Source organism: Mesoplodon mirus (assembly GCF_964341445.2).
Source record: "Mesoplodon mirus genome assembly, chromosome: 18".
NCBI classification, from domain to species: domain Eukaryota; kingdom Metazoa; phylum Chordata; class Mammalia; order Artiodactyla; family Ziphiidae; genus Mesoplodon; species Mesoplodon mirus.
Window position 1 is genome coordinate 45,920,365 of NC_138994.1, and position 288,358 is coordinate 46,208,722.

A 288,358-nucleotide genomic window follows, 5' to 3' on the forward strand; every position below is an offset into this window, starting at 1 on the left:
GACTAGGACACTGCAGTGTAATTCTTGTCTCCAAGCAGACTGCAGTAGCTCCGCTTCTGTCAAGTGCTGAGACCATGGAGGGAGTGAGACCGGGCTCTGGGCCGGCCGGGCTGTTTCCTCTTAGTATCGGGATCAGTATTATCTGGGCTGGTCACTGGCCACCAGTTTCCCGTGCAGCACCATGGGGACCCAGACTATCCCAGCGGGAGACAGGAGGTCTTCCTGGTGTGTGTTGGATTTGGGGTTTTAGATTGGGCAGTCAGAGTCTGCGGCTGGAGGCTGTCATGGAATCATAGGGAGGGGGATTTTTCACTGTCCTTGAGCCTCGAGGCCACTGCAGCCACTGGACAGGGACCATTCTTGGGTCTCAAAGACTCTTCTCGGCCCCTCCGAGCCTTTCAAAGCCCTCTGATCTACAGCATGCAAGAGACCCAAACTCTGATTGTTGCAAGTGGGGCACTGAGGCAGAGGAGCTGCAGAAGAGGAATAGCTAGATTTGTGATCACCTTTCAGTTCTTATTAGGACAGATTTAACTTTATTCTCTTTCTTTTAATGGCTTAAAAGCCTTTCCAGCATGCGCCCTACAGCTACTCTCTCCCTTATCGCTTTTCTCCTTATCAGTTCAATTCAAAATGACAGACGTTTATAGGTTATTTTCTGACTAGTGAAACTGGCACTGCCTGAGGTCTTTGGATGGTACAGACAGACTTTGAATCCTAGTCCTGTTGTTCACGAGTGGCAGTAAGTTTACAAGGGTCTGTACTGCAGGGCCAAATGTGATAAGCCTTCACAGAGCTCGGGAGTACTAGGCATTCATGCCGTAGGCAGATGATGAGGGCTTCCTGCAAGAAGTGGAACTTGAGCTGGGCTTTGAAGGGTGATGTTCCCCGAAAAGATTTATTCATGCTCTAACCCCCATACCTGTGAATGTGACCTTATTTGGAAATTGGGTCTTTGCAGGTGTGATCAAGTTATGATTTGGGATCATGTTGAATTAGGTTGGGTCCCCATCCAGTCACTGGTGTCCTCTTGGGAAATTTGGACACAGACACAGACGGGGAGGATGCTCTGTGACACCAGAGGCAGAGATTGGAGTGATGGGCTACAAGCCAAGGAATGCTGATGATTATTGCAGCTACCAGAAGCTGGAAAGAGGCAAGGCTCTAGGCCTCCCCTAGAGCCTTCAGAGGGAGCATGGCCCTGCTGCTACCCTGATTTCAGACATATAGCCTCCAGAAGCACGAGAGAATAAATGTCTGTCGGTTTAAGCTACCCCGTTTGTAGTAATTTATTATGACAGCCCCAGGAAACCAATATAGATGGGTAGGACTTTGAAATGGAGGAAAGGACTATGTGTAGACAGAGCCACTATGAGTGAATGTAACAACTTTGGAAAGCCTATGATGTCCTTGGGGAATAATCAGTAATTTGATATGGCCGGGGCAAAGGAGGTAGAGAAGAGGAAAGAGCCAAATTTAGTGGGAGGTAATGGAAATACAGACTGGCACCCAGAATACCTGGCTAAGGAGTTTGGCCTTTATCTTGTATGGGATGGGAAGCCATTAGCTTTTTTTTTTTTTTTAATTTTTGGCTGTGTTGGGTCTTCGTTGCCACGCACGGGCCTTCTCTAGTCGTGGCGAGCGGGGACTACTCTTCGTTGCCGTGTATGGGCTTCTCACTGCAGTGGCTTCTCTTGTTGAGGAGCATGGGCTCTAGGCATGCGGGCTTCAGTAGTTGTGGCACACGGGCTTCAGTAGTTATGGCTCGCGGGCTCTAGAGCTCAGGCTCAGTAGTTGTGGCGCACGGGCTTAGTTGCTCCGCGGCTTGTGGGATCTTCCCGGACCAGGGCTTGAACCCATGTCCCCTGCATTAGCAGATGGATTCTTAACCACTGCACCACCAGGGAAGCTGCATTAGCATTTTTGATCAGAGTCTGAACTGTGCTTGAGATAAATTACTTTCATTAATCAAGGGTAAGAAATTGCCTTCCCATTATGGCTTTGGGTTTCTTCTTGTCCTTCTCACTGGTTTTGGCCCCAGTGATGTTAGATGATGCTGGGCTTAGTGCCACAGAATGGATGACTCAAAAGTAGGGATATGCAGAAAAGGCATTTGAAAAAATTCAATGTCCATTTATGATAAAAACTCTCAACAAGGTGGGTAAAGAGGGAACCTACCTCAACATAATTCAGTGCAATCCCTAGAAAAATTCCAATGGTATTTTTCAAAGAAAAGAGCAAATAATCCTATATGGAACCACACACACACACACACACACACACACACACACACACACACACACACACACCAAACCCAAACAGCCAAAGCAATCTTGAGAAAGTAGAACAAAGTTAGAGGCATCATGCTTCCTGATTTCAAACCACATTCAAAGTGATAGTAATTAAAACAGTATGGCATTGGCATACAAACAGATACATAGATCAATGGAACAGAATAGGGAGCCCAGAAATAAACCCAAACATATATGGTCAGTTAATTTATGACACAGGAGCTAAAAATATACAGTGGAGAAAGAATAGTGTCTTCAATAAATGGTGCTGAGAAAACTGGACAGCCACATATGAAAGAATGAAACTCCAGCACTATCTTATACCATACACAAAAATTAACTCAAAAATGGATTAAAGACTTGAATGTAAGACCTGAAACCATAAAACTCCTAGAAGAAGACATAGGTGGTAATCTCTTGCACATAGATCTTGACAATTATTTTTTTAATCTGATACCAAAAGCAAAAGCAATGAAAGTAAAAATAAATAAGTGGGACTACATCATTCTAAAAAGCTTTGGCACAGCAAAGGAAACAATCAACAAAATGAAAAGGCAACCTGCTGAATGGGAGAAAATATTTGCAAATCATATACTGATAAGGAACTAATATCCAAAATATGTAAATAACTCATACAACTCAATAGCAAAAAACAAACAAACAATTAAAAAATGGGAAGAGGATCTGAATAGACATTTTTCCAAAGAAGTCATGCAGATGGCCAACAGGTACATGAAAAGATGCTCAACATCATTAATCATCAAGGAAATACAAATCAAAACCACAATGAGATATCACCTCACACCTGTCAAAGTGGCTATTTTCAAAAAGACAAGAAATAATAAGTATTGACAAGGATGTGGAAAAAAGAGAACCCTTGTGCACTGTTGGTGGGAATGTAAATTGATACAGCCACTGTGGAAACCAGTATGGAGTTTCCTCAAAATATTAAAAATAGAACTATTTATATGATCCAGCAATTCCACTTCTGGGTATTTATCAAGAGGAAATGAAAACACTAAGTCGAAAATATATCTGCACCCCCCAGATACTTGCGGCATTGTTTACAATAGCCAAGATATGGAAACAACCTAAGTAAACAACTCAATGGGTGAATGGATAAAAAAAATTGTGGTGTGTATATATCTAATGAAATATCATTCAGCCATAAAAAAGAAGAATGAAATCTTGCCATCTGACACAACATGGATGGACGCTGAGGGCATTGTGCTAAGTGAAATAAGACAGAAAAAGGCAGACACGGTATGATCGCTCTTATATGTGGAATCTAAAAACAAACAAAACCCACAAACTCATAGTTACAGAGAACAGATTGGTGGTTTGGGGTGGAGGTGCCCAGAAGGATGGGGTGGGAAGAAAGAAAAAAAGAAATACTGGGGATAGTTTGACTGATTTATCACTAAACTGTGCTTTCCATAGTTGATGAGCGCACAATATTTGCTGAATGAAGTGAATGAATTGGCTAGTCAACTTTTGGTTTAGGAAACAACAACCATCCAAAAAACAAAAAAAAAAACCCTCTATTATATACTTTATATTAAATATGGGGAGTGAGATTGAATGCTGCAAAAATAACCTAAAAAAAACCTATTTAAAAACAAAAGATAAGAACAGGGTCTAATTTGCGTTTGCATCCTTAGCGCATAGACTAGGTAACACGTGTTATTCAGGACTTTAGCTGTAAGTAATAGAAAACATTTTGCTTAAATAACCAGGGAATTCATTGGCTCACAAAATGGGGAAAAAATGAGAAGGTGTATTAGTTTCCTAGGGCTGCTGTGATATTGTGATTTATAACACGAAGTATATATTTGGTCTCCATCCCAGTTCCTGGCCCAGAGCTCCTAAAACCCTTGGAATTTCCTAAGCGAGGAGAGCTATAAAAGGTGTCTTGTTACGTTAATGAGGTGACTTTTGGAAAGCCCCGAAGTCATCTAAGGATGGGGGCTGGTTGACAGGGGAACCAACTGTGTGACTAGAAGTTTGGAACTTTCCATCCCACCCCTGACCTCCAAGGAGGAGAGAGGAGCTAGAGATTGAGTCCCGTCACCAATGGCTGATGATTTAATCACTCATGCCTACATAATGAAACCTCCATAACATCCCGGAAGGACGGTGTTTGGAAAGCTGGGTTGGTGAACACGTGAAGGTTCTGGTAGTGTGGCTGCCTAGAGAGGGCATGGAAGCTCTGAGCCCTTTCCCCACTTGCTTTGTGCGTCTCTTCCTTCTGGCTGTTCCTGAGTTATGTCCTTTTATAATAAACCAGTAATCTAGGAGGTAAAATGTTTAAGTTCTCTGAGCCACTCTAGCAAATAAATCTAACTCAAGGAGGGAGTCATTGGAACCTCTGGCCTATAGCCAGTTGGTTAGAAGCTCAGGTGACAGCCTGGACTTAAAATTGGTATCCGAAGTTGGGGTGGGGACAGTCTTGTAGGACTGAGCCCTCAACCTGTGGAATCTGATGCTTTCTCCAGGTAGACAGTGTCAGAATTGAGTTGAATTGTAGGACACCTTGCTGGTGTCAGAGAATTGCTTGGTGTGGGGAAGCCCTCACGCATCAGGGGTCAGAAGTATTGTGAGTTTGCAGAAGTGTGAGAGTAAAGGAGAAACATAGGAATAGTGTAGGTTTCCTTCTCAGCTGCCCTAAGAACCTACCACAATCTGGGTGGCATAGAACAACAGAAACATTCCCTCACAGTTCTGGAGGTTAGAAGTCTGAAGTCAAGGTATCAGCAAGGTTACTTCCTTCTGGAAGCTCTCTCCCTCTCTGGAGGCTCTAGGGGAAATTCTGTTCCATTCTTTTCTCAGCTTCTGGTGTCACCAGCAATCCTTGGCTTGTAGACACATCACTCCAATCTCTGCCTCCATCATCACATGGCATCCTCCCTATGTATCTGTCTCTAGATCTCTTCTCCTCTTCCTGTAAGGATTCCCATCTTCTTACAAGGACACCCATACAACCTCATCTTAACTTGATTATATTTGCAAAGAAACTATGTCCAAATTAAGTCACATTCAGAGGTGCCAGGGGTTAGGACTTCAACATTTCTTTTTTCTGTTTTTAAGAAATTGTTTAACTATTATCATTTTTTAAATTTTTATTTATTTATTTGGTTGCACCAGGTCTTAGTTGCGGCCGGTGAGCTCCTTAGTTATGGCTCCCCGTCTCCTTAGTTGCGGCACACATGTGGGATCTAGTTCCCTGGCCAGGGATCGAACCCGGGCCCCGTGCATTGGGAGCTTGGAGTCTTAACCACTGCGCCAGCAGGGAAGTCCCAGGATTTCAACATTTCTTTTTGGAGGACACTGTTCCACCCACAACAGAGATATAGCTGGCTTCAGGTATGGCTGGCTTCAGGAGCTCAAGCAGTATCATCAGGGCTCTGTCCCTTTACTGTTCAGATGGGCTTTCTGCCTAATGGCCAACAGCAGACCAAGGCTGTAAATATGCGGTGGTGGTACAGGTGGGCTTGGGCCGGGAAGTGGTGTTAAACAGCTCCTGTGTTTCATACTCATGGATGCTGAGAGGGATAGGGAACCAGGAAAGATGACAGTTAGGCGTGATTGGTGAGGAAGGGCAAATCAGAGACAAATGGAAGGTGGTTTGGATAAGGACCAGAGATGGGGGAGGGGACAGAGCTAGTGAGCTTTCATGGGCCTGGATACCCTGTTACCTGGTTGGCACAGATCTCCTTGTTTGTTTGTTGGTTTTTTGGCTGCACCACACGGCTTGCAGGATCTTAGTACCCCGACCAGGGATCAAACCCAGGCCCCTGGCAGTGGAGGCGTGGAGTCCTAACCACTGGACCGCCAGGGAATTCCCAGCACAGTTCTCTTTAAAAGCGTCCAGTAAAGAGCAGGTACCTAACACTAAGCTTGAGGAAAAGCACTCCTTTTCCATGGAGATTGGTCGCTTCTCCCAGGATGGGTGGGGTGGAATCTGTTGTCTTCCCTCTCCAGCTTCCATTCTGCATTCCTTGGTTAACAGCCCCGTCATTTTCCTTTAGGATAATTCCCTCCACCACCGCCTCCAGCTCTAGCTCCTGGGGTCTCTTGAAAACCCAGGACTGGACAATCAGGACAGTCCATCCCTTTGGCTAGAGCCAAAGTGATTGGCTCAGGGAAAGGCCTGCTCTGTGCCTAGTGAGTTCTCATCCCTAAGCTTTTTCTGGAACTATTGGGAAAAAAGAAGCACCCTTTTTGGTGGAGGGTGTGAAATTGGTAGGGTGTAAGTGTGAAGCTGCTAGGGACCATCTGTGCCACCAGCTGGCGAAGGCTGCCTCTGAAAGAAACCAAGACAGAAGAAAACAGCTGAGAAATGGAGAAGAGGACCTGAGGCCCGGTGACGTGGTTCTAGCAAATGTATCGGAGCCATTCACCCATTTATCCTCCTGTTTGTCCAACACATATTTATTAAGGATCTACCAAGAGCTGAGTTCTTTGCTAGTTTCAGTAATAAGTAAACAAGACTTCATGAACTCTGCCTCCCAGGAGTCCCTGGTCTGTGAGGAAGTTAAAGACATGGTTTTACATTATAATGTTAAAAAGGCAGAAAAGGGTACATTTTATGAGAGCCCCAGATCAAATGATGTGGAAATTCAGGAGAGAGATTATTTCCACTAGGGAAATTGACATTCTTGGATGTCTTTGGAAGGCAAGGAGGATGTGGACATACATGGATGAGACGAAGGGCGTTCCAGGAGGAGGAACTGTATGAACAAAATAAAAATTATGGGGTGTCGAGGGGGTGGACCAAAGCTTGAATTTGGCTGGAACATAAGAAATAGGAGGAATAGGAGAACTTGGAAAGTTGAGTTCAAAGAGCGATCTTAGGGGCTTCCCTGGTGGCGCAGTGGTTGAGAGTCCGCCTGCCGATGCAGGGGACACAGGTTCGTGCCCCGGTCCGGGAAGATCCTACATGCCGCGGAGCGGCTGGGCCTGTGAGCCATAGCTGCTGAGCCTGTGCGTCCAGAGCCTGTGCTCCGCAATGGGAGAGGCCACAGCAGTGAGAGGCCCGCGTACCGCAAAAAAAAAAAAAAAAAGAGCGATCTTAGAAGGCCAATGGGGACAGGCTAAAGAGATTGGGCCATATTCTGCTGACAATAACTTTCTTTTTTTTTTTAAACAGGACTCCTACAGCTTCTTCAAGAAAACCAACTGAGTGGTGTGGAGCATGGTTGGAATGGCAGGAGACTGAATGTAGGAGTCAGTTTTCCAGGTAAGAAGTTATAAGATCCCAAGCAAGGTAATGTTGCGGTAATGTATTGCTGCATTAACAAATCACCCTGAAACTTAATGGCTTCAAGTGACAACAATGGTATCACATCTTACAATCCTGGAGATCAGGAATTTGGACTCAGCTACAATTGTGTGGACCAGCCCAGGGCTCAGCTGAATAATTCTTCTGGACCCAACTGCAGTCACTCAACGGTATTCAGCTGGTAGGCTGAGGCAGTCTAGAAGGTCCAAGAGAGCACTGCTCATATGTCTGGCTCCTTGGCAGAAATGGCTGGAAGGCTGATCTCAGTTGGGCCTTTCTCTCTCTCCAAGTAGTCTCTCAGGGCCTGTCCAGCAGCCCAGGGCTATAAGCGTGAGAGTTTTAAGAGACAGGAAGTGGAAATTGCCAGCCTCTTAAATCCTGGGCCTGGGGAGTGGCACTCCATCACTTCTACCATATGCTATAGGTTCAAGTAGTCACAGAATCCACCAAGGTTCAAGGGTTGAGGACATACACCCCACATCTCAATGGGAGCATTGTCCAAGAATGGTGGCTCTCTTTAAACCACCATGGGTAGTAACAGTGGGAATGAGAGGATGACAGGTCGAAGCTAAATTATAGAGGGAGAAGTCAGAGGACTTGGCAAGTGCTTAGAATCATTCACTGATGAAATATTTACTGAGCATCTACTATGTGTCAGGCAGCGTTGCAGACACTGAGGACACGGCAGTGGACAAGACAGATCTCTGTCCCCTTGGAGCTCATATGCTAGTGGTCTGGAGAGTGAAAGATGGTTTCCAGTGTGTGGACCTGGCAGCATGGAGGTGCCACTATCAGACAGAGGAAACCCAGGGGGGCCAATTTGATTGAGTTTGATAGTATAACCGAAAAACTATATTCTTAATTCTCCCAGCACTTCAGCTGTAATCATAATAGCAGTAAAAGCCCTCTGACTCCAAGCTGTTGAGGAAATCCAGGATTTTGCCTCCAACCTCAGGCAGCGCCTATAAGATTACGAAGAGAAAGACCGGCACTTTAACAGCCTCGTAGATGTCCTGCCTTCCTCCAGCAGGAAGAGCCTTGGAATCACACAGATCCTCTGCCAATTATACTCCAGTAACAAGGAGGGCGCTAATGTTGGATGGAATTCACACTCTGACCCACTCAGCTTACTTCCCGCATGAATTTTTTTTCGGGAGGACTTTTCCATTGACCCACATTTTAAAGAAACAGAAGTCTCTGGCCTTAGGAAACTATTTTGGGGCCTTTGGGAACTCAGATTGGTTTTATTTCAAAGAGACTCAAATGCCCATGATACATTATTGAATTTTTTTTAAAAAGCAAATTGAAGAGTAATAGGTATAACATTCATGGAAAAAACTATTTTATACATGCACAGCGAAAGGCTTGGAAGGATACTGTATCAGTTAGGATGGGTGAGGTTGTGTCCCAGTGCTAAATCACTGTAAAAATCTCAGTGTCTGCCACGATAAAGGTTTGCTTATGTACACCAGGGTGTCATGGGCTGGTTGTGGCTTTGTTGTCTTCACTCTGGGATCGAACCTTCTGGAACATCGTGGCAGAAGAGAAAACCATGTTCTGGCTCTTAAAGAATTTCTGTTCTTTGGTCCAGCAAGTTCCATGGCTAAGCCTGAGCACAACAGGGTGAGGAAGCATACTCCTGCCTTGGAGTAGCATACTGACAATATCTGAGCAGTAACACAAAATCTTTTTTTTTTAATATTTATCTATTTATTTATTTTGGTTGTGTTGGGTCTTAGCTGCGGCACGCGGGATCTTCGTCGCGGCATGCAGACTTCTTAGTTGCGGCATGCGTGTGGGATCTAGTTCCCTGACCAGGGATCGAACCCGGGCCCCCTGCATTGGGAGCGCAGAGTCTTACCCACTGGACCACCAGGGAAGTCCTAGTAATACAAAATCTTAGCACAGAATCTACTGAAACATTGGTAGTGATTAATGCTGAGGTCAAGGGCCAGGGGTTAAGGAGATTTTATCTTTCACCTTCTACACTCCTGTATTATTTTAATGTTTTTCAAAAAGCATGCACTATTTTTGTAATTAAAACCACATTTTAATCTTACTTATTTTTAAGTTTTTATTATGGAAAATTCAAACATAAGCAAAAGAGAAGAGTTTGAGGACACCCCCAACCATGACCTGTCACCCAGCTTCCAACCATTAACTCATAGACAGTCTTGTTTCAACAGTAATGCTACTCACTCCTCCCAGATTATTTTGAATGACTCCCAACATCATATTATTTTGTTTTGAATATATCAGCATGTATCTCTAGATAGGGATTCTTTAAAAAAACCCAAAAAACTATAATATCATTATCACAACAAAAAATTAACAATAATTCCTTAATATTATCAAACATCTAATGAGTATTCACATCCCCCAATTGTTCTATCTGTATATAATTTTTTAAACAGTTTGTTTGAATCAAATTCCAAATCAGGTCCATATATTGTTTGCTGATACATGTTTTGTCTCTTGATCTTGATCCACAGTTCTCTCTTCCACTCTCTTTCTCCCTTCTTTTTAATTTCTTTGCAATTACTGTTGAAGAAATCAAGTTGTTTGTCCTTTAAAATTTCCTGCAATCTGAGTTTTTCAGATTGCTTTCCTATGGCTATGTTTAACATGTTTCTCTGTCCTCTGTATTTCTGATAAATTAGTAGTGAGATCTAGAAGCTCAGTCAGAGTTAGGTTTGATTTCTTTTTTTTTTTTTGGACAGCTCAGAGGTTGCATTCTATACTTCCACCAGGAGAACCATGTCAGGTTGGTTTTGTTTTTATTATGTTAGTATCCACTGATGATTATTGTCTAGATCCAATATTTGCAGGGGGTTGTAAAGCAATGACATTCCAATTCTACTATTCCTTTGTCATTTATTAACTGTCATTTATTAAGGGAAAAAACTTTTCCCTAGTCAATTCTTTGTCTATCCTGCAGTTACAGTTTATATAGGAAAGGCAAGATAAATGCTTGATTTTTTTTTAACGTCTATTTACTTGTTTTCTAAGTCATGAGATTGTTCCCTTGCCCTCTTCAAAGATAGCCCATGAATTTGTTTTTTTGTTTTAATCATTGTGAGCTCATGTATTTAAACATATCTAACATGTTTCAATTCATTACCATTGTTATCATTATGATACTCAAGCTGTGGCTCCTGTATTTGGCCAGAGGGAGCCTCTTCAGATTAGCTCCTATGTCCTTTTGTCATAACTTAGTAGTTTTTGATATTTTGTTTCCTTGCTTTCTGTTATGATAAGATATTCCAAGCTCGTCTTGTATATTTCCTGTCTCAGACCTGGACTCAGCCATTTCCCTGAGGAGCCTATTTTTGATAGCATTTGTAGACCACAGTATAGAGCCACCAGGGGTGCTCATTGCTCTAGGGGTGCCCACTGTTTCTAGGCTTCCTCCGTGGGCAGAGCTAGGAAATACTTTTTTTTTTTTTTTTTTTTTTTTTTGCTGTACGCGGGCCTCTCACTGTTGTGGCCTCTCCCGTTGTGGAGCACAGGCTCCGGACACGCAGGCTCCGGACACGCAGGCTCAGCAGCCATGGCTCACGGGCCCAGCCACTCCACAGCATGTGGGATCTTCCCGGACCGGGGCACGAACCCGTGTCCGCTGCATCAGCAGGCGGACTCTCAACCACTGCGCCACCAGGGAAGCCCGGAAATACTTTTTTTAATGACAGAATATTTTCATCAATTCTTGCTTAAATTCCAGTTCAAATGCAGTACTGCAAAGTGTTTACTTAACCTCATTTATCTTACATATATACCTGCTTTCTCCTATACTGAAACGCCTGGTTCCTGACAATATAACAGAATTACTCATCAGGTTTAACCCACAGAGTACACGTAACAGTGTCAGAATAGCAATATCAACCCTATCACGAGCAATATGGTTACTGAAGATGGTTCAAGATTTCTTCCCCGCTCCCGCCTCGTTCCTTCCTTCCTTCCTTCAAACAGTTCTCTTTGTCCTTAGGATTATCCCACTAGGAATGTGCACTCAAGTTTCTATGCTTTCAGGTCCCTTGGAATACTTTTGGGCTGTGTGGTTATGGCTCAAATTGGATAAAGAGTTGGGTTCTTTTTTTTTTTTTCCACTTACTTTAGATTTTCAGTGAAGACCTTTTTTTAAAATTATTTATTTATTTATTTGTTTGCTTGGTGCTTTTTTTTTTTTTTTTTTGGCTGCGTTGGGTCTTCGTTGCTGCACGGGCTTTCTCTAGTTGGGGTGAGCGGGGGCTACTCTTTGTTGCGGTGCGCAGGCTTCTCACTGTGGTGGCTTCTCTTGTGGAGCACGGGCTCTAGGCGCACGGGCTTCAGTAACTGTGGCAAGTGGGCTCAGTAGTTGTGGCCTGCAGGCTCTTGAGCGTAGGCTCAGTAGTTGTGGCACACGGGCTTAGTTGCTCCGCGGCATGTGGGATCTTCCCAGACCAGGGCTCGAACCCATGTCCCTTGCATTGGCAGGCATATTCTTAACCACTGAGCCACCAGGGAAGCCCCAAGACCCTTTTTTTTTTTTTTTTTTTTTTTTTTTGCGTTGTGGAGCACAGGCTCCGGACACGCAGGTTCAGCAGCCATGGCTCACGGGCCCAGCCGCTCCGCGGCATGTGGGATCTTCCCAGACCAGGGCACGAACCCGTGTCCCCTGCATCGGCAGGCGGACTCTCAACCACTGCACCACCAGGGAAGCCCCAAGACCATTTTTTTAAACTTTAATTTTGTTTTAGTTATATAAAATATTTACATGGTTCCAAAGTCATGTCTACCAAACAAGATATATTTAGAGAAGTCCAGCTTCTATCCTTGGGACTCTACTCTATTTCCTTTCTCTCCCTATAGATACTTAAAAAAAGTAATAAAGTATGGCTTAACTTTTGTGATAAAAAAAAACCCAATACATTCTTTCTTATATTCTGTACATACTTTTCTCCACCTTGCTCTTTTCATTGGAGATGACTCCAAAGCAGAACTTTCCTTATAATTTGGTAAAAGGATTCCCACCCTGGGTCCCTGCTCCAGAATCTGTGTTTTAGGGGGCTCCATGTATCACAAACACAAACAATACACTCGTTAAAGAGTGTACAAATGCAATAGACTCTTACATAATAAAACAGGGTTCCCCGGTAATGCAGAGTGTACCTGTTTCCCCACCAACCTTGCCAAGAGTGTGTTGTAAAACTTTTGAGTTTGGGCCAATCTGATAGGTTGGAAATGATATCTGTGTAGTTTTCATTTATGTTGTTCTTATTATGAGTGAGTTTGGGCATTTTTTCATATGATTAAGGTCTGTTTTCATTTCTTTTTTCTGTGAATTATTTATTCATATCTCTAGCTCATTTTCCTGTAGTGTTACTGGTTATTTTCTTCTCCATTTTTAGAAGCTCCTAATATACTAGGAATGTGAATCTTTTGTCTGTGAACAACTACAGACTTTCTCTGTAGTAGACTCTGGATTAGATTTGGTGGGGCGGTTCAACAAAATATAAGGCGTCATCCATGCCCTGACAGGAGCTTACAAGATTAAATAACTACAAGGGATATAAGTAATTTTATGAAACAGTAAGAAAAGAGAGACCTCGAAGGAAAAGGATGAGTGACAACCAATTGGCCACGGTACTGGGCAGTGACTAAATGCCGTGAAGGTCAGAAGAGCCCAGTGCCTTGTGCTTTCCTACTCAAAGCCCTAAGCATCCCCTGCCTGGACCCACACTTTTCCCAGCAGGAGCTGGCGTTGGTCTGGCACACAGATTCCTTGGCTGTGTTTCTTTGACAATTATAACTGAGGAATTCAGCTTATTTTGGGTGAAATCCCTGGAAGTCCAAGTTCAGATCTCAGTCTGGGCAATGCAGCCACATTTTCCAATGAGTAACTCCTTCCAATATAACTCCTGGCAAACGACCCTATCAGTCGCGGAGAGAATGTGCCGTCACGGTGCGGTAAATAGTAAGACCACTGTGTGGGGCTTGACTCATCTGTCAGAGAAGGGGTATTTTGAAACCTTGACCTCATTTGCAAACATGTGTTTGCACATACCTTTCGTCAGATGCAAATTTTCCATTCCCAGTTTAGCTCTTCCAGATTTTCCCCGAAATGAAAGATGTGGCCATGAAGAGAGAGAAACTTTTAATAGGTCTTGACTCCAGGTATGTTCTGGGGAGCTCATTTGTCTCTAGGCCAACTTCCTGTTGACTCAGCAGCCAGGACGAGGGAGACAGAGGAGCAAAGTACCAGAATAGCAGCTGCCATTTACTAAGCGGTTACCTGTGTGCCAGGCACCGTGCTTATCACTTTATGTACAGCAGCTCCTGAACTCATGCCATGACCCTGACAAGTAGGAAGGACTTGACTTCATCCAAGGTCAAGTCACTACTGAGCTGGGATTTGAACTCAGGCTGTGTCTCCAAAACATCTCTGTTTAATCATTACGCTGGATGTTATCAAGATATTACCTGCTTGGTCTTGAGCCAAGAGCCTCTGGCCCGTCAGTTCCCCAACTGGAAAAAGTATTGGGCATTTTCACAGGCTGTCAGGCATTGCAGGGAAGAGAAGGTAACTGGATGTCTCCATGATTTGTGAATAGATGCTTTGGGGGAAGAATGGGCATCCCTTTACTTAAATCTCCCTCAGGCTTCTAGACCTATCTCCCCATTATCTTGATACCCTGTGCCATCCTCTCCCCTCTTCTGTCCAAGCTGAGAACCAGCCCTATTTCCATGAGTTCTTCCCCACTCCTCCCCCACTCCCTGCCTAAACTCACGAGCATCTTCTGAATTCTACAACCCTTTCTGAGATGCTCTGTATTATTTTTCTCTGCACACAGTAGGAGTGCTGCACACAGTAGGCGCACCACAAAATTGTCGCGGCTGAAAATGACGACACACAGAAAATCCTGTATGGAGAGTGGACAGGTGACTTAGGGCTGAGTCCTCGCTCTGCAGTGATTTGCTCTGTGCTATTGGGCAAGTCCCTGACTCGGTGTCTCATCTGTGAAATGATGACTAGGCAGCTTCTACAGGCTCTTCCATCCATAAAGGTCTAGATTCTGTGATTCCCACACGTCTGTCTGAAGGGCAGATGCAGGTCTGGAGCTCCTTTGAGAAAGCTGGGTTCCTGGGCAGTTCCTCTGCCTCCCGCCAGCCAACTCTCAAATACCTGGTATGGAAAATAGTGTTATTATTATTATCAGTGGGCTCACACCCATCAGTGTTTTCAATAGAAGGAAATTGGGGGCCTCCCTGGTGGCGCAGTGGTTGAGAGTCCGCCTGCCGATGCAGGGGATACGGGTTCGTGCCCCGGTCTGGGAGGATCCCATATGCCGCGGAGCGGCTGGGCCCGTGAGCCATGGCCGCTGGGCCTGCGCATCCGGAGCCTGTGCTCCGCAACGGGAGAGGCCACAACAGTGAGAGGCCCGCATACCGCAAAAAAAAAAAAAAAAAAAAAGAAGGAAATTGGGAAATCTTTCATGAGAACATTCAAGGGCAGAGCAGGAACCACCCTTTCCGAATATGCCAAAAATGCTGCACAACTATGAAACTTTAGTCTAAAATTGAGGAGAACAGGGGCCTTTGCTTGAGCTCCCCAGTGGTGTTTCTCACACTAAAGAGCTTCAACAAGGCTCCCTGACACAAGTCCTCCTGGGAGGACTTGTCCAGGTGGATTTGTGGAGAAAGGGGCCTCCAATGGAAATATAATAGCATAAGCAAAGGGGAGAAGATGGCCAGAAAAAAAAAAGCAAGACAGATGGAGGAGGCCAAGGAGAGGTGATTATTAGGAGAAACAGCTGTAATGAAGGAGCAGGAGACAGGAATTTGAGAAGGTAGGTTGAGATCATATTAAGCAAGATTGTGAAAATCAAGCTGAGGATTTTTTTTTTTCTTTTCTGGCTGTGCTGCGCAGCTTATGGGATCTTAGTTCCCCAACCAGGGATTGAACCCTGGCCCTCGGCAGTGAAAGCACGGAGTCATAACCACTGGACAGCCAGGGAATTCCCTGAGGAATTTCTTATTTTTTCTAGGATTTCATTTCCTTTCCCTTAGAATCTAGCCCTTTCAGTAGAAATCATATCAACAAAAATAATTTTTGAATTTTATGTTATTGGAGAATTTCAAAGATATGCAAAAGTAGAGAGACCAGTAATGCAATGGAATGAATGTTATTTTGGGGGGACCAAAATCCATACGTTGAAATCCTAACCCCTAATGTGATGGTGTTAGGAGGTGGGGCCTCTGGGAGATGAGTAGGTCATGAGGGTGGAGTCCTCATGAATGGGATTAGTGCCCTTGTACAAGAGACCCTGGAGAGCTCCTTCCCTCTTCTGCCACATAAGAACACAGTCAGAAGACAGCCATCTATAAACCAGGAATCGGGCCCTCATCAGACTCTGAATGTGCCAGCACCTTGATCTTGGACTTCCCAGCCTCCAGAACTGTGGGAAATGAATTTCTGTTGTTTATAAGCTATCGATTATATGGACTTCTTTTATAGCAGCCTGACTGACTAAGACAAGTGATAATAAACGCCCCTGTACCCATCACCCAACTTCAACAATTCATGGCCAAACTCCTTTCATCTGTACCCTCTCCACTTCCCCTCTTCTATGCCATTTTAAAATAAATCCCATGGACTTCCCTGGAAGTCCAGTGGTTAAGACTCCATGCTTCCAGTACAGAGGGCATGGGTTCGATCCGTGGTCTGGGAACTAAGACCCTGTATGCCGTGCGGTGTGGGGCGGGGTGGGGGACATATATATATATATATGTGTGTGTATATATATATGTGTATATTAAATCCCAGACACTGTATTCTTTCATCTGTAAATATTTCAGTGTAAATTTCAAAAATAAAAGGACTCTTTAGTGTCACATAACCACAATACCATAACCACACATAAAAAAATTAGCAATAATTCATAATTATCCAATATTCAGTCAACATTCAAATTTCTATTTGTTTCATAAATTTTATTTTATACACACACACACACATATTATTATAATTTGTTTTATTGCTTGAATGAGGATCCAAAAAAGGTTTCATTGCAATTGGTTGATGTGTTTTTTTAAATCTCTTTTAATCTACAGCAGAGCCTCATCTTTTTGTTGTTGTCTATTTATTTATTTATTTATTTATTTTTTGCGGTACGCGGGCCTCTCACTGTTGTGGCTGCTCCCGTTGCAGAGCACAGGCTCCGGACGCACAGGCTCAGCGGCCATGGCTCACAGGCCCAGCCGCTCCGCGGCATGCGGGGTTTTCCCGGAGCGGGGCACAAACCCGTGTCCTCTGCGTCGGCACGCAGACTCTCTGCCACTGTGCCACCAGGGAAGCCCTGTTGTTGTTTATTTTTTCCTTGCAATTTATTTGTTGAAGAAAGGAGATTGTTTGTCCTGTGGTGTTTCCCACAGTCTGGATTTTGCTGATTACATTCCTCTGATACGTTTTAACATGTTCCTCTGTCCTCTGTAGTTTCTGTAAATTGGTAGTTGGGTCCAGAGACTTGATCTGATCCCAGTTTGAGCACTTAAGGATAGCTAGATTCTATGACAAGACTTTCTAGGATTCAAATGCTGGGCCAAGCCTTTGCAAATATTATCATATTTAATCCTTAAAATAATCCCGTGGAATCTGTGCTATCATCATCATCATCACCATTATACAGATGAAAACACTGAGGCTTTGAGAGATTGTATCACTTGGCCAAGGTCACATAGTTGTAAGTGGTAGAGCCAATTTAATTGATTGCTGAGTCCAGACGTTTATCTGCGGTGCCATACTACCTACTGTGAGAGGCCCTGTGTGACACTGAGATGCACTTCGAATACTGAGATTATCCCTTCACATTTCTCTTGCTTAGATGTACAGAGAAAATGCTCCTAAGTGTAGAGGTACCTGTATGTCTATCAGAGAGGACCTTTATAGGTAAGCTATTTGTGAGGTCTATGTGTGTATATATAACTTCCAGTTAGCATTGTTTGTCTACCTTTTTCTTTAATCTTTCGGCCGCACTGCATGGCATGTGGGATCTTAGTTTCCTGACCACACCCCCTGCATTGGCAGTGCGGAGTCTTAATCACTGGACTGCTGGGGAAGTCCCCACCTCATATATATATATATACATTTTTTAAACATTTTGGGAGGGATTTATTTATTTATTTATTAGAAATTTATTTATTTTTATTTTTGGCTGCATTGGGTCTTCGTTGCTGTGCGCCAGCTTTCTCTAGTTGCCACGAGCGGGGGCCACTCTTCCTTGTGGTGCACAGGCTTCTCATTGCGGTGGCTTCCCTTGTTGCGGAGCACGGGCTCTAGGTGTGTGGACCTCAGTAGCTACGGCACGCAGGCTCAGCAGTTGTGGCGCACTGGGCCTAGTCGCTCCACAGCATGTGGGATCTTCCCGGGCTCGAACCCGCGTCCCCTGCATTGGCAGGCGGACTCTCAACCACTGTGCCACCAGGGAAGCCCCCCACTTCATATTTTTAATTTAGTTTTTATAAGAACTTTGATAGCCATAAATGATTTTTTTCTACAGGTTATGCATTCTTCATTTAAAACTCCAAGCCAGGGACAATACTCTTAATATACATCTAGAGAAAATAATGGAAGAACACTATAAGCTTCCTGAAAGGCTGTGTATAAGTCCTTTCAAAAGGGTAATGATACTGCTCATGAATATCATAGTAATGACAAAGAGGAACGCTGCTGACTGCTAATTTGTGCCAAGACCCTTACAAGTGTTACCTCACTGTATCTAAGCCTCATAGCCACCCTACTAAGTAGGTATTGTTACCCCTGTTTTGCACAAGAGTAAATCAAGGCACAGAGAGGTTAAGGACATACCCACTATCAGGCAGGATTTTTTTTGGGCTGCACTGTGAGACTTGTGGGATCTTAGTTCCCTGACCAGGTATCGAACCCAGGCCCTCGGCAGTGAAAGCATGGAGTCCTAACCACTGGACCACCAGGGAATTCCCAGGCAGGATGTTTTACTTTAAAAAAATAATTAATTAATTAATTAATTAATTATTTGGTTGCACCGGGTCTTAGTTGTGGCAGGTGGGCTCCTTAGTTGTGGCATGCGAACTCTTAGTTGCGACATGCATGTGGGATCTAGTTCCCTGGCCAGGGATCGAACCTGGGGCCCCTGCAGTGGGAGCACGGAGTGTTAACCACTGTGCCAACAGGGAAGTCCCCCAGGCAGGATGTTTTAAACCAGGGGTCCCCAACCCCCAGGCCGCGGACCGGTACCAGTCCTGTTAGGAACCTGTTAGGAACCCAGCCGCACAGCAGGAGGCGAGCAAAGCTTCATCTGCCGCTCCCCATCTCTCCCCATCGCTTGCATTACCACCTGAACTATCCCCCACCCTGCTCCCCCATGGAAAAATTGTTTTCCACGAAACCGGTCCCTGGTGTCGAAAAGGTTGGGGACCACAATTTTAAACAACAACAAAAAAAGCCTTTGATAAAATATATCTTTCAAGAATAGACTGATTTGGATTTTTAAAACAATCTCCAATGAGATGCCCACACACTTTTTTTTTTTTTTTTTTCCTGAAGAGTCATACCCAATTTTAGCAAATCCAGGGCAATTTCTTGATTTTCTCTTCACCTAGTGAGTAGGACCAATGCAAACCAGGCCTGGCTCCTTAAGGCCGAGGTGGCAATAATGCTGCGTCATGTAACAGCAATCAGGCTTGATTTCAAACTGCGGTTCTCTGCACCAAAATGTGACTCCCCCTCTTCCCACCAGGTCTGATCCACCAGGGACCACAGGTACTCTGAGACCAATGACCCTGTTTTCATCTCTAACCATTGACCAGACTTCAGACTTCTCCAGTGACCTGTTCCTCTTTCCCTCAAGACAACCTGGACCCTCTAGGAAACTTGCTTATTGTTTGTTATTTGCCAACATTCACACCAGCAGCTGTTATCACTTTGCTAATAACATTTCCCTTTCTTTTTGCTTCCTGGTCTTTTCCCTGCTGCCTCGTCCTCTCACCTCTCTTTTCATTTGTTCCTTAAATATTTACTGATGGAAATTACACTGGAAGTTTGGGAATCCCCAGACATGTATAGGGTTCAATGTCAGCTTCCAGGAACCTCCAGGATTACTTCTCACCTTCTTTTCTGCAGCAAGTATTCCGTTCTTTAGTCAAATGCTGTTACTTCCCACCGTCTCCTGGTATCACTTTTCCCTGCCCATGCTTCGGTTCCTTGCATCCTTGCCCTTGCAGCCCATTATCCTCCACCGTTGCAGTCCTGATAGGGATTCAGGCTCAGCTGAAATGACACCTGGAAAGCGGGAAGGGCTCTCCTCATGCATTCATCCACCCATCCATCCATTCTTCCATCTTTCCATCTTTCTATTCAACAAGGATTTATTAAGCATCTGTTCTGTATCAAGCACTGAGCTAGTTCCTGGGGATACAGCTGAAAACATTGACTTTGCCTGCAAGGAGTTTACACTCTAGCACTGTGGGGTCCACTGTGGTAGCCACCAGCCACATGTAGCTCTTGAGCACTTAAAATGTGGCCAGCCTGAAATGAGATGTGCTGTAGGTCCAAAACACACATCAGATTTTGAACACTTAGCACAAGAAAAAGAATGCGAAATAGCCTATTAGTGATTTTTTTTACATGTTGAAATGTAATATTCTTTTTATATCGTGTTAATATGTTATTAAAATTAATTTCAATTATTTTGCTTTACTTTTAAAATGTAGCCCCTAGAAAGTTTAAACTTAGATATGTGGCTTGCATTGGTGGCTCCCATTCTGTTTCTCTCGGACAGCACTCATTTCGAAGGAGGATACAGGGATGGAGATAAAAAAACTTACAAAGGGGCCTCCCTGGTGGCGCAGTGGTTGAGAGTCCGCCTGCCGATGCAGGGGATGCGGGTTCGTGCCCCGGTCTGGGAGGATCCCATGTGCCGCGGAGCGGCTGGGCCCGTGAGCCATGGCCGCTGGGCCTGCGCGTCCGGAGCCTGTGCTCCGCAACGGGGGAGGCCACAACGGTGAGAGGCCCGCATACCGCAAAAAAAAAAAAACTTACAAGGAGTTTTTATAGGTGCTTTGATAAATGTGTGTATAGGATTATTTTTATTCAAGAGGCCATGAGAAAGTGGAGGAAGGGAATCAACTTATACTCTGCTAGGCACTTGCAGATATCCTCATGCACGTTTGAGGCACTTTAACATCTTCATATGTTGGCTTGGCACTTTAAATATCTGTTAATCTTTGCAATTGCCATCACCACAACCTGACCACATCTTTTCCAGGCTGCTTAGACCAAGTCACCATCATCTCTCAGATGGACTGTTTGTGGCAGCAACCTCTTAACTGGCCTACACTGACCCCCACTTTAATCCATTCTCTATATTATGACCAGAGGGATGCTTCCAAAACCCAAACCTGGTCATTTTACTCTTCAGTTGAAAACTCTCCTATAGTTACCTCGCTGTCCTCCAGATGAAATCTAAATTCTGCCTCATGGTTCACACGTACGATCCGGCCCCTGCCTACCTCCTCAGTCCCTTATTTCACACTCCTCCACGCTTGTTCACTTTGCAGTAGCTTTGCTCTGAAATTCTTTCTGAGCTTGGAAAGCCCTGTACTCTCTCTTCTATGTATTATTTTTCTCTGAAAGTATTTTCTTCCTCGGTTTGTCTGGTTAATGCCTTATTTTTCAGATTATATTTTCAAAATGACTTTCTCTAAGAAGACTTTCTGGAACTTCCCCCACCCCCACTCCTGCCACCATTCTGGGTTAGGTGTCCCTTATGTGTCCCTGGATCTTGCTGTACTTCCCATAATGTAGTACTTATCATGCCATATTGCATTCTTTTTTTTTTTTTTTTTTTTTTTTCTGGCTGCATTGGGTCTTTGTTGCTGCACACGGGCTTTCTCTAGTTGCTGCGAGTGAGGGCTACTCTTCATTGCGGTGCGTGGGCTTCTCACTGCAGTGGCTTCTCTTGTTGCAGAGCATGGGCTCTAGGCACGTGGGCTTCAGTAGTTGTGGCTCGCGGGCTCAGTAGTTGTGGCATATGGGCTTAGTTGCTCCGCGGCATGTGGGATCTTCCCGGACTAGGGCTCGAACCAGTGTTCCCTGCACTGGCAGGCAGATTCTTAATGCCTGCGCCACCAGGGAAGCCCCATATCGCATTCTTGCAATCTTTCTGGATCAGAGTCCTCTATGAGAATCTACTAAAAACTGTACAGCTTCTCCCCAGGGCGGGGGAGGAAAAAAGAACAATACGTTTTGCATACAATTTCAGAGGTTTTATAAAACCCCTAAAACTCTTTAGGTTTCCACAGACTCCAGATTAAAAACCCCTGCTCTCTTCCTAGACGCAAAAGACAGTAAGCATTTCTCACAGGTACAAGTTGCTCTAAGACATTAGGATGCAAGGACTATCGTGCTTTTGTTTTTCTAAATCACATTAAATCTGAGTTAGCCTTATCCTGACTGGCTGGTGAGAAGTCTTAAATTAGTCATTTTCAGGAAACTTCTGTTTTTTTTCTTTTCCTCAAAAAACTCCAGAGCTTAAGGGGCCCAAGAAAATTCTGGAAGGTTCCTTCTTTCTCAGATCATTAGAAGTTTTCTGTTTGTTTGTTTTTAACTGTTCTTCCTTCTGTTTCAAAATGCCACAGTTGAGCACCGATCCTTCCTGTCAGTCAGGAATTATTTCCCCAGGGTGGGCTGTGAGGGCTCAGTACAGTAGCCTCTGCCCTGAAGTCCTGCCACTTCCAGGAATCTTGTTGAAACGGGGCCCCTTCTATTGGACACCCCAGATCTCCTACTCCTTCACCACTGTCAGGGAAATAGCTCTTTAACTCAAAAATACCACCCTTTCTCATATCTCTCTGGAATGATCTGACGTGAAATCCCTTGACAGGCATGACAGAGACTGAAAATGCAAATAGATGCCTAAAAAGACCAGGAAAAGAATGTCAATGAATAAAGCAGGTTGGCTTCAAGAGACAACAGGGAGTAGTGGTGACTGAGGCATGCTCTAGAACACAAGCTTTGTCTAAAAATGAGCAGCAGCTAAGGCATCAGCGAATTGGCACTGAATTTCCAGATCTTCTGTGTTTTCAAGGGAAGCCAGAAATCTGGATTTTCTTGAGAGAACTCTTTTTTCTATATTTTTAAAACATTACTTATTAAGGTATATTTTAAAAATCATGTAATTCACAGTATAATATTCAGTGACTTTTTAGTAACTTTATCCAGTTGTGTAACCATCACCATAAATCAATTTTAGAACATTTTCATCATCACAATAAGATCCCACATGTATATTTACTGTCCTCCCCACCCTGCCCTTACCTCAGGCAACTACTATTGTACTTTCTGTCTCTATAGCTTTGCCTTTTGGGGAGATTTCATGTAAATGGAATCATACAATATGCGATCTCTCTGTCTGACTTCTTTCACTGAACATAATGTTTTCAGGGTTCATCTGTGTTGCTTTCATGAATCTGTAGTTTGTTCCTTTTCATTGCTGAATAGTATTCCATGGTATGGGTACACCACATTTTGTCTACCCATTCACCAGTTGATGGACATTCCATTTTTTTCTGCTATTATGAATAATGCTGCTATAAACATTTGTGTGCAAGTTTTTGTATCCATATGTATCTTACTTTTTTGTTGTTTTTTGGTAGATACTGAAGGATAGAATTGTGAGTTACATGGTACATTCATGTTTAACTTTTAAGAAACTGGCAAACTATTTTCCAGAGTGACTACACCATTTTCCTGCCAGAAAATGACTGAGGGTTCCTGTTTCTCTACATCCTCGCCAACATTTGTTATTGTCTGCCTTTTTGATTATAGTCATCTTAGTGGGTGTGAAGTGGTATGTCATTATGGTTTCGATTTGCATTTCCCTAATGGCTAATGATGTTGGATAGCTCTTGACTTTTAAGTGTTGGAATTCACTCAAATTTATATAAAAAAATGCTTCATATCAGCGCTGTACAGATGGAACAAAACAGCTTAGAACAAAACAGGTTCATGGCCTGGAACTGCCCTGAGGGAATGAGTTTGGACTTGTGACCTAGACTCTGCAAAACAGTGGTCTGTAACCTTTTTCTTTTGGGGGTAAAAGCAGCCTAGACTGCCAGCAAAAATTACTATGGAGAGAGGACAAAGATTTCTCACTCTTTTGTAATGAAATTGTAGATTAAAAAAAAGGGACAATTTTCAATCTATATATTCATAATGCCATTTTTTCCCCCAGTTAATCATCCTGTTACATATTTGTTGAATGAGTCCTTCAGGTGTGTATTTGTATCCTTTTTTTTTTTAAATTAATTTATTTATTTTTGGCTGCCTTCAGTCTTCCTTGCTGTGGGCGGGCTTTCTGTAGTTGCGGTGAGCGGTGGCTACTCTTCGTTGCGGTGCGCAGGCTTCTCACTGCAGTGGATTCTCTTGTTGTGGAGCATGGACTCTAGGCGCGCAGGCTTCAGTAGTTGTGGCACACGGGCTTAGTTGCTCTGCGGCATGCGGGATCTTCCCGGAGCAGGGATTGAACCCGTGTCCCCTGCATTGGCAGGTGGATTCTTAACCACTGAGCCACCAGGGAAGTCCTGTATCCTCTTTTTAGAGATGAGGTTAAGGAATTTGTCAAAGATTAAAGCTCTAGTAAGTGGCAGAGATGGATTCAAAGCTCCTAAATCCCGCGTTTTCCTGATCAAAATGGCAAGAGGTTCAGGGATGGAGCTACATGGGGTGAGAGTGGAGTCAGAATTCTGAGCCTGGCTGGCTAGATGACTGAGGTGGAGGAGGACATGATGGGGGAGCAAGGGAGAGGAAAGAATCAAGGAGGTTTCAAGGCTGGTTTCATTAACAGACAAAGGGAAGTTGGGAAGAAAGAGTTTGGGTGGAGGGATGAAGTGGAAGTGGGAAGAAAATAGGTTTGGGGCCTCCTGCTTTTGCAGTTGTCCTCCCATCCAGATAGGGACCTCTGGCAGACAGTTGAAAATGTAGGGCCCAAGGGCTGCATAGATGCCATGGCTAGAGATGCATTTGGGGACAGTTTCTATATTTTTTTGGCCACACCACACAGCTTGCGGGATCTAAGTTACCCGGACCAGGGATCGAACCCGGGCCTCTGCAGTGAAAGCGCCAGAGTCCTAACCACTGGACTGCCAGGGAATTCCTGGGGACAGTCTCTTGATTATTGATTTCTCTTCAAGACTGACATCTTTGCGATGTTGAATTCTGGTGAGCTTCCTGCCCTCCTCTTCTGATGGTCCACTGAGTTTGTTTTAAAATTATGGGAAACCACAGGCTTGGTGGCTGATGGGGCTGTTTGTTTGTGAATGCTCTAAGCATTCAGAAATGACTTAAGTGGCTGGCAAAGCTGAGACTCAGGCGTTATAGATGGAGTGTTTGGTGTTCTCTAAAAAGTTTTTTTTTTTTTTTTAATTCAGAAGAGGAATACTGTTCACATGCTATGTACAGTTAACTTGTACTCCATGTGCAGGCTGCATTAAGGAGGACAGACTTCATGGAGCCAAGTCACAAGACACCTGGACAGGGGGCAGCTTACTCCAGGAGACTGATGGGGGTGGGGGACAAGATGCACTAGGACAAAGGACAGTACAGGACCTGATTCGGACTTCCCCAGGAGGGACTCTGCACTCAGCTGCCTTGAAATCTTCTCTGAATTGCACCACCTCCTCCTTATCGTTTCCTGCCTTGTTTTGTTTTTTGCTTTATTCACATTTTACCAGACCGGAAGTTTCCTAGGCCTAGCCACTTACATCATAAATAATAAAATGCACCCATATTCAACATGAAATAACTACATCTTGCTGTAAAATTTTTTTGAAAAGATTTGGATAAACTTCAGTTTTTGTAAGAATAAATCATTTTGTGACTTGTGACTTAAACTTTATTATATTTATATATAATTAATTAAGGGTCATGTTGCAGTTGACTAGATATTGCAGACGTTTCATTAAATATTGATTAGCTTTGATTTTTTTGGTTCCCTTTCCTTATTTGGGAGCTTTTTTTTCCTTCTTCTTCAGGTCTCAAACGTTTTCTAAGGCCTTTGAAAAGTTAATAGGCCCTGGAGGATAAGACAGCTCTACAGAACCTCCTCATAGCCCCTCTCAAGTAGAGAGCTCTGTTGAATGAATGAATGAATGAATGAATGAACGAACGAATGAATGAGGTTAAGTCCTTTTCCCAAGTCTTCTCTCCAAGGGGGGTTCGCTTCTCAATCCTCTGGAATCTCAGCCCAGCCAGGAGTCTGGGTAGGGAGGCGTCTCCCCTTTCAAACATCAAAACTGCAGCAGCGGAGGAAGCTGTCCGGCGGCCGCCGCTCAGCGGGCCTGGGCAGGGTCAGCCAGGGCCCGGGCCGGGTCAGCCCGGAGCCGGGGGTCGCGACAGTGGCGGGAGCGCAGACCGCCGACTGAAGCCGGGGCCCCAGCTTCAGGGCCGGAGCGCATGGGCAGAGCAGTAGCCCGAGACTTGCCTCCCCTCCCCCACTGCAGGTGAGCCGCCGAGCCGCGGCCCCCACCCCCGCCAGCTGCCCCGGGAGTGACGTAAGGCCTCTGGACCGCGCTCCGGCCCCGCCCCTGCAGGCAGCGCCCGCGGCCCGAGGCCCGCGACTCCGCGGTGGAAGCCGGTCCCGCTGCGGGACACGCCGGCTGCGACAGGCAGAGGAGGCGGCGAGGCACTTGACTGGGCTGCCCCTGCAGCCCGACGCCAGGGCGAGGCGCGTCCAGGCGGAGCTCGGGGCTCCGGCCGTGGCACACCTGCCCCGCCGTCCGCACGGCCGAGGCCGCTGCGGGGTCCGCACCCTCTGCCCCGCGGAATCGCGGGGCGCCCAGCCAGCCGCAGCTGTCCATCTCCGCCCGAGCCAGCCAATCGCCCGCGACTGCCCCGGCCGCACCTCCCGGAATCTCTGACGGGCGTGCGGCTCAGCCTATGAGATGGGGGTCTCGGCGGCCTGGGCTGGGAGCGGGAGCCAATGAGCATCATTTCAGGTGGGTGGAGGGAGCGGACCTCGGGAAGGTAGCTTCTTTCGGGTTGCTAACGTTTTCCCTTGGAGATGGGCGCGCAAACGGACCAGTGGGTCTGGGGGCGGTGGTGACGGGCGTGGAGCTGGCCCAATGAGGGTGGGAGGGGGTGGGGCAGCCCGGAGTAGCAGTGCTAAAGGAGCCCGGCGGAGGCAGCGGTGGGTTTTGGACTGAGGCGCCGGATCTGTGGTCGCGGCTGGGGACGTGCGCCGGCGCCACCATCTTCGGCTGAAGGTGAGAGGTGCGGCTTCCCGGGTCCGAGTGCGGCGGCCGGGGACCGAGGGACGGTTTGTGGGGGAGGAAAGGATCTCCGGCTGGGGGCCCGGGCGGCTCTGTAGGGGAGGAACGGAGCCGAAGCGGGAGCTGGGGAAGACTGAAGGGGTTCTGGGCGGAGGGTTTGTGCTGCAGGGGCCGTAGATTCGTGCAAGGAAGGACCTTGGGGGTGGTTAACGGGACCCCGGTGGGTGGAGAGACCCCTGGAGGGGCGGGGAATGAGGTCCTTGAGAGTGAGACCCCTGCAGGTATTAGGGCCTGGGTGTGCGGGAGGACGACCCCTGGGGGGCTGGGGATGGAGATCTGCGAGTGGGCATGTGCTGACCTGGTACTAGGCGTGCGGGATCCGTGGGGCGCGGGGTTGGGGGTGCCTCGTGCCCTGGTGGGTGTCCCCGGGGGTCCCGCGAGCCTGTGCTTGCCTCTCGGGAGGGGAGGGAGTCCTGGGGCGGGCTGGAAAGCGCCATCCGGGTTGGGGGTGGGGGAGCGCTGGACGGGGAGGGCCACTGGGTGGGTTAGGCCGGGTCCGGCATCCCGAGTGCGGTGAGGGGTTCGCCGAGGGCTCGGAAGGCGGGCGGCGCGCCGTGACCTGCGGGGTGAAGGGACCGGAGGGCAGGGCTGCGCACGGCCCGGGAGGCGTGCGGCGGCGGGTGAGGGTCTCAGCAGCCAGCCGCCGGCTTGGGGAGGGTCGGGCTCCGCTGGTCCCGGGGGAGCTGGGCGGGAGAGCGGGGGGGCGTCTTCCCAGGCGCTCTGGGGACGGCGGGGGCCGGGGGTGGACGCCCGGCCAGGCCCGGGCGGTTTGGGGGGGCGAGGCGGGAAATGTGGCGGGGGCGCGCTGCAGCAGGGCGGTCGGGGGGGGAGGGTCAGCCCTCGCCTCGGGATCCCTTTATTGTGTAAGTGATCTGGGCATGGCTCGGCGCGGAGTCTCTTCCTGGCCTTCTGCAGTGGGGGTCACACCCTGATCCCATAAAATCGGCCTGGAATGGGGTCGGAGGGAAGTTGAAGGCGCGGAGTCCCGGCGTCCGCGGGGGCTTTGTGGGCCTGCGGTGGGCGGATGCGGCCCGGGGACCGGCGAGGCCCCCAGCCTGGCCTGCCTGGTAACTAGGGCCTTGGGAAGGAGGTTGGCGACTCTGGTCTGAGCTCGGCTGGTGAGTTTTGGGTAACGTGGCCTCTGCCTATGACCGTTATCTCTGTTCCTTGGGGCCTCTGCAGTTCCCTTCGAGATCACTGCGGTGGAGGGAAGGGGGTGGGGTGGGGTAGGGGAAAGCAGGCAGGGTAGATCCCGACTGCAAATGAAACAAAGACTGCTGTTTTCGCTGAATAATATAATACCAAATATAATACTTCGGCTTTGCTGAGATTTTTGTTTTTTAACATTGAAGCTGAGGATTCTTTGAGTCAGGCTTAATTATTCTTGATAGTATCTCACTCTGGAAAACTTTAATGTATTTATTGTTTCATTTCCTTCATCAATCCACCTTTATTAATTACTCTTTCAGTTCCATGCTTTTGATGTTTAAGTATGCCCTGTCTGTCACGGACTCTGGAAAAGTGGCCATTTTATGCAGCTCCTTACTTCTGCATCTTAAATTCAGTTCTTCCTCGTCCTTATCTGGAGAAAGCATATGGTGTAATTGTGTGATATAGCACTAGCTTTTGCTGCAAAGGGATGTGACCCGAGAGGTTGGCTTTTTATTTGGGCTCCTTAGGGAAATCATTTCAATGAAGACAGGCTGGATGGAAGGTGAGATGGAGGAAATTTTGAAGGGCACGTTGTATGGTGAAAGACTATAGGCTTCAGCGGATGATGTACTTACTTGTCATATAGGAAGAGTAAAAATTCCTGGTGTCGGCTCCACGTTTCAGAAACATTTAATACGGTGTAAAGATACTCACAGAGGTGGCTTGGGCCATGAATAGCGATAGTGTCCTTTTGCACTTAGTTTGTATTTCTGCTCATTTGGTTGAACAGAATTCTGATAAATGAACAGACTTGCAGGTCTCTGTAATGTAAGTGACCTCTGTGGTAGCGTTACACAAATTGGGACAATTCTGTTTTAGTTTATCGGTCTTAGAGAGATGCGCTATCATATGGATCCCTTATCCATCATTTTTGTTTAGCTTTTTATATGCAAGATATTCATAAAACTGTTTTCCTGTGCCTGTACCTATAGTAGGTGCTGGGAGGCAGTCGAGAAGTTTCCTGGGTGATATTTCATTGAGAGTCTAAAATGGCCTTGGAGATGGAGCCCAGGGGTGTGTGTGTCTAAAAGCAAATGAAGGGGATGGGGCTTTGGCTCTGTAGGGAGCTAATTTGTGCACAGATAAATGATTCACCTGTAATTAGGCAGTTATTTCAGATGACACCAAGAACCTTCAGATTCTGTCTGTTGCAAAGATGCTCCTATTTATTCCTTTTTTCCCCCAATATAGGTATTTTTTTTCTATAAAATGCAAAGCCTTTGCTAGATTGTGCTAGTGCGTTCATTGGCCAAGCCTGTATTCTTTTTTTTTTTTTTTTTCTGGCGGCTTGTGGGATCTTAGTTCCCAGACCAGGGATCGAACCCCGGCCCCCGGCAGTGGAAGCGCAAAGTCCTGACCACTGGACCGCCAGGGAACTCCCTGAGCCTGTGCTCTTGAAGCCACGATTGATAATTGATCGAGAGGCAGTATGTAGTGTAGTACATGCCCTTCAGAGTTTTCTCCTTCTCACCTTCCATCCTTGTAGCATGTGCTCCGGAGCTGAACTGAGTTTACTCCCAGCCCTGCTCCGCGTTAGCTCTGTGACCTCCAGCCAGTTATTGGCTTTCTCTGAACCTTGGGTTCCTCATCTGTAAAATGGAGATATTAATAGTACTTACCACGTAGGGCTGTTGTGAGGATTAAGAGTTAATACATACATAAACTGCTTGGAATAGTGCCTGGCCATGATTAGTGGTATATAACAACAGTATCTGCTGTTTTCAAAATTCTAGTATTATCCTTTCCGAAAGGCAAAGCATGTGGGAGAGGTTTCCCTATTAAATACCAGCATTATCAAGATTAGGTACCCAATGTACAATGGAATGAAAAAAATACAACATATTTGGCAACCACAAGTGAAGAGTTAAGATGAACAAAACATCTTCACTGGCCTCAGGGACTCTGTCAACTAAACAAGGGTTTGAGCACCTACTACCTGAGTCCTCTGGTACAAAGGCGAGGGAGGGTAAGAAGAATGCCAGGAGAGCGGTACAAAATGTTAGGAGAAGGAGAAGGATTAAATTGCCAGGTTGACCTGAAGAGAGCTTCTGAAAGGGTGGCGTTGGGTTAGGATTTGAAGGAATGGTTAGCTTTTGGTGGTGGAGGAGAAGCTGAAGCTTACAGTGAGGGTCGGGACCATTCATGTAGTATTGACCAATAGGTATATAGAGGCCCTCCTGTGGACCAGGGGGTAAGCTCACCGTATGGCAAAGACAGGAAACCATCCTCATAGTGTTTAGTTAGTTGTAGAAAACTCTGGAAAAGTAAAAATTAAAAGTAGTTTGTGATCCCACTACCCAGTGAAGACCCAATGACTATTTGTTTCTTTTAAAACAAAAAGAAAAAAAAGTGTTTATGTAATCCCCCCCCCCACAAAATCAGGAGCATATTGTAATCACACTATTGTGATCTATTGTGGGTTTTTTCCCTTATATTAAATGATAGGTGGTTCCCCACCTAGAAAAAGTACATACTGATAAATTTAAAATGTGTTGATTTGATCAAATAATTTATAAATCTGTGATTTACTTAAAAAAAAAAAGAAAAAAGACCTGCCCTAGAAATGACCTGTTAAGTTACTGTGATTTATAGTCATTTGCTAAATCTAAGCATATAATTACATGTCTAATGTAAAAGTAAAGAAATGTGTGCATACATACAGGCAGCAAGGCAGTTTCTGAAGTGTTGTATGGGGTATACAGTTTATACCTAATAAGAATAAGAGTAACTTGTTATCGTATTTTGTTCTCGTTGGATATTTTCCCTTTTAAGAGACTGTCCTTACTAAGGCAGAGTGTGTGTCCTATTATCTGTATCCACATTCATCCAGGATGATTCCCATTTCAGAGCCATCCTCTTCCTAGCAGTGGGTAGTGAGTGTATGTATAGGTTGGGAAGACAGAAAACTTGTTAATAATCTTATCAGTGCAGTCCGGAGAGGTGATGGGTTTTTGAAGCCGTTCTTCAGAATGTACATGTGTGCATGAATATTTTCTCTATTGCCCTCTCCCACATGGATGCCTAAGAAGGCAACTGCAAGTATAGTTAGAGAGCATATTAGCAATTCTATCGGTAGAAGTCTTAATGTTACATGTTTTGTGATTTTTTGTTTGTTTTATTCTGTTTTGTGATTTTTGTTTTATCCAAGTGTATACTCCTTAAAACGTTAGCATATCCTTTAAATCAGGTTATGAATTCGTCTAAAACATTGGTTTTCAACCTTTTTTTCTACTCCTACATACCTGGTAGTAACAGTGGTTCACCATGGCAACCAGAGAACTGTGGAGGAATGGTTCTCAAAGTGTGGTCCAGCATTATCTGCAGCATCTGGGAGTTTTTGTTAGAAATGCAAATTATCAGGTCCTCCACCCCAGACCTACTGAATCAGAAATTCTGGGAATGGGGCCCAGCGATCTGTATTTTAATAAGCCCTTTAGGTGTTGCTGATGCCCTTGCCAAAGTTTGAGAACCATGCTCCAGGGCATGAGTGTTTGTAATCCTTTGCCTTGTAACAACCAGTTTCTGAAGAATCTTAGCTATTTGATTCTAGTACCTTCTTACTGGGACTGAAAGGGCTAGTATCTTGTACCCACTATCAGTGTTTAGTGTTTTAGGACAAAGATAAATAGATCCCTTTAAGAATCTGAAGAAAGTTATACGTGTTCTCCTCAGAAAAGCACAGATATACAAAAAAGTTGTACAACGTTTTTAGACCATTTCAGTGATTTCATGGAGCTTGAACTTTGTCTACAGCCTCGAGGTTAAGAACCTCTTAACAACTTTGGATGACTTTATGATTTCCCTTGCAGCCTTCCATTCTCTTGCCTACCAAGAATCCCCATCATTTTGGGGAGAGGGAAAAGTTGGGAGGGTTTGATGGTTACTCACTTGCCTTCTTGCATTGATTTGGATGAGATTTGTAACAACCTGGAATTTGGAGTAATAACAGAAGTATTTAATGATGGTGTGGGATTCCAGAAAGATGTTGTCAGGCAGGAATGATGAGTCACATCAGAAAGGTGAGTGACGAATGTAAATCCTGTCCTGTGATCCAAAAAGTCAGTCCCACAAGTATAAGAGGAGAAATAGCTTCAAGGACCGTGAGTGGAGCTTTCGCTGACAGTTCCTTGTGAACCAACCGTAAATGAGCACAGTAAATCACTTAGGTCTTGAGATACTGTTCCTTGTAAAAGTCACAGAAGCAGTACTTTCCCCAGTGTGGCCTAAGGCTGTGAACAGTTCCTTTTCTTCTGCACTGGTCAGACTGTGTCTGGAATATTCTGTTTGCTTCCAGTCCCCACACTCTAAAGGGGCATGGAGTCTGTTTAGAGGCGAGAGACCAGAGTGGAGGAGTGAGTCCTGATGAAGGACGGGATGCAGGAGAGGAACCAGCGGGGAGCAGCTGCGGGCCTGGGAGTGGAGACCTGAACAGCCCCCATCACATACTTGAAAGGCTGGGTGTGATGCCAACTTACGCTCATCCCCTGTGGTCTCGTGATCACACTGAGGCCACATGGGCCATAGCGAAGCTGCAGGGGGCTGGCTTGGGGTAATTGTAAGGAAGAACGTTGAGTCTGTTGTCTGAAGGTAGGATGGGAGGCACATTCTAGACCTGAGGGTCGGTCTGCTGGCAGCCACCATGCGTTTCTGTGGCTATCAATACATCCTGGTGGTCCAGCAGCACTCCATGGGCCTTTTGTCATGAAACTTTGTTTTCTTTTTCTTCCTTTTCCTTTCTCTTCTTAAGTCCCTTTTAATTTGTGGTGAGGGTGAAACAGGAGATGGAGAGGGAAAAAAGGGTGAAACTGGAACTTTGCTTTTCCTTCCTGCTTGTTTTCCAGCCGTCAGTGACAGGCTACATCTTGAGTGGTCCTCAGACGACCAGAGTCATCATTTGTGGTCACGCCTGAAATTTACCTTGGAAACCCAGTTAGTACGGCCATGGAGAGGGCTACCCCAGCTCCTTCACTCAAAGTTCACGCTTTCTGTTTACCAAAGCGTTTGTTTTAAGTTTCTTAGAAGAGTAAAATTTGTGAACCATAGTATATTTTGAAATATCTGACTTTGTCCTCCTCCTCCTCTTCTCGCAGAGGCAATCGCTCTTGGATCCTCCTGTTCACAATGGCACAGAGAACTGGACTTGAAGATCCAGAGAGGTATCTCTTTGTGGACAGGGCGGTCATCTACAACCCTGCCACTCAGGCTGATTGGACGGCTAAAAAGCTAGTGTGGATTCCATCAGAACGCCATGGTTTCGAGGCAGCTAGTATCAAAGAAGAGCGGGGAGATGAAGTTATGGTGGAGTTGGCGGAGAATGGAAAGAAAGCAATGGTCAACAAAGATGATATTCAGAAGATGAACCCACCTAAGTTTTCCAAGGTGGAGGATATGGCAGAATTGACGTGCTTGAATGAAGCTTCTGTTTTGCATAATCTGAAGGATCGTTACTATTCAGGACTTATCTATGTAAGTATGCCCTCTGAATAATCATGTGCAGTGGTGACCGGGAATTCATGGAAATTATACATACTGTCCTAATCAACGTGGAATACCCACATACTCTCTGTCTAACATGTCTGTTTCTATTAAAGGTAGAAAGATTGTCCCTTGCTTACCCAAGTCTTGCTTTGCTTTAAATCTTAACACAGAATTTTAAATAATCCAATCTGCAATTAAATAGACTAAAATGGTATTTGAGACTTTTGTGTAGTGGTGCTCTGGAGCCTAATAAGAGGGGGGAGAGCGTGTGGCAGAAAGATAAGGGAATTTAATATGGTAATAAGAGTTGCATTAGTGGTAGGATACAGACGGCAGATTGGTAGGAAATCCAGTGTATATCCAGGGGGTATAAAGGGGCGGGGCTGCAAGCTTAGAGGTTTCAGCAAGGAGCAAGATCAAGGTCATTGGGTACAGGGAAGTCGGAACGCTGAATGCTGAGGTTTTTAAGAGGAAACAGTTCAGGGTGTGATTGAGGCTGGGGTTGTCCTGTGGTTAGCAGTTGACACATGTGTCACAGTTGCTGTGTTGTGACGATATAGAAGTTCCCGAAAGTAATGAGGGATCGGGTTGAGAGGAAAATGCAAGCCAGATACTGAAAGAATCTCTAATGCCAAAAGAGGCTTGAAGGGATGGTGGACACGGGTGGCAATGATTTAAAGAAGGCAGGATAATTAGCAGCAACATGGATGGACCTAGAGATTATCATACTGAGTGAAGTAGGTCAGAAAGAGAAAGACAAATATCATATGATATCACTTATATGTGGAATCTAAAATATGACACAAATGAATTTATCTACAAAACAGAAACAGACTCCCATACATAGAGAACAGACTTGTGGTTGCCAAGGGGAGGGGGCGGGGAGGGATAGATTGGGAGTATGGGATTAGTAGATGCAAACTATTATATATAAGATGGATAAACAACAAGGTTCTACTGTAGAGCACAGGGAACTATATTCAATATCCTGTGATAAACCATAATGGAAAAGAATATGAAAAAGAATGTGTGTGTGTATAACTGAATCACTTTGCTATACAGTAGAAATTAACACATTGTAAATCAACTATACTTCAATAAAATAAATTTTAAAAAATAAAGAAGGCAGGGTAGATAGAATGTAGATTTAGAATGAAGAGAAGTAGAGGGAAAGGTTGACACTGTAATGGTCTGAATTTGGAAAAGAAAAGTTGAATTTTATGCAAAGAGTGTGGTACTAACGTCCATGTATAATTCAGAACTTCAGCAAAGCAGAAGTCGTTTTCCCATAGAATTAGTTTATTTAGTGGATGTTTACTGAGCACCTACTATGTTCTAGGTGCTGGAGAGAGTGTGGTGAACAGGCCAGGCCAAATCTCTGCCTTTGTGGTACATCCTGTATGGAAATAAAACAGGGCTGTGGGATGGCTTTCCCTAGCGGGTCAGGGAAGGGCTCTTTGAGAAGGTAGCATCTGAGCTGGAATCTGACTGATAGGAGGGAGCTAGCTGTGGGAACATCTGAGAATGAGTAGTTCATTCATGACCTTTGCCAGAGTAGTCTGAATCAAGCCTGGTGGTCTCTTTTATTTTATTTTTCCTCTGAGTTAGGATGCAAAGTAAGGGTAAGAGGCACCAGGGTCGGGAAGGTGGCTTGAGAATGCGTAAGGTTTGGAAAGGGGAGGAAGCCAAGGATAAGAAAACAATTGGAGATCAGCTTGGTGCTTTGTGACCACCTGTAGGGGTAGGATAGGGAGGGTGGGAGGGAGGGAGACGCAAGAGAGAAGGGATATGGGAACAGATACATATGTATAACTGATTCACTTTGTTATAAAGAAGAAACTAATAAAAAAAAAAAGAAAACAATTGGAGAGCAGCATTGGGAATCCAGCTGAGACTGAATAACAGAATGTGTAAGGTGGCCACATTTTTGTCTGGAGAGAAAGGAGTGGAGAGAGGGAGTGAGAAAACTGGGAAATAAAGAGATTGTGGTCAGATCATTATGTTGACATCTGAGATTTGAGAGGTGGATCAATTTTGGATGATACTTGGTTCGGTGAATTGCGAAGGGCTGGAAATGCAGGGACATAACCAAAAAGCTGTGGAGTGCTGTGCTCTGGAAAGGAGCCTGTCTGCCCCCTGACCCCACCTTGCCCTCCAGGGCTGCTGCAGGGAGGAGAGAGGAGGGAAAGAGAAAGGGGAAGGAAGTTGTGGGTAAAAGGGAAGGAGGAGGGAAAAGACAATTTAGTTTATTTGTAGCCATTTCTCATGATAATTCTAAGACTTTGCAAGTATCTTTTATTGAGTTTGTTTGATTTTTTTCCAGCTTAATTCAGGGACAACAGGAGTGAATTTCTGGGTTTCTTTTCAAAGCATGGCCCCCTGGGCTTTACAGAAGGAGAATCCGAGTTTTTTCTTTTTTCAAAATTTATTTATGTATTTATTTTAGCCTACGTTGGGTCTTCGTTGCTTCCTGTGGGCTTTCTCTAGTTGCAATGAGTGGAGGCTACTCTTCATTGTGGTGCGCGGGCCTCTCATTGCAGTGGCTTCTCTCGTTGCGGAGCATGGGCTCTAGGCACGTGGCCTTCAGTAGCTGCAGCACGTGGGCTCAGTAGTTGTGGCTCACAGGCTCTAGAGCGCAGGCTCAGTAGTTGTGACGCATGGGCTTAGTTGCTCCGCTGCATGTGGGATCTTTCCGGACCAGGGCTCAAACCTGTGTCCCCTGCACTGGCAGGCAGATTCTTAACCACTGCGCCACCAGGGAAGTCCCTGAGTTTTTTCTTGAAGTACTAAGGTCACAGCAGAGGTGAGGGTTTGGGAGGATCACACCTTCAATTAGTAGGGTGGAGAAAGGGTTCCTATGGAAGATTCACGTTGGAGCCCTTGACTCTAAAGAAACCTACTAAGAGAGTGGGGCTGTGGACGGCCGTGGCTGCTGAACATTGAGTGAAGGGTGTAGTATTGGGCTTTGGAATTTACCCAGCACTTGAAATTGATCAATTGAGGTACCATGGTATAGACACTATAATAACTTGGATAGGACCTTTGGGACATATTTCTTTTTTTTTTTTAATAAATTTTTATTTATTTATTTATTTATTTTTGGCTGTGTTGGGTCTTTGTTGCTGCACACGGGCTTTCTCTAGTTGCGGCAAGCGGGGGCTACTCTTTGTCGCGGTGCACCGGCTTCTCATTATGGTGGCTTGTCTTGTTGTGGCTCGCGGGCTCTATAGCGTAGACTCAGTAGTTGTGGCTCAGAGGCTCCAGAGCGCAGGCTCAGTAGTCATGGCTCACGGACCCAGCTGCTCCACAGCATGTGGGATCTTCCTGGACCAGGGCTTGAACCTGTGTCCCCTGCATTGGCAGGTGGATTCTTAGCCACTGCACCACCAGGGAGGTCCATTGGGACATATTTCTATAGATAAGACATAACATGTTCATTTAGGTAAGTTACTAACAGGTTTGGTTATGTTATTTCCTTCTATTTTCTTTGGATTTAATCTCCCCAACTTCTACCTTCTCAGGTCATTAATTTTCATCTTCTTAATAAAACTACTTAAAAACTGCATATGGGGCCTCCCTGGTGGCGCAGTGGTTGAGAGTCCGCCTGCCGATGCAGGGGACACGGGTTCGTGCCCCGGTCTGGGAGGATCCCATATGCCGCGGAGCGGCTGGGCCCGTGAGCCATGGCCGCTGGGCCTGTGCATCCGGAGCCTGTGCTCCGCAACGGGGGAGGCCACAACAGTGAGAGGCCCGCATACCGCAAAAAAAAAAAAAAAAAAAAAAAAAAAAAAAAAAGCTGCATATGTCTTCTCTACTACATTTTAGCTTACTTCACACATTTTGACATGTAGTATTTTTAGTGTTCAGTTCTAAATATTTTCTAACTTCTATTATTTCTTATTTAACCTATGAACCATTTAAAAGTATACTTTTAAAATTCCTAAATGTTTTTTAAGTTATCTTTGTGTTATTGATTTTTAAGTTAATTGCATTAATATAGTTCATATAATACCACTCCTTGTTTTTGTGAGACTTGCTTCATGTAGCATATTGTCAGTTTTTATGAGTGTTCTGTATGTTGGTTAAGAATGTGTTTTCTGTTGAGTGTGGAGTTCTATATGTGGCCATTAGACTAAGTTTTTTTTTTTTTTTTTTTCTTTTTGCGGTATGCGGGCCTCTCACTGTTGTGGCCTCTCCCGTTGCGGAGCACAGGCTCCGGACGCGCAGGCTCAGCGGCCATGGCTCACGGGCCCAGCCACTCCGTGGCATATGGGATCCTCCCAGACCGGGGCACGAACCCGTATCCCCTGCATCGGCAGGCGGACTCTCAACCACTGCGCCACCAGGGAGGCCCATGAATGCATCTCTTAATACATACCTTTTTGTGTCAGTATTGTTGCTCAGCATTACAATTCTAAGATTCACCCATATTACCTGTGTCGATGTAATTCAGTTGTTCTCAGAGGTGCTCTAGAGACTCCTAGGGTTTCTTTAAGACCCTTTCATGGGATCCTTGAGGTCAAAACTCTTTTCATGATTACTGAAGACTTTATTTGCCCTTTTATTGTTGACATTGGTACTGATGGTGTAAAAGCAATGGTGAGGAAAACTGCTGACACCTTATCGTGGGTAAAAGCAGCGACCCCAAACTGTACTGGTGGTCATACTAATCCAGTTTCACTCCAGAATGTCTTTGGTAAAGTAGGAGGAATGATTGAATTTATTTCAGCTCTTGAGAACACATCTTTTTTTTTTTTTGCGGTACGTGGGCCTCTCCCTGTTGTGGCCTCTCCCGTTGCGGAGCACAGGCTCCGGACGCGCAGGCTCAGCGGCCATGGCTCACGGGCCCAGCCGCTCCGTGGCATGTGGGATCTTCCCGGACCGGGGCACGAACCCGTGTCCCCTGCATCGGCAGGCGGACTCCCAACCACTGCGCCACCAGGGAAGCCCGAGAACACATCTTTTAATATTCTGTGTGATAAAATGATAAGTATGCATAAAGCGCTTCTGCTGCATATTGAACCAGGATGGTTGCTTTGAAAAAAAGCACGTGTGTAACTATTTGAGTTGCAAACTAAACTTGCTCCTTTTTTTAATAGAATACCTTTTATTTGATAGAATGGCTGATAGATAAGCTTTGATTAATTCACACTGGGGTATTTGGCAGACATTTTCTTGAAAATGAACAAAGTGAGCCTGTCATTTTAAAGGAAACAATTGAATGTATTTGTTGACAATGATAAAATTTGAGTTTTCACATGAAAATTAGAATTTGTATCTGCCACTGTGAACTTGACAGCTTGTCAACACTTAAAACCTTCCTGATGAGATCGAAGGCAATATTAATGAATGTGATTTTTTTTTTAAATGTCATATAGTGTGAAATGTCATCATTTGGAAGACTTGAACAATTCATTGAACCAGAGTTTTCCAAATGATGTGTACATGATGTTACAAAATCATGCCTGGGTAAAAGATTCATTCACCTGTGCAAGCTTAGCCAATGGATTTGATGTATGTAACAGAGTATGAAAAGTTCATTGACAGGGTGTCAGATGCTACATTGAATCTAATCTTTAAGAAATTCTTACTTGTCGAGTTTTGGTGTAGTATCGAAGAGGAATATCTATAATTACATGAAAAGGCTGTTAAACTACTCCTCCCTTTTCCAGTTAAATATCAGTGTAAGGCTAATTTCATCTGTTTCAGTCAAAACAACATCACAATAGACTGAATGCTGAAACAGAGTGTTGAGTGTTTTCTATTAAGAAAATTGAGTGTTTTCTATTAAGCCAGACAATAAAAGATTTGCAGATATAAAACCGTACCACTCTTCTCACTTTTATTTTGGAAAACAAAAGGTTATTTTTCATAAGAAATGTTATTTATTGTTATTTTTAAATGAATAAATACACATTTAAAAGCTATGTATGTACGTATATTTGTATAAAAATATGTAAAACAAAAGATCTTTAGGATCTTTAACAATTTCTAAGAGTGGTAAAGGGCCCTGAACTATAAAAGTTTGAGTATTTTGTTCCTTTTTATGGAATGTAATGTTCCATTGTAAGATTTCTGACCCAATTTATTTATCCTCTCAACTGTCTTTGGACATTTTTTTTTCCAGTTTGTGGCTATTATCATACAAACAGTGCTTCAGTGAACAGTTCCGGACATGTCCTGGTGCACATAAGCGTGGCTATATAACTATAAGGTATATAACTAGGAGTGGAATTTCTGGGTGATATAGGACATGCATATCTTTAACTCATCTTCAGCTTTTCTAGAGAATGCCTGTTAGTCAGATTCCAGCAGGAAAAAGAAGGCCCTCTAACTAGGTATTCTGTGAATTTAATAAGGGGACGATTTACAAACATGTGAAGAGAGTTTAGAAAACAGATGCAGAAATGTTGCAGTATCCCAGCACTGGTGATGGCCGAGAGCCCTGGACCCATCTTCATCTTTAAAGGAACAAAGAGCTGTACCTCAGCTGGGAGAGGATGCCGTGTGGAGAGGGCTTCCTGGTAGGAATTGTGGCCGCCTTTAGAGGGAAGCGGACAACTAGCAGGGAGGGGCCTGGGGGATAAACATCCTGACTTCATTCTCCCCCTACCCTCAATCTCCCGCTGCCTAACTCAGTTTGAAGCCAGAGGAGAAGGGAATTTGGTGATATATTTCTTAAGGTCAGCCTCAGTTCCATTTGGAATTTAATTTTGTGTATGGTATAAGGTAGGGGCAAGGTTAATTTTTTTTCCCCAAATGGCTATTCAGTTGACCCAGTGCCACCTGTTGAAACATACCCTCTCTCCACTGCTCTGAAGTGCTACCTTTGTTGTAAATCAGATGCTCATAAATGTGTACTTGACTACCTGTTCTGTTTCATGGGTCTGTGTGCCTATCCTTGGGCTGATACCACATTGTCTTGATAATTACAGCTTTACACTATGGCTTGGTATCCCGTATGGTAAGTTCTCTCATTTGTGTTCTTTTTTTTTTTTCTTTTTGCGGTACGCGGGCCTCTCACTGTCGTGGCCTCTCCCCCTGCGGAGCACAGGCTCCGGACGCGCAGGCTCAGCGGCCATGGCTCACGGGCCCAGCTGCTCCGCGGCATGTGGGATCTTCCCGGACCGGGGCACGAACCCGTGTCCCCTGCATCGGCAGGCGGACTCTCAACCACTGCGCCACCAGGGAAGCCCCTTCATTTGTGTTCTTTAAGATTGTTCTGGTTGTTAGGTCCTTTGCATTTCAGTATAATTTCAGAACCCACTTGTCAGTTTTTCATACACACACACACACACACACACACACACACAACCTTATTGGCATTTCTATTGGGTTTTTTGCTGATTCTGTAGTTCATTTTGGAGGAGAAATGAGATCTTTACAATATCTGTTCATCTAGTTCATTTATTTAGTTCTTAATTTTTCTCAATATGTTTTAGGGTTTTTTTGGTAGAGGCCGTGTATATCCTTTGTTGGATTTATTTTTTGTAGGATTTATTTTTAGGTGTTTGATTTTTTTAATGCTATTTAAGTGGTGTTTTAAGCGGTGTTTTAGTTTTTATTTTTTAAATAAATTTATTTTTGGCTGTGTTGGGTCTTCGTTGCCGTGCTCGGGCTTTCTCTAGCTGCAGTGAGCGGGGGCTACTCTTCCTGGCGGTGCGCGGGCTTCTCATTGCAGTGGCTTCTCTTGTTGCGGAGCACGGGCTCTAGGCTCGCAGGCTCAGTAGTTGTGGCACACGGGCTTAGTTGCTCCACGGCATGTGGGATCTTCTGGGACCAGGGCTGGAACCTGTGTCCCCTGCATTGGCAGGCGGATTCTCTACCACTGCGCCACCAGGGGCGCCCTAAGTGTTGTTTTTAAATTGTTAATATTAGGTAGAAATACAGTTGCCATGTTTTTTTACAGTTAACTTTTGTATATTGACTTTATATTCACCAACCTTACTAAGTTTATTTATTGATTATAATAGTTGAGCTGAGGATTCTTTTGGATGTTGTGTTGAACACACTCATGGTGTCTGCAGATAATGACATTTTTATTGTTTCCTTTGTAATTCTTGTACATTACTTTATTGCATTGTCTAAGAAGTGTAAATGTTTGTTGAATAGTAGTGGTTATTGGAGACATCTTTGTATCATTCCCGATGTCAGAGGGAAAGTTTTCAATATTTCACTATTAAGAAAGACTTGTTTTGTTTTGAATATTTTTAAATTAGATTCAGGGAAGTTTCCTTTTGTTCCTAGTTTTTAATCCTGCATGGATGAATTTTTAAAAATACTGATTGGTTGTTAATTTATCACATGTTTTTCCAGTTTCTGATCAGGTGATAGTGTGATTTTTCTGGTTATTTTGTTATTGTAGTGAATTATATACTATATTTTTTAGTGTTAAGACTAACCTGGCAAGGACCAAGTATTCTTTTTATGTATTACTGGATTCCTAGATTTTGTTTGCTGATATTTTGTTTAGAGTTTTTGCATCTATATTCATACATGAGATTGACTTAAAAATTTCCTTTCTTATGATGTCCTTGTCATATTTTGCTATCAAGATTATGCTGGCTTTATAAAATGAATCATGGAATTTTTTTTTTTTTTGACAGTTTTGCTTTATTTATTTATTTATTTATGGCTGTGTTGGGTCTTCGTTTCTGTGCGAGGGCTTTCTCTAGTTGTGGCAAGCGGGGGGCACTCTTCATCGCGGTGCGCGGGCCTCTCACTGTCGCGGCCTGTCTTGTTGCGGAGCACAGGCTCCAGACGCGCAGGCTCAGTAGCCGTGGCTCACGGGCCCAGTTGCTCTGCGGCATGTGGGATCTTCCCGGACCAGGACTCAAACCCGTGTCCCCTGCATTGGCAGGCAGACTCTCAACCACTGCGCCACCAGGGAAGCCCCATGGAATATTTTATCTTTGTATTTTCTCTGGAAGAGTTTGGATAAGATTGATGTTATTTCATTTTAAAATAATGATATAGTTTCCTTTGTGGGGAAGTTTTTCTTTCATAGATATAGAATTTTTCAGATTAAAAATTTTGGGTATCAGTTTTGATATTGAGTTTTTCTGGAAATTTGTCTATTTCATGTAAATTTTCAAATTTATTGGCATAGTGTTGTTCAAAATACCCTCTTTTTTCCTGTAGGATTTGTAGTGATGTTCTCTCTCACTCCTGATACAGATAATCTGCTCTACCCTTCTTAAAATGAGCTTCACCAGAGGTTTATCAATTTTACTAATCTCAATCATGTCTTAATTACTTGAGCATATTATTGTCCAAGTGTAATAATACAAGGCAATAAAAGTAGACTCACAGGGAACCCACATATTATCTTGGATTTTAGTCACAACTGTTGCCTTACGTGCCACTTACTGTATATAAAATTGTGAAGTTAATTTGAGGCTCTGCATGATATCAAGCTAGTTCTAGAGTTTTGCTCTGGGCAGGCAGTTAGATGAAGGGGATCGAGCACGTGTAGATCAGTCAGGGATTTACATCCTTCCCAACTGGGCTTTGGGCTGGTCTATTTCTGGTATACTCTAAACTCTCAGGGTGTAGCAGTTAGGGTCCTAGCTGAACGCCTGGGGTATTTACCCTCCTCCGGAGTAGCTTTTTTTTTTTTTTTTTTTTTTTAAACCAAGGTCTGTTGTGCTGTTGAATTTCCCATAGTCTGGATTTTGTTGATTGCATACCTGTGGTGCCTTCTGTAAACTGGTAGTTGGATGCAGCGCCTTGGTCTGATTCAGATTCAGGACGCACAGGATGCCAGCTGTCTCTCAGTTTACAATGTTGAGATGGATCAGTGACTCAGTTTGGGCTTCGTCGGCCTGATTTGTGCTTTAGGAATGTCTACCTTCACCTAAGGGTTTTAGAGCCAGTGGTGGGCACTGTCCTGATCCATCATTTCATTAGGAAGCAAAATGGTGATAGTCTAATGTCATCATTCCTTCTGTTATTATTAGCTTGATGAATTTTTTTTTAACTCAATGTGTATTACAGCACCTCCCCGCCCCAACCAGGCACAGACAGTTTTCTTCAAGTTTATTTTTGATTACTGTTCTTTTTACAGAATTTTGACCTTTTTTCCTCCCTAAGGAGCAATGATTAATATTTTACTTATCCTTTCTTTGCTCTCCATGTTCATCTTTCCTCTATGTCTTTTTTTTTTTTTTTTTTTTGCAGTATGCGGGCCTCTCACTTTTGTGGCCTCTCCCGTTGCGGAGCACAGGCTCCGGACACGCAGACCCCGCGGCCATGGCTCACGGGCCCAGCCGCTCTGCGGCATGTGGGATCCTCCTGGACCCGGGCACGAACCCGTGTTCCTTGCATCGGCAGGTGGACTCTCAAGCACTGCGCCACCAAGGAAGCCCTTCTCTATGTATTTTTAAAATTGGTTTTATCTTTGTACCTTCTTTTATTATTTACCTTTGTTTTATCTTTCTTTAAGAGTCCATGTTGTATTACATTCTGTTGCAGCCATAAATCTGTTCCCTAAAGTTTTCTTTTAGCTTATTTTGTAGAGAATGTCCAGAGGTCATTTCTCTCTCTGAATATTCTGGAAGATGATCTTTTCCTTATTACATAGGGTTGTTGTCTTTTAAATACACATGTGAATTTTATCTAGGTGTGGTGTTTGCAAATGGTGTGAGTGACCTATTCTTTCTTCTCTTCCTTTCCTTTCTGGGCGGTGGTCTGATTTCTTCTGAGAGCTGCGGTCGGGGTGTAGGTTGGAGTGATGCTCCCAGTTCAATCCCCTGTTCCTAATAAGAGACTGTTGTATCTGCTCTATTGCACTGATATCTATACTTGCCTCTGTTTCCTGGTTCTCTAATCCTTCAAAGCTATGAAGTAATAATGTATATGCATATCCCTGTTTTCTTAGACTGAGGCCTTCCCTAAAGGATAGCAACATTACCCAATACTGGATAGGAGATGGGCATTCCGGGCAGAGTGATCAGGATATGTAGAAGCCTGGAGGCATAAAGCAGCACAGACTGTTAGGAAAATTTCAAGGTTGTTTTGGTGCTAATATATATATTTTTTTACATCTTTATTGGAGTATAATTGCTTTACAATGGTGTGTTAGTTTCTGCTTTATAACAAAGTGAATCAGTTATACATATACATATGTTCCCATATCTCTTCCCTCTTGCATCTCCCTCCCTCCCACCCTCCCTATCCCACCCCTCTAGGTGGTCACAAAGGTGCTAGTATTTTTGTATAATAACTGTTACTTGGTGTCTTAAAGCCTTTGCAAACTTCTTCAAGGCTTTGCAGTTCTTCAAAATGTTCTCATGGCTTTAGGATTCCAGTGTTTCCAACTGTTCAGTAGGCATTCGTGCTCCCAGGCTCCCTTATTGTAATGAATCTCCTTTTAACGTGCCACAATCTCAGTGTTAAAAGGGGATTCAGTATCTTTCCCCACAAATCAAATGATTTTTCCCGTCCACTCGTTGCTTTTCCATCTCTAAAGCTTGACAACCTTGGAGTCATCTTTAACTTGACGACCTTGGAGTCATCTTTACCTTGAGCCTTGAATGGTTTTCTCTCTTCAGAGTCCTGACTGCTGTTGAATCTCCAGCCCGCTTTCTTCATGACTCATCCCTGCTCCGTTTTCGTTTTCGTCTTGTTTTTCTCTCCTGTAGGCCTGTTACTGTGCCTGGAGAGGTCTCTACCTCCTGCTTCCCACCTCTTGCCCCTTCGGTCTCTTTTCCACATGGATGCCAGGTTTATGCTGTTTCAGGAATGCCTCTTTCCTTCCATCACTCTTCTCTCCTGAACCTCTGATACCTGATCCCCCGGAGTGGACAAAATCTGCCTGTCTGGGCTCTTTTCTCTCACCTTCCACAGAACAAACTGTTGTCAGCTAGGCTGCGCTTCACTCTGCCGTGGATATACCCTGCCACCAAGTTTTACATTCTTACTATTTTATTTTTAAAATTTTTTAAATATTTATTGATTTGGCTGCTCCAGGTCTTAGTTGCGGCATGTAGGACCTTTGTTGCGGCATGTGGGCTCTAGTTCCCTGACCAGGGATCGAACCTGGGCCCCTGTATTGGGAGCACTTAACCACTGGAGCACCAGGGAAGCCCCACATTCGTACTATTTTAATAGGAATTCCTTTATCCCTCCTTTTGACCTAATAGTCTTTAAAAGAGACCCTCTAGGTCTGGACTTAGTACCTAGTTGTACGGTTTCTGACAAGATGGCCATGACCTTCAGTGGGGTTTGTCGTGTGTTCCGCTCCAGAGTTTCTCTGTTTAAAAGACTTGTTCATCTTTCTTTTTTTGTATCACTCTCTTTTTGGTGCCTTATATTATGTCTTGTTTGCTTTGTGTATCTTTATTGTCTTCATCCCCTAGAGCGTGTAAGAAGGTGCTTAGTATCTTCTGCATGTATTCAAATGCTTAATAATGACATTTACTTTGAACTTAAGGCCTCCAGAGAAATTAACAACACATCGCCCTCCTTCCATATGACTTGGGGAAGACAAAAGTGGTACAGTACTGGTTCAGTGCAGGAGCTCAACATTTGAGCTAATTTTCAAGATTAGAAGCTTAGCTTTTTAAGCACTTCAATTTACTATTTCCACTTAAACCTCTATTACTGCTCCTCTTTGGCAAGCATAGGATACTGATGATTATTCAACCTTGTTTTTTGATGACTTACTCATATTTGTGAGATTTACTCATCTCTGTAATCTTAGTCCTCAGAAAAGTCCCCAACACATGATAGACACACATGTTGGAATGATTTCTGATTACAAATGTCATCATTAGGATCTGTTACCATGCCGTACATGCTATGGGATGTTAAACTGAATTGGCGTATTTTAACTTCCTTGGAGGTTTTGGGTTTTTTTGTTTTGTTTTGTTCTGTTTTGGCAGTCTGTAATTATTTTCCTCTTAGAAAAGAAAGTGAAATGCAGAATTTGTAGCTTCATGATCGACTTTTATCTCATTTTTGAAGAAAAAGTGGAAGTTGTATATATAACAGTTCATTGAGATGTGTAGTTACGATTTGTCAAATTTCCTGTGTATAAATTAAACTCAAAAAAAAAATTAAAATGTTGAGATTGCCTCTCCTTAGTTTTCTCACCCTTAATAAAATCTGTTTTTATTGTCTCTCGTTACCTTTTTGTCCTGTGGGTGGCAGAGAGAGGCTGGCCTAGTTAGACTAGAGACTCGCTTGGTAGAAGGTGCCAGGCTGCTGGGTGGGTGGCCTGAGAGCCAGCCAAGGTTCCTGGAGGTGTGATGCGGGACATGAGAAAGCCAACGGTTTCAGGCCCAGCGGTCACCCAGGGAGGGGCAAGTAATTACTGTGGCCTCAGGCAAACAGTAATCAGTTCAGAAATCAGGCAAACAGCCCAAATCAGTGAGCTCAGAGCAGGGCCCTTGCTTGCCTTTGTCTTATTCCCAAGCGCTAATCTAGGTAGGAAGTGCATTCCACATCGGGAGGGAAGCAAAGATAAAGGAGAACAGCTGCTGAGGTAGTTCTGATCACTTAAACTTTTTTTGGCCGCCTTTCTCCTTTCAGCATCATTCACTGCAGCGTTCAGAATAGAGTGGGCTCGGCAGTGCCTCCTGGTGGCCACTGCCAGGGCTTTCAGCCTTTCTGAACACAGCTTGTTGGTTAGAAGCCCCTCGGTACTCCCTGGGGAGCTGAGCACCAGTGGTCCTCGGCCTTTTCTAGGATCCTCTTGCCTTTAGATTTAGAATCACCCGAGGTAAAGGGTCTGCTTCCCGGTGCAGCTGAGGTGCCTTCAGCCCCGCCAGGACTGGAGCATCTGGCAGCAATCCTAACCGCTCTTGATTTTCCATAATTCCCAGAGTCAGTTCTCAGAAATCATTCCATGTGAATTAAAAAAACCCCAAAGGCAAAAGTGCTCCTAGTATTAATTCTGAGTAATGATTACCCTACTGATGAGGAAGGCTTTTATCTTCTAGACTAGTGGTTCTTAAAATTTTTTGAGGGCCCCCAAAGAGCTTTTGTTTATATTTCATGATATTTACTGTGTTTAGAAAGTAAAACACAAATTTTAAATATTTATCAACTCATTTAAAAATAAACCTATAACAAGTTGACATAAATTGTTTTTATGAAAAAAAACCCTATATTTTCCAAAGCAAAAAAAAATTAGAAGAGTAAAAATGTTTTACACTTAAGAAAAAAACCCTTTAATAATAACCTTTCCAGATAATTGTGGATATTCTCCTTTGATACTGTACCCAAACTTGGCCACCGGTATTTCCTTAAAGATGAGTTGCAACGTGGAATCTGAAACTACCTTAATGAACTTTTCATACCTCGCACACTCATGAGAGAATGAGTGTGAAAAAGCAAATGACATGTTGTTTGAATAATGACCCGTGGCTTCATGAAGCCATGAAGCATATATTACTATTTCCATTTGACAGATGAGGGAATTGAATCTAGGAAGTACCACTTAATAGGCTCTCTGTGGGAGAACTACTTGTGGTTTGGATTGCCCATTATGGGTGAGATTTAATTTTAGGGATAGACTAATTGTGCAAATGATAAAGGTCCCCTGTTCAAATTACTGTGTGGTTTGTCTCCTGATTGGATCCTATGGATATATGCAGTTTTTTTTTTAACACTGTATTTTATTTTTATCTATTCTAGACCTATTCTGGACTCTTCTGTGTAGTCATAAATCCTTACAAGAATCTTCCCATTTACTCTGAGAATATTATTGAAATGTACAGAGGGAAGAAACGTCACGAGATGCCTCCACACATCTACGCCATATCTGAATCTGCTTACAGATGCATGCTTCAAGGTAACTGGAAATGTTAGAATACTACTCAGAATTTCTTAAATGTAATTTGGTTTTTTTTAGACTGTCTCAATCTTTTCTACAGAGGGCTTTACTTTTTTTTTAAGATTAAAAAGAAAAGTGATAGATGTTTATTGTAGAAAAATTATGAATTCTTAAGATTAGACTAGGCAATATGGCCATTTTCTATAGGCATCCGGTAAGTGTGCTTGGTGGTTCATAAATACTTCACGTTAATTTTTCTGTTAAGAAGCATCTAGTTTTTATATATGTTTGATCTCTCCACCACAAGACAGTATAATCAAAGCTCTACTGCATTAGTTTTTAAAACCAACAGGAAGAATAATAGAAAAGGTAGATGCATCATTGGGGAAAGAAAGATTATAAAATATTTTTTATTTAAATGCATGAAAAAGGACACAACAAAAGTTAAACAGCATGTGTGGAGTTGGTGGATTTTGATTGTTTTCTTTTTGGGTTTTGAATGAAATATAAATTTGAAGAGTCCTTAATTGCAATTATGGCTTCAGACACAATGATTTATGGAGGAATTTTTTTTGAAAACTAGAATGGAGCAGTTTTGAATGCATTTAACGTTATTGTGTAACAAGACTGCATTTTTTTTCCTTTTAAATTTTAAAAAATTTTAATTTTCTTGAAGTATAGTTTGATGTACAATGTCGTGTTAATTTCTGGTGTACAACAAGGCGATTCAGTTATACATATACCTGTTCTTTTTCTTTTTTCTTTTTCTTTTTTTTTTTTTATTTTGGTCACGCCACGTGGCTTGTGGAATCTCAGTTCCCTGACCAGGGATTGAACCTGGGCCCCGGCAGTGACCTGACCCCGGTGGCCCCTAACTACTAGACCACCAGGGAACTCCTTTATATATTCTTTTTCCTATTCTTTTCCATTATGGTTTATCACAGGATATTGAATATAGCTCTCTGTGATATGCAGTAGGACCTGTCAACAAGACTGCATTTAAACGTGGGACTTCCTAGTACTATGTGAAATCTTCTATAGTAACTCTCCCTCTCTCTCCTTTTATTTTTTTTAAAAATGAATTCTGTAAACTAAAATAAAATCTACGAGGTCTTCAGGAAGCAGAGTATGTTGCATCCACCTGTCATCAAATCTCAGGTCCTGGAAAGGCTGCCTGGGTGCTGGGTCTAAAGGGTAGTGTGAGGGAGTTAATATGCATTTCCTACTCAGGTATCATTCGGATGCTTCTTATATACCTGGTCCTCGGAGGCAAACAGGAAGTGCTTTAGGACTAGAATAGTGGCATAGATGGGTAAGAAGAGGTTCAGAATCCAAAATGAGCTTAGACTTAAAAAAGATTCAATTTAATAACCCTTTCTTAGGTTCAGAGCCAAGAATGTTAAGAAATGGCCACGACTGTGATAAATTGCAGTCAGGTGATGGAGAAGGGAAATCATCAGCTTTTTGTTTTGTGTCTCATTCTGTGTCTCCATTAAGGAGAATGATCTTTACGTGCAGAAAAGTATTTGTATGAATGAGCAAGCTGCCTTATATGGGAGAAGAAATTGGCCAAAGTACACTCCTCCTCTGATTGAATGCATATTTTCTCTTCTAAACAAATACATTCTCACAACTGAGATTACTGAACCCCTGTTCTTTGAAGTATTGTATAGAACAGGAGTTTCCAGAAGGCTGGGATGGTCTCACATTATATAATTCTAATTTTTAAAAAGAGGAAGAAGCTCCCCTTTATATTAAGCTCAAGAGCTCCCACTCTTGAGCTTACTATACCTGCCAGGAAAGATTCTAGAATCTCCTGTTAATAGTCTAGAAACAGCATGAAAATATTCCTCACATTACTTTACACTGAGTAGGAAGGGAAATATAGTAGACAGTGTTATCAGAGAATTAGGACTTCTCCATGGCGTTCCATGGTCCCTGTGATCTCCTCGTGGTTGGATGCTGCCAAGTTGTGCCTGAGATGCTGATTAATGATAGAGGTTGGCCAGGCGTCAGGGTGTGCACCAAGGGGTTTGTGCCCTTTCCAACATTCTAATCAATATACTTGAAGACGTAGGATGCATGCCTGTAAAATTTATAGATGACATGAAACTGGGAGGAAAAAGAAATACACTTGATGAAAAGGAACAGAGTTTTTAAAAGCTCTTGACAGGTTGAATGGTGAATTGACTCTAGTTAAGAGGGATAAATGTTAATGCCCCACTACTGGGTTTCCAAACCAACTATATGAATACAGAATGAGGAGGATGTGGCTTACCAGTATATGGTATGATTAATATCATCACTAATGCTAGAATGAACCTGTATTGAATATTATTATGTGCCAGGCACTGGGCTAAATGCTTTATGTGTATTATTTAATCCACAACAATCCTATAAAGTAAATAGAATTGCCATCCCTATTTTGCTGAGGCACAAAAAGTTAAATAACTTGACCAAGAAAATGTAAATAGTAAGAGGTATGAACGAGGATTCAAAACCAAGACAATGTGACACATTCTTATCCACAATCATAAACTGCCACTTGAAAGTTAAAAAAATTAGTTGATAGTTTTGATTACGTAGTAATTTAAAACAGGCAATTAAAAACAAAAAAAACCCACTCTAACCAATTCCACTGTATTTTGTTCTATAAGTAGGGAGCTACCTGCTGATAAAGGATACAACACAGTCGGGTGGGACGTCTGCTAGAGCAGTCAGACAACAGTCAACAACATGCAACTGCTCATGAAGCTCAGACCAGCTACCAATGCTCATCCATCTAGGTTTTCAATTACAGACGTGAGCAAATAGCTAAACGTCAGTGGGCCTATGAAGAGGACCTGTAGCTTGACAGGGGACCATGTGGAGGATTCAGAGCAGATGGTCCTACTGAACAGAGTTTGGTTTTTTAACACAAAAAACAGAAGAGAGCTGCATTTTTTTTCTTAACTTTAGATTCTAGGGGATATTGCATCAATAAAATGCAGAAGGACTTCCCTGTTGGTCCAGTGGTTAAGACTCCGTGCTCCCAGTGCAGGGGGCATAGGTTCGATCCCTGGTTAGAGAATGATGATCACAACATGCCGCATGGCGCAGCCCCCCCAAAAAACAACCAGTGGGACTTAAAAAAAAAAAATGCAGTGTCTGCCTGGCACATAGTAGTTGTTCAAGAAATATTGATTGACTGCATGCATGAAAGTAGAGTCATTGGACATAAACTTGCTTGCAAAAATCACCAACTCTGAAAGCGTGGGATAGCAGAATTGACATAATTGGACTAAAGCAATGAATTAGCAGACCGACTCAAGTAGTTCTTCCAGAATACACAACAAAAAGAAACTGATGGAAATTATGGCAGAAAGAGTAGGAAACATGGTATATACTCTACATATGTGTAGACATGGTATAGACTCTCAGGGGCCATGAGAGAAGTGATATTTTTGAAAAAGTTTACCAGAACTGAAGAAGGACTTGAGTCTTGACACTGAGAGGGTTCACTAAGCCCCAGGCAGGAATCTTTTTTTTTTTTTTTTTTTTTGGCAGTACTCGGGCCTCTCACTGTTGTGGCCTCTCCCGTTGCGGAGCACAGGCTCCGGACGCGCAGGCTCAGCGGCCATGGCTCACGGGCCCAGCTGCTCCGCGGCATGTGGGATCTTCCCGGACCGGGGCACGAACCCGCGTTGCCTGCATCGGCAGGTGGACTCTCAACCACTGCGCCACCAGGGAACCCCAGGCAGGAATCCTGAAAGGAGACACATGCCTGGTCTAACACAGCGTGGTGTGGATAGGTCAACATCAGGTGATCTCGGTGGAGAGGGCGTCAGCGGGCTCAGACTTCTCATTCGCAGTCCTGCATGTTAGAAACTGAACGCAGCACACTGAGAGACCTGTGCCCGGTAGGTAATCATGTGAGGGGACCTAAGGCTATTACTATTCCAGGCTCCCCCAGCACCCCGTGCGCTCCTCCTCCTCTGCCCTTCCCCGTGGCTGTCCACTCCAGCCAGCTTCCACTCAGTAGCAGCCAACACTGCCTCCCACCTTCTGTTGACCTAGACAGATGTAAAGGCAAATTTTGCTGTTAACAGTAGTTGCAGGGGCCCCCATGCATATCTAAGACCTGAGATTCTACCTTCTTCCTGGAGTCTTAGAATGAAATCCACATCTCCTTGTTCTTTTGTTTCCCAGTCACATCTTCGTTTCCGCAATGCTCTCTTTTCATTTCTGCCTCAGGTAACTCCCACTCTGTGATGTGCAAACTTCCCTATGTGTTCAATGTCTTCTTCAAGTGTTTTCTTTTCCTCCGGGCTTTAACTGAAACTTGGCTTTCCCCTGAGTATGGGCCCTCCACTCCGATCCTATGCGCTAGGAGATGGGGTCAGTGTCCTTACTCGCAATGCATCTGCTGGACTATTAACAAATACTCTTTCTCCTTGAAAACACCGCCCCTCCTCTGCCTGCCCCTCATTGCTTGTAGCAGCTTTCTTCTGGGTTCCCCTCCTCCCTCCTCCTCCCCTCCCGCCTTAGTGCATCTGACCCCCAACACGTGGTTGTTTCCTCCCTGCCTCAAGCCCTGCCATAACCCTGTGTTACTTCCTAGTTTTTCGTGAACAGCCAGCCCCCGGTCTCTTAATCTTCTCTTAATCTTCTTCTCTTCTGACTTACGCTGCTGACACCCTGGACTGTGCCACCTTCTGAAATGATCTTATTTTTCAAATATTTCAGAAATTCTATTGCAAAATCCTTCCGTCCTGGCAGTTCAGTCAGCAAGTCTCCTGACCGTGTTCTTTGACTCCGTTTAGATCTTGGGTCCAAACGCTGTTCTCCTTTTCCCCTGTGGATTATCAGTACTGCCTTGACTTTCTTCCTTGTGTAGTTTAGATTTTATAGTCTGTCATTTCAGCGTCTTCTGACAGTATCCTACGCCCCCTGTCCCTTTGTTCTTTTGTTAACTTACTTGGCAAAATTCTCACCCTAGGTCAATCAAGATATATATATTTTTTAAGGCTCTTACTTGGGTTGCTGATGCCTCTGGAATCTGCTGTTCATACAGCTGAACAGATCAATACTCCTGTTAATTTCGTGACCAGGAGCCCAGACTCCAGGCAGAACACTGCTTGCTAATCCTTCCCTGATTGTCTATTAAGATTATAACCTCACTCTCCCTAATGATTGTCTCAAGCCCCTGCCCGCTTCAGCTCCCGAGGTCCCTGCGTCCCCTTCTCCTCCCCAGCTGGTGGCTTCTTCCCCTGATCCATGGAGAAATTAGAAGCCACCAGAGAGGAGCTGCCGCAGCTTCCTGAGCCAGATTTACAAACCGTCCTGTCCTGCGCCCACTCCTGTGAAGGCAGTCCTCCCAGCTCCTTCACCTCTGATGCCCGTCCCATCTCTCCTAGGAATCCGTCTCAGGAAGCTCACAGTGTTGACTGTCTTCTGCTTCCCTTTTTAGAGGCTCCTATTGTTAGCATTGAATGTGCTGAAGTTTTCCCCGTCACTTTAAAAAAGAAAATTCTCTCTTCCATCCTCTCCTTCCTTTCACAGCCGGGTTTCTTGAAAGCATCTGCTGGTTGGTAGGTAGATATGGTTGGTGGTAGGAACTTGTGAAAGCGCTCCTGTTTTCTCAGGGAAAGACGAAGCAGGGTCCCAGCTGAGGGTGAGGAGGAGGGAGCAGAGATGGGAGATTTAAGAGAGGAACGGAGGGAGCAGAGATGGGAGATTTAAGAGAGGAACAGTGTGACATAATTCTCTAGAAGACTCAGATAATACTTACATTTATACTGTTGACATTGTGTCACATATTTAAAACAACAGCTATTGGAAATACAGGGGAAATGTGACCCACAATTATAGAGGGAGCTTTAATGTGTTTCTCTCAGAATTTGAGATAAGTAGGGAAAAGAAAGAATATAAAGAGTGTGATCAACACAATTTAGCAAGCTTGATTGGAAAATGTGTATACTGTACTACTGCCCATCAAGCAGAAAGAACATTTACAACCTTGGCTTGTAATTTTGATGCTAAGTCACCAGTAAAAATCTCAGATCAGGCCACATTCTCTGACCACAGTGCAGTAAGACAAGGTATTAACAGATTTCCACCTGGGTTTGTTCTGTAGGAGTGTTGTTTAATGAGTTCTTCTTACTGTTTTTGCTGTTAGCCATTCATCTATATGGCTTTTTTGGTAAAAGAAGAAATCAAAACCGCTATTACAGATTCTTTAGAAGTTAACCACAACAAAATATCACATGTAAAAAATTGATGGCTTAAGGCAAAAACTGCTTTAAGAAAGAATTCATAGCTATAAATATTTTTATTAGTAAACAAAAATTTATATACAAGCCTTTTTACTCACAAGATAGATGAAAGACAACTTTATGATAATTTATTAAGCTGTATTGTCTCATGAACTTTTCTGTGTGTCATTTCACACACACAAAAGAAGTTCTTTAAAAGTACAGCCTGGATGTTAACTTAAGACTTCTTGTGGTGATCATTTTGCAGTATATACAAATATTGAATCATTGTGTTGTACACCTGAAACTAATATAACGTTACATGTCAGTTATACCTCAATTTTTTAAAAAGTACAGCATGAAATGAACCTAAAGAAGAGGAAAAACATAAAATTGTTAAGTAAAACTTGAACTGGTTCCACAAAAAGACCGTAAAATAGACAAACAATTTGGCAAGTGTGACTAAGAGAGAACCACCAGAAAGAATAAAGGTTTTATAACACTATGAACAGAGACAGAACTGACTCAAAATAAGGTGGAAAACTTAGAACAATGCCAGTGGGAGAAATGGTAAAGATTGTCAGAGGTTTTACCTTTATGTCTCAAAGACACAAGGCCCAGATAATTTTAGTGGTGAAGTCTATCAAATCTCAAGGACTAGATAATTCCTGTGTTATCTAAATGGTTTTAGACCATTAAACAATGCAGAATAGTCTGGATAACATCAAGATCAGAAACTGTCAAAGAACTTTGAATGCTTAAATTACTTTCTACTTTTTGTTAAAAAGTAATATGTGAAGATAGTTGAAACAAGCAAACACACCGTACAGCAAGGCTTACATTATTGAAAAAGAAACAAGAGATACCTGTCCTACCCCTGCCCATTCTGGATTTCCTCTTTAGAGGAAATCATATTTTAATCTGTTTCTTCTTGTGTATGTATATATTTCAAAGTAACAGGCTTGTGATATTCTTTCTTTCTTTTTTTTTTTTTTTAACTTCTGGTGTTTTCTATAGACTTCCTATTATGAAAGAAGAGTTTTTAACTGCCCACCCCCATCTTCCTGACAGGAGTCAAATCAACATTTTTTGGCATTTTAGTATTCAGCATTTAAACTATTTCTCCTATGATCACGTTTCCTTTCTTACACAATTTGCTGTTTTCCCTGGGGTTAGTAATTTAATTTTCCTATTTTGGGGGAACAGACTAGTTCTGCAATTACTACATTGATTTGACAGAACTACAAGTCTTCTTTCAATACGTAGACATGTATCACATAATTTATCAGTGTCTTTCCTCCCTTGGAGACATACCTCTGGGGACCCTTTATCCTCCAGTCTGTACTTAGTGGTCTTCAGACTTGTCTTCGCCTACACTCTGGAAATTCCTTGCTTCTTTCTGTGGACTGCTGGATCAAAGGGTATGTGTGTTTTAAGGGTATGTGTGTTTTGTGTGTGTGTGTATTTTATTTTTGGCCTCGCCTTGCGGCATTCAGGAGCTTAGTTCCCCGACGAGGGATCAAACCCGTGCCCCCTGCAGTGGAAGCACGGAGTCCTAACCACTGGACCACCAGGGAATTCCTCCTTGCTTCTTTCCGTGGTTGTATTTCTTAATTTATGGATCCCATATGCTGTTATTTTGAATGGAGAATAACCTCCAGTAGCTTCCTGAGAAACACTGGAAATAACCAATTGTTCTACGAATAAGTAATTACTTAAAAGGATGGCTCACTTACATAGTGGAATCCTGAGCAGCAGTCTTGAAACGATGTCTGACACACCAAGGGATGTCCTAGTATAATAAGCACATATACTACCCCTCTCTTGTTTTAAGAATAAGTCTTTTAAGACTAGGATTGATATACATCAAAATGTGAACCTTTAAAATGTAGGTTAAAGTATTCTTTTTGAAAAATGTTGAAACTGGATACAAGTTTCTTACATTCGGAGAAAGGAAAGCAAGGAAAACAAACCGTCGTTTAAAAGGAACATCAAGGAAGGCTTCAAAAGGTCAGAAAACAGGTTAACACCAAATACAGCGGTAAATATAAACACTTTTAACCCCCTATAAATAACAGAGCCTAATATAATCATATGCCCCTTATAAGAGAGACATCTCAAAGTAGAAAAATAATAGCAGTGCAATGATGGGCATTTCCTCGGCCAAATGGGTACAAAAAGGGAGCACCAATTAAAGTCATCTCAAGTCTAAAGTAGACGCCACAGCAGAAACAGGGACAAAGAGCATTATTTTATGCCAGGAAAAGGAATGTTTTATAATGAATTACAGTTGCCTTGAATCTATGTATTGAATCTTATAATGTGGGAATACAGGCAGTGGGAGACAGTAACCCTCCTTACCCTGAGAAGCTGTCAAATGTAGGAAAACCCTTCTAGTGATTGTGTTAGAGAACTGTTATCTCATTGAAGATACAGGAAAATAAAGACAATATCATAGTGATAAGTGCTGTGAAGAAAACTAAGAGGGTACAGGCATCAGAGTGAAAGGGTTAGTGAGGGGATGAAACAGTGATTTCACTGGGTGATAAGTTTAAAGATGTACTTATTCTTTAGCCAGAAATATATATGGTAGCAGTGAACAAAAATAGGCAGAACCTGAATAAGAAATTGCAGAACTTTTTAAAAGTCTTAAATGTAGAGGCACAGCATGTTGCTGAATGGGAAAACTAAATACATACGATTTTAGTAGGTATTGTTTGCATACAGTAATGTTCAGCCTTTTTAGTGCATAGTTTTTTGACTTTTGACAAATGCATATAGTTGTGTAACTACAATCAAGATATAGAACAGTTCTATCTTCCCCCCAAATTTCTACACTTTCCTTATAGTAATTCCCTCCCCTCTAGTCCATGGCAACCACTGATTTTTTTTTTCCTTTGTCACTATAGTTTTGCCTTTTCCAGAACATCATGTAATCATACACAAATTAGCCTTATGAGGGTGGCTTCTTTCACTAACACAGTACATTTGAGTGTCATCCACCAATACTTCACTCCTTTTTAGTTCTGAGTAGTATTCCATTGGATGCATGTTCCACAGTTTATTTATTCACTTACCATTCGAAGGGCATTTAGATGGTTTCCAGTTCTTGGCAGTAAAGACACTAGAAACATTTGTATACAGGTTTTTTGAGTGTAAGTTTTAATTTCATTTGGCTCAATACCTAGGAGTAGGATTGCTCGGTCACATGGTAGGTATATGTTTAACTTTATAAGAAATTACCGAACTTTTTCCAAATGGCTGTGCCATTTTTCAACCTTACTAGCAATGGATTAGAGTTCCAGTTCTGCATCCTGTCAGCACTTGGTATTGTCAGTTTTTTATTAAATTGTAGTCTCTCTGATAAGTGTGTGGTGATATTTCATTGTGGTCTTAAATTGCATTTCCCTAGTGACTAATGATATTAAGCATCTTTTGATGTGCTTATGCCACCTGTATGTCTTCTTTGGTGAAGTGTCCAAATCTTTTGACCATTTAAAAAAATTGGGTGGTTTGTTTTCTTATTACTCATTTTTGAGAATTCTTTGTCCTTTTTAGTTACAAGTCCTTTATTGGGTAAGTGATTTGCAATTTTTTCCCACTCAATCTGTGATCCATCTTGAGTTAATTTTCATGTACGGTGCAAGGTATGGATTGAAGATCATCATTTTGCATGTGGATATCCAGTTGATCTTGGCACCATTTGTTGAGAAGACAATTTTTTTCTCCAGTGAATTGCCTTTGTCAGGATTCTCAATTCCTTTGATCTGTATGTCTGTCCTTTTGCAGATATCATACTGTCTTGGTTACAATAGCCATATAGTAAATCTTGAAATCAAATAGTGTATCTTCCACCATCATTCTTTAAAAATTATTTTCTCTATTCTAGTTGCTTTGTCTTTCAATATAAATTATAGAAATTAGCTTGTCATTTTCTAAAAAAGGTCCCACTCTTCACATTTTGATTGGATTGCATTGACTCTATAGAACAATTGGAACAGAATTGACAATAGTTTTGAGTCTTCCAATCCATGAGCATGGTTTATCTCTATTTATGTAGATCTTTAACTTATTTCATCAGTATTTTATAGTCTTTAGTATATAGATCTTGCACATACTTTGTTAGATTTATATCTAAGTATAACATATCCCTTAGTATAACTAAGCATTTCCTGTTTTTAGTAGTGTTAAATGGAACTTTAAAATTTTTAGTTTCCAATTGTTCACTATTAATATATAGAAATATTATTTTTAAAATATATATTGACATATTTTGCAACCTTGCAAAAGTCCCTTATTCTGAAAGGTTTTTTGGTGGATTCTTTGGGATTATCTCTATAGACAATTATGTCCTCTACAAATAGAGACATTGTTATTTCCTCCTTTTCAAGTCTCTGCTTTTAATTATTTTTCTTCTTTGTGATGTTGAATAGGTGTGAGAACAGACATCCTTGTCTTATTCCTGGTCTCAGGGGGACAGCATTCAGTTTTTCACCATTAAGGATGATGTTAACTGTCTGCAGGTGTTTTGTAGATGCCCTTTATCAAGTTGTTGAAGTTCCCTTTTATTCCTAGTTTGCTGAGTTTTTTGGTTTTGTTTTTGTTTTTGCTCATGAATGGATGTTGTTTTATTGTATGTCTTTTCTACATCTATTTAGGTTATTGTTTCTTCTTGAGTGAACTTTAGTAGTTTATGTCTTTTAAAGAAATTACCATTCATCCTAGTTGTCAATTTTTTTGGCAGAAAGTGGTTCCTAATGTTTCCTTATTATCCTTTCAGTATTTCTGGGATCTATAGTGGTTTTCCCTTTCTTATTACAGATATTGGTAATTACAGATATTGTGTCTTATACCTGATCATTTTGTCTAGAGATTTATCAATTTCATCGATCTCAAAGAACCAGCATTTGGTGACTTTTTTTTTCCTGTTTCCCATTTCATTGATTTCTGTTCCTTATCATTTTTTCTTCTACTTATTTTGCGTTTAATTTGTGCTTTTCTAGTTTTTTAAGGTAGGAGCTGAGGTGACTGATTTGAAACCTTTTTCACTGCTGAAAATATGATTTAATTCAACATGGATTTAGAGTACCTCCGTATGTGTTTTTTGACAGGTGCTTTGGAAAATAACTGAGCTATCAAATGAGTCTCTACTCTTAGAAGGCTAGTTGCATTTTTGAGCATGAAGTTATTTCCCTTAAATGTCACTATAAGGCTGTCTCTGGTTATATTTATAGGTTTTTAGAGTATAAAGTTCATTGTAAACTATGAAGTGGAGTTCTATAGACGTTGCTCAGACCAGGAGAATTTGGGGTGTGAGAGTTCATGTTTAGAGTGAATAATATGCAAAAACTTGGTAAAATCCTAGTTTTATAGGTGAAGAACCCGAGACCAGGAAGGAATCAATGCCTCATTTATAGATCTGTGGGTAGTTTGTGGTGGGGCTGGAACTAGGACAGAAGATTCCAGTTCCTGGTGTCTTGCCAGTGCCCGGCCCGGCTCCTTGTACTGGGTTCTCTCAGTGGACGGATGGCTGACTGTTAATTCTGGGAATAAAGAAGCAAGACAGTCTGTGACCTCAGGTAGCACATGCTGGGGGGGCGGGCTGTTGGCAGTATCGTTTGTCTAACTCCAGAATACTGGTCAAAAGAAGGAAACAGGGAGGAGCCTGAGGAAGAGGGTCTGGGGAGGCTCCTCAGAGGAGATACAGCTGAGCTGAGCACAAAGGGCAGGTGGAGGTAATCCAAGTGGTCATGGATCCGGGAAGGACATGCCAAAGAAAGGAGATGGCGCATCCCTGGGAACGGGAACCCATAAAAGGGCAGACATCAACTATGTTGCCCATGGCAGCCAGAAAGAAGGAGAAAACAGTGGTTAGGAGCTATTATTAGGAATTAAATTAGACTCAAGGGGCCGGGCAGTAATATGCTCTTACTATAACTCAGTTTATACACAGTATATGAATGGATTTGTTTCTTTTAATAATATTATATGAAAAGAGTATGACATAGTGAAGGAACTCTTCATTTCTCTTTGATGGAGGTTATCTGTGCCTGAACTACTGTGAGACCTTCATTGGGCACATGATGGCTTTTCTGATGGAAAAGCAAGCACAGCCTCGGGAGCGACGGAAATGCTACCTGGGCCGGGCCCTCGTGACCGCAGTTCCTTTTGAGGCAGTGACAGTCTTGGTCGGGAGTGTTGAGGACACAGGCACTGGAGGCAGACAGGCCTGGGTTCTCACCTGCATCCTTGTCCCCCAGTAGCTATGTGACTGGAGGATTAACTTCCTCAAAGAACATTTTCGTCTGTAAAATAGAGATAATGAAGCTCATAAGTGATTGGAAGTCATACAACCTACACAGGTGGTTTTGTCCTTGGACTACATACACATGGGTTTGCATTTCACCTTTTCAGTTGAAAAAGTGAGCTGAATATGAATACTTAAATCATTCATCACTATAAAATCATGTTAGATTTTTTTCATCATACGTACTTTTGTTATTTTTGGTGTATCTCACATTGTGACTTGAGACAGTGGTTAAACCTCATATAGATGTTTATCCTCCTTCAATCTTCTTTTCCACTCAGTGTTTGATACTTTTTGGGTTTTTTTCTCCTTTAAGGTCAAATTAATAATGAGTCCTCTCTGGTGGTGGGTTTTCTTGAAAGGCAGTGGTTTCCAAACCTGGCCCTGCATCAGAATCACCTGGGGAACCTACTTAAAAAGAGGTTTTTCAATCCCTCCCCCTGAAGGTGGAGCTCTGCAGAGTTCATTTTTATAAAACTTCCCAGTTGACTCTGATGGGCAGCCGGGCTGGAGAGTCCAGGTTGATGAGACATGTACAGTCATCTGAGCCTGGATTGTTATCTACCCCAGAGATTCTGGCATTAGAATGATGAACTTGACTGGACTTAGGACTGTATAATATATAAGAGTGTTGGGAAGAGTTAACTTGACCTGAGAACAGCAGAGTTACTAGTATTTTAGAGGCTGTCACTGCAACTTTATTATTATATCAAAAATTTTAAAAACCAGGCAAATGGTCACTTTCTTTTTTTTTTGTTTGTTTTGTTTTGTTTTGTAGATCGTGAGGACCAGTCAATTCTTTGCACGTAAGTAAATGTTGAACATTCAGACTTCTTTTCGATTCTGTTGGAAAGTAAAAGCCATTATTTTTTTGTATGGGGGAAGGGGGAAGGGAGAGCAGTCACTTAAGAGGTTGACGTAAACCTCGCAGTTGTTGTTTTAAGACTACAGTATATAAGTTGCTTAAATTTGGTGTTACTCTTTGGTTGTCAAACTGGGCTTTTCACACATTTCATAACGTTAATCTGTGAAACTTACATCTTTAGTTTGTTTGTCCAAGTGTTGACCTCTTGGACATTTTGGGAATTTACCCGTACCACCCAGGAAGCATTGTTATCACGTGCCTGTGTGCTGTGTGTGACGTGCTGGAGAGTCAGGATTGAACAGAAACCATGTCAGGAAGCTCGGTCAGATTCGCACGTTAGGAAGGTCACGCTGGCTACGGTGGGGAGGATGCACGGGGAAGCGTGAACACGTAAAGACCAGGTGGGAGGCTGTTGAGTTAGCTCCGCGAGGGATGGAACTGATTTCAGGTGGAGAGGTGGTCGTGGAGCCAGAGGAAAGTGGGTGGATCTCGGGTGGAGTTTAGTTTAGGAGACAGGCCCAGCGGGACTCGGTGATTTACATGCTTGAGAAAGGGGAGCTCAGAGAGGCTGGAGTTGTGCCAGTTTCAGGATGTAGGGAGTTCAGTGGAGGAACAGGTTCGGGGTGGAAGGCAAGGCGTTTGGTGGAGGACACTGACTTTGAGGTGCCTGTGGCTCTCCAGAGTGGAGCTGTCACTAGGCCGTTGGCCCCGTGAACGTGGAGTCAGAGCTGTGCCCGGAATGCAGAGCCGGCGGCCTGGGTGACGGCAGCCACGCGGTGAGGTCACCTCAGAGTGTGGGATCCCCGGGAGGGGCGACCTTCAAGGGCGGGGGAAGAGGGTGAGACGCCGCAGAGACGCTCAAACCGTGGGCCACAGAATGGGTCAGCAAGTCAGACGCCCTTGAGATTGAGTGAAATATACAGAACCATGGGTGTGGGATTTAGTGCTAGAGCAGGAGGCTGGTGGTGGTTGACTGAGGTGCACTGGGGGTGGGGAGGGAGGTTGAAGCCAGATGGCAGTTGAGGAATGACGGGTGTGTGTGTGTGTGTGTGTGTGTGTGTGTGTGTGTGTGTGTGTGTGTGTGTGTGTGTGTGTGTGTGTGTGTGTGTGTGTGTGTGTGTGTGTGTGTGTGTGTGTGTGTGTGTGTGTGTGTGTGAAAAAGTTTTTAAAAAATCAAAAAGCCAAGTGTAGGCCTGCTACTTCCACAGGGTTTGAGAAAGTGAAAATTGCAGCAGTGGATTAGTGATGAGAAATCGACTTTTGTTGTTTTTGATGGTGTGTTTAATGTGGGAGAGGTTAAATGCTGTAGAGGGAGATGGGGGCAGGGCAGAGAGAACTGAGGGGCACGGAGGGCACGGGGTGGGTGTCGGGCCGGGACCTGGGGGCACGCGAGGCCTCTAGAGTGACAGGGAGGCTGGGAGTTGAGAAAGTTCCCATCTCGTGGCTTCTTCCCATGAAGAGAAACCTTGGTGTTAATAAGATGGAGGAGGGAAGAAGCAGAAATAGCTGACACTAGTCTCCCTGTTGTGTAACTTTTCTTCCAGCATTGTTTAGCCTCTGAGTTATACGAATCAGTATAAATTTATTTATTTTTAAAATTATTTTATTTATTTTTGGCTGTGTTGGGTCTTCATTGCTGCCCACGGGCTTTCTCTAGTTGCGGCGAGCGGGGGCTACTCCTCGTTGTGGTGCGCAGGCTTCTCATTGCGGTGGCTTCTCTTGTTGCGGAGCACGGGCTCTAGGCACGTGGGCTTCAGTAGTTGTGGCTCGCGGGCTCTAGAGCGCAGGCTCAGTAGTTGTGGAGCACGGCCTTAGCTGCTCCGCGGCATGTAGGCTCTTCCTGGACCAGGGCACGAACCCGTGTCCCCTGCATTGGCAGGCGGATTCTTAACCACTGCCATCAGGGAAGCCCCTGAATTAGCTTTTCTTAAACCACAAACCACCCTGACACTTAATGACTTAAAGCAGTTTTCCCAGCAGTTGGGTTGGGCTCAACTAGGCCTTTTTAATGAGCGGGGCCAGGCTGAGCTGTCTCACCTGGGATGGGGGGTGGGGAAGGGGGGAGTTGCTGGCTGGCTGGCCCGGCTGCCTTGGTTGTAGGTCCTTTAATTCTCCAGCAGGCCAGCCCTGGTTTTAACATGGTGACAGGTGCCAAGAGCAGCAGGAGAGCGAGCTCCAGTGCATAAGGGTTGTGCACACTTGCTGCACTTGCTGCCGCCCCATTCCCAAGCCAGATGTGTGGCCAAGGCCAAGGTCAGTGTGTGAAACACTAGCCAAGGGGGTAGGTACAGCAGGATGTGAAACAGTTGGGGCCGTTGCTGTGGACCATCCCCCACAAGGGTGTTGGAATGGAACTAGATTCAATCCAACAAAAGCGGGGACAGTTTTTGTAAGTGGGTGCAGATGGGAGTCACTGAAATGAGAGAACTGAGGACATTAGCCAGAGAAACTGTCACGATGGACCCTGCCTGGGATATGGGCAAACGAGGGGGGATTGATAGGGAGGAAGGAGTTGGGTCAGAGAACTAGAGGACAGGTCTCCCTGGGGACACCGGGGCAGAAGGAGCAGGGAGCGTGGGCAGTGTGGCCACAGGTGATGAGATGGGAGCACCTCGGTGTGGCCACAGGAGTGGGCAGCTGAAGCAGAGCGGGAGCAGGAGGTCATCAGGGTTGAAGGTCATCGGGGTTGAAGGTCTTCGGGGTCGAAGGTATCAAGGAGCCAAGGGGCCTGGGTTGGGGGTGTGTCACTCACATGAGGAGAGGAGAGGCTTCACCACACACACACACACATACATGAGTGATAGTGTGAGGATGGTGGCCTCCAGTAAGCCCTTCAAAAAGCTAAACTATTTCACTTAGAGGAATGACCTTTATTCCAAGATAAGACCCTTTCCTTTTTTTTTTTCCTTTTCTTCTTTTTTGAAACGGGAATGGAGGTTTTTGTTTGTTTTTAATGATCTTACTAGACAAAATAAATCCAAGTGTCAGACCAACCGTTATGGCTGTATGTGACCTCAGAGAGGCGGGGGCGAGGGGTAGAGGCTTTATAACAAGAGGGTCTGGAAGCGACATGAGGGAGAGTGAGAAGGATGCCCCTGACTTTCTTCCTGATCGTGTACGTGTGCAGGTGTGTGACGTGGAGCAGGGCCGGCGGAGGAGGGAGTGCTCAGTGAGGACACTGAGAACGTGGGTGACTTTGCACACTGTGGAGTGGGGGGCCCAGAGAGTACAGAGGAAAAGAGGGGGGCGGGGGCAGGAAATAATGGGGTTTGGGATCAGGAGAAAGAAAACATAACATGAGAGCAGAGGAAGGACATTTGAGGCAGTGAGCAAGGCTGGCAGGGGTGTGAGTCTGAAGGCTCCCCTTCAGAGTTCGTCTCTGGGCCCTGGTGCATTGGGGAAGGGGCGGGGGGGACTTGGGCCTTTGGGAGGCAGCAGCCTTGGCTGGTCCTGGCTTCTAGGGGGTTTCTAGCTCAGGTGGGCAGCCATGCAGCCAGGTGAGTTTCTAGACCCTCATCCTTGTCACAATCCCTCAGGACTTCTTAAAGAATCAGTGAACCTTCCAGGCATAGGGGACAGCGGTGAGAAATGGTGTCAGGCAATTCCACGTGATTTGGTCTTACGTGGAGCACAGGGTGTGAAGTAGGGAATAAATGCCAGTTTAAACTCAACATGCCTAAAAATTAACCTTTATTCTTACACAGACAAGATGCGTCTCCCAATAGCTTTCTTTCTGACATCAACGCTGTGTGTTTCCAGACTCAAGGTTTAAATCTTGCCCTGTGTTTGGACTCCCTGCTCTCTTTCATATCCCTATTTCTGGTTGTCACCTTGTTTCATATTTCTCCTGTCTTGTCCTAGCCCTACCCAGCAACTACTATCTGGCCCATCTTGGTGGACCCTGGCTGACTTCCTTGCCTTTTAGCCTCTTTTTCCCTCCAGGGAGGAAATATGCCCATCGATACAGCCAGTTCCAGCCCACACTGATTTCCCCTCATCAGGCCCTTTTTTTTTTTTTTTATAAACGGCAATTCATTACCTGTTTAGGTCGTGTGGGTCTTGTTTTATAACTAGACAGTAAGGTAGGAACTGTGACTTACCTTCATTGCTTTTTAATTAACCCCTGAGAACCTGGCACACTGTTCTGAACATACTTAGGAAATGGATAAAACTGCAAACAAAAGAATGCATAAAAATGCAAACAAAAGAATGCATCTCTTAAGTAGGAATCAAGGAAATAGGCTTAAGTACAGATTAGGAAGTTATAGAAACTAGTGAATACTGTATGTGTCTTCAAAGGGTAAAACCTTTCTGATAGCATTTTATAAAGGCATTTTATTTTGAAACTTCAAACCTACACAAAAATAGAATAGTTGGTGACCCCCATATACCCATCCCCTACTTCAGTGATTTTTTACATTTTCTTCATTTTTTTCCTTTTTTTAACCTTTGCTCATGCATTTCCCCAAGTTTTTATTTTAAAAAATTCAAACCTGAATTTTACTGAAAAGTTGAAAGAATGGTACTTTAAGTGCCCGTATACCCTTCACTTAAATGTCAGTTCTCTTTGTACACACACAGCACTTTTTTCTTTTTTTAAACCATTTGCAAGTTTGCAGGCATCCCGACACTTTACCCCTAGGTACACAGCAGGCGTTTCCTAAGAGCAAGGCATTCCCACATAACCACAGACCATTGTCACACTTGAGAAGATTGACAATGATTCAGTAATGTCATCTCATGTACAATCCATATTTGAATTTCTATAACAGTCCTCAGCATGTTTCTAATAACTTTTAAATCCTGTCAGGCTCTCATGCCTTGCATTCCTTACATCTCTTCATTTTAATTCTATATTCTAGAATAGTCTGTTCACTTTTTTGCTTTACTTACTTATTTATTTAATTCCATTGGCTGTATTCATTCTTCCAAAAAGTCAGTTATTTAGAACGTGATCTGCAAATGTCTTTTTTTTTTTTTTTTTTTCTTTTTGTGGTACGCGGGCCTCTCACTGTTGTGGTCTCTCCCGTTGCGGAGCACAGGCTCCGGACGCGCAGGCTCAGCAGCCATGGCTCACGGGCCCAGCCGCTCTGCGGCATGTGGGATCTTCCCGGACTGGGGCACGAACCCGTGTCCCCTGCATCGGCAGGCGGACTCTCAACCACTGTGCCACCAGGGAAGCCCTGCAAATGTCTTTTTAAAACTGTTTCAAAGCACTTCTGACCCTGACTTCCTACACTGCTCTACATGGGCCTGCTCAGCAGACACCAGCCACAAGCTCTGGGGTTCCCAGGCCACCTGTACTTCTGATGAAATAAATAACTACACGTTTGGGGCTTGCCACTACCCGCTCAGATTCGATACTTTGCTAGAATGACAAGTCAGAGCCAGGCAAAAGAAGAGACACAGAGGGTGAGGTCTGGGGATTCCCAAACGCACAGCTGCCATATACTCTGGTCACTTCCCTTCCCAGTGCATCAGTGTACATTACCAACCAAGAAGCTTATCTAAGCTTCTAAGTCCAGAGTTTTTATTGGGCTTCATTATGTAGGCGTGATTGATTGAATCAGGGTCCACTCCCTCTCCCCTCCCAAGAGATGAGGCTCATGTCACATGGTTTAAAGCCCAAATGTCTAATCACCCGTTTGGGCTCTCAGCTTGGCCAGTCCCCATCCTGGAGCTATTGAAGTGCCCACCATGAATAACAAAGACATTCCAGGTACTTAGAGGCTCCCTCCCAGGAATCAGGAACAAAGACCAGCAATTCTTTATTATACAGCACTGGTGAATATAAAGTCGCCACGAGAATCTAGTCACTGAAGCTCCATGAAATGAGCGTAATAAGTGAGCTACCTTCTTCTGCTCAGGAGCGAGAGAGGAATAGAACTTGTGTGCCACCTGTCTGCAGTGTCACAGTAACAGTGAGCCTGCATGCAATATGCAGGGGACCAGGTGCAGGACATGGACCTCTCCTCTTTGGGTGGTTTGGGAGCTTGGGTGACCATTTTGGATAAGGACTGTTTGGAATGTCTGGAAGCAGGAAACACTTGGGGGAGGGGCTGACTGCTGTTTGACAGACCAAAGGTCAGTGAGCACTGATTTACTCTTGTCACCAAAAGTGCCCATTACCGGCATGCAATTAGATGGTCATTGTCATTTTAGACTGACATTTGCATCCATGGATAGGCTTGGATTTATGAGGTAAGTCTCCTAGCAGCTGGTTATCTCTTTGTGGACACAAAGTAGCAGTCATCCAGTACCATGTTTGTTTTCTTTCTTTTTTTTAAAATTGAATTTTCTGAACATTTTATTATAAATATTTTCAAACATAAAGCAAAGTTGAAAGAATTTTGCAGTCAGGACCCATGTATCTATCACCTAGATTCTACCATTAATATTTTACTATACTTGCTTTATTATATATATATATTTTGTTGTTGTTGTTGTTTTTTTGCGGTATGCGGGCCTCTCACTGTTGTGGCCTCTCCCGTTGCGGAGCACAGGCTCCGGACGCGCAGGCTCAGCGGCCATGGCTCACGGGCCCAGCCGCTGTGCGGCATGTGGGATCTTCCCGGACCGGGACACGAACCTGTGTCCCCTGCATCGGCAGGCGGACTCTCAACTACTACGCCACCAGGGAAGCCCCCGCCTTATTATATATTGATCTGTTCATTGCTGTATCCATCTTTCAATCCATTTTATTGTTTGTGTTGGGAGGAAAACTTTTCCAGCTTGGATCCTGTGGTTGGGTGTCTGCAAATTGACAACGGACAGATTAACAGGAGGAAAGACGAGGTGTATTCACGCATGCGTGTGGGAGTGCTCAGTGATGAGTAACTTGCTGAAAACCAGAAATAAAAGGCTTAAATACTAAATTTAACAAGAGGAGGAGTGCTATAGGAGGATTAGGGCTTCTGGGGGAAAGTATGGAAGGTTCTACCGGGCTTTATGATGCCAGTGGACAGCTGAATTTGCACTTCCTGGTGCTAAGGGTCAGACTTCTCCCAATCCGGAAACTCCCTGGGATGGGGGTCCGTGGCAGCTGTATTTTCAGGAGGCTTTGCTTAAGGTGAGATGGCATTCCTTTCTGTGGCCGCTGATTGCTTAGATTGTTTAGATTGTTTTCAGTTTAAACTGAAAACCACTTTGATGGGCTGTTCATCTCTTCATCTGATGCATTTGTAAATGTCAGCACACTTCCCCCTAAATACTTCATACATAACGTAACTAAAGTCCAATATTTACATCTTTATCTTTTGAGATAAAATTTACATATAGTGAAATGCACAGATCTTAAGTATAAGTGCTGAGTTATTTGTGTAGTGTAAACCCCTATCAAGATAGAGAACATTGCCTTTATGATCACCCCAGAAAGTTCCCTCCTGCCTCCAGCCAATTCCTACCCTCACTTCTTTTAGCCTCACCATATTTTAATTCTTAGTAATTCTATAATAATCTACCAGTTATTAATAACAAATAGCTTTTCATGCTTATATCTATTACAATCTACATTGTGACTTGAGAAATATGAAAATGTTAAACAAGGTATCCCAGACTTAAGAAAATATGATATGTTCCCTGGTGCCTTTGAGGATCCACCAAATAAAGAACTCTAGGAGTATGTAACCGGGGTCTTCTTAAGTTTAGTACACAGCTGAGCTAATTAAGATTTCTGTATGAGAAAAACTAGTCAGTTTTATTTAGTAGTTACTTTGTATTAAGTACCTATGTTTGCAAGGGTATCACAAAGAGAAAATACAATTGGAAGCACCATTTTTAAAAAAAACCAGTACTTAAGTAGTTTGACAGCTCCTGTTTAAGCTCTACTTTTTTAGTCATTTACTCTCTAATTTACTTTTCCCCCAGAAGGATGAACTTGTAAATTACCCTCTGGCCTCATGTGCATACAGCTCCCCAACTAGCCTTTATTTCTGCAGACTCAGGCCAGGCAGTGTGAGCTCTCCCACTTATGACCAAGCAGGTGGCTTAGATCCTTTATTCTAGTATCCCCGCAAGGACTTCCTTGATCATGGGAGAGCACCCAATGTAATTGGAGGTGAAATCCTGTTAAGAGTGTAATCCTCATGTTGACTTTCCTTCTCATTATAATTAAAATGCACAGTCACCCTTGGTGAAGAAGTTACTCTGTTCTCTAAGCCCCCTTTTAAAGAATACTCTGCTTACATTTTATGACTCTAACTGCTGGTTAACTCTAGTTTTTCTCCTTTTACGTGTGTTTGTATATAATGTAACAATTGTATTATAAAACAATGGTTGCTTCATATCAGTCTTCTATCAGGATGTGACAATAGATTATTTTTGTTGTTAAGGAATTTTATGTCCTATACAAATATTACATTGTGGTAATGATAAGCCATCCTGGATTTCAAACAGTTAGTTGATTCTTGCTATAAGTAACCTACCTTAAAAGTTTTAAGTTAACCAAATGGATAGAATTGATTAAATAGCTAAGGCAACCTTGAAATAGACCCCATAAATGTAGTCATCTGATCTTGACAAAGGATCAAAGGCAATACAATGGAGCAAAGATTGTCTCTTTAACAAATGGTGCTGGAACAACTGGACATCCACATGCAAAAAGAAAAAAAAGAATCTAGACACAGATCTTATACCCTTCACAAAAATGAACTCAAAATGAATCAGAGACCTAAGTGTAAAATGAAAAACCGTAAAACTTCTAGAAGATAACATAAGAGAAAACCCAGATGACCTTGGGTATGGTAATGCCTTTTGTGATACAAAACCAAAGACATCTATGAAAGAAATAATTGATAAACTAGACTTCATTAAAATTAAAAACTTCTGGGCTTCCCTGGTGGCGCAGTGGTTGAGAGTCCGCCTGCTGATGCAGGGGACGCAGGTTCGTGCCCTGGTCCGGGAGGATCCCGCATGCCGCGGAGCGGCTGTGCCCATGAGCCATGGCCGCTAAGCCTGCGCGTCCGGAGCCTGTGCTCCACAGCAGGAGAGGCCACAGCAGTGAGAGGCCCGCGTACAGAAAAAAAAAAAAAAAATTAAAAACTTCTGCTCTGCAAAAGACAATGTCAAGAGATCAAGAAGATAAGCCACAGACTGGGAGAAAATATTTGCGACAGACACAACTGCTAAAGGACTGTTATCCAAAATATGCAGAGAACTCTTAAAAGACTCAACTGTAGGAAAACAACCCAATTTAAAAATGGTCCAAAGACCTTAGCAGACACCAAAGAAGACACACAGGTGGCAAAGGAGCACCTGAAAAGATGTTCCACATCATGTCACCACTACACACCTGCTAGACTGGCCAAAATCTGGAACACTGTCAGCATCAAATGCTGCTGAAGATGTGAAGCAACAGGAACTCTCACTAGCTGCTGGTGGGAATGCAGAATGGTGCAGCCACTTTTGAAGACAGTTTGGCGGTTTCCTACAAAACTAAACATACTCTTACGATACGATCCAGCAATCAGACTCCTTGGTATTTTCCCAAAGTATTAAAAACTTATATCTACACCAAAACCTGCACTTGAAAGTTTATAGCAGCTTTGTTCGTAATTGTCAAAACTCGGGAGCGGGCCTCCCTGGTGGCGCAGTGGTTGAGAGTCCGCCTGCCGATGCAGGGGATACGGGTTCGTGCCCCGGTCTGGGAGGATCCCATATGCCGCGGAGCGGCTGGGCCCGTGAGCCATGGCCGCTGGGCCTGCGCATCCGGAGCCTGTGCTCCGCAACGGGGGAGGCCACAACAGTGAGAGGCCCGCATACCGCAAAAAAAAAAAAAAAAAAAAAAAAAAAAAAAAAAAAACTCGGGAGCAACCAGGATGTCCTTCAGTCGGTGAATGGATAAATAAACTGTGGTACATCCAGACAACAGAGTATTATTCAGTGCTAAAAAGAAATGAGCTATCAAGCTATGAAAAGACGTGGAGGAGCCTTAAGTGCACATTACTAAGTGAAAGAAGCCACTCTGAGAAGGCTGCATACTGTATGATTCCAGCTAGATGACATTCTGGAAAAGGCAAAACTATGAAGATAATAAGTATCAATAGGGCTTCCCTGGTGGCGCAGTGGTTGAGAAGTCCGCCTGCCGATTCAGGGGACACGGGTTCGTGCCCTGGTCCAGGAAGATCCCACATGCCGCGGAGCGGCTGGGCCCGTGAGCCATGGCCGCTGAGCCTGCGCGTCCGGAGCCTGTGCTCCGCAACGGGAGAGGCCACAACGGTGAGAGGCCCGCGTACCGCAAAAAAAAAAAAAAAAAAAAGGTATCAATAGATCGGTGGTTGCTAGGGGAGTGGGGGGCGGAGGGGAGTTGAATAGGCAGACCACAGAGGATTTTTAAGGAAGTGAAAATATTCTGTGTGATACTATAATAGTAGATACAAGGCATTATACATTTGTCCAGACCCCACAGAACACCCAGAGTGAATCCTAATGTAAACTATGAACTTAGGGCTCATCCTACGTAAATGTACCATTCTGGTGGCTGATGTTGATCACAGAGGAGGCTGTGTGGGTGCAGGGGTTACAAGGGAAATCTCTGTACCTTCCTCTCAGTTGTGCTGTAAACCTAAAATTGCTCTAAAAAAATAGTCTTAAAAAAATAGTGAAGGCAACAAAAAGTGTGTTGTAGTTAAAATACCGTTGTGTTGGGCCTCCCTGGTGGTGCAGTGGTTGAGAGTCCGCCTGCCGATGCAGGGGATACGGGTTCGTGCCCCGGTCTGGGAGGATCCCATATGCCGCGGAGCGGCTGGGCCCGTGAGCCATGGCCGCTGAGCCTGCGCGTCCGGAGCCTGTGCTCCGCAACGGGAGAGGCCACAACAGTGAGAGGCCCGCGTACAGCAAAAAAAAAAAAAAAAAAAAAAAAAAAAACCGTTGTGTTGTTGGATAGGTTTTTTGGTTTTGTCCCAGCTCTCCCATGACCCTAGGTCAGACAGTGAGCTTCTCTAGACCTCAGTTTGCTTTTCTAATGACTCTTTGCTTTATGTGTCCTCATGTCTTAAAATGTGGGGGTTTTTAGATTATTGTGGCTGCATCTCAATGATAGCTATATTATGGGGAACGAGTATGCAAATCAATTTGTAAATAGAAGTTTAAAATGTTCCAGGCAAATGTTCCAGAAAAAGGAACTAACATCTTTGCAAATGTTATCTCCATGAATCTTTGCAATGCCCCTGTTATCTCCATTTACATACCACGGCTTGACACTAGCTGGTATTAGTGTTTAATAGAAGACTTGAACCCAAGTGTATCTTGATCTTCCTAGTAAGCTGCTTTCTAATAGAACAGAGTTTTGAAACTGTAGGAAGTCATTGAGTAATGCCATTTATATATATGTATGTTTATATGTTTTATGTAAAATATGTGTTGTTTTTCAAATTGAGGTTATCTAAAGCAAGAACTTCAGGCAAAGGGTGTTTTTGAAGCTAGACTGAATTTGATGTTACACATATCCAGAGAGAATAAAAACAAAACCAATTAAGATCTGGGAAAGGAGGGTTCTCTTCGGGGAAATACCCACAGTCCAGAAGGGATTCAGAGAAAGATCTCGGAACTGATCATGCATTAACTATCTGCATCACTGCTTCTCACCACTGTTGTTTTTTATGTTATTGTTTGGATTGCACATTGCTTTGAGAAGCCAGTGAAAGCCACAGATCTCTCTAGAAAACACAGATACCTTCAGGTTAGAAACTCCTGATCTTTTACATCCGTATGTGCTGCAACAGACAACAGGGCACCCCACCCAGCAGGCTGCTTGCTCTGTTCTCGCGTTAATCTTGCACTTGTGCCCCAGAGACCAGCAATGAAACAAGCAGTCCTTTACAGTATAGAACTACTGCATTGGTAGATCTTGTCTTGTTGGTGGAAATGAGGTCAGATTCTCTTTGTCTTCTTCACTCTTTGAGGGCTTGACCTGTTGTTACCTTTGAGGATTCTCCTAATTTTCTTCAAGAGGAGTCTGCTGAGCTTTCTTTGTGGTTCCCTTGACTGTTTACTTTTTTTTTTTTTAATATATTTATTTATTTTTGGCTGCATTGGGTCTTCGTTGCTGCACGGAGGCTTTCTCTAGTTGTAGTGAGCGGGCACTACTCTTTGTTGCTGAGTGCGGGCTTCTCATTGCGGTGGCTTGTTGCTGAGCACGGGCTGTAGGTGCGTGGGCTTCGGTAGTTTGTGGCTCACGGGCTTAGTTGCTCCGCGACATGTGGGATCTTCCTGGACCAGGGATCGAACCCGTGTCCCCTGCATTGGCAGGCGGATTCTTAACCACTGCGCCCCCAGGGAAGCTCTGCCCATTTACTTTTGTTCAAGCTGCTTTATTTCCCCCTTTTCCATCTGGGACAGATGTGCCATTTCCCCTTAAAAAACCTTTCTTCTAAGAATTATATTCCTTTGATCCTGCCACGTCTTTCATAGTCAGATCCGAGGTTATCACCTTTTTACTTCTGTCAATTTCTTTATCATCACTGTTGACCATTGTCATAGTTGTCACCACTACTGACATTTATGGAGAAACTTCTGGCTGGGTGCCATGCTATGCTGTTTACATGCATTATCTCAGTCCTCTGAAGTAACCGGATCTCATTTTAAAGGAGTATAAACTGAGGCTCAGGGAGCCCAGTAACTTGCCCAAAGCCCCATAAGCTAGGAAGTGGTAGATGGGATTTGAATCTAAGTAGGTCACCAGGACACCATGGCCCACTTCTTAACCACTTTACTAATACTATGGAGAGTTTAGTAATTCAAATGCCCTCCTATATGGCGGATGAACAGCTGAGTGGACAATAATGGGTAATGTTTAGTGACTACTAATTATAAGCTTTAGATGGACTGTATTTTTTTCCTTCACAATAACCTTACGTGTCAGAAGCTATTAGCCCCATTTTGAGGTGAGAGTATAAAGCTGTCTCCCCTCTTGGGACCTCAACTGTAAGGTATTGGAATACATCTGTCTTTGAAGCAATATTTTCTATTAGCAGAGGTACCTTAGACCTGAAATATGGAAAATGTAGCAGAGTTCATAGGTGGTTGTCAAGTACAGCCAAGGAAGTGTGACAGATGGCGGCAAAAAATGCTTTCAGGACACACTGAAGCATGTCCAGTTGAGAGGGGTTAGCTGAGAAACCTCAGAGGCAAACCAAGCTGACGAGGACCAATCACAGCTGTTTTCAAGACAAGTCATCACCAGGCTATATGAGGCTCATTTCTTAATGTAATGAAAAATTATCTGTTTGAAACCAACAACCAACATCATGCTTAGCTTGAAACACTAGGTGTTTTGAATAAAGTTAAGAACAAAACAAAGAAAACCGACATCATAGCTCTTACCAAATTACACATGAATATAATCCAGATTCTTTCCCATGGCTCCAGGGTACATCACATCCACCCCCTCCCACCTCGCCGCTGTCTGCCTTGCTAGTTATTTATCTAAATCCTGCACTCCGGCCGCCAGTTCCTGGGATATACCAAGCTTTTTTCTGCTTTGAGGCCTTTGTTTGCATTTGTCTTTCCATCCCCCTGGATGCTCTGCCCCAGGCCCTCTCTTGCCTGGTCCTGCTCACCTTTCAGGAGGCTCCGCCCCGCCATGGCATCTCCAGGGAGTTGTCCTTTGCTTTTCTGCCTTTTCCCTTTCAGTCCCCTCCTTGTTTCCTTTGTCGCCTCCCTCACATGTAATTATCCCATTTGTTTTTCTTGTTTACTTTAAGTCTCTGCTCATCTTGAGCTGCACAAGGACCCTGTCCACAGCTCTATCTCTAGCACTTAAAAGGATGCCCGACACATAGAAGATGATTTGCAAATATGTGTTGAGTAAATGAATGAACGAAAATCATTATCTGTGTACCAATGGTAGCCAGGTAGAAAATATAATGGTGGTGAAATTAATAACAGGAAAAAAAATTATCAAGTAGAGCCTAGAAATAAATTTGTAGGATGTATATTCATTTATTCAACAGAATTCAGCAAGTACCTGCTATGCTAGGCACTGTGACTTAAAAGATGAATAAGACAAACATGGTCCTTGCCTGTTTTGAACTTAGAGAAATACAGAATTTAACTGAGACAGATGAAGCCATCATTTCTCTTAAAAATAGCAAGTGTATTATTTAACTCAAAATTCTGTCTGACTATTTTTATGGGGGTGGCGGGCAGGAGGAGATGGGAGAGGGATATAGCAGAACAAAATTATTTGAAGTTTATATGAAAAAAATTAACCTCAGAGACTACTTGATTTATTTTTTAAAGACAGTGGTGGGTGCTCTGGTTAGTCATACTTCCAAACTACTGCAGTGTGGTACTGGCTTTGGAATAAGTCATAAGTGTAAGGTAAAGATAACATTTCAGATCGCTGGGTAATCAATGTCTTGGTCAACCATTGATGTTGGGATGTGGACTGAATCATTTGAGGGGAAAATGAGATTCAATCTTGACCTCAGACCATACATTTTTTTTTTTTCAAATTACTTAAAGACTTAGTTGTAAAAAGTGAAACCATCAAAGTCTTGGAAGAAAATATAGATGGTTTTAATAATATAGATGATATAGAAATGAAAATATAGATGGATATAATGTTAGTGCAGGAAAGGCCTTTCTAAGCCTGAATAGCAGGCAGAAACCTTAATAGAAGGTTTGGTGGATTGGAGTACCTAAGACTAGACTTAGATGGCAAAACAAAGAAGGGGACAGTTTTTAATACAACAGTAGATGGTGGTTAATAAACTTAATATGTAAAATATTCTTAGACACCAGTAAGTGGGTTGTATCTAGAATCATCAAATCTTGGAGCGGGAAAGGGTCTAATCCTATTCCTACATTTTACCAATGATGATGTCCATTTCCAGAGAAGTTAATTTCCTTACTCAAAGCCATACAACTAGGTGATCAATAGGATCCTTTTGCCCAACCCCTCGGGTGTTTGGGTGCAGAGATTTAGGGAGGTAATGCAACCAGGAAACCTAAAGAACTCATGTTAGGGACAGTTCAGATAGTACAATTCCAAGTACAATTTCAAGAAAGGGTCAGAGTTCGAAAAAATAGATTTTCAAGCCTTAAATAAAAGAGGCATAGAGGATCACTAGTTGGCCGTGTGTATAATAACATTTTTGAGTTCCTGGGACGTTTTTGTTGTTGTTTTTTAGAAAATTAATTTAATTATATATTACAGTTTTTTATTTTAATCCAAATTGAGATTTTCATTCATTGTCCAGGTAGAATTGAGATTTTATTCATTGTCCAGGTAGGTTTGCTTTGCTCGGGTCTTGGGGAACCTCAAGTATTTGATCAGAGAGGCCATAATTCAAGTATCACACTGTATGCTAGCAGCTTGCCTGAATTTCAAGCTTAGTACTGAGTAGAAGTAAAAAGCAACCTTTGAAATGTGCCAGCCTCATTTGAAAATAGAAATCATAGGAAGGGATAGCATTTGTCCCAGTTCATAACAAAATTCGTAGTATTCCTTCATTTTCTCTACAAATTACGTCCTAGCTGTGTGTCAACACTGCACAAGGTTACGTGGATTAAAAAGAAACTACACAAACATACAAATCAGCAAACGCATGGGGCCTTATCCTTACCTCGGGGGAGGCTGGTGATCACTGTGAAGATTTGTGTATGAGGTTTGTACAAGGTGCCACGTGGGTCTAGGGGAGAGAACCACCGTCAGCCTGGTCTGAGGGATGAGCCAAGAAGGCGTCTAGTGGTCTTGAAGGTGCTGTCAGTAATCAGCGGACATCCCAGAGTTCATTCAGCTCCTTCAGATTAAATTACCTTAATTTAACTGTTTTAGGAATTCTGTTTCCAGTGCTGGATATGTTTCTGGTGCTGAGGCATTGCTTCACAAACTTCACAAACTAGTAAACTTCACTTCTCTGGCAGAGCGCCCAATTCCAAGGGGGAAAAAAAATTTGTTGTGAGCATTTTCCTCTGTCCCCTTACCGGCATCTACCAAAAAAATATTTGGGTTAATTTATGCCATTTAAAAATAATAATTTTCCAACTACTGGTGATAGGTTTTTTTCCTTCTTCTTCCCTACTTATTCTCTTTTTATTTTCTACTAATTCTTGTTCCAGCTCAGTTTAATTTTGTCGATTATAGTTTGGGAATGTGTGTGCTGTGCTTTTTGTGAAGCAGCCTATGTTAATATTTCTTCCAGGGGTGAATCGGGTGCCGGGAAGACAGAAAATACTAAGAAAGTCATTCAGTACCTTGCTCATGTCGCTTCTTCACACAAAGGACGAAAGGACCATAATATTCCTGTAAGTGTTTGTTCTCCTGTTGTCTTTTAAAACCCTTAGATTTATTCTTTTGTAATTTCAGAAACAAGAATAAGGAAGCAAGGGTACTCAGTATGCTTCTGTAATTGACAGCTCCCTTGTCTCCGCCACTCACCCCCCCCAACCCCCCCACCCCCACCCCCACCCCCACCCCTCGCCCAGCAAGGAGGGAGCTAGGGCATCAGGAAATTGTTAGTAACTAGCGATTCCACCAGGGCAAACTGGAATTACGGTTGTAACTCGAAGCCTAATTTCTTACAAAGCTGTGGTGGGGATAGTTAAACATCGATGAGCAGTGCTTACGAAGATTTCTTCGTTTCCACCAAAAGAAGATCCTCAGATATTTTCAGCGCTTCTTCATGAACTTACAGAGCTTACCACCCACAGCAGCCTGAGGGGAGGATAGAAATTTGGGGAGAATTGATGATAGAAAAGGGGTGAGAATATAAACGTCAGTTATCCTTAATCTGTAGATATGAGAAGTAGTGGTTAACACTCCCTGAGAGATGCCAGGCAAAACAGCTTTCACAGTTCTAAACCGCACATTGACTTGGTGCTTTGGATGTGGCTTACCGCTAGGAAAAGACCCAAACTTGCTAACGTTTGCATTTATCTGTTTGTAACGAGCAGCAGGAATCACCTAAACCAGTGAAACACCAGGCAAGTGCTTTTCTTTATGCTTCTTAGTCTTGAGTGTTTGCACTAATTTCTGTCTTTGGATTGAGTCTCTACTAGAAACAAATACCATTAGTTCTGAGCAAAATCTCCTATGAACAAAATATTTAGTTGTGAAATTGTGTCGCTTTGAGGCTTATTCTTTCCTGAGAAGCAGCATGCCATTTTGCTTTACCTTTGTTTTATAGAGGAATTTTAATATTTATTTACCCTTTCATCATGTGACATTGAATCATATGTTTATGAAGCATGTAAACTTAGGGTTTCATGTGTCAATTACCAGGTGGAATTACTTTAATACTTCTTAAACAGGTGGAAACCTAACTTTATTGCCACACATTAAATTTTGAATTTGGGGCTGCAGCTTTAAAAGTTGCAACTTAAAAAATTTCTAATCTGTTAACATTGTAGGGCCTGGTAAGTGTTTTAACCCAAAAGCCTCATTGTATTTAATACATAAATTTAGAATTTTCTTTATCCAGGGCAAGTAGCAGAGGAATGTGATTCTCCCTAATTATCAGATGCCCGCCTTTTAGCTCCGCAGAGCATAGCAATGAACAAACCATGGACCGGAGCATTTCCTGCTACTTGGCAAGAGAGGGAGGGCAGAGCTGAGCCAGATGCCTTGGATAGAATGGGACGTCTGTACTTGGACATCCCATTCCCTCGCACTAGAACGGTTCTGGTTTGTCTGTCTTCCACAAGCATAGTGGTGCAAAGCTAGCATAGAGCAAGAAATGATAGTGTTATGAAAACAATCTCTTAATATAAAGAAATGATCAGAAACATCTAAAGGAATAGTCCCAGATACTAAGATTTTCAGATATCTTTTTTAGAATTCTTAAGAAATTCTCAGACACTAAAGCTGTACTATACCTATGAAGGCCCAGGATGTCCTTTTGCTTTTAGCTGTAGACCAGACCAGTGATACACATTGGGAGGATGAATGAAATAATCATTATCCTATATGATATTTAAAGGCTTCTTTGCCAGTTAAAGAAGGGATCTCTAGACCAGCAACCAGCTTTTCTTTGTGTTTTAGAGTACATGCTAAATAACCTTTTAATATGTACTTAGATCACTAGCAAAATAGTGTTAAATAGTTAACGTACAGATTTAGTTTTTCCAAATCCTCTGTGGATTACATAAATCATTATTGTTAACATTTTGTTTCGATGTCATCTTAAACTACAGAGTGGGTCCCTGTTGTGTGTGAGTAGCATGCCTACCCCTAGATTTTATTTTGGGTCAAATCAACCCCTGTAAGCAGGTATCCTCCGAGAAGGCGAGGCGACAGCTTCTCTGGGCCGTGCTGCACTGTCATTACTGATTTGCATGTCTTGTTGCATGTTCTCACTCTGCGCAGAATCTTCCCTGCTGCTTTCCCCAAGGTTATGTTAAAACTAGTCAAGTAGTAGCTATGCCATGTTTTTAGAAACATGAGAAGACTGCTGGTTCTCAATTACTTTTTCTTCCCCAGCACACCTGAGGAATATGAGATACTCCTGAGCATAGGGACTGGTCACACCCTGGGGAGGGTTGAATCAAGAACTTACTTCTCTCCCCACACCCCCTCCCCTTCCCGGGCACCCATAGGCATGACTTCCTCACCCCATTTTGAGGATGACTACCGTAAAGTAATGGTTATACTTTGCAAAGGCAGTGTTTCTCTTGGTTTAATATCACTGGTTTCCAAATTTATGTTGAACTTTATTGGCAAAACTTAGATTCCCAGGAACAATTTGTGTCAATTGCTAGCATTTTATCACTAAACAGCAGTATAAATTGTAAAAACAAAGTGGAAGGCATTTGTAGGCTCCTGATTTTGTGAGTCTTTGTCTCTTTGCTCATTCTTTTTTTTAAATAACTTTATTAAGATTTAAATTCATGTCCCATAAAATTCACTCCTTTAAAGTGTACAGGTCAGTGTTTTGGGTTTTTTTTTTCAGTGTTTTCCCAGAGTTATGCAATTATTACTACAATCAATTTTAGAACATTTTCATCACCCCAAAAAGAAACCGTATACCTATTAGGAATCACCTTCCATGTTCTCCCAGCCCCTGGAAATCACTCATCTACTTCCTGTCTCTCTGCATCTGCCTATTCTGGGTATTTTATATGAACGGAATCATATAATATGTGGTTCTCACTGTGCATGTTTTCAAGGTTCATCCGTGCTGGAGCATGTGTAAATGCTCCATTCCTTTTTGTGGCCAAATAATAATCTGTTATATTAAATTTGTCACGTTCTGTTTATCCCTTCACCAGTTGATGGCCATTTGGATTGTTTCCGCTTTGGCACCAATATGAATAGTGCTGCAATATATAAGTTTTCACGTAGCCATCCATTTTCAGTTCTCTTGGGTGTATGCCTAGGAGTGGAATTGCTGGATTGTGGTAATTTTCTGTTTAACATTTTGAGGAACTGCCAAACTTTTCCATAGAGGCTGCACCACTTTACATTCCGTGCAATGTTTGAGGGTGCCAGTTTCTCCATATCCTGGGCAACACTTGTCATTGTCTTTTTATTAAGGCCATCCTAGCGGTGTGAAGTGATCGATTTTTTTATGTTTACCTTATAACTTCATCTTCATTATAGAAATATGAACAAATGTAAGAAATACATTTTCAAAATTAAGGTCACAATATTTAAGAAGTGAAACGTTTACCTATCAACTCTTACTTACCATAACAAAATGAGTCCTGGTTTGGCTTAATGCCCCAGCCAACAGCAAGTACAGCTCCAGTGCCCATATTCCGCTCATCGTAGGTCACTGTTACAGACCCTCGATGTCTGGCACAGTGTTCAGGGCCACTCCAAAGCCTGGACATGGTACGATTTCAGAGCAGATTTGAGGACGACTAATTTCTTAAACTGGACCATCCCCTGGGAATGACTCCTTCAAGCCAGCCCACCTCCCCACTGACTCCTGAGTCATCCACCTCTAGATGGCAGCTTCCGGATGACTCTGTATCTACTGGTCTAAACTGCTTTGAACTAAGACAAAAAGGTGATAGATAGCGAGTAACAAGCACAGAAATTAGAGCCTGCCGCTCGAGATTAGAGTCTGGTGCTAAACATGGCGATTGACTGCTGCCGCCAGCTTCCAACCCTACTCTCTGGTCAGTGGGACGCCTGCAGCTTTGCCCATCAGGCCTACAAGGTGCAGCAAGAGTCCAGCCCGAGTCCCCTTGCTGGCTGAACTGGAGTTTTGAAAGGTGTATATATACATATATATATCTTTTTTTTTAACCAATTTAAAACTCATCCTATATCTATCATATAGCAAGTGTATATAATAAATTATGTAATAAACACAAGGGTATAGTTTTCATCACGATTGGTAAACCTTTAAAGCATCATATAATTCTAAATACTTAGAACTTTAAAAATAATTTAAATAGCTAATGCTGATTTCTTTTCCCCACATTCCCAAGTGACATTTCTCATTACTATATAGAATAGAAAAGGGACATAGCCCATCCAAGTTCCAGCAGAAAGGTTAGCACTTAGTCACTGTCCCCTGATGGTTTGTAAATGGCTTCATAATTTGGTTGAGAGCTGTTAGCCCTGTTTATCTAAATGTGAAATTATTCAATGCAGAAATGATAAATTTTAGTGGTGATTTCCTAAAGATCATTTTTTTGTGTTTTTAATATTAGCTCTGTGTCAAGCTCTTTGTGATTTATTTATGAGCTTTTGAGATCTTTACTTGGTCTCCGTGATGTCAAAAATCCATTGGAAGAAAAGTACCACCACATTCCTGTTAATGTAGTGGCCTCCAAAGTAGGGACCCAAGCCTGCGGTTACCACAGTGATTATGAGGACCCTTAACCCAAATCTTACTTCCACCTCTGGCTCACCACCATCGCCTCCCCAAATACTACTAGAATGTCTTCGGACCGCTGATTACCCATCCATTCAGCAAACATTCATGGAGCATCATTTTGGCGTGATACTGACTAACCTCATACAGGGTATACAGCCGGTGCCTTTAAGCCAAGAGAAGAATGGAATCAGGATCAGTGGATCACATGCACACATGTGCGTGTACACACACATGCGTGCATACACACGTGAAGGAGAAAAGAAAAGAATCTATAAACTTGACCCAAAGAATTCTTGAAGCCATGTCTAGGGAATATTAAAATGAGGTATACAATATTTGTTTTACCTCCAAGTTAGGAAAATATTTTAAAGATAGATTATTATTGAAAGTATTTTTATTATGATTTGGTAGGATAGTGTGTAATTTTAAGGAATCTGTATTCTAACTCCTTGATCCAACCGTAGGAGTGTCAGGTAAGGCAGTGCCCCACTTATCAAGTCCGGGTTTTTCTGACAGTTTCTACGCCCTGATCACACAGATTGAGTTAGGTTAAGGGATTCTAGAGCCCAAATCATTATTGTGGCGCCAGTGCACCAAGAGCTTTGCGAGATGTTAGCAGAGACTCAGTGATGGCTGTGACCGCTAACCTCCAGGGGAAAAGCACTTCTACGTCACAGCACAATGGCTGCTATTCTTAGTGATGACTCTCAGCCATTAACATTGGTTCAGGACACCATGTTTTAGAAACTTTGATAGCATGTAGTGTTTAGAAAATTTACATCAGAAGTAGTCTGGCGTCTTGAAGTCCATAAACGGGAAGATCCCCTGTACAGGGAGCATATTATCTAAAGCCAGGAATGTGAGTTGATGCCACGTCATGACATTCACATGGCAGGACTGGTTCCTGACTGGTTTCAGTCGAACACAATAGTAGACTCTAGATAAAACCTGGGAAAATAATCCAGACAATCGGACAATCCAGGTAAATGCTCTAGAGTAGACGTGTAACACTGCAGCGCCTCACTGTGTGTCACGGGCTTCAGGAACATTTCCTACCCTTTCATTGGAGTGAACCACACCACCTAAACATCCAGCCACACCTGGGTTAGATGCCGAGACTGCATGTGTGGCATAGATTTGTTCCTGATTTTAGAGTCGATGATAGTGTAATATGTCACAGAGCAAGTGGCCATTAATTTTAAAATCTTATGTGAGCTTCCTTGTACTCTTTTTTTTGCTTAGAGAATCACAGTAGCTAGCAGTTTTTCTTTCTTGAGGTCTAGTATACTGCGGGTATTTTAAAATACAGGGGTAAGATCTGTGTTTGGAAAGAGTAGATTTATTTAAGTCCTACAGTGTAATTCTGAAATTACATTCCAGGGATCCAGAAATGCCTCATGCTTCCCCATGCAGCCTTCTGTTGTGTTTCGTGATTAAAGCATATATTAATATACTTACGTATTTTGTTTGTAAAATCTGTTTTACAGCTTAATTTGCATATAAGTAATGACCATTATACCAAATACAGTATACTTAGCTTTTTAAATATGTGCAAGAATTCAGTAGCATCGCCATCTTTGTCATCTCTGAAACTGGAGATGAGGACATTGCCCTGTCTACATCGTTAAGATATTATGTGAAACCCTTGGAAAAATGGCAAGTCTTATTACCAGTACAGTGGAAATTATTAGGATTTGCTGCCTTAAATCTTTGGAACCAGGCAAAGTAGAAATAAGCAGAAGTATAAGTATTAATATGTCCTCAATTGAAGTATCATGCTAAATTTCATTTCATGAAAACCAGTTTGCTTTATTTTAAAAATTCTCCACTTAATTTATGTGCCCCGTCCTTAAATTTACCATCACTGTGCAGTGTGACATTTTCTTCTCCTTGTGAGCACATGATAGATGCTAATTTTTTCCTTTAGCAGAGCCCATAAGACCAAGATAAGAATCCAACAACAAAGCTTGCTGGATAGCAAATAAAATGAAAACACTGAGCAAAAGAGGCAGTGTTTGGTTTTGCTTTGTTTTTTTTCCCTGAGGACTGGAGTAGACATGTTAGATTAACATATATTTGCTTTTATTTTTGTGTGTGTGTGTGTGTGTGTGTGTGTGTGTGTGTGTGTGTGTGTGTGATGTCTTTTAGGGGGAACTTGAACGGCAGCTTTTGCAAGCAAATCCAATCCTGGAATCATTTGGAAACGCAAAGACTGTGAAAAATGATAACTCATCTCGTTTTGTAAGTTTAAAAGCACCAGAAACTTTTCATTCCTCAGACTTCTAGTTGAATGTCTACTATGATTAAGCAAATCAAGTACTTTCCTTCCTAACAGATGTAGTATGGAACAGGGCTGTCCAATAGAAATACAATGCAAGTCACGTGTAATTAACATTTTCCTAGTAGTCACATTTTAAAAAGCAAAACAAATGGGAAAAAACAAATGGGAAAGTAATTTTAATCATATGTTTATTATATATAGTTATGTATATAGATAGTTATGTATTATTCTGTGGATGTATAATTGTATAACCTCTCTGAACTTATTTCTTCGTTTTTGATTGGGGATGATATATAATTACGAGGTTGGCGTGGAGATTAAATGAGATGCGTGCTGAATGCTTAATACAGAACCAGGCACGGTAAACACTCAACAAGCAAAGTTGGAATTGGATGTGGTAAATTGTTCTTTTCATACATTACCATTTCTATGGGATGTGGACCTCACAATGATTTGTCCCTCACATTTTGTCTCCTCAAAAATTTCCTCTCAGCCGTTCGACTCTCTTAATTCGCTGAAAGCTTTACTTTCTTCCTCAGCCCGACCGGCTTGCACACCTAGTCTGGGGATGTTATCCTGAGTGACAGCCGGCTCAGGGTGACTTACAGGACACGGCCCTCCCCTTTCCAGCTGCTTAGAGTCGACACTTGAATAGCAAATCATTCAACTTCTGTTATTTCTACTTAAGTCATTCGAGTTAATTCTCTGTTTTTCCTCCCTCCTCTGATATTAGACGTCTTGGTTAAAGTTAAGAAGGGCAGAATCAGAGACTCCAATTCTAACAATCCCTTGATGGGCAGTTTCTGGAAATCGGGTTCACTGTGACATTCTTTACTCTGGGTCCGCACGTTAATCTCCTGATGATGAGGTTTCTGTGATTAGGAGATGCCACCAGATCACAGGGGACCCAGGAAATACAAAGGTAGCTAGATAACCCTCTGTATGCCTTTGCCCGGGCTGCCAAAACAGAGCACCACAGACTGGGTGGCTTAAACAATAGACATGTATTTTCTCACAGTTGGAGGAAGTCTGGGATCAAGGTGTTGGCAGGGTTGGTTTCTTCCGAGCCCTCCCTCCTTGGCTTGTGGATGGCCGTCTCCTGTGAATTCACGTTCCCTTCCCTCTGCATGTTTGTGTCTGGCCTTCTCTCATAAGACCCCAGTCATATTGGATCCGGCCCACCCTAGTGACTCATTTTAGCTTAATTACATCTGTGAAGACCTTTTCTTTAAACATAGTCATGCTCTGAGCTACTAGGGGTCAGGACTTCAACATATGGATTTGGGGGTGGGGGATGATTCAGCCCGTAACACCCTCAGAGGTAGTTTAAGTGCAAGAGACTTTCCAAGTTATGTAACAAGTATGGGACTATTTGCTTGGAATACTGTTTATTCCCAGTAAGATAAAATCTGAAGATTTGCTTAATCCAAGTTCATTTAGTAATTATTTTAGCTTTTTCTGTACAAGTGGGATAACAAATGTGCCCGTGTCAGTAGGAAGCATGGCTGTGACTTCTGGCTCTGGGGAAACTGAGCTGCTTTTTGAGTTTCTGTCATTCTGTGGGTCATCAGCACTGAGCTGGAGCCACAATTAAATCTGAAATTCTTCCTCCTGAAAGCCCTGTGTTTAGTGGCTGTGTCATGGGATGGGAGACCCAGTGAGCTACCAGCTTTGGTATGTGAATCTCCGTGACGATTTTCAAGGACTTCTTAGTGGAAAATGTTTTATTTTACCACATAAATCAAGTTACCAGTCTATTCTGATTTCTACCTCCCCCCCAAACCACACTCTAAATTCAAGAAAAACACTTTTGTACCCATTAGTCTCATTTTTGCCTAGAAAAGATAAATTGCTACTAACCAGTCATGTGTGTCCTTTGGTAAAGAATGTAGCGATTCTGTTACTAAGTGGTAAAGATTCATCTACTGAGGTTTTTGTGTTTGGGACAGATAGACCTGTTGCTATGTAACAAATTCCCCTAAGACCTAGTGACATAAAACGTTGATCGTCTCAGCGTTTCTGAGTGCTGGTTCTGGCCCGTGGTCTCCCATGAGGTCGTCATTACTGTGTGATTGGCTAGCGCCGAGGCATCTGAAGGCCTGCTGAGGCTGGAGGAGCTTCCCAGCTTACTTGGGTAGCTTTTGGCAAGAAGCCTCAGTTCCACACCTCAGTGGTCTCTCTGCAGGGACGCTTGCTCACGACATGGCAGCCAGCATCCCCCAGAGCAGGTGACCCGAGTCCCAGAAGGTAGGGGTTATTGAGGCCATCTTGGAAATTGGCTACCAGAGATCATTAGATTTCCATATTGACATATGTAGGTTATAATCTGTAATTTGCATTACTCTAGATCAGTGGTTCTCAATTTGGGGTCCCCTGGGGATCCCACATTTGACATCTCATGGGTGGAGGCCAGGGATGTTGCTAAACATCCTACAATGTACAGGACAGGCCCCACAACAGAATTATCCCCAAATGTCAGTTATATGGAGATTGAGAAACTCGGCTCTAGTTTGTTCCTTTAACTTGCAGTCTAAATTAAGCTGATCACTTTTTGAAATTCATTTGCAGAGCAATTACTATACTTAAGTCTCCTTAATGCTTGTTATTGACACATCCTGTTCCAAAGGTTGATAAAATAATTCTGGTGGGAACTTCTTTTACATTCTACTGGTGGGAAGAATTTCTTAGATTGTTTCCTAGTAAGATTGATTCTAGCAAGAATCACCCATTCAGTGTGAATTCTCAACAAACCCTGATTCAGCTGAGGTTCCACCTTCCAAAGTGCTTGTACTACTGAATAATCATCATTAAGTATGCTCAATCTAATATAGTAAAAGCTAATCCTTTTTTTTTTTTTGGAGTATAATTGCTTCACAATGCTGCGTTAGTTCCTGCTGCACGATGAAGTGAATCAGCCATAGGCATACATATATCCCATCCCTCTTGGACTTCCCTCCCATCTCCACCCCCATCCCACCCATCTAGGTCATCACAGAGCACTGAGCTGAGCTCCCTGTGCTATACAGCAGGTTCCCACTAGCTATCTGTTTTACACATGGGTAGTGTATATATGTCAATCCTAATCTCCCAATTCGTCCCACCCTCCCCTTACGCCCCTGTGTCCACATGTCTGTTCTCTACGTCTGTGTCTCTATTCCTGCCCTGCAAATAGGTTCATGTGTACCATTTTTCTAGATTCCACATATATGCGTTAATATACGATATTTGTTTTTCTGACTTACGTCACTCTGTGTGACAGACTCTAGGACCATCCACATCTCTACAAATGACCCAATTTCGTTCCTTTTTATGGCTGAGTAATATTCCATCGTATATATGTACCACATCTTCTTTATCCATTCCTCTGTCGATGGACACTTAGGTTGTTTCCATGTCCTGGCTATTGTAAACACTGCTGCAGTGATCATTGGGGTGGATGTGTCTTTTTGAATTATGGTTTTCTCAGGGTATATGCCCAGTAGTGGGATTGCTGGGTCATATAGTAGTTCTATTTTTAGTCCTTTAAGGAACCTCCATACTGTTCTCCATAGTGGCTGTATCAATTTACATTTCCACCAACAGTGCAAGAGGGTTCCTTTTTCTCCACACCCTCTCCAGCATTTATTGTTTGTAGATTTTTTGATGATGGCCATTTTGACAGGTGTGAGGTGATACCTCACTGTAGTTTTGATTTGCATTTCTCTAGTAATTAGTGATGTTGAGCATCCTTTCATGTGCCTCTTGGCCATGTGTATGTCTTCTTTGGAGAAATGTCTGTTTAAGTCTTCTGCCCATTTTTGGATTGGGTTGTTTGGGGTTTTTTTGATATTGAACTGCATGAGCTGTTTGTATATTTTGGGGATCAGTCCTTTGTCAGCTGCTTCGTTTGCAAAATTTTCTCCCATTCTGCACGTTGTCTTTTTGTCTTGTTTATGTTTTCCTTTGCTGTGCAAAAGCTTTTAAGTTTAATTAGGTCCCACTTGTTTATTTTTGTTTTTATTTTCATTACTCTAGGAGGTGGGTCAAAAAAGATCTTGCTGTGATTTATGTCAAAGAGTATTTTTCCTGTTTTCCTCTAAGAGTTTTACAGTATCAGGTGTTACATTTAGGTCTTTAATCCATTTTGAGTTTATTTTTGTGTATGGTGTTAGGGAGTGTTCTAATTTCATTCTTTTACATGTAGCTGTTCAGTTTTCTACTGCACCGCTTATTGAAGAGACTGTCTTTTCTCCATTGTATATTCTTGCCTCCTTTGTCATAGATTAGGTGACCATAGGTGCATGGGTTTATCTCTGGGCTTTCTATCCTATACCATTGATCTGTATTTCTGTTTTTGTGCCAGTACCATACTGTCTTGATTACTCTAGCTTTGTAGTATAAAAGCTAATCTTTTTAGAAAAGATTTTTGATTAAGGCAGTATTCTTAGCTATTCATTCAACCAAGAAACAAACGTATCTTTAATATTGACTTTGGGCTTTAATTCTTAGAAAGTCAACTTTATATTGATACGTACAGTATTTTTTTAAAGAATTTAGTAGCTAGCTACTATTATCATAAGGCATTAACTGCACAATACAACAAGAACTTGATTTTAGCAGGTCCATAAAAAATAGTGAAGTAATTAGTTCCGTTGACTGACTCTTGTTCAGTTAAAACACCCTTTAGCAGTTTCCTGTGGGTGTTGCCAACACTGGTTCTCAGGGGGTTAGAGAGTAGCCAGTGTAGACTCATTTTTAAATTAAATTTTATTAATTTAGATTTTTTGTTGTGCATTTCAGTTAACTGTTAAGCACCTATTCTTTGCCAGGCACTGTGCTGCTTACTTGTTATCTCCATTGGATGTCTAATGGATTTCTTGAATTGACAAATGGAACTTTTATTTTTTGGTTCAAAATTTCTTTTTTTAAGTCTGATGTCAGTAAATGGTACCATCAAGTCACCCGGTTGCTTAAACTTAAAATAAAAACAACAAAACCTAGAAAAACAAAATACCTAGGAATCACCCTTGATTGAGCCTTTTTCTCATGGCCCATGTCCAAGCCAGGAGTGAATTTTGTGGTTCCACCTCCAGAACGTATTTCACATCTGTCCACATTTCTCCTTCTCCCTTCCCTAAACTCCTTGTTCGTCTCAAACCTGGTCTGAGGAGGTTTCCTCTGTATCCTCTATCCCAGTGTCCTGCTGATTTCCCTTGTAGCACTTAACACAGTCTGTAGTCGGCGCTCTGCTTATCTGTGATCTCTCTCCTGCTAGCATGTAAGATCTCTGGTGGTAGGGACCCCATCCACCTTGCTCTCTGGATCATTAGTTGCCTCTGCCTCCCACATGTAAGTACATAGTAGGTGTATGTATTTATGGAATCCATTGTTACAGTGTGGTTGCCTACTAAGCGCTTGACACTCTTCTATGCCCTGGAGATATATCAGTGCACAAAACAAAGGTCTGCAACCTCACAGAGCTCACCTTCAGTTGAGTTTTACCTTTAATGTGTTTTGATGACATGCCATCATGTACAGTTGAGCTCAGGGAGTGTTGCACGTGCCAGGCTCTCTGAGAATATGCATGCCCCAGTTTGGGGTTTTTTTTTTTTTTAATTGAAGCATAGTTGATTTACAGTATCATGTTAGTTTCAGGTGTACAGCAAAGTGATTCAGTTACACATCTTTTTTTCATATTCTTTTCCATTATAGGTTCTTACAAGATATTGAATATCGTTCCCTGTGCTATACAGTAAATCCTTGTTGCTTATGTTTTATATGTAGTACTGTGTATCTGTTAGTCCCATACTCCTAATTTATCTCTCCGCACCCTTCCCTTTTGGTAACCATAAGTTTGTTTTCTATGTCTGTGAGCCTGTTTCTGTTTTGCAAATAAATTCATTTGTATTATTTTGTAGATTCCACATATAAGCAACATCGTGTGATTTGTCTTCCTCTGTCTGACTGACTTCACTCAGTATGATAATTTCGAGGTCCATCCATGTTGCTGCAAATGGCAATGTTTCATTCTTTTTTATGGATGAGTAGTATTCTGTTGTATACATATGTACCACTTCTTCTTTATCCATTCATCCATTGATGGACACTTAGGTCGCTTCCATGTCTTGGCTACCGTGAGTAGTGCTGCTGTGAACATTGGGGTGCACGTATCTTTTCAAACTAGAGTTTTCGTCTTTTCCGGATATATGCCCAGGAGTGGGATTGCTGGATCATATGGTAACTTTTTACCTTTTTAAGGAACCTCCACCCTGTTTTCCATAGTGCATATGCCCCAGTTTTAGAAGTGTGGGCAGAAAAGGTGCATGGGAGCTGCTGGCCCCACAGCCAGGCCAGCCTGGGGTTGGGGCTGGGATTGGGGTTGGACGTCAGACCGAAAGAGTGACGTGACGTTAAAAGATGAGTTGTGTGTACAGTGGAATTCCGTGTAGTCATTATTTACAAGCCACGTGCCTGCAGTGAAAATATTAGAAACTATAAATTCTGTAAATTTTAGAATCTACTTGTTTCCATTTCTTTGATCTGATATAGACGAGTAATTTCCTGAAGAATATCTTTTCTTTCAAAGGTGACTAGCGCATGGTTTGTATTGAAGGGGATTCTTTAGGAGAGCATTGCCCTTACGAAAATAATCGTTCACAGTTAGTCCAGCTCTCTGTTTATGGGCAAGTGAAACGTGTTCCAGATGGACGAGATTTATGTAAAATGAATGTCTTGTAATGAAACTTTAGAAACGGAGTTCAGTTTCAAAATGATTGTATCAGCAGATATGTCTCGTCTTAGAAAGTTTTAGTAGGGATCACTTTCCATATCTGCACAAATCTTTTCCTTTATTTCTTCTTCTTTTTTTTTTTTCATTTGCAAAGATTTAAGCCGATTTGGCAATTCCGTGTTATGTACCTTGTGGTAGCTAATTAGCCTCTAATTTTTGAAGCTAGATAAAGCCTCCAGATGCCTCCTTACCCCTCGGCTACCAGGTTACAATGAAAGTGAGTCAGAATTCTGCACCCTCACGTGTATTATCGAGCAGGCACCAAAATCAGTTTTGTGGGTAAATTGAACACAGTTGCTGCTCTGTCTTGTGTCGTCTCACAGAGCCTTTCTGTAACGATTTACCGAGGCAAATGTGACAGTACCAGACACAGAACATGGTCTGCACCACGCAACCCCCATCCTCCAGATCCGCGGCTGCCCTCCCAACCCTGCAGCCCCTGGGGCTCACTGCAACCTTGACACCCGGCCCACACCAGACTGGCTGGTGGACATCTGTGTATTTCCAATCAGCCCATGGCTATTAATGTCACTCATTTTTCCCCAGGAATTTCTAACATCGGTTACACTAAGTAACAGGGCCACTTAGTTAACAAGAAAACTCATTTTACTAATTAACAAAGCTTCTGGTGTAATCTGGAGATTAAGATAGCTGAAGCATTTAAAATAGCCTTCTGGCCTTGGGATTAAATCCTAACTAATTACTTCCCGAATGGGTTTTCCCATTTAGGGCAAATAGCTGCCTCCAGAGTGGAGATATTTCCTGGAGCAGACTAATACACATCCATAGCACACTATCTATACTAACATGTTTTCAGGTAAATTACAGATCTTATAACAACTTTAAATACCAAATTAGGAAGGGGGAAGTGATTTTTAGAGCATGAAACAAACCTGCATTGTCCCTGTAGTAAGTTGCTAGCAATGTAGGTTTTTTTTTTTTTAATTAGTTTCTGCTTTATAACAAAGTGAATCAGTCATACATATACATCTGTTCCCACATCCCTTCCCTCATGCATCTCCCTCCCTCCCACCCTCCCCATGCAATGTAGGTTTAATAACTATGGATACGTCATAACCACCCACTGAAAAAGTTCCAGAAAGTCAGTGTCGATTCAGAAGGAATAAAATTCTTTAAGTAAGGTAATTTTCTTCTTATTTTCTTGACAGTATCAAAATATCCAAGTTGTCCTATTGTACTTTTGGAGTGAAATTCTTTACAGTTTCTGTTCTACATAAGAGAGAGGATTCTAGCCATCTTTGCTGTTCAGACTCTTGCAGTAGCATGCTGTCTTAGTTGTCCTTGGATTGGGAAGCAATGTGCATGGCATCAAAATGCATCCTCTATCATTAACACATAATGTACTCGTCCTATTTTTTGCTTTTCCTTTGTTGTTGTTTTTATTGGCGAAATCCTGGTTGAATATTCTGAGTACCATAATCTGACCTATATGGGAATCAAATACAGTGTGGGCATCTTCACCACAAGTTTCTTCACATCATGTCTAAAAGATGAGAGGACCCAACCCATTTAAAAGTAAAACTCTGCTTGTTTTCCACTTTAGATTTGTATGTTATTAAAAATGTTAATTCTGAAAGAGTATTTATTATGTATGTGACGGAAAAGCTTTTCAACCTATATATTTTATTTTCTCCCCTGACCCCACCCCAAGACTAACACTGAAGTGATTTCACATCCCCTGGCCTGCCTCTTACCTAATTTGCCAGGATGTTCAACATTAAGGGGAATATTTAAATCCTAGACCATTTGGGGGATGTTTAGTAAAGTATTTCTTTTTGGTTCAGAAATTTTGCTTTTTTCTGTGTCAAAGTATTGGGCTTCCCTGGTGGCGTGGTGGTTGAGAGTCCGCCTGCCGATACAGGGGACACGGGTTCGTGCCCCGGTCTGGGAAGATCCCACATGCCGCGGAGTGGCTGGGCCCGTGAGCCATGGCCGCTGAGCCTGCGTATCCAGAGCCCGTGCTCCACAACGGGAGAGACCACAACAGTGAGAGGCCCGCGTACCGCAAAAAAACAAAAAACAAACAAACAAAAAAATAGAACCAAGATTTATTAGTTACTAAGTAGATTGTTTTCAGAGTTACTGGTTTCTTTTGGGGTCAGGACAGGGCCAGAGGGACACCCCCAGTTCACTCTGCCTTCTCCCACATGTAGGCTTTCTCATTCCATCCTCTTTTTTCATTAGTTTTTTTGCCTGGCCCTTTTCCTTTAGCCAAAAGAGATTTCTCTGGCACTAGCTGTAATGATTAGAGCAACTACGGATGCCAGTTATAAAAAGGAAAGGGAACCGATTTGGCTAGGGAACTGATGAGCAAATTAGATGTCGTATGTTGGTGACTTTGTTTATCCAGGTAAGTGATCACATGTCTAAATTATTTGGGGACATTTCTTTTTAGGTTACCTGTTCAGAAGCCCGTGCTTTTAGTTCAGAAGAACTAAAAAACTTTAGTTAGTTTTTTTTTTTTTCTCCTTTGAATCTAACTTCCTTTTTTAGTTTATATTTTCTCATGAAGTAAAGGAAAAATAAGTTCACCAAATATAAAATGGATAGTGTTCAATTTAAAATTTTAAAGTTATTAGAGTTCAACATTACCAGTGTGATAACTTTGTCCTTTTGCCCAAATAAAGAATTTCTTTTGTTTAATGAATTGTGAACTTCTAATGTAGAGTGGTAAAGAAAAGAGAATAGGAAATAGTATAAGAAGTTGAAAGCTTGAACAGCATGTAGATAAATACATAATACATTAGACAAGTTATTGAAAGCTGAACGTTTGTATTACTATATAGTGAATTTTTAAGTGAAATATTCAGCGAGAATTAGGTGATGTGATACTTTGATTAACCTTTCTGCAGGGGTTAAAGTGAGAAGTTTGGAAAAGGATCTGAGCACTTGTGTTGGCTGTGTAAACTTTGCAGCTTGGAAGTAATAACATTGTCTTGACCACTCTCTTAAAATAGTAATTTTTTATTAACTCAATGAAATAGTGTATAGATGATACAGCGGTTTAACATTTGTAAAGAATTTTAATCCTCATTATAACATCAGGACTTGATTTTAGTTCTTGAGTTTCTTTTTTGAGCCGTTCTAATGATTCGTAAGGACTGATAGTTTTGAACTTTATTGTTTCTTAAGGATCTTCCACAAAACAAGAACAAAAATGACTTATTTTAAAAATAGCATAAAACTCATTTTCTCTCATAATTACCATATGAGTCCTTTGGGCCATTTTATAAATCTAAGAAAAATTAAGGGTTTTAGTGATCTTATTTTCTTCTGTATTTTGTAACATTTTGCTATTTCATCATCCTTGGAATTGATTCATCATTACTCATCAGTTATTCCCAACGGTGTTTAAAAAGACTAAAATAGAGGCTTCCCTGGTGGCATAGTGGTTAAGAATCCACCTGCCAGTGCAGGGGACACGGGTTCGAGCCGTGGTCCAGGAGGATCCCACATGCCGCGGAGCAGCTAAGCCTCTGTGCCACAGCTACTGAGTTTGTGCTGTAGAGCCCGCACACCACAACTACTGAGCCCACGGGCGTGCCTAGAGCCCGTGCTCCGCAGCAGGAGAAGCCACTGCAATGAGAAGCCCGCGCACCGCAACAAAGAGTAGCCCCCTCTCGCTGCAACTAGAGAAAGCCTGCGCACAGCAACAAAGACCCAACGCAGCCAAAAATAAATAAATTTATTTATTTATTTATTTTTTAAAAGACTAAAATAATAAGACTAATGGAATTGCCTAGAAGGAGGCTCTAACAGTGACTGTTGCATCATCCTTTCGTTTGCTTATTGTATTGCCCCAAGAATTGCATTATCTTTCAAGAAGGTATGAAAGAATGCTACAGACAGCATTTTTGTAGTCTGCTTTTAGATTTCAGTGAACATAGTTGAAAAAATCAGAAGTTTTCACCTTAGTGACAGAGAACTGACAGAGGAACACATTTCACAGATATTAGATGAATCAGAAGATGAATGCAAAGAGGCAGCGTTGTAGACTCTGATGACAGTGAAATTGGTTCTGTAAGTCTCAGGTTGAGTCTTCAAATGGTGTAGCCTTGAATTTTCTCAAACTCAAGAACAATCTATTTCTAAAGACAAAAAGGAAATATGTCATTGGCATCCAGTTAGTCATTCAACAGGAAGGATTTCCTAACTCAGAATTTTGTAATAAGAATCTGGACCGCTGGTTTTACTAAACAGCCGTGTGACAGTGTTCTTTCATCTTGTGTAATGTTTGTGGGTCAGCATTTGTGCAGTATGGTTTGTAAAGGGACAAATGCTGAAGGCAGAATAGTATATGAAAGTGATTGGAAGGAAGTAGACGGTGTAGAAATGAAGAGATTCATTGGATTGACCATTCTAATCGGTGCTTGTAAATCTAAAAATGAAAATGTTTTACAGTTACAGAGCCAAAAAGGACTTTCACTCATAAACAAAATTATGGGCTGTCCGAGGTTTTAGGTATTCTTCCAGTATTGCATTCTGACAATGCAAGGGCAATAATAAGTGAGAACCTGTTGGTGGAAGGGAATAAAGGTGTTGATAGTTGCCACTCTGAACAGCTGTTACCCCAGGATGTTGTATCTCTTGAAGATAAGGGAGTAGTTTTGCTTACAACTTAGAGGTTGAAATCAGACTGCAGTGTATCACAGACTACTACTCTCTGTAGTAGTTTTATGTTAAGAGAACATGAACACAGATCCTCCCTTTAAATTACCATTTAGCTTGAAGCTAACGGATCTACTTGATAAACTGTAAGACTACTCAGCTCCACTGGGCTGTTTCTGGGAATCCTTCTTCTGTTCCCATAGCACCGCCTCTCAGTCCTTTGGACGTGCCCGGACCATGTTCTTCAGGTTCCAAAAAAAACACCGCCTTGGTTCTCCTGAAGTTGGGGGGCCACTTGTCAGCATCTCTCAATGCCACAACCATATTATTTGTGTAAACTGGTTGTTTGTATAAAAGTAATACTTATATGATATCACAAGAGCCCGTCTGAAAAGGAGGAAAAGTTTTTTTCTCACATTAAAAACAAACAAACAAAAAAACTTTCTCTCCCGCTATAAAATAAAACTAACCAAACAAGCAAGTTGTGATTTTTATTTTGTGACGCTTAAGTAATTAACAAGTTCTCTGGAAGAAATTGTTCAATACTCACCAGCAGCCTCTTAAAGATTTGCATGGTAGTCCGATGGAATTTAAATTGTTACCTCATTAAGTTCGGTGATACAAGATCAGCTTTTAAGCTAGAGGGCGTTGCTGGTATTTGTGTCACCATCCTCATTTCCAATTTCATGTTCTATTCTGTTGTCTGCACATACTCAGTTACAAATGTTAGACCCGTGTCCAGAGTTGTTTTGGTTTAGCCAATGTTTTGATAACTTATAAATGTGGTGAGTCACTTTATACGTGACTGTGTGAGGGGTGCTAAGAGGCTGTTTTTCACAGAATGCCTTTGCTTCCTCCAGGACTCATGTTTTTCACCTCCCTCTTGAACCCTTTGGGGTTTAGTGGCATCTGAGGCAGACCCTTAATGGAATGCGTGTCTGTTATTATGACGGCACGATACCTTAGCCATACCAAACTAGCCATGCATTTCCTGTGCAGAACAAGGCTTTTAGAAAATATGAGATAGAATATTTACATTTTGGTGGCGGGGGGCGGTGTTTGAAGGACACTTTGGAAATGGTGAAGGGGAGAACTGGGGTGGGGAGGCAGCTCCTTGGTGTGTACATGAGGGAGACTTCACTGCTGGAAATCAGCATTAGGAACTTTCTCCCCATCTTCCCCACGTACGATCTCTTTTCACCTTGTTTTCCTAGCTTGGTTTGAGTTTATTAAAATTGGAAAACTGGGTGAGTTCTTACTGAGTGCTCATAATATTGAGCAAAAAATATGAGTTCTTTTTTTTAATTTAATTTATTTTTGGCCGTGTTGGGTCTTCGTTGCTGCGTGCAGGCTTTCTCTAAGTTGTGGCGAGCGGGGGCTACTCTTTGTTGTGGTGTGCGGGCTTCTCATTGCGGTGGCTTCTCTTATTGCAGAGCACAGGCTCTAGGCGTGTGGGCTTCAGTGATTGTGGCTTGCAGGCTCAGTAGTTGTGGCACACGGGTTTAGTTGCTCCGTGGCATGTGGGATCTTCCTGGACCAGGACTCGAACCCGTGTCCCCTGCACTGGCAGGCAGATTCTCAACCACCGCGCCATCAGGGAAGCCCCAAAATATGAGTTCTTGATTTTCGTAAGTTATCCCTTTTTTCAGTTTTGAAAATCAACATTATTGAGATATAATTTACCTGCAGTAAATCACAGTTCAAAAATTCTGTGGTAGCATCCGAATACTGACTACTCATTTTTTTCTACTTAAAGTAAATATTTATACACTGAAAAAAATAACATTGGAAAGGTGAGAAGAGTGCTGAAGTCATAGGTAAAAGAATGGGCAATTGGAGTGGAGACACAAGTGAAGAGTGTAAATCGGCATTTCATGAGGAAGTAACGTTTAATTTAACATATTTATTGTAAATCTAAGGAATAGATGTTTAATTATATATTTTTAAATGATGTTTATCTAAGGAGGCCTAAGATATCTCCCTTGATTATTTTTTAAAATTAGTTTATTGAGTTACATTTTGCATACAGTAAACTTCACCCCTTTCAAGTGTGCAGTTCGATAGATTTAGATGAATGTAAATAGTAGTGTAACTGGCACCGTGATCCAGAGATAGAATATTCCCATCCTCCAAAAAGTTTCCCTCCTGCCTTGACATAGTTAGTCCCCTCCTCCTAACTGTAGCTCTGATAACCACTGGTCTATTTCATCTCTATAGTTTCGTTTTCTTTAGAATGTCAAGTAAATGGAATCATGACATAAGTGTAGTGTTTTCCGTCCAGCTTCTTTCACACAACATAAAGCTTTTTTAGATCCATCCATGTTGTCGGGTATATCACTGGCTTGATCATTTTTATTGCTCCGCGGTGTTCCATTGTGTGAATATACCACTATTTCTTTATCCATTCACTCTTGATGGACATTTGGATTGTTTCTTTTGGGGGACTGTTAAGGAGAAAGTGGCTGTGGACGTTCACGTGCAACACTTCGTGTCATGTGGTAACTTATGTTTAACTTTATAAGAAACTGGCAAACTGTTTTCCAAAGTGGCTGTACCAGTTTGCATTCATTCCAGGGTTGTATGAGAGTCCTAATTGTTCTGTATCCTTGCTGGTCTTTCTTAAAAATTTTACAGAGTGGATATGTAGTGCTATCTCATTGTGCCAGTTTTAGTTTGCGTTTCCCTAATAACTAATGCTATTGAGCATCTTTTCATATACTTACTGACCATTTACCTATGTTCTTTGATGAAGTATCTGTTTAAATCTTGTGTCCAATTTTTTTTATTGGATTGTTTGTCTTGTTACTGGTTGTAGGAGTTCTTTATATATTCTGGGAACAAAGTCCTTTATCAGATAAATGTTTTGCAAATATTTCCTGCCAGTCTGGTCTCTCTCTCTCTTTGATTTTTTTAAAATCTTCTCTACAGCGTCTTTTCAGTATATGTGCTGCTGAAACGAGCACTGCACTGTCTTTTAAAGAGCAGAAGTTTTAAATTTTGATGAAATCCAGTTTATCAGCTTTTTATTGTATGGTTTATGCTTTTCACATTCTATCTAAGAAATCTTTGTCTAGCTTAAGGTCATAAAGATTTTCTCCTGTTTTCATTAGCAAGTTCTTTTAGAAAGTTTTCTTTCACAGTTTTAGCCCGTGCATTTAGGTCTATGATCTATTTTGAGTTGATTTTTGTATATGGTGTGGGGTAAGGGTCTAGGTTCTTTTTGTCTCATTTTGCGTATTTTTCAAGCACCACTTGTTGAAAAGACTGGCCCTTTCCCTGTTAAATTACCTCGGCACCTTTGTCAAAGATGAACTGACCGAATGTACGTGGTCTGTTTCTGGACTCTACTCTGCTGCATTGATCTGTATCTCTGTCCTTTAATCAATACCACACTGTCTTAATAATTTTATAGCTTCTTGAAATCCAGTAGTGCACGTCCTCAAGCTCTGGTCCTCTTTCTCAGAATTGTTGTGACTTTTCTAGATCTTTTTCATTTCCCTTAAATTTTAGAATCTGCCTGTCCACTTCTATAAAAAAAGCCTTCCAATCCCTTGCCTTTTTTTTTTTTTTTTTTTTCTTTTTTTTGCGGTATGCGGGCCTCTCACTGCTGTGGCCTCCCCCGTTGCGGAGCACAGGCTCCGGACGCGCAGGCTCAGTGGCCATGGCTCACGGGCCCAGCCGCTCCACGGCATGTGGGATCTTCCCGGACCGGGGCACAAACCCGTGTCCCCTGCATCGGCAGGCAGACTCTCAACCACTGCACCACCAGGGAAGCCCCCCTTGCCTTTTCATTTGCTGAATAATAGTAGTATGTTTACCAGTATCAGTCCTTGAATTCTTGATCATTATTATGTTCCTTTATTTTGCAAAGTATTTAATTTGGCCTTTTATATCAGTATTTATAAGTAAGATATTTGCTTTTATTTTGCTTTCCCTTTTTTATGATATCTTTACCAGTTTGGGTATTCAGTGTTATGATAACTTTATAAAATGAATTATGAAAGAATCACTATTTTCTGTTTTCCTGAAACAGTTATGTAGTAAAGCAATCAAATATTCTCTAGGAATTTGCAAAACTATTTAAGACCAATCCATCATTTTTAAAGGGATAATTATATTTTATTATTTTCTATGATTATGGTCCGTTCAAGTTTTCTCTTGTTGTTTTCCTGAATGGATTTCTGTTTTCTTCGGAAGTCATCTATATTATTTACTTTTTTCAAGTCTAACATTATAGGGCTGGGCATAGTGTTCCTTTAAAGCTATTAAAATCTTTCAGATTATTTAGAAGAGCTTTTAAAAAGTTCTAAATGCTTAGGGTTTCATTTTTATTATGTCAAGGAAAGTAACCTATCCTAGCCCTACATTTTAAAAAAAATTTATTGAGGCTTTTTCTTTTTATTTGGGGCAATATATAAGATCTGCTTTTGTAAGCAATTCATGGATACATGACAGGGTACTTTGGCTTATTGTTTTATTATGGTGTTCAGATCTCCTATGTCCTTAATTTATTTTCAATTTTCTCTTTGTGATTTATTTTCAGGGCAAGTTTATTCGGATCAACTTTGATGTAACTGGCTATATCGTTGGGGCCAACATTGAAACATGTATCCTTTTTCATAATCACATTATTCAAAATAGAGAATGATCTAATCTTCCTGTGGCCTCGGGGCAACCCTCTGTGGTACCTCTCCCATTATCCAGATGATAAAACTTTAGCACAGAGAGATTGTGACTTGTTCAAATACCTTCAGCTTCGGAATATGAACTCCAAAGTGGTATTTTGTTGTCGTTCGTTTTTAACACCAGGTCATGATCTAGTCACATGGCTGGGGAAGTGGAGGGTCCCACTGAGGTGAAGGGTACCTGTACATCAACCCAGGAAGTGTTTGTGTGCTGTAAGGACATTTAGGTGAATACCCCTATGTTGAAAACATCTTCAGTTACTGCTGTGTTAGCCCATTTTTTACCATCTACTTCTGATACTAGTGGGGTGAGCGTGTCCCATCGAAACAAACCTTATTAATGTACAGAGCTGAAGTAGTTTCAGTTAGTGTTAAGCAGAATAAAACTAGAGGCAAAAAAAGTCAAATACATAGACTAGTCTTAAGAAATGTCACATGCATAGAATGGCCTTAAAGAATGATAGGTATATAAAGAATTAATTTGATTTAAGAGATAGTAAATTAGAAATGATTCTGAATGATAATGTGTCAGTTAGGAAAGATACAGGTGACAATTCTCTGATACTTGTTAAATACTCTTCAGTGGTAGAAATACACTGCCTCTATCCCTCAGGTGAGGGATAAATCAAACTCCTCCTGTTAATTCAGGACTTTGTTTTATGCCTCTAAATATGCTCAGAGCCAGAAAACACAAGAAGCACTTGAAAATGACAGACGAATGGAGCTAGAGTTCCTTCATACTGGGGAGCATCGTTCATGTGAATGTACTTTTCGCCGAATGTGGAGGATGTATTTGGGATAGTCTGATTTAAAATCAGGCTGTATGGCACACACATAGTTCACTTTGGTGGCCCCTGGGAAGGTTTACTTCAGAGGAGGCAGTCCTCTCCCAAAGCAGTGAAACTGAGACTCTGAGAGCCCAGTGTAGCTGTCAACCCAGAGACACGCCGGGAGCATCAAGGCCCCGTGAACAGAGAACCCAAACAGGCCCCAGATGTGCGTCCTGATACCCAGGTGGAGGTGCGGTGTTATGACGTGCAGGTGCTGAGTGGGGACTCGCAGGGGTAAGACAGGAGTTATGCACATGTATTTTGGAGTTCAACAAAGTTTTGATTTGTACCTCTACCACTTATTAGCTGTTTTTTTTTAAAGTTTTTCTACATACAATGCTTCGCATTTTTATTATTTATTTGTTTGTTTATTTGTTTATTTTTGGCTGCGTTGGGTCTTCATTGCTGCGCGTGGGCTTTCTCTAGTTGCGGTGAGCAGGGGCAACTCCTCGTTGTGGTGTGCGGGCTTCTCATTGCGGTGGCTTCTCTTGCTGCGGAGCACGGGCTCTAGGCGCGCGGGCTTCAGTAGTTGTGGCACGTGGGCTCAGTAGTTGTGGCTCATGGGCTCTAGAGCACAGGCTTAGTAGTTGTGGCGCATGGGCTTAGTTGCTCTGTGGTATGTGGGATCTTCCTGGACCAGGGCTCGAACCTGTGTCCCCTGCATTGGCAGGCGGACTCTTAACCACTGCGCCACCAGGGAAGTCTCAGCTGTGTTATTTTGAGTAATTTCTTTGTGCCTTGGTTTCCTTATTTGTGAAGTTGTGATAGTAATTCTGATGTTAAAAGGCTTTTTCTGCCTTCAGTGTCACCCTTAACCTCCTTTGCTCAGACCTTCTGGAAAAATCTCGTGCTGTTCGTCAAGCAAAAGATGAACGTACTTTTCATATCTTTTACCAATTGTTATCTGGAGCAGGAGAACATCTGAAGTGTAAGTTACAAAGTTTTTTACTCCTTTATATTCAGTTGAGTATCTTTTTTAATATTAAAACAATTTTTTTGAGAAAGAGAACAGTTTTGGGAAACAGATTTATACACATACACCAGAATTCTAGCTGGTTAAATTACGAAAATGATGTTGAATTTCCAAGCCATGGGGTCAGTACTTTAAGTGGCAAGCATATGGGTGGCGTTATATTATCTTTTGTACTTTTGTTTCTTTTCTTTTAAAATAATTTTAAATTAGAAGACAAATGATGTGTTTTTATACACATTCCATTTCAAAGTTTATAAATACAAAAGTAAGAAAAAATAAATTTATTTAATAAAATTAACTTGAATAAATATGTGTATTCCTAGATTTACAACTGAATATGTGTTATGCTTCCAGTAGTACTAGAAAGAGCCTGTGCGGATTTTTATTTATTTATTTTGTGAATCACAGGTTTAGGGTTGGACAGGGTAAAAAGTAAATTCTGTTCTGGGTCAGAGTTTTGCTGGGTCAGGAGGGAGGGGAGAAGGTACACAACTTTCCAGTTTCTTCTGAGTTTCAAAGTCCATGCTTCTTCTCTAGAATTAGTATGTATATTATTTAGATATCACAACAGACATATAGAACCCAGTAATACTTTTCTCATCTGGGGTCTAGGCTTTTGTTAACCATAGGTCATCTGTGGAAGCATTAAACCCAGAAATCAGTTAAAGAAAGACCTGCAAGGAAAAAATAATAATAATAATAAGCAGCAAGTAAATAGAGTAATTGCCAGTGAGAGACTAAAAATTCAAGATTATACATTAGGTAATGCTGAAGGGAAGAAAACCCTCAGGCTTTCAGACTGGCAGGCATTCTTAAGTAATAATGAATCGGAAAAAAAAGACACCGTTAAAAGAAGGAGATTAAAAAAAAAAAAGCAAGCAATACCTGGTAGAAGCTAAATGTGATGTAAATAAGAATTAAGGGATGGGGGTGATCGGGAGAAATCCTCTGCAGCAGAGCCAGTTACACAGAAAGCTAGGAGCACATGATAACATCTGCTGAAGGGTTAACGACCTGTTTTACTATTTTGAGTGCTCCTGAGAACGTCCTTCTGCTCTTAAGAACACATTTCTTGAAGGAGTCAGTTAAGTTCTCTCTAACTCATGGACCCTGAAGTATAGAGTCAGTGGGAGTATCCATTATAATACCCTGTCAGACTATTACTGTGTCAGACAGCACTCTCAGAGGCAATGTACCACTAAACAGACTGACTTGGAGAAAGAGTTTCAAGGCATTATCTGGGCTCAGCATTTGCCTGGTTCATATTCTACACCTTCCATATCCAAGTCTTTATCTAAGCCCATGCAGTCTTCACATTGACCTCAGTGTTTGCTATAAACTCCTTGCTAATATAGGAACATAGAATATGGGTTTGAAAGCTTTCCCTCAAAAGATGCCCAAAATATTTAAGTCTGAAAATCAAGTTTAGTTATCTGGAAGATTATCATACCCCAGCCTTCTGATTTCAAATATAATATTATACAAACCGCTGTTCCCAAAAGCCCCTGTTTAGATGTTTGTTGTTTATATTATCGTTTTCCTTCATTGTACAGATAATGGAAAACTGTCTTATGCTTGTGTATTTAACATGAGCATATAAAGAAAGAAGGAGTACGTGGTGGTGATGGGTTGGATGTTCTTCTGCCATGTGGGTGCAGTTTGAAGGTGGGGATGTGCTTTAGTCTGTTGTTGACTATTTATTACGTTGTATTGTTATGTTTTCTTTCAGCTGATTTGCTCCTTGAAGGATTTAATAACTACAGATTTCTCTCCAATGGCTATATTCCTATTCCGGGACAGCAAGACAAAGATAACTTTCAAGAGACAATGGAAGCGATGCATATAATGGGCTTCTCCCACGAAGAGATTCTGTGTATGTGTGATTTCTCTAATAAGATTCTGATGCTCAGTTTTCATAAGACTTATAAATTGGGGATAAATAACCTAAACTAGAAAATGATTGAGAAACTAATGGGAACTGCCTGTAATTTTATGAAATCCTGAGATTTGTCTTACTGAAAAATTTTGTATAGCTCATTTTTAGCACAAAATAAGTTAGAATATGTCTCTGCTACATTTTGATGCAGTATCTTAATTAATTTTTTTCTTTTTATATCAACATAAAGCAATGCTTAAAGTGGTATCTTCAGTGCTACAGTTTGGAAATATTTCTTTCAAAAAGGAGCGAAACACTGATCAAGCTTCCATGCCGGAGAATACAGGTAAATTGATGAATACTGATTTTATTTCTATTTCCGTGGTCTGTTGTTGTGTTCTCCACAAACATGTTACAACGCAAGCATTGTGTTTCCTATGAGACTCCACGTGCCTAGGAGTAAGGGTCACTCTGATTCCATAAAGGAGGGAAGAGAATGGGGTGCAGGGTGAGACGCGGCAGTGGAGACTCTGCCTTAGCCATGGGGCGTTAGGACTGGGGGGTGGGAGCGGGCACAGGCTGCAGAGACCACAGGGCTCATCTGAAAGGGAGCTGCAGCTGCTAGGTTCTATAGCCAGTTTTCTCCTTGCCAGCAGTATAGGCCCAGGGCTGCCAACTAGAATTGATTTTTCAAAGAAAGGTGGAAACCTAGATTTTAATATGAAATCTTCAAGCTTTTAAATATCGAAAATGGATTGAAATTCACACGGGTCAAGGACAGAAGTTTGTGAACCATAAAATGTGTTTGCAAGCCTTATGAGGTCTGCTTCCGAAGGTCTGGAGACAAAAAGAAAACTGAGGAATCAGTGTATTGACTCCAATGCTTGATCACCCGAGGACGTTATCCTGCCTCACAGGATCCACCGTGGCCAGTGAAGGCTGACATGCATCACAGTCTCTGCCCTGGAAATCGGCCTTCTTTTTTGTAACCAATATTAATTTAATTCTGTGTAACCCTTTTCAGGGACCTGTCCGTCTCCTGATACCTCATCACCACCATTTCCTGACAAAGCCTTTGCACCTCATCTTAAATCTTTAGATTTCCAGGATCATGAAATGTATCATTCAGTCAAAGTATTTTAATTGTCATTTGGGCCAACTTCTTCCATATAGCTTTCACGTGGTTAAGTAAGACTTAAAATCGAGCAGTTTAAGATTTAGAACAAGAAATGTATTAGTGTAACTTTGCTTGGAAATCTTGACTTAAAGGTAGAAGAGAATCAGGTCACCCTTCTGAAAGACAAGGCAGCCAAGTGTGTTTCTACTTTTTAAAATATAATGTGATAGGTTTTCTGCTTGTTATTTTTTTTTTTTTACCTTTTAAAAATATTTATGTATTTATTTATTTATTTGGCTGCATTGGGTCTTCGTTGCTGCACACAGGCTTTCTCTAGTTGCAGCGAGCGGGGGCTACTCTTCGTTGCAGTGCGTGGGCTTCTCCTTGCAGTGGCTTCTCTTGTTGTGGAGCACGGGCTCTAGGCGCACAGGCTTCAGTAGTTGTGGCACGTGGGCTCAGTAGTTGTGGCTCGCGGGCTCCAGAGTGCAGGCTCAGTAGTTGTGGCGCACGGGCTTAGTTGCTCTGCAGTGTGTGGGATCTTCCTGGAGTAGGGCTCGAACCCGTGTCCCCTGCGTTGGCAGGCAGATTCTTAACCAATGCACCACCAGGGAAGTCCTCTACTTGTTATTTTAAGATAACTTTTAGCTTGTAATGTTTGGTTTTGTTTTCCTTCTTTTTTTAATGCCCTTGATTTGTTATTTTTCATACGATTTTATAGACTGGCATTTGAAAATTTCCCTGAAAATCTGGAAATGTCTCATAATGGCAAGGCTTTCCCCCTCTTTTTTTTTTTTCTCCATTCTTTTCCTTTCTTTTCTTCCTTTCTTCTTTCCTTTATCTCTTTCTAACTTTCTTTTTCTTTCTTTCCATCCTTCCCTCCTTTTTCCTTTTTTCCTGCTTCATTTACAGAACAGCTGTTTTTTTAAAAAAAAAACAACTAAAATGGCTCCAGTGTCATTGCTTCACTGCTGTTCACTACATCACCAGTAATGAAAGTAAAATAAATATCTTTCTAATTGTATGAGAAGCTTTAAAAAATTACAACTCTATAAATAATTTTTCTCAAATTATTACCTATATTAGGTAGTGGTGGTTAATTAACACTTGCTCTGTTGCAGTGTGTAAGAGTTTGTACTTTTTAATTACAGTAAAATTTAAACATTTAAGAGGAGAGAGAAGAGTGTAAGGAACTCCCAACATTCTCGTCACCTGGCGTAGACAGTCACCAACTCATGGCCTGTCGTGTTTTATTCATACCACCTCTCACTTCCCCTTTTCTGGATTATTTCAAAGCAAATCCCAGATATTTCATTTGTAAATATTTCAGTCTGATGCTTGACTCAGGATTAAAAAATACGGGCCTGAAGTGAGCATATACACTTTGACTTCTTTTAGTATTGGCGATATTTCTACTTTCTCTTACCAGCGTTTTTCAGGTTATCGATATTTTTAAATTTTTTAATTGTGATAAAATTACACATAACAAAATTTATTTTGACCGTTTTTAAAGTGTACAGGTCAGTAATGTATATTCACATCATTATGCGATCAGTCTCCAGAATTCATCTTGCAAACTTAAACTCTAAAACAACTCCCCATTTCCCCCTCCCCCAGCCCCTGGCAACCACCATTCTAGTTTGTTTCTATGAATTTGACTAGTCTAGGTACCTCGTAGAAGTGGAATCATTCAGTATTTGTCTTTTGTGACTGGCTTATTTCATCAGGTTATTAATATGTTATTATACATTAATTTCCCGTGGCATTTTTACATGTTGGTACCAAAGAGGCATTTCTTAAAAAAGACTTATTCTCTACTATTGTCTATAGTACTAAAAGTAAAATTATCTTTATTAAACATACCAGTCTCTATAGCACATTCCTCCTTATCCACTCCCCGCCCCATGAATAAGGTAAATATAGCAAATAGCTGTTAACCAGTGGTACCAGGGCACCACAAATTCGAAAGAAAAAAATACATTTAATCACAGACATTTATCACAAATGTAATAATGAACCAAAAGGAAGAGCACGTTTTGATTATTGGGCTTTGGATATAAGTTTGAAACTAGATAAAATCTGAAAAAACAATCACAAACAGACCAAGCGAGAGCTGGGAAATTAGGGTCATTATTGCTTCTTCAAAAACAAAAACGAAAACCAAAAAAAGACGGCCAGATCTAACCACCTATCTATCTACAGGAGAACAGAGGCTGGAAGCACATGTTAAATGACCACGGGGTGCAATCAGGATGAATGGTTCCATTTCCAGTGATGCTGAAACATTTACACGCGCCTCCCTGGAGTTGCCTTCAGAGCAATATTGGCAAATTATTACCTTTTAGATTGAATATGACTCTCTTAAAAAAGCATAACTGGCAAATAAGAGGATAATAAGGCTTAGAAGTAGAAAATGTGATGCAATTATAAGGGAACTTGTTTTCCTGGTAGAGGATAGTAAGCCAAGATATAACCACACTATAAAGTCTATTTTTTCGCTGCTAAAATGATGTTTATCGTGATAAAGCAAGAGAGTGTAGGCAATTTGCTTTTGCTTCTTTGTATTTTTCAACTTCCCATTCGATACGTGCACACAAGCAAACATATGTAGGTTAACTAAAAGGAGGCAGGATGTAGGGGTTGAGGAGGGCAGCTGGTAAAAGCTGGGGAAAAGAGTCACAAACCAGAGGAAGTGCTCCCTGAGGCATGGCCTGCCCTGCCCACCCAGGGTGCTGCTAGGTTGCCGACAGTTCACCTGGATCCCAGGGGGGTAGGAGGCAGTGCGTCTTTGAGAAAGAACTTGGTTATGCTTCTAACGTGATTTAAAATGTACTTACCCTTATAGAATTTTATTGTGTTTTAACACTTAATCAAACATTTATTGTAATAATTGGAACACTTGTTGGACCTTAGTGACATTAGACAGTGAACTTCTGCTGAGGAAGGTGCCCTAATGCTGGTGAGAATCAACAGTAACAAAATTAGCAGCTTTTTATGTGAGCCGAGAAATCAAATAATTTTAATAACCTTTAGGCTTCTTGCCTACTAAAATATTATTAGGATCACTACATGGGCATGATAAGTTGTCTCGGTAACATGATGATTTAAACAATTTTAAACACCATTTTTCTCATTCTGTGCATTATCCATGGGTTCTAAGACTTAGTAACTTGCATTAAATTACCCAGAATAAGTAATTGCTGACTAATCATCTCTTATATAGCCCAAGGATGAGTATTATTAATTTGAAAGGATGAAGGTAGTTTTCATCAGACCTAAAACTTGCCCAGCCTTATACCTTATATTTAATTTCTTAATAATTTGATAACTACTAAGTGTTTCAAGTGTTGACTGAATATATTGTGACTCGATCATGAGTAGAAGCCTGGTATTTAGGAGACCTTTTACCCTCTAGTTGCCCAGAAACTCTGCCATCTTCTTGGCATGAACGTGATGGAGTTCACCCGGGCTATTCTCACCCCCCGGATCAAGGTCGGCCGAGACTACGTGCAGAAAGCACAGACCAAAGAACAAGTAAGTTTAACATCAGTTGCTGTCACACATTTGTTTGAATGATAACCGTGGCCATTAGATCTTCCAATGGGCATGTAACCAACTGAATCAATAGAAGCTCTATTATATGGATGTTTCTTGGTACTAATTGAGTACTTTATCTCAGAACATTTTTAGAGGTGACTTGTTAAAAAAAGAAATCTGAAATATCACCTTGAGTTTTCCCCAGGTAGATAGATCGTCCATGTTCCCCAGGACATGTACCTCGGGATCCCGCCCAACAGGGGGTGCCCTGCTTGCTCCCTTGTCCCTGTTGGGGGGAGGGGAGACAGCGCCAAGAATGCAGGAGTCTGATTCACCCGTTTCCTGGTGGACTCTGGGCAGATACGCTGCCTAGGACCCCAGCGGCAGAGGGAAGAGTTTATTTTTACTGGGCATCTTCAGCCATTTCCTACATTGATTATCTCCAGTTTACATTTAATTGTACTAATACCCTCTGTTGATGTATAAAATTCAGAGAGGATTAAGCAGTAAGTGCCCTTTTAGGGTTTTGGCGGGCGCTGTAGATCATTAAACTCCCTCCATCAAACAGCTGTTAGTGTTTTGTTGAGATGATTTCCGGAGTAAAAGGTTGATGTCTAATTACAGGCAGATTTTGCAGTAGAAGCTTTGGCAAAAGCTACCTATGAGCGGCTCTTCCGCTGGCTCGTGCACCGCATCAATAAAGCTCTGGATAGGACCAAACGGCAAGGGGCATCTTTCATTGGAATCCTGGATATCGCTGGATTTGAGATTTTTGAGGTATATCTTTCTCCCTCCTGCTCTTGCTTCCTCCTGTTTATTCTTTTAACAAAGAACACTTAAGGCTCCCTCTGTACCAGCTGCAGTGCCAGCCACCAGGGATATGATGGTAGATAAGTAGGTACAGTCCCTGCCATTCTATTGATGGTACAGAGTCAAGCATTCAGTGATAGAAACCCAAAATTCTCAGAATTTTGGATAATGAAGCGAGGGGGGGCTGTGATAGAAGGAATTGGGGGGGGCACTGTGGAAGATGTGTCTGCAGCAGTAGGACTGGAGCGCGGGAAGCCCCCGGCCTCAGGAAGAAGCCCCAGCATAATGAGAGTAGGTCCAGTGGTCCTGTATGGGAGAGAATTTGTCAGATGTGAGAAACTGCTAGGAAGCCAGTGGGACAAGATGTAGCTGACCAGAGAGGCAGAGGAGCTGGAGACATGGAGTGTGAGATGGAAAAGCAGAAGCAGGGAGACCGTGGAGGATGGCGTTGCCGTAGCCTGGCGGCCCGATGACACTGGCTTGAGCGCGAGTCAGGAGCAGCTGTGTGAGATCAAGAGATGAGGAAGCATAATGGAGTGTGTTCTGAAGATACACCCACAGGATGTGGTGATGCACCTCAATATATTTCATTACTAATCTGACTAGATTTCTTCAAACACTCACCATCAATCCATTCAAAGGTTTGTAGTCACATACCTGCTGTGGTTTTGCTAAACGTTGATAAAATTTTGGTCTCCCAAAAATGTTTATCTTTATCTCTCCTTTGATAGACACTATATAGCAAGGCACAAATACTCAATTAAATACTTCTTGGGATCAGTGTGATGCTTTGACCAGTTGGATACTGAATTGTCCTGTTTTAAAATGAACCCCTTTGGACTATATAAGTCTGTCCTCATAAAATCTGAACTGTTACTGGTATAAGCAGTTTTATCCCCCAAACTGCCACTGCCACTAAAAAAAATTGCTTTAATATGTTTTATGTTTTTTAATTTATTTATTTTTGGCTGCGTCGGTTCTTCGTTGTTGCGCACCGGCTTTCTCTAGTTGCGGCGAGCAGGGGCCCCTCTTTGTTGTGGTGCTCGGGCTTCTCATTGCGGTGGCTTCTCTTGTTGTGGAGCACGGCCTCTAGGTGAGCGGGCTTCAGTAGTTGTGGCTTGCGGCTCTAGAGTGCAGGCTCAGTAGTTGAGGTGCACAGGCTTAGTTGCTCCGCGGCATGTGGGATCTTCCCGGACCAGGGCTCGAACCTTTGTCGCCTGCATTGGCAGGCAGATTCTTAACCACTGCGCCACCAGGGAAGCCCCAAGATTGCTTTAATATGTATTGATTTGTGAATAACTGAAAAAACATGAAAGGTGGCTGCGTGCAAATTGCATGTCTGTTGCCTTCCTGTATATAAACAATCAGAAGATACAGTGAAAGAAAAGACCCCCACTTCCAGCTGCCAACAAGAACAGATGAAATACCTAAGAAGAAATGGGCAAGATTTAGTTGAAGACAACTTTACAGTGCAACTATGAAAAAATGAAAGACTTAAATGTAAAAATATAGCTTGTTCTTCGATGAGAAAATTCAGCATTGTAAAGGTGTAAATCTTCCCCAAATTTATCTTTTTTTTTTAAATATGTTCTTAACATCAAGAAAGAAGAGCATAGATTTTATTTTATTTATTTATCTATTTATTTTTGGCTGCGTTGGGTCTTTGTTGCTGTGCTTGGGCTTTCTCTAGTTGCAGCGAGCGGGGGCTACTCTTCGTTGCGGTGCACGGGCTCATCATTGCGGTGGCTTCTCTTGTTGTGGAGCACGGACTCTAGGTGCATGGTCTTCAGTAGTTGTGGCGCACGGGCTCTAGAGCACAGGCTCAGTAGTTGTGGTTCACGGGCTCAGTAGTTGTGGTGCACGGGCTTAGTTGCTCTGCGGCATGTGGGATCTTCCCGGACCAGGGCTTGAACCCTGTTCCCTGAATTGGCAGGCCGATTCTTAACCACTGTGCCACCAGGGAAGTCCCCCAAATTTATCTTTAAAGAGAACATACTTGTTTAAAACCTATTTCAAGGGGTAGAGGACTAGGCAACCTGCTTCTAAAACTAATTTGAAAAATAAGTTAAAGTATAGATAGTAAAATTCTGAAAAAGAAATGAAAAGAGGATATTAAGAGATAAAACATTATAAAGCTGTAGAACTTCAGAAGTGTGGTTTTGACATGAATATACACAGTGAAAAAAAAAGTTTTAGTTAAGTTTTTTAAAAAATCAGGGTAACACATTTATGAGTGCACAGACTATTTCTGGAAGGATCACAAGAAATAGGTGACAGTGGTTGCGTATAGGAGAGCAAGTGGGTGATTGGAGTGAACTTCTCAGTGCAACTCTCTGTACATTTTTAATTTTATACCATGTGTTACCAATTTAAAAATCGATTATTTTAAAATACAGTTGGTAGCTTAAATATGAAGACAATTAGAAATCCGTTAAAGAAAAATACCATCACATGTAGTAGCTCAGGCTAAATAGAGCACTAAGATCTCATGATCTTAAAGCAGAGCAAAACCCATTCACATAAACATAACCAGGCACCATTGGGTGGTCTGCAGGTGTTGATGTGGGTCGCTAGAAATACAGTGTTGAACACGGCAGACTCTGCCCTGGCCCTCCTAGCGTGACCTCGTTCTAAGACGCTAAGTGTGACACCTCCCAGGGAAGATTGGAATGGCTTTTTCAGACTAATAAATCTATTCTTTGGGGCTTGATTAAACCTTCCCTAATTACAGATCACTTTATAATGAAAGAGGTTGTTTATGGGCCCATGGTACTTGTGTGGACAGCATGGAAGCAGAAGAAAAGGCTGAGTACTTCTCATATAAGGCGACTGCTTTAAGAAAATTATCCCTGTTACTTCATCCATCCATGTTTCATCCCATCAGCAGCACAATAGAGAAATGGGCAGATTTCACAGAGAGGGAAAAAGAAATGTCTGTAACAGATGAAAAGGTTATTTTTTTTTCATTATTGTTTTCCTTAACTCACTCTGGAGCCGGTGGCCTAAGTACGGAGCAGAGGGGGCCGCAGCCCATCTGTCCTCTGGACCCTCAGACCTCACGGAGACGCGCTTGCCTCCTTGGCCTCTGGCCTTCCCAAGTCTCTTTGTTTCTCTTCTTTTTTCTCACTTTCTTTCTCATTTATTCATTTCTCTTCATTAACCATTCGCTAATCAGAATGGTTTTATTTGTAGATACTCAGCACACTAAGTTTATCATTTTCTCATTTTAGCTTTGCAGTAATGTGATATGGGTGTGTGTGTGTGTGAGTGTGACAGAGTTTAAGAGAGACCCCCCTCGGTTTAGTCACTGTCATCTGATGGACTCAGTAGGGTAGTCAAGACCTGATGAATAACGCTTCGAGAACTTTCTGAGAACGAGCTAACTCATTATCCCTCCCCCAACCCCACCCCCCGTTTGGAACTCTCCTGGCACCTGCAGCTGAACTCCTTCGAGCAGCTGTGCATCAACTACACCAACGAGAAGCTGCAGCAGCTCTTCAACCACACCATGTTCATCCTGGAGCAGGAGGAGTACCAGCGCGAGGGCATCGAGTGGAACTTCATCGACTTTGGGCTGGACCTGCAGCCGTGCATCGACCTCATCGAGAGACCCGTAAGATCCTCTCCCCGCCCTCTGGCTCTCGGCTCCTGCTCAGGCGGTGCCTTGAGTTTTTTCTCACCATCAACTGAGACGGGAATTATCCTGTCTCGTGGGTGCTAAGATAATTTTCTAGTCTAAATTTCCTAGGAAAGGGATGCCCATTTGAAATATCCATTTGAAAAGTGAGTAGCATGCCAGTAAGACCCTTCCTGAGCTGTCCTTTCTCACGGCCGTATCCTGTCCTCGCGTGGGGCCGTGTGCTGGCAGACGTGGTCCTTCGCTGCCCGCAGGTGCCACGGTGGTGGCGGCAGCTGCCTTCACTCCAGCGCTCGGCATGTGTCAAGGGTGTGGGGCTCTCCTGAGCACACATCCGAGGTGATAGAGGGGCACCGTGTCTAGCTGGGAATAAGACAGGTCATGCAAATCCATTCTGGGGGGTAACTAAAGCTTATCCTCATAAGTACAAAGATGCTTTTTTATAAGGTTTTTCAAAACCTTGTAAGAGGTTATAATCATAGGGAATTTAACTATAGCATATAGAATGACACGGCATCATGGTTCCAGTGTAGGTCCTTTCAAAATGGAGAGTGAGGACAACTTTTTCCAGAAGGAAAATACCTAAAACGACTCTTGTCGGGGCACCTGCCTGTCCCGGGCATCTGTCCTCATCTCTCACAAACCCAGGCCCCGCCTGGCTTCTTACAGTACTCTGACCACGAGACAAAGCATGGTCTCCCAAACTTAAAGCTCTTTAGAAATCCCCAGTGAAAAGGAAAAGGGATGAGAGATCTTGACATTGAAAGATGAAGTAGGAAAAATAAAAAGGAGACAAAATTATGGATCTTCTGAATCATGCTGTCACTTAGTCCTTTAGAAAAGATTAAACTATATTTGGCTCCTTTTTCAGAATTTAGAAATACTTTCATTGAAACAGATTAAAAATGTAAAAATTATGGCAGAAAGATGGGTGTTTCACTTATCTTAATCCAGAACTTCATTTCTGAAAGTTGTCAGATGAGTGGGGTAAATTGGGTTAAATGCCATCCTGGACCCTAGGATCACCTAAGCCTAGTGGCTTTTGATTATAGTGTTCTTTTAGCAGCTCAGAACCCCGTAAATCCTTTCAGGTAGAGGGGCCACAAACTAGACAGCCAGGGAGTAAGGGTCTCAGTCCTGGGCTCCTGGAGTGGGGAGGATTCTCTCAGCTGCTTCTACCTGCTCTGTTCTGTTAACCTCTGCCTTCCTGTGACCGCAGTATTACACTGTTCCATTCATGTTTAACTAGAACCTCCAGTTACTTTTTAAGCAATATTTGCACAGAGCCAGCTCTTCTGCAGTAAACATAAAGGCCTTGTGAGTTGAGGAAAACTGGTCTTAAGAGATTTATTCCAAAAGCTGATTTCACTGTTGTGCCCTAGAATTGGTACGCTCAGTCTTGTATCAGAAACTTGCCATATTTGCAGTATGGCAATAAACGATGACCCCTGAAGCACTATAAAATAGGCCATCATTGTTTAAATATTTCATTTAGCTTTCATGTGTACCCCACTTTCCTCCAAAAAAGACGTCGTTCCATTGATTTCCGAGCTCCCAGAGAAAGGCAAGCTCTGGGCATTTTTTTTTAATTTGAGACATAATTCACTATCGTAAAATTCACCCTTTTAAAGTATGTAATTCAGTGAATTTCAGCATATTCACAGAGTTGTACAACCATTACCACTGTCTAATTCCACAACATTTTCATCATCCCAGAGGGAAACTTCCTACCCTTGGCAGTCACTCCTGTTCCCCTCCCCCAGCCCCTGGGCCACTAATCTATCTTATGTCTCCGTGTCTTTAAGTCTCTAAGGCTTTTTTCAGTGAACTAGTTGAGTGAAATAAAGGCTCTATTTTATTTGTTGATAAAACAAACCAATGAAGTAATTGATAACTTCCTTCATCACCTTCCATATATTCTACTTAACAATAGTTTTAAATATGTCACCAAGTGTGAAGTGCTTGTTTTATTTAATCATCACTTAAATAGAAACTTAAATTGACTAGGGTATAAAATGTCTGAAGCATTCCAGCTAGTTGAGGGTTTATAACAATTTATCCAGCCAGTCATTGAATATAAAGATTCAGTTTTGTCTCTACACCTTTCAGTTCCTTTCTGGTGTCTTTTATTTGCTACTTTTGGGAGAGTTATCTACTTGGAATTAGTTTTTTATAAGTTTGTGAGATACAGTAGTCATCCATGTTCTTACCAGTACTTCTTGAGCAGTTTGAGATCTCAGTGTTTGCATGATAGTTACGATTTGGCATTACCTGCTACCCTAGCAGTTTGATTTGCACAGATCTTCACGAAGCTCTAACTGTTTTGGAAGTTAAACTGCCAAACCTGGTGGAAAACATCCTTATATGTACAGTGACCTGCAAAACGTGTCAGTTCTTCTTGCCTCTGTTATCAGGCTAACCCTCCTGGCGTGCTGGCCCTTTTGGATGAAGAGTGCTGGTTCCCTAAAGCCACAGATAAGACCTTTGTTGAAAAACTAGTTCAAGAGCAAGGGTCCCACTCCAAGTTTCAGAAACCTCGTCAACTAAAAGACAAAGCTGACTTTTGCATTATACATTATGCAGGGAAGGTAAGAGTGAAAGAACTCCACTAAAAGTGCTGTGTTTGAGATTTTGCTGCATTTGATGAAGGTTGTAACAAATGTGCTGATACACACTTATAAACCCTTAAATATAGTACATATTACAAATGCACTTCCTTCGAGACAACCCATTTTTTGGATTGTTCTATGAACTTATTTGGGGGGTGGAACAAGGGAAGTACAGAGAAAGGTTTGTTGCAGGGCCAAGCGAGGAGAACGGGTGGCTCATGCTCAAAACCCCTGAGCCCCCGATAGTTTGGGGGAAAGGTTTTTTTTTTTTTTTTTTTTTTTTTTTTTTTTTGGCGGTACGCGGGCCTCTCACTGTTGTGGCCTCTCCCGTTGCGGAGCACAGGCTCCGGACGCGCAGGCCCAGCAGCCATGGCTCACGGGCCCAGCCGCTCCGCGGCATGTGGGATCCTCCCGGACTGGGGCACGAGCCCGTGTCCCCTGCATCAGCAGGCGGACTCCCAACCACTGCACCACCAGGGAAGCCCCTGGGGGAAAGGTTTTTATAGGTAAAATTTGGGGTGAGGGCTGCAGGGTGTGTGACTTTCTTCTGATTGGTTGTTGGGGAGGGAACAGGGCGGGGCTCCGGGAATCTTGGGTTGAGCCTGCAGTTGCCATCCTCCACCGGGGTTGGGGGGTCTTGTGAACGTTTTAGGTTAAGGCTGGACATGTTTCTTGTTTTTGTCTTTTCCCTCTTGCCGCACCCGGCTCTGGCCCGGCAGGTGGACTATAAGGCGGACGAGTGGCTGATGAAGAATATGGACCCCCTGAATGACAACGTGGCCACCCTCCTGCATCAGTCCTCTGACAGATTTGTGGCGGAGCTCTGGAAGGATGGTGAGAATGTGCTTGCGTTTGTAATCGAACTTGGCCGAATCTTTTACAGTTAAGGCTTATATATGGTTCTTTTACTTATAGATGTGTGTAGACTTTTTTACTTTAAAGCTGTTTATTTTCCCTAGAGCAGGGCTGCCGTTGTATCGGAATTTACCCACTTTAAGAAAACTTGGGTAATAAGACATCTGCCTTCTTGGTCAGGTGCTGTAGGAACATTCTAGTAGCAGAGCCATAAAGAACTACACATTTGCCTCAGGCGACCCTGGTCGCAGTGCAGTTGTAATCCAAGGGTGTTGGGATACAAAACCTGAGAAGCCTTGTGCGTCTTCTCTGTGTTGTGTCCAGGTCAGCCGAGCTGCGTCCTCCCCCGGTGCCCTGCCCCCCACACACACGCAGAGTGGCTGGTGAATAAACTCAGACCATCTGCATATAGATCAGTTGTTTTTATTTCCGTCAGTCCTCATAGTTCTTTTGTTTACATGAACCTCAGGTGAAGGTTTTGGTGATTTTATCGTAGACTAGAGATTTTGCCGGTACCAGAAGAACAAAGCAGCTGTGTGTCTGTATGTGTAGTGGGACCAGCATCTTCTGGCAGTTAGCTCTGTCTACACTTTCATCCTGGTTGTCCCCACCGCTTCACTTGGCCTCAGGTCATGCAGGACCTTAGTTTAGCTCTGGATCTGCCCCTGCCTAGGCTTCGACCCTGAGGCCAGGCCTGTCAGTTAGCTGGCTCACTTCTGCTTTTTCTAGAGCATCTCAAGACCTTGCCATCTAGCCGTCTCCCCAGGTAGAGAGAAAGAAACCCCGAAGGCAGATCAGAGGGCTTAGGGCAATCAGGACAAAAGGAAAGAGACAGAAAGAGAAGAACAACCACAGAGAAAGTGAGCAGGGGGATGATGACCCTACCAAAGACAGCCTAGTCAAGGTCACGTACATCGGCTCCAACAAGTGCGAGGGAACCTGCAGGGGTGGGCACACTGCACACCTACACGCACGTGTCCTGGGGAGAGATCGTGTGCGTGAGGCTGTGTACAGGGAGGGATTGGGGGAAGGTTTAGGTTTCCAGCAAGTAAAACAGAAGCTTTTACTCACGCTCCCGTTGGATGGACGTCTTCACCTGGCTGCTGCGTACTACTGTGACTTGCGGTGACCTGGGCAGCCTAGGGGGGCCCATGAGGACTGAGGCGAGAGCAGGACCCTAAGGTGGTGTCTGTGGTGCCCACGCGGCTGAGGGACTCTTGGCCCTGTTCTGGGAAGTGTGAGAGTGGGTCTGAGAAATGGATCTAGCGTGGGAAAAAGGGACCCTGAGCTCTGATGGCCACCAGGTCCACAGGGCTGGGAAGACCAGCACAGGTCAGTGGGAAAGGGACACAGGAAACGTCACAGAAAGAGGAGGAAGGAGTAGCGCTGCCCGTCAGAAATGCTGTGTTCAATTCGGAGTCGATTCCCTTGTGCTGTCCCAGGCAGTGTGGCCCACGGAGCCCACCACGCCCACCCCTCCTCCTGGCTCCGCTCAGATCTCAGAACAAAAGAATTAAGACGTGTGGACAGACGGCTGAGTGTCGCAGACCCCTGAGATGAATGCCACAGGGACAGCTGAGCGGGGACTGCCTTGTTCCTGGGGTGCTAAGGTCAAATGTCGTGAAGGATGAGGCAGTTTTCCTTGTCCTCGAAAAATAATACTTTGTTGAAGAAACAAAGAAAGCCAGCATTTCCTGAGCACGTGCTAAGGGCCGGGCAGTCTCCCAGCACCCACTGACAAACATTCACATCCTGTCGGGGCCTTAACCACGGAGGCTGAGTAGGTTTCTGCGGACCCACTCAGCTAAGGATGGGTGGCATTTCTAGGAGTGACGTTGGTGTGGAAGAAGCGGGGGTGTAGCCGGTAGAAGGAACGGTCACAGGACGGAAGTGGAAAATCCCAGCTCGGGGTGAGTGTCCCGTTGGGGCGTTAGGGCAGGGTTGGGGCCAGGAGGCAGAGTGAGCAGGAGATGAGGCCGGTGATGGATGGGGCGGAGCACAGAGTGACGCGGTGGCCAGTCTCAGGTGGATTTGACTTCATTGACTTCACTGACTAAATGGCATCAGTAGTTTTACGGGCCAGGGTAGGGACACAGTGTGAACTTGAAGAAGCAAAGCAGGCAGTGGTTTGTTGGATCGGGGTGAAAGACCCCGGAAGCGGGGAGTTCAGCGCCAGGTGACTGTGGAAGGAAAGTCAAGGAGAAGAGGAACAGAGGAAACTAGCATTTTACTGCTCAAGCCTCAAAAACAGATTTTCTCTCTTCATTTTGAATGAGAAGAGAAGCAGATGTTTGGGGAATCATGACAGCAGGTCCCGGGCTTACACACTGGTTCTGACATTGTGAACCACTTTTGACTCTTGTCTTTTCACTTCTCAACCGAAAACAATATTGTGGGGAACACCTTTGGAGCCCCTGACCTGTTAAGTGACCCTGCACGTCCAGCCACGCTGGACAAGCTCACCGCCCATGCTTGTCAGCAGTGAGGTGGCTTCGGGAACCATGACCGGCGTGTTCCCTGCTGACCAGGGCCTTCCTCTGGATGGAAACTCAGGACACGCACACAGGCGGGAACGGGACCGAGGCGCCTCTGCCTCGGCTTCCTCCTTCCAGGCTCCTTCTTTAACTCCCCGCCTCGCCGTCCAGGTACGGGAGGGCCTCTGGTGGCAGCGGGTCAGAAGTGCCAGGAATGTGAGATCCGGCAGGTGAGGGTGGAGATGGGGGCTGCAGCTGCAGCGATGATGTGATGCACATTGCGTGTCACAGGTGCGGGTGACGTGTCTCACAGGTACGACCCCATCTGCAGAGCCCTTACCTGCCTTTCTGTGCTTTTCATGGACTAGCTACAGACAGGTTACTCACTTGATGGCAGAAGCTCTGAGAGGAAAGGCGTGTGGCCTGCGGGGCCCTCTCGTCCTGGCTCAAGCCCTGTCCACCTGTCCTTGGCCCACAGCTCAGGCCCTGCCGGGGCCCTCACCTTTCTCCACGTGACCAGCTTGGGAGCACGTGTGGCCACTTTTGTCCAAATGGGCTGAGCGGAAATCCTCTCCCCATTGTGACCTGGCTGTGCCAGTATCCGCTCCGGAGTCATCCTGTGTGTTTGCTCTCCTGATATCACTTCTCTTAGTGGGAAGTCCTGCCATCCGTCAGCTCAGGTGGACGGTTACTCAGTTTAATCTGAGTGACAGGCTCTCAGAGGTGACCCACCATCAGGGGGAGGGGCAGGCAGAGCCTGATGCCAGGCTCCTCCGATTTCGAGGACCCTGTGTTGCACGCGTGAGGTCAGCGGCAGGCACAGGACTTTGAAGAGGGTCGTAGGGTGGAGAACTCGTCACGCTCACTGTGGACATAGAGACGTCTTGGGAAAAGGGGAGCTTCTTCTCTAGGAAAAGAAAATAGCCCTCGAAAAGCATGTGATTATTTTTCTCTCTTTACAGCCACATCAATGCAAAGGCAGAAAATGACAAGTTGACTGAGTGTATGAGTATATGATGTATGAATATAGTTTGCCTGTGAAGGTGCAATGCCTTGAGTATAAAACATTTCATGTTAAAATAAACTTTGTGTTAGAATTTTCTCCATGCCAAACCAGGAGAAATAAGATTTATTGGTGGCAGCCCTGCCCTAGAGATTCATAGTGCCCTACTTTTTTGCTGAAAGATGTTTTGCGATCTCTCTACCAGCTGCACACGGATTTCTTGCCACTTCTCGGGGCTAATATACCAGGAAGAAAAGACCTAAAAATTACATTTTCATGTAAATGTATCTCCTGTGATATTTTCATGAGTAACGGTATGATCAATAGGTATCATCTTGATTGAAGTTGCTTTAACATTTTGTACAATTTGCTACAATAGAATTTTGTTTTCCTTAGTGGTAGTTACCTGTTGGTTGTTTGTATTTGAAGTAAATTATATTTCCAAAATCTGGATTGGAAATAAAATTACACAGCAGTGTGAATTTTTGACAGTAAATGCCACTAATATTTACCTTTTCCAGAGTAATCTAACTTGCTGCAGTCTTGTCCTAATTTGCTAATTGGAAGATAATTTTATGAAAGACAATGCAAATAGTACCTTACTACTCTTAAATTTCATCCTGCGTTTTACATGGGGGTAACCATTTGTCATTAATATGATATAATGCTCACACCTGGAGTTGGGAATGATTCAGCTATATACATTTATTTTATACAGAACTTTGTCCAGATGTGCAAATTCTCTAAACAGTAATGTTTGCATGGGGTCTGCCCTGGACTAGCTGCTTTTGTAGCCCAATTGCAAAGTTGACTTGTGATGTCGAATGTCTTTCACACTAACTGAAGTGTTTGTGTATTTGCCCTTCTGTCCTCCTGTTTTTGCTGTTTCTCTGCTTTAGAGATTCAGAATATTCAGAGAGCTTCTTTCTATGACAGTGTTTCTGGTCTTCATGAGCCACCAGGTGAATGGATAAAGCCTGTAGGTCTTCCAAACACAAGGGGTTTCAGCCCAGAGGAAGAACTTGCGGGGTGGGGGGCGTGGCAGGGTGGCCGGGGAGGACGGGGGCTTGGTTTCTGGGTTTCTGTTTTTGTTTTGCTCATAGACCTGCATGAACCTTCATTTCATGCTCAGTTTTATTATCCTTCAAGGCAACTGTTTGAGCGCATAAACAATTCAGTCGCTACTGCCTACACATTGCTTCTTTTATGCGTAGCCCGTAAGCACCGCAGAGCAAAAGGTCTGTCAGTACCTTTTCCAGTAGTGCCATTTGATACACTGTCCTCTAAGGGAGTTGTTAGGAATTGATGTGCCCGGTAATAGCTCCTTGTCTTTGAGTTACCTTTAAATTTTCAACTCTAAGGAACTCTAAAGGCAAGTAGGTTTTCTTTTTCTTTTTTTCAAGTCATTAACATTTTGTGAACAAATAATTACATAATTAGCTCACATATGTTGGTCTCATCATCATGCCTTTTATTTGGAATTTATGTGCATATCTGGCTACTTGCCCTTTTCTTTTGAACTGAAAACCATGAAACTATCTACAAGGCTTGAGATGTGCACGTTGATATGAAGAGTGGAGTGTTAGAACCTGTACCTTGAACCTGGAATTGAGCTTCACACATTTGGGCCTTACGGTTTGAATCCTTAGCCCTGTTTAAAATACAACCTAACCTGTAAATCGACTGTACTTTAAAAATAGATAGATAGATAGATGGAAGGAAGGAAAGAATACAGCCTAACCATGGTGAAGAGGCCCTCCAAAAGCCTAATATAAATGAAGATCACCTAACCTTCCAGTTGTTCAGTAAAATTGCCAAGTAGTAAAAACTCAAAGGTAAAGTCAAATTCATCTTATAAAATTTCCTTCATGATTTTTGGAACATAATGCTGAGACCCAAACCCATCTCAAAAGTGTTTTAAAAGTATGTTAAAGAAACATACCCGTTTTAATCCAAGATTCCTGGGGTCAATTCTGGCTCACACACTGTGAAAGAAGTAGGTTGCAAGCAAGGGGGCGGAGGGAGGGAGAGATTATGCCAAAGGTTGCTCCGTGAGCTGGGATGACTAGTCCAGAGGAGAAATCTTCAAGGTCAGTCATCTTGGGCCTTGGGGGTACTGAGAGAGTTGAGGAAGTGGGGAGAGAAAGAGCTAGATGGTAGTTTGAAGCTTATGGTCTGCCTGGGACTTGTGCTTTGTTGAAAGGTCAGCGCTCGATCTTTTGGACTTTCTCCCAAAGTAGAGCTCCCTCTTTAAATTCATTCCTCCAACTCTTGGATTTCTAACGTTTGAGAGACTTCCAGCCCGTGGGCCCCCACCACTCCCCCGCTCCTGGCACCAGACGGGCGCACTGTGAAGTCTGTGGGTGGGTGTCCCACACCCAGCAGCTAGGGGCAGCAGCCTCGCCCAGCCCTCCCACCATGGCCTTCCCTCTCCTGCAGCACAGATGCTCTTTCCTGTGGGGCCATGATCTTCGGGGTCTGTGGACCAGGTGCTTTTCTGTACCTGCAGGATCAGGTACAGGGCCACCCTAGACAAAACCATTCCCTGAGGGAGCCGGCTCCCTCCTCCCGTCTGCTTGCCTGGGCACTGGAAACGTTCCTGGTCCGTCTCTCTCATGAGGTGGCCTCTGGTTGAGTCAGCCAGCTGACCCGAGTGTCGGGGTCTCAATCTCTCCCCACTCTGGAGGGCCTTCCATCCACCATGGCCACAGGTGGTCTTCGAAGTTGTAGGTAGTATTGATATTTCTACAGGAGAAATGTTCTCCTCAACATGTGCTCATGGATTCAAACCCCAGGGAGGGGTAACGGGTTTTAAATGAAAACATGGGCTTTAGTATTTTCAGGGATTTCTCGGAAGAGGGTGGATGAAGGGGGTCCTCAGGATCAAATCATGATGGCCTTTGACACACTGAGGTGGGCGGTGCCTCTCTATGAGATGACAAAGAGCTGCCGTGGGCCCTGTGCGTCCAAGTAGTCATAAGGTTAGGAGAACAGCATTAGAAGAATGTGCGGGATTTTGAGGAGGAAGATGAGAGATGCGGGTAAAGAGAGGTTTCCAAAACCATCAAAGAACAAGTGCAGGAGAGAAAGGAACAGAATTCCTAGAGGCAGACAGAATAAGGTCATACAAGTTTCTGCTGTAAACCAAAGGACTGTTTTCTTCCAAATATATTTTGAGAATCTAGACTCCTGGGATAAACTAGTAACGGAGGATGCAATGAATTAGCAAAGCGGGTTCCTAACCTCAAAGTGGTAGGCGGGGTTTTTAGACTAGAAGGGCCTGTGACGGTAGGGGCGGCAGCTTGTGGCTTCGGTCCTGACGCGAACTGTGTCGGAGGGACGATTGTGTGTAATCTGCCCTAACGCTAGCGGACACCTGCCGTGTCCTTCACAGGGTAGTAAGTACCCTTAGGTTCTCTGACCCCCCACGAGTGCTGGACGGCAGCTGACGGGTCTGGAAGGGTGACCACCGGAGACATTGTGAGAAGTACAGGAAGCCAGTTTTAGTCGTCGATAGAGAACTCCCTCCACCCTTCTCAATCTCTTGTAGAAGCAGCACTTGAAACGTGGTGGCAGCAATTCACTTGGGGCTGGGAATCAGCAGGGAGAGCTCGGTCCCGGCCTGCGGGAGGGCTGCCCCACTGGGGTCTCCCTTCATCTCCTAGTGGCCCCGGAATTCTTCCCTTCCTTCTTGGCATAACAGAAATGATGCTGTTCTGACTTCGAAGACTTTGAACCAGTCTTTTTTTTTCCTTCAGTGAGTCGTTAGTATCCAGTTGCACGACTGATAAAAACGGTCATCATTGGATCTCCATGTAGATTATATCCAGTGGTCCTAACCCCTATTTTTAGTGCCTTTTAGACTCTCTGGTTTAGGTCTGATCGGGTTTCTGTACGCAGTTTCATCGTCTTCGTGTTCAGTGGATGAAGGTTTTATACGTCGTTGCATATTCTACTCTTTCCTATTTTTTTATCTTGAGTTCTAACCAGAGTTGGGAGCTCGAGGAGAGGCAGCTTCCGAGGACAGCACCTCCAGTTCCCGAGGTCCAGTGGGGACAGTGACACTTAGTTCTCAGGGTTACCGCGAGTATCAGACGAGGCAGCGAGAGGCTGACCCGGCCCGGGAAGCGCCTGAGTACACGCTCCCTGCCTGGCCTTGCACTTGCCGTGGCTGCCTCTGCAACTGCCGTAATTGCTGTTGACCCTCGTTGCCGCTGCTATTCTAATTATAAAAAACAGAGAAAATCAGTAAATGCTTATTTCCTTGGCCATTGTCTCACGCAGGTCCTCTTTTCTTCACAGTGCCCCGAGGCCCCGCTGACAGGCAGTCATGCTGTGCTGCCTGGGGTGGGCATGAATCATATTCATGGGACCTGCCAGTGGGAGAAAGCAGGAGTAGCCGTGCTGGAGGCGCTGGCGGGAGGTGTGGGGCTCCCTGTGTGCCCAGACTTTGGCTTCTGCAGGGGCAGAAAGTACAGATGGGGAGGGTGGGTAAGGGAGACAAATTTCACGTCACCTTAACGCTGGCGCTTGGGGAAGGGCAGATTGCTCTCTTCCTGAATCACACGCTCGCCGTCAACTGCTGAACTTCCTGGAAGTTTTCTGAAACTTCCCAAACACTCTAGAACATTTAACAGATTGGTTCTACAACCCAGTTATGTAGCCACTGTAAATTTGTTATTACTGTGTAATAGCCGTACCCTGGAGATAGACTATTCGATGTTAAGATTGTTTCTGGGAATTCATAGCAGTTAAATATTTGTTTCAGAATCATTTTCAACTGTTAGTAACATTTTAGTGTACCTTAAGAGTAGAACAGGCTTAGTCTATGTAAATGAGCACTGAGTCCACCATGTGCCTGGCACAGTGCTGGGGACTAGAGGCTTCTCTAGGATAGGAGTGTGTGATGTAGTTCCTAAATCGTTGTGTCTGGGTATTAAAGTTAACATTAAGACAGTTTTCTCCCCCCCCTTTTGGTTTCCAGTTCTATGATCTAGAGAGAGTTTCTGAAGAACTGGCTTAAATACTTCAAATGAAATAATTGCACTAGTATTTTGGCCCATGCACAGATTTAAAGAACACAAAAATCTCATGTATTCCTCTTGTCTCCTGAGACTGTCCGCTAGAAGAAGGGCCAGTTAAGCATTCCGGCTGTAGACGATACCATTCCTTACGTAAAACTGTTGATGGAAGTTTTATGAGATAGAGGATTACAGTTGCTTTTTTTTTTTTTTTTCCTCTTAAACTCTGAACATGCCCTTAGAGATCGCAGGTCTGTGGGGCTCATCTCATTTCTGACTTTCCGCGTAGGGTTTATTGATTAATAAGTTGTTAATATAAAATACTTGGAACTCTTTTCAGGCCACGGGGCAACCAAGTAATGAATTGCAGTGCCCACCAGCAGCCTAACCAGCCTCTCCTGGATGGAGGAGGAGGATAAACAAAGCCATTCTTTTACCTTGAAACCCTGGGCAGTAGACACTTGGAGGTTTTAGCAGTGATATTAAGTCTTAGAAGAGGCAGTGCTGCTCATTTCAGGGGGCTGCTAGAATCTTGTCTTCATTTTACACCTTTGTCTGGTTCCTGCCAGAACAGTTTTCAACAAGAAAATATTCTTTTAAAACAGAGATTTTTCTAGGTCTTGATTTTTGAGTGAAATCGTATATGATTAGTGTGGCCCAAATCGTTTAATGAAGTTCCCAAAGTGTCTCTTTTACCCAATAATTTTACTCATTGGTAGAAACTAACCCTGAGTTTAAGTTTTTGAATTAAAAAAAGAAGAAAAAAAAACAAAGTTTGAAGCATTAATTTTTTAAGAATATTTAGCTTTGGATTACCCTTATTAAAGTTAAATTTGAAAATCAGGCTCATTATGATTATATTTTTTGTTTATTACTTAAAAAAACAACAAAACAAGTGGTCCTTGCCCGGGGCTGCGTCGCGGGTCCCTGCCATCCTGCCCTGTGGAAGAGGAGCTGCCCCTTCAGGGAAAGAGCTGCAGACCGGTGCAGCTAAGTCCCCGCAGTCAGCGTGGTGCTCCTTCTCTTTTGTTATGGGTGTGACTTGTTCTTGTGGGTAATTTTGTGTTCATTCAGTGGATATTTGTTTAAAAAAAAAAAAATTACTGTGCCAGGGACCATGCTCAGGCCAACATCAGGACGTGGGGAAGGCAGAAGAAGCCATTTGAGCTGGTGATCGGAGGGGTCCAGGGACACCAGGGATCTGCTCTCAGGACCCCGTGTGTGTTGGATGCTGGAGAGAGACGTCCCCCGAAGCTTAGTCCAGCAGGAATATACAGGGAACAGAGTGGAAGTGTCATCCCAGGGTCTGACGTATGTGATTTGAAGCTTTGAGGAGGGAGTGGCCTGTTCAGCCCGGAGGCAGGTGGACAGGAAGAGGTGGTAGGGAAAGGGATGGAGATTTAAAAGCCATTATGAGTTCGCTAGGAGGCGGGGTTCCTGGCAGAGAGAAAAAGATGGAGACTTGAGAGCTTTGTGTCCTTGAGAAAATGCAGCTGGTTTGTAGAGTTGGTGTCTAGGGACGGTGACAGGAGGTCCCTTCGCCGAGCACTTCATGCTTTCTAGGCATCTCGGTTCTGTAAGGTAGGTCACCTTGGCTCCATTTCACAGAGGAACAAACTGAGGCTGGGAGAAGATGGGTAACTAGACCGAAGTTCACGCACCTTGTAGGTGGCAGGTGTCTCTGACTCTCTGGGTAGAGTTCTTCATCTCTGTGCTCTGCTGCTGGGTTGTTATTTGGACTGTTTCCTACAAGCTGTAGGAGAAATAGAAGGATTTTAAGTCTAGGAGCAAGGAACTTGCTTAGTTTTAGACACAGCTGTTAATCGTGACAAAGGTGTAACTGGAAAGCATATTGTGGCTGCAGGGGTGGAGGGTGAAATGGGAGAGTGAGGCTGGAGGAAGGAACCCGGTGGGGCGCTGTAGCACAGACCAGGGCAGTGGAGAGGAGGGATGGGCTGAAGACTCCGGAAGCTTGTCCTGACTGGTTCCGGTAAATCAGCAGCTGGATGTGGGAGGGGCCTGGAGGCCGACTCCCGGTTTCTGGCGGTTTCTGGCTTGAGTAACCCTTGGCCACGTCTGCACTAGATATACAGGAGGAGGGACGGGGAGAATGTGCTTCAGTTTAGGACATTGACCTTGGGCCCCCCTACTTCCAGCCCCTTCTTGTCCTCCTTATCCAACTCCTCCGCCTGCCCCAGCTCCTTGGGGCCTGCCCCACGCCCCCATCTCTGGTCATTCGCCCTTTAGGGGGCTCATCCAGTCCCGTAACTTTAAATCCTAGCTGCAAGTCAGCAACTCCCAAATCTACCTTTTCTCCTTCAGATCTCTTCTTACCAGCAGACTGTCCGCTGTCCACTTGACATCTCCGCCTCAGTGTCTCACGGGCGCCCCAAACTTAAATAGAGTTTGGATCCATCTTTCTACCCACAGAACCCCCTTCTCTCCCCATCTTCCCAGTGGTGCCACCAGCCACTTGCCTGCCCAAATCCCAGGAGTTCTCGCCCTCGCCCTCTGCCTTATTCTCCACGCCAAGTTCATCCTAAGAGCAAGGCAGTGCTGCCAGCAAAACACATCTGGAATCTTCCTTCTCCACCATCTCCTCTGTGATCTTACAAGTTCAGCCTACCATCGTCTCTCTCAGAGCCTGGACTACAACATGGGTCACGTCTTGCCCCCTGACCCCTCCCCCAGTCCATTCTCTACTGCGTGCGTGTCCTCACCTCCTTGCTCCTGAGGCCCCAGTGGCACCAGCTTCTTGCACTTCTTCCTGCCTCTGGTCCTTCACGCCTGCTGTTGCCACTGCCTGCAGTGATCTCTCCACTGGCTCATCCTTACCCTTACGGCATTAAACGTAATTTCTCCAGAGAGGTCTCTAACCGCCCATCCTTCTCATAGAATCCTGTTCTTTTCTTTCAGTGCATTTCTCACTGTTTGTAATTGTGAAAGCATTTAATGTTTACTCATTTATTTGCTAACATACATGTATCAAGCATGTTATATGCCAGACGTTGCACTAGGTTAGAGGGGGGTGATACTGAGAAAAGCAGACGTGAGAGGCACTTTGTGGAAGGCAGAGGCAGCTTTGTGACTTCTGGGTGGACAGGGGAGTATAGGTGTTTAGTGACTGGTGCTGGGAGGTCAGGTATAATGTGATCGCCCAGGATGAGACTGGGGCTTGAGGAAGGCAGAATTCTGGTCAAGTGCTGTCTGTCCGCACTTGTGTCCTGTCTTATTCTAGAAAGGATTTTAGGTGAGCTGAGTTTGGGCCCTTAGTGAGCGTCGTGATGTACAGAAAACGCAAAAGAGAAGTCATCAAGGAGAGTGCGGTAGTTAGAGAGGTGGGTCAAGGGCCAGGAGAAGGCGGGGTTCATAGTCCACAAGGGAAACCAGGCGTGGAGAGCTTCTAGAATGCTGCTGTGATGGTGGACAGGTAAATGGACCAGGGTCAAGTTAAATAAGGCCCGGGCCTGTCATGGCCTGAGTGGAATGGGGTGTGGGGGAGGGTGGCCTGGAAGCCAGTGGGCTGCACAGTGAGAAACTGGCGGGAAGGATGAGGAATGGCAAGTGTGGGAAACGCCTAGAAAGAGGCCCGGCTGTGAGGAGACAGAAGCGGGCGGGCTGACGGCAGTTCATTGTCGTGGCGCGTGAAGGGGCAGGCCTGGTGAGGAGAGACGGGCCGAAGGCACAGGAGAGAGTGGTGGTCTCCAAGGGGCGCAAGCAGGACTAGCTTTGACTTAAACCCTCGAGTCTGGCGGCTTCACTGAGGAGAAAGTGTAGGTAGTGTGCAGGCGTCGTCCACCCTTCTCGCAGCTTTTCCACGGAAGGCCTGCATGACTTGGACAGTTCCCTTACCTCCTGGGCCACGGTTGCCCCTTCCATAAAAACCTCACTGGAAAGCAAGGATTGGAATCAAGACCGAGGTCTTGCTGAGAACGCACTTCACGTGGTGCCAGGTCCCCACGTGCTTTCTGCCCTGGGGCACAAACGGAAGAAACGGAGGGGACCGCTAGGGTCGAAGAGAGCGTTGATGGGGTAGTTCAATTGATATTTTGGTTTTTAAAAAAAATATTTCAGTTGTGTGTTTCATTCATTCATCAGATTTTTTTTAATGAGAGCATATTAGGCACCGAATGTTCGGCTGGCGGCTGGTGCGCTTGCTGGGCTTCTGCGTGTGATCCCATCACTGGAAGCGTCAGGTGTGTGGACAGTGGAAACTGTCAGCTGCTTTAATAAGAGCGTAGCGTCCAAGAGGTTTAACCATCGTTGAACTCAGCTCGGGCACTGATTACTTTTCAGAAGACTCCTTCCGCTGGAGTCTTCTTGCCCTTTCACGAGTGTCATCCATGCTTTGAGGAGAGAGTTGAAGTTTACTCCTTCCTAAAAACCTGAGCTGATGTGATCTAATCTTCCTGCATTTGTTGGCCTTTCTCTTTGGAAATCTAATGACCCATAAGAGATGACTCTGGTCCCCATTTGCTGAGCATATTCACGAAGTGGATTTGCTTTGTATAAATGTATATCTTAATATACATTTTCAGAAGCCATTTCCTATTTTGAGACTTGTCACAGTGTCAGCTTGTGTATCAATGCCAGCCAATAATCTTTCCTTTACCAAACAACTGTAAATGTAACAGGCAAATGTTATCAGGCAGTGAGTTCCTGAAACTAGCGCAGCGGAAGGCACCTGCTGGCATGTGGTACGAAGTTGTCAAAGCACTACAGTATCCTGCCCTAGAAGTGTGTGGCTTTTAGTTCCACGGCTTGTGCAGTGTCTAAATATGCTGACTGCCTTACCTCTATGGCACCTCTTATCATTTGTCCCACAAAGCTTGTGCTGCTGCACTCTCACTCTGTCTTTTCTTTCCCAGCTAAACAGTTAGAGTTGGTTTATTTTCCCTTGTCTTTTTTATTTCCACCAGTGGACCGGATCGTGGGTCTGGATCAAGTCACGGGGATGACGGAGACAGCTTTTGGCTCTGCCTATAAAACCAAGAAGGGCATGTTTCGTACAGTCGGGCAGCTCTACAAAGAATCTCTCACCAAGCTGATGGCGACGCTCCGCAACACCAACCCTAACTTTGTGCGCTGCATCATTCCAAATCACGAGAAGCGGGTACGTGCTTAGCAAAAACGGATGCGGGTGTTGAAGACTGATCGAGGTCCAGTCACAAAGATGAAGCTCTAAAACTGTCATCTGCTTGATTAGGCTGGAAAACTGGACCCGCACCTAGTGCTGGATCAGCTTCGCTGCAATGGTGTCCTGGAAGGGATCAGAATCTGTCGCCAGGGATTCCCCAACCGGATTGTTTTCCAGGAATTCAGACAGAGGTATTGCTCACCTTTACCTGGGCTCTGTGTGTATCAAAGCTTATCTGAATATGAATCAAACAGTGAGATGATGAGAAAAGACTTTTCCTTGTTCCCTGGAGGGTTTCCGTTCTCTTTTCATCTAGGAGGGCGGTCATCATTATTACCTTTATCGAGTGCCTGCTTTACAAAGAGGCAGGGTGCTCATAACTTCTCTGGGCGCAGCAAAGGCCACTGCCTGTCCTTGAGGCCCTGAGGCAGCTGTGAGGAAACAGAGAGCTGAGAACTTACAGTTCACTCATTCAGGCAGTTCTACCTGGGATTTAAACATAACTCTTTTTTAAACTGATTTTTTCAAATATAGGAATAACGTATGTTCCTTTTAGGAAAAATTTTAAATACGTTAAAAGTAAATAAAAATTATTCAGGTGTGACTCCTAAAAGCACTTTGGGACATTTCTTTCCATCTTTTTTCAATGAATATATCTGCATATGTGTGTATGTATATATTTTTCCCACTGTGTGTGCCCGTGTGTGTGTTCTTACAATCCTTTTACTAAAGTAGGGTTGGAAATACAAGAAATTAGAAAAGAATTAGGAAAAAAACAAGAGGGAGAAGATCAGTGTGTAATAGAAATGGATGAAAACATGATGGGCAACAGTTTTTTTAAAAGTGTATTATGTAATTTTCTTTAACAGTTAGTCTAGTTTGCCTTTTTCCTCTTTGCTCCTGGAAATCAAGTTTCCAAATGTGAAGCATTTGTTTTTCCATAAAATAAACAGTGCTGCAGGTCGAAGAGTAGCCCTTTCTCCCAGAGGGAATCCAGTTGAAAAACTGTTCCAATCCCTACAGGTTTTCAGGGAAACCCTTATTATGGCCCCACTATATGATAAACAAGCTGGTAGATTTTCCCTTTTTATTTGATAGGAGAAAATGGAACATAACTGGCATCCAAAATACAAAGTTGGTCGAAGTAGCCAGGATTCATCTTTTAATACAGCCACTGTCTTTGTGCTAAAATTTATTTTCTTGGGGTATAACCCACATATAGTGTAAATGCACAGACCTCAAGTGTGCAGGTCGGTGAACATATGTGCACCCAGCTCTGCGCTGTTTTGAGTCACCCTGAGACTTCTTCCCGTTCTTTTTTTTTTTTTTTTTTTAATTTATTTATTTTTGGCTGTGTTGGGTCTTCACTGCTGTGCGCAGGCTTTCTCTAGTTGCAGTGAGTGGGGGCTACTCTTTGTTGCGGTGCGTGGGCTTCTCATCCCGGTGGCTTCTCTTGTTGCAGAGCACAGGCTCTAGGCGCACAGGCTCAGTAGTTGTGGCTCATGGCCTTAGTTGCTCTGCAGCATGTGGGATCTTCCCGGACCAGGGCTCGAGCCCGTGTTCCCTGCATTGGCAGGCGGATTCTCAACCACTGCGCCACCAGGGAAGTCCCCTTCCTCCTGTTCTAAACAGTGGCCTCCAGGCATTGCTCTTACAGCCTTTTCTGTTATCTAATAAATGCCTACAAGTTGACAGTGACTCAACACGCAAAGAGCCAGATTCTCCTTGCATCCTAGGGTTGTGGACAGTTTGTGGGAAATAAAAAACAAAAAGTTTCTAAAATCACCATGCTTTTGATTCCTCTCCACCACCACTTCTTAAACATGGTCTCTGACTTGGGAGAATTGACTGCATTTTCATTTTGCTGCTGCTTTTAAGAAATAGAAACTAGATCTGCAGAAAACCTCAGATTATCAGCTGGTCATTTCTTTAATTTGACATGACTGTTGCCCATTATATTCTTGCCTCTTAGAGAAAGCAAAACTCATAGTTAGTAGGTAAACATTTCCACAGATTTTTACAAAAGGCTTTTTGGCTGCTTTTCTTACAGATATGAGATCCTAACTCCAAATGCTATTCCTAAGGGCTTTATGGATGGCAAACAGGCTTGTGAGCGCATGGTAAGCTCTTCTGGATTTTTCTGGTTCATGGGCTGTTGACACAATCTTTCCTGTAGCAAAAATAACAAACAGACTCTTTCTCTCTCAGATCCGGGCTTTAGAATTGGACCCAAACTTGTACCGGATTGGACAGAGCAAGATATTTTTCAGAGCTGGAGTTTTGGCACACTTAGAGGAAGAAAGAGATTTAAAAATTACCGATATCATTATCTTCTTTCAGGCTGTTTGCAGAGGTTACTTAGCCAGAAAGTAAGTGGGAAATCATGTATTAAATGCTTAGAGTGTGTGCTTGTGCTAATAAGCATGTGTTTTGTGCTAGAAATACAAGAGCGCATGAGACTTGAGGTCCCTGTCCTGTGGGACCGAGAGCCAGGTAAGCAGATACACATTCTAAATAAGGACACAAACACAGGGCCAAGACAGACAGTAAAGGGGTCCTGCTTCAGCGTGGGTCCTCGGGGAGGGCTTCTCTGAGCCCATCTGTAAATGAGGGTGTCAGCATGATGATCTGCAGGTCCAGTGCAGGAGGGAAGGAGGAGAAAGAGTACCTTAGAAAGAAAGAGGGATGTCTCTCCTGTGACAGATCCAGAAAGAAAAGAGTATCTAATAGAGGATCGATGAAGAGCACAGCAAAGGGAAGGGGAGAGCAGGGCCTTGTTCACACCTGCGTGCGCACGCACACATGTGTGTCTGGGGGTAGGTGGCAGGGGCCGTTTCCGGCAGCGTCTGTGAACAAAGTGCCAGGTCCCGTGACAAGAGTTGAGGTCGGCGGAGCAGGCCCGCCATCCGGCAGGGACGTGGTCATGTCCCCGATCCCAAGCCCAGCCCACAAAGAACATTCACCTCTAGGAAGCCTCCTAGGACAGCAGCTGTCAAAGCCAGTTCTCTCTTATTTGCCGTAGACTGAATGTGTCCCCCAGACTCATGTGCCAGAATCGAATCCCCAGTGGGATGGTGTTTGGAGGTGGGGCCTTTGGGGTGATTCGTGCATGAAGGTGGAGCCCTCGCGAATGGGATTAGTGTCCTCATGAGCGAGACCCCACAGAGCTTCCTTGCCCTTCCCCCATGTGAGGCGACAGCAAGAAGCAGCTGTCAGTGAGGAAGTGGGTCCTCGGCAGACACGGAATCTGCCGGGGCCATGATCCTGGACTTCCCAGCCTCCAGAACTGTGAGAAATAAATGTTTGTTGTTTACAAGCAAAACAAAACCACAGCTTTCTTTAACTAGTTTTCCTTCCTCTTCTTCAGGGCCTTCGCCAAGAAGCAGCAGCAGCTGAGCGCCCTGAAGGTGCTGCAGCGCAACTGCGCCGCGTACCTGAAGCTGCGGCACTGGCAGTGGTGGCGCGTCTTCACCAAGGTGGGCGCCCGGCTCCCCCCGGGACGGCGCGCACGGGACCAAGAGAAGCCCAGGGGCAGGGGGGTGCAGGGTGCGACAGTCAGTGTTCAATGTCGTGAATGTAGGTGAAGCCGCTCCTACAAGTCACTCGCCAAGAGGAGGAGCTCCAGGCCAAAGACGAAGAGCTGCTGAAGGTGAAAGAGAAGCAGACAAAGGTGGAAGGGGAGCTGGAGGAGATGGAGAGGAAGCACCAACAGGTACAGCTCACCAGTTCCCGCTCAGCCCTGAAAAAGACGCACGATCCCGCCGATAGGGACCCGCCCAGTGAATTCCAAATAAACAGCATCTTATTTTGTGTGTATTTTTCACTCCTTTCCAAAGCATAGACGTTTGAGCATAGAGGTAGCAGGTGTATTAGGCCAAGCATTGGGGTATATATAAACTGAAATCAGCTTGACCTCTTGCATTTTTGCGTTTGTCACCCTTTGGACACCCAGATGATCACGTTTGCTATCGGGTGTGCGTTGAACACCAGTGAGACTTCTCCTGGTATTAGCACCTTCCTGTGACTGCTCACAATGGACCTAGAAAAAAGTAAAAGGATGAGACAGTACAAGGCACCCCCCTGCCTGTTCTCCAGCCACAGTGGTCTTGAGTCCACATCCTGTTCTCAGGAAGCTATGCTTCATAGACAAAGCAGAGACTCAGGAAATGTTTGTAGTTGACATTGATAGGGCTGATGTGTTCAGGGCCAAAAAGTTTTAACAGTAGTGGCCAGAATATCATTTGATGCCAGACGGCTTCAGTCACCATGAACTTCATAGCATTTGCATAATATTTCCCCTCCTATTCTTTGGTCCCTTTGTGAATTACCTTAATAGTAAGAAAGGAAATTCTTTAAAATAGCATGAATTTAATATATATTATTCAGGATAACATTTTTCGTTGTTTCTGTTGTCTCAAGTTTTCACCCAGCTTATTTTGCTAGAGCCGAAGATATATTTGAAAGTTTTGCGAGTGATGTTATATATTTTTAACTCCGGGTTTCTTGGGTGACTTGCACTGACCACTGGAGTCCCAGTCACCGTCTCTTGTACATAACCGGCCAGTCATAGCACCGGACGCTTTATTGTGATTGCAGCTGCTAGAAGAGAAGAATATCCTGGCAGAGCAGCTACAAGCAGAGACTGAGCTCTTTGCTGAAGCAGAAGAGATGAGGGCAAGACTGGCTGCTAAAAAGCAGGAATTAGAAGAGATTCTCCATGACTTGGAGTCTAGGGTTGAAGAAGAAGAAGAAAGAAACCAAATCCTCCAAAATGAAAAGAAGAAAATGCAAGCACATATTCAGGTATCTGTGATAAGTTTCATTTAGGATTATAGTTTGGGTTTTCCAAATGGATCTGTTGAGTGAATAGATGCCTTGGGTTTGGATTCTTGTGTCCATTGAAGAGCAGAAGGAGCACAAGTCGTTTCTCTCCCCCACCCCACCCCTTTAAAAGATCATTTGAAGCACACATGTAATAGATTCCTTCAAACGTAGATTTGTTATGTTGAACAGGAATCTTTTTTATGTTCTGATGTGGCATCTTAGAGGATGCAAAGTGATTCAGAGTAGAAGCATCCCAGGGTCTGTGGGGACGGAGTTTGTTCGTTGTGTTATCATTAATAATTCCACTGCTCACTCTATTCATTAGAGAGACACCTACGAGGCAGTGGGGTTCATAATAAATGCTCAGCACTGACGCAGGAGGTGGCCAGGAATCAGAATAAAACACTTAGCCCTTCCTGCTAGTAGCTACTTTCTTATTGAGATCCAGCTGTCCTCACATGAAGCACAGTTCTCTCTGTGATTGAATACCCAGATGAGTGATCCCGACAGCAGTGATTGTGCCTGTGCCCTGAGACACGTTCTCCTTGAATCCTTCCCCAACCTCTCCAGTATGGCCTTGAGTGTCAGGGTGTCTGTATCTGCCACCACTGCTTCATGGGTCCAGTACCAAACTTTCTTTCTTCCAGACCTCTCCCTTAATTTTATCCCCACCACTTAGCTTATCTTTGCAAAGCACAGACATTTCAGACATTTCTCAAAACCGCAAAAGATATCATATTATTCCTTAGCAAATACCCCATACAGTAAATTGTCCAGGCCCTCTCCATTCTTCAGCACAAACAGCTTTCCAGTATCCCATAATAGGTTGGCAAAATATCACAAAAGCTGTAAAAAGTACACATTAATCCAGCAATTCTAGTTCTAGGACTTTAAGCATAAATCAGTGGAAGCCTACTAATTATCTAACAATAGGGGATTCTTAAACTACGGTAATAATATACAGTTAATAAATTTAAAAGATGTTTATTTTTATGGGTATTTATTATACATTAGTAAAGAGTTGCAAAAGAGTATACACAATAAGCTCTAACTAAAAGTATATAACTTACAAACTATATGATTTTTATAAGGGAACATACAGAAGATCTAGAATAATAGTCACCAATAGTAGTGAGTTTTGGTGGTATTATCAACAGTTTTGATTTTCTCTTTTTTTTTTAACTTTTTATTTTATACTGGAATATAGCTGATTAACAATGTTGTGATAGTTCCAGGTGTACAGCAAAGGAATTCATTTATACATATACATGTATCCTTTTTCAAATTCTTTTTCCATTTTGATTTTCTCTTTGTTTCAGAGCATGTGCTCATTTCAGTGATAATATTTTACTCACACAGGGTAAGGACACCCGAAGCCATCTCCAGTCTCCCCAGCCTACTGTTTTATGCTCCACGTTTAACAACTTCACATGAAATGCTTGCATTACTCTCTTTAGAAAACAAGCATTTCCTTGTAAGAACAAGGGTTTTTTGTTGTTTTTTGCTTGTTTTGTTTTTCAATACTTTTCATCTTCATAACCTTTACTCTAGACTCTTTCACTGGGTTTTTGCACTGTTATCTTAATGTCTCCATTGTAAATTCAAACACATTATATTTATGGTAATGTTATTATTAAATATTTTCCCCCTCTTAATGGAATATCTGAGATTCTACATTAACTGCATGGCTCTTGGGAAAACCCAACCTTGTTGGTCTCTTGTCCTTTTTTTTTTCTCCCCCCCACCCCCCCGCATGTGAGGCTTTCAGGGATTTCTGATCTGTCTCCTTTTCAACCAAAAACTACTAGACCTGTTTTTGGTTTTTGCTTTGTTTTCAATATTAATTTCCTGATTATAACACTATATTGTAGAATACCCAGAGAATACAAAATAGCACTTAGAAGTCTCCTCCCACCCATCATCCCATTAATCCCTATTATTTTTTTGCATATATTTCTGAACAGATATATGTGGATTCATTTATTAATTGAATTACACTGGACCCACTGTTCTGTTCACTGCTTTTGTCACCTTAGGAGTGTGCAGTGCAGGGATGCAGTGGACAAAATCCAGACTGTGGGAAACTGTAGGACAAATGACCTGTGGGGTTTTTTGGGGTTCTTTTTTTTTTTTTTTGCGGTATGCGGGCCTCTCACTGTTGTGGCCTCTCCCGTTGCGGAGCACAGGCTCCGGATGCGCAGGCCCAGCGGCCATGGCTCACGGGCCCAGCCGCTCCGCGGCATATGGGATCCTCCCAGACCGGGGCACGAACCCGTATCCCCTGCATCGGCAGGCGGACTCTCAACCACTGCGCCACCAGGGAGGCCCTGGGGTTCTTTTTTAAACAAATGTGAGAAAAAGGGAGGAGAAAGAAATTTAAGGGAACCTAGAGATTAAAGCAGTCTTAAGGGTCTTATCAGTCAATCACAACGTGTGAACCTTATTTGGATTCCAGTTCAAACAAGTGTATTTTTAAATGGTCTTCATGTTTTAGAGGTAGAGCCTGAAGGTTTACAGGTGAAATATGATGTCTGGGATTTGCTTCAAAATAATGCAGTGGAGGAGGGAGAAGCTGGGGATTTAGAAGTGACCACTGACCATGAGCTGATGCTTGTTAAGCTTGGGCTGATGCATTTGTGTCAGGATCACCATACTACTCTGTACTTATATGTGTGTTTGAAGTTTTTCACAAAAAAAGTTAATCTTGTGCAGAGGTTTCATTACAGAATCAACCATGATAAATTATTTAGCCAAAGTTACCCTTGAAAGTTTTTTTTTAACCTCTGTGTTTATGAGCTTTTATTTATTATTATTATTTTTTTAATAAATTTATTTCTTTATTTTTGGCTGTGTTGGGCCTTTGTTGCTGTGCACGGGTTTCTCTAGTTGCGGCGAGTGGGGGCTACTCTTCATTGTGGTGCGCGGGCTTCTCATTGCAGTGGCTTCTCTTGTTGCGGAGCATGGGCTCTAGGCTCGCAGGCTCAGTAGTTGTGGCGCACGGGCTTGGTTGCTCCGCGGCACATGGGATCTTCCTAGACCAGGGCTTGAACCCATGTCCCCTGCATTGGCAGGCGGATTCTTAACCACTGCACCATCAGGGAAGTCCCTTGAAAGTTTCTTAAACTGGCCATATATTGATTTGTATGTACAACTCTGTTCTGTAATGCATGTTTATTAGCTACAATAATGTAGGGTATGAAATAAAGAGAAGCGTGTTATGGGAAAACCATGTGTAAACTCTAGAATCCCACCCAGTTTGGTGATGCGCTCATGTTGTGAACGGCACGGCACGCCTGACCTGAGACAGCCCATTCTCACCGACCTGTACTATTTCCATGGTTGTTTCTGAGTTGTCTTCTCTTTTGGCTAAACATACATAGTAGAATGAATGAAGTATGTGTTTGATGTAGTTGGACTATATTATTCAATTTCCCTGTGTTACTACTCTTCTAAAGTATGGATTTTAATAACTACACGTTATCCCATTTTAAAAATATACCCACTTTTAATCACCAAGACTTTTTTGAAGTATGTTCATAGTTCCTCAGTATGATAAATAACACTTTGCTACAGGTCTTTTAAATATAAATCACATCTGTGCCTTTTCCTGAAATTGCTGGTTTAAAAGAAATGCTCTTTTTCAAAGCTGCTGCATTTTCCCATGTTGGCTTCTAGAAGGACTGACCCACTTTGTAGTTAACCTATAGTGGACACAAGTGTCTGTTTCACATAATTACATTTTATATTTTTTAAAATAACCCTGCCATTTTGACAATCAAACACTGGCCTTTCATTTTGACCTTGCTTGTTAGCATGTGTAGTATCTCGTAGAGAAAGTGTGGAGACTGACCGCATGTACTTCTCCCCAAGGACCTGGAGGAGCAGCTGGACGAGGAGGAGGGGGCTCGCCAGAAACTGCAGCTGGAGAAGGTGACGGCAGAGGCCAAGATCAAGAAGATGGAAGAGGAGATTCTGCTTCTCGAGGACCAAAATTCCAAATTTATCAAAGTAAGAGACTATTTCTATTTAAGAGCTGATTTTATTTTTATTTTTTTAATAAATTTATTTTATTTATTTTTGGCTGTGTTGGGTCTTCGTTGCTGCGCACGGGCTTTCTCTAGTTGTGGCAAGTGGGGGCTACTCTTCGTTGCGGTGCGTGGGCTACTCATTGCGGTGGCTTCCCTTGTTGCGGAGCACGGGCTCTAGGCGCACGGGCTTCAGTAGTTGTGGCACGTGGGCTCAGTAGTTGTGGCTCGCAGGCTCTAGAGCACAGGCTCAGTAGTTGTGGTGCATGGCCTTAGTTGCTCTGAGGCATGTGGGATCCTCCCGGACCGGGGCTTGAACCCATGTGCCCTGCATTGGCAGGCAGATTCTTAACCACTGTGCCACCACGGGAGTCCAAGAGCTGCTTTTAGAATATGGAAAATACTTGTGTCAATGCTCTCACTGAAAGTGGCTTCAAACAGGGAATTCTCAAGATTTCAAGTTCATTTATTCAGTTTTCTAAGTCTCTACAGATTTATAGTCGGTATAGATTTCTAAAGACAGAAACTATTTAATTGTTTTAATCCACCAAACATCCTTTTAATCCCTGAGATGACTGAACGTGCACATTTTGTGCCCTTTGGACACTCACCAACGACTTGTTCCCACCTGGGCGGTAATACATTCAGCACCGGCTGCAGGACTGCAGGCCAGGTGGGCGGGCGAAGCTCTGGAAGGTCATGAGCCTCCCTTTCCTGCTTTTTTGGAATATACGGTCTGCTGGGGGAGACAGTGCCAACGTTACTTGTTTTCTAAGTAATAACCAAACCCAGTTGTCATTCTGAATGCCTTTTCTGAAGCCGTTTTTCCTATTCAGGAAAAGAAACTCATGGAAGATCGCATTGCTGAGTGTTCCTCTCAGCTGGCTGAAGAGGAAGAAAAGGCAAAAAACCTGGCCAAGATCAGGAATAAGCAAGAAGTGATGATCTCAGATTTAGAAGGTGAGTGTTGGAGGTTAGAGAAATTTAGGGCTAGGACATGTGAGCCTTTAGCTTTTACTTAAATCAGAACATGCTGTAACAGAAAATGTACATGGGGATCGCTCATCAGTTTGGGTTCAACTATTAAAATAGCCCTCTTATATGGTGTTGTCATTTGCCTAGTCACCAAGTATTTAGTGCCATCAAACGGCACTAAATTATCTTTAAACTTTTACTTTTTAAAGTTAGGTCCTGTAGTAAAATAGATTGCCCTTTGGTGGACACAGTTGGGACCTAAATTAAGTTTCAGCTGTACGGGCCGTTAAATTTGTACGTGTTTAATCTAAATGCTGCATCGAGGGCCTAGGTTTCCCTTCACAAAGGGACAGCTGCTGACACAAAACCTGGCAGGGACAGGAGACTCTGTGCACGGTAGCAGTGTCTCACTCTGATGGCCCAAGTCATGTCAGCAAATGCTAGGATTTTTGCAAAATGGATCACTACCTTCTGCAAAAGAAATAAGAAAAGAGGGTAGAAGTTGGAAAGAGCCCAGAAAACCTTCCCTTTGACCCGCAGCTGGAGACTGGCACCGACAGAGGAGGAAGAACATGCCTCTTAACACCCTGCTGTCGCGTGGTCGTTTATAACGGGGAGAAAATGAGTGGTTTCTAAAACAATATTTAGGATTTTGTTGTCAGCCTGAAATTCTTTCCATAAACCATTGCTACCTGTAGTCAATTCTTCTGGGAAGGGTAGGTAGGCCTGTCCTTCTCTCACCTGACTGATGGGCGGGTGAGGACAGTGTGTGAAGAGAGGCATCCCCGGCCCTAATTAAGGAATCACTGCAGGATTCAGAGGGCAGGCGGGAGAGATGCCCACACTCTGCCCTCTCACCCTCAGGGCTCAGGAACTGCAGTCTGGGTTCAAACCAGGGATTCCCGGTGAAAGGGGAGCGGGGGGACAGGAGTCACATGCCACCCGGCCTCTGCCAAGCCCTCTGCGATCCTGGGCACAGCACGGGGTCCAGGTCACTTAGGCTCTGAGAGTGGGGGCCCGCTCCCTATGGAAGGACATCCTTGGAATCCTCCCAGTTTCTTCCTGAAAATTCCACCCTCCTGCTAATATATCTCGCCTTCGGTTTGATCTTAAGGGGTTTCAGGTGATGGAGTGGTTGGCAGGATGATATTAAGGCAGCGACGTGCTTTAGATACAATGGCTAATTTTCAACTTTAATCAGTTTACATTTTGAATTTGTCCATATGGAGTGACATTCAGTGTGTTGAAGGGCTTCTTGTTTCTTGCCCTAAAGAGCGCTTAAAGAAGGAGGAGAAGACCCGCCAGGAACTGGAAAAGGCCAAAAGGAAACTGGACGGCGAGACCACGGACCTGCAGGACCAGATCGCCGAGCTCCAGGCGCAGATTGACGAGCTCAAGATCCAGGTGGCCAAGAAGGAGGAGGAGCTGCAGGGCGCCCTGGCCAGGTCTGCGCTAGGCATGCGGCTGCAGGGGGTCCCGGCAGAGAGACCCCGGGACACCAACTTATGGCTTCCTCGTCATTGTGTGTGACACGGGCCTGGGAGACCTGGGAGCGTGTGTGTTGGGGCAGCCAGAAAATCTCATCAATCCTTCTTGGTATTTACACTTAAAAATCACGAGTCATATCATGAAATCCTTGGAAATTCACACCTGAACCAACAGTTTTAACCATATCAAATGCTCTGGTTTCTGTACGTTACAGATTAATTTCAATATGATTTAGAAGTTTAGAGGAAATCACTTTTCAGAAATATTCCCCCCTCTTCTAGCATGATTTGCTATTCAGTCCTAAACCATTCAGTTACAGAATGCAAGTCATGTATAGTGAATACATTTATACTAATATTTCATTTCTTTATAAAGAATAACTATTTGGCTACATGGTCATAGGACTCAGTTTAATTTATAATTTATTACAATCAAGAAAATCTTATAACAGAAATTCTTCTCTGCCTCTGTCACTGTTAGTCTTTCTTCGGCCACTTACAGAGGTGAGGGCTGGGACCCAGAACTAAAATTCTCCACCTGCTCCCATGTGTCAACTTCCCCTCCTTCACCGCAAACTTCCCACCCATCCCCAGTCAGAACATCCACCCACATTAAACCACACGTGAGCAGAAAGATGCACCAGAGGGTAGAGGAAGCGTAGGGTGGAGGGTGTGAAGGTGGCGGGTCTGCTTCCACTTTGTTCCAAGAACTTCTCTGAATTTGCAGATTCGCTGTGGGCTGGAACCACTCTGACGGACAAGACCGCTACCTTGAGCGGTGTTTTAACTAGAAGAACATTTGCTTGAGAGGGAATTTTTAAATATTATAATCATTAAAGTGAGATGGTCCTACCTTTTCACGGAGAACTTTATTAGCCCTTTGGACAGGACCCAGACTCCGTCCTGATACCAGCTCTGGGCCTCCAAGCCGTGGGCCGTGGGCGGGGGGTGGTGTCTCAGGGTCTCCTTGTGGGAAGAGTCCCCGGGCGCCGGCTCTGAGCGCTTCCCGTGCCCGGGTGTCTCCGCAGGGGTGACGACGAGACACTGCACAAGAACAACGCGCTTAAAGTCGTGCGAGAGCTGCAAGCCCAGCTTGCTGAGCTGCAGGAAGACTTTGAATCCGAGAAGGCTTCGCGGAACAAGGCGGAGAAGCAGAAGAGGGACTTGAGTGAGGAGCTGGAAGCTCTGAAGACAGAGCTTGAGGACACGCTGGACACCACGGCAGCTCAGCAGGAACTGCGGTGAGTGGGCGCAGGGCAGAGCTGCTCGTCCTCGGGGAGTGGGGTGTTTCCCTGTATGATGTCACTTCGAGCATCCTCTCTCCCTCCTGGAAACAGTGGCACGTGGAACAGTAACAAAATCTCGGTGGTTAGAAACCAACCGGCCTGTAGGTAGAAAGCACAGGGTGGGTGGATGCACCACAGCCAGGTGCGCAGAGGGAGGTGTGATCAGAAAAGCCCCAGGTACGCACACAGGGCTGGAGGGAGAGTTACACCTGAACCAAGTAAGGGGGGCACAGGGACCAGAGGGCTATAGAGGGGACAGACACAGAAACAGGAGGAGATGGGGGTGTTTGGGCATCTGCTGGCTGCAGCAATTGGTCTGATGAACAGTGGTGAGGAAACAGACGAGGAGGAGGCCTGTGTCCACAAAGACAAAAGGACAGGTGAGTGCAGGTACCCACGTAACAGATGGGCCAGCCGCCGAGCGTAGGCAAGAGGAAAGTAACGAGCGCAGCCAGCCACGACTCACGGGAAGTCCCGGGAGAGCGCGCGCAACTAGCGGTGATCAGGTGGGCTGCCTGAGGCCCTTGCTGGCCTCCTCCTGACCGGCTCCTTCCTCCTCAAGACCCAAGCTGCCGGGCACGTGAGGCCAGCCCAGGAATCCCCAGGCTGCCTTGGCGGGTAGACCTGGCTGTACACATGCTTGCACACGCACACACCCCCACACCCCTGCCACCTGTCCCAGGCTGTGAGTGGTGGGAGGGGGAGCCTGCCCCCGAGAAGGGGGCTACGGGAAAGCCTGCAGTAAGGCGAGGGCAGTAGGGGTCATTTACAGAGGCAGCTGGGTAGGGGCGTGTGCCCGTCAGGTGCTGGGCCTGGAGAGAAGCCGTGCCGAGCCGTCAGGCTGAGGTCAGACGGTGGGTGTCCGGAGTGCTCAGTGCTGAAGAAGCGGAGGAGGTGAGCCTGACAACGTGCCAGGGACTTTGCCCGCGAACACGCAGGGCCTCACAGCAACGGGAGGGTGTGTCCCCGCAGAGCCACCTGAGCCGGTGGGGCTAGAGGCTCCTACCCGCCTCCACAGAGCAGCTCTGCTTTTAGCAGTTTTAAGTCCTGGCCTTGTCTTTAAAATACCTGCTTTTTAAATATCTGGAAACCACGCAACTGTGGGTTGGAACCCACAGTCTAATGATTAGACTTGGTTGAAATAGCCTTTCTCAGCTGGGCTTTCAACCAGGATAGAAAAAAAGGTTCTGCTCACTTCTTCCCTTCAACTCCTGTTTAAAAAAAACAAAAAAGTACCAATGATACATGTTTTTTGTTTGTTTGTTTGTTTTTTTGCCACACTGCATGGCTTTCAGGATCTTAGTTCCCCAACCAGGGATCAGACCCACCCTCCTTGCATTGGAAGCACGGAGTCTTAACCATTGGACCGCCAGGGAAGTCCAGTATGTGCATATTTGTTAAAACCGTGGATGTGCTCCAACACAGCACTCCCTGCTTCTGCTGGTGAAGGGGTCGGATGGCCTGCAGTTCCGATGTGTCAGGGGAAATGGTGTTGCCGTCTGGTAGATGGGGGGTGAACTGAAGTAACCTCGATGGAGTCTGTCTTGTTGGGCTGATGCTTGGATGCTCGTGCCCCTCCTCCACCTCCAGCATCCATCCCTTCCTCTGCACGGAAGCTTGCAGAGGACAAGGCCAGACCCCCGCACGCCTTTCACCTCCGGTGAACGTGTGGCCGAGCCAGGCTGCACCACCGCGACTCTGGTGGCTCCCTTTGGTGACCTGCCACCACGCAGCTAGCAGCCACCTGGGTGCCTTTTCTCTTTGCCGCAGCTGGTCGCAGCCCCTAGATTTCGCTTCCTTGTAAAGAGAGGAAAGTGCGCCCACACAGCAGTCGGCACATATGTCACTGTTCTAACTGGCTACGGGTTTTAGAGCAAGTTTGCCAGAGCTGTGCTTCAGGAGATTGGAAAGTGACTGCTCTGTAAGCTCTCGGTGTTACGGCGGCTCTCAGCAGGGGTGGTATTTACCTTAACTGGTTTCAGTACTAAGCTGTGTGCTTAAATTAAAGGTGGTGCTCAGGCCCACTTTTGTCGGGGTGCAGTGTCCTGCCTGATGAGCCTTTACCAGCCCTTTTGGGGATTTACCCTCTTCCGGTTTTATTGAAACGCCTGCCGGTGCCGTGGCAGGCATTTTGGCATCTTGTGTTAAGCAGTGCCTGGCCTGTGATACACCCAGGCTGCCCCGAACATCCAAAGACCCTTAGGGACGTTACACCACGTCTCGACTGTAAGTCGCATGTGGAATGGGGGTCATGCTGGTTCTGGAAGGTTTCCCGCTGCCATAGTAACAGACACGCCAGCCTCCTGGAATCCATGTCATGTTTCAAACAAAAGCAGAACTTTAAAAATGTGCATTTAATTTAGTCATTCAACTAATTCTGAGCTTCTTCCTCTCAAATTATGTTTCTCTAGTACCAAACGTGAACAAGAAGTGGCAGAGCTGAAGAAGGCTCTTGAGGAGGAAACGAAGAACCACGAGGCTCAGATCCAGGACATGAGGCAGAGACACGCGACCGCCCTGGAGGAGCTTTCGGAGCAGCTGGAGCAGGCGAAGAGGGTAGGGGCGCGTCGGTGGGCAGTGCCGGGGGCCAGATGCCCCCGCAGCGGCCGCTTGCTGAGAGCACAGTGCTGGCCTGGGAGAGCCAGGCGCCCTTGATTTTATTTTCAAATCGCATATTCCTCTCGCTGATAGCCCTCTTTCTCCTGATGACTGAGCTCTAGAGCTTCAGCAGCTGGAAGTCCTGGTCTCGCTCACCTGCTGCCCGGAAGCCGCCAGGCCCCCCAGGTGTTCCCGGTGCCCTGCCACTCCCGCCCCCCGTCCCTCCCGCCTCCAGTCTGTCTCAGGCACCGCACACGTCGTTGCCCTTGCTTCATCGTTCCCGCCTCCACCTCTCACGTGCTGGCTCCCCGCACTGCTGCCAGCGCCCCCCACACTACATCTGCTGCCCTGAGCGGTGTGTACAGGGGTGCTCCGCCCACAGAAGTCTTCACACTCTGAGAGCAGCAGGTGTCTTCCTTCATTCATGCAACAGATGTTGACCGCAGCCTCCCCCCGTGTCGGCACGGTTCTCCGGGCACCAAAGCCGTGCCCTTTGCGTCCTCTGTTGTAAAACTGCTAGTGGACGGTTCTCCCCTTCTCTCTCCTAGTTCAAGGCAAATCTGGAGAAGAACAAGCAGGGCCTGGAGACAGACAACAAGGAGCTGGCGTGCGAGGTGAAGGTGCTGCAGCAGGTCAAGGCCGAGTCTGAGCACAAGAGGAAGAAGCTGGACGCCCAGGTCCAGGAGCTCCACGCCAAGGTCTCGGAAGGAGACAGACTCAGGGTGGAACTGGCCGAGAAAGCGAATAAGTTACAGGTAGGCCTGGAAAGCCTTTCCTGGACGTCGCCCCCAGCGTCTGGCGGGGTGGGGAGGGGAGGGGCCTGACATGGGGGGCGCCCGGGCTGCCCCAGGTCCACATAAGGCTCCTTGTGTTGTTCTCCCACTTGAAGCTCACAGCGCCCCCCGGGTGAGTCTGGTGGACGAGGACGTGAGAAGCTCGCCTGCCTCTGGGCTCTGCTCAGTCCACAGCCCTCCCCGCCCCACTGCTGCCGAGACTGATGGAGTGGGGGGATCTCTGAAGGGCTAACATGAGGAAGGACAAACGTCATCAGCTTGAGTTTCAAGTGTAGAAACGTCCTCCGTGTGCCTTCCCTTTGCTCACGTGACTAGAGGACAGCTAGAACGAAGGGCGACTCCTGTCCCTTTTGTCTACCACCCACTGTCCCCACAAAAAAACACAGACGGTCTTACGCCATGGGGGTTTCTGGGGGGGGAGGTATTTTAGAGCTATCGTTAATTAAACACGAAAAAGAAAAAAATGTTTATACCACATTATTCATAAAATCTGACCATAAGAAATAGCTACATATTCATGATAAATATATCATGCCAGATTTTCTTTCAGCTTAAAAAGAAGGGTGGGCTGTGACTCTTAGAATTTAAACTTCTTTGAATCTGTGTGATAAAGTTTTCAAGTTCTCTAAGAAAATGAATTATACTTGCGCCCCCTACCCACCTCCCCCCAGCACATGGATAGTGCATCTTCGTGTGGAAAAGGGTTAAAATAAAACACCTGCTGACCTTGAGCCTCCTCACATAGGACAGCAGCCATTCGTTCAGAGGATTTGGTATAAGTTTTGTCTCTTGACGCTGAAAAACAAGATAGCAAGCCAGTTAGGAGAACGCCCTCCACGTGTGGGCTCTGCCGTCCTAAGCCTCCCTGTCCGGGCGGTAGGTGGAGGCTGTCTGTGGTGGCTGGCTCAGGGCCGGCTCACGGGGACGGGAGACTCTCGGTGGTGAGCCCTCCTTAGCTGAGACTGACCCCTCCTCCCCGCGATATGCTCGCTTTGTGTGCATTTAGGGCCCAGAACCACCACTCTTTTCCCTCTGCCTACTGCTGAAGTGAGTCATAACCTTTCACTCCTCCTTGCAGAATGAATTGGATAATGTCTCAACTCTTCTAGAAGAAGCAGAGAAAAAGGGTATTAAGTTTGCCAAGGACGCAGCTGGTCTTGAGTCTCAACTCCAGGACACACAGGTATTCCCCCGGGGGTGGAGTGTTAATGGTAACTCTGCTGTTTCTGTGATCTGTAAGTTGGTGAAACATGCTATTCCCAGAACTGCCCTCTTACCACCTCTTTCTGATTTTCTGCTCTACTTTTTTTTTCTTTATATAAATTTATTTATTTTGTTTATTTATTTTTGGCCGAGTTGGGTCCTCGTTGCTGCATGCGGGCTTTCTCTAGTTGCGGTGAGCGGGGGCTTCTCTTCGTTGCGGTGCGCGGGCTTCTCATTGCGGTGGCTTCCCTTGTTGCGGAGCACGGGCTCTAGGCGCACGGGCCTCAGTAGTTGTCTCCCGGGCTCTAGAGCACAGGCTCAGTAGTTGTGGCTTGCAGGCTCTAGAGTGCAGGCTCAGTAGTTGTGGCGCACGGGCTTTGTTGCTCCGCTGCATGTGGGATCTTCCCGGACCAGGGCTCGAACGAACCCGTGTCCCCTGCATGGGCAGGCAGATTCTTAACCACTGCGCCACCAGGGAAGCCATTCTGCTCTACGTTTATTTTCAACCATCTTGCACCAAAACCAGCCCTGATGCTCAGGAACTCACCTTTGAGTTCATATCTAGAGCCTGTGGTTCCTGTGTCTGGCAGGCATGTGGGTGCCTGGGAGGCGGCTCTTGCTGTCTGGCCGGGCACTGCCTGGGGTGCGGTTCACCAGGCGGCGGTCCTGTTACACATTCGTGCACTGCTGGCCATTTTAAACATTTTCTCATGGCTTTCGTTCATTAACGCTGACCTGAGAGAAACAGGAAAGGATTCCAGGAGTGATAAAAGATGTGGGAAAGGGAAGCTCGCAGGTCCCTGGCCTGGGACCCTGGGGGGGGTGACGCTGCCATTGCTTGTGAACAAGGTTGTTTTTGGTTTTTTGGCTACACTGCACGGCTTACGGGAATCTTGGTTCCCCGACCAGGGATTGAACCCGTGCCCTCGGCAGTGAAAGCGCGGAGTCCTAACCATTGGACTGCCAGGGAATTCCCTCGTGAACAACTTTAAAGCAATATTGTATTAAGGGCACTTGTTAAATGATCAGGTGTGTTTTAAAATCACTTGTTTGTTAATATCACTGGGTATTTCTCACACACTGAGACTCTGTTTTTTTAACAGAGGCATTGTGGTTTGGGTGATTACCATAATCTAAATACTGACCGTTTATAAAAATAAACAGGAGCTTCTTCAGGAAGAGACGCGCCAAAAACTGAACCTGAGCAGTCGGATCCGGCAGCTGGAGGAGGAGAAGAACAGCCTCCAGGAGCAGCAGGAGGAGGAGGAAGAGGCCAGGAAGAACCTGGAAAAGCAGGTGCTGGCCCTGCAGGCCCAGGTGCGTGCATCCACTCGGGGCGCTGTGGCCTCAGCGTGTGTGTTTAGCAGCTGACGTCCCTGCCCTGCTGGGTGGTTTCTGCTCCATTTGGGACAGTTAATTGGGTCTTGTTGGAAGCAAGGTAAAGACCCTCGGACTGTGTCAACTATGTAAATTCCAATCCAGTCATCCTTTTATAGATGATTAGCGCAGAAATTTATGGTCTAAGATTCATTTGCTCAGAAACACACAGTAGTGCTTTATATTATTTCTTCTGACAAAATATGGAAAAGAAGTTTTAGCTTTATTCCTCAAGTGTGAAATCCAGTTGAGTTCTTTAATAGTGATCTTTTTTCCTTCAGTTGACAGATACCAAGAAGAAAGTAGATGATGACCTGGGGACAATTGAAAGTTTGGAAGAAGCCAAGAAGAAGCTCCTTAAAGACGTGGAAGCACTGAGCCAGCGCCTGGAGGAGAAGGCCCTGGCCTACGACAAGCTGGAGAAGACCAAGAACCGCCTGCAGCAGGAGCTCGATGACCTGCTGGTGGACCTGGACCACCAGCGCCAGATCGTCTCCAACTTGGAGAAGAAGCAGAAGAAGTTCGATCAGGTGGGTGCCCAGTGCTCCCCACCCCTGGGCTCCAGGGCCAGCGCCACACGTGTTTCCTCCTGGCAAAGCCCTCGCCTTTGTCATTTCGGCTTAAAATAATCCTTTCTTATTTAAGAGCAATATATATTTATAGCAAAATTGGAAAAAGCAGACCAGCATAAAGAAGGAAACAGGAGAACACCCCTGATATTCTTAGCAATAATTCAGGCACGTAGCAAATGAGAGGAGTCTCTGTTGCTTTTGAAATCGATTTTTACTGTTTCCCAACGCCATCCCGTGTAGCTGTTAGCAGAAGAGAAGAACATCTCTGCCCGCTACGCGGAAGAGCGAGACCGGGCCGAAGCAGAGGCCAGAGAGAAGGAAACCAAAGCCCTGTCCCTGGCCCGCGCCCTTGAGGAGGCCCTGGAAGCCAAGGAAGAGTCTGAGCGGCAGAATAAGCAGCTGCGGGCAGATATGGAGGACCTGATGAGCTCCAAGGACGACGTGGGCAAGAACGTGAGTGTCCTGGGGACCGGTGCCTTCGGGGCAGGCAGGCGACTCTGGGAAGGCCCAGCCCTACAGTGAAGCGGACTAGGAGTGTCTTGGCCTGTATATAATTAGGGGGTTAAAGACTCCAGGATAAGCCATCAGGTTTTCTGCAGTCTGTTCTCGGTTACCTGTGCCAAAGCCAGGCGGGGAGTTCTTGTCGCTTTCACGGGCCCTCCCCGCCCTAAGCTGCATCCTGGCAGGGGTCCTTTAAATGAAGGGTTTCTCTGTTCCTGAGTCTCAGGTGGTTATCAAACGCAAGTACCTGAAGTCCCCTCAGATTGAGGGTAGCGGGATCTGTCTCCTGCACCGAGTGGGGAAGCTGGAGGGGAGCCAGGTGGGACGCCCTTGTCCTCCCACTGCACACGCCTTCCCCAAGAGCTGCTGTGATTTTTATTTACCCTACCCCCCTCCCCTAGTGTACGAGGTGTTGAGGATAGTGATGGGGACCCAGGCCTGGGGGTCAGAACAGGTTCGGGGCTTGAGTCTCCCCCAAGCTCCCATTTAACCTGTCTAAGCCTAAGTTTCCTCTTCTGTCAAATGGACGTGATACTTGCCTATTTCATGAAGCTGCTGCAGCCGTGCTCTGAAATGCATAAAGTCCTCTCTAAAGATAAAAGCTCATTTTCCTGGGACACGGACTCTCTGGCCACATCATAAGGGAGGAAGGACTGTCCTACCTTCCTGCTGAGTCTCCTACAGCCTGGGGACCGGCCCCGTGGACAAGAAGAGGCCTCCTAGAGTAGAAATGGCCAGGATTACATAGTAAAATGTAGAGAGAGAATTCCACCACTGATTCCATTTTCTTGTTCCATATTAGTTTTCTTTAGAACAAACGACAGTCCCACATTCATTCCACAAGCGTTTCCTGTGTGCCCGTGAAGTGCCGGACACTAAGAGACACAGGCCCTCCTCACGCTGTAAGGCTTCTCCTGCCCGCGTGAGAACTGACAACATGGCAGTGAACCCCAAAGGCACACATAATAATAGCACCTGCGCACGCCTGCCTGAGGACTGTCTCCAGGATCAGAGGGGACGTGAAGCGGGGAGCACCCAGCACAGCGCTTGGCACCGAGAACTTAGTAAACGCGTGTGGTGGGGCTCTTTGTGCAGAGAAAGGTCAAACCTCTTTTTCACTGTACCCTGCTTTGCAGGCCTCACACACCTAGTATGTAAGTCTCCACATGTGCATTTTCAATACAAATGACCTTTTCCACAGCAAGAGGGATGTACTATGTTAGACACAGACCTCAGGCCAATGGCCAGTCAACAGGCGATTCCCGACACCATGCTCTTTTTATTGTTCGTGGCTTTTAAAGATCTCTCGGCTTCAAGGTCATGGGAGAGTAATGATCGACTCTAGAGCACACGTGAATAAAGAAATCAGGCCTGTCATTCAGATGGTGCGCTCTGAAACGAGGACTAACTAGTGTAGCTGCAGTGGGAGGGGAGGATGTATATGGGGGTGGGGTGCCTATAAAACAGGAACTGCTGTCCTTGCTTGTCCCTCCACCAAGGGTCATCCCCTCCCTGTGCTTCCTGTGGTCTAGGTTCATGAACTTGAAAAATCCAAACGGGCCCTAGAGCAGCAGGTGGAGGAAATGAGGACCCAGCTGGAAGAGCTGGAAGATGAGCTTCAGGCTACAGAAGACGCCAAGCTTCGCCTGGAGGTCAACATGCAGGCCATGAAGGCCCAGTTCGAGAGGGACTTGCAGACCAGAGATGAGCAGAACGAGGAAAAGAAGCGGCTACTCATTAAACAGGTAGGTCCTGGAAGAGTGGCCCCCGGAACAGGAACTGATTTGTCCTCAAAGCCCAGTTTTGGGTCAATATCTTATTCATTCACATTGGAACATATCAGCTGGAGGAAATTTATTTGGCCATTTGATAATTTTATTCTTTAAAATGTAATACAACTGGTTTTGATTTCCTATTTCTCAGATAATACCACTGCTACTTACAAGCCAGGATATCCATTGAAAAGCTCTTAGTGGAATCCCCAGGGATATGTAGTCAGGTTCAAGTTCTGTGAGTCTCATGAGTATCGATAAAGGGAAGAATCAGTATGTACCTGACAAGGTGATTCAGAGTATTCCGAAGGTCAGATCACACGTCCTCATTAAGCCACTCTTTAAAGGGAAACCTCTAGGTATTTACATTTTTTTAATTTTAAGAAGTTGCCTGGGCACTTATGATTTATATACTTTCCTGAGTGCCTATTAAACTTCTAATTTAAAAGTTTACTTTAAAAATTAATTGTGGATATTTTCTCAGTCCCTTGCAGTTCATGGTATCAAGTCTTGGATCTGAGATATATTTAATTTTCCTTTGTTAGTTGCAGTCCACTAATACTTATTTTATTAGTCATTTACTGCTAGATAACAAATTACCTCAAACTTAGTGACTTAAAACGACATGCATTAACTGAGTTTCTGTGGGTCAGGAATTCAGAATGGACTTAGCAGGGTGTGTCACCTGAAGGCCCGACGGGGGCTGGAGGGTCTGCATCCTGGCTGGCTTGCCCATGGGGTGCTGGCCCGAGACCTCTGCTCTGGGCACGTGGGCCAGTCTCGTTGCATCACCAAGACCATGAGCTCTGCCTCCTTACGCGCCTTTGCTGTGGTCAGTGGAAACGGTTTGTACCAGTGGTGGTGGTTAAAGACCTCTCTGTACAAATTAACTGCTAATAATAGTAATAACTGCCCAGTGGCAGGCAGCACCTTTCCAGAGTAACCCGAGCCCTCCTGTGCCGGTTCTCTGTGCGGGCACCTGGGTCTGAGCAGACGTAACCCAATGCGGTCCATTAGGTGCGGGAGCTGGAGGCTGAGCTGGAGGATGAGCGGAAACAGCGGGCCCTTGCTGTCGCTTCAAAGAAGAAAATGGAAATAGACCTGAAGGACCTGGAAGCTCAAATCGAGGCTGCAAACAAAGCTAGGGATGAAGTGATCAAGCAGCTCCGCAAACTTCAGGTAAGTGCGGCCAGCCGTCCGTCTTTGGTGGTGGTAGGTGCCATCTGGCCCTACTTAGATCAAGCACAACATGGCCCGTGAAGCTGGGGAGAAGGGCTCTGGGCAGCACCCAGCCTGCCATCTTGCCCGCAGGCTTAGGGTTGCCAGGTCACCCCTGCAGAGAGCACAGTGCAGCCGTCAGCCTCGGCTGTGGGTTGGGGCCACAGGCCATAAAGATGGCCCGTGTGTAGCTCCAGTGTCTACAGTGGGCCAGAGTTTGCCCCACTTGGACTGATCGGGGTGGAGTCACCAGCGGGGGGGGGGCGGGGGCAACCACCGGGGACAAGCTTTTGGGGCTCTGAACAGCCTCTGATGCTCAACTGAACATGCAGCCACAGAGCCACCGAGAGGAGAGTAGTGTCGACTTCCCTGCGCTAGCGCCGTGAGCTTTAGTGAGCCTTTCCGTCTCATTGAATCATCACTTTTGCTACCCAGATGGTGTGCCGGTTTTCACTATCACAGTGACAAAAAGTGATTTCTGTAGTAACTCACAGTATTGGCAGGATGTGATGGGCCCTTTCATATAAGTAGGCACAACATCCCTGGAGGGAAGTTTGTTAGGACAGAAGCTTTAGAAAGTTTCCATTCCTTTGACCTTGGTGATTCCGCATCTTGAAAATTTATTCTAACAAAATATAAATACGAGGAGAAGTACTTACCTACAAAGATCGTAGCTGAAGTGTTATCTATGATGGCAAAAATGGAAATAACCTAAATGTAGGTGGACTGCCAGCCATTCAAATGATGGGGATATGTGCGCAGTGACACAGGAAGATACAGTGTAGGGAGGGCAGTTTAGTTTGTAACTCAGCACACATGTGTGTAAACTTCTATATATAGACATGTAGATACACACACTTAGAAACAAAGTTTAGAAGGAAAAATCATCTCTGGATAATAGATTTATGAGTAACTTATTTGCTTCCTTACACTTTTTTAAAAAGCTAAATACAAAGGTTTTTACTTTGACCAGCTAATTACAAAGAATATAAATTATATTACTGTGACTTTAACAGCTTTATGGAGATATAATTCACCCAACATTCAATTTACCCATTTAAAGTGTTTTTGCTGTTTTTTAGAATATTCATAGGGGCTGTGCAAGCATCACCCACTATCTCATTTTGGACATTTTGGTTCCCTCTAAAAGAGACCCTGTGCCCATTAGCTGTGACTCCACACTATCTCTGCCACATCCAACATTGATCAACCACTAATCTACTTTCTGTCTCTATAGATTTGCCTATGCTGGACATGTCATATAAATGGAATCCTACAATATGGCTTTTTGTGACCAGCTTCTTTCACTTAGCATGTTTTCAAGGTTCACCATGTTGTAGCATAAATAAGTACTTCATTCCTTTTTATTACCAAATAATATTCCATTGTTTGGACATACCATATTTTTTTTATTAATCCATTCATTAGTTGGCAATTGAGTTATTTTGACTTTTTAGCTACTATGAATACTGCTGCTATGAACATTCACATATATTTTGTGTGGATGTGTGTTTTCAATTTTCTTGGGTATATACCTAGGAATGGAATTGCTAGGTTATACGGTAATTCTGTTTAACTTTGAGGAACTGCCCGGTCTTTCCACAGCGACATTTTACATTCCTACCAGCTATGTATGAGGATTCCAGTTTCTCTACATCCTCACCAACAGTTGCTAGTGTCCATCTTTTAATTATAGCCATCCCAGTGGGTATGAAGTGGTATCTCATTGTGGGTTTTTTTTTTAATATAAATTTATTTATTTACATTTGGCTGGGTTGGGTCCTCGTTGCTGCACACGGGCTTTCTCTAGTTGCGGCGAGCGGGGGCTACTCTTCGTTGCGGTGCACAGGCTTCTCATTGCGGTGCCTTCTCTGTTGTGGAGCACAGGCTCTAGGCACGTGGGCTTCAGTAGTTGTGGCACACAGGCTCAGTAGTTGTGGCTCGTGGGCTCTAGAGCGCAGGCTCAGTAGTTGGGGCACACGGGCTTAGTTGCTTTGCAGCATGTGGGGTCTTCCCGGACCAGGGCTCGAACCCGTGTCCCCTGCAGTGGCAGGCGGATTCTTAACCACTGCACCACAAGCGAAGTCCCTCACTGTGGTTTTGATTTGCATTTCCCTAATGACAAATGATGCTGAAAAGCTTTTACATGTGCTTATTGGCCAATATCATATGTGGGAAAAAATGTCTTTCAGTCCTCTGCTAAGCTTTTGAGTTGTCTTCAGTAATTGAGTTGTAACATTTCTGTATATATTCTGGATGTTTCGTAGGAGATATACAGTTTCCAAATATTTTCTTTCATTGTCTAGATTATCTATTCACTCCCTCAATGGTATTGTTTACAGCACAAAAGTTTTTAATTTTGATGGAATCCAATTTATCTTTTCTCTTGTTTCTTCTGTTTTTGTTATGTCTGTGAAACCACTGCCTAATCCAAGGTCCTGAAGATTTAGTCCTGTGTTTTCTCCTAAGAGTTTTATATTTTTAGCTCCTTTTCTAAATCCATTTTGAGTTGATTTTTGTTATATGGTTTCCTACATGAACCCGATTTCATTCTTTCGGATATGAATATCCAGTTGTCCCAGAACCACTTGTTAAAAAGACTAGTCTTTCCCCCCTTGACTTGCCTTGGCACACGCTTGTCAAAAATCAGCTGACCATAGACTTGTGTTTATTTCTGGACTCTCAGTCCTTATTCCACTGATCTCTATGTCTGTCCTCCCACCAGTACTACACAGTCTTGATTACTGTAGCTCTGCAGGTTTTGTGGTTGGAAAGTGTGACTTCTCCAACTTTGTTCTTCCTTTTCATGACTGTATTCTGGGTTCCTTGCAATTCCATTTAGGATCAACTTGTCAATTTCTGCCTCCCCCCCAACCCCCAAAGCCCCCCACTTGGATTCTTATATTGTGTTGACTTGGAAGATCAACTTGGAGAGTATTGCCATCTTAACAGTACATTGCTATCATTCCACTCATTTTGCTATTCTTTAATTTTTTTTCAACGATGCTTTACTTTATAGTTTCTGGTGTACAAGTCTTATACTTCAGCTAAATTTATCCTTTTTGATGCTAAGTGTCATTGCTTTGTTAATATTTAGAATGTTTATAGTTAGTATATAGAAATATAATTGATTTTTGTACAGTTGTCCTTTGGTATCCAAGGGGGATTGGTTCCAGGACCCCCCTACTCCATGGATACCAAAATCCTCAGATGCTCAAGTCCCTGATGTAAAATGGTGTATTGGGATTTCCCTGGCATCCGCGCTTCCACTGCAGGGGGCACAGGTTCGATCCCTGGTCAGGGAACTAAGATCCCACATGCCGTGCAGCACAGCCAAAAAGGGGGGGGGGGGCAAGAAAAAAAGGTCTCTCCTTCCCTCCCTAAGTACCCTGCTAAAACGGTGTATTATTTGCATATAACCTATGCATATCCTCTTGTATACTTTAAATCGTCTCGATTACTTATAATCCTACCTAATACAAGGTGAACGATATATAAATAGCTGCCCATGTGGCAAATTCAAGTTTTGCTTTTAGGAACTTTCTGAGAATTTTTCCCCTGAGTACTTCTGATCCACTGCGGGTTGGTCCACGGCTGTGGACCTCACAGGTAGGGAGAGCTGACCGTGTCGGTCCTGTACGCTGCGGCCTCACTGAACTCGTGTATTAGTTCTAACCGTGTTTTAGTGGATTCCTTAAGATTTTCAATAGATAAGGTTATATCGTCTGCACATTGAGCTAGTTTTACTTCTTCTTTTCCAATCTGAATGTCTTTTCTTTCTTTGACTTGGCCTAACTGCTTTGACTAGAATCTCCATTACAGTGCTATACAGAAGGGGCGAGGTCAGGCATCCCTGTCTCGTTGCTTATCTTAGAGGAAGGCATTCAGTCTTTGACCATGAAGTATATTAGCTGTTAGTTTTTCACTGATGCCCTTTATCAGAGTTTCCTTTAGTTTATTGAGCGTTTTTATATTGAAAAGGTGTTAGATTTTGTCAAATGCTTCTTCTGCATTTATTGAGATGATCATATAGTTAATTCATTTTTTGGATATCAAATCAACATTGCATTCCTCAGATAAATCCCACTTGGATGGTGGGATATAATGGTATATAAATATACACAATGTATAATTCTTTTAATATGTTGATGGATTCAATTGGTTACTATTTTGTTGAGGATGTTTACATCTGTATTCATAAGGGATATTGGCCTGAATGTTTTCTTATTCTGTCACTTCCACATACTTTTATATTTATAATAAATGCATATATATTATAATCTGGAGGAAAATATCATGTTTAAAAACTAAGAATGGACACTACCCCAAAACTTTCTTCCTATTGAATCTTAGGCTCAGATGAAGGACTACCAACGTGAATTAGAAGAAGCTCGTGCGTCCCGGGATGAGATTTTTGCTCAGTCCAAAGAGAGTGAAAAGAAACTGAAGAGTCTGGAAGCAGAAATCCTTCAACTGCAGGAGGTTTGTTTGTTTACTTATTCACCCATTTGTTTAAAAAAAAATACCTGCCCTTGAAATTTCTCTAAGACCAGGCAAATATATTTTAGTGCCTTTGTAGCCTAGTGTAATTTCACTATTCATGTTTAATATGGTACTGGGCCATCTTACTGCTTCAGTTGGGCAAACTAAGTGGTCATACCTTGACACTGTTCCACGTGGCTAACGCCAGAGAAGTTGATGGGTAATTTCTCAAATCTGACTGCAATTTGAGGCGCACTTAGTGCCTTGGGCAAGGTGGCAGCAGCTACAGGCACTGTCGGGTTTCACACTTGAGGAAACTGTTAACAGCCAGAGCTTCAATCACGGTCTGAACTTATTCAGGAACTTGCCTCATCTGAGCGAGCCCGCCGACACGCCGAGCAGGAGAGAGATGAGCTGGCGGATGAGATCGCCAACAGCGCCTCTGGCAAGTGAGTCTCCTGGCAGCAGGTGGGAAGGGGCGGGCATCTCACGATCAGTGGTGGCCCCCCCGTCTTCATGGGCACTGGGCCCATTCCCCTGGGGCGTGCCCGTGGCACTGAGACAGCCATGGGGGTCGTCTGGCATCTAGGAGTCAGTAGTTGGTTTGCTCATCTGTTCAAAGTCTGGAAAGATGAGCACGAGATGCTGAGCCTCCGGGCTGCCTCGGCCCCTGGCTGCCTGCACAACCCTGGCAGGTCGCACCTCCCTGTGCCAGCCATGCCCACATAGGTGTGCAGGAAAGACATTCAGAACCAACCTGGTTTCCATAGGGTGCACAGCCTTGCAATGCAAGTTCTCACTTTCAGATTCATGAGGTTTGACAAGCACATTCCTTAGACTTACCTTACCCTGGATGCATTTTTCATTAAAAGTCCTTTTTTTTTTTTTTTTTTTTCCAATTAAGAGGTTGCTTTCTCCATTTAATTACTGTACTGAGTATTCATCATGGTCATTTTCTAGCACACCATCATTTGGACCTGGCATTTGATCTCGGTGCACTAGAAAAGCTAGGGAATGCCAGGATGTTTTTACACTTTTAAAGCTGACATTGGCTGCCGAGAAGAGCTGGAGAAGGCAGCAGGGCGGTCAGCTGGAAGGCTACACACCGGTCCAGACGAGAGATGATGGGGCCTGGCCTGGGTGGTAGGCCTGGGGATGGAGAGAAGTGGGTGGTGTGTTTGGAAGCGTAACCAGCTAGGCATGGCGGATTGGGGTGGGAACAGAGGAAAGAGAAAAGTCAACAATGCTGCTCGGCTTCCAGCAGCAGGGTGGGTGGAGGAGCCCTCTGGGAGTTTCCCGTGCGAGCTGTCGCCTCCCCGCCTGGCAGGTCTGCGCTGCTGGATGAGAAGCGGCGTCTGGAGGCGCGGATAGCGCAGCTGGAGGAGGAGCTGGAAGAGGAGCAGAGCAACCTGGAGCTGCTCAACGACCGCTTCCGCAAGGCCACGCTGCAGGTGGGCGCGCGGCGGCCGCCCTGGGAGGGCCGCGCCACCCCCACACGACTCACCCACCTCCTCTCCAGGTGGACACGCTGAACGCAGAGCTGGCGGCCGAGCGCAGCGCCGCCCAGAAGAGCGACAACGCGCGCCAGCAGCTGGAGCGGCAGAACAAGGAGCTGAAGGCCAAGCTGCAGGAGCTGGAGGGTGCTGTCAAGTCCAAGTTCAAGGCCACCATCTCAGCCCTGGAAGCCAAGATCGGGCAGTTGGAGGAGCAGCTTGAGCAGGAGGCCAAGTAAGAGGTTTTTGCTGCTGTAAACCAAAGAAAGGTTTTTACAGTGTCTCTGCTACAGACCAGGTCCAGGTTTAGCCTGTGAGTCAGAGATGACACAGACATGTCCCTTGTCCCATGGGAGCTCCCTTGGCAGGGGAAGAATGACAAGAACACGTGTAACCAGAGAGAAGGTGGTGTGAGCCCTCAGGGTGTGCTGGGCTCCCCTGTCAGCTCTTCCCGGACTCAGCTGAGGGCTCATCACACTGTGCCCCGTGACCTCCTGGTGCCATAGTTTACATCTCTACCCGAAGTTGATTGCCCGAGTTGGTGGCATCCCGTGAAATGCTACTATTTGTTGGCAGAGAAGAAATGCAGTATGACAAAAATACAAGCTTTTTTCTCCCTGAGGAAGGGACTGCTCAATGGTTTCCATTCTGTTGTCGTAAACCGTTCTGCAACTCCTGAGGAGTTGCACAATACAGCTTTTGGGAGGCATTTACAAATCTGTTAGAAGAGAAATCCCAGACTGCCAGGGCTGGAGCAGCCCTTCAGCTCACCCTCCTGTCGGGGAGCTTGGGGCCCAGAAATGCAGGGTCTGTGCTCAGAGCCTGACATCCTCTGCAACCGGCATCCCAGACTTGCCCCTGCACTCAACTCTAACAGTTAAGGGTTTGTTTGCTGTTGGCTGTAATTAACATGACTCGCCCTTTCAGCTGACTCCATCACTATCCTTTTTGCATAACATTTGTGGAGGAACAAAAGAACTTGTTCTGTTTTCAGTGGAGTCCTCCAAATAAGCTACCTCTGCTTCATGTGGGACAGTGGAGGCCTGTCTAGAAACATGGTGCTTTGACTCCTACGTGAAGCGTGGAGGGATGGGGGCGTTGTTTCAGTGTCAGCTGCTCTAGCATCTTCGTACGTAGTCAGTAACTTTTAAATTGAAACCATCGCCTAATAAATTGAGTCTTTGTTTTGTTTTCCAGGCTGAAAAGTTAGTTAGGGGATTAGAGTAACCAACTAAGGTTTTTGTCTTCAAAAACTCTACACTCAAATAAGTGACAGGTAGCTTGTATGTAACATTTGATCTTTGGTAGATCACTAAATAAAGTGATTAACATCTGTGTGAAGGAATAATGCAGTTTTTCTACCTGTCAAGCGTTAGAATACATTAAAGGCAATCCATAGTTTGAGGAGAAAGGAAAAGTTTCTGGGCCACATTGATCACGACGATACAGAGGCCCGGAAAGCACTCTAACAAATGCCATCTTCCAGAGAAAAGGACTTAAAAAAAATCTTCATTTCAAGAATTGCGAAGACTAACGTGTTGATCATTTTCATTTTCGTAGGGAAAGAGCAGCCGCCAACAAACTAGTCCGTCGTACCGAGAAGAAGCTGAAGGAAATCTTCATGCAGGTTGAGGATGAACGCCGCCATGCCGATCAGTATAAAGAACAGGTAAGGGCAGAAGGCAGGGTAGGAGGAACACATCTTCCACTCTAAATGCTGTAGCAAGGAGATGGATGCAAAACCAGCCATGTTACCATTTGACTAGCTGAATGAGGAAGAGCTATTTGAAACTCTTAATTCTAACGTTTCAACAAACATGTGCTGTTCCTCGTTCCTGCCACTCACTCCCAGGGTGCTGGGAATACAGAGGTGATTAGGACCTGGCCCTGCCCCGTGAGTCCCAAGTGCCCCAGATACAGGCAAGGGGTGGGCGAGAGCGCGTCAGGAAGGCTTGAAGTGTGAGGCCTGGACTGACCTTAAAGTTATCGCTAGAATGGACGCTACATGAGTGCAGAGATTTCTGCCTGTTTCACCCACTGTCATCTCTTGAATGCCTAGAATAGTTCTGGGCACAGCTGGCCGTCAGTGAATATGCTGGATGGAGGGGTGGATACAGGAGGTGTTGAATGGAAAGGGAAGAGAAAGCAAATGTACCGCCTATGGAACCCGAGTGGTCCTCCTTGCCTGCGTCCAGGCATCTTTTCTCAGTGCCAAGGGCATGTGCTGATAGGGCTTTGGACTGTGGTCAGGTCTGCACTGGCTAAAACCTGGGTGGGGGCTGTGTTCTCCTCTGGCTCTCGGTCCTCTCTGAGACCTGTCGCCGTGGCTGGAGCTGAGGATCCACTGCCTCTGGCCCAGATCCTCCTCTCCTCCTCCCCTGCTCCAGTTGGGCACCCAGCCCAGCCCCAGGCTCAGGGCCTAGCAACACCGAGGGCAGTTCTGGGTGGGTGTGAGCTGGACCCGCAGGGCACTGGCCAGTCTCTGTGGTTCAGGAGTGAGGGATCCAGTGGGCAGGCTGAGTTCTCCTGTCAGGTCTTCCAGAGTGGCTTTGTACTTGAATCAAATGGAATGTCAACACACACGTGTTGAAAAGAGGTGTAAAATGAATGGAGCATCTCCTGGGGTTGGAGACTGTCCACACCATTGGCTCTTCTGCGTCTTGCAGGACTAGCCCTTCCCTTTCACAGTCCCATAGGGCACTCGTGTGAAGATACTAGACTATTAGACCGTCATTTTCCTGCAGAAAACTCAGGGATGAAAAGCGGGGTTTTTTTAAGTTTCCTTTAGCATAATTTGCTGCACAGACATGGTTTTACTGAGAACGGCAGGCTGGTCAAAAGGCCTTGGGCCAGGCCCCAGTCTCATTTGTGTCAGCACACTCGCACATGTATATGCCTGTCGTGTGTGTGGGTACACTCGTGTGTGCACTCGCGTGGCTGGCAGGGCAGAGGCCTATGCTGACACACTCAGGATGCAGCGATGCCGAATTTGGATTCACCGGTTTGGTGTGACTTGGTTCTTGTAACTTCCCCGAGATGGAGAAGGCCAACGCCAGGATGAAGCAGCTCAAACGGCAGCTGGAGGAGGCAGAGGAAGAAGCCACACGTGCCAACGCGTCTCGGCGCAAACTCCAGCGGGAACTGGATGACGCCACCGAGGCCAACGAGGGCCTGAGCCGCGAGGTCAGCACGCTGAAGAACCGGCTGAGGTGAGCGCCCCGGGCCTCCGTGAGGTCGCACCCAGAGCCTGCAAACAGCTGCGTCCATGGGCTCCGGGTGCAGTGGTTTCTCAGGCTCCTATCCAGCTCTTCGTTCTTGCCTGTTTACCCGTTCAGGATCCCTGACCGTCAGTAGTCCTTGAGGATGGAGGAGCAACAGGCGCACTCATTTGCTCCGCGTTTCCTAGTGGGCTGTGTGAATACACGGCTCGAGGCTTGAGAGCCAGCCCAGGTGTCTGTCCGCGTCCCGGGTGAGGGCGGGACACGGGGAGCCAAGGCTACACCTTCTCTCCCCCCGAAGGACAGCTTAGCACAGGTGTTGGCAAACCGTGGCCTATGGGCCAGATCCTGTCTGTGCCCCGCTCTCCTGTACAGCCAGGGAGCTAAGAATGGTGTTTACATTTATAAAGGCTGTAAAAAGACAAGAGTGTGCAACAGAGACCTTAGGTGGCCCACAAAGCCTAAAATAGAGCATTTATTCTCCACCCTTTGGGGAGAGGCTGGCCCATGGTGAGCAGGTGGCGCTCTCCTCAGTGTGTCCATCACAGAGCAGGGGATTGAGTCCAGCCACCCCCAGGGCTCCGGGGCCCTCCCAGGACGATGTTCTGCAGGCGGGTGTGGGAGAGGTGGGAAAGCACGGAGCCGGAGCCGTTCCTGATCTGCCCACAAGGAGGCTGAGTCATCAGGTGGTTGAACGACTTGCCAGCCACGTGCTGTTGCGGTCGTGCCCACACGCTTTCTTTGCTCTCCAGGCGAGGAGGCCCGATCAGCTTCTCTGCCAGCCGATCTGGCCGGCGCCAGCTGCACATCGAGGGCGCTTCCCTGGAGCTGTCGGATGACGACACAGAAAGTAAGACCAGTGACGTCAATGAGACACAGCCACCCCAGTCTGAGTAGATCCGAGGAAGCCGGGGGAGGCGATACCGAGGGACACGCAGGAAGTCACCCAGCGCCCCGGCAGATCTGGGGGACTGGCGAACCGCATGACTCCTTCCTGAGAGATCAACTGTGTCTTAAGGACTTGCAGCCTGCACAACTGTCTCCTGCTTCAGATTTAGATACAGTTGCTCCCCTTTTTATATATATACACAAAACCTACACATATTAAACAGATCGTCTCACCATTGCATCTATTTTCCATATATCCATCAAGAGACCATTTTATAATACATGTTAAGAAGAGAACCCTTTTTCAAACGAACTCTAGACCCCGTTGCCGGTCGCTGGGGCAGCCCCGGGGTTGCTGCCCAGTCGCTCTGCATGCTCTGTCGTACGGACAGCTACCTTAACCTTAGTTCTGTGTTCATGTGGCCCCTGCCTCCTCCGCCACGTCAAGTCTCTTAGAACGTTGTGGAACCTAAACTGCACTTGTAACTCTCATTTCCTTCAAATAATGATCAACACTATTTCAGTGAGCAAACTGTGAAAGGGGCTTTGGAGAGATTAGGAGGGGTGGGTTGGAAGGGGGGAAGCGGCATCCGTGGGGGGGTGGCCATGCCCACCTCCCTCGAGTCGTGGTGTGCCCCCATCTCTTCACGTGAACTGTCCTCGGCCCGGTCTGTGCATAGGAAGAACAGCGAACACCACCCAGCTGAGGCCCCGGGGGCAGCCATCACAGTGACTTCAGGAGGGCCTCCTGAGGCCCCGGAGCAGAAGCTCGGGGGATACCCTCCCTCGCCAGCCAGGCTCTCATGCTGACCTTGCAAATTCAGTCGCTGCTTTGAGCCCAAAATGGGAATATTGGTTTTGTGTCCGAGACTTGTTCCAAGTTTGTTGGTGAGGTTGACAGAACCTCGAGAAGAGATGCCACCTGCCTGAATGTTGACATGCCAGTGGATGTGACTCCTTTTTGATTTCTCCTTTCCCCTCCCCCTTGGGACAGTGTTACAGTGAACATTTAGCATTCTGTTTTTGGTTGATAGTTAATCAAACTGACATTACAGAAAGTGCCTTAGACACTACAGTACTAAGACAATGTTAAATATATTATTTGCCTCTGTAACAATCTAATGTATTAAGTTTTGACTGTGCTTCATATATCATGTACCTCTCTAGTCAAAGTGGTATTATAAACATTCAGTGACAATGAATCAGTGTTAATTATAAATCCTTGATCCTCTGCAACATGCTTGAAAACACAAACCTTTTGGGTTAAAAGCTTTAACATCTGTTAGGAAGAATTTGTCATGTGGGTTTGGAATCTTTGATTTTTCCCCTTTATGAATTGTACTGGCTGTTGACCACCAGACACCTGACTGCAAATATCTTTTCTTGTATTCCCATATTTCTAGACAATGATTTTTGTAAGACAATAAATTTATTCATTATAGATATTTACGCCTGCTCTATTTACTTGGAGGAAAAAGCACCCGTTGAGAATAAACAGACCTCAATAAACAATAATCATGTGAATGTGAAATCTGTTTTCTTACCTTTTCTGTTCGCGATTTCCCACCTGTGGTCTGATTGGAGGTTGGAAGCTACAGAGAGTTTAAATGCTGACAGCCAGGCTGCTTTTATCTGAGGGCACTGCACTCGCAGAAACTGTCGGACAACGGGCTAATTCTCTGGGCAATCTTGGCGACAGATCCTGTTCTCACCGACGGCCTCCGTGTGTAGCTGCATCAGGAAGGAAAGGGCTGCTGGAGCCCCAGCTGTTAATGGAGAAGGGAGCAATCCAGGGCTGCAGGATGAAGCCTTGAGGAGGGTTTCCGGTCACCAACCAGTGAAGCTCATTACTGGATTAAGAGGTCCGAGACATTTCAGACTACATTTCCAGGCAGGATGCACATTAAACATGCTTTTGGGAGGATTCAGCAACGAGCTCCAAGGGCACCTGTGAGCCAGTTAGGACAGGCCAGAGAGAAATACTAGGGGAACACAAGCATGTAGAGAATGCTGGGGGGTTTTCCATGATATGCTCAGCTTAGGCTGGTTCTGGTAGTCTGAACTATATACCTAGGCTGCTTGGCAGTTGTGGGGATGTGAAAAATGGGCAAAAGTGCTCCCTTTCTCCTGTGTCACTACCATAGGGAAAAAAAGGTGAGTTGCACTTACCGTGTCTCAGGTGTGTTCTCACCCCTGCATTCAATATCTCAGTCCAGGGGTTTGTGGAATTCAGAGGCTTGTTTTTCTCAAAAAGAATCCTTCCCTGCTGGATGGTTTAAGCGGTGTTAATGTCACACTGTTTCCCAACTACTCAGCCCATCAGGAGAAACATATAATCTACATGAACAGATTTCCAATCCATGATTCCAAAAAGATGCTAACTAGCAAGGACCTTTCTTCACTAAACAGACCACCACCATCATAGCCTAAGGTAGTTCGTGAAGCATTCGCGGGGCATTTAAAGCACAAGGAAGATAGCTGATGGGAGCCAGGCTCTGCGTGTCAAAGACAAAGTAACAGGCCAGCTCCCATCCCACAGGTGTATGGTCCATCGTGAGGAAGGGCTCAGGCAAGACGTGGGAAAGCCTTAGCCTTTTGTGGAAATGAAGTTTAGATGCGCTCTGCTGGGGTTTTAACTCTGTCACATACATTTTAAATGTTCTGTCTGCCCTTGCCACACCATAGTTGCTGCTTTTTTTTTTTTTTTTTTTTTTTTTTTTCTCCAGTACGCGGGCCTCTCACTGTTGTGGCCTCTCACGTTTCAGAGCCGCTCCGTGGCACGTGGGATCTTCCTGGACCGGGGCACGAACCCGTGTCCCCTGCATCGGCAGGCAAACTCTCAACCACTGCGCCACCAGGGAAGCCCGACCGTAGGCACTTTAATTACAGTTAATGTTGTCTTTGGAAACTGGCATCATGTCATTATACCTTTATAGTGTTTCATATTAGATTTCTGAAAAGAATTGTATGATTTGCTAGATTCCCAAATGATAGGTGGCTAACACGAGGAAGTAGACTGCCTGGCTGGTCCTGACCGTGCACAGGACGTAGCATTCTTGCAAATGCTCAGACTTTGGGAAAGCTCTTGGTGAAGATCTTGTCCCTCCCAGAGCGACTGGGAAGCTTTTGTGGATGGGGACTCGCCTCGGGTCTCAGCCACGGGCTTCACCCACCACTCTAGGGGGAGCGGAGCCATGTCTCCACTTTCTAAAGATTCCAGCCTATGGCCTGCTGTGACTTGATTTTTTGTTTGTTTGTTTTTAGGGGCAGGGCAGGAAATGGTGGTTCCTAGCGTCAGACAACTGTGAGCTCTTTTTCCACAGTCTTGACAGACATGTCTATTGTCATAGCAACGTTGGCATCAGGAGGAAGGGGCCGGCCATGGGTCAGTGATACCCAGAGCCATAGGGAGGGCCGGTTGTAAGAAATCAGTCTTCCAGCTCATTTCATCTTCATTGAGGTTTCCAGGGATGGGGAAGATTGGTGACAGAAGGAAATGTGATAGGGCACTCGTCTTTCTGATATCAGAATACCCAGGACAGTCAGGCTAGGAACAGATGTGTTATCCATACCAAAGTAATTTAAAAGAATTTCCTAGAATGTCTGTATTAAAAAGAGCAGCAATTAGGGCTTCCCTGGTGGCACAGTGGTTGATCGTCCGCCTGCCGATGCAGGGGACACAGGTTCGTGCCCCGGTCCGGGAAGATCCCACATGCCGCGGAGCGGCTGGGCCCGTGAGCCATGGCCGCTGAGCCTGCACGTCCGGAGCCTGTGCTCCACAGCAGGAGAGGCCACAACAGTGAGAGGCCCGCATACCGCAAAAAAAAAAAAAAAAAAAAGTGCCTACATACCATATGCACGAAGTATGAACACATCCTTCACCCCTAACACCAAGACTACAAATTCGTGTTTGATGAATGACAGCAGTGAGGTCTGTTTATTTTTTTCAAAGTCACCAATAATGGAATCCGTCCCCGCTAACTGGATGTCATGAAGCCTTATTCAAGATGTAACGTGACATAATCAGACTATTAAACACTGGGTCTGAGACATCCAAGCAGAGCGCTGGCTCCTTCAAAGGAAGCTAAGATGCTCCTCTTCTCACATGTGTAAGCTCATGCATCTCATAATCACTTTCAGGAGGTGGCAGCTGTCATGTGGTTGTGTGACTGCTGGTACGGTCAATAAAGCCCAGCGGCAGATCTTGTAGAATAAGTATCAGCAGTTTTGAGTAAAATTCCGGAGTCAGCAGTAGAATATGCTTTTCAGAAGTTCCGTAGCACCAGTGCTCACCACAGAGTAGAGGAAGACACGGCTTGGGAAAATGGACAAGGACAACTCTGGGTCAAAGTGCAGTTCAGGACACTGGAATCACAATGAAGTTTTAGGAGTACCTCTCACATTTTCCTTTTTGTGTATGAATTAAGTGTGATATGATGAAAGTCTGCATAAAGAAGTCTTTTAGACTTTCAATAAATACAAAGTCTAAACGATAGGCGTTTTCATAGTTCCAGCTGGCACATTTTTCTTACTGGTTTACAAAATAAAGGTGTGTCTTATAATTGCTGGCGTTTGAGAGTCCATGAAATATAGAACTCTCCTCACTAGGCCGGTGCTGGGGTGGAACCTGGGGAAATCTGCATTTTAAAATTTCCCCAAGTATGACTCAGCCCAGTCACCTGGCAGGTCAGGGAGCCCCCTGCTTTGTGCTACTTGGTCAACTCTCAGAACTACTCAGCACAAGTCTTTAGGCCAACTGGGGCAGTGAAAGAAAATCAGTCTTGTTACTTCAATTTTTAAAAAATTTGAGCAACTGGGCTTCCCTGGTGGCGCAGTGGTTGGGAGTCCGCCTGCCGATGCAGGGGACATGGGTTCGTGCCCTGGTCTGGGAGGATCCCGCATGCCGCGGAGCGGCTTGGCCCATGAGCCACGGCCGTTGAGCCTGCGTGTCCGGAGCCTGTGCTCCGCAGCGGGAGAGGCCACAACAGTGAGAGGCCCACATACCGCAAAAAAAAAAAAAAAAAATTTGAGCAACTTTACAGGAAAATTTAGAACCCACAAACAGTAAACTATTTTCATCTTTTCATTTCACTTCTGATTTTTTTTTATAAAGCTGCAATTGCATGTTCATCTATTTTGTGTCCTCTTCTCACTGATCATTTCCATTCCCATGGATTAGCACGACTGCACACTTACATTTCAGTGGCTCTGTGGTCTTTTGTTCAGCTAATAAGTCATCCCAACCATTCCATTCCCCTGCCATCAGACATTTCTATTAGTACTGTTGAGACTGATTTTGTTTGTTCTTACTACCATAGATGAAGAGCTGTTACAGCTTATCACATTGTTAGGTTGAGTCAAGACTTACAGAGGGTAATTTAGTGACACCAATATATAAAAGTGTACCTAGTCCCCTAAATTCTAGGTGACAGCAGGATTTGCTGGGGAGGGTAGGCAGTTAAAGCACTCACCTTTTTTGGAACCAAAAAACAGTGCTTCATAGCTCCATCTACTGACAAGGCTCTGAGCCTCACACAGACGTCGCTGTTGATCCACACACAGAAAACTTGCCCAGTCCTGCCAGCCCAGCACCCTCATTCCCAGGCCTCCACCTGCATATCATGACCCAGGCAGGAGGTCCATATTTCAATGGGGGCAGCAAACTTGATACCGGATTAGAAAACACCCCACAGGTAGACAAGTGAAACATCTGTTCAGTTTCCAAACACTAATATAACTCCTGTGGGTGCAGGCAGGCAGCAGGATAAAGCATGACTCCAAATCATAACCCCATGTGGCATAAAAACACCAGCACCATAAGCGTCGCTCTGTTTTCAAATTTGCCTCTTCACATGCACTATCTTATAAAAGAAGTCTGTTACATTAATATTTACTAGAGATTGTTTTTCCTTAAAATTTAAAAAGGGCTACTGTATTCCCATATATCATATTTTTAAGTCATGGGACCAGTTGTTAGATAAGATGCTCTAAGTCACAGGAAGATGATTTGCAAAGATGCCTCCTGCCCCCGCTCCCATTTTTAGAAAAGAATTCAGTAACACATTCAAATTTTAAAGGCCAAGCTAGTGCTCTCAATTTGTTTCAAACTTTGAGGCAAATATAGAGAGAAAAACAACCCATGAAGTAAAAGTCAGAATGTAGAAAAGGCTTATCTTAGCATCCTCTAGGCAAACAGTGCGGACAACTGACAGCCTGGACCCAACCCCCCTCAGGCCCTGTTCCCAACAGCGGCCAGGCTAGCTATTCTCGGTGTCGGCCAGGCAGGAGAGACCTGGCTACAGGCTGCCCAAAGCCACTGCCGCACCCCAGGTCATGTCCCCTTCCCCAGAGGTGCCAGCTTCCACCTTGGCTCTCAGGAGATGCTAATGGCGTCTCCAAGACAGCTTCTGAGAGAAACAGTCTACACACAACAGACAGGATTGGGAGAGGAGGGTGGATGAGCCGCATTCCTCCTGCTGCAAAGGCTGTGCCGCCTTCGTGCACATCACTTCCAAGCATTCAAAATCACCTCACCTCCTGAGGCATGAGACAGAGTCAAGGCCAGTGAGGCCTCGAGTCTGACAAGATGGTGAAGACAGCAGAAAAACACTGGGCTCCTTTCCAAACCTGGCTCTTCCGTGAACCAGCTGTGTGAGCTTAGGCCAGTCACCTAAACCCTGGGCCCGCCTTCCCGTCTGGAGACCGAGGCAAAACCAGCTCATCCTGCACCCAGGTCACTGTATCTAGTTGCCACTTGCCTACTTGTGACTCAACACCCCAGCTGTGGCTTCTGGCTCCTCACTGAGTTGGTGGGGTATCGCTTCTGGCCACTCAGCTGGCTCCTATTTTATGTAGGAAGACGTTTCAGGAGCAAGGGGATGGGAATGGGTGGTGAGATGAAAGTATCTGGAGACAAGAAGCTGTCCTTTGCCACCTGGAAAATCAGCCCCCTCCACACAGGGGAGAACATGTGGACCCAGCTCAGGGGCAGCTCATTCCTGAAGGTTTCAGTGTGAGCCACGCAAACCTGGCAATCAAGCAGCCCTAGGAAGAGAACCCACTCAGAGGATCTTTAGCTACACAGGCAAGCAGTTAGTAGAACTTTCATACCAGGAAGCAAATGCTCTACTTGAGCAAGTACAAAGCAGCATCTTGAACCAGATACAGAGGGTCACTGACTTACAATGGTTTAAGATTTTTTTTGATTCTACCATGATGCAAAAGCGATACACTCAATAGAAACCATGCTTTGAATTTTAGATTTTAATCTTCTCCCAGGCTAACAATATGCAGCCCGATCCTCTCTCACAATGCTGGACAGGGCAGTGCCCGGTCAGGCACACAATCACGAGAGTCAACAACAGATACAATTACAACCATTCTGCACCCAGACGACCGTTTGGTTTTTCACTTTCAGTACACTATTCAATCAATTAGATGAGATAGTCAACACTTAATTATCAAATAGGCTTTGTGTTAGATGATTTTGCCCAACTGTTGGTTAATGTCTAAGCGTTCTGAACATGTTTAAGGTGGGCGAGGCTAAGTTACGATGTGCAGTAGGCTAAGTGTATTAAACGCATTTTCAGTTTACAATGAGTGGGTTTACAGGGACGTAATCCCTCTGTAAGTGGAGGAAGATCTGGAATCTACAGAGAAAGCTGAAAGAGGCTTGGGGAATCAACCAGCTTCCTCAGGGGGTCATATGCCAAGGGCTGCTGCAGCTATCAAAAACCAAAACTATGTGGGAGTCCCCTCCTGAAGGGGCAAGAAGCCCAGCAGCATACTCTGTACTTTCACGGGCCTGGCCTGCGCTCTCCTGGACCCAAAGCAGTGGTGACATCAGTGAATAACACATGGGCCCCTGCAGCCAGGGCCCTACTCCCAGCCACTGCCTGAATAACAACTGGTGAGATGATCCCAGGGGTGTGCAGCTGGAGAGGAAGTGAGAAATCGCTGGGGAGCCAAGGAAAAGGATTGAAGCTCCAGAACTCATCCTTACTTTAACCAGAGTAGCTCTGTTTGTTATGTTTTAGATTTGGGGTTCCTGCATAAACAAAGAGGTCTGCTAAACGTTGAAACCTCTGATCTAATCCAACCCTTCCAATGATGGCTGGGAAAGAAGCTGGGAGTCTGCCCATCAGTAAGAGACCTGGAGTTTTCTTTTCAACTGTTTGGCCAGCAGAGCTGGGCACAGCACACACACACCAGGACAAGCGTCTCTCGTGAGTCAACTTATGACGAAATCTCCAGGAACAACTAACAGAAGCTATTCCTGCCTGCATACTGACAGACAGAAGAAAAAACGTTTCATGTATCCTACCTTAATGTTTCTTATTCACTTAGGAACTGGATTCACTTACTTTTCATTTACATATAGTCTTAAAACTACAAACTACTCCATTTATGCTCTTTGTTATAAGCAGTGCTCAGAATCGGACACATTTGTACAGATGCCCCAGTTAACTTGTTCCTCAAGTCTAGTGACCCTGTCTCTTGCTACTAAACATCTGGCACCTTCTCTCAAGGGATGAGGAGAGAAGCCCGGATCCAAGTAACCTCTAATCCCAGAACACCAGCACGTGTCACGAACGGCAGCCCAGCAGGAGGACCAGCTCCTGGATCCATCGCGGTTACTCCAAGACTTAGCAAGCTGCCTCCCTCAAAGTGCAGGTCCTTCCTCCCAGATTTCCACATGGGGCCAGGGCTATTCTCAGGCTGCTCCTGGAAATCACAGCTAAGAGCAGAAACCAGCACCAAGAATCAGCACGAGGAATACATAAGCCACAAGGATGTATTGTACAACACAGGGAACACAGCCGGTACTCTGTAGTAACTATTAATGGGATATAACCTTTAAAAACTGTGAATCGCTATATTGTATACCTGTAACTTGTGTAAAATTGGACATCAACTATACTTCAATTTTTTAAAAAATAAGTAAAAAACAATCAGCATGAGAATGCCTGTTCACACATCCTGAGGCCGCCTGAATTTTCTTTGCCTTATTCCACAGCTGCTGTCCATCCCCATGTCCCATGTCACAGAAGTGACATTTGAACCTGGCTTTGCAACTCCAGCTCCTCTCTCCCAGGATAGCAGAAACCCAATAAAGCAACCTCAATCCTTTTTCTTTTTTTTCTGTGAAATTTATTGTTTCCACATTAAAAGATTTTTTTGAGGGGGAGTATTTTTTTTAACCACATGATGATCCTACACAGCTGCCCAGGGTAGGACACCATCATAAGTCTTTAACATGCCATATGAGTTCTGAATAAATAAAAGCTACAAAGCCCAAGTTATATACAAATATCTTAGGCAATAATGTTTACAAACCTATGTACAATAAAACAAATGTAAACAGTAAATGCAGCATGAGAGTAATCAAAGGATGCACAGGGACAACCACTTATGGTCAGTCTGCCCCCAGGAGCTGGCACCAGCCGGCCCCTGGAATCAGGCCACTCAACCCTTCCTAACACAACTGGACAGGCCCTCTGAAAACAAAACAAAAACACTCTGAAGGTGTCACTTAACTGAAGGACCAGAGAGCTGGCGAGGAGGTTGCCACCACCCCCTGCCCCGAGTCTCAGGCACACGGAGGAGGAGGAGACGGCAGGGGCACAGCCCTGCGCGTGCCCAGGTCCCAGAAGCTCCTGCCACCTGGGCTCAGACAGGCATTTTGCTGCTCTGGGAGGGTAGTCTATGGAATGATAACTGCTAAAGTAAAACCAGAAGGTGCAGAAAATGTTCCCTAATTCAGTGACCTTCCTGACTCTTTGCCAGCAACAGGCCCAAACCGTGGGGGGTGGAGGTGGGGGACACATGATCCATGAGCACTGGAGATGCCTGGGTGGGAGCTCAGGAGGAGAGCGCACGTCGACCTGATTTGGGGGAGAACCTCTAGAAGATCTGCAATGTCCTAAACATAACTAAATCCTATCAGTACAGCAGGGAGGGGGCTATGAGGCAGGTGTGATGAATGGGTACTTCCGCATCCAGTGACCAAGTAATACGTGTATGTATCACCTTGTGACCCACAAAAGTGCAATCATGTGAAACCAACGGCACTACGGCGAGAAGAGAAAACAGCCAGTATTGATGTCGCGCAGAGTCCTGGGGCTGGGCAGGGCCCAGCAGCCGCCACTGCATGCAGCCTGCCCTCTGCCGGCCGTGGGGAGGCAGACGGAGGGGCACGAGCTGGGCCCGGGCACCGAGGGGTGAGGCGTGGGTGTCCTGGGTTGTTGCCGGAGGGCGGGAGCCCCGACCTGGAGGCCGGGCTCTCACACACTGAGAGGCAGCATACCCGGTGCCGACGACGGGCGCGAGGAACCCAGACCGGGAGGAGGAGAAGCTGGGTCAAAGCCGTTTACTGCCCTGTGGGGGTGGCCAGAGCAGAGAAGGGAAGAGAAAAAGAGACTGTCATTTAAAATCACTTGACACACAGCGAAATTCATTTGCTCTCTACAACGATTCCTCTTCCCGGCCTAGAGCAGAATCCTGATGGCCCAGGGGAGAGAGCTGCCTAGAGAGCATGAGCTGGTGAGAGACTTGAGAAGCCCGTGGTCCTGGGGGTGATGAGACTACTGCTCCCTTCTCGGCAACTTCATCACACTGGCTGTGGCAGCCACAGCCCTGACTGATTGCCCAACAGAGCAGGTTAAACGTCTACCAGTAGGAAACTACCTAAATAAATAAGGGTACAAACCAACAATGAAATATCATACAGCCATTAAAAACACATTCCAGAGTTCTTAACAGCACGGAAAATATTCCGAATGTAATTAACGCTAGGTGGAAAAAGCATCAGGTTACCAAACTGGATATGCTCCATAATATGAAGGCAAAAAAGTGAGTAGTATATATTCTGGACTACAGCCCCTTATACAGCTAGACATTACCATCCAGAGCTAAATCTAGAATGTGTGGACACACACACACACTCCCACATATACTACAGAAGGAAAATGTAACAATAGTTACTCTTCTTCCCTCTGAGTTGTGGGTAAATTTTATTTACTACTTTATACTTTTCTGTTGTTTTCCAGATCTCCTACAATGTACAGGAACATCTTAAATAAGGGGTAGAAAAATAACTCTTTTAAATTGTTCAGCAAGCAAAGCCAGATGGGCTGGCTTCTCTGCCACCTTGTGAGACACCAGCCCCGCCCAGTACAAGCGCCTGCAGCCAGGACCCAGCCCCGCCCCAGCCCCAGCGCCCAGCAGCACAGCCTCAGGAAGCAATGAGGGAGTGAGTGCAAGGCCTGCAGCACCTCTCAGGACACCACTGCAGCCCTTCCATACTGACAAACTTCCTAGGAAAATGTGTCCCACTCACAACTTGGGAGATGCCGCCAAGCGCAAGGGGCCGGACTGCCCCACACGTGCCCACCACTGTCCCCACTGGCCTACTCATCAGAGGGGCCCAGGGAGTTGAATACAGACTCATGGACAGAGGTTCTCTTAAAAAAACAAAACACAGACACATATTCCCCACCAAGAGCAAGATGATGGTTTCATACACTGAAGAGGTGAGGGCAACCTCCTGGAGAAACAGGCATGAAAAGAGACTTGACTAATGACCCTTGACTACTTTGAAAAACAGTTAACATCTGAAGAAACTAACCTGCATATAGATTTTGAGTTGGAAATCAGGCTACCCACACAGGCCAGGAGCAACAGAAGAGGCTCTGACCAGTGCAATCTCTCCCTGTTGTCCATTTTTCCACCTCAGTGATGCACAATCAAGATTTTCTCTTTTCTCTTTGGGCTGGGGAGGTCTGATATTTGAGCTTCATCACATTTGAAAACTTTAAATCATCCCTCTCCATCCTCCAAGGCTGTATGCCTTTGCCTCTTCTGGGGACAGAGCCCCTTCTGTTGCTCTTGGCCTGTATGCCATCCTATATGCCATTGCAGCCCTCACATAATAAGCCATTTGTCTGTCATTTGTCTGCCTGGTCCCAGAGCCCTGATGCCTGCCTCTCCTAGAACCTCAAGGAGAACTAACTAGGCAACCCTCACAAACAGCTTCAGCTTTACACGTGTGAACATCAGATTCCCAGCTGCACAGAGCATGGCAGCAGGCAGGGCTACAGACAGTCCCCAAAACTCGGCAGAAAGGGAGCACTGCTGGGTGCCGAGAAGAACCTGGCACCTGTTCCACAGGGCGTGCAAAAGCAGCAAACGTGAGGATGGCTCCACATGCAGGGTCAGGACTGAGATTCCTGCATTTTCAGGAATGGACCTTTAAGGAATGTTAAGTTCATCCCCATTGTTATACTGCCAAGGAAACAAAAGCAGGAGAAGGTCCAGCCATTCACCTGAGTGCACCCTGTGAGCTTGTCAATGGGGAGCTGGGCCCACAACCTGCCTCCAGATGCCCAGGCCATTATTCTTCCTCAGTTTCCTCCTGGCCCAGGGACACCTGACAGGCTCCAGTGAGCAAGCACGTTGATGCTCCCACTGCAGGTTGCTCTAATGGGAAAAATAAGCAGTGCAATCCAAAATATAAAGGGAAAACAAGAAACTAGATAAAGTAGCTTCTCTGTGTGGACAGAAAAGGGAATTCTGGATTTGAAAGTTCGATGGGAGAGAGAGAGAATAACAATCCACCAGGGTCTTACCTACCACCTCTCTTTGAGTCAAGAATTAGTAGCTAAAAGACCAGGAGAAAGGAGAAAGCTGAACCTAGAGGCAGAATTATCAGTCTGGTGAGGTCCCTTGAGGGAACCGTAAACTGTGCAATGAGGAAAGGTTTCCAGGAAAAGAAACACCTCCATACTCACCACATTTGGTTTTAGGGAGCAGCAAAAGAGCCGAAGGGCAATGTCCCAGTGGACAACACAGGACTGAATGGAGAAAGAATGGGCAGGGATGGAGATACAGATCTGGGAATCATCTATGTAAAAAAGGTTCCAGAAGCTATAAAATTTCCTGATCATACCACAAAAATCTAGTTTAAGAGTCTGAAAAATAGAGAATCCAGCTAAGACAAAGAACTAAGGTCGGCTGTAAATGGCAACAGAAGAAGTGAAAGAGGGAAAAGAACCAACGCATGTTTAGAAGCTGGTGAGGAGGATAATAAATTTAACACAATATAGATAAAGCATGGGGACTAAATCTGTCAAAGCAAGGACAGGTACACCTGAGAGGGCAGGAAAGAAAAGGAAGAGACTGGGCTAGAGCTAATTCAGGAGAGCAGGCAGACACACTCCAGACCCCAGTCTTCCAGTTATATGGATAAATGGAAGCTCAGCACAGCACCAGTCCTTGGCCCAGGCTCTGCAAACTGAAATTTACATTCCTCAAAAGGAAGGCAGCCCTTATACATGTCCCCATCTACCATTCCAGTGTCCTGAGGGAACACAAGCGTGAGCACAGAGAAGAGTCCCCACACAGCAAGGATCCAATATCATTAGTGCTGCTTTGAGAAAACAGAAGACACTGGGTAACAGGAAGCACCCCAGGCCCGTGGAGGCAGTCAAATGCGGGTCCCAGGGCCTGGCAGTGGCCCCCAATCCCCGCCCCCCAGACGGCTGGCGTCATCTCTACCACACTCCCACCTGTAACAGGAGTACCATCAGAGCACTTCACAACCACCCCAGGACCACTACAGCTAACTTGTTTTTGTTTTGCACAGCTGAACCAATAATAATGGTGCACAGTCAAATCAAACAGGAACTTGAAAGCTCACTCATGGGCTGGAAGTTGGTTAAAGCAGTCAGCCCCATGCAGTTAGTAAAACCAGTTTGTTAATGTTAACTTGTCTTCCACCACACACCATGATTAAGAATGAAAGAGCACAGCAAACAAGTTCAGTTACCCATGAACAACGTGGGAAATATGACTTTTTCTTGCCTAGTAAAAGAAAGGAAAAAATATTAAACAGTAATACAAATACTATTTTCACACCATGCCCTAAAATTAGTCTACGTTCACCTACACCCAACCCAAAAGAAATCAGACTGGCTTACAAAATTAGGACAAGTGATACGTAAGAAGCTAAATAAAAGCTATGGATAAAAAAAGAACATTTTTGAGAGAACTCAAGTGACTGCACTGCACGTGAACTGGTGTCCTTTTGGATGAGTGATATGAACGGCTGGTAGTGGTTGGAGGAAACAGCAACAACAGGGAAGTAGGCCCAGCAACCCGCATTTTAGGGACTGAAGTGATCACAGACTAGATAAAATCCTGACTCCAAGAAGCCCTCAACTAACCAGAACTTACAAAATATTTTCAAATCCCATAAAGCAATACATAACAATAAGGCTTTATGTTTACGTGGTAAGGCGCTGCTTCATCTCAAGATTCTGAGGGAAAGAGAGGCATGGACATATATACGCTACCAAACGTAAGGTAGATAGATAGTGGGAAGCAGCCGCAGAGCACAGGGAGATCAGCTCGGTGCTTTGTGACCGCCTGGAGGGGTGGGATGGGGAGGGTGGGAGGGAGGGAGATGCATGAGGGAAGGGATGTGGGAACAGATGTATATGTATGACTGATTCACTTTGTTATAAAGCAGAAACTAATAAAAAAATTAAAAAAAAAAAAAGATTCTGAGGGAAGCAGGAGCACACAGTGTATACACGTACATTCAATACGTGCACGCACATGCAAACAACTTTGGCAAACTCTCCCAAACAGTAACAGTGATACAGACAGACTCCTTAGGAGTGAGGGGCAGCAGGCAAGTTTTAGAGCCAAAGGCTTGTTTTCAATGGAGAAAGCTTCTTCTCATGCTGAAACTACAAGCCACACTTCTACAAGAACTGTCATTTATGCTTTTAACCAGCCAGGTCTACTAATGGAGCTGGGAGTGGGGCTATTTACCCCTTCCTTTTGCAGCAGGTATATGCCATCATGGTTTTTATCTAGTCACCAGGTGAGCAGGAAGGAAGGCCAGAGGTAAAAAGCCAGGCAGGCCAAAAGGAAGCCAGAATCAAAGCAAAGCAGCAAGGAAGTAAGAACATAGCAAAACCCACACAAGAGTTATCCTCAGGAAGATGGCAAATACAAACGTAACTCGAGCAATAATAGGTTAATATTTGAGTGTGCATATACAATCCATTTACCATATAAACTAAACACTTGAGAAAAAGCCAATCCACAAAACCATATTTCATTCTTAACAGAAAGAATACAATTAAAAATTTGTTCTATTTAAACCAAAACTAAACATTATCTGTAACTAGTTCTACTGAGAAGCATATTTCCAGATTCAGTTCAGGACATAAAGCCTATACCTACACCTAGGATGCTCCTCAAGGGACAGGGTCTCCGTCACAGTGCCCAGGGCGCCCTCCTCATTCCAGGTTACACTGAATCCTCCGCCATCTACCTAAGACTGGGTTCCTCTCTGGGAAATCACTGCCCTGTTGCTCTGCATCAGGGGTCAAGTAGAAGCCAGACTCTAAGGAAGACAGAGCAGTGAGGCGGAACTGATAATGTTATCCCTCCTTCATCGTGACTGTTCTAAGGATTTTTTATCGCAAAGGCATCTGCCCAACCAATCCATTTATGGTTTGCCTGTTCTCACATCATAAGATTCCCAAGGGGGCTTCCCTGGTGGCGCAGTGGTTGAGAGTCCGCCTGCCAATGCAGGGGACACGGGTTCGAGCCCCGGTCCGGGAAGATCCCACGTGCCGCGGAGCGGCTGGGCCTGTGAGCCATGGCCGCTGAGCCTGCGCTTCCAGGGCCTGTGCTCCGCAATGGGAGAGGCCACAACAGTGAGAGGCCCGCGTACCGCAAAAAAAAAAAAAAAAAAAAGATTCCCAAGGCCCATGAGAAATATGATTCCAGATAGACAAATAACTACTCTATTGGAGGGAATTATAAGTTGCAGGAAAAACAATTAGGCATGACTTCCAACACTCATGAAGACTCCCCCATAACCTCCCCTGTACTGTTTTGGGGAAACGCCATCTCTAATGTAAAAATATCTACCTACTTATTCCACTTATCATTATAGTATAAAAATGACACTCCTCAAGGTTGCCTGGAACTCCTAAACATGAGGAATATTAATTTTATTCTTACCACCACTGAGGAGCCCCAACGGTTGGAATAAAGTTCTGATTTATATGTTGATACTTTAGAATGTGCTTTTAATGAAATGTGTATAAAGAAAGCCCTGATTTATATATTATTTTAGAATGTGCTCCTTAATGAAATACATATACTTCAAGGTAGAATTCTCTTAAGGGAGAGAGAAAAACCAGAACACTCCACTCCACAAGGATGAACAAAAAGCTTTTTAGAGTGGACTATGTATCAAATCAGGGCCTCCACAAATGTGCCACCGTCACTGAGGAAAGCAGAAAATACAAGTTCCTTTAAGAAGTTGTGAAGATTTCTATATTGCTTTCACAGAACAAGGACAAGCTGCCTCTATGACTCAAAGCAGAGACAGTGGCAAGGGACCACTGGTGCCTCAGTTGTTGCTCCACTACCAGCTACCTTAAGTCACACAGTCAGCATCTCAGACCATAGGTCCTAACCAGTTACCTAGACTAAGGCACACCCGTATAAGAGTACACCCATGCAGCATTTTGTTGGGTTTTTTTTTTTTTTAATTGAGTAGAACAATATGCACTGACACGGAAAGATACTGGCAATGTAAGTCACCACAGGCATATCGCAGAGCAGTATTTAAAGTATCCCAGGGACTTCCCTGGTGGCACAGTGGTTAAGAATCCGTCTGCTGGGCTTCGCTGGTGGCGCAGTGGTTAAGAATCCGCCTGCCAATGCAGGGGACATGGGTTCGAGACCTGGTCCGGGAAGATCCCACGTGCTGCGGGCAACTAAGCCCATGCGCCACAACTACTGAGCCTGCGCTCTAGAGCCCGCGAGCCACAACTACTGAGCCTGCATGCCACAACTACTGAAGCCCACACACCTAGAGCCCATGCTCTTCAACAAGAGAAGCCACCGCAGTGAGAAGCCCGCGCACCACAACAAAGAGTAGCCCCCGCTCGCCGCAACTAGAGGAAGCCCGCACGCAGCAATGAAGACCCAACACAGCCAAAAATAAATTAATTAATTAATTAAATAAAATAAAGTAGCCCTTAAGTTTTTAAAAGTGTATAGCAGATGCATAAAAATATGATTTTACATGCCTAGGAATAACTATAAGGATGCAAAAACAGTGTGAAAATGGAAAACACTTTTTACTTTATATATTCTGTACCAACTGACATATTTTTTGTATTAAGGATGTACCACTGCTTTAATCTTACAACAATTTTTTTTAATTCTCAATTCCCCAAAAAACATCTTCACATCATACAAAACTTGTATCTCCTAAACTGTACTTGATCCAGTGGTTTTATATTTTTCTAAAATCTTCAGACGGAAGGTTTGTTGAAGAGTTCACACATACATGATCATCATCATGTTCTCTTCTACTCATAACAAATATTTGCCAAGAAAGTCTACTAGCCTGCAAGCACCTTGAGCACAAGGACCGTATCATAGTCATCTTTAATCCCCAGAGCCTAACACAGCTGCCTTTCAAGAGTCTGCTTCCCAGGACAGAAGCTTCAGAGTCAGGGTTCCCAGGGCAACAGACTCCATGGGGACTAGAAGACGACAGACTTCATGTCCCCTAAGATCTCAATGATAACGCTTCAGGTAGGTTTATCAAACTGAGTTCATCTTTTCAAAGTTCAACATGCTCACTTAATAATGGGCAACTTCACTACCCAAAAAATTAACGTTTAGAATTTCCAAGACTTACCCTTTGTCGAAGAAAGACGTGTGCCCTGATCGAGAGAACTTCGTGCCGTTGCTATTCATCACCCCACAGTTAACATTACCTGAAGTATAGGATTTTCGTGATGCTTGGTCCTTTGCAAAATTCCTGCAAGCTGCTAATTTGGATTCTAAAGCCTACAAAAGGAAGAAGGAATGATTTGGTTGTCAAAACAGTAGCTGCACATAAAAATTTGCATTTCAAACCATTTCTATTTCAAGACTCAAATCTTCTCTCAGTTGATAATGCTGGCTGTTTAAGCCATATCAATCACCTAATAGAAAGAGGGAATATTTATGCTGACTCCCTTTCTAATGAACTCAGAATATATACTTCTCTCAGTGTTACTGAGGGATACAGATATAATCCTCACCTTACAACTAAGAAAAATGTGGCACAGTATACAGAGATGGATCCCAGGTCTCTTGGCCCTATCCACTGTTTCTTTCTAAGTTGTGGACTGTTAGTTTGCTAGTTGGGTGTGTGCGTGTGTGTGTTTTGGGAGCAAGCATTTTAAAGAATGCAAAAACATCACTTGAAAATTTTTTAAAGCAGCCAATCCTTTCTTTAGGGCTTCAGGTTAGTCGTTTCTACTGTATCAGACTGGATAAGTTCATTTACAACACCTCACATGAAGTTAAATGTTATTCTACTTCTGAGAGCACACTGTAAAACGTCTAATACCCTTCGTCTAATACCCTTCGTCTATAATTAAATAATTCACCTGAAAATGACACCAGCCCATTAGCATTTACCTCTAAACTGAGTGCCTGCTTAGCACCTGTCACCACAACACCTGGTCAGTGCCAGGCTCTACAAACCAACAGATGACATGAAGAGAACAGAAGTTTCTCATCAATTTCCATCGCTCACAAATATCACCAACTCCCCCTTTCCCGCAAACACTTTACCAAATCATACCCCTCTCCCCGAAAAAAAAAAAAGACAAAAAATAGTCCAATCCTATTATCCATGACACTAAGGAATGTGGAATACATAGATAAATTAAACCCACAGGGACTTCCCTGGTGGCACAGTGGTTAAGAATCCGCCTGCCAATGCAGGGGACGTGGGTTTGAGCCCCAGTCAGGGAAGATCCCACATGCCGTGGAGCAACTGAGCCCGTGCACCACAACTACTGAGCCCACGTGCCACAACTACTGAAGCCCATGTGCCTAGAGTCCGTGCTCCACAAAAAGAGAAGCCACTGCAATGAGAAGCCCATACACCACAATGAGAAGCCTGCGCACTGCAATGAAGAGTAGCCCCCGTCACCGCAACTAGAGAAAGCCCACACGCAGCAACGAAGACCCAACACAGCCAAAAATAAATACATAAAATAAATTTTAAAAAATTAAATCCACAGATAACATATCCCACTCTGAGAATCCACCCCCCATAATTTCAACAACAGCTATTAAGACAGAGAAACAAAAACAGACTGAAACTTCTCTTCTCCTTTCTTAAAACAAAAGTACCATGACCTAGTAAAATAACAACGAAAGAAGGAAGAGAGGTAGTGACCTTGTAGGACAAGCTCTGAATAAGCATTTTTTTCGGCATCTTATTAAATAGACACAGACACAATAAAAATTGAGAGCCACTAATTTCCTATACTCAAGACACTCATTTATTTGTTCTGATATTTGCTGAGAATCTATCATATAACAGGTACAACGTGTGTTTGAGGTGTCGGTGAGACAGCCTAATGCAAGCACTGGGTCTGGCACTCAAAAACAGTGGCCTAGAAATCAAGATTTAGACCATATCCACACCAAGTAGGAGATGAAACTGTGGTTGTGAAGAAGATCAGAAAGGTAAAGACAGAACTCTGAGCAACATCAACACCGAAAGGGTGGGCAGATGAAGACCCAACAAGATGACAAACAGGAATGGGCAGGAAGGCAAGCAGACGTGACACAGTGACACAGCATCAGAAAAGCAGAGGAAAGAAGGCCATTGCAAAAAAATAAGTCAGTGTTGAATGTTTCAAGTAAAATTAGGACAGAACAGCATCCCTTGGATTTGACAGCACTGAGATCATCAGTGAGCAATTTGAGTGGAGTGAGCAGGAAACAGAGCCCAGGCTAGGCTATCTGGGGAGTGTGTATGCCATCAAAAATGCTAACAATAAATGGAGACATGCTTTCAAAAACTTGGCTGGGAAGGGAAAAGAGAAACAGAATGACAGCTAAAGAGAGACGAAGGGTAAAAGGAAAGAATAGCTGCTTTTATGTTTGCTTTTAAGGTTTAAAAAGTGTATAATATGTAATATATAAATATTAGATATAAAGTATAAATAGTAGATATAAAGTATATATATGTAATACATTATACATAAATATTGCATATAAATATCAAAACATATAGTAAAAGTCTGAAGATACAGGAGACATAAAGATGAGAAGGCTGGAAGGAATGAGATCCAAAGCACAGAGGGACAAAATTAACCATGGGAGGAATGTGATACTTTTACCACTGAGATAAAAAGGAAGAGCAGCCACAGAGGTAATAATAGGAGAGTACTCAAAGAAGGTTAAGAGAGGAAAACAAAGTTTAAATAGATGGCCTTGATTTCTCAGTGGAAGAGGATGCAAAGTGGGAATGGGGCTTCCAGGTGAAGTCAGTGGACAAAGTAGTGTGAAAAAGTAGAAAATGAAATATTCATAAAAGTATGCAGGGGCTGGAGGATAACAGCAGATCAAAAACTCTAACGACACCTTAAAGGACAAACTGTCAGCTGAACGTGCAAACAATGCAAGGACTCTAAGTTCAACTTTCGTGCACCATTTCTAAATAAATTACTTAAGGTACTAAAGCAAAACAGGGAACAAAGATGACAACATGGGGTCCAAGAACAGGCAGAACTAACCCAAGAGTATAATGAAGAGAAATTCAAGGCTGACAGCAGTGCAGCAGCCCTAGAAGCATATCAGAGCACTCAGTAAATAAGAAGCCGGAAGGTACAAGATATAGAAAGAAAGTGTATGTTTCTTCCCTCCACAAGAAAACAATGGTAATCAGAAATGCTAAGACTCATGATAACAAAAATATCCAATGATACACAAATTATATATGCATACAAAGGCTGAATGTAATTTTTTTTTTTTTTTTTTTTGCGGTACGCGGGCCTCTCACTGTTGTGGCCTCTCCCGTTGCGGAGCACAGGCTCTGGACTTGCAGGCTCCGGACGTGCAGGCCCAGTGGCCGTGGCTCACGGGCCCAGCCGCTCTGCGGCATGTGGGATCTTCCCGGACTGGGGCATGAAACCGTGTTCCCTGCATCAGCAGGCGGACTCTCAACCACTGCACCACCAGGGAAGCCCTGAATGTAATTTTAAAAAATAAAAATGGTTGAATTTGTTGAAATGACAGGATTTTAGCTTTTTTCTTTTTATTTATTTTATTGTAATCTTGTAAAAATTGTTTTGCAGTGAAAATTTTTAAAAGATGGCCAATTAAAAAAAATGTTAAGAAAAAGACATACATTTCAACTGTGATACAAATATGAAAAAACCTAATATGGTTTTGAGTAAATAATAGGTAAAGAACAAAATGTTTGAAACACCTGTTGAGCAGCACAAGTAAAACAGCCCTAGAGCCCAGCTCCTCCTCTATGATTATTCAGTAAATAATACACATGTAGGCATAATATTTTAGGTGCTGTAGGCTAATTTTCAGAACCAACCAATGGAGAGCTCAAGAAGGGACAGAGACACACACACACAACAGGGAGGTGAGATACAGTCTAATAAATTCAGAAACATAGGTTTAAGCATGTTATTTAAAGTTATAAAAATAACCAACAGAAGAACAAAAAATAAAAAATTAGGAGGATGTAAGTTAAATTCCTCATCTTTTTGCTTAAAGTTAAGATACTGAAAAGCAAGCACATTACTTCAAGTTATAGGTTACAACAAATAGGTTAAACTATTACAACGTAACTCTTACGACAGCTAGGTTAAAGAAATTATGTTAGGAGTAAGGGAAGATTACTCTATGTACTGTATAAATGATTTGTGCACATTACTTTTTTTTTTTTTTTTTTTTCGGTACGCGGGCCTCTCACTGTTGTGGCCTCTCCCGTTGCGGAGCACAGGCTCCGGACGCGCAGGCTCAGCGGCCATGGCTCACGGGCCCAGCCGGTCTGCGGCATGTGGGATCTTCCCGGACCAGGGCACGAACCCGTGCCTGCATCGGCAGGCGGACTCTCAACCACTGCGCCACCAGGGAAGCCCCACATTACTTTTTATAGTAACTTTAAAATGCAGATTTAGAGTTAATCTGATGGTCAGACAATAATTTTATAAGCCAGAAAAAGTAACAAGAAGACCTTCTATCTTGGCCTCCCATTTCTTCTTTATGTAAAGTATAATGCAATTTCTGCTTTTTTCAGAAAGAGTCACACACAAAACATAAATAAGTGAATGGGCAGTGGATAGTGGGAAGTTTCAGGGGTAGATTATTTTTTTTTTTTTTTTTTTTTTTTTTTTTTTTTTTTTTTTTTTTTTTTTTTTTTAGCTGTACGCGGGCCTCTCACTGCTGTGGCCTCTCCCGTTGCGGAGCACAGGCTCCGGACACACAGGCTCCGCGGCCATGGCTCGCGGGCCCAGCCGCTCCGCGGCATGTGGGATCTTCCGGGATCGGGGCACGAACCCGTGTCCCCTGCATCGGCAGGCGGACTCTCAACCACTGCGCCACCAGGGAAGCCCAGGGGTAGATTATTGAAAAGAGAAATAAAAGTCACTGAGGGAAACAGGAAAGAAAACTGACTAATGCTAGAAATGCTAACTTTATAGTGGTTTAAAAATCCACAAGGTCATATAACTGTTTCCTGTGATCTGGATGCAGGAAAGAAATCCAGTTCCTTGACTGATCCAGGCTGCAGGTCTCCTCCATGGCCAAAGAGCCCATGAGTCAACAGTGGCAGAGTAAGCGATCCGTGGATCACAGATGAGTAGGAGCAAAGTGAAAGCAAGAGATAACCGAAAAATCAAAACAAGAGTACTGCTCTCGATAAAGTCAAAGAGTAGGTATTACACAGAGTAAAAAACTGAATAAGCACAAAACCAAGTTTAATATTCCAAAAGCCGAAATGTTCTGGAATACAAGGTTAGAGCCAAGGAGACAGCACTGGGGTTGAGGGGGCCAAGCAGCAGTAAGACGTGTATGACTAAGAGCAGAAATTCATGTCACGAGCCAATGCGGAGGTCTTATGAAGAAAAAGCCCGGGGATGACCAGGAGAACAGCAGGCAGAGCAAAGAAAAGGATCAGAGGGTGGTATAAGACACACAGCCTTAGAGGAAGCAGGAGGAATCACGATGTTTTAGTGATTAGTAACAGCCACGGGGAACATGAAGAAGGCCCAGTGGGAACCTGGGAGCTAAGCGCAGGGACCCTCTACAGAGGCACTGGCAAGGCTGAGCCCTGGAGGTGTTCACAGTCTCAGCTGGTCACTGGATGCTCTTGCTTCTCAGCTTAATTACAGACTTTACCACAGGAAGGTATCCTTTTTTCTTCCCTCACTGCAAATTAAGAAATAATTCATTACCTTGGCAGCTGAAACACCTAGTGATAAATAATTAAAGGCTTACCCCTACTTTCCGTAAGAGGTCCCCCACGATGTTTAGTGCCGATATCCTAGCTGAAGGAGTCAGTGGACTGGTACCAAAGCCGTTTGGTATAGCTAGAGAAAGATAAAAGGTGAGTGATTACTCTTGCAGTTCCCTTTACATTTGGGTTTTGATGTTACAAAGCAGTATACGCTCAATGAAAAATCAATATAGTATTCCAAACTGTGGATAAAGTATAAAGTGGAGATACCACAAATATCTCCATTGGATGTTTAGATTATATCCAATTTTTCATCATTATAAACAATGCTAAAAGGACATATACCCTTAAAACATCTAGACAAGTATTTCTGGAGAAGAGCTTCCTAAAAGTAGAACTGCTGAGTCAGAGGATATGCCCACATTTTCACCTTAATATCCTGCCAAAATGTTCTCTAGGCTGTGCCAATATCAGCAGTCTGAATGGTAATGCCCTCAATAGTATTAGACATCTTTTTTTCCTGCCAATTTGAGAGTCACTTTGTTTTAATTTTTGTTTCCCTAATCAAAGAGTCATTTGAATCTTTTTTTCTGGAAGTCATCTGTTTAATCTCTGCACTTTTTTCTACTGGGTTGTCTTTAATCAACTTGCAAGGGCACTACACACTATAGATATTCACCTTTTCTCCTATGTATGTTGTACTTCCCAGTGTGACATTTATCTCTTAAACTTTGTGGTTTGCGGGGGGAGCCTTGGGCTTCCTCACTGCAACATAATAAAACTGTTCCCCACATTTTCTCCTAATGTTTTTCTAAAAAACTTTTTACCACTTAGATTAGTAAACTCATCAAATATCTAAATTTTTCCCTTCCAAATGGATATCTAATTGTCGTAATACCATTTAGTGAAAAAGACTTATCTCATCTGAAACGGCACTAAAACCACACACTGAATTCTCTATACATTTCAAGTTCCATTAAATTATTTGTCTATTCTACCACAAATATGCTGCTTTAGTTATTATAGTGTTAAAATATATTTCCTAAAAGGCAAAGCCTCTTCTTGTTACTAACCTATTTCAAACTCTTATTGACTATTCTTGCACATTTACTCTTCCAGAGTAACTTTATTAAAAACAAAGTTTTCTTTTTAATTTTTATTTTATGTTTGGCTGCACTGGATCTTCGTTGCTGCACGTGGGCTTTTCTCTAGTGCAGTGAGCGGGAGCTACTATTCGTTGCAATGCACAGGCTTCTCATTGCGGTGGCTTCTCTTGTTGCGGAGCACGGGCCCTAGCCGTGCAGGCTCAGTAGTTGTGGCTCGCGGGCTCTAGAGCGCAGGCTCAGTAGTTGTGGCACACAGGCTTAGTTGCTCCGTGGCATGTGGGATCTTCCCGGACCAGGGCTTGAACCCGTGTCCCCTGCATTGGCAGGCAGATTCTTAACCAATGCACCACCAGGGAAGCCCCAGAGTAACTTTAAAATCAACTTCACAACTTTAAAAATCCTATTAGGATTTTTATTAGAAATTTAAACTATTGATTGATTTGGGGAAAATGGATATTGCAACTAAATTAAGTCTTCCTATTCTGAATCATGGTATTTAACATGATATTTATTCACATCTTCTTTCATGCCCCTCAGCAAAGGTTTTCAGTCATGCACATTTCTTCAATTTATTTTTGAGATATTAAAGCATGGCAGTTAAGAGCTCTGGAGCTAAACTGCTAGATACACATCCATCTCTGCCATTAACTGTGTGACCTTAAGTAACCAAATGTGAAAGGGGGCTAATAATAGCACTTAAATCATAAAGTTGTTAAGTTTAAATTCATTAATAAATTTTGTTTTTTGGCCGTGCCTCGCAGCAGGCAGGGTCTTAGTTCCCTGACCAGGGATTGAACCCACACCCCCTGCAGTGGAAGTGCAGAGTCCTAACCACTGGACTGCCAGGGAAGTCCCAAAATTCATTAATAAATTTTTTAAATGCAGAGCACATAGTAAGTGCTCAATAAATGTTACTATTATTTTGATCTGCTTTCTACAGAGTTGTAATCAGCAGGTAAAATGCTTTTGTTGCTGCTGCTGCGACTATCCTTGTCCTCTAGAATATAATCGCATTGAAGGTAGCAACTTAGTCTTATTAGACCACTATCCTCCCCGCATCCTGAGTAATACATGACATATAACAGGTGCTCAATGTGATACAAATAAACTGCTATACTTCTCTTGGCAGGAATTTCTGGATCTTGTTTTTCCCTATTCCCCTCGAATTTTATATTTTAGGTATCATTAAATCTGTACTTTTATGGTAAGTTGTCTTGAATGCTTTTTGGAAACAGGCATTTTATCAATAAAACACAATTAGAGCTAGACCACTTCGTAGAGATCAGCTCTTCAATCTTGCCACGAATTTCTCTAACCTCTGGCTTCTCACTGTGTCTGTGCAGACTTTGTCATGAAACGGCAGCTTTTAGGTCAGTGAAAGCTCATGCTATCAGTTCCAATCAAAAACGTGTCTGTCTGGACAAATATCACTGCCTTAGGGTTGACATTATCTTAACTGTGCCAGAGCCAGCTCTATGTCCTACTAACACCCCCTTGAGGCTCCAGACTATTCTGATTAATGCTCAACTAAAGAATTTTCAGAATTTATCTGCATAATTCTAATTAGTAACATAAAAGCAAAGCTTTGTTAAATCTCAAATGCTAGTAATTCTAAGGTCCTCAAATACACAAGCAGCCATTCCGAAAAAACGAGAGCTTCTGATGATTGCTGTAATCTATATACTGCCTGCTCTGTATTCTCAGCAGCAGAGTCAGCACATACCAGTACAATCAATAACGTAACTATATAGAATTTTCACATACCTTACCTCACCTCATAAAAAGACAAAAATAGGGTGAATTATCTATTCAAGGGCTACTGAGCACTTGAAATGTGGCCAATGCAATTAGAAACTCAATTTTAAATTTTAATTCATTTAAATCAATAAAAATTTAAAATTTAAATAGTCACATTGGAATAGCTACTGTATTGGGCAGCACAAATGTGGAGTGCACTAACCACCCAGACAGAAACCTTCTCGTATCACTCTGAAAGATAAAGTCCTATATTTTTTTTAAAAAGTGTGAAGAAAGCTTCCATTGGGGGAGAAGTACAGGGTGGGTGTGGAAGTAGCTGAACTATGATCTCCAAGCTGCAAAAACTAAATTAATCTCAATTGAGAGCTTCAGGGTTCCATTCTTAACGTTCTATCTAGTGGCTACTAAATCGTTTTTCAGCTTACCTGGATTTAAAAAAACACCCTGACTGATGGCAAAAGGCATATTCTTTCTGTACTATTCATCAGTTACTCTGAACATCACCTATGAAAATGGCAGCTACTGAGGCATGTTATAGAATGGACATGTCCACCCAAGCCAATCTTAGACAAGTCTGAATGGTAACTCAGTGAGTCTCTGTACTTTCTGTGTATAAAGCCTTCTAGTCTCCCATGATATGTCAAGTGGCAAAAGAAATAAAACTGCATTTAAATACAATCCCAAACACAACACCGTAAAGCAACTATACTCAAATAAAGATTAATTAAAAAAAAAAATACGATCCCAAAACTTGTGTGTAACAAGGTGGCACAAACACAAAAAACCACACACAATAGAAAAAAATTCCAAGTGTTAATAAGAGTTGACTTTGAGCCCTAAGATTGCAGATGGATTTTATTTCTCGTTTTTAAATTTTTCTACATGAACATGTATTACTACTACAGTCAAAAAATAAACTTCCCTTAAAAATCTTTATTAAAATTTCAACTTATTAAGCTGCTCTTGTCTTAAATGTAGCCCTCATCTCACTGTTTCCTACTAATGAGTTGGTCTAGGAGAACAATGCCTTCTGCTTCACACAGTGCTAGATTTAACCAACTTTTAAACTAAAATGATTGTTTAGGGAGTTCCCCGGTGGTCCAGTGGTTAAGACTCCGTGCTTCCAGTGCAGGCAGCATGGGTTCGATCCCTGGTTGAGGAACTAAGATCCAACATGCCACAGAGCATGGCCAAAAAAAAAAAAAAATTAAAATGATTGCTTAAACCTTAGCAACCCCTGCTTCACCAGCAAAGCCTCGTAAGTGGATAATCCACCACAGGTTCAAAAAGAAAAGACACGGGCTTCCCTGGTGGCGCAGTGGTTGAGAGTCCGCCTGCCAATGCAGGGGACACGGGTTCGTGCCCCGGTCCGGGAAGATCCCGCAGAGCGGCTAGGCCGGTGAGCCATGGCCACTGAGCCTGCGCGTCCGGAGCCTGTGCTCTGCAACGGGAGAGGCCACAACAGTGAGAGGCCCGCGTACCGCAAAAAAAAAAAAAAAAGGAAAAAAAAGAAAAGACAGTACAAACCTTTTGGTGAAGGAAAACTGTTCTCCGTTCCTTTGCCAACAGGAGTAGCTGGCAAAGAAAGTGATGCTTGGACAGCAGAATCCATCTTTTCACAGTCTAGAGTTGGAGAACTGGGAGCCGACTTCCTAGTTACTTCCTGTTGTCTCTCCCGAACAGCTAGTTCTTGTCTTAAATCTGTAAAATGTTGCAAAAGTAGTAATATTCACTAGAGGAAGCAAATACATCAAGCAAAGTCGCATCTGAAATGGCATAAAGACACTCTTCCTAAATTACTACTTCTCAAAAATGAATTTCCTATTTAACAATTTTTATTTCCAGGGGAATAAAAATGACAACAACCCTACTGTCTACATGATCATTTAGACTTTAAAAATGCTATAAACTTAACAGAACAATTATTTATGCCTATATGAAAAAAGAAATAGGGCAGAGTCCAAAGTAGAATTCACAGTGAACATATGACACAAAAATAAATATTCTTTACCAACTCATTTGCATTTATTTTGAAATGATGATGTAGTTTGGGGATTATTACAAAATCAATGAAGTGCATTTTTGTCATTTTAAATGGGTTGGCTTTTTTTTTTTTTTTTTTACTAACTATCCTATGAAATACTTTGTTTTAGAAAGGAAGTAGTCAAAATAGTTGCAAATTGTTTTCTTGTTTTGAAATATTAAATTTTTAACCCAAAATTAATGTTTTCTTTTCCAGTTATGCAACTGACCTACAGAATACTTGCTTATATTAAAAAAAAAAAGATACAAAGTTACCATACTCCTGGGTATATATCAAAAAGAATTCAAAGTAAGACACTGAGATATTTGCACATCCATGTTCATGATGGACACATGATAAGTGAAATAAGCCAGTCACAAAAAGATAAATACTGTATGATTTCACTTATATGAGGTATCTAGAGTGTAGTAGTCCCTCCCTTATCTGAGGAACATATGTTCTAAGACCCTCAGTGGATGATTTACGTCCACTGAGCGTGATGGTGCAAAATTTCATCCTGCTACTCAGAACAGCACACAATTTAAAACTTATGAATTGTTGATTTCTGGAATTCTCCACTTAATATTTTCAGACTGCAGCTGACCATGGGTTACTGAAACCATGGAAACCTAAACCTCGGATAAGGGCTGACTACTGTAGTCATACCTAACAACAGTAAGTAGAACTGCAGGGCTTCCCTGGTGGCACAGTGGTTAAGAATCTGCCTGCCAATGCAGGGGACACAGGTTCAAGCCCTGGCCCAGGAAGATCTCACATGCCCCGGAGCAACTAAGCCCGTGCGCCACAACTACTGAGCCTGCGCTCTAGAGCCCATGAGCCACAACTATTCAGCCTGCATGACACAACTACTGAAGCCCGCGCACCTAGAGCCCGTGCTCCACAACGAGAAGCCACCGCAATAAGAAGCCCGTGCACCACATGGAAGAGTAGCCACCGCTCGCCGCAACTAGAGAAAGCCCGTGCACAGCAACGAAGATCCAAGGCAGGCAAAAATAAAAATAAATAAATAATTTTTTTTTTTTTTTTAAAGAGAGAGAGAAAGTAAAACTGCAGTTGCCAGGGGCTGGGGAAGGGAGAGATGGGAATTTGTTGTTCGATAGGCAAAGAGCTTCAATTCTGCAACATGAAAAAGTTCTAGAGAGCTAAAAAACAATGTGAACATAGTTTAACATTACTGAACTGTACCCTTAGAAATGGGTAAGATGGTAAATTTTATGTTACGTGTTTTAACCAGAATTGTAAACTTAAAAATAAATAGGATAGAGTTAATATTTTATACATTATATAAATTATGAGGAGTTCTTCAGATGAATAAACCCTCCCCCAAAAAAGGAAAAGTCATGAAAAACCTATTTTTAGAAGAGCCAATAAACATTAGCAAAAAGTTTTCACAAGTAGTAACCAAAGAACTACAAATTAAAAACAATGTGATATCAATTTTCAACTTTCAAATAGATTTTTAAATAATTTTAAAATCTGTTTTTATTATTCACAATACTAGTAAACATTGTGAGAAGGACACTCAGTCACTGCCAGAGTGTAAAGTTACCAACTTTCTAAAAAGTAATTTAGCAGCATCGTTACAACCATTAAAGATACTTATATCCTTTGCCACTCCTAAGAATCTAAGAAAATCAAAGATACTCCCCAATATTATGTACAAGGACACTATTCACAGCACTATTACAGCAAAAAATTAACCACCAATAATAAAGGACCCATCAAAAAAATCATATATAATAGATTATATATTTTTAAAAACCTGTTTCACAAGATTTTTTTTAATGGAATGGATTACATTCACTATATTAAAGGAGGATAGAAAAAAATATATTTGTATATATAACGTGGTTCCAATTATATAAAGGAAAAAATATACAGGTATGTTTATGTATAGTCACAGGGAAGAGTGGAAAGAAACACACCAAACTCTTAGTGCGTTCTCTCAAGATAAAGGGATTGACAGAGACTTTTAGTTTCTTCTTTACAGTATTCTGCATTCTAACATGAAAGAAAAAAAGAGGGAAGGAAGGAGAATTTTAAAAGAAAGTATATATTCTCTATATGTATAATATGTATACAGCAATATGTACACATATGTAATGCTAATATGTGCATGACAAAATTACTTAGGACAAGCAAAAAGGAAAAAATCCAAACAAACCAAGCAGTATATATGCAGTGGTAATGGTTAAGGCTTTGGGAAACAGACCAGGGTTTGAATCCCTACTGACAACACAAACTCTGTGCCTCAGTTTTCTGACCTATAAAATGGGGATAATAATTCCTACCTCCTAGAGTTGATGATGTAGATACTGAATAAACAGATTAAAAGTACTTAGCATAGTGTTTGACAAAAGCATATAAATGTGTAGCTTTAAAAAGTTGATCCTGAAGCTAGCTTAGCACTCTGGCTCCGGGACAGTAAGGTAATAAATATTCTTTAAGTATAAATTTTACCTCTTGCTTCATCCTTTAACCTCTGTACAGAGACCAGCAAAGATTCCTTTTCATCAAGTTCACTTTCTAAAAATGCATTTCGCTCAATGGCTTGATTTAGCCTTTGTTCAAAGTCCTCCAGCGAAACTATTGTTGCCCTAAAAAAAAAAAAAAAATTAGAGTCCATGAATTAAATAAATAACGTGCAAATAGCTACTACAAAAGGAAACTCAGTTTATCTCATGCCATTTCCTGACCTAGAAAGCCTGGCCCAGTTAAAAGAGAATGACCTCGCCCCCTTCTGACCTCTGGTGCATTTAGTGTCTCTACTATCATTTGGGGCCATTCGATGTATTCTTTTGTCTTAAATTCCCATCTAAATTCCTTCAAGTTTCTTAAAGGAAGCCTACTTATCATACAATTTATATCTCCCCATTGGACTTTAAACATGAGTCAATGAAGTTTACATATTTTCAGGAAGAAAACTTTTCAATAGTTTTAGAGTATGTTAAGAATTAACTAAGAATTAGTTTAAAATGCGGTCCCAGGTCCCACTCTATTTACTTTCTTCCTACCAAGCTTTTCTTCTTCCTGCGTTTCTCATCTTATTTATTAAGCAAACATTGACAGGTACCTGCTACATGCCCTCTACCCACTATGTGCTACAGAAATCAATTTTCCTAACCTCAAGTTAGAACTCTCAGTGCCAGGGGTCCCCAGCAGGAGGTGAGCGACGTGAGTGAGCGAAGCTCCATCTGCCGCTCCCCATCGCTCGCATTACCGCCTGAACACCACCCCCACTCCACCCCCACCCACCCACCCCCCGTCCCTGTCTGTGGAACAACTGTCTTCCACGAAACCGGTCCCTGGTGCCAACAAGGTTGGGGACCGCTGCTCAATGCCGTGTCCAATTTTACCACCTCCTGTCAACTGTCCAAATGCCTCTCGATTCCATTTGCTCTCCTCCAACCTTCTGCCCTTGGCTTAATTCTTCATCCATCACCTGGATTACTCCTCAGTGGCCTTCACATCTCCTCCTCCCTACTTTCAATTCCTCAGTATTATCTTCCCAAATCACAATCTGATAATACTCCTTTGTTTAAAAATTCTTAAGGAGCACCTCTTTGCCTACAGAATGACTTTCAAACATAGCCGAGCACAAGGTTCTCCACAACCTGGCCCCAAACATCTTCCAGTCTCATCTTGTTCAGCCATACTGTCTTTACACACTTCAGTCAAAGTGAAGTATTAATACCTCATGCACTTTCCTGCCTCTCTGCCTTCGCATCTCTCTCTTCACCGGTTAACATCTACTCCTCCTTGCAGACTCAGCTTCCCCAGTTACCACAGAGTACTTTACCTGTGCCCTTCTCTATGCCCTGGAGCAGTCTGTACATTCCTCGTACCAGTGTTTACCACGTGGATTGTCTCTGTCACGCCCAAGGGCAGTGGCTAGCTTATCTATGTATCCTCAACTCTAGCATCATGCCAAGCATTTAAGTGTCACTCAGATACTAAGGAAAGGAATATCAGACAATAATTGTAAAGTAATAGCAATTAAGTTTGGAATGGTTAAGAAACAACTAATTATAGATATATGCAATCTTGGCAAAGTAATGGCAAGCCACTATAGGCTGTTCAGCAAAATCATAATAAAAGCATTATTTTGAGATAATTCATTGGTCAGTATTAAAACAGAAGAGAATAAAAAGCAGTGAAAATTTAAAGACAGATCAGCTAGGAATTAACTGCAGGATTCAGGTATAAGATGTGAGGACCTTCAAGAAGTGTGGTAGTACTGAGAACATACAGGGAAGATGGAGGAATGAATGAGACATGTTTTAAAGAAAAACCAACAGGATCAACAATGGTACCTGAAAGAAGAAGGAAAAAGGAAAAACAGAAAGAAAAGCCTGGAAGGGCATTATCTGGGGAGATCAGGATTTTGGTAAGTTTCAATGTGACAAGTTACAGGTGACATGAAATACCAAAAGGAAATGTTCTAGAACTTAGATCTAGGTGATAGGGTTAGCCTAAAACCAAATTCTAATCACTGACTGCCACCTTCGGTCACTGCAACAGAAGGCACACCGCTCACGTACCGCTTCGCCCGCTCCAGGTCGTCGTTGGCCTGCTCCAGCTCCCTCACGTACTTATGTAGCTGCTCCTTAATGGCCCGGGTCTGACTTAGATCATCTTCTAATACTGAGACCTGCTTGTAGCTCTGTGCATACTGATGCTCCAGTTTCTCCTGAAGGTGTGGGTATAGGAAGGAAAGCATGTGTCATTAACATATAGTTTTCTTTAATAAAGGATGTAACCCAAGTAAGGGGTGGGACGGGAGCGGGTGGGATCCAAGAGATTCACCCACAATCTGAGTTGATGGTACCCCTCTCTCCTTTTTACACTATTTAAAAACAATAGGGCTTCCCTGGTGGCGCAGTGGTTGAGAGTCCGCCTGCCAATGCAGGGGACGCGGGTTCGTGCCCCGGTCCGGGAGGATCCCACATGCCGTGAAGCGGCGGGGCCCGTGGACCGTGGCCGCTGAGCCTGCGCGTCCGGAGCCTGTGCTCCGCAACGGGAGAGGCCACAGCAGTGAGAGGCCCGCGTACCGCAAAAAACAAAAAAAACAAAAAAAAACAATGACACATTCATTCCAAGTGCCTTAACTCATATAAAATTAGTCAATCATTCTCCTCTCAAAGAAATCTAATAATGATCTCTCTGAAAAGAGGTAAAATAGTGAAACCGTTGCCTTAAAAACCTCAATCTTGGTGGGGGAACCTCCAGGTTCTTAGGCTGAATGCAGCCCAGGGTAAGTACAAAGAAGTTGACTGACAAGAGTTCAAATTCCCTATACCTCACCTTCCCCAAATCTACCCCACTGCCCAGACACAGGAACACCCCAAGCATCTGGCTTAGGCATGTGAGGAAGAGCAGCAAAAAGGGGTTAATCTTTCACTCCTGAAAATTCCTTGTTAGAAGGGAATTTTTAAAAACTAAACTCCAAAACTAAAGGGACTACGCACCATAATGAAATAAATGTGTATTTCATACAAATATAATTTTAAAGTGCCACACAATGAGGTACTCTGTCAAAACAAATAATCAGGCAGCTTTTGAAAATTATAGAAACTACAACATAATATCATAGCTAGGAACATTACAGCTAAAAAACTGACAGCTACAGTTTCCAAGTGAACTCCTGAACTCTAAACCACCTTTCCCTTGGTTCCATGAAAGCAAACAGTTTTTGTGAAAAATTCTAGGTCTTTTTACATTTTTATGTTGCCTGCTGCTCTTAAGCTCCACCTAAAAGAATGTATTTCTCATTTTAATAAAACCCAGCAAATGAGACACCAGCTTTTACTGCCACAATTACCTTTAATGCTTCCACTTCATACTTCAGTCTTTGGTTATCAGCTTGCAAGTCTCTATTTCTTTGTTCAGCCTGTACTAACTGTGCCTCCAACTCTGCTTCTAATTCTCTGCTTCCTTCCTGGAATTCAACTAGCTCATCCCGAGCTTCCTGGAAGCTAATCAAAAACAAAGCGGGAAAGATCGGTTATAGTAGAAGCATAAGGATCATCCTGAAGATGATTATATATCAATTCAATAATTTTTGCCTGAACGTTATGCTACCATAAAATATACTAAACAATAAAGGCCATCTATTTTGCATCTCTTACGCTATATTCAGGGTTCAATGAAAATAAGTTATAAGCCTCAAAGGATTCATTTTTTATACACTCACCCCTCTTTCTTATTTAACATATTGATAAAGCAGCACATATTACTATCCACAAATTAGTTTAACATTTAGATTTGTTTTTTCAATATAATTGGTTTCCTCTGTAATTCTACTATTTAATTTTATGCGTTTAAAAATGTTATTCTGGGGCTTCCCTGGTGGTGCAGTGGTTGAGAGTCTGCCTGCCGATGCAGGGGGCGCGGGTTCATGCCCCGGTCCGGGAGGATCCCGCGTGCCGCGGGGCGGCTGGGCCTGTGAGCCATGGCCGCTGAGCCTGCACGTCCGGAGCCTGTGCTCCGCAACGGGAGAGGCCACAACAGTGAGAGGCCCGCGTACCGCAAAAAAAATAGTAAATAAAAAATAAAGTAAAATAAAATAAAATAAAAATGTTATTCTGAGAAGGGGTCCATAGGCTTTCCCCAGCCTATGAAGGCACCTATGGCACAAAAAGACTAAGAACCCCTGCCACAGACGCACACTTTCCATATCCACTAGCACAGTACAGTATCTGGCTTCAGCAATAACAGTGAAATAGCAATAAAAGGTTTGGCAGGACTTCCCTGGTGGTGCAGTGGTTGAGAGTTCACCTGCTGAAGCAGGGGACACGGGTTCGTGCCCCGGTCCGGGAGGATCCCACATGCTGCAGAGCGTTTGGGCCTGTGAGCCATGGCCACTGAGCCTGCGCGTCTGGAGCTTGTGCTCCGCAACGGGACAGGCCACAACAGTGAGAGGCCCGCATACCACAAAAAAAAAAAAAAAAAAAAAAAAAAAAAAGAATCCGCCTGCCAATGCAGGGGACAAGGGTTCAAGCCCTGGTCTGGGAAGATCTCACATGCCGCGGAGCAACTAAGCCCATGCGCCACAACTACTGAGTCTGCGCTCTAGAGCCCACGAGCCACAACTACTGAAGCCCACGAGCCACAACTATGGAAGACAGCGAGCCTAGAGCCTGTGCTCCGCAACAAGACAAGCCACCGCAATGAGAAGCCCACGCACAGAAATGAAGACCCAATGCAGCCCCCAAAAAAAAAGGTTTGATAAGTCTTACTAAACTGTTAACCAAAGTTGGAAGATGTATATATATTTTAGAAAGATTTCATTTTAAAAAGAAATTTAAGATAAGTTTTGGTACTTAAAAGGTTATCTACAAGTTTTCCCAACTAATTGAAATGACTGAGATTTTATAAAATGCTCCATATACCCCTGAAGCTCTTGTCCCTCCCTCAAAGCTTTGCTGGCTCCAGACACTGATAACACCTGCCTGAACAAAGTCTACCCTATGAAGCCCTAGAGAGCTTATCAGAATCTCCAAAAGACCAAAATGATGAGGCAGAATCTGTACACCGAGCAGGCCAAAGATGGCCAAGAGCAGTAATAAGCTTTATAAAAGGAGGTAAACTACCAGGAGAAATCATAAATGACAGTTTTCTTACTATTTTAATAATTTGAGTAATATAAGGATTTATGTCATTTTTATATTATTTAAATACAAGCAATGCTATGACTATTTCTAGAATCCTAATCCTATATCAGAAACTCTAAATTTAGCTTTGTTTAAAAAAAAAAAAAGGCACAAACTACAGATTATGTATTCCAAAGCTTGAAATGCTTTTCAACATTACCTTTGTTTATACTTCAAGGAAAGTTCCTTCCAATAAGCAGTTTCCTCCTTTAAACTTGAAAAATCTGGTATATCTTCACCATCCATGATCAAGAAAGCCTGTGAAATATTAAAGACGAAAATAAATTAATAGAGAACATAAGAATCTTAGTAAAAGTATAAAGTCTGGGATGACACTAAATCTCCAGCATTTTGGAGGGAGTCAAACATGAAAGATTCTAAGAGCAGTTAACTCTTTATTACAATAAGCTCAGGCACCTAAATCTCTTCACTGCCCCACTCACAGGGACCACCAGCATTGTGGACGGGGTCAGGAGAGGAGATGAACAAAGTCACGGAAGCCACGTGAAGCCCTTCTGGTGGCAGCACTAGGTTCTGGGGAGTTGACCCCACAGAATCATCCTGCAGCTGGTTCACAGCGAACTGATCTTCCGGGAATCAGGTGACAGAAAACAAGCTTACTGTCAGAGTTGCTACTGCTGCGTGCCCTTCTCTGTCGTACAATTGCTTCAAAACACCTGCTTGAAACATTTTATGCCAGGTAGCCTTTCGAGGAGATCAGGGACCACATTCCCAATAATTTACTATCATTACACTTCTAAAAATCTCCTGTTAATTACCTTTTAAGTCCCAAGCTTCCTCCATAAGCCCACTAATTCTCCAACTTCAATGTTCTTTCACCTTGGTTCGTCTCCCAAGGCTTTCAGAGTGGGTTAAAAAATATCTATTTAGTTAACCTTGTATTTAGACTGGCTACCTAAAATTCCCAACTGACTGTCAGGCCCAATGGAATACCAAAGACGTTGGGCTTGTCCTAGATTCACACCTAAGTGTTTCAGTCTTACCTCCTATAACCCTTGCCCCAAGCACCCTACTTTATATTCCAGCAATACTGTTCAAAATTGTCCTAACGCACCATTCTGCTTCAGGTCTGGATATTTTCCCTACCTGGAATGGCTCTCCTTCCTTGTGCATTTAGAAAGCTCCTATTTATCCTTTAAAACCTAGCTGTCATCTTTTGCAGAAATCATTTCCTGTCCTCACCCAGACAGCACTAAAATCTCCCAAACTCTTGGCCCCCATGAATATGCTTTCATGCATATATTTACCACATAATAATGCATTTGCTTACACCTCCCCCTATTAGGCTGTGAATTATTCTTACGGATTTCAACCCCAGCACATTGCCTGCACAATAGCAGATATTCAATAATATTTATTAAATTAAACCAAAATTGATTCAACCTAATCCATACTGGGTAGCAAGAATTCAAGGCCAGCTTTAAAAGTAAATTAATAGGGATTTCTCTGGTGGCACAATGGTTAAGAATCCGCCTGCCAATGCAGGGGACACGGGTTCGAGCCCTGGTCTGATCCCACATGCCACGGAGCAACGAAGCCCGTGTGCCACAACTACTGAGCCTGCGCTCTAGAGCCCGTGTGCCACAACTACTGAGCCCGCATGCCACAACTACTGAGCCCGCGTGCCATAACTACTGAAGCCCACATGCCTAGAGCCCGTGCTCCACAACGAGAAGCCATCTCACCGCATCAAAGAGTAGCCCCCTTTCGCCGCAACTAGAGAAAGCCTGCACACAGCAATGAAGACCCAAAGCAGCCAAAAATAAATTTAAAAAGTAAATTAAAACTTTAAGTTGTAGAGAATACGTAATTCATCCAGCAGGACCCACTACTCACGAATGTTTAGAAAAGACATGGACAAGAACAAATACAGAACTTCAACTTGAGGGTAGGTATACCAAAGAGACACAAGAATGGCTTCTAGTTGAATAAAATTAAAATGTAACTATCAATATATACATTTAGTGTAACGCTTTTGCGGCCTGCTGTGACTTCTTCCGGTTTTAGTCAAGTCTTTCCTGACCACATCGTCTATTATTACTTTTGGCATATTAGTCAATCTTCTAATTAACTTAAATTACCAATCAGCCTAAGAGTTCTCTGAAAAGAGATGGTCCTTGACATACTTGGCATCTCTTGCTGGCACTGAGCACAGCACTTTGCTCAGAGAAAGCACAAAGCGCTTACAGACGTTTACTGAGCACCTACAATGTGCCAGACGTCGTTAAGTGCTGGAGAAACATTCAGCACTTAATGCACCCTCCTCTAATCTTATTACCCCTACACTGGCACACTTTTGTCTGTTTTTCTACTCTTGAAGATACCGTTATAGCATGACAGCATACTAAAATGTAAAACCCACAGAGTTAGGAGTCCTGCTGAGACTGGGTTCTAGGGTTCCCGCTCTGCCATTAAATTCCTTAATGGCAATTAAGCAATCTGCTTAATCTCTTAAAGTCACAGTTTTTTCATCTAATAAGGGTTTGGACTATATTAGCTGACTTGTTTCTTCAAATATGTATACTGGTTAGTAAATAATACTGATTAATTTTATAATCCTATCTCTTCATCAAAGTTCCCAATTCCTACTCAATTTCCCCAGATGTAGGGATAATCTTATTTGTAACTGTAATTTAATTTGTAGTAAGGTGTGAATGAAGATGAGGCTAATCCAGTAGCAAGAGGTTTATTTGTATCTCAGAAGAGTATCCAGAGCAGTTAAGGGCATCACCACGTGGTATCAAAAACCCCTCAGGGGCTTCCCTGGTGGCGCAGTGGTTGAGAGTCTGCTTGCCGATGCAGGGGACATGGGTTCGTGTCCCGGTCCAGGAAGATCCCGCATGCCACAGAGCGGCTGGGCCCGTGAGCCATGGCCGCTGAGCCTGCGCGTCCGGAGCCTGTGCTCCGCAGCGGGAGGGGCCACAACAGTAAGAGGCCCGCGTACCGCAAAAAAAAAAAAAAAAGAAAGAAAAAAAAACCCTCAGACTCATTGCCTAAGTCTCCTTGACAACCCAGCTGAAGATATAATTACAGGACACATGAGAGAAGCGCCTCAGGGTGAGGCAACAATCATTGTGTCCCTTGAATCCTCTACATAAGGTCTTTTCCCAAAATGCAAAAAAAAAAAAAAAAAGTTAATTACGTTTGAAATCTATGAATCCAGCCTTAAAGAAGCTCCTGGGTGCTGGTCCTCAAATCTGGAGAGACACATTTGCCACTGGAACACTGGCAACATGTATCAATGTGCACCTCAAATATTCAGTTTCTCATACTCAATCAATAAATTATGGTTTTGCAAAATGTTATGAAGATCTAAGGGACACAAGAAGCAAAGTTCTGCTGCTACTTACTCTATTTTAAACAAGAAATATTTGAAGAGCGATGAAAGGTTGTGTCTCTCCAGGTAGTTTCCAAGAGCAGGACCTGTGTCTTACTTATAAATCCCTTCTGCCTCACCAGGAACATGCAACACTGTAGAAGTCTAATATTTGAATCTGACTTATAATCTTTTTTCCCTATTATTCCCTCTTTGCTTTCAAAGTACTGCTTTCCTTTATTAATATAGAAATTCCTATTTCAGAAATGGTGTAAGCCAAAAGATGTGTGGGCAGTTTATTTCTACCTCACAACACACCACCATGTATTAAATCAGGATTATAAAACCTATCATTCTCCGGCTAGACAAAATTATCAGCCTGAGGCAGGCCAAGCCACATTCACAGTCACTTATAAAGCTCAGCATAGGCTCCACATCACAGAATAGGGAGCTGCTGGGACTTACTGGGGAGAGCCTTGGCAATAACCGCTGCACACTAGCTACCTAAAATAATCACTGTCCAGCCTTTAATTCTTAAATATAAATGGACAACCAAGAACCACCAGACAAATGAGAAAAGCCAGCAGCATGAGTAAGAAAATCCTAGGACCTACTGAACCTAGAGGAAACAGGTAATTCAGGAAATGAGAGAACTCTTCTCATACAAGAACTCAGGAGGGTTACCTCCCACACATCTCCTGAGACAGTTACAAAAGAGAGAACAACAAGACCTGGATGGCACAGGCTATAGGAAATAGTGGCTCCAACCCAGGAATGCAAAGAAGAAACATCCCAAGATGAAGCCTAGTCCATCACGTCCCGAGAGTCACTCAGTCCAGATGGATGGCTCCAGGAAAACGGAGGAATCCCATAACAGACACCATGACCGGGAAGCTGGATAGATCTGAGGTTATGATAAAAGGACATCACTCTTGTGTCAACAAGAAAAAAAAGCAAGTTGGAAACTCCAGAGAGATCAAAACACAGTATATTTGGTCTTAAATTTACCATATATTTAGTGTGTTGCTCCCTTTAAAGATTCTAGGATTTGGTAAACAAGTCTGTATTCTTTTTTAGGCCCTAATTCTGTAGACTTTGATGATAATACCTCTCAGCCTTGGTCTTCTCAAAGTGAATATTTCTTATCCTTTTAGCTTTGTATTCACTTGGCAGCCATCTGGATCCCTTAAAATATTTTTGTTGTCTTGCTTTGGAACTTCTCTAGATTACATACATGCCTTTCTGGAGTTCAGTGACTGATGCTACTTCAGCATGTCAACATTTTATTCGCAGGTAGGATACTTTTACAGTTTCCAGTACTCCTTCTGTTACTATGCAGTATTTGATGATTCTGGCGATTGGTCCATGGGCCAATGTCCTTATGGAAGTTCATAATGACTACTAGATGCCTCCTTTGGCATCTAACATTTACTTGAATGTATTTGAATGTGGAGCCAACCCTTCTACAAATAGGGTTAGGGTTGTTTTTATCTACAAATGTTATCGTTCACATGCCCAGTTTGAAACTTTTCTGTGTGAGGCTGTTTTTCATTGCTGTTGTTGACCCATTTATACAGTATCAGAGGACCTACAGCTGTTATTACTTTGAAGAGTGCTTAGCTAAGTAGTGTTCCCTGAGGAATCTCACTGTTTACACCTCTGGGTATACTATAAAGTGTCCATTTGTCCCTGTTTTTTTGGTTCTTGAATAGGGCCGTATTCTTAATACAACTACCAATTTTTCCATCAGTGTCCCCTGGAGACTCAGGTTTTAAATAGCCTTTCGTGTGAAACTTCTTGAGAATCTAGTTCTATTTCTTGTATTTTCCTTGTCCAACTACTTAGCTCAGTGTCAAATAATTCTAGCCAAATTATTTTAATATGTGTTTTTATTTCACACTCGCTTCTGTTTTCTTGCTGAATCTTATGTGAATTGAGCATAGACTACAATTTTTCTAATTAACAGGTTACTTTTTTTTTTTTTTTTTTTTTCGGTATGCGGGCCTCCCACTGCTGTGGCCTCTCCCGTTGCGGAGCACAGGCTCCGGACGCACAGGCTCAGCGGCCATGGCTCACGGGACCAGCCGCTCCGTGGCACTTGGGTTCTTCCCGGACCGGGGCACGAATCCGTGTCCCCTGCATCGGCAGGCGGACTCTCAACCACTGCACCACCAGGGGAGCCCTAACAGGTTACTTTTACAACTCACTTATTGGTCCCTCAAACAGCAATCTATGCCAGAAGGCTTTTACTAAAATGACCATCAGCTTTTCCAAACAAACCAATTAAAAACACTGAAGAGGGTAACAAGCGGTAGGAGCAGCACAGCACAGCAGTTAAGCGCCCAGACCCTGGAGCCAAACGGCCCAGGTTGGAATCAGAGTCCTCTACTCACTAGTGGACCTTGGGCAAGTTACTTCACCACTCAGGGACCCACTTCCTCACCTGTAAAATGGGGATAATAATTAAGATAGGGTTGTTTTGAAGATTAAGTGTGTTAACATTTGAAAGTACTTAGTACGAAGTCTGGCACAGTAAACGCAGCGTAAATTTCATTTTTTTATGTGGTTGCACCGGGTCTTCGTTGCGTGGTTAAATTATTTTAAAAAACTGGTCGTTCAGTTGCAGACCTTTGAAGTATAACCACAAAATAAATGTGCTTCAGAATTTAAAACATACAAATGATTCCTTAAAATTAATCACTTCTGGAAGCTATGTGCATATTTCAGTGATACCACCATTACTGAAAACATTTCTAAAACCTCTTCTGGAATAGCCTTGAAGAACCAGATTAAAAAATAAACAAAAAGCTTTCTTTGTGGTCATACCTCATTTCTACTGCCTAATTGGTATTATCCAGCTTTATCACTCTAATTTTATTCACGAGACTTAGCCTTTACAGAAATTGGATTTTTTTTTTTTTTTACAAATAACAAAAATTTGCTACTACTGCAGATATTCAAAATACCTACTCAGGGGCTATAAAGACAATCTGTTCAGTTTGCTTCAAGTTACAGCAGGAGGATGTGTTCACTGTGTTATCTGAAACTATGTAACTGGAGATATTAGACTACAGAAAGTTAGTCAATACAGAAAACTATACTGCTACCAAAAAAAAGAAAAAGCTTTAATGACACATCTACAATCTTCTGAAGCTGAAATGAAAGTAGATAATTATATACTCTTCCCCACCACCCAAATCTTCCCTCAATACCGTGTCCCATACAGATGGAGTGTGAACCCCAGAAGTATGACAATTTCTACATGGGGCATTATCATACTGTATGTGACCTTCAGATATCTAGCAACTGACAAATCAACTCATTTGGGTATAAAACTGCCTGTCCCAAATGCTATATTTACAAAGAAACTATTCTTTGTGCAATGCTAAGAAAATCCATTTTATATGATATTGTCTCCTTGTTAACAGTTGTAGGATGGACTAGTGAGACTGGAAGAGTTCTTCCGGAACTCACAATAGATAATAGATACCTTTTAACCAAAATTCTTCTATTCCCAAATGTGACACGTACAGAATTTTAAACTTTTCAAAGTCAATCGTAAATATGGTCTCCCTTTGGTCCTATCAAACTTCTTTTTCTACCTTATGAAGTGCTCAGAAACGTATGTCAGAAGTAATTTTAAGCTTTAGTAACCAAATTTATCCCAGTATGACTTAAAATGAGAATAAAAATAAGTTTTGGAGATGTCACAAAAGCAATCTAAGTTTTTACTGAGGTTTCTACTTAAGTGTTCCTCATCCAATTTCAATTTATTTAATTTAAAAAGCCAAAACAGAACAAAAAAACAACTGCTTCATAAGATTTCTACCTGGACACAGTCAACTTCAACCAGGGCTAACCAAAGGTTTTTTTTTTCGTTCCTTCTGATCTCTGATTTTAAATAATAACTTTAATCAAGATTCAGAGGAGATATTTTAGTTCCCCTTTATTCTCTTCAATACATGACTTAATGCTGCATTTTACCCCCACCAACTTCATGACTTAGCAAAGCCATTACCCTGTTTCATAAATGGATTAAAAGCAACACAATTTATCGGACAAAATAATTAGCCAGCAACCATGACCAAGTACCAGCGTAGGATTTCTCTCACAACTGAGTAGCAGTTCTTATCCTGGGTAGGTCTGCTCAAAAACATTTGAACACATCTCCTATTAGCTTCTGGTATATTTTTGGCATGTCAAATTTTCTACTTTGCTTTCTAGCTGAGAAGGGTATAAAAATCCCACAAAAAGAAACCAGAACTCCAAGCCGGGAGATGTAAATCCTGGACCAAGCGAAGCCACTCACTGGCTGGTAGAATCCACAGTAGAAATCACTTAAGCCCCCACCCCATCTGGTCTCAATTTCCCCATCCGTCAAATGGCGAGAAGAGAATCAGGCACAGCCACTAACCAGGTGATGAGGTTCAAAGGAGATAGCGAGAGTGTTCTGAAACGAGTAAAGGCGCTACAGAAATGTAACGAAATTATCAGGAGTGAAAGAACCCTCAATTCCTTGGCAAAACGTAACGGGTTACTTCGTTGCTTACCAACAAATAAAAAAGAAAGAAAGGCCAGCACAAGCAACCCGAACCCGTTTGGTGACACTTTTCTGAACTCCAAGAGGGGTGATGAGCAGTTCGGGACAGGCAGTCACGGGAATGCCACCGGAGCCCAAGGTGGGCTGCTTCCGCTCTGGCCCCCCGCGGGAGAGAAGCGAGGGGAGTTCAAAACCCAACCCGGCTCCGAACCACCCTCCCAGCTGAAGGGATGGGGGAGGGGCGGTGGAGGAGGATGGCTAAGCTGCCGCCACCACCTCCAACGGAGCCGCTCCTTGCGCCACCAGCGCCCGGGCCCACGGTGCCACGTCCCGGCCTTCGTCCCCGCCATCCCTCACCCAACCCGCGGACGCGGGCACATCCTAGGGAGACCGCCCGGCTCGCTCCCTTCCAGGCGCCCCGGTGGGCCACACCTCGGACCAGGGCGGGAGGGGGCATTTAAAGCGGTTGGAACAGTTACCGCCGGACTGGTCGCCCCGGAACCCGGGCCGGGCCCGGCCCGGCGGGGCCTCGGACACAGCCCCCGGGCTGGCAGGTTCCCCGGAGACAGGCCTCGGCGCCGCCGGCTCGGCCCGGCGCCCTCGGGAGCGGCCCCGCACCACAGGCTCACCTCCAATGTGTCAAAAGCTCATGTTCGCCGCCGCTCGACCGCCGTCTCCTCTCCGCTGGCCTGGCCAGGCCCGCCCAGCCGCTCCGCTCCGCTCCCCTCCACAGCCTTGAGCTCCACTCCTCGAACCTCCGCGCCCGGCTCCTCCCCGACACGTCTGAGGTTGCTTGGGTGTCACAGGCCATTCTGTGACGCACGGGGGCGGGGCTCTGAGCATGCGCGCGGGGGCGGCCTGGGCGGGGCTGTGACGAGAATGGTGTCACAGGGGGCTGGATCGCGCCGAGCCCGGCGCGCTGACGTCAAGCTGGCGGCGGCCTTCTGCGCCGGTGTTCTGGGCCCCACTGCGTGTCGTTTGCGACCTTCGTGGTTCCCCAAAAAGGCTCTATGTTCGAGAAGGTGGCATCACCGTGGATGACAACCTGCCTCCCGGTTTTCAGCCATCAAGTCCTCCAAGTGTCTGTTTCAGTGTTCCCGTTTGTAAGAAGAACCTCGGCTCAGATTTCACCTCCGAGTCCACCTCGACCACCCAATGCAGGCGTGTTCTAGCCCCCTCGTCACTCCCTCTCACAAAGACCTCTGTTGTTTCTACGGCATTCCCACTAGCTGAAATTTTATACTACTTCTTGTCTTCCTCTAGTAAAATGTAAGTTCCATGAGAACCGGAGCCTCATTCCTTTTTTATCCCAACAGATAGCTTGGTCCCAGGCACAAAGTGGGAGCTCACATATTTGCTGAATGAATGATTGGACTCGTTGAGGGCACCGAGGGAATATAAATATTTCCACTTGTATATTTTATATATCTAAGCGTATATTTATTCATGTAAATATGCGTGTGTATGTGTTTTCATTCCCTTGGGCCCCCAACTAATGGAATCCATTTTATTTATACATATTCCCCCCCAGAAGACTTGGAGAAGGGGGGGCGGGGTGAACTGGCTGAGATAGAGGAGGATGGGCAACTGCTTAGGGAGTGAAAACGAAGAAATAGAGCTGTTTTTAAAACAATCTTAGGAACTTCTGCTGTGTGATGTATAACATAATTCTCTCTGATGTCAGTGCTCTTGGGAATGGGTTTGTGAGGTTGCTGGACACAGTGATGTGTAAGGTCTCAAGGTGAGAACAAGGTGAGCCTGGGAGGTCCAGTTATATTTTTGAGGGCATGGACATAAACAGGAGCAGTGCAAGATAGATTCTAAGAGGTGTCCAAATCAATGAAAATCAAAGAAGTAATTAATGGGATTGTGGGAAGGATGGCACCTCGAACTAGACTCTGAAAAGATATGATAATAATAATGAGTGGTTCACTTTTGTTGTGCCATTTGTATGTACTGGCAATTGTGCTAAACGCTTGGTTTGCATAATTTAATTATCACTATGACCCCATGAGATAGCTGCTGTTATTATTCCCAGTCTACCAAAGAGGAGACCAAGACCCAGTAAGATGAGGTTGCCCAAGGTCATTTAACTAGAAAAAAGAGGACTCAAGGTTCAAACCCACCTAGTCTGGATTATCTAACTCGAGAAACCACATTATTAACCACTACTCTACTGCCACTCAAGAAAGGGGACTATTAATAACGACCACTTATTGGGCTCGAGCCCTGTGCTAAGAGCTTTACATACATCTCCTCACAAGCAGCTTGTGAGGCTAAAATTATTACATGCATTTTATATACTGGAAAATTGAGGCCCGGGGAGCTGAGGTTTAAACCCAAGCAGGTCTTAGTGCAACCCCAGTGACCTGGGACATCATGGAAGCCTGTGACCTCATCCACCAGGGCACAGCTTCAGCCAGGAAAGCAGAGCCCCAGAAGTGATGAGCAGGGAGGCCTTCCTGTGAATCTGGTGCCAAGAATGAACAGTCCCACCCCAAGAGCAAATAAAGGCTGCAGCTCTGGTCCCTGCCAAGTCCTGGGAAACACACTGAGTCACCTAATGGCAGGCCAGGCCCTGCAGAAAATGTGGGTGTCATCTTCCAGGCCACCACTCCTCCCACCCAGCCTGGACCAGAACTGGTATTTGTCAGGACTGGTGTGTTGGCCCCATCTTAATGAATGGCCTTTGCTTGGCAGGGCTCTCAGAGGCATCAAAGCCCTGTACTGATCTCCCTCCTCTGTGTTGGTTGAGTTTTCTCCAAAGTAACAGCAGCCTTTGCCCCACTCCCTGCTTCCAGTTTGTCCATCCCGGAAAAATAAAGAGGTAAAGACGGAAGGCGGCCTCTAAGGGGAACAGAAGTTACAATCAGCTTTGTGAAGGTAGAAAGGTGAGTGAGGGTTGCCCCACCCTCTGCCTTCATAAACCATTAGGAAGGGGTTTGCTGAGGCATGGGTCCCAATCCAAGGTGTTTCTTGGATCAAGCCAAGGTGGTCAAATATCACAGTCCCTGAGAGCATCCCATCTTCCCTACCACAAACTCCGAGACCCGGGAAACAGAGGCCAGGTTCCAACGCTGGAAGAGGAGGGGTTGGCCAGCTGCCTTAGGAGAGGTCTGGACACTGACAGACTCCAGCCAATGAGAATGTGGACTCCAGCCACTTCACACACTCACAAAAGGTGATGCGGTGCACACAGGCCTGCCATGAAAACTCTGAGGAGATGGGGCATGTGAAGCTAGTGAATCAGGGGATCAGACACCTCAAACTCAAAGGTTTGATTCAGTCTGATCTCCATTATCTCTTTGGCCAACTGTTTTCTGCTAAGCTATAGGGGCATCAATCAAGCTGGGCAAGGGACACCCAAAGGCCCGCTAGTTACTAATGGCCTGCTGGATACGTCCACGAGATTCCCATCGCCACCTCCAGTTCTTCGTGTCTAAACCTCAAACAGATTCTCCATTTGCCACAGCTGAAATTTCCAGAAAGGGTTTCACGTTTCTGCCAATGGTGTCATTACTCCCCTAGTCACAAAGGCACAAAAGCCTCGCCAACTCACCCTTCATCATCCCTTTCCCCAGCTTTCACTTCACTCACGTGAAATGAAATCTGACTTTCCCTTCATAAACTCTCAAATACATTTCCAGTCTTCTGCCCCTGTATCTCCCCAGTCCAAAGTATCCCTTCCCGAACTTCTCTCCCTCAAATTTCTTGTTCCAGCCCTGCAGTGCACACCGCCAGCAGAATAACCTTTCTAAAATCCCACTGTGTACAGAGCATCACTGGCAACAAAACTTGTTTTGGCGTCCTACTGCCTTTGTGATAAAATACAAGGTCCTCCCAAAGCAGCTCCAACCCACTTCTCCTGTCTCCGTCCTGCAGTCTACCTAGCTGGGTCTAATCAGACCCTCCACTGTGTACCCCAAATGGACAATTCCCTTCCTCTCTGGGCCTTTTTTGTGTGTGTGTATGTGTTACGCGGGCCTCTCACCGCCGTGGCCTCTCCCATCGCGGAGCACAGGCTCCGGACGTGTAGGCTCAGCGGCCATGGCCACTCTCAACCACTGCGCCACCAGGGAAGCCCTCTGGGCCTTTTATTGACTTCCACTGCCTGATGCGCTACAGCTGCTCCCTAGGGCCAGCCTGCATTCTTCTCTGCCTTTTGAAGTCTCACTCATTGCTACCTCTTCCAGGAAGCCTTCCCTGATACCTAAAGCCCCAAAGTGAGTGCTCCTTCCTCTCGGGAGGAAGGAACTATGTAGACCCTGCATAGTTCACAGGAGACTTACTGAACACGGCCTTTTGGTCATGGAGGTGTCTGACCTCCCCCAAGGAACCAAAGCTCACTGAGCACAGGAAAAATGTTGATTGTCCTAATATCTGCCAGCAACAGGCACTTAGCAAACACTCATTTAACATGCTTCAATGAAAGTGAGAGAGGGAATTCCCTGGCAGTCCAATGGTTAGGACTCGGCGTTTTCACTGCCACAGCCTGGGTTTGATCCCTGATTGGGGAACTAAGATCCTGAAAGCCACACAGTGCAGCAGGTGAGAGAATGAATCAATGGTTTGGTGGCAATAATTCCAAATGCAAGACTGATAGCACTTTCTGGAAAATGCCCCACATTCTGAGAAAAATTACCACATAGAAGATTTTCACTGGTCTGAAAGGCTGAACTTAGGTGATGCTAGTTTACAAAAGAACTGGGTTTTGGATCATGAGCAACTATGACTTTTCTCTTGCCCAAAACTTAAAACTCAGTCTATAGGGACTTCCCTGGTGGCGAAGTGGTTAAGAATCCGCCTGTCATTGCAGGGGACATGGGTTCGAGCCCTGGTCCGGGAAGATCCCACAGGCCGCGGAGCAACTAAACCCGTGAGCCACAACTACTAAATCCCTGTGCCACAACTACTGAGCTCACATGCCACAACTACTGAAGCCCACGTGCCTAGAGCCCGTGCTTCGGAACAAGAGAAGCCACCGCAATGAGAAGCCCGCGCACCGCAACAAAGAGTAGCCCCCGCTCGCCGCAACTAGAGAAAGCCTGTGCACAGCAACAAAAACCCAATGCAGGCATAAATAAATAAATAAATACGAAAAAATCTCAGTCTATAGCACCCACAATCTCCAAAGCAACATCTTTTGCTTTCGTAATTTACAATAATTACTAGTTGTTGTTTTTTTAATTTAAAACAACTATACACTTGGACCTTGAGGTGAGAAGTGATTTGATAAAGTCTTTCACTCATCAGCTATGGGTTTATAGTGCTTGTTCTGTTCTAGGCCCTGGGGCTTCAACCATATAACTATAAAAAGCACACCCCACCCCCATGGAGCTCATATTCTAATGGAGAAGACAGTAAGCAAGTAGACAAATTTATTTCTGTCGGGTCATGACAAGTACTATAAAGAAATACACCAGGGCTTCCCTGGTGGCGCAGTGGTTGAGAGTCCGCCTGCCGATGCGGAGGACACGGGTTCATGCCCCGGTCTGGGAAGATCCCACGTGCCGCGGAGCGGCTGGGCCCGTGAGCCATGGCCGCTGAGCCTGCGCATCCAGAGCCTGTGCGGGAGAGGCCACAGCAGTGAGAGGCCCGTGTACCGCAAAAAAAAAAAAAAAAGAAATACACCAGGATAAGAGGATAAGGTGTGGCAGGGGCTGCTGCCTGAGGGAAAATAGGACTTAATGCTCAGGGGATTCTTCTCTGTAAAACTGTCAAGGCCCTTAAAATAAAGGGCAATGGAGATGTGAAATTAAGAATGTAAAAATATGTGCAGATGCCTTAAATAGATAAGTTTATCTTACTTTCCATCATAGTGCCTGGCAGAGAGTGGCCACTCAGTAAGTACTGGTTGAATGAATGACTTGCTAGGTGGTCTACAGAATGTCAGAGCCTTCAACCAGATGGTAAATTTCCCCTTTCAAGATAAGGAATGATAACCAGTTCATGGCTGATTCAAAAATGCCCACTTCTGTGCACCCCTATGTTCATAGCAGCACTACTCACAATAGCCAAGACATGGAAACCTAAATGTCCATCAGCAGACGAAAGGATAAAGAAGATGAAGTATATATATATCTATACATATACAATGGAATATTACTCAGCCATAAAAAGCATGAAATAGGGGCTTCCCTGGTGGCGCAGTGGTTGAGAGTCCGCCTGCCGATGCAGAGGACACGGGTTCGTGCCCCAGTCCGGGAAGATCCCACATGCCACGGAGCGGCTGGGCCCGTGAGCCATGGCCGCTGAGCCTGCGTGTCCGGAGCCTGTGCTCCGCAACAGGAGAGGCCACAACAGTGAGAGGCCCGCGCACCACGATGAAGAGTGGCCCCCGCTCACTGCAACTAGAGAAAGTCCTCGCGCAGAGACGAAGACCCAACACAGCCAAAAATAAATAAATAAATAAATAAATAATCTTTTTTTTAAAAAATGAAATAATGCCATTTGCAGCAACATGGATGGACCTAGAGGTTGTCATACTAAGTGAAGTCAGAAAGGGAAAGACAAATATCATATGATATCACTTATATGTGGAATCTAAAATATGACACAAATGAACTTATCTACGAAACAGAAACAGACTCACAGACATAGAGAAGAGACTTGTGGTTGCCAAGGGGGAGGGGAGGTGGGGGAGGGAGGATTGCGTGTTTGGGATTAGCAGATGCAAACTATTACACATAGAATGGATTAACAACAGGGTCCTATTGTATAGCACAGGGAACTGTATTCAATATCCTGTGATAAACCATAATGGTTTCATGAAGAATATGAAAAAGAATGTGTGTGTATATATAGACAACTGAATCACTTTTCTGTACAGCAGAAATTAACACAACACTGTAAATCAACTATACTTCAATAAAATAAAATTTTTTTAAATGCCCACTTCTGGTGGGTCCCTAACCCTTGACCCAGCCAGCCATCAAGAGCTGAGCCTAGGGTACCCCTGTACCGAAGGGAAAAGGAAGTTCCATTTGTTGCCTTTATTGCATCTTCGGTAGCTTCTTGAGCAAACAGTGCTCACCAACTACCCAAAGCAACTCAGGCTCCCAAACCTCAGCTCTTCCATAGAATTTGTCCCCTAAACTTCAAACTCCATTTGGCTGTAAGTCAACAGAAAGGCAGGAAGTGGGTACGATGACTTTGTTATGAGGGGTTTTAGGTTCCAAATCTCCTTGCTCTTCCTTCCCTTTCCGTGGTGTCTGAAAATGCCACCTGCTTCTGGCCCTCGCAAGATGCTTCGCCCTCTGAGGGCCTCCAGGTGTAGCTCGCTGACAAGTGGCTCTTGCAGGTGAGAAAAATGAGGACAATTTAGGTAAAGCCTACAACAACAGGCCTTCCTGCCAGAGTCCTGCCCTGATTACTGGTAGCAGGAAAGAAAGGGCCCTCATCCTCATCTGGGGGGCAAACTGAGGTTGCCAGAGTCTCTTTCCCCTATCGACGGCCCCGGATATCCTGCCGTGCCCCCATGAATCTCTTGGAGCTTCCCCATTTCTTCCCCAGAAGCCTACCTGAACTGTGGAATTCCTCCTGTTCTGGAGCTGTCTGCAGCCTCGTGGGCTTCCTGGCTTCAGAGCCTCCACTCCCCCAAGCTTTGGTCTTCACTGTCAGCCCTGTCCCTCACCCCAGCCCCTTCATGGTCACTACCCACACCCCAGAGTGACAGCCACATCCACAGAATAGGATGGCACAACACTGTTAATTGCTAATTTGGTTAACACCTGGCAACCCCAAGGGCTGCTGACATCACACCTACATAAACAGTGTGATTGTCCCCAGACAAAAGCGATATCTGCTCATTCACCTTTACACAGACAAGGTGGCACCAGTTTTGCCTACTCCCAAACCATTCTAATGAAATGACAGGGCTTAGAAGAAATGGAATGTTTCTTACCAACCTGAGCTGATTGTCATCAGGCAATTTCAGCCAAATTCCCATTACCAGTAAACCAATGAGTCAAAGTTAGCAGGAATGAAAGATCATGAATTCAACCATTAAACAAATATAATTGAGTGCCTGGCACTGTTCTAGGCCCCAGAGATAGGGCAGGCAACAAAACAAGCTTACAGAAAAGAAGGGAAAGAATGGAAACCGAAAACAGATAAAGAAACATTAGCATGTCAGACAGGTATAAGTACTGAGGAGGAAAAAAGGAGCCAGGACTTTCCAATATTTTATACTTAGGGTGGCATTTAAGGCAGCACCTGGCGTGTGGTAAGCCCTTAACATTTGTTGAGTGAATAAAAAACCTGCAGAGAATGTTAAGTTCTGAGTTATTTTCGTTGCTCTCTTCTGCTGCTCCCTCTTTCTCCTTTTTCTTTCTTTCATCAAAGCACTTTTATCATTTAGAACTCTACTAAAAAACTCCCCTATTAAAAAATGAATTGACAAAATTGAAAAACACAGGGGGCTAACAAACATATCACATTCCACCTTGCTCCAAATCAAAACCATTCAAAGTAGCACAGCAAAGAAGGGATTCTATGTTTCATCCAACAAACATATGAGATTTTTAAAACATCAAACTACAAAGTGGAGACAAGAACACAGAGAAACCAGCACTCTCGTGTACAGTGCGAAGGAGGTGCCCCACGTGTGAGTTTTCCTGGCAGACAGTTTAGTGGCATGAGCCAGAAACTTACAAATATGCAGCCCTTGCGATCTAGCCTCTCCTAGGAATTTACCTGAAGAGAAGTCATCAAGGATGTGTGCAAAGATTTATCCATGAGGATGTTCATCAAAGCACTGTTTGGCAAAAAAATTAGAAACAACCTACACGAAAAGATCAGTTAAGTGGAATTATGTGATAGCCACACAGTATAATAGTAGATAGCTGGTAACAATGATGGTATGAAAGAATATTAACAATGAAACAGATGAATAAAGCAGTTAACTCACAATATGTATAATAGGATTCCACTTTTGTAAAACAGAAATACATACATATGTTCTACATAGAAAATGTCTGGAAAGATAGATACCAAAATGATGTTAACAGCGGTCATCTATGGAAGGTGAGATCACAGGTAATTTTCTCTCATCTGTCCTTCCTTTTTTGTTTCTTTTCTCTATTTTTAACCAAAAATAATTAGCTGTATAATTTTTTAAGTTTTTTTTTAAAAAATAATGCATCCAAACTTGACAAAGCAAGATCATTTCCTCAAAATTCTTTCCAAATGATTTTCCTAAGTTTGTGGCTTTAGGACCATTTTAAAATCCAGCCTTTCAGCCAAGTCACTCTAGCAGATACAAGAGTGACATGGCACTCAGGTGTTGGTAAGCTTCAGTAGGAGGGTTCCTAATTCTATAGCACAGATCATAAGAATTAATTCCCTTCCCTGGAGGTCCAGTGGTTAGGACTGTGTTTTCACTGCCAGGGGTGCAGGTTCAATCCCTGGTCAGGGAACTAAGATCCCGCAAGCCACGTGGTGTGGCCAAAAAAACCAAAGAATTAATTCCTCCTGCTATGACTCCCTAGTTAGCCCAATCTGATGTTATTCTCTCCGGTAAACAAATATGTGCTTGTTCCACAGGTGTAAAGTTTCCACCCCACAATCTTTTAAATGTCATATCTTCTACACATCCATTAACTGATGACATAATATTTGGACTTTGATAGAACCATCTGGGATGTCAACTATAGGTAATCTGGAATGTAAGGATTGCTTCTCCAGGGGTCACTTGTCTGGTGACCATTGTCTAAATAAGGGGAACAATACCCTGACCATTTATAATTATAACCTAATATGGTAAAATGACAGTCCATGGGACCTCAGAGGCAATTTCATGCTAGTTTTCATCTATTCCTGTACAATAACAACACAGGCCTTGATGTCCACTTTGAAAATTGCAACAAGGGGGTTTTGGGGGCCTCTACATGGAAAATATCTTCTGCTCAAAATTAGGAGAAAGGGCTTTACTCAGGAGAGTCCTGGCCACAGAAGCCAATTTTGACTCATAAATGCTGAAATGCAGAAATAAAACATCCTAGGTTTGCTGTTAATCACAGTAGAAATGTCCCTTCTATGAAAAAAAAAGAAGCATCCCTTTGGAGGGATGCAGCCCAGGCAGAAGAGAAGACATTAATTAAAGTGCTGGGGGCAGGAGGGGCGGGGAGCAGAGAAGCCCTTTCTTCAAGCATGTTGCTGTTTCAACAATGTTCTAAAGTCTTCTGTTGACGGGATGGTTGTTAAAACCCTGATAAAAAGATATTCGAGGAAGCACAGGACTTCCCTGGTGGCGCTGTGGTTAAGAATCCGCCTGCCAATGCAGGGGACACGGGTTTGAGCTCTGGTCCGGGAAGATCCCACATGCCTTGGAGCAACTAAGCCCATGCGCCACAACTACTGAGCCTGAGCTCTAGAGCCCATGTTCCGCAACAAGAGAAGCCATCGCCGTGAGAAGCCCGCGCATGGCAACGAAGAGTAGCCCCTGCTCGCCGCAACTAGAGAAAGCCCATGTGCAGCAACGAAGACCCAACGCAGCCAAAAATAAAATTTAAAAATATATGTATATATAAAGCAAGAGGCCCAGACACACAGGGGAGGTGATCAAAGGGTGGCAAGATCCACCCTCCACCCCGAGCCAAAGGTGCAGGCACCACCCCTTCTCAGGGCTCCCCACCCTGGTGTGAAAGCCCAGTCCCGCCTACTCGTCTTCCCTAACCTCCACCTTAGGAATTCAGGTGTTTACTCCTCTCTGGAGAATCAGCCCCATCATAGGTGATTTTGCTTCCCTTCTCTGAGCCTCAGTTTCTTTATCTGTAAAATGTGCAGGTTGGACCAGGTGATAACAGTTCCCGCACCCTCCTGGGGGTGCTTAGACCCTGCCTCTCCTTGGCCAGTTTGCCCAATGTGATGGCACGGTCAGCCCTGTCCTAGATGGGTGGGGGTAGGTGACCAAGAACAGTTTCATTCCTGCCAGCGTTCCTTTGCTATGCCCCGGGATCGCTGAACTTGCAGAATAAACCGCCTTCAAGTGCATCTAACATCTGGTGTATTCGTTTCCTGAAGCTGCTGTAACAAATTACCACAAGCTTAGCGCTTAAAACAACCCAAATTGATTCTCTTACGCTTCCGGAGGTCAGATGTCCAAAATGAGACTTATGGGACTAAAATCAAGGTATTGGCAGGCCTGGTTCCTTCTGGAGTTTCCAGGGAGAACCAGTTCCTTGCCACTTTCAGCTTCTAGGGGCCACAGCGTTCCTGAGCTCATGACCGCATCACTCCAGTGGCTGTTTCTGTTATCACATTGCCTTCTCTGACTCCTGCCTCCCTCTTATAAGGACCTTTCTGATTACATTGGGCCCACCCAGATAATCCAGCCCAGCAGAAGGAAGAGGAGGAAGTTTATTCTCTGGGGAAACTAAACCAGAGAAGCTCCAGACCTGGGACACCGAGCATACCGGACAGCAAGGCTGAATCAGTACAATATAAAGGGAAGCAGGGGACTTCCCTGGTGGTCCAGTGGTTAAGACTCCGTGCTCCTAATGCAGGGGGCCTGGGTTTGATCCCTGGTCAAGGACCTAAAGATCCCACACATGGCAACGAAGATCCCGCACAAAGATCTCGCATGCCATGCTCAAACTAAGACCTGGCACAGCCAAATATTATAAATAAGTAAATAAATAAAGTTTAAAAAGGGGGGGGGAAGCCGGAGAGGGAGGGGGAATACTTCAAAGGCTGAATATCAAATGAGACCCCAGCTTCCTTCCCTGATGGTCTCCCAGAATGCCAACAGCCTGTACCCTCCAAGCAGGAGATTGGAGAGCTCTTCTTAACAGGATAATCCCCCCATCGCAAAATCCTTAACTTACAACCGCAAAGTCCTTTTTGCCGTAAAAGGTAACATACTCACAGGTTCTGGGGATTAGGACCTGGACATCTTTGGGGGCTATTATTCTGCCTACCATATCTGATGCTCCAATTTTACCACCTTCACGATATTTGCCATTTCTGCTTTTCATCTTTGAATTTTTCTTCGAATCAGATCACTTTCTAAGAAAATGAACTTAAAAAATAATCATATTGGGGACTTCCCTGGTGGTCCGGTGGGTAAGACTCCGAGCTCCCAATGCAGGCGGCCCGGGTTCGATCCCTGGTCAGAGAACAAGATCCCACATGCCGGAACTAAGAGTCCACTTGCTGCAACTAAACGATGCCACACACCACAACTAAAAAAAGATCCCATATGCCGCAACAATTATCTCACATGCCAGAACTAAGACCTGGTGCAGCCCAAATAAATAAATAAATATTAAAAAAAAAATCAGGGCTTCCCTGGTGGCGCAGTGGTTGGGAGTCCGCCTGCCGATGCAGGGGGACACGGGCTCCTGCCCCAATCCGGGAAGGCCCCACATACCGTGGAGCAGCTGGGCCTGTGAGCCATGGCCGCTGAGCCTGCGCGTCCGGAGCCTGTGCTCTGCAGCGGGAGAGGCCACAGCAGTGAGAGGCACGTGTACCGCAAAAAAAAAAAAACAATCTATGAAATTATAGAATTGATTGCTAGTCGTATTTTCCCTACTATTTCATAAGTTAAACACATAACTATTAAGAGGTCAAATGTTCAAGGACCTATGTACAGCACAGGGAATTCTACTCAATATTCTGTAATGGCCTATATGGGAAAAGAATCTAAAAACAAGTGGATACGTGTATATGTATGACAGATTCACTTTGCTGTATACCTGAAACTAACACAACATTGTAAATCAACTATACTCCAATAAAAATTTTTAAAAATATATATATATACATTAAAAAAGATGTCTCTACACCTGAAAATATCACAACATTGATCAACTATACTCCAATACAAAATAAAGTTTTTTAAAAATGTCAAATGTTCGTCTCTGCACCACATAACATCACTGTGCGTGCCAGCAGTAGTACACAGACTGTCCTTTGGGGGAATAAAATAGAATCCAGCCTCCTGATTTTACAGAATAGGGTAATTTATCCAAGCAGGCACAGCAGCAAACAGCAAAACTGCAGCTACACCCACGACTTCTTCCTCCTATCTCCGTGCTCATTAATCACAGCTTGAAAGGATGTCAGCTTTTTCTTAATAGCATCTCGCGTTGGTGATTCATATCATTTAGGGCTCAGTTTCCCTTCGGCTACACTCCCGGATATTTTATATTTGGAAAGTGGGGTTTCCTATTGCTTCCCCTATGGACCAACATCCATACATCCTTCTTATCTGTGTTGAGCAGAGGGTGTTTACCTGACCCATATCTGGACAGCGTCCAGGTCCCAGGGAAGAATGCACTGCAAAGGGAGGTCTGAGCCAGTGGTGACTTTGTACTGTGCCCCTTGGCATGTGTCCCAGCTGCTGACTGAACCTGGAAACAGCTTTTAAGAAGACAGAGTTCCTTTCCAATACACAGGGTGTGGGATGATATAATTGCCCTCCTTTTACATAACAACTGGCATGCAATAAAAATAGCTTTCAGAAACGAAGTTGAGTTATTTGTAGTGAGGTGGATGGACCTAGAGTCTGTCATACACAGTGAAGTAAGTCAGAAAGAGAAAGACAAATACCGTATGCTAACACATATATATGGAATCTAAAAAAAAAAAAGGTACTGATAAACCTAGTACCTAGTTGCAGGGCAGGAATAAAGAGGTAGACATAGAGACTGGACTTGAGGACATGGGGTGGGAGGGGGAAGCTGGGGCGAACTGAGAGTAGCATCGACGTATATACACTACCGAATGTAAAATAGTTGGCTGGTGGGAAGCAGCAGCATAGCACAGGGAGATTGGCTCAGTGATTTGCGATGACCTAGAGGGGTGGGATAGGGAGGATGGGAGGGAGGCTCAAGAGAGAGGGGATATGGGGACACGTGTATGCATATGGCTGATTTGCTTTGCTGTGCAACAGAAACTAACACAGTATTGTGAAGCAATTATACTCCAATAAATAACTATTAAAAAAATTAAAAATTAAAAAAAAGCATTTATTGGATACTTCATCTGGGACAGGTCCTGTGATAAGTGCTTTACACACATCCATTTACAACAACCCTATGAAGTAGCTATTAGTGTTCCCGCTTTACAGTTGAGAACACCATGTCTCAGAGAAGTTAAGCAACTTGTCCAGAATCACACAGCTAGTAGGACAAAGTCTATGTTCATAGAACCTCAGAAGATAAGAGAACTTAGAAATCTACCTGAGATGAGGAATGCCAATGAGGAAACCAGAGAGGTTGAGCAACCTGCCCAAGGACACACAGTTTAATGGCAGACTCAGGGACAAAATTCAGGTCTTCAACTCTCAGAACAGTTTGTTCTTTCAGGTTCTCTCTCTCTTAAGCTATTATTTCTTGGATGATTTTTTTCAGATGCCTGCCTGGTCAGCTTCTTTTTTCTCATTATTGCATACATCTCTTCTCCCTACTGCTTTTGCCCCTCATCATTTTCTCTCTAATTGAAAGCTGTGGAGGAATCTAATGAGAATCCCAGAGTGACCCTTCCCCATCTCTCCCTCTGACCCACAGGAAAAAAAAGTGCTAGAAAAATCTCCCTGAGTCTGTATACATTAATTTGGAATGAGTAATAATTTAACCAGAAAAGGATCAACGTTTACCTTCATCCTTTCCCCCTCCAAAAAGAAATTGCTAAGCAGATACACAGTGGAAAACAAGGTTATATGGGGACATGATCAAAAGAGGAAATTGTTAATGCAAATTTTAACCCAGTAAGACCCTAAATGTCCATCAAAGGGAACTGACTGAATCAATGATCATATATCCACACAATGGAATACCAGGTAGCCACGAATGATAATGTAATAGAACATTGTGTAATAATATGAGAAGAAATTATGATTAGTAAGTCGAAAGCATGAATACAAAATAAAATGACTCCGCTTTTATTTTTATAACTATATACCCACAGGGAAAAAAAAGACTGGAAGGATATATTTATAACTGGTGGCTATCTCTAGGCGATTTATATTTTCTTTTTTGTGTTTATCTGTATTTTCCAAATTTTCTATACTGAACAGATTACTTTTATAATCCAAGGGAGAAAAAAATTCATCAAATTCTTGACATAGTCATTAAGAACTGCTGTTTTCTGAAGCTTATGCTCTGAGATTGCATACACAAGAAAATAAGGGATCGACCACAAACCTCTTTCCTGAGCTGGCCATATGTTAACAATTTAACAATTATTCTACTCCAGTAGAAAGATGAGCAATGAAGATAAATAAGTGGTTCACTGAAGAAACACGAACGGCCAATAAACACGTGAGAAGATCTTCAATCGTTTCATTAGTAACTTTTAAAATGACAATGAGACATTTTTACTTATCAAATTATCAGAGTTTAAAACAAATGATAGGGACTTCCCTGGCAGTCCAGTGGTTAAGACTTTGCCTTCCAACGCAGGTGGTGCAGGTTCGATCCCTGGTAGGGAGCTAAGATCCCACATGCCTTGTGGCCAAAAAAAGAAAGAAAAAAAAAAAACAAAACATAGAGCAGAAGCAATGTTGTAACAAATTCAATAAAGACTTTAAAAAAACAGTCCATCAAAAAACATCTTTAGGGGCTTCCCTGGTGGCGCAGTAGTTGAGAGTCTGCCTGCCGACACAGGGGACGCGGGTTCGTGCCCTGGTCCGGGAAGATCCCACATGCTGCAGAGCGGCTGGGCCCATGAGCCATGACCTCTGAGCCTGCGTGTCCGGAGCCTGTGCTCCGCAACGGGAGAGGCCACAACAGTAAGAGGCCTGCGTAGCGCAAAAAAAAAAAAAAAAAAAAAAAACTTTAAAAAATAAAACAAATGATAATACCCAGTGCTGGTAATAGTGTGAGGAAGCCAACACTCTCAGACAACACTGGTCCAGGTGAAAATGCTACAACTATAGCAGTTACCACAATGGATCGAATACAAGTATCTCCACTTCCTCCTGAAACGTCCCAAAAAAGACAGGACAAATTTTAAAAGGTAGAAACCCATCAGGACAGAGTACGAGACAGCAGACGTCAACAGACTTGGAAGACAGAAAGCAGAATGGTGAATGGCAGCTGATGGACTGCATCAGAGAAGGCTGGAAACTGAATGCCAACCAGAAGCAAGCAGGGTGTGCCTCTGAACCACAGGCCCAGGAATTGGAGATACCAGCTATGTCAGAAGACGGGGCGGGGTGGAGCCAAAAACAGGAAGGGCTGTTGAAAGCACAGTGTGTTTACAAAGCACTCAGACTTCACAGCCCAGGTAACCGACCAGCCAAGGCATTTAGCTCTCCCCCTGCTCAGCAGGAGGAGGACGCTTCTCCTCTGGAGAAACTAAACCAGAGAAGCTCCAGACCTAGGGACACTGGGCACACCAGAGGGCAAGGCTGTCACTACACTAGAAAGGGAAGTGGGATAAAGGGAGGGAGGATTCTTCAAAGGCTTCATGTCAAACGATGAGACCCCAAATTCCCTCCCCTACTGACCCTCCAAGAATGCTGGCAGCCTGGATTCTACCCCCCAGGCAGGAGATCAGAGAGTCTTTCTCAACAGAACCAGATGGCTTGGGACTTCCCTGGTGGCGCAGTGGTTAAGAATCTGCCTGCTAACGCAGGTGACACGGGTTTGAGCCGTGGTCCGGGAAGATCCCACATGCCTTGGAGCAACTAAGCCCGTGCTCCACAACTACTAAGCCTGCGCTCTAGAGCCCGCAAGCCACAATTACTGAAGCCCACGCCCTAGAGCCCATGCTCCGCAACAAGAGAAGCCACAGCAATGAGAAGTCCGCGCACCGCAACGAAGAGTAGCCCCCACTCGCCGCAACTAGAGAAGGCCTGCATGCAGCAACAAAGACCCAATGCAGCCAAAAATAAACAAATAAATAAATTTATTTTTAAAAACAAAGAAAATGAAATAAAAGTAACCTCAAACCCTGAGAATGCCGTCTTATAGTTTACAAAACACTTTCACAATCATTGTCCTGCTCAAGCATCACAAACATCCTACAAAGCAGAGACATTTTACAACTGTGTAGACCAGAAAACAGGTTCAGAGGAAAGGGACTTGCCCATAAGTAAGGCAAGAAGCCAAGACTTAATCACAAGCCCTCAGCTTGGCAAAATTGCAAGCAACACACCAGCTGTGTCTCAGTCAACCTCAGATAAACCTGTCTGAACCCAAGGGGCTCTCTCTGCAACCCAGAAAAATGCTACCTAGGCAGCTCAGGTAATACACAACCAAATCAAGGTGATGGGATTTCAGGAAACCACCAAACCACCAAAGCCAACCCCTGGTCTCCCCCCACCCACAGGGACACAGCCAACTTCACAAACTGACCTCAGCTTCTGACAGTCCCCCGACCACATGGACAGAGAGGGTCCACCAGGAGCCCCCCACCCCGACTCTGGCGTGTTGCCAGCTGGCCCTCACCTGGCCCAGACCTTGTCCAAGCTGACCCCCCACTCCCCACCATCCCAACGTACCTGGTCCCGTGTCCCAGCCCTCGCTGATCCCATCAACTGCTGCCAGAGCTGAAGCCGCTGAAACAAAATAGAAATCAACAGGAAATGTGAGAATCACCTTCTGACAAAAGAGGCACAAGGACAGGAAGTGGGTTCAGGCCAGGAAGGCTGGGGCCGGCCTTCTAGAAGTGAGGCAACCCTGCCAGCCTCATCGCTCAGCTGTTGTTGAACAAGACTTCAGGGCTGGGGAAGGGAAAAAAAGAAATTCAAGCCCTAACTCTTTAGCCAGAACTTCAAGCTTCCCCATGTCCACTATATGCATGTATGTCTCCGGCCTTGTAGAGGGGAAAGGCGAGGGGAAGAAGAGATGCACAGAGCCTGGCAGAGCACACATGTGGTACTTAAAAAAAAGAACTTGCAGTCAGATAACCTCCACCTACCATTTTTAGCGGCGAGACCTTGAACGGGTTGCCGTGCGTCTCGGCATTTTCCCAAAATGAAATGCTGTACTGACCTCACACTATTGTTTGGGCTTAAATGAGATAACGTGTGTAATTGGCTTCATATGCATCCAATTAGTCTCTTTAGTGGGTTGTGGCGTCCCCCCTCCTTTCTGCCTCTCCAAATCTGACCCACTCCTTAAGTCTTTGTCAGGTCAGACCATCCTGGTCTGAAGAGTCACCCCAAAAACCTCTCACCTCCACAGCGGCTGCAGGTCCCGTGTGTCATTAAGTCCCACCACGTAGGACAAGCACCATTGCTAAGAACTGCGACTGAGGCCCTTCACTGATAATTCCTTCCCAAGGCGATGTTTATCTCCCCAAGGTCACCCAGAGAGGGAAAGGGCTGCATGGATTTGTCTCTGTATCCCCAGGAGCATCCAGCAGAGCACTGGAAGTTAGTCCATAAATGTTCATGGACCTTTAAGACGCTACGGAGCTTTCAGACTGACTTCTGGGCAGCTGGGGAGCATGCCCACCCCGCCCTGGAGGAGGCTTATGCAGGATTTCAAGTGATTGCAAGAGGACCCACCTGTGGGTGTCAGTGGGGCACCATCTGAAAACAACATCATGCACTGGAATGCAGTTACATTTGGACCAGAGGGACATCCTTCGAAGATGGTACTTTTAAACCAGTAATAGAATTTTCTCAAGAGTATCCAAATATACTGCCAGCTGTTAGGTTTTTATCCAAAATGTTTCATCCGAATGTGTATGCTGATGGTAGCATATGTTTAGATATCCTTCAGGATCAATGGAGTCCAATATATGAAGTATCTTCTCTCTTAACATCAATTCAGTCCCTGCTGGATGAACCAAATCCAAATAGTCCAGCCAATAGCCAGGCAGCACAGCTTTATCAGGAAAACAAATGAGGATATGAGAAAAGCGTTTCGGCCATTATTGAACAAAGCTGGAATGATTCATAATACACAACTGGTCTGTTAATCTTTTTCATCATTGCTGTGTATAATTTACCTCGCAATAGAAAGGCTAACAAATTTTAAGTGCCACGGGTTTTAAAGATTCTGCAGAAAAAAAAGTCCTTCAGTTTAGAACCTACAAAAGCTAGTGTATCTTGATTAATGTACTTTTTATTGCATGGTGTGAACTAAGTTGTTGCTTACATAAATGTGTAATATATCCTGCTTGTATTTTTTCCAAGTGTATAATGTTAGTGTGGAGTTTTCATGACAGAATATGCACATTTTGTAAATCTGTCCTTTTTTCAAATATTGAATACCTTATTTTTGAATTCTTTAGATTTTTTAATTGGAGGAAAACACTTAAAGCTTTTTATATATGAACATTACACGTAAAGCCGTTAAAATACATAACTTCAGGGCAAAAAAAAAAGATGCTATGGGGCTTCCCTGGTGGCGCAGTGGTTAAGAATCCACCTGCCAATGCAGGGGACCTGGGTTCAAGCCCTGGTCCGGGAAGATCCCATATGCTGTGTAGCAACTAAGCCCTTGCACCACAACTACTGAGCCCACATGCCACGACTACTGAAGCTCACGAGGCTGGAGCCTGTGCTCCGCAACAAGAGAGGCCACTGCAATGAGGAGCCCATGCACCACAATGAAGAGTAGCCTCCGCTCGCTGCAACTAGAGAAAGACGCGCACAGCAACGAAGACCCAATGCAGCCAAAAATAAATAAATAAATTTATATATTAAAAAAAAAAAGATGCTATGGAAACACCGCCCTATTTAACACATTTCGGTAAACTCCGGCAACTGGGCTGAGGTTGCCACTGCAATGGTTTTGCAGGCTGTGGCAGAGCCTTGCAGGAGGGCAGGACCAGGGCGATCCCTGGCTCCTCTTAGCTCTTCTCACAAGCTCTAAAGCCCCTAAAGATGTGAAATGGGGGAGTGTGATGAACGCTGCAGCTCAAGCTGCCTGGAAATACTGCTTCCCATCCTGCCCCCATCTCCCGAAGGAAGCCCGCGTAGCTTGCAGCCTACTTAAATCTCCCTCAAAAGCAGCCTTACGTTTACAACCTGATCAGGAGACCTGCTCTCCTCCTGGCTCTCTGTCCTCAGCCAGATGACAAAAAGGTCCCCTTTTTTTCAGATGACAGATATCTTGATAGCTAAGATGGCATCTTAAGGATTGCCCCTCACCTCTTGCTCCCTCCAAGGTACCACCCCACCAGAGCTGCCCGTCTCCATACTTCACATAGTGTAGCCCCAAGCCTTGTTGAGGCTTACTAGGCACCAGGCACTGTGGTGTTTTACATACAATATCCTGCTTTAACCTTCAAATAACTCTCTAAGTAAAGGCCACCACCATTCCCATTTTACAGATGAGGAAACTGAGACCCCAAGAGGTCACACAACTGGCCCAACTTTAACTTGTAGACATTTCAGATTTTACTCCAGGGATTTTACTCCAGGAAGCTGCAAACTCTCCCACCTCCCACATCGCACAGAGAAAGGACCTTAGAGTCAGCATGTTCTAAGTTTCGGAACTACTGAGTGTGAGTCATCACCAGGGAGCTAGTTAGAAACGCAGAACCTCAGGCCCCTCCCCAGTCCGATTGAATTATAATTTGCATTTTCACAAGAGAACCAGGTGATCGGTTTGCTCATCAAGGTTTGAGCCACTGAATTGAAGAGATGATGCAATACAGGTGCCCACAGGCAAAGCAAGCATAGAAAAAGAACCCCACAGGGCTCTAGATCTTGGGGATTTTGCCTCTAGAGCAGGGCTCCCCAACCCCCAGGCCGTGGACGGTACCGGTCCGCAGCCTGTTAGGAACCGGGCCGCACAGGAGGAGGTGAGCAGTGAGCGGCGGGCGAGCCCGAGAAGCTGCTGCTCCTCATCGCTCTCCGTGGCTCGCATGACCGCCTGAACCACGCCCCCACCCCCACCCCCACCCCCACCCCGTCCGTGGAAAAATTGTCTTCCACAGAAACCCATCCCCCGTGCCAAAAAGGTTGGGGACCGCTGCTCTAGAAGAATCACAAAGCCAAAAATTAGGGGTCCGAAGCTCCCGGGGCCTCAGTTTCCACTTCCTAGGCGCTCAAGCAAAATCTCAACTCTGCAAGTCTGGAGAGCAATCGGACGTCTTTAGAGCGCCACCTGGTGGTCGTAATTAGCTATGCATCACACGTCTCTGCTCCAGGCATCCCCTCCCAAAGCGGCAGCTACTTGTGTGCAGCGGCTGAGCCTTCTCTTGGGGATTTTTGTAGTTTTTCCCAGCCCGGTTTATTTCTCTTCCTTCTTTAGACTTCAACATTCACCATTCGTTATTCCTATCACTGGTTCAGATAACTCCATACTCTCTAAATGACAATAATGCAGCACCTCAGGTTTGCTTGCTCCCTTGACCTCAGTTCAGTTCAATTGATTAGGGGTGTAAAGCCTAAGACTTGACCATTTCTCTTTTCACTAACATCAAAGCAAGTGGTGAAACCAGGCCCTAAGTGTTACAACCAAGGCATAAAGATTTAAAACTGATCCCTAGAAGAAAGTATTTGCAACATTCACATGGACATATTCCTACTTAACCTATATTTACATCCATCTAAAATCAATAGCAGAAGGAAAGCATCCGAATAGTATACAGGGCAAAAGATACAGGTAAGCTCATAGCAGAAGAAATATAATTAGTCAAAGACATTTTTAAGAAACGTCCCTATTTTAAACCTTTCTTTCTTTTTTTTTTTTTTTTTGCGGTACGTGGGCCTCTCACTGTTGTGGCCTCTCCCGTTGCAGAGCACAGGCTCCAGACACGCAGGCTCAGTGGCCATGGCTCACGGGCCTAACCGCTCCGCGGCATGTGGGATCCTCCCGGACCGGAGCACGAACCCGTGTCCCCTGCATCAGCAGGCGGACTCTCAACCACTGCACCACCAGGGAAGCCCTCTTACCTTCTTTTGAATTAGATTTTTTAAATTATTGCCTCTCCCATTATTCAAATTATACACTCTTTCACTATTATTTTAATGGTTATCAAGCAATCCCACTCCCCAGCTAATGCAAGAATCTTAGGATTGATTTAACTCCATATATCCTCCTCCTGCTTTTTGGCTATTATTGTCAAGTATTTTAATTTTTCATGAATTTTTAAACTTAAGGTATTATCAATATTATTCTATACAGTCAATATTCGTGTATTTTTCCCACACACTTACCTCTTGTCATTCATTCATTCCTGCATGTCTTTGCTTCCATTGGGGTCACTTTCATTCTGCCTAAAGAATGTTCTTTAGTAGTCCTTTTAGTTCAGCTCTCTCGGCAATGAAGTGTCTGTTTTCGTTTGTAAACCTCTTTGTTCCACCTTCATTTTTTTTTTTTTAATTAATTAAAGTCTTTTTTTAATTTTTTTTTTTTTTTTTGGCTGCGTTGGGTCTTCGTTTCTGCACACGGGCTTTCTCTAGTTGCGGCGAGCAAGGGCCACTCTTCAATGTGGTTCATGGGCTTCTCATTGCCGTGGCTTCTCTTGTTGCGGAGCACAGCCTCTAGGCACACGGGCTTCAGTAGTTGTGGCTCGTGGGCTCTAGAGTGCAGGCTCAGTAGTTGTGGTGCATGGGCTTAGTTGCTCAGCAGCATGTGGGATCTTCCTGGGCCAGGGCTCAAACCCGTGTCCCCTGCATTGGCAGGTGGATTCTTAACCACTGTGCCACCAGGGAAGCCCTCAATTTTTTAAAATAATCTTTGACTTTGGTTTTCAGAAGTTTTACTAGTTTGCCCAGGTAGGGATTTTTTGTATTTATTTTGCTTCAGATTTGGAGAGTTTCTTAAATCTGTGTTTTAATGTCTTTCACTAATACTGTAAAATTTGTAATCAGTAACTCTTCACCTATTGCTTTAGAACGACTCACTCACTCTCCTTGAGTCCAATTAAATGTATTTAGACCTTTACATCACATTCCATACTCTCTTATGCTCTTTTCTGTATTTTCCATCTTTTTTTTTCCCACTCCCGTGCTTCAGACTGCATATTTTCTACCCATCTGTCTTTCAGTTTACTAATCCTGTCTTCTGTTATATCTAACCGGCTGTTGGGAATTCCCTGGCAGTCGGTCCAGTGGTTAGGACTCGGCACTTTCACTGCTGTGTCCTGGGTTCAGTCCCTGGTCAGGGAAATAAGATCCCACAAGCCTCCCAGTGTGGCCCAAAAACAAACAAACAAGCAAACAAACAAACTGCTGTTAAACCCATCTATAGAGTTTTTTTGTTTTGGTTTGGTTTTTGGTTTGGTTTTTTTTTTTTTCCTGTTTTTAAGTAATTGTATTTTTCAATTCTAGAGTTTCCACTTGGTTCTTTTTAAAAAATTGTTTCTAGTTCTCCATCTACTTTCTTGAATGTATTAGAGTCCATGTACAATAATACCAATATCTTTTTCTCCTTCAGGTCTACTGTTTATTTTTTTCTCTTGGTTTTTGTTCATTTGGTCTTGTCTCTTAGTATATCTGTTAACTTTTGTTAAATGTTGGATGCTGTGTAGAATGAAAAACCATAGAGGCTCTGGATTATGTTATTTCTCCAGAAGAGATGGAAATTTCTGGGTTTTTTCTTTTGTTTGGGGGGGTGGTTTTGTTTTTGTTGTTGTTGTTTGCAGGCAGTTAGAGTAGGATTAAATCATTTAATACAATCAGGAACTGAGATGTTTCTGGCTTTGTATGGGCTGGTATGTTTCTGGATTGCCCTTGCTCCTAGATCATAGCCCTTCAGGGATCTCCGCTGAAACCCTGAAGTGTTTCTCAGGTCCCTCTTTCTTGTCAGATCCTGAACTCCTGAGCCTTGTGATAATACCAAAACTTTAGGCCACCATTTTCTGCTCAGCCTCAATGCCTCCCAAGCAAATCAGCAAATTAATGTAAGGAATTTCCTTAAGGAAAGCAGTGGAGATGATCCCCCTCACTTCAAAGGGTTTTCCTTCTGTGCAGGATCCTGGTTACTTAAGTTCTGCCCATTTGGCTACTCTCTAAAGCCTTAAAACAGCTGTGAGTGTGTGTGTGGGGTGGGGGGGAATCTAATTTTTACATTGTTCTCTAAAGGAATCCTAGCCTGATACAAGCTACTCTGTCATGACCAGAAGCAAAAATCAACTAATGTACATTTTTTTTTACATCTTTATTGGAGTATAATTTCTTAACAATGATGTGTTAGTTTCTGCTTTATAACAAATTTAATCAGTTATACATATACATATGTTCCCATATCCCCTCCCTCTTGCGTCTCCCTCCCACCCTCCCTATCCCACCCTTCCAGCCAGTCACAAAGCACCGAGCTGATCTCCCTGTGCTATGCGGCTGCTTCCCACTAGCTATCTACCTTATGTTTGGTAGTGTATATATGTCCATGCCTCTCTTTCGCTTTGTCACAGCTTACCCTTCCCCCTCCCCATATCCTCAAGTCCATTCTCTAGTAGGTCTGTGTCTTTATTCCTGTCTTACCCCTATGTTCTTCATGACATTTTTTTTTCTTAAATTCCATATATATGTGTCAGCATACAGTATTTGTCTTTCTCTTTCTGACTTACTTCACTCTGTATGACAGACTCTAGGTCCATCCACCTCATTACAAATAGCTCAATTTCGTTTCTTTTTATGGCTGAGTAATATTCCATTGTATATATGTGCCACATCTTCTTTATCCATTCATCCGATGATGGACACTTAGGTTGTTTCCATCTCCGGGCTATTGTAAATAGGGCTGCTATGAACATTTTGGTACATGACTCTTTTTGAATTATGGTTTTCTCAGGGTATATGCCCAGTAGTGGGATTGCTGGGTCATATGGTAGTTCTATTTGTAGTTTTTTAAGGAACCTCCATACTGTTCTCCATAGTGGCTGTACCAATTCACATTCCCACCAGCAGTGCAAGAGTGTTCCCTTTTTTCCACACCCTCTCCAGCATTTATTGTTTCTAGAAAAAGATAATTCTGGGGACTTCCCTGGTGGCGCAGTGGTTAAGAATCTGCCTGCTAACGCAGAGGACACGGGTTCGATCCCTGGTCTGGGAAGATCCCACATGCCGCGAAGTAACTAGGCCCATGTGCCACAACTGCTGAGCTTGCGCTCTAGAACCCACAAGCCACAACTACTGAGCCCACGCACCACAACGACTGAAGTCACGGGCCTAGAGCCCATGCTCCGCAGCAAGAGAAGCCACCACAATGAGAAACCCACGCAATGCAATGGAGAGCAGCCACCACTCGCCGCAGCTAGAGAAAGCCCGTGCACAGCAACGAAGACCCAACACAGCCAAAAATAAATAAATAAAATTAATAAATTTTTTTTAAAAATGAGAGTGTATGGGAATACCCTGGTAGTCCAGTGGTTAGGACTCTGAGCTTCCCTTCCACTGCAGGGGGCACAGGTTCAATCCCTGGTGGGGGAGCTGGGATCCACAAGCTGCAGGGCGTGGCCAAAAAATAATAATAATAAAATAAAAATTAAAATGAGGGTGTAAGAGAAAATTTATTGGGGAGCACAAGATAACAATTGAAAAAAATCAGATCCTGAAAGTATTTATTCAGTGTGATCCCACTTATTTTTAAATCATCAGATATTATAATTATATATTATATAATATCTAATTATCTTTAGCATATCATATATATACATATATAATAATATATATAGGGGCTGGAAGAATAAACACCAAAATAGTTATAATAGTTATGTGTAGAGGTGGTATAGAGCTTATGTTTTTCCTTTTCGCGTGTGCTTGTATGAAATTTCCACTTTTTTTCAACACTAGTGCTATTTTTTTTTTTTTTTTTTTTTCCGGTACGCGGGCCTCCCACTGTTGTGGCCCCTCCCCTTGTGGAGCACAGGCTCCGGACGCGCAGGCTCAGCGGCCATGGCTCACGGGCCCAGCCGCTCCGCGGCATGTGGGATCTTCCCGGACCGGGACACGAACCTATGTCCCCTGCATCGGCAGGCGGACTCTCAACCACCGTGCCACCAGGGAAGCCCACTAGTGCTATTTTTATAATCAGAAAAAATACAAAAAATTTTTTTCACTCCTGACTCTGTCCCTGACCCTGGTCTTACCTGTCTCAAGCATTGAGGCCTCTCAGCTGTCAGGGAGGCTTTCAGTTCTGGGATGAAGAGTGAAGACTCAGAAAATCCTCCAACAAAGACTGATGTCAGGCAGTCTTTCTTCTGCAGCTGCCACCACCCCCAGGAAGTGGGGAGAGGTTTCCCTTCCACATACCGCCCAGCGAGCAAATCTCTGGGCTTCCCCGCTCTTTAGCTTCCCTTCCCCCACCTGTCTCAGAGCATCTCGGCCCCCTGCAGTTGGCGATTTGGGGTCTATGTGTTTTACGACAGTGGGAGGGCGTGGGGCGGGGCGCACGCAGAGCAGGTGAGTTGCAGGACGCAGCCCACGGCGCCTCGTGCGCGGCTGCGACGTGACTCAGCCTTCTTGCTCTCCCAGTACCCCACCCCTGCTGCCTTCTGTCTCCTCCTGCAGCCCGCACCCTCGGGTGACCGTCCGTCCTTGCCAGTTTCATTCTCAAGTCCAAGCTATTTTTCTCCTTTTCTCAGGATTCCTTCGGCTGATCTCACTCTGTGGCTTCCCGTCCAATGGGCTCTCAAGCATTGAAAGCCAGCCTCGGGCTCAGCCTTGAAAAATCCTGAAGTGGCCTCTTTCAGCTCAGATCCCGAGCCGCTGTGGCTCCGGACCTTGGGGGTCGTCATCCCCCAATCGTACGTCTCAGATCAGCGTGCGCCAAGGCCCGTGCGCGCCACGACTTCCGGTGGTACACAAGAGAAACTTTTTATTTTTTTACTTAACAGTATGTATTCATTTTGCTGTTTATTAAAAATATAATTAGAGCATCAGACCTGTGATTTCACAGAATGGATGCTCAGAATGAGAGAGAGTAGGTTTTTGTTGCTGTTGTTTAAAGAAAAATCAAAAATCTACTTAGGTGTGGCAAAAATTACCAAAACAAACCACTAAATTAAGATTTCCCCGGGGGGGATTCCTCCTTTAAAAGCCCCAGATTCCGGACACAAGTCCCTCCCTCTTCCCCGGCCCATCTTCCCTCCTCTCCCCAGACTCACCTCCTGGAGAACCTGTCCAAGATCATGCTTTTTCAAAAACAACATTGGTGTACAGTGGCTGAGTAAGGCTCTACCCCGGTGGTGGGCTCATCCTCCTGTCTCCAGGCAGACCTGAGGTTTTCAGTCCACTATGACTTTGAGGGGGGAGTCTTGGTATGGATTCCAAAGGCGTCTAGAATAGAAAGGAGAATGACTTTGAGAGAATGCATTGTCCAAACTTCTCTTGTGCGCCACCCCTCCACACACACACACCCCATACACGTGAGCTAGGCTTCAGAGGTTACCTTTATTCATTTAACAAACATTGATAGGGACTTCCCTGGCGGTCCATTGGTTAGGACCCCGAGCTTTCACTGAGGAGAGCCTGGGTTCAATCCCTGGTCGGGGAACTAAGATTCCGCATGCTGCCTGATGCGGCACAAAGGAAAAAAACAAACAAAAAAACACATTGATTTATTGAGCACTATTGATAGACACCAGGCCCACAAAAATGGACAGAGATGAGTTAGGATCCCCTCCTTCAAGGTCTTAAAAGTTAAAGATGCCAGAGGGGGGGTGATGAGGTAGAAAGGCATTCCAACCAGGAAAAAAAAAATTTTTTTTAAGACATTAAAAAAAAATCACAGAGCCCCAGAAGCCCGAGGCCTTCAAGGTATCTAAACTAAAAGCCAGTACTTTGGCCACGCCGCGTGGCATGAGACAGCCAAGGGCAAGGGGATGTCCAGAGACAGTCTGGGAAAGGCAGTGAGGCCCTCACGTGCCGGCTGAGGAGGGTGAGCTTTGTACTGAGGGCAGTGGGGAGCCATGGAACTCTTCAGAGGGAGGAGAGGGATGCAGGGTAACATCTGTGAAGATGCTCTTTGGCTGCTGTGTGCTGGGCTGCAGGTTGGACTGAGGGGGCTGAGGGCCAAGGGGGGCGAGTTGGGAATGAGAGCAGCCCTTGTCTGCCTACCAAGCCAGGTGCCCTGGCAGGGCCTGTGTTCTGTTCAAAGGCCCCAGGTCTCCCCTGTGCTACCAGCAGCCCCAGGCTATGTAATAATGAGCGGAGAGCCCAGGGGACAAAGGGAACAGGTAAGACAGAGTGAGAATTTTCAGGGTTGTGAATGAACTGAAATCCCAAAACAGCCTCTGAGCTGGCTGGAACCAAGCAGCGCCCCCTGCAATTGGATGCAGGGGTGGGCACTTGACACTTGATTTGCATTTCCCTGATTGAGGTAGGAGATAGATGGGCTTCAGGCTAGACATTTACAACTAGCCTCCTGTTTACACTTCCTGGGGTGAGAAGAAGATGGGCTCAGGCCAGACATTCATTACCAGCCCCCTGTTCACATTTCCTGAAGCAGACAAACGAGCTCCAGGACTACATATTTATGACCGGACTCCTGTCTATATTTCGAGATCTGCGCCTCGATATAAAAACCAGCAACAGGGCCTCCCTGGTGGCGCAGTGGTTGAGAGTCCGCCTGCCGATGCAGGGGATACGGGTTCGTGCCCCGGTCTGGGAGGATCCCATATGCCGCGGAGCGGCTGGGCCCGTGAGCCATGGCCGCTGGGCCTGCGCATCCGGAGCCTGTGCTCCGCAACGGGAGAGGCCACAACAGTGAGAGGCCCGCATACCGCAAAAAGAAAAAAAAAAAAAAAAAAAAAAAAACCAGCAACAGAAATAGGGTAAATAACCAGATATTGGACATTTTTATGGCAGGGACAGAGTGGGACTAAACTCTGTTAAAAGATAAAACAGGTCATACATTTCCCATCCTTGGAGCAAGGGAAGCACTGCACATGTGCAGAAAGGCTCATTGGCGGTCAAAAATGAGGGGGCACCAACCCATAATATGTGACGCTAAGGCTATCCCATAGGCCTCTGGGCTGTAATCCATCTTAGAAAAAAGTTGCCCACGCAAGTTGGGGAGGGTCCTAAGGCAAGTCAGGTGTGGAAAAAGAAACCAGATAACTGGCCAAAGGTAAACAAAGATCGGGAAGAACTGCCCTATACAAATGACTTAACCACCCATTTACCGCACTCTTCCTCATTAGGGAGGACGCCCACACGCTTTCTCTCCCGGTGTGCATCTCTGTCTTGCTCCTATCTTAACAAATCGTTTCTCTGTGTGCTCTCCCACTTGTTGTTGTGCTATGTCTCTAATAATAAACTTTGTACCTGTTTTTACAGTTTTGCCTCCGTGAGAAATGCATTTTTCACTGGGGGCAAGAGCCAGGGGGTGTGGTGGCTAGGATTCATCCAGGCTACCCAGATTCAATTCCTGGGCAGGGAATTAAGATCTGGCTTCACACCACCACTCACTGCTGCCTCTCTGAGATCATGCTGATTAGCAGTGTTGAGCATCTTTTCATGTGCCTATTGGCTATCTGCATTTCCTCTCTGGAAAAATGTCTATTCAGTTTTTCTGCCCATTTTTTTAATCAGGTTGTTTGTTTTATTTGATGTTGAGTTGTATGACCTGTTTGTATATGTTAATCCCTTATCAGTCATATCATTTGCAAATATTTTCTCCCATTCAGTAGGTTCAGGCACCTTATTTGTATCCACTCATTTAATCATCACAATCCTATAGAGTAGGTAATATCACCTCCATTTTTCAGATGAGGTAACTGAGGGACGAAGGGATTAAGTAACTTACCCTAAGGTACATGCACTTTCTCTTTATATAAACACACAAAGAACCCTTGTGAATGCTCATGCACTGATCTCAATTTCCCCACACGCCCTACTATCAAATCCTATAGTGTGGGTCCTCCTGGCTAATATACCTCGGCTCTCAAGCCTTCCTGATCACTAATCCCCCTCTACCTGTCAAAACTTAACAGCCTAGGGCTTTCCTGGTGGCACAGTGCTTGAGAGTCTGCCTGCCGATGCAGGGGACATGGGTTCGTGCCCCGGTCCGGGAGGATCCCACATGCCGCAGAGGGGCTGGGCCCGTGAGCCATGGCCGCTGCGCGTCCGGAGCCTGTGCCCTGCAATGGGAGAGGCCACAGCAGTGATAGGCCCGCGTACCGCAAAAAAAAAAAAAAAACCTTAACAGCCAGGAGTTCCCTGGTGGTCCAGTGGGTAAGACTTCACGATCCCAATGCAGGGGCCCCAGGTTTGATCCCTGGTCCTGGAACTAGATCCCGCATGCATGCCGCAACTAAGAAGCCCGAATGCCACAACTAAGAAGTCTGCATGCCACAACTAAGACCCGGCACAGACAAAATAAATAATAAATAAATAAATTTTTTTGAACTGTCCTATGTCCTATTCTGTTAGGACCTTGCTAGATGGCTAGAGGCAACCTGATAAATAAATTCAAGCTAAGGTTTCCCCAGCTGATATACTTACTCTCTCAGGTAAGGGGTGTTTGTGTGTGTGTGTGTACGCATACATATACATACATACGTAGCTATGATTTTTAAAGTGGAATTCTTATTTTGGAACACAAAACCATGACAGACTATGATAATAAATACTTATATATTCAAAGTAATCCTCAAAGTCAAGCCATGGCAGGGCAGGACCAGTGGAAAAGATTTTCCACTATAACCACATCACAATAGACCAGGGGTCCCCAACCCCCGGGCCGCGGACCAGTACCGGCCTGTTAGGAACCCGGCCACACAGCAGGAGGCAAGGGGCGTGAGTGAGCGAAGCTTCGTCTGCTGCTCCCCATCGCTGGCATTACCGCCTGAACACCCCACCCGGCCCTCCTGTCCATGGAAAAACTGCCTTCCACGAAACCGGTCCCTGGTGCCAAGCAGGTTGGGGACCGCTGCATTAGTCTGAGTCAAAGGACAGCCTGGCCTCAGTCCCCTCCCTGGAGGACACACAGCCTTGATGCTGGGTATTTGGGGCTTCTTTTCAGGGACCCCCAGGAAGCCCTGGCAGAGTCAGAAGCCACACTGCTGAAGGTGCCCCTGGAGGTGTGGATAAAAGGAGAAAAATTTGGCCAGCCCTCTGGGACTAGAGTTGCAAAATGAAATATAGGATGCCTGCTGAAATTTGAGTTTTAGATAAGCAATGGATAATTTATTAGTATAAATAGAGCCTAAGTATTAATTTTTTTTGGTTTATAATGTAAGTTTCATGCATACGTTTTATTTCTACTTCTGTATGCACTCCAGTGTGCTCACCACCGTAAGTTTAGTTTCCATCTGTCACCACACAGTCGATCCCCATTACCCATGAGTAGGTCCCAAATATTGCACTGAGCACCCTTATACTAAAAATTGTTTGTTTATCTGAAGTACAAATTCATCTGGGCTGTCTGCTTTTTTGGGGGTGGGGGCTGAGCCACGCAGCTTGTGGGATCTTAGTTCCCCAACCAGGGATTGAACCCGGGCCCTCGACAGTGAAAGCACGGAGTCCTAACCACTGGACCACCAGGGAAGTCCCCAGTCTGCATTTCTATTTGCTAAATTTAGGCCTGCCTGGGTCTCCTCACAGCCAGTTCCTGGGGAAAGAACATGAGAGACCGTCGTGACCACTGGTACAGCGTCCGTGGGCGAGATGACCAGGTGAGATGCCCTGACTGTCCTTCCCCACCCCAGCCTCAAGGTGGCCATGGAACCAGGCCAGGGTTGGTTGGGTGAGGGAGGGGCCATCGTGGGGTGCCCTGGGGGGGTCACACTCGTGCTTGGCTGTGCCTTGGATCCAGGAACCTCCTTTGTCAGAAGAAAACCAATTTCTCAAGGACTCCTGCCTTATTCTTTTTTTTTAGGCCTCGCCACACGGCATGTGGGACCTTAGTTCCCTGACCAGGGATCACATCTGTGCCCCAGCAATGGAAGCACAGAGTCTTAACCACTGGACCGCCATGGAAGTCCCTGCCTTATTCTTGATTATTTTTTCCTGATCTTGAAAGAAACACATTCAAATATCACAGGAATGTATAAGTCAGAAAGTTCCTCCAGGGACTTCCCTGGTGGTCCAGTGGGTAAGACTCTGTGCTCCCAGTGCAGGTGGCCCAGGTTTGATCCCTGTTCAGGGAACTAAATCCTGCATGCCAAAACTAAAGATCCTGCACGCTGCAACTAAGACCCCTAGCAGTCAAAATAAATAAATTAAGAAAAAAAAAAAAGTTCCTCCAGAGATAAAACTATCAAGTTGGATGTGTGTTCCAGATTTTTCCTCTATAAAAATGATCATATATTATCATCATTTCCATAAACAGAATCACACAGACTGTTCTGAAACTTACTATTTCATGTGATATCAGGGACTTCCTTCCATGCAGGTGTGCATCTCTACTTTGTTGGGTTTTTTTTTAAAATGAATTTATTTTTTTTTTTTTGGCTGTGTTGGGTCTTTGTTGCTGCGCGCAGGCTAAGCGGTGAGCTGCAGTGCCCGTGCTTTTCATTGGTGGCTTCTCTTATTGCAGAGCAGGGGCTCTAGGCACGCGGGCTTCAGTAGTTGTGGCACTCGGGCTCAGTAGTTGTGGCTCACGGGCTCTAGAGCGCAGGCTCAGTAGTTGTGGCGCACGGGCTTAGTTGCTCTGCCGCATGTGGGATCTTCCCAGACCAGGGCTCGAACCCACGTCCCCTGCATTGGCAGGCAGATTCTTAACCACTGCACCACCAGGGAAGCCCTACTTTCTTTGTTTTACTCTGCCTCCTTCTTTACCTCCATGCTGTTTGGTCTTTGGAGCTCTGAGCCCATTTGAGTGTGAGATGAAGGACAAATGTACATAAGCACATCACCCAAATATTTGTGTATGACTTTGGGTGACAAAGCATTACTGACCCCTTTACCCTATCATGGCAGGGGAGCAGGGGGCTGGGGGAGGATCACTGAAATGGGTCCAGGAGGCTGAAGGACTGTATGACTTTTATTGTTGGGCTGAGGAGACCCATCTCTGGGGAGCCTCAGTCAAAGAGGTCCTGGATCCCTGCCTCCATCGTGAGACCCTCTGCTTGTCTCCAGCACCCATCCCTGGGCTCCTCCTTAGGCAGGGGCCCCTCCTCTCCTAGCATCCTCATCGACATCACCTGACTCCAGCAGGGGCCAAACTCCTGGGCAACGCCAAGAGCCTCCCGGCCTCAAACGGGTTGGCCGGCATTCACTTCCCGGTGCTGTCCTCCCGACCTGCTCAGTCACTAGGAAATGCCTTGGAGGCAGCAGCTGTCACAGTGACAGCGGCAGGAGGACGTGCCGCCCGCCCAGCACCTCTGGGTGGCTCAGATCTGCTCCATGGAGGCCCCGGGTGGAGAGGCAGATGCTGCTTGCCCTGGTCCCAGCCAAAGTGAGTCTGGGGGCCGGGCTGGGGGAAGGGAAGGAGTGGGATCCAGTCAGAGCTTGGCAGGGCTCTGCACTGACATTGGAGTGATGCCAGGGTGTGTGAGAGAGAGAGAGAGAGAAAGTGTGTGTGTGTGTGTGTGTATGGTGTCTAGGGGTGAGGAAGTGGTCAACAAAGCCTTGCCTTGGGAATCCAGGAGGGAAACCCGGTGCCCACAGGTCTCACTCTGCCTCATTGTCCCAAGGTGGGGGGCGGGGATCGTCTGGGCTGGTGACACCCCCCTCCAGTCCTCGAGGTGAGCTGCTGTGGGAGAAACTAGGCACTGGGGCTTCATGAGGACAGCTTCCCCTGAGCTGGCCCTCGTCCTCCCCTGCCTCCCAGGCAGCTGGAGGGGCAGCCCCGTTTACAGTCACTCTGAGGAGGGAAGTTTGGGGAGTCACTTTCCCATCCAGGCTTCATCTATTCCTAAAAAAAAAAAAAAAAAAAAAAAACCTTTACTGAGGTATGATTGACATACAACAAGCTGTATATATTTAACATATACAACTGGATTCTGGAGCTCTCGTGAGGTATTTTCATCCCTGGATGTTTGTTAGATCAGTGTTTCTGTAGAGAAACATTCTGTGAGGGCTGGGACCTCTCTCAATTCTTCACCTACTCCTTGGATCAAGGTCTGGAATGCCCTCCGTGCAGGCATCCGAACCCTTGCTACAGGAGGTGGTACGCAGCATGGGCCACGCAACCAAACTGACCTGGCCTCGAATCCTGGTTCTGCCCTGGACTAGCAGCCTGACTTTGAACAAGTTACTTAAGCCTCGGGGTTCCTCATCCATAAAATGGAAATAATATCCACCTCCCAGAGTCGTCATGATGAAATGAGGGAGGGATGCAAAATGCTAAGCACATAATTAGCGTTCAATAAATAGTTGCTGTTACAATTATGTATTAGCTCAACACTGGTCCCATCTCACCTAGGAAGACTTTTCAGCCCTCCTTCCCCGAAATTTTCTGAAGCACCAATGGGGATGCCTTTGGCAGATAATGTCTTGCACTGTTATTTAGCTAGTTTGTGCCCAAATCAGAGCATTATTCCTTGCATTTCTTCTGCTGCCCTCTCCCCTGCCCCAGCACCCAAGACAGAGTCAGGCCCATAAGAGGAACTCAAGGATGGAGAATGAAATGGAATTAAGAGAAAGGGAGAGACGCAAGGAGGGAGGCGTCAGGGAGACTGAGAAAGGGAGGTGAGAAGGTGGGGATGGAGGGCGGGTGGCATTGTCCAGATGTGAGTGACATGCCTCACCTGAAGCACACGATGGGGAAGGGACTGCACAGAGAAGCCACCAGAGGGGACCTGGGATGTCTTTTGCATCCCCTGCATTCTTTTAATTTTTCCTCCAACTCAGTCCTCCCTGCTCCCCTCTCATCCCAAGGAGGAAAGTGCTTCCTGATTTGGCTAATATCTACTCACCCACCCAATCTATCAACTGATTCTAATGTTTTCTATACTATCTATGAAATCTCTCTCTCTCTCTCCCATCTCCCTCTCCATTCTCTTTCCCAGGTGACCTCAGACAAGTCACTTCCCTATCTCTGGACCCGGGTCTGCTCACCTATAAAACTAGATTTTCCTAAATGGCCTCAGAAGTCCTTTCTTCCCCCAGCATTCTCTTATCTGCTTTACTTCTCTTTTTTTAAACTTATTTATTTATTTTTGGCTGCGTTGGGTCCTCGTTGCTGTGCGTGGGCTTTCTCTCATTGTAGAGAGCGGTGGCTTCTCTTGTTGCAGAGCACCGGCTCTAGAGTGCAGGTTCACTAGTTGTGGCGCACGGGCTTAGTTGCTCCGCGGCATGTAGGATCTTCCCAGACCAGGGCTCGAACCCGTGTCCCCTGCATTGGCAGGCAGATTCTTAACCACTGCGCCACCAGGGAAGTCCCTGCTTTACTTCTCTTGCCCGTCTTGATAACTTATTTCTTAGTTACCCAAACAACTTACGCGATTGATCATTCCTCCTTTTGAAAAAATCTTTTTTCAAGAAAACTTATAAATGTCCCCTAGGCTCTAAAGTTTCATGAAGGGCTTTCTTGATCACTGCTTATTTCCAATGCCTGGCTCAGTACCTAGCCCGCAGCAAGCGCTCAATAAATATTTGTTGAATAATTGGATGGATGGATGGATGGATGGATGGAATTGCCACCACATGCCTGTGGGGAATAATGAGATGCAGGGGGACATGTTAGCAGTTGGTCGGCTTAAGAAAATCAGGGTCATCCTGAGAATAACCCCAGTTTAGACATTGGCAAGTGTGTTATGGAAACAAAAAAGTTAAAAAGTCTGAGAAACACTGGAATCACCATCTTAATGATCTATTGCCCATCACTTACCTAATCTATTGTCATCTTGTTCAGTTATTCTACTTTGAGGAGAGCTGCCCTATGTCAGGGGTGTGATATTCTTGAGTCACTTACGTAATAAGGAACATCTGGGGAGGAGAGGGAAGGCCAGAAGGCAGATGCCAGGAGGGGAAAGGGCTCGGCCTGCCTTAACAATGACACCTACCGTTTATTGAGCACTTACTGCGAGCCAGACTCTTCACTCATGCTACCTCACTTAATACTCTGGACAACGCTGAGAGGAAGGTGGTACGATTATCATCAACCCCACCTTAGAGATGGGAAACCGAGGCTCAGATAGGTTATACAGACAGTAATGGGTATATCAAGGATTTGAAGCCAGCTTCAGAGTCTGAGCACTTGAACCCTCACCCCAGCCTGGAGGCCACACTGACCACTTCAGAGACCAAAGCTTGAAAACCCCTGCAAAAGCTTTGGTGTTGCCACCAGGGTCCCCAGTCCCCTACCCCTCCCTTTACTTTTTTTTTTTTTTTTTTTTTTTTGCGGTACGTGGGCCTCTCACTGTTGTGGCCTCTACCGTTGCAGAGCACAGGCTCCAGACGCGCAGGCTCAGCAGCCATGGCTCACGGGCCCAGCCGCTCCGTGGCATGTGGGATCCTCCCGGACCGGGGCACGAACCTGTGTCCCCTGCATTGGCAGGCGGACTCTCAACACTGCGCCACCAGGGAAGCCCCTCTCTACATATTTTTGCTCTTTCTTGGTTATGGGACCAAGTTTTCAACTTGGCAAAATGGACTTGGAACCAAGCCAGGAGGGGGGAGAGATTCCAAAAGATGTGTGATTGAACCAACTCTAGTTTGTCCTTCCTATTAACTAATCTTGTTCTCACTACGTCATCTCTCAGGTCTGGGGGCTGCCACACAGCTCTAGTTGTCAGTGTGTCCAGGGGTCTTTTGCCTACGTCACTGATGTAAGAATATATCAATAACAGGTGATCACGGTCCTTCTAAAGAGGCTGTTCCAGATGAGTTTAGATGACACAACTGTGGTACTGGGGACACACAGAAGAATGAGAACACTTGGACTGCATCACATACCCAAAGAGGTGTTTCTCATCAAGGTTTACACCTTGGGAAACTGGACTAAATCCAACAACGTTGCCATTGCTCAGAGCATCGCTGGAGCCTCTCTTTAGCTCTCAGATAATGTGAGAAACCCACCTGTTACATCATGGCGACTCCTTATCTTTGATTTAAAACAATCTTATGCCACTTGAGCACTCATTTGCTTTCTCACCAGAATGGGCACCCAGTGACTTTTGGCCATTTCCAAATACCAGACGTATCCTCGAAGGATGAAAATCTGCCTTCACAGAGGTTAATCAGAAGGTTCTCTCGCAGCCTCAGGCAGGCCTCTGGGAAGAGTCTGAAGGATGAGTGAGCTGTGATGGGCCAAGGAAGGCGCCCACAGCTCCCTGACGTGACCGCGCGGCCGGCCAGGAGTCATTTGGATGTGTAAGTTTTGAGTTTCATTTTCAAAACCCTCGTTGCTTTACAGCCACACGTAGCACACAGGAATGCGATCCAGGGGCTGAGCACAATCCAGTGGGTCAGCCAGCCCGAGCGGGGAGACGGAGCAGCAGCAGAGGCTTTTCTGGAAAACGGCCACTCTGGGCACACGCCCACAATGAAGCCTGGACTGAGGCCACGGGTGCATCCGCTTAGCCACCTGCTTTCCCTGGGAAATGGGTCCTCCGGCCTCCACTTCGGCCATGGAACCAGGAAGGGGGAGGGGGTGACCTCACAGCGAGTGCCCGTCGGGGTGGAGGTGGGAGGCTACACCTTCCCCCGCCACCCACCTCCTTCCAGAGCCCAGCCGTTATTTGTCTCCCAACCCCCCTTCCGGAAGCGGCCCCTCGTCGCCTCCGGAGGGTCCAGGGTTTACTTCCGGTAGACCTTGGAGGAGGAGCAGCGGGAGAGGACCGAGGAGGAGGAGGGGGCGGGGGCAGCGGGGCGGCAGGAGGCTCGGAGGGGTCAGGCAGGGGAGCGAAGGAGGGAAAGGCGCTGATACTCCGGCCCTTCCCGCCCACAGCCAGGGCCCTGCCCTCCCGTGCGGCTATGTCCGAGGGGGAGAGAGAGGAAAGCTCGGGCAGCGAGTGCCCCGTGTGCTACGAGAAGTTCCGCGAAATGGAGGGCGCCAGCCGGACGCTGAGCTGTGGCCACATGTTCTGCCATGACTGCCTGGTCAAGTACCTCCTCTCCACGCGCGTGGACGGGCAGGTCCAGAGGACCGTCGTCTGCCCCGTCTGCCGCTACGTCACCTTCCTAGGCAAGAAGAGCTCCTGGCCCTCCAAGCAGGACAAGAGCTCTCAGACCCTGGCCGTGCCCATGGGCCTGAAGCCCATGCCACCGCCGGACACCCTAGGCCACGCTAACCCTCTGGCCCTCTCCCAGCCTTTCTGGAGGCCGTCCCCGAATCAGGGCGGCCAGCTGCCCTTGGTCCCGCCGCCCGGCCTGCCCCGGGAGCCGCAGATCTTCATCATCAGCTGCCACGGGATGCCCCTGGGGAAGCAGGACAGCATCCTGCCCGGGCGCAGCCTGGCCGAGCTCTCGGAGGCCTCCCTGGTGCCCAGCTCCACCCGGTCGTTCTGCAGCTGCTCCCAGGCCCTACTGCTCATCATCCTCATTGCCGTGGTGGCCGTGGTGGCTGCCATCCTGCCCTGGGTGCTGGTGGTGAGGAAGCACGCGTGAGTGGGGCACCGGCCAGACGGCCGCTCTGGAAGCTGCCCGCTCACACAGCCAGGCTGCCTGCGGGGGGCCAGCCGAGCCCTGAGGGGTGGCCAGGGGCAGAGGGCGTGTTAGGGCGGTGCTGGCTGGAGGTCCAGTGGCATCTCCCCACCCCGGCTCCTTGCCCCCAGTGCATCTCAGACAGAACAGGGGGGCCAGGACTGGGCTGAGCAGCCAGGCTCTGGGCTGAATGAAATGGAAACTCCAGGCTCCAGGCCAGGGAGGAAAGCGTGATGGACACCCCTGCTCAGAAACAGCAGTAGGGGCATACTCTCAGGGGATACTGGCCCTTCCTCTAGGCTAGAGCCGAGCAAGGCAGGGAGGTGGGCGGCTGCTCCGTCCTGTGGGCTCACCAGCCCGGAGGGGTAGTCCTCATCTGCCAGGTGACCTACCTGAGGCCAGCTGGGGTTCTGCGTGGGGTACATCCTGGAGGGGGCCCAAGGGCAGGACTCCTCCAGGTCAGAATTCCCAGCCAGGGTCCTCCAACCTGCTCCGAGCAATAAACAGAAGGAGTGGCGCAGGGGCCAAAGGCACTTGTGTTTCCTGGAGTCTCAGCCCCCATCCGTGACGCCCCACAGCTGGGCAAGGGTGCCAGCCTGGAAGGTCTTCCCTGAGGGGGAAGCTGATCTCAGGGAGCTCCTGGAGGAAGGAACAGAAAAGGGGAGCGGAGGCCACGTCAGGAGTCGGAAGTTTGTTGACAGAGGCTGAGGCCAGCAGAATGGCCCACAGAGCCAGAGGTCTCCCCAGGCCTCCCCGGCCCAAGAATGGTCCAAATCTTGAGTCCTGGGCTTTTCAAGGATAGTCTGGAAGGCGGGCAGTGCAGGGGAAGCCTGGTGGCCGGGACTTGAGTCAGCTGAAAACTATGTGGGCAAACGAACCCCTGGGGGCTCCCTCCCAGCCCAGGTTCTCCTCTTCCTCATGACCAACCACTCATTAGAGGCCACACCAGCTGGGCCAGTTCCCGGGGTGGATTCCCAGGCTGGGCTGGGTGAGGAAGGGTGGGGAAGAAGACAGCTGTGCTTGGCAGGGATGCTTCTGTCTCAATGAACACTGGAACCCACGGCGCTGGCCAAGGTCACATCACCCAGGGACACCGCCTATGCTGGAGGTCCTTGATGGGGACACTAGAAAAAGCTCAGGTTGGGTCTTGGCTGGGGAGCGAGCCATTCGGGGACAGCTATTTTCTGTTTACTAAGGCCCATAAGTCAGTGGGCCATCATCTTAATTTTAGGGCTAAAAACAGCAAAAATCTCAAGCTGTTTTCTGAAATGGGTGGTTGTTCAGAGCCCAGGTGTGCCAACAGCCAAACTCTCCACAGCCTCTGCCTCTCTCAGCAAAGTTCGCTGTATGTGGAGAAAGAAGTAGCGCCCTCTTACCTAGTTCCTAAAAGCCTGTAGTGGTGGTCATTTGGGGACCATTAGGGGATGGGATCCACCTGCAGGGGATATTGGGACACAGGGAGAGTTGATTTAATACACTTATGGGCTTCTTTTCAAGACTAGAGAAGAACATAGGTGCTATTGGGGGAGGTACAGGTGGATTCATGGGAAAAATTGTTTATTACAGGAATTAAAATGTTAAATTTACAAAGACTCTACTGAGTCAGTTTTAACCACACCCAGGCTGCTTCAAACAGTGTCATGAATTTCTGGGGACCTGCTTTTAGCCTTTCCAGATTCTATTGTGTTTGCCAAAAGTTAATTTCGAAATACCTGTAGTGTTTCCATATTGTTCAGTCGTGACTTGTAGATGGCATTTCTTTTATCTTCAAACAATGTCAAAAGCTATATATTTTCTCAAAGATTCCAGACACATTGTAAATGCATGTGGGAAGCGATGAGCCTGGACTTTTAGGATAATTCATTTTAAATGAAAAAGACCATCTGAAAACACAGATGCAAATGGCTCTTAAACATTTACTCAGCCACACTTGTGAGAGCAGTGCAAATGACAATTGTGCTGGCATCCCATTTTTCACCTATTAGCTTGTCTAAACTCACCCTGCTGCCAACGCTGAGGGAAGCAAGTGAGGTTGGTAGGAAGGGATACTGATAAAACCCCTAGGAGGGGAAATTTGACATTATCTATCAGATGTCCACTTTGACCCAGCAATTCCCATTCTAGAAAGGTATCTGACAGATACACTTGCATATTGCAGCATTGACATATGTAATTGCAGTGTTCCTAAAAACAAAGAATTGGGAAAACCCTACATGCCAGTCAGAAGGGGCTGGTTGTGTAACTTAAGATGCAGGGACTGTCATGCAGCTGTAAAAAGAACAAGGAAGGACCTGCAAACTGACTCTGAAAGTCTCCAAGATCCAATGGCCGATGGGCAGAGGCAAGGCGTGGAACGCTGGGTATCCGATACTACAACCTGTGTAGAAAGTGGGGGCATAAGAGTTTACTTTCCGGGACTTCCCTGGTGTCCAGTGGTTAAGAGTGTGCTGAGAATGGACTTGAGGACACAGGGAGGAGGAAGGGTAAGCTAGGACGAAGTGAGAGAGTGGCATGGACTTAGAAATACTACCAAGTGTAAAATAGCTAGCTAGTGGGAAGCAGCTGCATAGCCCAGGGAGATCAGCTGGGTGCTTTGTGACCACCTAGAGGGGTGGAATAGGGAGGGTGGGAGGGAGATGCAAGAGAGAGGAGATATGGGGATATATGTATACGTATAGCTTATTCACTTTGTTATACAGCAGAAACTAACGCACCATTGTAAAGGAATTATACTCCAATAAAGATGTTAAAATAAAAAAAAAAGACTCCGCTTCCACTACAGGGGGCACGGGTTCGATCCCTGGTCAGGGAACTAGATCCCACATGCCGCGTGGCGTGCCCAAAAAAATAAAAAAGAATTTATTTTCTGATTTGCTTATTTGTGCATAAAGCAATTGGGACTATTCAAAAAAAAACTAGTAAGAGTGGTGAACTGTGGATGGGGATGAGAAAATGATGGAATGGGAAGGGAACTTCTCCCTTTAACTTCGGTATTTGGGGATTTTTGAACCAAGTAAATGTAGGTATTATCTGAACATTAAATTGAAAAATTATATTAGAAGCTAAAGTTATCTTCAGTGTACACACTTGTTGCCTGGTGAGTCGGCCCCGAGAACACTTGGGAGCCGCCAGACTGCTTGTCCTGTGGTTCCAGAGTGTAGCTGATGTGTCCCGTTCGAGGTAGGACATCTTAGGCTTAACAGGCACCCAGGAAGGAAGGTAAAAACTTTAATATTCTCAGCGTTCCTGAGTTCCTCTGGATTTCTTTGGGCCCCACCATTTAATGTACTCATTTTGATTCCCTCTTTCTCGATTTTTTTGGCTGCGCTGCGCGGCTTGTGGGATCTTAGCTCTCCAACTTCCCAGGCCCCTGGCACTGAGAGTGGGAGTCCTAACCCCTGGACTGCCAGGGAATTCCGTTTTGATTCCCTCTTCTCTATCTTTCCTTTTCTTTCTCAAATAAAATATTTCGCTTTAAGCAACCACCCTGGGGTCAGGGCACTACAGGAAGATAACATAGATAGACAGGTAGATAGGCAGACGGATGCCCCGAGGTTGAACATAAACTGTCACTCCTCTCTTTCTCCCCTTGTCCAGAGGCATCCCCCCGCCTTTAGACTCACACACACTCTCACACTCACACACACTCACTCACTCCCTTTGCCACCTCCCATTACAATAACCTTTAACTCTCATACACAGTCTAGGCCGACCCAGCGAGCCGAAGGATCCATACTTCACTGGCGGGCCCCAGGCCGGGGCTGCCAGGAGCCTGGGCAGGCGCATCAGAGACCGCTCTGCCCCTCGGGCCCGTGACCTCTGCCCTCAGTGAAGCCTGAGGACGCGGGCAGCTCTTCTGCAATCACCACTTCTCTCTGTGACCTCCTTCACTATCCAAATGTCCTTTTTTGATACGAAATAAACCACCTTGGCCCCACCCTCACAACTTGTCCCTTTCCCTCATCCTCCTCAAACCCAGAACAAAGGAACGCCACACAACTAATTCTCAACAGAAACTACTGGCAGTTCCTACAAGCCGTGCTGGTGCAGGCCTCTGGGCTCTCGTTTGGGTAGTTCCCTCCACCTGGAACACGCTTCCCCCATTGTCTACCTGGAAAACTCCTACCTAGCTTTCCAGAAACAGTTCATGCGTTACCTATAAAACCTCCCCCAACCCTTACCTTGGTTAGAATTGGCCGCACCTGGGCTTCCCTGGTGGCGCAGTGGTTGAGAGTCTGCCTGCCGATGCAGGGGACATGGGTTTGTGCCCCGGTCCGGGAAGATCCCACATGCCACGGAACTGCTGGGCCTGTGAGCCATGGCCGCTGAGCCTGAGCATCCGGAGCCTGTGCTCCGCAACGGGAGAGGCCACAACAGTGAGAGGCCCGCGTACCGCAAAAAGAAAAAAAAAAAAGAATTGGCCGCACCTGTGCTGTGTCCCCCACTGCATTCCACCATCTTCCCGAGACACTTGATGATGCGAGTTTGTTGACAAGTCCGTCTCCTCCTTCTAGACAATGTGCTCCTTGACGAGAGGCTAGATCTTAACTGATCTTGCTAAGATCATACCAAGTGTCTGGCACAGAATTGAGGAAAGAGTCGAAGCTGGATAAATATTTGAAGAATGCATGAGTGAAGGAATGAATGGATGAACAAATGAACAAGTGAACAAGTAAACATGACAGTTTGTGGTCCAGAAAAAAAGTTTAGTCCAGGGATGTAGGCATGAAGTCTGGATAATACCTACTTTGGTGTGTCTTAGGGCTACACAAAGACCACCCTCAAAATGACCCCAAGGGGCCAATTTAAAAGGACTCACTTGGGGACTTCATTGGAGGTCCAGTGGTTAAGACTCAAAAAAGAAAAAAAAAAAAGGACTCACGTAAGAAGAATGTGGAGAGAGGGCAGCCAGGCGAGGTGGCCAGAGGTTCATGTAGGGTGGAGCCATGACACCCAACAGACACTTGTGAAGATAAACGGACTGTATAACTAGGCTAGCAGTCATCTGAATCTGTGGGTACAATTTCCAACAGGCTTCACACTGTATAAAGTGGTTATGCTTCCACATGGTGGGTGGGCTGGAGTTTAATTTCGATGACTGTGTTGGATGGAGGGAGGGAGGCCTGAGAGGCTTGGGTGACAGCAGAGAATGATGGGGAGGCTGAAGAAACAGAGAGGACCTTTGTGGGAAGAGAGAAAGATGATGGGGAGGCCTGAAGAAGAGGCGATTAAGGAAACTAGTAAAGACAATAAATTAGTAAAGACTAGGAAAGAGAAGGTGAAGACCAGAAAGGAAGGCAGGAGCCTTCAGCAGCTCCCTACGACTTTCAGCATCCAAATCAAACTCAGCTCAATCCCAGAGCCCCATGGGCTCCTCTCTGAATCCCTCTCATGCCAGCCACAGGGGCCTGGCACCTGGTGACAGTGTGTCATGGGCTTCACACCCCCATGCCTTCCCTCAAGCTATTCCTTCTGCCTCCTGGAGCTAATTTTAACATTCCTCAAAAGTCACTAAAGGGTGACTTCACCCCAGGTCTTCCCGGACCCCAGAGTTCTCTTCTCTTCCCGAAGCACCCAGGCACCAAGGACAGCCAGGCTCAGCAAGCACTTCTCTGGGGTCCTGTGGTTGTTAATTTTGTTGTTTATCTCATCTCTTAGACAGTGAGCTTCCTGCAGGCAGAAACTTTGACTAATTTCCTTTTGTAGCTCCAGGATGCAACCTGGCTGGCCCATGAAAGATGTTCCATAAACACTTGTTGAAAAGAATTGCAGCAGAAGAATTCTGCTCTCACTGAATTTCTGAATAACAAATAAAATCCGGGGCTATATCTTCACAGCGTATTTAAGAACACAACTATTTTTAAATCATGAAAACACATGTTCTTCACTGACTCCACTCTGGGCCCTCAAGGATATGGTTTCTCACTCTTTGACTTGACCCCAGTGGGTTCCTACAAATTGGGACCATATAGGGAATTATCAGAAGGGGCTGGGAAGCCAGGCTGCACGGGTTCGTCTATAACCTATGGGTTCTGTAAAACCTTGCACGAGCTTCTCTCACTTCTCTGTGGCTCAGGGTCCTCATCTGTAAAACGGGACAACAATACCAGGATGGCAAGGCTATTTGGTGGATTAAAGGAGCTAAAAAGGCAGTGAGTAGAAGGGTGTCCCTAAGACTCTGCAAGCTTACTATGTCTTAAGTATCATGAAACGTGTGTCTTCCCCTAGTATGACACCTGTGTTATTCATTCAACAGAAACCGATCGTTTACTAGGTGCGGGGCCAGGCACGCGGCGGGAGTTCACCCAGCACTGCAATCCTTCTTCAGGAGAGCGCACCCCCTTGCCCTGCTTCCATCAGATCCTGAACTGAATGTGAGCAGGCAGTAAAATTAAGAAAAGGGCACAGTGGGGCTTCCCTGGCGGCACAGTGGTTAAGAATCCGCCTGCCAGTACAGAGGACACGGGTTCCGAGCCCTGGTCCGGGAAAATCCCACATGCCGCGGAGCAACTAAGCCCGTGCGCCACAACTACTGAGCCTGAGCTCTAGAGCCCGTGAGCTACAACTACTGAATCCTGCGCGCCTAGAGCCTGTGCTCCGCAACAAGAGAAGCCACCGCAATGAGAAGCCCGCGCACCGCAACGAAGAGTAGCCCCCGCTCACCGCACTAGAGAAAGCCGGCGTGTAGCAATGAAGACCCAACGCAGACATAAATAAAATAAATAAATTTATTTTTAAAAAAAAAGAAAGAAAAGGGCACAGTTCTCTACGTGGAAAGGCTTCCTCACGCCGCGCTCCTTCAAAGTGTGGTCCCGGACCAGCACCCTCGGCATCACCTGGGAGCTCGTTAGAAACGCGGGTTCAGACCTACTTCCGCGGGGTGGGGGGCGGACCCGCGGCCCCAGTCCTCGGAAGGCCCCTCGCCGGCGGGAGCCGAACCTCGGGCGGGCCCCGTAGAGCAGTCAGCACACGCATTGGTGTTGGGGCGGCTGCGGGCGCCGGGCTGGAGCTGGTTGGTTACCTGTCAGGCACACTCGACAGGCCCACGCCCTTGGCCCGGGATGTCCAAGTAACCGAGGTGACCGGCCGGCCGGAGTCCCAGCGCCACCTGGCGGTCAAATATAGGACCTGCCCTTTCCCGGCTAAGGGAGTACCCGCTGCCCGGTGTTCGAGTGAAGGGACACGGGTCCCTGGGGCCGCTCGCTCCCTCAACACCCGCCGGGTCAGTCAGACCCCAAGCAGCCCCCGCCACTTGCCCGGGAACCACCGTTCCCAAAGGACGCAGCTGCAGAACCCAGAGCTCTGCAGTTCCCCTCCGAGCCACGAGATGGCGCTAGTTATCAACTTCTTTCCCAGTTTTCCCTCCGCGTTCAAACTCTGCGCCTCTCTCGCTCCAAGAAACAGCGGTCTCGCGAGACCTCTCGGAAACTTACAAAACCGGAAGCTGTGTGTGGATCTCTTCCCTTTTGTGGCCATCGCAGAAGCGCCAACGGGTGAGTTTGCCGGGAGAACGCGTATAATCCGCAGTCATCCGTTTACGGGCACGGTGTATCTCGACCCCGGGGGCCCCTATACTGTTCCGGCGGCCGAGTAGCAGCCGGGAAGGGGGGCCAGGATGGTCTCGACCTTTCTCCTAGCTCAAGGACCGCCGGGGTGGGGAAGGGAGGAAGAAAGAGGATTTGGGGACTTGGAAACGGGAGCTGAAGGGGAGGGAGCCTATGGTGATGGAGTCTAGTCTGGGCAGTGTAGTTCTCTAAAGAATGGTCTCGAGATAGCTTCTTGGTAAATCTACGGAACTTTCAGACGGCGCTCGCCCATTGGAAGGCTTTTTGGACCCGAGTTATGTGCATTTTCCAGGTTCGGGATGAGGGCCTGATTTCATTCATTTGGGGATGGGGCTAAATGTGTTCACGCTCAAGTTCGCAGATTAACGTTGGTTGGTCTTTCTAAAATGTGATGTGATGTTTGAATTGTCAGTCTGCTTTGCCCTAATTCAGCGGAAATATAAGTCCTGTTTTAGCTTCCTTATGCAGTAGTTATGCAGTTTGAGAGAGTAAACAAAAAGTTTAATTACGACAGGTGTGTTGGTAATGGAACGTTCTTCTGTTCCATAAGCAAATACAGAAAACATCCCAGTAAAGCAATTCACTACAAGCAGTTTGATGAAGTTAAAGAATGTAACAGCTTTTGTGAGCATTCTAAACTTTCAAGATGAAATTGTTGCAGTTACTTGTTTGTAAAACTGAGTGAGATTTGGTCATTTAAGGGTTTACACCTCTTCTCTATTTAGCCGAAATGAAATTCAATCCCTTTGTGACTTCTGACCGAAGCAAGAACCGGAAAAGGCATTTCAATGCGCCTTCCCACATTCGCAGGAAGATTATGTCTTCCCCTCTTTCTAAAGAGCTGAGACAGAAGTACAATGTCCGATCCATGCCCATCCGGAAGGATGATGAAGTTCAGGTATGTGCCGTGTTCAGGTCATCTCGGCGAATATCCCGCACATTAGGCACAGACGCTGGATTGCATTCTGAGAGTGATACAACTGAGACATTGGCTCCCACAACAGGACTGCAAAAGGAGTTGAGCTGGGGACTAAACAAAAAGTATGCAGCTTTCTTCACCTTTACACTTTGGTGAAAATCAGTTGTCTCAAGCGTCAGATGCAGTCATAATTAAACAGAAGGAAGGGGGTTTGGAACCAGAATCTTAGTTTGGAGTTATCTTTTTCTGGGTATGTTTGGGCATTGGAGAGGCATTTGAGGACCAGTAAACAATTCTGTTTCTGAATCAAAATCCATATATAAGTTACAACTGAGCTGTAGTTTCATATGATTGTTTGAGAGTACCAGTAAATAATTTGTCAAATCTATTTAAGTGAAAATTTCTATTAATGTTTCTTAGCTGTAACTTGCACCTAGTGATTAAGATTCAAGCAGTCTCTAAAGCAGCTTACATGTTACCAGCATTTCTTGAGATGAATAGCCATTTGTCGCTCCTGTGCTGGTGCTAAAATTGCCAGTAGGTTTCGGAGGCAGTCTCCTCTGCTTTCTGTAACTGGGAAAGAAACATCTGCTCAGAAGCACTTTGGCAAGCTGAGGATCGCTGGGACTCCCGCGTACAGAACGATGTTAGTTAACCTCAGGGAAAGAAGTGGCATGTTTCCTTAAATATTAGCTGCTGCCCACTCTTTGGCACTTAGTTGGGCCCTTTAATGGGTTGTGAATTTAATATTTATGGCCTGTTGTTCCCTTTGAGATGGAGTGACAGTTTCCTTGTCAACTTGGTACAAAAAACCAAGGTGGGCTTGTTCCTCGTTTTTAACCTTTTAACAAGCCCACCATTGCTGGTGGGTCAGAAGTTGTAGGATGCACTCTACATCACTGTAGATTGATACGGACCATAGTTTATTTCCAGGTTAATTGAAGCCAGAGATAGAATTATTGGCACATTTCCATTAATGATTAGATCTTTCAAAATTGGAAGATCCTGTATATCTGATGAAGTGAATGATGTTTACCTGATTCATAGGTTTCCTGATTTTCAAGTTTAATGTTCTTTTAACCACATATATCTTTTATTTTTGAATTTGCATTTAGGTTGTACGAGGACACTACAAAGGGCAGCAAATTGGCAAAGTAGTCCAGGTTTACAGGAAGAAGTATGTCATCTACATTGAACGAGTGCAGCGGGAGAAGGCTAATGGCACAACTGTCCATGTGGGCATTCACCCCAGCAAGGTGGGTGTTTTTAAGAATGCTTGAGAGGGGAGAAGGAAATTTTAACAGTTATTCTGTATGTGTATTTGATGTAACTTTTCCTTAAAAGCTATTAGTAAGCTGATCGATCAATCTAAAAATGAATAGATCTTAAAATATAGGAAATGGGGTAATTTTTAGATGATATGGAGCTCATACCCTGTGTATTAAACAGAATTGAGTAAACAGTAAGGCACATTTACAGCCCTGCAAAGTAGGTATTAAGTCATTTGCAGATGGAAAAAATCTGGACCTCAGAGTCTAGATCCCATTGATAGTGGTATCTAAGCCAAAATAGAAGATAATGGTCTGATTCTCATGTCCTGGACTTTAATGTGAATTTTCCAATACTGCTGTCTGATTTCTCTCAATTAAAAAGATATGTTTAATATAAAGGTAATAAATGTGCTTGGTGCCTATTCAAATAATGAGGTGTTCTTTTTTTAAGATCTTGAGTTGGCACCGCAAATCTAATCTGCAAACTACAGGGAAGTCGAAAGACTAGTACAGCTGTTGCGTATCTTTCACCTAGAATCCACAACTACCATTTTCTTTGCCCTTTTCCCTACCCACTAGTGGATTACAAACATCGTGGCACTTCACCTCTAATTACTTCAGTGTGTATCTCTTAAGAGCGATGACTTTCCCATTCTTCACTACAGTCTTGGTTGCCCCCAACTAGATCAGCCGTCGTCAAGGTCACCAATCCAGTGACCGATTCTTAGTGTTTTATGAACTTAATGCAGCATTTGACAGTTGATCTCCTTCTTTATGGCTCATCTTCATCTCTTATTCCAGACAAACCTCAATATCCAGTTGACTAGTTTGCATGTCAACTTAGATGTCCAATCAATATCTCAAACCTGACATGTTTAAACTCCTGGTTTTATCCTTGAAGCCTCTTGCAGTTTGTTACCGTCACTGTGTGTGGCAGCTTTGTCCTAATGGCTCAAGCCAAAATGTCATTCTTACTGTGTACCCCACATCAGTTGATAAGACCCGTGGACTGCTGTTGCTGTCACACTGTACCCAGGATATTGTTACCATCAGAGTGGCCTACAAGACTGATCACCAGCTACTACTTTTTTTTTTTTTTTTTTTTTTTTTTTGCGGTACGTGGGCCTCTCACTGTTGTGGCCTCTCCCATTGCGGAGCACAGGCTCCGGACGTGCAGGCTCAGCGGCCATGGCTCACGGGCCCAGCCGCTCCACGGCATGTGGGATCTTCCCGGACCGGGGCAGGAACCCGCATCCCCTGCATCGGCAGGCGGACTCTCAACCACTGCGCCACCAGGGAAGCCCCCCCCCTTTTTTTTTTTTAATTTATTTATTTTTGGCTGCATCGGGTCTTCCTTGCAGCGCGCACAGGCTTTCTCTAGTTGCGGCGAGTGGGGGCTACTCTTCATTGCGGTGCGCTGGCTTCTCGCTGCACAGCACGGGCTCTAGGCGCGCGGGCTTCAGTAGTTGCAGCACATGGGCTCAGTAGTTGTGGCTCGTGGGCTCTAGAGCACAGGCTCAGTAGTTGTGGCACACGGGCTTAGTTGTTCTGCGGCATGTGGGATCTTCCCCGACCAGGGCTTGAACCCGTGTCCCCTCCACTGGCAGGCGGATTCTTAACCACTGCGCCACCAGGGAAGTCCCATCACCAGCTACTCCTTGATGTCACCTTATTCCACTCTTCGTGTTCTAGTCCACTAGCCTCTTTACTGTTCCTACAGCCGTGCTCCTCAGTGTGTCTGCTGGTCGGCAGCATCACCTGGCAACTTCATAGAATTGTACATTCTGTTCCCAGGTCCACTGAAGCAGAATTTGGGGGTGGGACCCAGGGGTCTATCTTAACAAGCCCTCCAGACACACTCAAATTTGAGAAACACGCCTGTTAAACTTAGAAGTTCTTCTGCCTCTGGACTTCGGTGCTTGCGGTTCTGTTTGGAATACTCTACTCTTCTTATCAGGTCTCTGTTCAGATACAGACCTTTCCGTGCGGCTTTGCCTGATCTCGATTATGATTTAGCCCCTGTCCTCCAGCATTCCATCTCATATTAGATATAACCTCCATGGCGGTGGAGACTGTCTTTTGGTTGCTATGCTGTATTTCCAGACCTTGTTCAGTGCTGTCTTTGCCTTCCCTCACCTTCCTCTCTAAGACTAAAATTTATCATAATCTGGGTGTCTTTGGTGACAAATCTGTTGGAATAGGTATGTTCTATGACTTCACTAAAGGTTTTGCAGGTTGAAGCATGTGTGAAGGCTACATTTAATTTCCAACTTGGTGGTACTAACGTTACTATAGAAACCAATGTGTATGACTTTGTTAGCTTATAAAACTGAGAGGAGTGGAATAGTTGAAACGTTTTGCAGTAGAAGAAGAAGCTGATTTTCTAGTAAAGCACAGAAGAGGACGTGAGAAGAACCACCGGTGCCACATTGCCTTCTCCTTTGTTGGCTGAGTATTAGTGAACATTTAGGCCAGGTTTGGGGGTAAAGAATCATGTCTGGCACTTCAGAGTGTTTAGGCATCCACTCCCACAGGTGTGGGGAATGGCACTGAATGTTGGGCCTTCCCATGTGTTCTGTGTTGGTAATTGTTTAAAGCTCAGGAGCATTTTTTCTTATTTGTCTGCAGGTGGTTATCACCAGACTAAAACTGGACAAAGACCGCAAAAAGATCCTCGAACGTAAAGCCAAATCTCGCCAAGTAGGAAAGGAAAAGGGCAAATACAAGGAAGAAACAATTGAGAAGATGCAGGAATGAAGTAATCTTGTATACAACTTTCATTAAAAACTGTTAAAATGAAGAGCCTTTGTTTATGTGTGGTGCTTTGAGACGCTGACTAGATTTCGGTGGGTCAGTTTTCAGGGAAGTTCAGGTGATGTTAGCTATCTAGAGGCAGACTACCCTTATCTTGTGGCTTGATTCCAGTAATGAAAAGTACTGTTTAGAGAGAGTTGGTTTTTTAACCAAATTTGAGCATCAGTTCTTTTTTTTTTAATGTATGTATTTTTAGCTGCGTTGGGTCTTCGTTGCTGCCCTTGGGCTTCTCATTGCGGTGGCTTTCTCTTGTTGGGGAGCACGGGCTCTAGACCACAGGCTCAGTAGTTGCGGCGCACGGACTTAGCTGCTCTGCAGCATGTGGGATCTGCCAGGACCAGAGCTCGAACCCGTGTCCCCTGCATTGGCAGGCGGATTCTTAACCACTGCGCGACAAGGGAAGTCCCAAGCATCAGTTATTTAATGATTGAAATGCTTTCTAACGATATTCCGAAATCGGGACTAATAAAATAGTGATTTTCTTTTACAGCAGGCAGCAGCACTTTGGGGTAAAGCTGAATACCCGAGGACCCCCTTTACCACCTTGTTTTCTGCACTGATGTTGTGTGAGTGCTGTTAGACCAAAATGAATCTTTCGCTTACAATCTGAAGCAAAAAGTGCTCACCTAAAATGCAGTTTCTCCTAGAGGATTAAGCGATACCGTGCACAGAGTAATTGTTGACAACACCTTCTTCACTTTAGACTTAAGCATTTAAACGTGTAGGACGGTGAATGGGGTTTACTTTCCAGGCTGGAGGCGAGCATTCATTTATCTTGGAGCCTTTACGACAACGTGGGGAAATAGGTGACCAATTTTGCCACCGCCGGAGACCAGTTAGTGGCTGGCTTAGCCAAGGTCGCACCTGGGCCGGCCCCAGCTATCACCTCAGTAATCTCACTCACCGCAGCTTCCGCCGAGCACGCTGCAGGCTGGGCAGGACCCCGGAACACAGCCTTCATTACCGAGAAAAGGAGTAAGGTTTCTCCCCGCCGCGGCGTCTGCGGACGGCCCCTCGGGAGGGGCGGGGCTTCCGGCCGGCGCGGAGCCGCTTCCGGCCGGCACGGCCGGCCTCCGCCGCCGCGGGCCCACGCGGAGCGGGAGGGGACCGGGCGGCCCTGGCGGACGCAGCCGTGGGTGGGGCGGGCTCCCGACCCTGCGGCCCTGGCGTATTCCTTTTCACTTCCGGACCTCCCTCTCCTGCAAAACCACCCCGATCGGTCTCTCTTCCCGCTGGCCTGGCTCATTCATTTCACTCCTCCCCCGGAGTTGGCCGCCCTTGGAGGAGTGGGCGGGCCCGACTAGCAGGCGGAACCCTCGTGGAGCCTGGCGCGGTGGTGCAGAGACCGCGGAACTCAGGACGGCACAAAGGACTTGATGCCCGAGCCAGGTTTTCGGGAATAATCGGGAGTTGGTATTGTGGAAGGTGCGGGGACACTGCACTAAGTGCATTATCTGCATTATCACGGAGTCTTCCCAACAACTCGTTGTGATGGAGAGTGGTATTCTCCCCGTTTTATAGTTGCGGAAAATGAAGCCTCAGAAACTTTGCCCAGCCTACTCACACAGTAAATGATAGCGTCAGAAATTGACTTACCATGCCTCTGCAATGCCTCTCTTCCATACTTGTAAGCCAAGTGTTTGACAAATGCCCTTTGAACATCTTTCGTCCCAGCTCTGTATTCATCTGCCCTCTGAGGGGATACAGCGAGGTAGAAGCCTCAGCCCCTGCCTTCTAGGTTTGTACACCTGAACCAGTCGACTGAAAATGCAAAGCGCTCCAGTGAGTGGTGCAGGCTGTTCAGAGGCAGGAGAGATGGCAGTCAGCTGGAGTGCATCAAGAAGGATGCTGATTTGAGCTGGGTGTGATTTGGAAGAACCTGTTCCAGGTCCGGGACAGCCAAAGCAAAGACTTGCAGGTGGGTGAGGAAGGAAAATCTTTCCAGTTTTCTTTAAATAGGCTCATTTATCATCCCACCAACACAGATCACACCAGGAAGTTGGCCATCTTTCTTTGGGGCCTCGTTTCTTTCCTTTTGCTTTAGAACAGGTGTTGAAAACTCAGGTAACTACAGGGGTGGGCAGCTAAGGTGAATAGTTAGTTGCTGGCCTAAAGACTGTGGGAAACAGAGTGTAGACTATCTAAAGGGAGTGGCTGCCTCTCCACTCCAGCCAGTTGTTGCCAAGTAGCAAAGCTCCCAGTATGGCTGGATCGTCCCATTTTTCATGAAAGCCAGAAATCTAGATTTTTATATGAACTCCCCAGTCTGTAAATATAGGTAAACCATTCAATTTTAAAAAAACAAACACTGGGTAGACTAACCAACATATGTCTGTTAGTCAAATGTGACTCCAGGGCTATGCATTAGAATTTCATGGTATAGGGTAATAAGGACCATTTCTCATATTAAAGACTGAGATTTTTCCATCTTTTGATTATAAACTATTTCTGGCGTGTCTTCTTCATTCTTTTATAGGATGGAGATGAGGTCTTTCCTTCCCGTGTAGTTCCTTGAAGGGCCTCAAATAGCAGCCAGTGCAGCCAGTTTCTGAGAGATGCTGGTTTCGGTGAGGAGTCTGGAAGGTGCTCCTCCTGGATCCCGTTGAATATCTTATGGTTTCAAGTCTCGTCTAAGGACTGTGGGATGATAATACATATTCTTTGGGAAACAAAGCCCCATGTCAATGATTATATGGGACTGGTGGATGAAATAGACTGGCTTATTTACTGCAGGACTTCTCAGAGCCTTTAAAAATGTCAGTTTGCACTGAGGGTCTTGAGCTCAGGCTTAAAGAGCATATTATAAACATTCTGTTTCTTCGATCCTGAAATGCATATTTTTCACCTTTAAAAAATCTGGATGTGTGGGCAGTTCCTTGGCGGATCAGTGGTTAAGACTCTATACTTCCACTGCAAGGGGCACGGGTTCAACCCCTGGTTGGGGAACTAAGATTCTGCATGCCGCGCAGCGTGGCCAAAAAAAAAAATCTGGATATGTTCGTTTAATACAGGGCTTCAGTTTTTCCTCTCAAAAGAAAATTGTCATTATGTCAGTGGTTTTACAGTCAGTAGTGTCTTTAGAATCAGGAATGTTCCATGGTTAACCAGTGATGCCAGTCGAGGGAATTCGAAGCCTTTTTAGTGGAGGACATTCAGGATCTGGAAGCAGGCTCAGCTTAACTGAGACTCTTGCTCAGAGCTTTTAATTGTTGCCATCGGGACTTCCCTGGTGGTCCAGTGGTTAAGACTCCACACTCCCAATGCAGGGGGCCCGGGTACCATCCCTGGTCAGGGAACTAAATCCCACACACATGCCACAACCAAGATCCCGTGTGCCACAACCAAGACTCAGCACGGCCAAACAAATAAATACTTAAAAATATATATTTAAAAAAAATATATTTCCATCTTTCTCTGCTTCTCAGGATTCTGCCCTACCCCTCAGCTCTTCATCTGATGGCTGGCATCTCGGGGATCTTGTTTTCCTAAGATGATTGGAATTCCTGTGATCATCACATGAACTCTTCCCTTGGCCTCATCACCATCCTGTGTTCCAGAGTTGTTCTAACTAAGGAACCTCGGTTTAGACACCTGGGTATCCAGTTCTCTTCCAGAGGACTTCTCCGATCTTGGTGGAGTGTGGACTCCATCTGGGGGTATCTCTTTGGCATGGTAACCTCCTGACATATCTCTGTGTCCCTAGATGTAACCTTTTCATTTCTGGAAACAGCCCCTGCTGCCTCTTCAGAACCATCAAGCCTGTACCTGGAAGTGTCTCCCGGCCTTGGAGTGCTCAAGTTCTCTTGGACTCTCTGCTTCGTTCTGGAAATATGTGGGCTCCAGCTCAGGCAGTGTCAAAACAGGTCAGGCCTACAGACCTCCCAGGAGAACAAAACCCCTCTTCCTCACCCACATAGCTGGACTCATCTTGCTGGATATGAGACCTTTCCTCTCCCTCTGTTATCTTTTCTTTGTGTAATACTCATATGACTGACATTCAGTCATGCATGTGGGCACGCCTTTGTTCCCAGTACCTCCACTGTCTCTTTCCTAGTCCTGCTGCAGCTACTCCTTAGCCCAGGACCCAAGACAGAACCGTCCCTGTGGCAGCAGCTGGCATCATTTCAGGAGGCAGTGACATTTGAGGATGTGACCAGAGATTGCAAGAGTCAAGAGGCCTCTCAGAAGGATTGTAGCAGGGACACAATGCTGGACAGTTGCAAGAAGCCAGTCCCTCAGCGTAAGGACTTGTCTTCTTTTACTAATCCTGTGTACAATCGATGGGAAAAACCATCATTTAAAAATATCCCAGGAATTCCCTGGCCATCCTGTGGTTAAGACTCCACACTTCCACTGCAGGGGATCCGGGTTTGATCCTTGGTCGGGGAACTAAGATCCCCCCGCCCTCCCCCCACAACCCTGCTGCAAGCCACGTGGTGCGACGAGAAAAACCCAAAAAAAATCCCACTGTGTTCTCCTTCAGTCTCCTAAAATGAGGACAGACTCTTCAACCACAAGAAATTAAGTTGATTGTGGGAAAGCTAAAAGCCCTCTCTGGTGCTAACTTCAAGTTCACAATTTACTATTGTTATGTGGGTTCCTTCTAGCAACATTCTCCCATTTATATTATTTTAAAAGGAATGGAGGATGAGATATCAGCCTATTATTGCCTTAGGAATTTCCATTCATCCTCTCCTCTTCAGTTAGCAAAGACAAGTTAATAGGTTTCACTGTTTGAGCTAACAGTTTTATTAATTACTCTGTTTGCCTAAAGTCAAAAATTACTACATATTTGTGTATATATCTTGCTGATTTAAAATTCTGTTGACATGCTCTGGTTATGAATGGGCCCAGTGGGCCCTCTAGTTATCTTTATTCTTTGTTTGTTTATATATTTGGTTGTGCCTGATCTTAGTTGCGGCAGGTGGGCTCCTTAGTTGTGGCATGCGAGCTCTTAGTTGCGACATGCATGTGGGATCTAGTTCCCTGACCAGGGATTGAACCCGGGGCCCCTGCATTGGGAGCACAGAGTCTTAACCACTGTGCCACCAGGGAAGTCCCTCTAGTTACCTTTATTCTGTTATTGCTTTATACCATTACTTTAGTAATCTTTCTTCCATATGTTCAAAAATCAGATGAAGGGGCTTCCCTGGTGGTGCAGTGGTTGAGAGTCCGCCTGCCGATGCAGGGGACACGGGTTCATGCCCCGGTCCGGGAAGATCCCACATGCCACGGAGCGGCTGGGCCCGTGAGCCATGGCCGCTGAGCCTGCGCGTCCGGAGCCTGTGCTCCGCAACAAGAGAGGCCGCGATAGTGAGAGGCCTGCGCACCGCGATGAAGAGCGGCCCCCGCTTGCCACAACTAGAGAAAGCCCTCGCACAGAAACGAAGACGCAACACAGCAAAAATAAATAAATTAATTAATAAAAACTCCTACCCCCAACATCTTAAAAAAAAAAAAAATCAGATGAAAGAGTTAATGAGGAACTTTGAAGGGAAAGTCTTCCAGATGGAATATCAGCAAATTTAGCCTTGTTCTGTTTCTTTCTGCCTTTCTTAGGATCCTTCTTACAGTTCTCCATGATGCCACAGAGAGCTGGCAATGATCCCCCTGGTGTTTCAAATCCAAGTGAAATGGAAAAGGAGATAAGTAACATGAGAGAAAAGTTTCTCATCAGCGTGACAAAGTTAGTGGAAAGCAAAAGTTACAACAGCAAGGTATTTTCCAAAGAAAAGTACTTTCAAACAATAAAGGAAGTGAAAGAAGCTAAGGAGAAGGGAAGGAAGTCATCACGTGATTATCGCCGTGCAGCAAAATATGACGTGATCTCTGTACAAGGCACGGAGAAACTAATAGAGGCTACTCACGGAGAACGAGATCGAATACGGTATTATGTACACAAGGAAGAGCTGTTTGATATTCTTCATGACACACATCTCAATATTGGCCATGGTGGGCGGACGCGCATGCTCAAGGAGCTGCAAGGAAAATACGGGAATGTCACCAAAGAAGTCATTGTCTTATATCTGACTCTGTGTAAACAGTGCCACCAGAAGAACCCAGTATCCAAGAGAGGCCTCGCACCCAAGCCCATGCCATTTAAGGACATTGACTCCAGATGCCAAGTTGAAATCCTTGACATGCAGTCAAATGCTGATGGTGAGTTCAAGTTTATTTTATATTACCAGGACCACTTGACCAAGTTTATTATTTTACGGCCATTAAAAGCCAAACAGGCCCATGAGGTGGTCGCTGTCCTGTTGGATATTTTCACAATTCTTGGTACACCCACGATGTTAGAATCTGACAGTGGCTTGGAGTTCACAAACCAGGTTGTCAATGAGCTCAATGAGGTATGGCCAGACCTAAAGATTGTCCCTGGTAAGTACCATGCTGGCCAAGGCCAAGGCTCCTTGGAGCGAGCAAGCCGTGATGTCAAGAACATGCTAAGTGCCTGGATGCAGAGTAACCACTCACATCACTGGGCCGAAGGCCTGCGATTCATGCAGATGGTGAGGAATCAGGCCTTTGATGTTTCCTTGCAGCAAAGTCCATATGAGGCGATGTTTGGTTGTAAAGCCAAATTTGGACTCTATTCCTCACACTTACCCCGGGAAACCGTGGCTGTCTTACAAACAGAAGAAGAACTAGAAATTGCTGAAGAACAGCTAGAAAGCAGCCTTTGGATCAGGCAGGAAGAAAGAGCTGAGGTCGGAGCAGACCGATCTGACATGGACGAGGACATCAATCCCACTCCTCCCAAAGCTGCAGAGCCCAGCACCTCCCAAGGGGCCCCAGGTCTCTTCTGCTGGTGAACAGACACCTGCCTCTGGGCACCGTGTAGCCACCTGAGAACTGTTGCCAAGGCCCCAGATGAAAGGAATGAAAGCCACACTCTCAGGAAAGCTGTCCATGGTAGTCCTGGCTCACAGGGGGAAAGCAACTTGGGTCTCTGATCTCGGGCTGCCATAAAAAATTGCCACAAATGTGGAGGCTTAAAACAACAGCACTTTCTTCTCCCATAGTTGTGGAGGCTACAGGTCTGAAATCAAGGTGTTGGCAGGGTTCGTCCCTTCTGGAGGCTCTAAGGGAGAATCCATTCCATGCCTTTCTCCTTTGGTGGCTGCCGGCAGTCCTTGCATCCCTTGGCTTAGAGTAGCACAAATCCAGTCTCTGCCTTGTCTGCACGTGGGTCTTCATGTGGCCTTCTCCCCTCTGTCTGTCTGTGTGCTCCTTTTCTGTCTCTTACAAGGACACTGTTGGACACCAAATCTATGTCATTGGACTTAAGGCCCATCCTAATTGAGGATGATCTCATCTCAAGATCCTTTTTTTTTCAATTAATTTATTTACTTTTGGCTACATTGGATCCTCGTTGCTGCGAGTGGGCTTTCTCTAGTTGCGGCGAGTGGGCTTTCTCTAGTTGCGGCGAGCGGGGTCTACTCTTTGTTGCAGCTTCTCCTTGCCGTGGTTTCTGTTGTTACAGAGCACAGTCTCTAGGTCTGTGGGCTTCAGTAGTTGTGGCACATAGGCTCAGTAGTTGTGGTGCACGGGCTCAGTAGTTGTGGCTCATGGGCTCTAGAGCACAGGCTCAGTAGTTGTGACGCACAGGCTTAGTTGCTCCATGGCGTGTGGGATCTTCCCGGACCAGGGCTCGAACCCGTGTCCCCTGCATTGGCAGGTGGATTCTTAACCACTCTGCCACCAGGGAAGTCCCTCAAGATCCTTAATTTCATCTGTGAAGACCCTTTTTCCAAGTAAGGTCACATTCACGGGTGCTAGGGGTTTGGACTTGGACGTATGTTTTTGGGGGGCTGCAGTTTTACCAACTACAGTCAGTGGAAGAGTATGTTTGCCGGCAGAACATGAATTGATGGGGTCTGAGGCCTGTAGAGCCGGTGGGACTGCCCTACATATATCTAGTGCCTGTTCCTGCTTCTAGACACATAACCCAAAAGATGGGGTCATCAGAGAAAAAGATGTAGGTGAAGGACAACGAGAAGAAAAGAGGTTCATCTAACATGCCCCCGAGATTGCCTGCCCCACCAGGCAATCAAGTTTCCTGCTTCAAGAGAAACCTGATGTACCATGCCCGCTCTCAGAATGGCACCCACAGGGATTATTGTGTGATGTGTCTGAAACATATTTTAAAAATAGGTCAAAATTAAGGCATGGTTGGGATTTGGGTCTGAGTCTGCCAGTTTTCTATGCCTCAGGCACAGCACAACATGTATTCTTGGAAAGGGTCAGTGCATTCCAGGAAGTGACTAGTAGCAGGGAAACAACTAAGCACTCCGGAGCAAAATACAAAAGTTGGCCTGAGGTCACTGCTCCAACCAGAGAAGAAAAGAATAGAGCAAAGGCCAGTCTGGGTCATAGTTCAGAGTAAAGGGAAGAGTAGTGCCCAGGATCTGTGCACTGCTGTATTCCCAAGGCCTGGAAGCGTACATAGCCCATCGGAGGTGTTCAGTAAGGATTTGCTGAGTGAACAAATGACTCTTCAGAGATGGACACTGGGAAGGAGAAGGGGCCTGCAGTCCCTTATTCTCCCGTTCATTCTTCCTGCATCTCAGAACCATTCTGATTGCCCCCGGCGCTGGTTTCCTCTTCTGAAGGAGGCAGGAACAGTCCTGATGCCGCTACCTCATGGGGTCACTGTGAAAGACAGTGAGATAATGCATGTGGAGTTCTAGATGTCAGTTGTCCTTGCTATCAGCAGATCATTCCTTTGCTGATTAAACAGTGTTAAGCTGGATATCCAGGAAGGCTGCATTATTATTAGAAAGGAGATGATAGAACTTTCCCGCTTGTTTGGGTGGGGGGGACCAGAATCTTGCTCTATCCTTGGCCAGCACCTCACGTTCCATCTTTTCTGTGTCACTCAGGCTAGCAGGGCCTTGGAGGCCCAACTCCACTGATGTTGCCACCCCTCCCTGCGTGCTGTGGGTGAGAGGTGAAATGAGGCACGACAGTACTGCCTTTCCCGGGGGTGGCCACAAATAACCTAGGCTTCCGGAGCTGCTGCATCTGTCTTCCTCCTTTGCTCCGTAGGGTCGGCAGTGGAGAGAGCGGGAGTGGACACCTAGACCCAATCCAGCCTTACTCTGCATTAACACATTTCAGCATCTGGAACAGAACTGACTGCTTTCAATTTGCAAATATATTTTGTCCACCAAATGTTTTTTAAATGTAAAAAATGAATTGCCATCACTTTCAAAACAGAAGATTTCATATAAAAATCTGGATGTCCAGCACCTCTTGAAAACTTGGAAGATCTGGCCCCCCGCATTTTTTCATGGCAGCAGAGAACCAAGTGGTAACCCCCAGGAAGCGGGCCTGCGTTCTACACTTGGCCACCATCTGGGCCATTCCAGTATTTTTGCATATGCATTTCTGTGGCCTGTTGCTAAAGAAAGGCAAATGAAGTCAGAATGTGAATAAAGGTCAGAAACAGACCCATGCCTCTAGGAATTTATGATAAAAGGGGCATTTCACAACTGGGAGGGGTTGTATTATTCAGTTAATGGTGCTGGTCAGTTATACCTCAATTAAAAAAAATAATGGTGCTGGATCATATAGCTATCCAACTGGAAAAAAATGAAGTCTGATCCCTAAATATAAAAAACAAAACTAAAAAATATTGGGGAAAAAGGAGATTTGGGGGATCTTGGAATGGAGAAAGCCATAAAAGAAAAGGTTTCTAGGCTACATAAAAAGTTTAAATGTCTATGAAAAATAATACCTTTAAAAAAGTGAGGAAAGGTAAATGACAGGCTGGAAGAAAATATTTGCAACATCTAAAACAGACATAAGGGCCTGTCAACTGAAAAAAAATGCATAACCTTAAAGTTGAGAATTATGGTTTATTCAGCAGACTTACTGAGGACTTAAGCCCAGGATACAGCTTCTCAGATAGCTCTGAGGGACTGGTCCAGAGAGGTAAGGGAGGAGCCAGGATATATAGCAGTTTTTGGAAAAAACAAAAACAAAAAACCCAAAGCAGGTAACTGAACATCAAAAGATTACTGCTAATTTTTTTTTAAAAACAGACATCTCAAGTTAATGAAATTTAGCACTTTTCTATGTATGGGAAGAGAGTCTGGGCTTATTGAAATTATCCCTTTGATATGCATCTTAACTAGGGACCAGTATCCTGTTTTTCTCCATCCTGAATCTCCTCAGGGTGCACAGTCGTGGGCGGCTGCAGGGGCTCATGACTTGATGGTCACAACATCCTTTGTTTACTGATATTGCAGGCGACATTCTTTGTCCACAGAACCTAATTTTTAAAAGAGCATTTACAAATTAATGAGAAGAGCAGCCAAAAGGAAAGAGCAGAGGTTAACTGCAGAAGAAAAACAAACAGGTAGCTGTGCCCTGGTGCAGCTGTGGTGGGATGGAAGCGCACTGGACTTGTAATCAGATCAGGGCTGTCCATTTATATGAAACAGATTCAAGGTATTTGAGGGTTTTTATTTTTTCTGCCATGCATGGGGGAGAGGAGAAAAATGTTTAGTGATACTGTCTTGTTTTAACAGATATCTGACTGATAAGGAACTACAGTAATGGTCATACTGTATTCAGGACAGCAGTTTTCATTTCCTGGGGCTGCTGTAACCAACTGAGTGGCACAAAAATTTATTGTGTCACAGTTCTGGAGGTCATAAGTCTGAGACCAAGATGTCAGCAGCGTTGGTTCCTTCTGAGTGCCGTGAGGAAGAATCTGTTCCGGCCCCTCTTTTAGCTTCTGGCGGCCTCAGGCGTTCCTTGGCTTGTAGATGACATTCTCCCTGCGTCTTCACATCATCTTCCCTCTGTGCGTGTCTGTCTCTGTGTCCAAATTTCCCCTTAGCAGAGTGGATTAGGGCCCACCCTTGATGACCTCACTTTAACTGGATCATCTGCAGAGACCCCATTTCCAAATAAGGTCATATTCACAGATACAGGGCAGGAGATGGGGGTTAGGACTTAAGCATCTTTGGGGTGACACAGTTAAACCCATATAGCAGGAGCCAATCAGTATGACCGTTTTTTAAGAGGTAGTTTTTATGAGGTATGGCAACAATTTCCAAAGTCTCAGAAGACCTACAAAATCCTCCTGTTTAAATGATACTTACAAGGGCAGATTTATTTTAACAGAAAACAGAAGTGAGTTACCAGTTACAAACATTCATACAAATCTCCAATATCAATTCTTGAGAAAGATCTTCATTTAATACCTTGTCCAACTAGATTATTTGGCTTTGTTTTGGCGGAGTCCTAAACACTGTACCGCCAGGGAATTCCCCTTGGCTTAATTTTAAAATGCAGAACAGTGTCTCTCCCTCCACATCGCCCGCAGGAGAGAGGGAATGTTGCCATATCTTTCTGAGGCTCCTTTTGTTAATTATGAAGACTTACATTTTTAAGACACTTTTTTTTTTTTTGCGGTACGCGGGCCTCTCACTGTTGTGGCCTCTCCCGTTGCGGAGCACAGGCTCCGGACGCGCAGGCTCAGCGGCCATGGCTCATGGGCCCAGCCACTCCGCGGCATGTGGGATCATCCCGGACCGGGGCACGAACCCGTGTCCCCTGCATCGGCAGGCGGACTCTCAACCACTGCGCCACCAGGGAAGCCCTAAGGCACATTTTTTTAAGGCTAATCTCTGGGATTCTGTTATGTGGCCTATGGAACTCAGTTTTACTAGGAAAAGTAAATGGAGAATGGGCTAAAGATGATTTGACTTAACAGTGAAGTGAGGATCCTGCAGCATTTTTTTCCCACAGGCTCAAGCCTGTAAACTTGATACGTAACCTTGAACAAATCCCCTGAGCTCAAAGCTCACCTGTAAAATGGGGATGTTGATAATAATAATCCCAATTGTGGTAAGGTGTGTGAGAGAGGATGGGCATGGGGGGAGGGGCTTGTTTTCCATCCAGTTTAGGGAGCTTTCACAGAGCTCCGTCTCTACCCAGGATGACCAGCCAAACTAAGGCAAGTCCTTTCCTCCAAAAAAAAAAAAAATGAGACTTGGAGGCAGGAAAGCAGCCAACGTGGGCAAGTCCTATTCGAGTCCATGCTGGACTGGGTCCTCCCTCCTGGCTTCTGCCACTGGTGCAAGGTTCAGTGCCCTGTGCCTATTCACACATCCAGCCACATTCCAAGCCACAGGCCCGTCCTGGAGCCCTGGGTCAGGACACACTCAGCCCTTCAAGGTTGAATGCACCTCGGTTCTCCATCTGCCCCCGGGGTGGTTCAGGAGTGCAGTGGACAGAGCAACTCTGGTTTTCAAACATGCTTCTGCTGTGGTCAGAACACTTCACATGAGATCTACCCCCCTTAACGAAGTTGAAGTGTATTGTTGACTATAGGCAGAGTGTTGTATAGCAGATCTCTAGGATTTAATCATCTTGCATAGCTGAAACTTTATACCCACTTGAGTAGCAACTCCCCATTTCCCCCTCCCCCCAGCCCCTGGCAACCACCATTCAGTCTCCGCATCTATATGTTTGACTATTTTAAAAAATACTTCATGTGAGTGGGAGTGGAATTACACAGTGACTGGCTTATTTGATTTAGCATAGTGTCCTCAAGGTTCATCCATGTTGTCACATATAGCAGGATTTTTTTCTTTTTTAAACCTGAATAAAATAAACTTCCATTATATGTATACCACATTTTCTTTATCCATTCATCTGTCAGTAAATATTTAGATTGTTTCCACATCTTGGCTATTGTGAATAATGCTGCAGCAAACATGAACGTGCAAATATAGATCCTGATTTCAATTCTTTTGGATAAATATGCAGAAGTGGGGTTGCTGGATTATGTCTTTTTAATTTCTATTTTTTAATTTTCTGAGGGGCCTCCGTGCTGTTTTAATAGCAGCTGCATAATTTTACATTCCCACCAACACTGTACCAGAGTTCAGTTTCTCCACATCCTTGCCAACACTTACTTAGCTTTTGTTTGTTTTTAGTAATACCATTCCTAACAGGTGTGAGGTGATATCTGCTGTGTGGCATGTGGGATCTTAGTTCCCCAACCAGGGATCAAACCTGTGCCCCCTGCAGTGGGAGAGCAGAGTCTTAACCACTGGACTGCCAGGGAAGTTCCCCTTTGCCTATTCTTTAATTGGTCTATTTGTTTTTTTGCTTTTGAGTTGAAGGAGCTAAATATTTTGAATATTAACCCCTTATCAGATATATGGTTTGCAAATATTTTGCGAGAAGATGGGAGACTCAGAGATTGATGCTTTAGTGAATATTTTCCACTTATGACTTTATCAAAACTAGCCTAATATTGTGGAATAGAATCTGCTTTTTTTGCAGCTGTAGGGAAAGAAAAAACATTTTCTTTTGATATTTCTGAGATTCTATTCCCAGTAGTTTTTTTTTTTTTTCTTTTTTTTTTTTTCTTTTTGCGGTATGCGGGCCTCTCACTGTTGTGGCCTCCCCCGTTGCGGAGCACAGGCTCCGGGTGCGCAGGCCCAGCGGCCACGGCTCACGGGCCCAGCCGCTCCGCGGCATATGGGATCCTCCCAGACCGGGGCACGAACCCGTATCCCCTGCATCGGCAGGCGGACTCTCAACCACTGCGCCACCAGGGAGGCCCCCCAGTAGTTTTTTGAGTCTACACGTTGGAATGTCATTAGTTAGCTCTGAGACAGGAAGGGGGAGGTGTCTGAGAAGCTCAGACTTAAACTCTTGCTTCCAAATTATTCTGCATGCTTTCTGGACATTTGTGCAACAGACCATTTAAAGCATGGTTTGCCAAGGTGAGCTTCAACACTGTGTGGGCCAGTTACCTCTGCCTAGTTATTTTAACTTTTTCAGATTTGGTGGCTTTGGGTTGTAGCAATAGAATTTTAAGGGGAAACATTTTGGTGGGGAGGGGAGCCGTTTTTAAATATGTGATTTACACATCTTTCCTTTTGTTTTGGAGAAATTTTCCAGAAATTGATTTGAAACCTGAGATACTTTGAAATATAAAAGAGTAAGAACCCTCTGTTGTGCACAAGTTAGCCAATGGCAGAATAAGTTTGTCCCTGGAATCTTCTTCTGAAATTTATCCAAAATTCTATTCCTTTGAATTATTGAAACTTGGTTTCTTTTTTTGGTTCCTGGTTCCACTTTATCATTGTTATCTTGGCACTAATCTTTGTTTACCCAGGCTCTGATATTTTTACCCCAGAATTAATTACCCCAGATGGTCTGCTCTGCTGTGTTTTCCTAGCAAACAAAGTGGACAGGAAATCTGAGCTTCCTGAGGCAGTTGGCTTTCCGCTTTAATATGAGGCTTTGCGTTTCACAGACGCATTTATCTTATGTCTACTTTTCTTATTTATAATTGATTAAATATATGTATTTTTTGGTTTAGATCTAATTATATTTTCTCTTTTTCCATTTGAAATTTGGTCCTGACATTTTGTCTTTTGCTTCCCCAAGTCTCCTTTGTAGAATCTTCCTGTTCTATTTAATTTGAACTAGTACATTCTTTCTGTCGAGCAGCTCTGTGTTCAGAATAACTTCTCTGCTGGTCTAGGATTTCTTTTCACTTTTAGGCACTTCCCTTGACATGACTAGCAGATGAGGTCTTATCAGCCTTTCCTCCTTGGGTTTTGCACAGGTGGGTCATGCAGTGACCAGGTGTTTGCCCCCCTCTTCTCTCTTCTTTGGAGGATGTCCCCTTTCCCTATGCCTTTCTCCTGATGCAGTGACAGGAATCCTGGAAATGGCTGCCTTAATTGCAGGGACACCTAGGATCTTGCCTCAACACTTACCCCACATCACCAGTAATAACCCTGAAACACTGTCTCTGCCCTCAGTGGAGTGGAGGGAGCCAGTCCTGACACCTGGCAGCTGCCACCCTTCCACATTTCCAGATGCAGGTGTTCTCTGTACGAGGGAGAGAGCCTCCTTGAAATCTATCAGTCTTGGCTTTCCCTCTTCCATCTCTCCTCACCCACCCACTTCTCTAGCCTATCTCTTTCATCCATCCATTCGACATTTATAAACACCGACCATGTGCCAGACATCGTGCTGGTTTACCATCAAGTCATTGGTCGTGATAGAGAGTGCTAAGTGCTGAAATAGGGCACAAAGCAAAGATTTACAAGGGATCCACACAAAGGTCACTTAAGCTGAGTTTTGAAGGACTGTTTGCAGTTCACCAGTGAACATTCTCCATTCTGCCTCCTTTGCATCAGAGGACTTCTTACAGGGGAAATAGACTTGGCAAGATCCTCAGTAGAAAAACCTGGCAGATACCACCTTAACGCAGTGGCCAAATGAGCATCCCCGTTGTTGGTACAACTACTGCTGCCTCCTGATATGATGCGCTGAGAAGAACACAACATTCCTCTGATGTTTCCACCAAAAATGCATCACCCGAATGTAATTATGAAGAAACATGAAACCAACCCAGATGGAGGGGCACCCTAGGAAATAACTGGTCAACGTTAGGAACACAAAGAAAGACTGAGAAACTGTTGCAGTTAAAGTAGGCGAAAGAGACATGGCAAATGAATTCAGTGCATGATCCAGGACTTTCTTTTCTGTGGACATCACTGGGACAATTGGCAAAATCTGATGTTATATTATTATATCAATGTTAATTTCCTGATATTGAGACTTGTGCTGTGGTTATGGAAGAGAATGTCCTTGTTTTTAGGAAATACACACTGAAGTACTGGGAGGGAAAGGGGCATCATGTCTGCAACTTAAATGGTAAAGAAAAATACGTGTGTATGTGTGTGTGTGTGCATGTGTGTAGAGAGAGGGAGGGAGGGAGGGAGGGAGAGATACAAAGCAATGTAGTAACGTTAACATTTGGGGAAAACCTGGGTGAAGAATATAAAGGAATTCTTTGTACTGTTCTTGCAACTTTTCTGTAACTCTGAAATGGTGTCTCCACCCCACCACAAATTTTTTTAATTGTCAGAGTCCCACCAAGTGGACAGACAGCTTTGCCTTCTTGTGACCAGTCCTTAGGCCTGGGGACCTGTGAACATGGGGATACAGGGCAGTAACTCTTAGGCTTGCAGAAGCAGGGTTCCATGCAAGCACGGCCGCGTCATGCAGCTTGGGGAATCTTAGCTCCCCGACCATGGATTGAAACATGGCCCCAGCAGTGAAAGCTCAGAGTCCTAACCACTGGACCACCAGGGAATTCCCATGCAATCAGTCTTCATCGCCCAGGCTGCAGATCCCAAAAGGTGACTGAAAGTCCCCAACCCCTGTGCCATTTTCCCCTCTGTACATAAGTATATTTCAAGGATTCAGTAGAACGTAGTGTCTGACAAATCCTTGTGCGTATAAACAGACACAGAGCCAGAATTCTCACAAATACCACGGACAGTTTCTATCCCACTGACCAAGCTTCACCCTCAAACAGTGGTCCCCCATAGAGAACAATTCTTCCTTCCCAGTGGTTGAATCCTTCAATGACATTCCTTGATGTACAGCAAGGGTTCTCAACCTGTTTCTGTCAAATGCTCTGTGGAGGCTGGAAAGTATAACCCTTGAGTTTTCTCCATTGTAGAAAATTAAACTCTATATTCTCTCTTTCTTCACACTTGGTTTTTTCCTTTTTTAAAAATTAATAGAATTTGCTTTTGAGAGCAGTTTTAGACTCATGGCAAAATTGAGCACGAAGTACATAGAGTTCCCACCTACCGCCCCCCATACACACACACAGCCTCCCTCACCATCAACATCTGGCATCAGTGTGGTACATTTGTTATAATCGTTGGACCAACATTGACACATCATTGTCATCCAAAGTCCATAGCTTACATAGGGTTCACTCTTGGTGTTGTACGTTGTATGGGTTTTGACAAATGTAAAATGACATGTGTCCACCATTAGACTGTCATATGGAATAGTTTCACTGTCCTAAAAATCCTCTATTTGTCCCTCCCTCTCTACCCTCTAATGCCTGGCAACTGATCTTTTCACTGTCTCCATAGTTTTGCCTTTTCAAGAACGTCATATGGTTGGAATGATAGAGTATGTAGCCTTTTCAGACCGGCTTTTTTTTTTTTTGGCTGCGTTGGGTCTTCATTGCTGTGTGCAGGCTTTCTCTAATTGCGGCAAGTGGGGGCTACTCTTTGTTGCAGTGCGCGGACTTCTCATTGCGGTGGCTTCTCTTGTTGCAGAGCACGGGTTCTAGGCACACGGGCTTAGCAGTTGTGGCGTAGGGTCTTAGTTGCTCCGCAGCCTGTGGGATCTTCCCGGACCAGGGAGCGAACTCGAGTCCGCTGCATTGGCAGGCATATTCTTAACCACTGTGCCACTAGGGAAGTCCCCAGACTGGGTTCTTTCACTTGACTAATAGGCATTTAAGTTTCCTCCATGTCTTTTTGTGGCTTGATAGCTCATTTCTTCATATCACTGATCAATATTCCGTTGTATGGATGTATCACATTTTATCCCTTCACCTATTTTTTTCTTAATTTTTTTTTTTTTGTCCATGCCACATGGCTTGCGAGATCTTAGTTCCCCAACCAGGGATGGAACCCAGGCCTCGGCAGTGAAAGCACCGGGTCCTAACCACTGGGCCACCAGGGAATTCCCTCCATTTACCTGTTGATGGACATATAGGTTGCTTCCAATTTTTGGCAATTATAAATAAAGCTGCTATAATTATATGCAAGTTTGTAAGTGGGCGTAAGTCTTTCAGTTCATTTGGGTAAACACCTAGGCGTATAACTGTGGGATTGTATGGTAGCAGTATGTTTAGTTTTGCAAGATACTTTCAAATTGTCATCCAAAGTGGTTGTACCATTTTGCATTTTCCACCAACAATGAATGAGAGTTCCTGTCGCTCCACATCATTGCCAGCATATGATATTGTGGAAGTTACCATGTGACCCAGAAATTCCACTCCTAATTACATACCCTAGAAAATTGAAAACATATATATGAAAACATATATTAATGTTTGTAGCAGCATTATTCATGATAGACAAAAGGTGGAAACAACCCAAATGTCCATCAACTTACAAATGGATAAACAAAGTACGGCATATGCATACAATGAAATATTATTCAGCCATAAAACAGAATGAAGTACTGATACACTTTACAATATGAATGAACCTTTAAAACATTATGCTAAGTAAAAGAAGCCAAACACAAAAGGCCACATATTGTATGATTCCGTTGTATGCATATGCCATATTTTGTTCATCCATTTGTAAGTTGAATGAATTGCCCAGAATAGGCAAGTCCATAGAAAGTAGATTAGTAGTTGCCAGGGGCTGGGGGAAATGGGGAATGGGGCTTGATTAGAGTGGTGAAAATGTTCTGGAATTGAATAGTGGAGATGGTTGCACAACACTGTGAATATACTAAAACCACTAAATTGTGTACTGTTAAATGGTGATTTTTTTTATTTTTTATTTTTTGGACACCCTGCTTAGCTTGCGTGATCTTAGATCCCTGGCCAGGGATTGAACCCTGGGCCCCAGCAGTGAAAGCATTGAATCTTAACCACTGGACCACTAGGGAATTCCCTAAATGGTAAATTTTATGTTACATGGATTTTATCTTTTTAAAAAAAAGGAAGAAAAGAAAAAGGAAAAAGAAAGAAAGAAACTGTGGAGACTTACTCCTGGGCAGAAGTAGGATTGAGTTCTTTTTTTTTTTTTTTTTTTTTTTAATATATAGGTATATTTTTTTGGCTGTGTTGGGTCTTCGTTGCTGCACACAGGCTTTCTCTAGTTGCAGAGAATGAGGGCTACTCTTCCTTGCGGTGCGCAGATGGCTTCTCTTGTGGAGCATGGGCTCTAGGCACGCAGGCTTAGTAGTTGTGGTGCACGGGCTTAGTTGCTTTGCAGCATGTGGGATCTTCCCGGACCAGGGAGCAAACCCATGTCCCCTACATTGGTAGGTGGATTCTTAACCACTGCACCACCAGGAAAGTCCCAGGATTGAGTTCTAATCAAGGAGATTTCAACATTTCCCCAGGTGAATTTCAGAATTGCCATGAACCAGTGACTCCTGTCTTCCTCTCATGTCCCTCCTTTTAAAACAGTAATGTCTACAATGGTTATCCTTTGTCCCACCATTGTATTTTGGGTATGCAGGGGATGATCACTTGTCTCTTTAGTTCACAGGTATTCAGGAGCTGTACTTAAGGAATTACATCCAAAGAGCCTCACATGTACCTGGACTTGATTGAGATGGTGTATTGGTTTGCTAGGGCTGCCATAACAAAATACCACAGACTGGGCAGTTTAAGCAACAGAAATTTATTTTCTTACAGTTCTGGAGACTAGAAGTCCAAGATCAAGGTGTACGTAGCTTTGGTTTCTTCTGAGATCTTTCTACTTAGTTTGCAGATGGTTACCTTCTCACTGAGTCCTCACATGGTCTTTCTTCTATGAGCACACAACCCTGGTGTCTCTATTCCTAATCTCCTCTTCTTACAAGGATACCAGTCAGTTCAAGTAGGGCCCACCCTATAGCCTCATTTTAACTTAGTCACCTCTTTAAAGACCCTATCTCCAAGTACAGTCACATTCTGAGGTACTGGGGATTAGGGGTTTAACATATGAATTTGCAGGGGACACAACTCAGCCCATAACAACTGGCAAATGTATTGTAAAATTTTGAAACTTCATATTTCCCTGATGCCTCACCAGGTAACCAGGTGCACCAGTGTGATCAGGCTGGTTTGGTTCCTGGCACAATTTCCCCTTCTTGGTCTCCCCTCTTTGTGACCTAGTGACATTCAAACGCACCAATGAAATCCCCTCATGCCTTTTGCTTATGGACTCCACCCTGACCCCATAAAGACATTTGCCCACGGGTCCTCACTCTCGCTCTCAGCTCTCCATCTGCTTGGTTGAGCCCGCTCCCTGGGTGTTCCTCCCATGTGGCCCCTGCGTGGCATGCCGTGCCCCCCTCTTCTAGGACCTCTAATTTCTTATGCCTCTCAGGTGGCACTGCCACAGCCACGTTGGAATAATCCTCAAAGACTCCACAAAGGGGACTTAACTCCCCCACTTACAACACAGCAAGAGTCTGGACTTTCAGCTGGTTGATGCTGGAATGGGATGAGATGCTTGGGGACCTTGGGATAGGTGAGCATATTTGTCATGAGGGAGGAATGTAAGTAATTTGTGACCAGAAGGCAGACTCTGGTAGTTTTAGAATATACCCACAAATTCCTTTTTTGTTTTTTTGGTTTTTTTGGCTGCATGCGGGATCTTAGTTCTCTGACCAGGGATCAAACCTGCGCCCCCTGCAGTGAAAGCATGGAGTCTTAACCACTGGACCGCCAGGGAAGTCCCCCCACAAATTCTTGATACTCTTTCCCTCAATAGGTGAAGCTTAATTCCCCTCCCCTTGCATGTGGGGTGGACCTAGTGACTTGCTTCCAACAAATAGAAATATGATGAAAGTGACAGTGTTTTTCTTCCAAGACTAGGTCATAAAAGGCAATGGAGCTTGCTCTCTTAGATGGCTCACTCTGGGGGCAGCTAGCCCTGAAACAGCCCATGAAGAGGCCCTTGTGGCATGAGGTTTCCTGCCAGCAGCCCAGTGAGTGAACCATATTGGAAGTAGATCCTCCAGCCCCAGTCAAGCCTTCAGATGACATCAAAAGACTTCAGATGACCCAGTTGACACTTTGACTATCACCTCATGAGAGAACCTGAGCAAGAACAATTCAACTAAGCTGCTCCCAGATTCCTGACCCCAGAAACCATGCGAGATAATAAATATTTATTATTTTAAGCTGCTAAATCTGGGGTAATTTGTTATCCAGCAATAAATAATATAGCAGGTCTTTATTGAAAGAGGAAAATTACATATAGACTGGAAGAGTGGCCCCTTTATTTATTTATGTTACTTGCCTAGCCTCTGTAAGCACTTGAGTTTATGACTCCTACAGAATTACAAAATCACTTTATCTAATTAGATTTTATCTATAAGGCAGAAGTCATGACATCCCTATGTTTTGTGTCCCTTCCCCAGGATGACTGATTCAATAAGTCCTCCAATAAAACCTTGCTAGCTACCAGTAGGAGGAGCATAAGGAGGACATTGAGTAGAGATTTGTGGAATGTCTGTTCTGCCTAATTTTCAAGACCCTGTATTACGTTCTTTGCTCAGAATATTTGCTTGTAACTAGGTTAAAAAATCCACAACTGCTGGTCAGGTATGGTAAGGATAAGAATCTTAAAAAAGAGTCAAATAAAGTAGAAATCAGTCATATATATTAGGTTGAATCATATGAAATTGTCAATATTTAACTGCTGAAACAGCAATATCATATGATTCAGCCTAATAATACATACATTTTTAACATATCCAAATCCACTCACAATTTGTCCCTGCACTCCTCCGGCTTGCTGGCATCATGGCTCTATCTGGAGGGATATTACCTGATACAGATCAGTCGTGGGAGACCAGCCTTGCTGTGCAAGATATCTGAATCCCAATAGTCATGGCTAGCACCACCCAAGCCAGCTGTCACATGTCTTCATGTAACTTGTTTCTTGACCTTATGGCCTGATTTTACTGTTTTCCTTTCTTGCTTTGTTTTAGTCCTGTTGTTACAGAGTGGAGAACATGGGAGATTGAGTAGAAAGCTGTAGCAGCCAGAGAATCAAGGTGGTGAAGTTGGGGGTGGTAGTGAAGGTGTTGGAGATGGTGGTGGTGGAGGTGGAAGAGTTGCAGCTGGTGATGGTGAAGGTTTTGGGTGTGTTGGAGGTGGTGAAGGTGTTGGAGATGGTGGTGGAGGTGGAGGTGGGGAAGGTGGAGGAGATGCAGATGGTGATGGTGAAGGTTTGGGGGATGTTGGAGGTGGCGAAGGTGTTGGAGATGGTGAAGGTGTTGGAGATGGTGGTGAAGGTGTTGGAGATGGTGGTGAAGGTGTTGGAGATGGTGGTGAAGGTGCTGGAGATGGTGAAGGTGGTGGCGGTGCTGGTGGTGATGTTGATGGCGGTGGTGGAGGAGATGCAGGTGGTGGTGGAGGTGGAGTTTGAGTTGATGCTGGTGGTATCCAGGCACAGGGCTTTGTGAGTTCTCAGTCATCTGAGCTGGACACCGAGGGTGAGATTGCTCCTGGGCACCCGGTACAGCCACACCCCCTACTGTGCTCTACCCTGGAGCCATTTTGCTCTGAACCCTTCACATGAATAAACCAGCAGGTTCATTAGTGATCTCTCTCTCCTGATTACTCCCCCACCTACTAATAACGAATGCTGGGATAGGGGAAACAAAGTTTAGAGAGGCTTAGCACTCCAGAGGTGTTTGCCTGTGCACAGTGTGCTGTGAGAGAGGTTGGGCAGGTTTGGGGACCAAAGGGGACCTTTGGGGACCTATAGGCAGGAAGATCTGGGAAACAAACTTGTTCTTTCTCCCTTCCTCTCCTTCTTCAAGTTATTGTCTTGTCTTGTCTCTTAGGATTGATAGAGGATTAAACTAAGCAAATAGAATAAGGGTGCAATAAGTGATAGCTTTTGTTGCCCCAAATTTATTAGAATAAGGATGTATTACCTTCATAATGGAAGTAAATAATAGCTGTGCAACTTAAAAAAAAAAAGTTAACGAGGTAAAAAAGTGGGATTGAGGGGTCAAAAGCTCTCGTTTTCCACAGGTGCTGAGAAAGGAGGGCCAAACCTGGGAGGTGAGGGAACAGCAGGCATGAAATGAACAACAATAGGGAATGAAGTAGTTGCAAGAACTCCAGGAAGGAAGGAGCAAGGTAACCAGACATGGAAACCCAGAGCTGGCCCAGAAAAGCAAAGCCTGAGGCCGGAGGGAAGAACAGTGGTGAGAAAGTGGGCCTGGGGGAGAGCATTCTGGGGACTCCTCAAGCTCTGGGTATGCAAACCTCGAGGAAGGAAATCCCCACCTCCCTGGGGCTCTTATCCCAGGATAACGGTGAATTGTGTCATTACTGAGTGATCCATGTGCCCCCTCATGCATTTCTGTAAGCGCACACTTGGCTGCGAGACTTAACAAAAAGCAGTGATGCTTTCCATTGGGTCAGGAGAGTCAGTTTGGCCAGACTGGGGAGGAAAAAATGATCCTTGGGGGTCTCATGGCCAGCGGAACCATCTTACCTGCCAAAAACGTGGGGATGACCAGAGGGAGGGGCCTAGAATACAGGGGTACAGACATCGAGGCCAAGGCAGGCTAGAGCCCTGGGGTGGGTTGGGAGAGCAAGGGTCTCACCTTTCCCATTCTCTGAGTTGGAACAGCTCTTGGATTTGCAGATCTGCAGGAGCCCCAGGGACATCATGTGAACCAACATGACGATTTTGATGCTAACATTCATGGGCTAGTGCTGGTAAAAACGGATCCTCGGGAGGTACAGCCATTTCTTGGAGAAGACCATGGCCAGCAGCAGGATGAAGGCGATCAGGCTGAGCTCTGAGGCCAACACCTGCGATATCCAACAAGAGCTGTGTGTAATCCTCCACTGCAGGGGCATCAGAGAGACCCAGCGATGCTCCCTGTGGTCCCTGGTCACCTGCCTGTTACTTTCAGGGGTGGAGACGCAGTTCGGCACCCCTTCATCTCGTCCCAGGCTCACCTCCACCCCATCCTGCTTCCCAGCCCTCCCAGCCCTTTTCGGGCTTCTGATGCTCATCACTTTCTCCTCCTGACCCAGGGAACTCATCCCTAATGGCCCCTGTCCCCATCTTGAGCACCCCTGACTCTCCTTCTATCCTCCACTCCATCGCCCCCTTCCCTTGCCAGGGTCAGTTGTCCTTCATCATTTAAGTATTTTCATCAGGCAAAGCAGTGGCCACCACAGGGCCTGGGATCTGGGAAAGAACAACACATTCAGCAGGACAGGGCCCCTAACTACCATGGAATATTCCTGGGGTAGGGGGGATGTCAAATGGGGGAGGGGGCCCACAGCTTCACCTCCAACTCTTTCTGGAAACCCTGCTCCCGCGGCCTCAACTCAGAACTGTGGGTCTGATGCCGCCCTTCGTCTAAGAGCAGTGGTCGCTGAGGGTCTCCTTTTCTCTTCCCACATCCTCTGCCCTAACCCCACCCCCAAGTGCTCACTGATGGAGCAGGGGGAGGGAGGGAGCTTGTCCCCAGGGAGACGTTTGGACATGCCTTCCACAGGTGTCACCAACCTGTGTCTCCCTACTTCCCCCACCTCTACTCACTTCTGGTCCACAGTTCCCATTCCTTCCCTTCTTTTGACCTTTTTCCCTTCTTTTTTTTTCAGCACCAGAAGGGAAAGGACATAGGATGAGGAGAGGACATGGGGGTGTCACACAGTCTGAGATTTTTCTAAGCTCCCTTTTAAGCTATAGGAAAATAAATCTGACTCACCCGCAGCAGCCTGATCACCACGCCTTCCAGACCTCAGTCAGCCTCTGGAATTCTCATGAGGAGGGAGCCTTTCAAATCTGGGATGTGAGTTTGGATCTCACCAGAGGTGGTTCACTTTGCAAAGACAGTGATACATGAGGTTAAGAACGCAGGCTTTTGGGTCCAGCAGGCAGAGGCATGGATAACGGGCCTTTCTCTTAATGGTCTTGTGAACCTGCAGGATTCATATAGCTTCCTTTTTTTTTTTTTTTTTTTTTTTTGGTGCAGCTTGTAGGATCTTAGTTCTGTGACCAGGGATTAAACCCGGGCCCCGGCAGTGAAAGTGCCACAACCTAAACCACTGGACCGCCAGGGAAGTCCCCCTATAGCTTCTTTATGCCTCAGTTTACTCATCTATAACACAGCACAATAATACTTATCTAGATTTGGTTTGAGTATGGAATAAGATAATGAACAAAAAGCACTCTTTGGTAAATTCCCAGAAAATGGAGTTATTATTGCTAAGTTGTTTTAACTGTTTTGCACTCTTTTACTAGCAAACAGAGAAGGAGCAAAAAACACAGAGGTGTTTGGCAGACATCCTTGCCGATGAGTGGCTGCAAATGATGGAAGGGAACCGAAATTAGTTTAAGCCAAAGGGGAGTTAATTACGGATTGTGAGGTCACGTGCCCAGCTGGACCTCAGAGTAGTTGGAATCAAGAATTCAAATCCTAAACGTATGGACACCAAGGCGGGAAAGTGGTGGGGGGTTGGTGATGGTGGTGTGATGAATTGGGAGACGGGGATTGACATACATACACTAATATGTATAAAATAGATAACTAATGAGAACCTGCTGTATAAAAAGTAAATAAAATAAAATTTAAAAAAACACAGAATTCAAATCCTGTGAGGACTCTTCCTCTGTGTCTTAATCTGTTTGGACTGCTATAACAAAATACCACAGACTGGGTAGTTTATAAACAACAGAAGCTTATTTCTCATAGTTTTGGAGGCTGGAGGTCCAAATCATGGTGCCGTCCATCATAGTTGGCATGGTCAGGTGACAGCCCGATTCCAGGTCACTGAGTTCTTGCTGTGTCCTCACGTGGAGCTAGGGGGCTCTATGGGGTCTCTTTTATAAGGACACATCCTATTAATGAAAGTGGAGCCACCTAAAGGCCCACCTCCTAAAACCGTCACCTTGTGGATTACTTTCCCGACATACGAATTTGGGGGACACAAATATTCAGACCATAGCACTTGGACTCTGGTCTTGCTCCTCCCTAAGCATCTTTTTTTTAATTAATTAATTAATTTTTGCTGCGCTGGGTCTTAGTTGTGGCATGCGGGATCTGGTTCCTCAGCCAGAGATCAAACCCGGGCGCCCTGCATTGGGAGTGAGGATTCTTACCCACTGGACCACCAGGGAAGTCCCTTCCCTGACCATCTTGCTCTTTCTCTGCAAACCAACCTCCTCCTCTGGTCCACATGGTGAGAAATGTGGCCCTTACATTGTGGGCTGTCCTTAGCCGCCAGAGCCGCGGGCTGTCTCTCCGTCCCAAGCCCAAACATTCTCTGGCCCTGCCAGGGACAAGTGCCATCCCATTAGCCATGGTCAGGGTCACCCGGGTCTGGAGGCTGACCTATGAACTAATGACAGATAGGGAACTGGTGGGCAAATTCCCTAGCTTCCGTGGCTGCAGGTTGGGATAACTCTGATGCAAAACTGAGGCAGCAATTTTGGGGGGATGGGGGCTGCGCCTACCGGGAACATCACTCATGCAGAACTGGTGACCATCAGGACTGCCTTTTCTTCCCTGGACCTGTTTTAGTTTTTCCTGGAGTTCCTAAAAGTGTTTAATCACAGTAAGCAGTTCTAACAGCAACACAAAACAATATGGAAGAATCTTGGAAATATGTTCCCTGATGAATGTAACTCCCAGAAGACTGTACCATAAATATGATTCCATTTTTATAGAGCTCATAAACAAGCACAACTAAGCAAAACATTGTTGAAGCATACATACTCTTATGATGGCATGGCATGTTTTAAAAAGCACTGGAATGATAAACATGAAATATCGAATTGTGGCTATTTCTCAGGGGAGACAGGGAAACGGGACAGGGAGGGTTACACTGGTACATAACATGTTATTGGCAATAGGTAATGTGTTCCTGAGTTGGGTGATAGGTACACGGGTATTCATTATATTCGAATCATTTATAACTAAAATATATTTCATATAACCCTGTGAATGTATCAAATATTCTTTTGCAAAAGGTAATTAAAAGTAGTCCAACAGCATTTCTTCAAGAAAGGAAATATAATGTTAGTGATTACTAGCTCTGCAATGAAAGATATTTATTCAGTCACAGTATGTAAGGTAAACACTCTTCATTGAGTTTCAGTTTTTAGAATCAACAGATGGACAAAGCGCGGAAAACTTAACTACAGCTATGAAAGTAAACATAGCTGTTATCAGCCTTGATGTTGCCACAGTGAAAGCCTAGAAGAGGTAAACTAGAAGGCGGAAGGAAGAGAAAGAGCCGAAGGGAAATGTGGGCGACCTGACAACAGAGTCTCCACGTAAGGTTGTGCAGGATGGGCACTGCACAAGAGCACGTAGCAAATGAGGTGAGTGAGAACTGAACTCCAGTCAGCATTCTGCTCAACAAGCCATGCCCCGCCAAGGGGGCTCCAGTGGCCTGGAGGAAGAGGCGCTTTGTTCTGTATCTCATAAAGGTGCTGTTCTCTGCCAAGTCAACTACCCCTACATCTATTCAGAAGGGCTGCCTTTTAACCACAAGGTTAAAGGCACAAAGACCCCTTATGGGCTAGCAGCAGTGCTAGCCAATTATCTTTTTTTTTTTTTAATTAAATTAAATTAACTTATTTTTTGACTGCACCGCGAAGCAGGAGTGATATTTCCCTACCAGGGATCAAACCCGTACCCCCTGCAGTGGAAGCGCAGAATCTTAACCACTGGACCGCAGGGAAGTCCTGGCCAATTATCTTGTAAGGTATTGTATCAGTGAGAGCTCTTTGGTTGCCAGCGCAAACCCAGACGAAGTTAAGAAAAAAGGAATGTATCGAGGCGATACTGAATAAACATAGACTCAGGGGGAAGCAGAACATCCAGGCCTAGAACTAAACAGAGACCAGGGGAGCATGGATGTACCATTAGCATGAGCTGGTCTCTCTTCCCGCTGTTTCCCTCCTGTTTCCCCCCAAACCTCCATCCTTGTCTATTCCTGGGCAGGGTTCCAAATCCCAAGAGTCTGATTGGCCTGGATGCCTTGACTGACAGCCCACCAGAACCACATGGATTTGGGAAGGGATCGTTCCCCAAAAGAAAGGAAGCTGAGCAGTCAGCAAATAATGATCACTTGCTCACACAGGTACAGAGATGCAGCCAGAATGGAGTGCAAGGCTGGGAGCTTTCTGAGAAGGAAGGTGCCCCACTGTTCCATCCGTAAGGGCAGGTGCTTAGACATCCTTAGGGGACAATAGCCTCTCAGTGCCCATGGGCAAAGCCGACCTGGAGAACATGGACTTGGGCTTAGAACATGGACTTGAGAACACAGGCTTATTGGTCACTCCTTGACTGTCCACGTGGACGTGCTTTGCCACCTGCATTACACTCAGGAACAGTCCTACCCCAGGCCAGCTCATCCCGGTACAAACACCAGCATGAATCTCCTTTGTGGTGAGCTCCCAGACCCATGGCATTGCTAGGACATTTCAGTGGCCAGAATTCATTTCAGTGGCTGCAATGTTTCCTCCCTTTCACATCTATGAAATATGCATCCTTCCTTCATGTGGGCCTGTCGTTGCTGGTGTTCCTCAAACTCTAATGTGGGTACTCCTGGCCTGGGCAGACGCCACACTTCGGACAGGCTCCCAGGTGGTGCCCATGCTGCCAGCTCAAGGATAACACACTGAGTAAAGAATGAGACTGTAAAAGATCTGGGTTGCTAGGTCCACTCTCCTCCCAGGATGCCCTTTGACCTTGAGGCTTTGGGCACATGGGAGAATGATGGGCAGACCCACTTGCCAGTGTGTGTCCTGCTTACTTGGTTCTGCCCCTGTGGGACATTCCATTGCCTTCTTCTATATACCAACTAAACAGAAGTAGGAAGAAAAAAATGGCTGCTTAAAACAAAGCAAGGGGCTTCCCTGGTGGCGCAGTGGTTGAGAGTCTGCCTGCTAATGCAGGGGACACGGGTTCGGGCCCTGGTCTGGGAGGATCCCACGTGCCGCGGAGCAACTGGGCCCGTGGGCCACAACTCCTGAGCCTGCGCGTCTGGAGCCTGTGCTCTGCAACAGGAGAGCCGCGATAGTGGGAGGCCCACGCACCGCGATGAAGAGTGGCCCCCGCCTGCCGCAACTAGAGAAAAGCCCTCGCAGGGAAATGAAGACCCAACACAGCAAAAATAAATTAATTAATAAAAGTTCTAAAAAAAAAAAAAAAAAAACACAAAGCAAGAAGTGACTGCAGAACTTCCTTGGTGGTCCTGTGTCTAAGAGTCCATGCTCCCAATGCAGGGGCCTGGGTTTGATCCCTGGTCAGGGACCTAGATCCTGCATGCCGCAACTAAAGATTCTATGTGCCACAATGACGATCCCACATGCTGCAACTAAGACCCAGCACAGCCAAATAAGTAAATAAATAAATAAATATATTTTTTAAATGACTGCAAAATTAAGAATTTCTGCTCTTGGAAAAATGCAGTTAGAAGAATGAAAATATAAGCCACAGACTGGGAGAAAATATTTTCAAATCACATATCTGATAAAGGACTTATATCTAGAATATTTAAAGAACTCTTAAAACACAATAATAAGAAAATAAACCCACCCAGTTTTTTAAAGGCCAAGATATTTGAACAGACACTTCACAAAAGAAGATATGTGAATGGCCAATAAGCACATGAAAAGATACTCAGCATCATTAGTCATTAGGGAAACACAAATTAAAACCACAGTGAGATAGCACCACACACCTAATGGACCGGCACACAAAACAAAAACAACAAAGCTGACAACACCAAGTACTGGCCAAGACACAGAGCAGGATACCAACCAGAACTCTCCTACATCGCTGGTGGGAATGCAAAATGGTACAGACGCTCTGGAAAACAGATGGCCAGTTTCTAATGTTTCTTTCTTTCTTTCTTTAATTAATCAATTAATTATTTTTGGCTGCGTTGGGTCTTTGTTGCTGCACTCGGGCTTTCTCTAGTTGCGGCGAGCGGGGGTTACTCTTCGTTGTGGTGCGCGGGCTTCTCATTGCAGTGGCTTCTCTTGTTGCGGAGCACGGGCTCTAGGCGTGCGGGCTTCAGTAGTTGTGGCTCGTGGGCTCTAGAGCACAGGCTCAGTAGTTGTGGCTCTCGGGCTCTAGAGCGCAGGCTCGGTAGTTGTGGCGCACGGGCTTAGTTGCTCTGCGGCATGTGGGATCTTCCCCCACCAGGGATCGAACCAGGGCTAAGGTTACAGACCTAATAAGTGGTAGAGCCAGCATTTGAATCTGGACAGTCTCACTCGAGAGTTTTGGGTATATTCAAAGCATCCTGGGAAAAAATCAGCAATATTAGCTTTATGGAAAATCAGTCTCTGGTCCTGCTCCTGAATCCAAGGCCTCTTTGCCTTTGCAGGCCAGATCTGACCCCTGCATTACAAGCCCTCCCTCCTATGTTTCTTCTCTCTCTCTCTCTCTCTCTCTAACCCACTTTGTCTTCCTCTTTCTCCATTCCATCCTCCTTTTGATTTGGGCACTTAGCTGAGATTCAGGAAATGTTTATTGGTTTTAATTGACATTTCCCCAACACCTGTCAGCTCTTCTCTCTGATTCTCATCTCTTCTCAGCCTACTTTGTTTCTTCTCACCCCAAATATGAATAGAAAACAAATTTTCAGAAATGAGTCAG

General features: G+C 44.8%; 5 protein-coding genes, 1 long non-coding RNA gene and 1 pseudogene across 14 annotated transcripts; 5 read left to right on the forward strand and 2 right to left on the reverse strand.

Moving 5' to 3' along the window:
* Positions 1–26,298: 26,298 nt before the first annotated feature.
* On the forward strand, positions 26,299–164,956 carry MYH10 (myosin heavy chain 10). 5 transcript variants are annotated; one of them, XM_082604528.1, is made up of 41 exons: positions 26,299–26,580; positions 33,216–33,591; positions 48,244–48,400; positions 61,701–61,728; positions 77,933–78,035; positions 84,707–84,799; positions 100,781–100,844; positions 102,582–102,680; positions 104,455–104,598; positions 104,852–104,947; positions 109,131–109,249; positions 109,877–110,029; positions 113,502–113,675; positions 116,114–116,287; positions 117,028–117,142; positions 130,581–130,774; positions 130,868–130,989; positions 132,849–132,918; positions 133,007–133,167; positions 134,166–134,274; positions 134,379–134,510; positions 135,395–135,601; positions 139,493–139,630; positions 140,484–140,607; positions 141,896–142,067; positions 143,138–143,350; positions 145,807–145,951; positions 146,542–146,748; positions 147,866–147,970; positions 149,155–149,307; positions 149,649–149,897; positions 150,180–150,392; positions 151,973–152,185; positions 153,230–153,391; positions 157,784–157,912; positions 158,273–158,361; positions 159,240–159,363; positions 159,432–159,640; positions 160,966–161,074; positions 162,442–162,614; positions 163,376–164,956. In XM_082604528.1, exons 1-41 carry the CDS (start codon positions 26,522–26,524, stop codon positions 163,518–163,520), a joined length of 6,021 nt encoding a protein of 2,006 aa, XP_082460654.1. In that variant the 5' UTR covers positions 26,299–26,521; the 3' UTR covers positions 163,521–164,956. The 5 variants fall into 5 exon arrangements, with proteins under 5 accessions (XP_082460654.1, XP_082460655.1, XP_082460658.1 ...); XM_082604529.1 differs by lacking the exon at positions 26,299–26,580 and adding an exon at positions 26,720–26,847; XM_082604532.1 differs by lacking the exon at positions 26,299–26,580 and adding an exon at positions 27,409–27,426.
* LOC309793778 lies at positions 143,358–148,462 on the reverse strand. The gene is made up of 3 exons (XR_014291946.1): positions 148,065–148,462; positions 147,514–147,582; positions 143,358–143,494 (listed from the first exon to the last, which is right to left on the reverse strand). It is a non-coding gene; the product is annotated as an uncharacterized lncRNA (long non-coding RNA).
* Positions 164,957–172,638: 7,682 nt separating the features above from the next.
* On the reverse strand, positions 172,639–208,054 carry NDEL1 (nudE neurodevelopment protein 1 like 1). Of its 3 annotated transcripts, none has more exons than XM_082604535.1 (10): positions 207,886–208,054; positions 199,540–199,637; positions 197,549–197,702; positions 196,269–196,417; positions 194,188–194,324; positions 191,211–191,384; positions 186,861–186,952; positions 181,252–181,403; positions 177,337–177,371; positions 172,639–173,888 (listed from the first exon to the last, which is right to left on the reverse strand). In XM_082604535.1, the coding sequence occupies exons 2-10, from the start codon at positions 199,623–199,625 to the stop codon at positions 173,881–173,883; spliced, it is 987 nt and encodes a 328-aa protein (XP_082460661.1). In that variant the 5' UTR covers positions 199,626–199,637; positions 207,886–208,054; the 3' UTR covers positions 172,639–173,880. The 3 variants fall into 3 exon arrangements, with proteins under 3 accessions (XP_082460661.1, XP_082460659.1, XP_082460660.1); XM_082604534.1 differs by having other exon boundaries at positions 173,800–173,888; positions 177,295–177,371; XM_082604533.1 differs by lacking the exon at positions 177,337–177,371.
* Positions 208,055–225,646: 17,592 nt separating this feature from the next.
* On the forward strand, positions 225,647–226,190 carry LOC309793998 (ubiquitin-conjugating enzyme E2 B-like; annotated as a pseudogene). Its single transcript has one exon. The product of its transcript is annotated as a ubiquitin-conjugating enzyme E2 B-like (transcript).
* An 18,682-nt stretch (positions 226,191–244,872) lies between these two features.
* RNF222 (ring finger protein 222) lies at positions 244,873–245,549 on the forward strand (the record flags this gene model as incomplete). The annotated part of the gene is made up of 1 exon (XM_082603943.1): positions 244,873–245,549. Exon 1 carries the CDS (start codon positions 244,917–244,919, stop codon positions 245,547–245,549), a length of 633 nt encoding a protein of 210 aa, XP_082460069.1. The 5' UTR covers positions 244,873–244,916.
* A 7,428-nt stretch (positions 245,550–252,977) lies between these two features.
* RPL26 (ribosomal protein L26) lies at positions 252,978–258,140 on the forward strand. Its single transcript, XM_082603114.1, has 4 exons — positions 252,978–253,078; positions 253,876–254,048; positions 255,185–255,325; positions 257,969–258,140. Exons 2-4 carry the CDS (start codon positions 253,881–253,883, stop codon positions 258,095–258,097), a joined length of 438 nt encoding a protein of 145 aa, XP_082459240.1. The 5' UTR covers positions 252,978–253,078; positions 253,876–253,880; the 3' UTR covers positions 258,098–258,140.
* A 1,084-nt stretch (positions 258,141–259,224) lies between these two features.
* On the forward strand, positions 259,225–265,561 carry KRBA2 (KRAB-A domain containing 2). Of its 2 annotated transcripts, XM_082603764.1 has the most exons (4): positions 259,225–260,072; positions 261,580–262,017; positions 262,209–262,394; positions 263,714–265,561. In XM_082603764.1, exons 3-4 carry the CDS (start codon positions 262,361–262,363, stop codon positions 264,967–264,969), a joined length of 1,290 nt encoding a protein of 429 aa, XP_082459890.1. In that variant the 5' UTR covers positions 259,225–260,072; positions 261,580–262,017; positions 262,209–262,360; the 3' UTR covers positions 264,970–265,561. The 2 variants fall into 2 exon arrangements, with proteins under 2 accessions (XP_082459890.1, XP_082459889.1); XM_082603763.1 differs by having other exon boundaries at positions 261,580–262,394.
* Positions 265,562–288,358: the final 22,797 nt, after the last annotated feature.

Coding starts and splice junctions, on each gene's coding strand:
- KRBA2 (XM_082603763.1), top strand. CDS start 262,361: ATGCTGGACAGTTGCAAGAAGCCAGTCCCTCAGC. Junction 262,395..263,713: donor CAAGAAGCCAGTCCCTCAGC/GTAAGGACTTGT, acceptor TGCCTTTCTTAG/GATCCTTCTTACAGTTCTCC.
- RPL26 (XM_082603114.1), top strand. CDS start 253,881: ATGAAATTCAATCCCTTTGTGACTTCTGACCGAAGCAAGAACCGGAAA. Junction 254,049..255,184: donor GGAAGGATGATGAAGTTCAG/GTATGTGCCGTG, acceptor ATTTGCATTTAG/GTTGTACGAGGACACTACAA. Junction 255,326..257,968: donor TGGGCATTCACCCCAGCAAG/GTGGGTGTTTTT, acceptor ATTTGTCTGCAG/GTGGTTATCACCAGACTAAA.
- NDEL1 (XM_082604533.1), bottom strand. CDS start 199,625: ATGGATGGTGAAGATATACCAGATTTTTCAAGTTTAAAGGAGGAAACT. Junction 197,703..199,539: donor TCCTTGAAGTATAAACAAAG/GTAATGTTGAAA, acceptor GTTTTTGATTAG/CTTCCAGGAAGCTCGGGATG. Junction 181,404..186,860: donor ACCTCTTACGGAAAGTAGGG/GTAAGCCTTTAA, acceptor TTCCTTTTGTAG/GCTTTAGAATCCAAATTAGC.
- MYH10 (XM_082604528.1), top strand. CDS start 26,522: ATGAGATGGGGGTCTCGGCGGCCTGGGCTGGGAGCGGGAGCCAATGAG. Junction 78,036..84,706: donor GAAAGGACCATAATATTCCT/GTAAGTGTTTGT, acceptor GATGTCTTTTAG/GGGGAACTTGAACGGCAGCT. Junction 150,393..151,972: donor AGGACGACGTGGGCAAGAAC/GTGAGTGTCCTG, acceptor CCTGTGGTCTAG/GTTCATGAACTTGAAAAATC.